General features: G+C 42.2%; 1 protein-coding gene and 1 non-coding gene across 7 annotated transcripts; one reads left to right on the top strand and one right to left on the bottom strand.

Annotated features, from left to right (window-relative positions):
• Nucleotides 1-27,611: 27,611 nt before the first annotated feature.
• On the bottom strand, nucleotides 27,612-232,218 carry LOC126213465 (protein brambleberry-like). Of its 6 annotated transcripts, none has more exons than XM_049941241.1 (13): nucleotides 232,110-232,218; nucleotides 223,781-224,053; nucleotides 189,048-189,176; nucleotides 167,947-168,132; nucleotides 157,929-158,118; nucleotides 139,640-139,756; nucleotides 133,675-133,854; nucleotides 124,622-124,834; nucleotides 108,837-109,052; nucleotides 88,730-88,971; nucleotides 73,080-73,225; nucleotides 51,366-51,553; nucleotides 27,612-27,828 (listed from the first exon to the last, which is right to left on the bottom strand). In XM_049941241.1, exons 2-12 carry the CDS (start codon nucleotides 224,042-224,044, stop codon nucleotides 51,394-51,396), a joined length of 2,043 nt encoding a protein of 680 aa, XP_049797198.1. In that variant the 5' UTR covers nucleotides 224,045-224,053; nucleotides 232,110-232,218; the 3' UTR covers nucleotides 27,612-27,828; nucleotides 51,366-51,393. The 6 variants fall into 6 exon arrangements, with proteins under 6 accessions (XP_049797198.1, XP_049797200.1, XP_049797201.1 ...); XM_049941243.1 differs by having other exon boundaries at nucleotides 232,092-232,196; XM_049941244.1 differs by lacking the exon at nucleotides 232,110-232,218 and adding an exon at nucleotides 231,936-231,984.
• Nucleotides 62,913-62,987, top strand: Trnal-caa (transfer RNA leucine (anticodon CAA)). Its single transcript has one exon. It is a non-coding gene; the product is annotated as a tRNA-Leu (tRNA).
• Nucleotides 232,219-241,613: the final 9,395 nt, after the last annotated feature.

Below are 241,613 nucleotides of genomic sequence, written 5' to 3'. Positions count from 1 at the left end.
AGCTCCGATGTTAACGACCTGAACCGTTACGAGGAATACTACAGAATATTAAGGAAAATAATCGAGATATCTTGCAAATGCACCGTGTGAAGAACGTAACTATATAAGGGAACAAATAAAAACAGCACGTGTTGTAGAGAAAAAAAGTACTGTAACTACTGAGTGGTTGTAATTAAAATGCAGTTACTCTCAGAGGTCCAGTGTGGGATGTAATTATTGTATAGCAGTGAAACTTGGTAGATATTAAAAGAAAATTAGTTCGAATTTAGGCCACCATCTGCAAATCTGGTGTTGTCAGTGCAAGAAAGATGCATAGAAATGTTTCCAGATGTAATGGATTAGGAATGGGATGTGGAGGAAAAGGTCAGAGCAAGTGAGAAGTACATAATTTTGATTTTATTATTAACTGCTACTTACAGAACTTGTTCATCATTAGTACCCGAGACACAGACGAGATGCTGCATCTGTAAAATTACGCGATCGACAGTCGCTCGTAGCAGTTCCGGTGGAATCTGAGCAAAGTGTTCCTGTGTACTGACCTTCAGAGTAGGTAGAGACCGAACGTGTCCCCGGTAAATGTATCCTTTTAGATATCCCCAGAGGCAAAAGTCACGTCAATTCGGATCGGGTGATATCGCCGGCCTTCGGAGGTAACACATTCGCGGAATGTCAAATTAATCCGTCCTTCACTGGGCCGAGCAATATAAGGTGTTTTCCCCCACGTCGCATTAAAACAGTGGTTTCCACAAAGTTGCGCCCTTCCGAAGTGGGAATCACGTGGCATACGACGAGGTCTCGGTAACGTCCTGATGTTACAGTACGCCTGACCGACCCCCCTGGGTATTTTGTCCTTTCAGAAGTGCGTACCGAGAATAAAGGTGCTCGTCGAATCCGCACCGAATGATTACAAACTGCAAGTGTGTGTGGCTCTTTCTGTACAATTTGTGGGTTAGCAGTACCCCAAATTTGGCACGTCTGTGTATCTATTACACCCTGTACTGCAAAATGTGCCTTGTCGCTCCATATAATATTGCTGGGCCACTCGTTATCACCTTCGATCTGTGCCAAAACCGAAAGCAAATTGAGATTGTTGCTGTGGATCGTGAGGTTTCAGTCACTGCAGTGTCTGGATCTTGTGCCAGTGTAAAATAGACAACAAAACTTTCTGATAGTGTCGAACCCAGGATGAACCGTTCTTGTGACACTGCACGAGCGCTAGCAGTGCCGCGAGGTCAGTTACAGCAACAGCAACCTCGTCAATGACTTCCACCGGGTGCCACATCCAGCTCACTCCCGTTTTTGAACTTCTTTAGACTATTTAACGACATCGGGCTTCTCCTCGGACCTTTCGGTCAGCAGTACTCTTTCAGTGCAGCACTGTAACTACTGCAGTGCACGCTCCCTCTTCTGGACAGCAGTACCGTTCACTCGTGCTGTGGCTCGTCAAATGGCAGTGTGAATGTCATACTGTCATGTAAACAGTGTACTAGATTACACCTGGCGGCCAAAATTGGAACTAATATTTGTCCGTAAAAAATTGGTTGCTCATTTTCTACCCAGTTTCGTGCCATACGATAATTACAACCCACTCTGGACCTCCGTCAGTAGCTGCACGTTAATTGCAACCACCCGACAGAAAGGAACGGGAGCAGATAGTCGACAATACGGTGGTAACAGATGAGCGTAGTGTGGCGAGTCTCTGTTATGAGGCCTTTGTGTCGGTTACTGATGCACTGTGTGATCAAAAGTATCTGGACATCCCCAAAACATACCTTTTTCATATTAGGTGCACTGTGCTGCCACCTACTGCCAGGTACTCCACATCAGCGACCTCAGTAGTCATTAGACATCGTGAGAGAGCAGAATGGTGCGCTCCGTGTAACGCACGGACTTCGAACTTGGTCAGGTGACTGGATGTCACTAGTGTCACGCGTCTGTACGCGAGTTTTCCACACTCCTAAACATCCCTAGGTCCACTGTTTCCGATGTGATAGTGAACTGGAAACGTGAAGGGACACGTACAGCACAGAAGTGTACAGGCCGGCCTCGTCTGTCGAATGACAGACTGCCGACAGTTGAAGAGGGTCGTAATGTGTAATAGGGACATCTGTCCAAACTGTCACACAGGAATTCCGAGCTGCATCAGGATGCACTGCGTAAACATTGGGCGATCGAACAGTGGAAAACATTGTGTGGAGTGACGAATCACGGTACACGATGTGGCGATCTGATGGCAGGGTGTGGGTAAGGCAAATGCCCAGTGAACATTATATGTAGTACCGACAGTAAAATTCGGAGGCAGCGGTGTTACGGTGGGACGTGTTTTTCGCGGAGGGGGCTCGCACCCCTCGTTGTTTTGTGTGGTACAATCGCAGCACAGGCCTACACTGATGTTCCGAGCACCTTCTCGCCTCACACTGTCGAAGAGCAATTCGGGGACGGCAATCACACCTTTCATCACAATCGAGCACCTGTTCCTAATGCACGGCCTGTTGCGGAGTGGTTACACGACTGTAACATCCCCGTAACAGACCGGCCCGCACAGAGTCCCGACCCGAATCCTACAGAACACCTTCGGGACGGTTTTCGAATGCCGACTTCGTGCCAGGTCTCGCCGACCGACGTCCGTACCTATCCCGAGTGCAGCACTCCGTGAAGAACGGGCTGCCTTTCCCCGAGAAACCGTCTGGCACCCGACGTAACGTACGCCTGCGTGAGCGGACTCTGTCATCGAGACTGAGGGTGGCTCGACACTGTATCGAATTCCAGCATTACCGATGGAGGGTGCCACAAACTTGTAAGTCATTTTCAGCCTTCAGCCAGGTGTCTGATACTTTTGATCACGTAGTGTATGTGATTCATCAGAGAAGTCCACCTGTCACCACTCAGTTGCGGTACTGGCACGCAAATTCCGGACTTTCTCGCCACAGGCACAGGTCCGAGAACCCGGTGCTCACTGTGGAGGCCCGTGCGCAGCAACATTCGCCAAACAGTCGTCTAGGAGACACAGTCGATACTGTCGCTCTGTTCATCGGAGCAGACAGTTTCACGTCTATTGGCACGTACACGCCTCTGCAGCCGTCATTCGCCCCTATCGTCTAGGGCACACGGATGCTTTGGCACCGGTTTAGGTAGAACCGTTTTGCCATACGGGGCGTACTTTAACTGTGGTGGTTTGTGAACAGTTTACAGACTTAGCCTTTTTGGAAAGGCTTCCACATCTGACCCAAAAGCAGTGATCGTGCCCTTTTGCGTGTCAGACAAATCACTCCGTTTCTGCATTATGACAAGTGCAACGTCATCCGTTGTTCCCCCCGGCACACTTCGAATACCCTCCACTGCCGGTGCAGCTACCTGACGTCTGTGAGTGGTTATTGCAGGTCGGCATGAAACATTCGCGTTAGTCGCATTAATGTGACTGGACTGTGTGACATCTCAGTACAGGTTCGCACGACGGAGAGCCTAATTCGTTCTGTGAAACTGAACGAAAATATTATTGAGCATAGTATATGGACCACATCCTCAGTACAGAAATTTTAGCATTAGCAAAAGGTTATACTTGCAGTCGGACTAAACTGTTAATTGGATCGTTTTACCGACCCTCCAACTCGGAAGATATACTTGCTGAACAGTTCAAAGAAATCTTGAGTCTCATTTCAAATAGGTACCTCACTCATACAATTATAAGCAGTGGTGACTTCATTCTACCCTCGATATGCTGGAGAAATTATACGTTTAAAGCTGGTGACGGGCATAAAACGTCATCCAAAATTGTACCGAATGCTTTCTCAGAAAATTATTTTGAACAATCAGTTCACGAGCCCACTCGAAGCATAAATGATTGCGAAAGCGTACTTGACATAGCAACAAATAATCCTGGACAAATAGGGAATATTGTGGCAGATACGGGGATTAGCGACCACAAGGCAGTTGCTGCTACGCTGAATACTGTAACACCTATAACCGTCAAAAAGAAACACAAAGGACATCTATTTAAAAAAGCCGATCAAAATGCTTTTAACACCTTTTTAAGAGACAATATCCACTCCTTCCGATCTGATCACGTAAGCATAGAAAAGATGTGGAACGATTTCAAAGAGATAGTATCGACGGCAGTTGAGAGATACGTATATACCACATAAATTAATAAGTGGTGGTACTGATCCCCCATGGTACACAAAACGGGTCAGATCGCTGTTGCAGAAGCAACGAAAAAAGAATGACGAATTTAAAAGAATGCAAAATCCTCAATTTGGCAAAGTCTTGCAGAAGTTCGAAATCTAGCACGTAGAGCAAACCAGAGACTGCGATTCATTGGCAGAACACTTAGAAGGTGCAACAGGTCTACTAAAGAGACGGCTTACACCACTCTTGTCCACCCTGTTCTGGAGTGTTGCTGTATGCCGTGGCATTTGCATCAGGTGGGACTGACGGATGACGTCGAAAAAGTTCAAAGAAAGATGGCTCGTTTTGTACTATCAAGAAATAGGGAAGATAGTGCCACGGACATGATACGTGAATTGGAGTGGCAATCATTAAAACAAAGGCATTTTTCAGTGAGATGGGACCTTCTCATGAAATTTTAATCACCAGTTTTCTCCTCCAATTCCGAAAACATTCTGTTGGCACCCACCTACATAGGGAGAAATGATTTTCACGGTAAAATAAGAGAAATCGGGGCTCGCACAGAAAAAGTTAAGTGCTCGTGTTTCCCGCGTGCCATTCGAGTGTGGAACGGCAGAGACACACTTGAAAGTGGTTCGTTGACCCTTCTGCCAGGCACTTTATTGCGAATAGCAGAGTAATCAACAAGATGTGGATGTGGTAAGTTTTACACCAACATAAGATATTTTTTGCTGAATGTCACTAATTACACAACATTTTAGAATATTAAGGCAAATAGGACTATTTTCAGTTTGAAGTAGGGTTGTCTTGTTGGGAGATCCGAGTTGGGGCACAAAGTCAGTGCCTGTGCAATCACTATTCATTTCCGACCAGTAACATCTGCTGGTAAACGTGATTTGATAACAACGCAGTGTTGCAGACTGAATAGTTGGCCTACCTACAGTGTTTGCCCATTTTTATTCTGAGGTGCACGTTTCACTATACACTCAGAAGTTTGATCTCTGACCTCAGCTCCAGCACTTGCGTACGTCGGTGGCAAAACTGGTTGTTACCTGGGAACCACGTTCGATGAAAGATCCCCATCTGTGACGGTACCATTTCATGTATCGGGCCAAAATATATAGGAAACACTAAGTTAAATCTTTAGGTGATATCTATATTTACTTTTGGGAAGGTATAAAGAGCTCAAACCAGTTTTGTAGAACCTGCAACCTTGAAAACACATATAGGCTTGGATTAAAGATACTGTAATGGTAATGAAAGAATAAGCATTATGAAACCAAATTTTGTGCTTTTGTAACAAAACCTGCTGCTAGCTAATGTTCACACCACACATGCCCCATAACACTCAGAATGCCCTCCACGAGGTAGTTCAGACGTTACCGCTTGAGCGCATCCCACTCTTTGACGCAGGGCCTCTCGAGTTTGTTAACCTACGTGTGAGGAGGGTCCTACAAGAATTAACAGGTCTCGAGCCTCTGCAGTTAGGTCTATGTGGACAGATACCGTGGAGCATTCCGTTCAGTTGATTTTTGCTTCCTAGATGAAGGAATGCTAAAACTATTTTTAAATTGCATCATAGCCTATCGGAATTTTTTATGAAGGTGAACTGGCCAGGCTAAAATGTGACCCTTTTCAAATGCAGTACGTATGTCGTGTAGTAAAGTTCATCTATGAAAAAGTGACTTCAGCATGCAGTAGACATTCAAAATGGTTTCAGCACGCGACGTTAGGTGGAAGAATATGTCTCGATGCTGTGTGAGTGTACCGTCATTCCACCTTACACAGTCTTTGAACATTTTAGCAGCGCACTGCACTTTTAACTTCATTTGAGTCATAATCACCAGCACAGACGAGACGGGTTCACACGTGTCAGAAACTGTGTGGGCAACTAGACAGAGCCACATCGAGAGGTAAGTCACGTGATGGCAGAATGTGATAACGTTTTTACAAATGCTTCAGTGTGATGTGGCTTGAATATTGTGAAGAATCAGATTAAAAGTATTTTTATAGAAGTGTACTGTATTTGCTGACAAATTCAAAAGTGTTGTTGCTCATCGTGTTTGCATATATGCGAGCACAAATTATTGGGTATGTGTAACTCTGTCACTGAGAAACTTGAGCAACATTACTAACCTGAACGGTGCTTCTTGTGTGCAAATGTGTTTCCTGACAGTATGACACTAGTACTTATAAACTTTATTGCATTACTAAGTTGCAAAATATTCTGAACTTAATTGCTAAATAAGGAACAATCAAGACTTAATCCTGGTCACATGCGTGATTAACTGTTATACAATTTACAGTGTAATTGGTTATTTCACTAAAGGCTTATCATAATATGTTGTTTGTTGTTGTGGTCTTCAGTCCTGAGACTGGTTTGATGCAGCTCTCCATGCTACTCTATCCTGTGCAAGCTTTCTCATCTGCCAGTACCTACTGCAACCTACATCCTTCTGAATCTGCTTAGTGTATTCATCTCTTGGTCTCCCTCTACGATTTTTACCCTCCACGCTGCCCTCCAATACTAAATTGGTGATCCCTTGATGCCTCAGAACATGTCCTACCAACCGTATCATAATATACGTGTGAATATTTTCAAGCTTGTGGCACATTATTTGAGTCATGTTGCTACCTACATAGCTAATACCTTCAGGTACAGTCATTGCAGTGAGGACAGTGAACATAACGTTACATTACATGTATAGTTTTCCGTGTATCAGAAGGTGAGTGAATGACTGACATAAACTATCACGCTCTAGTTGGTGATCAGTGAATGAATGTACAAGTGCACCACATTTCAATTTGTAACATGTTACGTACAGTATAGGTACTGCAGTCAAATAGTATAATAAAATACAATACACCCAATACCATCAAATTTTGTTATGACAGGCACTGGTCTCAAATTACCTTCAGTACTTCGATAGGCATCCGACATCACTAAGCAATACTGACCCAAAATTTGACCGATCCACGTCCTCACCAAAGCTGTGGGATTGCCTTCTCGGCCACCTGCACGTACTTCTGTAACGATATCGAGGAACCGGACAAATCCTGCAGTCGTCAGTGAAGAGAACCGGTCACTGTCGATCCCGTTCGGAGTGTTCCCTCGCCCGTCACAGTGCTGTCGCTCTTAAAGGACACTTACCTATCGAAACAGTTGTGTCCTAGATGCTGACTCAGACGAGTCGACACAACCGGTCCAGAAGGCAGTGTGCAGTTCTGTCGCATTCTCCTCGGGGGACCTACGAGCCGTAGCGCGTAGGTGACAATCCACAGCCGGTGTCGTCGTCCACAGACGACCGTTATGAGGGTGGCGTTTGATCTTTTGCGTTTCACTGTAGTGATCGAATGTCAGAACGGTGTCACTGTGAATTGCGCCAATTTGGTGGGCAACTTCCCATCGCTGACAACTCTTCTTGCGGTAAAAGGACAATGTGGAAGTTACTGGCAGATTAAAACTGCGTGCCGGACAGGACTCTGTCTTTCGCAGGCAAGTGCTCTACTGACTGCTCTGTCTGGGCACAACTCGAGACCCTCCCTCACGGCTTTACTTCCACCAGTACCTTATCTCTAACCTTCCAAACTTCACAGAAGGGTTCCCACAGGACTAGCTCTCTGTGACTACTGAGACACGGCTTTGTGTAGGATAGGCGAAGGTGTCAGGCTCGAGTCTCGGTGCGGTGCACAGTATTAATCTGTCAGGAAGTTCTAAATGGGCACGTACTCCTCTGCTACAGAGAGAAAATATATTTTAGCACGGACAATGTGTGCACAACTCAGTTCGAAATTACCCTCGTAGGCCCGTCGACAGGTCAAACTTTACACGAGGCCGCACTGTCCAGTTTGAGACGAGACACAGTAAGCTCTACTGACTACGTAGATGTACGTCTATTTAGTTACACAGGTGGTTGTACGGAGTGATCTCTTGTGTTCACAAGAGTATTGAGAAAGGGGCTTCTGATTATTAAAATTTTTTGAGCTATAGTGTGGGAAGCAATATTTTTTGGGAAGTTTATTTTATGGTGCTGTTGTGGTTCCATTGAAAACAACACTGCAAATTCCCTTTCCAGAGCTTGTGTTCCATCTTGTCAGTGAGATGCTAAACTGCTACCTTCCTTCCTTTTTGTAACATGTTTGAATTATACTAACACAGTATTAAAATAACTTCATAGGTAATTTCTCACACTGCCTCTAGCCTCGTGTTCACACAGGTCACTTACAGGCATCTGTGCCTCCAGCTCACTGATACACAACTTAGCTGCAGTTTTTGAAACGAAATGCAACTCGGTGCTCGAAATTAGTTATCTGATCAAAAGTAGTCCGTTAAATGTGGAACTGCTGTGGCTGTAAACTTACTATTTGCAGTTTTTGGTTGAAAGCTGCTCTTCAGAGAGAAAAAAAGAATTGTTCTGGAAAGGTTAGTATTCTTTGTTTCAAGCAGTTACCGAATGAACATTTTGGACAGATTCGAGTGCAGGAGGGCGCTGTTCACCGCTGGGTGAGGGTTCCCACACCGACCTTTCCAGTGCCACACTGCCCTGTATCTCGTCCTACCCACACCTCTCTCACTCTTCTCCACTCTATCCCAGATCGCTCCCACAATTTCACCTCATCCAGTCACATTTGTCATCCTCCCTTCTTCACACTTATCTACCCTCAGACCTGCTACCCACAGTAAGATACATTTTTTATTATGTATGTCTTTTCTTTGATCTCATTGTGACTTCACGCCAATTTTAGTGAGTGTTTGCCTTTCGCTATCGTCGACTCCCTCAGATTTCATCTTGTTTTTCCACTTTTTCATCCATTTCTTCCTTCTCGTGATTTTTCCGACATTTTTGGGTGTATTTTTGCGGACTTTTTTGGACGTAATTCTACGTTATTCACATAATTTTTCCTACTACCATATATCCTTGCTCCTTCCGTATGCATCAATACCAAAAAGTTTCCTTATCCCTAGCGAGAACCCAGTCCCACATACTGTTCCTGCGTTGTTGCTTGGCTCGTGGAATTCCCCCAAATGATCTTACTATCAAATTACCCATCTCTGGCTGCCACCCTTCCTTCCACAATGACCTCCATCTGTTCAGATTCCATCAACTCTTAGCCCTCACCAACGTAGTCCTGCAAAACTGTATCGTAGTCCTGCAAAACCGTTTCAACTGAGCCGTATCCTTACAATACCTTCTCTCCATTCGTAAAATTCTTTTGCTATGCAATCCCAAATTCCTGGATCCGTAACACACACTGCAACTTGACCTCCAGGAACTAGGGCAACATGCACAGTGCCACCTCAAAAAACTCTTCATCCTGCTCACTTCCTACTCCCACTTCGGAGTACCACTGTCTACGGCTACCTCCAAACCTCCCCCACATCCCCTCATAGCTGACAAGCCTTGTCTCAAGGACCTATTACATTTACCCCACCGTCCAAAACTCCCTCCCACCACCACACAGACCAGAAACACACTTGTGAACCTTTCCTCCGTAAGCCTTAGTCTCACATAAATATCAGTCCTTTCAAAAAGGCCCAACCTTTTGCTCCACTCGCAAATTTGTACACGCAGTGCTTGTCAAGGACCTTCTCCCAGTCCCTACAATGGAAACACGTTTTCTCCACCAACACTACCAATCAGACTCGACCAGAGGCCAATGTTGAACCCTGTGTGACTCAGTTCACTCCTCCATCCAACTGTGATCCACTCCCACTGCCCCCAAATCACCCCCTGTTAACTTTCCACAATTTCTTAACCCGAACTGTGTATCACCGTCATTCCCCAAATCCCTCGACATGCAAACTAACCTTACATCCACAGAAAGAGCTGCACCCCACCATCGAAAAACTGATCTTGACATTATGATCCTACCTGCAGACAAAAGCTCCACCAATGTTGTTCTGAACTACAAGGATTACCTGGACGAAGGACTCCAGCAGCTGTCAGATACATCCACTTATAAACCTTGCCACAGTGACCCCATTCCAGAAATCCAGCCAGGGTCTCCAGTCTCTCCTCAAATCCATAGGCCCATCCCAGAACCTCTCCTCAGAGTCCATCTCTTTGCTCACCCCTACCACTACCCACACTCCTATCTTCTGCGAGCTTCCAAATGTCCTTAAACCCAACCACCCAGGTCGCCCTATTGTGGCTGGTAATTTTCCATCCACTGAGAGAATCTCTGCTCTCATTGACCAACACCTTCAGACTATTTCCCTGAACCTACCCTCCTATATAAAAGATACCAACCATTTCCTGCACCGACTCTCCTGTCCCTTTACCACACAGTGCTCTGCTCATCGTGTTGATGCCACCTCCCTTTACACTAACATAACTAATTCCCACAGCCTTACTGCTGTGGAACATTACCTTCCCCAATGCCCGACAGAGTTCAAACCGACGACTTCCTTCCTAGTCACCGTGACCGACTATATCCTCACCCACTCTTACTTCTCCTTTGAAGGCATTACTTACAAACAAATCCGAGGTACAGCTATGGGCACCCACGCGGCACCATCCTCTGCCAACCTATTCGTGGGCCATCTAGAGGAATCCTTCCTAAACACCCAGAATTCTAAACCCTTCATCTGGTTCCGATCCATTGACGACATCTTTGCGATCTAAATCGAGGGTGGGGACACCGTATCCACATTCCTCCAGAATGTTAACAGCTTCTCCTCCATTTGCTTCACCTGATGCTACTCAACCCAACAAGCCACCTTCCTCCACCTCAAAGATGGATACATCAGTACCTCTGCCCATATCAGACCTACTAACCACTTGCAATACCTCCACCTCGACAGCTGCCACCTGTTCCGTACCGAGAAGTCGCTTCCGTACAGCCTAGTCACCCGTGGTTATCACGTACTCAGTGACGAGCAGTACCTCTCGAAAATATACCGAGGGTCTCACTGGAGGCTTCACAGACCGTCGTCATCCTCCCGACCTCGTACAACTGCTTAGCACGCTGACCGACAGGACATCCTTCATTTCAATGACTGCTTCACAGTCTGTGCCACGTGGATCCTTCCCACCAACTTTTCCGAATCCTACGTTCCCGTAACCCTCCTGGCCTCAACCTTCGTTAGTCATTGTCCTCACCCTTCCAGCCCCTTCCCTGTTCCCATTACAGTGCAGTCCTTTTACTTCTCTCCTTTTCCACTCCCTTCCCCCCACCTCTCCCGACTGCACCTAGCTCCCCTATCCTCTCTCCACCTCGTCCTTGCAGCATTTCGCTGTTCCCGCCCCACCCTGCTAGCCCTCTCCCTCCCCTCCCCTCCCTGCCCCAGCCATTTGTCGCTCCCATCGTGCACTGCTGCTGTTGCTCGCATTATGGCTTCAGCTGCAGTTGTGTGTATGTGTGTGTGTCGTCTATTTTCGACAAAGGCCTTGTTGCCCAAAAGCTTATATTGTGACAGTTTTTTGTAGTGCCTATCTGCGACTCAGCGTCTCCGCTGTGCAGTGAGTACTAGCATCTCTCCTTTTCCTGATATTGTTACAATTTTTACATTAGTTACACTGTAAATAAACTTAAATAATATCCTGTACACATTAATGGAAAAAAAAATCACAACACCAAATATAATGTAGAGTAACAAAAACTCGGGAATTTACTTGTCCGGTTAACATTCCTAAGTGAATAACACTACAAGATCAAAGTTATTATGAAAAAATATTTCAAAAAACTGTACACTTTGCGAGTTTCAAAAATAGCTACCAGAATTGGACTCCGTGTTAAATGTGATTTCTCTTTGCCAATTGTATTGCCACTCTTCACAAGTCATTGCTGGTTAAACTTGAGGAAGCAAGCCTCTTCAGCGTAACACTAAACCAGTTTTCTTCAATATCTGCCTCTTTTTGTTTTTGCTACTTAATCAAGCATAGTGTACTTCTTGTTGGACACCCTCATAACAGTTGTTTTTGGAACATTTAACTGTCCACTGATCTTCTTCCAGCTCATCTGTTATTGAACTACATCAATACCTTTAGTCATTTTAGACAGACACCATTGTCTTTGATCAGTCCTGTTCCCTCAATTACCCTCGTGGAATCTGCAAGAGAGTAAGTGTGCATGCTAATAAAGAAAGACATTAAATGTAAAATGTGAGGGGTCCAGTTTATGTAACTAAAACTTACATTTTGTAACAGAATAATTTTTTAACCAAACATTTAAATCAAAATGTATAATTTTTTAACCAAACATTTAAATCAAAATGTTAAGGTATTTGATACAAATGTGTGAAATTAAAACAGATACGCTGTGTGTGAATACTGTAGCAGACATTACTATGACAAATATCAGTTTTTCGTACAATGGTACGCGTTTACACTTGTGTAAATAACTGCACTTCAAGTAATTTATGTAGCACCCATCATTCACTATACAGGTCTCGTTTTTATCACTGCACTAACAATCGTTCAACTGTAAAGTACACCAACTATTGTGGTAGAAACTACTCTAAAAGCTGCGTATTTCACCTCATACAGTCATAGTTTATCCGATTTCACTGTATAAAATACACTATGTGATCAAAAGTATCCGGACACCCCAAAAAACATACATTTTTCATATTAGGAGCATTGAGCTGCCAGGCACTCCATATCTGCGACCTCAATAGTCATTAGACATCGTGAGAGAGCAGGATGGGGCACTCCACGGAACTCACACACCTCGACGATTGGGTGTCACTTGTGTCATACACCTGTACGCGAGATTTCCACACTCCTAAACATCCCGAGGCCCACTGTTTCCGATGTGATAGTGAATTGGAAACGTGAAGGGAGACGTTCAGCACAAAAGCGTACAGGCCGACCTCGTCTGTCGACTGACAGAGATCGCCGACAGTTGAAGGGGGTCATAATGTGTAATAGGGAGACGTCTATCCAGACCATCACACAGGAATTCCAAACTGCATCAGGATTCAGTGCAAGTACTATGACAGTTAGGCGAGAGGTGACACTGCTAAGGTCATCAGTCCCTAAGCTTACACACTACTTAACCTAAATTATCCTAAGGACAAACACACACACACCCATGCCCGAAGGAGGACTCGAGCCTCCGCAGGGACCAGCCGCACAGTCCACGACTGCAGCGCCGTAGACCACTCGGGCTAACCCCGCGCGGCGTGCAGCTGCTCATAAGCCACACTTCACGCTGGTATATGCAACGATGTCTCGCTCAGTGTAAGGAGTGTAAACATTGTACAATTGAACAGTGGAAAAACGTTGTGTAGCGTGACAAATCTCGGTACACGATGTGGCGATCCGATGGCAGGGTGTGGGTAAGGCGAATGCCCAGTGAACATTATCTGCCAGCATATGTAATACCGACAGTAAAATTCGGAGGCGGTGGTGTTATGGTGTGATCGTGTTTTTCGTGGAGGGGGCTTGCACCCCTTGTTGTTTTGTGTGGCACAATCACAGCACAGGCCTACATTGATGTTCCGAGCACCTTCTCGCTTCTCACTGTTGAAGAGCAATTCGGGGATGGCAATTGCATCTTTTAACACGATCGAGCACCTGTTCATAATGCACGGCCTGTGGCGGAGTGGTTACACGACAGTAACATCCCTGTAATGGACTGGCCTGCACAGTCCTGACCTAAATCCTATAGAACACCTTTGGGACGGTTTTCGAATGCCGACTTCGTGCCAGGTGTTGCTGACCGTCATCGATGCCTATCCTAAGTGCAACACTCCGTGAAGAATGTGCTGCCATTCCCCAAGAACCCTCCAGCACTTGATTGAACGTATTCCTGTGAGAGTGGAAGATGTCATCAAGGGTAAGGGTGGGCTAACACCATACTGAATTCCAGCACTACCAATGGAGGGCTCCACAAACTTGTAAGTCATTTTCAGCCAGGTGTCTGAATACTTTTGATCACATAGTGTAGCAATACCAAAGAAACCGTTAACATAATTTTCACACGAAAGTGGGCAAATTTTCGAAGAAGGGGAAGTACTTTAGATGGTCAACTTAAATCAGCTGTTTCCATTTTGGAAGCTAACTCAATTTACACATATGCGGGAGAAACATAGCACTTTCCCATTGGCCTTCCAGTTATGATTTTTCATTGGTCGCTTGGTTAGAGCTGATGGGACGACATGGTGGCAATAGTGCATAACCCTGCGTTGTTTATGTTCTCCCTGTTCTGTCGACAGTCAGTGTGAATAAAACAGATTTTTTAGCCCATACTGCATTTTGTCGACAGTCAGCTTGGATAAAATAGATTTTTTATTGCCCATATTGACTGCATTAATTTTTTAAAGTGGCAGGTTTCGGTTCAGCACGATCTGTAGACAACAGTAAAAGAATCACTGAAGTAATACTTAATGAAATTCATAATGTTGTTTTACCACACCTTCATCAAATATGAGCCTCAATGTACCCGATTGCATTGCTTACAAGAGAAACCTGTCAATCTATCAGTAAAATTTACAAGCTACATCACAGGATAAAATAATGCTTTGTTATAATCCACACAATTAATACAGTGCCCAAGGCGATTGCCAACAGGCGGAGCGTGATACATTTGTAACATTTGAATAACACGTGTACACCTGCTCTGAATTAATGATTTTTCTTAATGAGAACACCATTCTTACAATCCAGATGGGAAGTAAAAAAATCGAACATCTCGGGGTGTCAGGTGCTCCCGAGGGGCCATCCACGCACAATAATTCTGTCTTCTTCATCAGATACTAACTGAGGCCGCTCATCGAATATTTTATTTTTTTGATTCGTATATAGGGGGGTGGAGTCGCTTCCCCCTCCCACGCACGATCACACCAGCATGATGGCCAATACAACAGATCTACTGCCATCTGTGCATATTGGTTAGTTTTCACTAAGTGAGGTCTCGTAGGATGTGGGTACTGTGATGTTTGCATATTTCTGGTTACCATTCCTGTTTAGTTGTATGGTGAGTTTGTTTGAGTACTACTTTGAGGGTTTCAAGGCAGTATTCATTGTCAAGATCCACAGTATGGGTGTAGCATGGAGCATTGCTAATGATGCATAGAACTGTGTTCTGTTTGTATACATGCTCCTCTGGGGGTAGAGTGGGTTGAAAGTTGAATGAAGGGTAGTGGTTGGAAGGGCAGAGGAAAATAAAAGTGCTAAGGCAAGAGCCAAGGGAATAAAAACCTCTGCAGTAGTTGGGTCAGGCTATAAGAGCAGTAGCAGGTTTCTTGGTGCCTGCGACAGGTCATGCAAGAGTGGGTTTTGTTAGTAGTGGGTAACATGCAGGTGGATACCTCCGACGTTTTGGAGTGATGTTACTCGGCGGCTGGCTTCTCCTACAGCGTCGGCACACCTATAACAGTTGGGTTCGTCATCGGTTAGTGTCCAATAGCCGATCTATCGGAGTCACAGTGTAGGATAGTGTTGGCAGTTAGTTTGTGCGTTAGTGTGTGAGCTTGTCGGTCTGGTGGCCGCCTGCGATAGCAGTTGGCACAGTCAGTGTTTCTGACGTGCAGGAGCTTGCCGATGTTGTCACTTGTGGGTGTACGTTAGCTTGCCATAGGTGGTTATGCCCTAGCTACCAGTGTCTTTGGACGCTTATGCTTCCACCTATGCTTGTGGTCATAGTTTCCCAGAGTAAGGCTGAAAGGATTGTTCAAGCGTCGTGAGTTCCTGTATAGTCGCGTGGTGACTTTTTTTGACTACTTCCTTGAATGTTTCGAGGCAGTAATCATTGCGAAGATCCGCGGTGCGGGTGTAGTGTGGAGCATTGCTAATGATGTGTAGCACTTTGTTCTGTATTATCTGCAGGTGGTTCAGACGTGTAGGAGCTGCATACCCCAGATGGGAGCTGCATATGTCATCAGAAGTCTGATTAGTGTCCCTCGTATGGACCTCGATCGTTCCAACCGAGGCTCGGCTGCCATCTGTAATTGTGAGTTTATGTTCGACGGTTTCAAGTCCTCTGCGTTGACGGCTAACGTCGTGTTTTGTATTGCTGGAAAATCATTAATGTAGCCACGTGTTAAGTGGTCGCCTACAGAGAGGAGTTGTTATGTTGTTGAGTGGTGATTCCTAAAGCGGAGTTGCACTGGTCTTAGGGTTTCATTAGTGGCTAGTGATGCATTTTACTATCACCTTCTCAACAATCTTGCTCAGCGAGCACAGCAGACTGATGAGTCGGTAATTTTGTGGGTGTGTGTGGTCTTTCCTTGGCTTCCTAAACATCAGAACTTTGGCCACCTTCCCAAAGTCAGGGAAGTGTTGGTGTTTTAAGATGGCATGCATTATGTGTGTAAGGTATTCTGCTGCTTACTATTTGTGAGCTTCAGAGGACACGGTTTTGAAGGCCGTTGGGACCAGGGGCTTTCTTAGCATTGGTATGCTTGATAGCCCAAGTAATTTCATTTGTACTAGGCTGGGCTACAAGTAGTGTGACCTATTTCAGTTGTGAGAACTGGGTCTGGAGGAGCCAGATTGGCATGAAGGACGCTGCAAGTGTTTTGGCCATAAGATCTGCCTTCTCTTTTGCGGAGTATACAGGGCCATCTGGTCCTTGTGGAGTAGGAATGTAATGTTTCTTTCTGGTGAAGTATCTGGCTAGCTTCCCCATGCCAGGAAGTGTGGTATCTAGCTCTGCGCGTTTCTGCCCTCACTGCTTGTTTCTAAATATTTCTCCCATATTAGTCCCCGGAGTCTGTTAACGTGCAGTTTATAGAACAGGCGCCTGGTGCGCTCCCGGTATCTCCTGAGGCAGTTCCTCATTGAGATAAGGCCCATGATTTCCTGGGTCAGGGCTGTCTAGTGTTGTCGTATGTGGAATGGCGTCGACATTACGTCTCTGACATCAGAAGTTAAAGCCTCCACCGCCTCATCAATATGTTGCCTGTTATTAATTTTGTGAGTGTCTGGAATATGACCATCAAGCATTTCCTCGAACAGGGTCCAAGTCGCACGCTTGTAGTTCGGTATACTGCACGGTTCTGTGTCCTGCAGTGTTCCTTATGTGTGCAGTATTACAGGCAAGTCGTCGGAGTACAGATCATTTTCAACTGTAAAGTTGAGTGTGCATTTGATACCCTTGATGAGGCCCATGTCTAACACGTCTGGCCTGAATCGTGCCTGTGTGGGCACGTACGTGGGGACATCTTTCCCAAATATAATGTAGTTTTGGCCTAGTGCAGGTTTGTATAGTTTCTTGCCGTTTGAGGTATATATTTCTGAATTCCAGTTGAATCTCCAGTGACAATTACCTGTGGTGCTATGTTGAGAACTGTACTGATATTGCTTGTTACTTTGTTTTTTCAGGTGTGCTGTATAGCTGTAACAGTGCGGTGTTACCTCCGTTGAACTTGACCCTGATGGCCATAGCCTCTAGTTTCTCAGGTGCAGGGAGCTCGATGTCTGTATGTTCTATGTCTTTTTGTATGATGATGGCTGTGCTGCTGCCCCCCCTTTCCTGCTGTCCACTCAGTCGGTGCGATAGATGCAATAATCTGGGATGTTTAGCTGTTTGTGAGGCATAAGCCGTGTTTTGTTCACAAGAGTGATTCAAATACCCTTTCACTCCATGAAGGCATTATTTGCGTTCTTTCGTTTACAATACTGTTGGTATTCGAAAACGAGATCTGTAACTTCGCGTTGACATCTGCATTTTGGGGCTGGTGTGGCGAGTTATCCATGTATTGGTCTAAACAGTGGTGTGATAATAGTTTGTATATTAGTCCAGTTGAGCGAGCCTGACAGGAATTGTGTGAAGAGTTGTGACACACACTCCATAATCTTCGTGACTACTTCAGTGGTTGTGAGTCCACGGAATAATGTCTCCATTCGACATAAAAGTTTTCTGGGTATGGTACCGCATCATAATGTATAAAACTGTAGACTCAGAAGAAGGCCGTTGCAACTGTGGCCAAAACATTTATTACGACTTCTGCACCACTTGTTAACAGCAGACACAGTGGCTGCACCAAAGACTGAAACGGCGTAGAGTTTTACAATTATTTATTGAACTTTCTTTACATTTTCTCCCTCGTCATCACTGACCAGCCCTGCAGATCCCTCCGCCCGGCTGCTGCCGTGTAGATTCTCCGACAATGTGCGCAACGCGCGTCGCTCATCGCACTCGGGAGCCTCGGGCCACCGGTGCTCCGCTGAAGCCAGGATGCCCTGTGGTCGAGATGAACTCGGCGCCCCAGTACGGGCACGCCCACGGAGCCGCGTCGCCTTGAGGTCAGCTGCCGACGCCTGCTGCACCGGTGGCTGGGAAGCTGTCAGTCGCGATGTCCCGTCACGGACGGACCGCGCGCCGTGAAGTCCGGGCGTCAGTCCCCGGTGGCACATGTGACCGAGACCGCACTGCGGCCAGTCCTGCCGGAAGTTCTTGCCGTAGTCAGTCAGCCGTGGTGCCGACCGAACTCGGGCTGACCTCCAGAGCTGAAGTTGACATCTGGCGGCGAACGAATGACTCCTGCGAGCTGGAACAGACTTCCGGAATCGTCACCTACGAAGAGCGAACATTCGGACACGGACCACGTCTGTCCTCAGATCCGAACTGCTTCCTAATGGCTTCTGTCTGTTGCCGACTGCGCTCCACTATTTGTATCCGGCAGGAGGACGTTTCTTACCCTCGGTGGTAGCTTTTTGTTATTACTCCCGCAGTACATTGCAGCGTAACTTAGCGTGCCGGCCTCACTTCCCCTTACTCGGCACTCTCCAGGCTTCACTCGGCGCTCGTTCTGTGTGTGTCCTTGCGTCAACCTGTCAGTAGACTGCTGCTGTCAGCCAGGCTATCTGTGTGTGCTTACTTCGCAACACCTCGGTCACCGGCATGCCTCTGTTTTGCCATTCTCCACTGCGTGAAGCGACGCTTACTGCAAGTGGCCACAACCCTGCCTTCTCCTAAAAATTTAATTCGTCCCCGAATTTACCCTATACGTTAACTCTTGTTCTATCCTATATTCTACTTCTTCTGTATATACATCCAGGTTGCCCTGAGTCGTGCCCTACTGGTAATCCATTCTACAGGAATCTCATGGAGCAGTCTTGCATTAACATGCCAAATCCTCCGTTTTAGTAAGACATATACCACACCGATAATTACAAGCGACACGGTAATAGTACCGGTTGAAATACCAATGGTCACTATGCTACATTTCCGCCTGGTATCGTACTTCTCTACGTGCCTTAATAATTGTTGCATTGAAATTTGACCTTTCTCCAAATCTACTAGTTTATCTATCGTTTGCAATAGTGTAGCATCCAAGGTGTTGTTAATATACGTCAAATTTTCTCCTGGTGCGATGCTGAATGACGCATCTGGCCAGTACGTCAGATGAGTATCAGTAACCTTGGTGACTCCCGTGACTGTCCCTGGTAAGCTGAAATGATCCCCTACTATTTCACAATTTGTCCCGTTGATTAGCAAACCACTGTCCCGTAATTCCATCTCCGTGGTTGCTGTCCAATTCCCATTGTCATAACACTTGGCTGATATCCTCTCCGTAGCAAATACTGAATACAACCAATGCCTCCCAACTTGCTGAAAATGTGGCGTAGGCTTCACTGTTATTCTCCGACACTCCGAAGCTTCTGCTTCTGCCCTAAATAACTGGATCTCACACGACCCCTTGCCCATGCAAACAACCCGTGATGGACAAATGGAAACTGACTCCGTTAGACATCTACTCAACTCACGTGATGTACTGCCTCTTGCAATTCATCCGTCCTCACTCGTGCATCATCAATGCTGTTAACCATTTCCCGCAGCAATTTAGCCATTTCCAGCTTCCTTTCCACTATATCCAGTCACGTTTGTACCTGTTTCAGATCCGTATTCAATAATTTCTGTGTTTGTTCTATATATGCTCGTAACCCTGTAGCCATCCCACGCACCACATGTGTCACATTCAACAACTCTGTACCTAATCCCCGTATCTCTGTTGTGTGTATATCCACTAACTTCCCTATGCTTTCCTCCCTGTTGCGAATAACTGTTAAAGAATTGTTCAAACCCTCAATATCGTCTCTATCCGCTGTTCCAAAAATTGTTTTCAGCAACTTCCCACCTGCATTCAACCAACCCCTCTTTACTCTCTTTCTCCTCCCTGGAATCGTGCTCACGACTTGGGGCGCAGTTGTTCCCTTATTTCCTTACATGACCTATCCAAACCCTCGTACTCTTCTTGCACATCCCGTAATATTCCGTTCTTAGATGCAACCGCTTCCACACTCGATACCACCTCCTGTAGCTGCCGCATCTCGTTCCTTACCTGCAGCATGTTGAGTGCCAGCTGAAGCGTCCACTCGTGAGGACCACATCCGGTTGTTTTCCGAACAACACCCCACTTCGCAACGGCATATCCTGTACCTTGCCAGCTTGTGTCAGCTGCCAGAGGACTACTATCCACTTGTACCCAATACTGCGTCACCTACAGAATGGAGAGAGTAGGAAAAAACTCCCATCACTACCCTTTAATACCAATAAAATAACCCTAATCCGTGCACAAATATAATACACACATAATTACTGCTAACTACACATCCCTGGAACGCAACTTATACCCGGTTTACTGTCTGCTTCTGGCACTTCTTCTCGCTTTCTGCCACAAGAAGTACATATACAAGTTTCTACTATCCCCTGGAACGGCTAACTCTACTAACGTGAACTACCGTTGTCTTGGTAGGCAATCGTAATTTTACATTGGCAGGTAATGTCATTTCCACTACCTGGTACGGTCCCTGGAACTTGTTTGTGAACTTCTTGGTTCTCCCTTTTGGGACATACGTATTAGCTAGTAGCAACTTCCTCGTTGTACCTCCCATCCGTTATTTTCATTCCAACTCTTTCGTGTTCGCTCGTCTAACTCTCTGCCATACTTCCTTAATGGTTTTCGCAAATTGCCTTACATGCTCCCCCTCCGCTCCAAGCCTTGGACGAAGCACGTCAAAAGGTGATGGCATCTTACGCGCATACACCACTTCGTACGGCGACAATCCTGTCGACGTATGTACCTTACTATTATATGCACTGGTTACGAATTGCAAGTACACATCCCAGTCGGTGTGTTGACTATTTACATAATGACTCGACATCTTATTGTGCTATGCACTCTCTCTGTTCGTCCGTTTGCTTGCGGATGGAATGGACTACTCTGTAGTTTCTTTACATTCAGTAACTTACACAGTTTCTTCACCAGATCAGATGTGAAATTAGTACCTTGATCCGAGATTAAGGACTAAGGTATCCCATACCTGAGTAACCAATTAACTAAAGCTTGTGCCACCTTACTTGCTTTCGATCTGGTAATGCGACCATGACTAAATGCCTAGAAAAGTGGTCAATCACTGCTAACACATACTTATTCCCTGCTGCACTCCTATTAAATGGGCCTAATACATCAATTACGATTTGTTGGAAAGGTCTGTCTGCCTTTGGTAATCTTTGAAGCTGAATCTTTTGATGCCTCAAGTCCGCACGACACACAATTCCTGGCATACTCGTCCACGTCTTGTCCTTCACCAAAACTTCTCCATCTGCCTATCCGTAGCTCTTCTCCCACCATGCCCTGAAAGAAAATGGTCATGCGCCTGTTGCACAACTTCAGATCTTAACACTGCTGGTACGACGACGCGCGGGCCACATTTCGTCGACCTTCAAAGTAACCTGTCCTGTACTAGGAACTGCGGTTGCTTTCTGAACAATTGGCAATCACTATCCATGACTTGTGCCCTTTTCCTCATCTTCAGTCACCCCTGTTACTTGCAATACTGCCACTTTCCTGCTCAGTGCTGGCTTGTGTGTTACCTCACAATCGAACTCGCTGAGTTTCAGCGCCCATCTCACTAGCCTACTCGCTGGGTCTCTCAGACCTAATAACCATTTCAGAGCTGAATGATCCGTCATAACCTTAAATCTTTTACCGTACAGATAACATCGAAAGTACGAAATCCTGTATATTACCGCTAACAATTCCTTCTCCGTCGTGGAGTAATTTTGTTCCGCCTTGTTAAATTGACGAGACGCGAATGCAATCGGATGTTCTTCGCCATCAATTTCTTGCCCAAGTACAACCCCAAGAGCGTGATTAGACGTGTCACATTGTAGTATAAACTCCTTCGAAAAGTCCGGAAACTTCAAAACTGGACCTGATGTCAGTATCCGTTTCACCTCTTGAACTGCTTTCTCGCACTCTTGACATACATTGGAAGGTAACACGTTTTCTTAGCAACTTAGTAAGTGGCCTCGCTATTTCTGCAAACCCCTGTACGAATTTTCGATAATAGCTCGCAAGATCAATATACGATTGCAGTTGTTTAACCGATTGCGGAACCAGAAAATCTTGTACTGCAGAAGTGAAACGAGGATCTGTCCGTACCCCATCCTGACTGATAACATGCCCGAGATAATTTACTTGTGCTAGTGCAAAATGGCATTTGTCCAAACTTAATGTTAACTGTGCCGCCTCTAATCTTTTAAACACCACCTCTAACTGTTCCACATGTTGCTCTATATCTCTTGAAAAAACTATAATGTCATCCAGATACACCATGCATTTTTTCGGTTTCAACCCGCGAAGGACTCCATCCAACAACCTCTGAAATGTTGCTGGAGCATTTTTTAGTCCAAACGGCATTTTTTTTATACTCGAAATGACCACAATGCGTTATAAATGCTGTTTTTGGCCTGTCCTCCGGACATACTTCAATCTGGTGATAACCACTTTGCAAATCCATAGTGGACAAAAATTTACACTGCCCTAAGTTGTCTAACGTTTCTGTGATATTCAGAATCGGATATACGTCTGCCACTGTCCGTTCATTCACATGTCTGTAATCGCAACAAAAGCAAAATTTTTTCGACCTGTCCGGTGTCTTCTTCAGAACTAGGACCACGCTACTAGACCAAGGACTATTACTGTGCTGGATTATCCCATCTTCCAGTTGTTGCTCTATTAATTGATCTACTACTGGTTGTAATTGTTTCGGTAGCCTGTACGGCTTGCAATACACCGGAGCACGATTCCCTGTCAGAATACAATGCTGTGTTATCGGTGTAGCAGGTAACGTACCCTGTGCTTCAAACAAAGCTTTATACTTTAATAATAATGCTTCCATACCTGAATGATCATTTCCTCTCAAATGATTTACCTTGTCACGAAGTGCAGACGGTTTGCTTTACATCATAGTCTAGCCTCGAACTATCGATGTCCTCTTCATCCATTAACTCTACTGTGGCCATTATTAATCCCTTCGGCAGATCGACATCATCCCGCCCGAAGTTATCTAAACTCACCGGAACCATGAACTGCCCGTTTATGTCCGTTACCTGTGAGACTCTCCTACGAATAAAGCAATGCTTTTCATCTAAAACCTGATTACTCGGTAGTGGCTCTACCAAGAATAACCCCTGCTGTGGCACATTGACATCCGTCGGCACCCAGATCAACTTCCCTGTACCTGTTCGTACTTTGTCAAACAAAGTCACCTTTAATGCACTTGTATGCAGTTTAGTTGGTATCACCTTAGCCATCAGTTCACCTTGCGACTCTGAAACATCTGCAACGGCTGTACCCATTGAGAACAAGTTGCCATCGATTTCCAGCATATGTTGCGAAAGGTCAATTTTGGCGTGATGTGTAATCAGAAAGTCCAACCCAAGTATCGCTGAAAATCCCTGTCCCACAGTTGACACCACTTCCTTTTACTCCCGGAACCACATGTTCCCTTACTTAAACTTGAGCTGTGCTGTCCCTAGTGCATCTTATTTTTTATCACCTACTGTGCGCAATCTTTATCTCGGAGCTTCCAATCCTTTCTTGCCCACGAGGTCCACACTGACAACTGCTACATGTACTCCAGTATCCACCAAAACTCTTCGCCACTTATCTTTTATCCAAACCATCAAACTACAATCCACCTCTTCGTGCACTCTCTGAGTACCTCTTTTTACTGGAAATGCCTCCCAACGGCAGGAACACTCCCTTTTTCGTTTAACAGTTTTTCACCTGCTGTATCATTAACCCGTTTCTTGGCTTTACACTGCCGTGCCTTATGCTCTGTTTACTGACAATTAAAACACTGTGGTTCCCGACATTGTCCCTTAAAATGACCTTGCTTCCCACAACGGTAACACTCTCTGGCAGACAAAAAATTTTCTTGTCATTGCGACTTCTAGTGGCGCTATCCACTTCCTGCAAATATGTAGCATGTAGCTATGTGCAATGCTGCTGCTAAGTCACTTGGATTTTCCATCCGTATCCGGTGTGAAAAATCCAGCGAGACCCCTCGCAAACATTTTGATCCATTGTAGATATACTACAGCAACATAACACTTTCTGACTGGGCCAGTGGCTGAGTGCATTCAGTTCAAATTTTGCACTGCTCACAATTAATGAAAACCGCTGCAAAACTGACATCTTGTTCTTTAAAGTAAAATTAAGTTTCCCTACAAACATGGAACAAAAGTAATCTGTGTGCATGCCTACGAATTTTGACAACACTTGTTTAATTATCAGTGCAGACTATTGCATTTTACAATCTGTTCCAACTATCAAACATATGCCATCAGTGTTCGTATGTATATAAACTGATCACTTTTTCTCCTTTATCAACAAAGTGTAAGAAAAAATGATGAGAAGTGCAATTGAACCGACACACTCCGAAGTTGGTCACTATTCCAGTTAGCGAGAGCTTTCCTTCTCACGGATACCCGCAATGGATCGAAATCACATCTTTGATTCCCGAAAACTCTCAGGTGATGTAATCCTTTTCACTGACGCTATTTTTGAGTCCATGTGTACGGTTTTAACCATTTTTGCATTCCGTGTACATAGTCTGTGTGTCACCTTTCCTGATGTTGCAGTGTGTTTCTGCTCCAACAGTTTATGAAAGTTTGAAAAAAAAGGGGAAAAAAGGACAGGATTTACAGAAACTAATTTACATGTATTTGTCTTTAATAGTACATCAGGCAAAAAAATAGGAGCAAAAGCCCTCTTCAATTTTCAAATTTTATCACACATATTCTGAGCTTCACAAAAGCACATATAAACATATCACAGTCTCTCACAAGTTCAATTAGTTATTGCTCCAGTATATGAATTAAATCACAGTAATTCAAGAGAAGCTTCTACAGCAACAACTGCTACTGTTAAAACTAAGATCATTTACAAACAGAATTACCAAGGGTAAATTTTGCAAAATGCACGTGATAAAACACTACTGAAACGGAAAATGGACAAACTGTCTTTTCCAACAGTTTTTTTAGTAAGGACAATGTTGAAAGTTTTTAAAATGTTTGCAAACATAGAATATATGTAAGAGATGGTAAATTAAATAATGCTTAGAGCATGTATATGAGTAAGTACAAAAAGATCGCAATTACAAAATGTTATTTAGTGTCTTCCTGATGGTAACACAACCACTTCACATTTAGCGAATAGTCTAATATTAGTGTACTGAAATTTGATTTTGAGCAAAGAATGTTATACAAAATAGAGAGCAATGACTATATGAAAACTTAATCTAGCTTCTGCTAGTAGCTTTTATTAAAATACCACTATCTTTCCTTTTTATACAGCACTTAATATACAAGGAAGCATGCTGCTGTTAAATTGAACCAATTTAAGTGTGAGAAAGGGACACACAGACAAACTGTAAACATTATGCCTGCTCAGAACCTTGTCATCAAATTAAATGAAAAGCACGAGGGTGTGGGAAACAGGAAAGGGGTTGCAAATAAATTTAAAGCTCCTAGAATTACAAATGAATTTCTCAACAAATTTTAACAAACAGGGCTGCATTATTTCATTTCTGCATTAAGTAACAACACAATATTCATAGGTTAAATATCTATTTTACTCACTTCACTCGAAGAAATTTCCAAAAAGTGAGGCTTTAGTGTACGTAGGTTTCCAAGAGAGTGGTCAAGTAATCATACAGATATGATAGAGAACCCATATGCTTCTCTAATGTGTTTCAACTCAGTAAATCTAAAATTCATTGCACTGTAGGGAATACGAGGAACCATCGAGGTTTCAAATATAGGAAAATTAAGAAATGAATCCAAATGTGAAATAAATGTACATGTGAAGAAAACTAATACTTTAAACTTTTCCAAGCAATTTCTGTACTAGCCCCCACCATATGCTGTGCATTTGAAAAGCTATAAAAAGACAAACTACTACAGTAAAATGTGATTTTCACAAGCACCAGCAGTGCCAGTATGATCAGCTATGCCACAAGTATTTTTGGGAGAGTAATAAGAAAACTGAACTGCCAAGAAGAAAAATACATGAACTACAGCACAAATCTTGGTCAGGAAAGTTCTTATCATACTGTCTCCAAAACCTCTTGTTGCAACTGAGCAATAATTAGCTTCTCGTTTTTTAATAGTGGGACATCTTCCCTGCTGGCATTAATTTGTAGTGGCTATCAGACTGCATGCAGAAGTTTTATAGCCAAAAGTAGTTTTTCGTAGTAAAATTCTTGAATTAGTGTTTTACAGAGTACTTGTAGTGTCAGAATTATAAGTCTCAAGCTTTTGGTGACTCTCCTCATTGTCACTGACACAAAATATTTCAGTAGGCCATTAGGTACTTAAGTGGGCCAAATTATATCACAGATATAACAGAGGCGCAAGTGAGTCATTCACTATCTAATGAAATTACCATTGCTCTTCAGTCACAGACTTTGATGTAATATCTTTTAGCAAAGGGGAGTTCTGTGATGTATCTCCGCGACAAATTGGCCAACTGAAGTATCTCCGCCCACGTAAATATCTCCTGACGGCAACAGCTAAGTCGTCAAAAGCTCGAGCCTGATAAATCTGATGCAGTTATTCAAATTTTATAGTCACTGGATGGTTTCGTTTGGGATCAAAGAAAATGAGAGAGATCGAGACAGAACATAATCTTCACTCTTTCCCAACACCAGTGATAGTATAAATATTGTAAAATTAAGATTCCAAATGCCCTGTTAAAGCATTTTCTACCACTGTCACAACAATAGTTGGAAACAGTAATGTTCTTACAAGGCTTCAGGATAGTGTGTTTTAATTTTGAGAACGAAAAATTACCACTGGTAGTATATTAAACCAAGTATCATGCATGCACAGCAAGTTTTGTATCAAACTATAAGGTGAAAATACTGGCACTCAATGTTAAAACCACCGGCCTCAAAACTTATTTCAAAATTCGCTTAATGGCCTACATAATCCCAGCTGTATGCGTGTTGGTTAAATGTTACATCCCGCCTACATTCCTCTTTAAAAATCCTGACATACATTGTTGCATGGTCAGCAAATGTTGAAGACTGACTGTAAAGAATGGAATAGGAGCATGCACATTAGAACATTGACACAAATCCACTGTCAACTCTATGTAAATGCCCAGACACAAACTGTCATTTGGTTTTAATTAATCATCATCAGTTATCAAGTTTGATGGTCATTTCCACAGCTGTGTGTGTGTGTGTGTGTGTGTGTGTGTGTGTGTGAGTGAGTGAGAGAGAGAGATATTTTATAGCTAAGGGGTTACAATGCATTTTATTGCGGAGCACGTTAGGAAATGCACACAGGTAGCAGACACAAAGCTATTACCAGCACCAGAAACTGTTAATAAATCAACGCCGCAATTTCCCTTTGCAGAATATGTAACTGCTCCAATTTCTAGGGTCCTCCAGTTGAGAAATACTTCATTGTTAGCTGCCTCGCTATTCCACTCAACTACTGAAGTATCGCTCCCTGTAACAAAATATCAGTTCTAAATTTATAGTCCTTGGTAAAGGAGCACCTGAGCTGTGCAACTGTTTGGAGGAGTACATCAATTGTGCAGCTCCCCAACAGTAGGAACACAGAACTGGTATGTTCACAATTTGGGAAACTGCTGTGCCTACAATAATTAAACATTTATGTCAAAAACAAAAGCAGCAAACAGGGAACTGTAACTGTGTTTAACAGTTGCACAAAATGTGATGGATTAGTAGTTAAAAATCATTCAAACTCACCAGGATTGAAACAAACATTACTTCATCAGGAGGAAAGGACGGTAGGATACATGAAACAGTCCTGACCTAAAAGGAAACGCAGTGTGTCATTTGATCAAAGATTTGAAGAACAGTGAAAGGAAAGAGTTTGAGTAACATTCAATTATTGGTAACGATAAAGTTAGAGGCTTTAAGGAACAAGAGAAAAGACGAGGCAGAAACTTGCATGGAAAATTGGAGGTACTCAAATTCAAGGTTAATTAGTAACGGAATTAAAAAAAAAAAGTTGGTAAAAATATTCAAATGCTTCCTGAAATGATTTGGCAAACATACGAAGTAAAATAGACTAGAGAAATATTAGACATGACTTAGAATAATGCTCAAAATAATGTACAGAAGCCACGATGCTAATAAATTTTTGATATAAGAATACCAATGAGTCAAAATACACCAGATGAATATCCTCTAGTACTCATTAAAATTCTAGGATTCTCATTTGCTATACACAATTTCGAGCATCAAATGTTTCTGTAGCCTATTTTATTTCTTGCTTTAAGACAAATCATTTCACAAAACCACTGAATGTTTTTCAAATTTTTATTTTTATTTTGAAGCTTTGTTCAAAAAGCATGAAATATAATATATTTAAATGTTGTTTGGTAAGTTATTAATATTATTAGTACTACTACTACTACTACTACTACTACTACAACTCCTGAGAGTATACAGATCAAGAGAATTTATTCTGTGCTTTCATATTTTTTGACACTTCAATCACATAGCTAGCAGCACCTGTTAGTGAAACATTTTGACTTTTCCTCAAATCACTAAGTTTTTCTTAATTATACTGATTACTTTTTTGGCTAGCTAGACCACACACTTGTCAATTAGATACTCTATTTCTCCATTTCTCACTCTTCATTTGGCTATGAAAATTCGGACAAAAATCCACTGTTATATCTAGGAAGTCATCGTTTTGTTCCTCTGGAACATCTGAGAAAAGACATATGGAGATTTCCAATTATTCATGTGCAGCTTATCCCTGCAAAAAAGTTGCAATATTTTTATCCAGCAAACAGCAACAAAAGACCTCCCATGTGACAATAAGTGCCTTTTCGATTGTTTACTTTAACCAACTGGTGTGTGACAACAGAGTACTGTTTCTATTGCTATTAGCCGGCTATTCCATGTAAATTGAAAACACTCAGTTTTGTTATGTTAGTCAGTGTATGTCAACAAAGCAAACTAAAGAGATGACAGAGAAGCTATATAAATGTGTTGACATTAAAACAAAAATTAGAATTAATTGGAAGACGTGAGAAGGGGGAAATTGTCACAAAACTCGGTGCTGACTATGGTACTGGAATGCAAACTGTATGGGTCATTAAAAACAATAAGCAAAAAAATATAAGATTTTGTAGGAAATGTGATTCTAGTTGTTGACCATCTGCAAGAAAATGTACGATGAGACCTACATTTGATAAATTAGATGCTGCTCTTTTGCAATGGTTTAACCAAAAATGAGGAAAAGGTATCTTTGTTTTGCGCACAATAAATGCAGAAAAAGTTAAATTTTTTCATAGTGTGCTAGGCTTTGACAGAGAACTTAATGTCTCATCTGGATGGCTAATCAGTTTCATATAACTTACTGGACACGGAGAGTGGATTAGTTCAAATGTTGTGCCACCTGACTACTCCTGGCAAGAGGTTCAGGAATTTGTAGAGGAAGACAATTTACAGTGCAGACGAAACTGATCTGTATTGGAAATGCCTACAAACCAGAATTATTGCTTTTAAGAGCGAAGTTTATACTCCTGGATTTTTTGTTGTTGTCATTCGTCTTCTGACTGGTTTGATGTGGCCCACCATGAATTCCTCTCGTGTGCCAACCTCTCCATCTCAGAGTAGCACTTGCAACCTACGTCCTCAATTATTTGCTTGACGTATTCCAATCTCTGTCTTCCTCTACAGTTTTTGCCCTCTACAGCTCCCTCTAGTACCATGGAAGTCATTCCCTCATGTCTTAGCAGGTGTCCTATCATCCTGTCCCTTCTCCTTATCAGTGTTTTCCACATATTCCTTTCCTCTCTGATTATGCACAGAACCTCCTCATTCCTTACCTTATCAGTCCACCTAATTTTCCATATTCGTCTGTAGCACTACATCTCAAATGCTTCCATTCTCTTCTGTTCCGGTTTACCCATAGCCCATGGTTCACTGCCGTACAATGCTGTACTCCGGACGTACATTATCAGAAATTTCTTCATCAAATTAAGGCCGATATGTGATAGACTTCTCTCGGCCAGGAATGCCCTTTTTGCCATTGCTAGTCTGCTTTTGATGTCCTCCTTATTCCATCCATCATTGGTTATTTTACTGCTACGTATCAGAATTCCTTAACTTGATCTACATCGTGACCATCAAACATGATGTCAAGTTTCTCTCTGTTCTCATTTCTGCTACTTCTCATTACTTTCATCTTTCTTCGATTTACTCTCAACCCACATTCTGTACTCATTAGATTGTTCATTCCATTCAGCAGATCATATAATTCTTCTTCACTTTCCCTCAGGATAGCAATGTCGTCAGCAAATCGTATCACTGATATACTTTCACCTTGAATTCTAATTCCACTCCTAAACCTTTCTTTTGTTTCCATCATTGCTTCTTCAATGCACAGATTGACTAGTAGGGACAAAAGACTATATCTCTGTCTTACACCCTTTTTAGTCTGAGCACTTCGTTCTTGGTCATCCACTCTTATTATTCCCTCTTGGCTCCTGTACATATTGTATATTACCCCATCTCTCCCTATAGCTCACTCATATTTTTCTCAGAATTTCGAACATCTTGCACCATTTTACATTGTCAAACGGTTTTTCCAGGTCCACAAATCCTATGAATGTGTCTTGATTTTTCTTTAGTCTTGCTTCCATTATGAAATACAACATCAGAATTGCCTCTCTGGTGCCTTTACTTTTTCTAAAGCCAAACTGATCGTCATCTAGCACATCCTCAATTTTCTTTTCCATTCTTCTGTACATTATTCTTGTCATCAACTTGAATGCATGAGCTGTTAACATGATTGTGCAAATAATTCTCGCATTTGTCAGCTCTCGCAGTCTTCGGAATTGTGTGGATGATATTTTTCTGAAAGTCAGATGGTATGCCGCCAGACTCATACATTCTACACACCAACATGAATAGTCATTTTGTTGCCACTTCCCCCAATGATTTTAGAAATTCTGATGGAATGTTATTTATCCCTTCTGCCTTATTTGAGCTTAAGTTTTCAAAAGCTCTTTTAAATTCTGATTCTAATACTGGATCCCATATCTCTTCTAAATCAACTCCTGTTTCTTCTTCTATCTCATCAGACAAATCTTCCCCCTCATATAGGCTTTCAATGTATTCTTTCCACCTATCCGATCTCTGCTCTGCATTTAACATTGGAATTCCCTTTGCACTCTTAATGTTACCACCCTCGCTTTTAATGTCACCGAAGGTTATTTTGATTTTCCTGTATTGTGAGTGTGTCCTTTCGACAATCATTTCTTTTTCGATTTCTTCACATTTTTCAGGGAGCCGTTTCATCTTAGCTTCCCTGCAATTCCTATTTATTTCATTTGTCAGCAATTTGTAATTCTGTATTCCTGAGTTTCCCAGAGCATCTTTGTACTTCCTCCTTTCATTGATCAATTGAAGTATTTCTTCTGTTACCCATGGTTTCTTCATAATTACCTTCTTTATACCTACGTTTTCCTTTCCAAGTTTTGTGATGGCCCTTTTTTAGAGATGTCCATTCCTCTTCAACGGTACTGCCTACTGAGCTATTCCTTATTGCTGTATCTATGGCCTTAGAGAACTTCAAGCGTATCTCAACATTCCTTAGTACTTCCGTAACCCACTTCTTTGCGTATTAATTCTTCCTGATTAATGTCTTGAACTTCAGCCTACTCCTCATCAACACTTCTTTGTGATCTTAGTCTATATCTGCTCCTGGGTACACCTTACAATCCAGTATCTGATTTCAGGATCTCTGTCTCACTGTGATTTAACTGAAATCTTCTGCATCAACCTGCCTTTTCCAAGTATACCTCCTCCTCTTGGGATTCTTGAACAGAATATTTGCTATTACTAGCTGAAATTTATTAAAGAACTCAAGTAGTCTTTCTCCTCTCTCATTCCTTGTCTGAAACCCATATTCTCCTGTAACCTTTTCTTCTACTCCTTCCCCTACAACTGGATTCCAGTCCCCCATAACTATTAGATTTTCAGCTCCCTTCACATACTGTGTTACCCTTTCAATATTCTCATATACTGTCTCTGTCTCTTCATCTTCAGCTTGCAACGTCACCATGTACACCTGAACTATCGTTGTTGGTGTTGGTTTTCTATCGATTCTGATAAGAATAACCCTATCACTGAACTGTTCACTCTCTGCCCTACCTTGCTGTTCATAACGAATCCTACTCCAGTTACGCCATTTTCTGCTGCTGTTGACATTACCCGATACTCATCTGACCAGAAATCCTTGTCTTCTTTCCATTTCACTTCACTGACCCTTACTGTATCTAGGTTGAGTCTTAGCATTTCCCTTTTCAGTTTTTCTAGTTTCCTACCATGTTCAAGCATCTGACATCCCACTTCCCGACTCGTAGAACGTTACCCTTTCGTTGATTATTCAGTCTTTTTCTCATGGTCACTTCCCCCTTGGCAGTCCCCTCCCGGAGATCCAAATGAGGGACTATTCCGGAATCTTTTGCCAATGGAGAGATCATCATGACACTTTTTCAATTACAGGCATGTACTGTGGATACACGTTGCATGTCTTTGCTGCAGAATGAGGGTGACTTCTAATGCCAGAAGTCTTCATCTGCCAATACTGATTATTAATCAAAATGTAAGCAGTGGTGGGATTTGAACCTGGGACCAAGGACATTTTGATTACTCAACAAAGACACTACCCCTAGACCATGGGTGCTCTGCTCCTGGATGTAAGTTGTCTAAAGAACTCCATTACAATCTTGTCCACCGCTTGTGCTTCTGGAAGCCACAAAGTGAAACTGCTGGTGATCGGGGGGAAGAAAGAGCACGCAAGGATATTACAGCTAACGATCTCTCTGTGCATTATTACAACCAAAAAGGAGCATAGATAGATAGATAGATAGTGAAATTTTCAAAAGCTGGTTCCACAAACTTTAATGAATTCTATGAGAGAAAGGATTGCCACAGAAGGCTGTTTTATTGCTTGGTAAAACTCCCTTCACATCACAATGAAAGAAATCTCATATCTGATGATGGTCTCATAGAAACTAAGTTTTTATCGCACAATGGACCAAGCCGTAACAGCATTGGTACAATGCTGCTACCAGGTTGGTCTACTGAGACTGCTAGTTCATGAGGATGATTTGGTGGAGTTCTGGAAGAAGCTGAGAATTCCAGATGCCATACATCGGATGTATGATGATGATGCCTGGCAGAAAGTCAAGACACACACAAAACTAGTTTGACCACGGAAAATTCTTTCAGCTATAGAAAAAAGTGATTTTCAAGGTTTCCGTGACGAAGAAATAACAACTGCACAGCTAATGAATCTGGCAATAGGGGTAAATAGTTTTGACTATTTCAATGAAGAAAACTTGAATGAGCGGTTGAAGATCCACACATGTGAACCCGGCTTTCACATGAGTGACACGGAAATTGTGACCACAGCTTCACGACAAAACAAACAAAAGGACAGTGAATGTGAAAACAGGGATGAAGACAGTGTCCTAATCATCCATTGTAATGTGTTGATACTCTTCTAGACTATATAGGCCAGATGGAGCTTCAGTACAATGACATTACTGCTGCAAGAAAAATTCAAAATGCCACGTGAAAAAATGTCAACTTCGGCATGCAGTACTTATGCACACAATTTGGACAATCTTTCTGACAAAGAATACACGTTGGAAAAATCTTGATTATTCACCCATCTTCTCCCAGCCATTAACCCGAATAATCAGAAGTATACTGTGCGAGTGACGACAGAGAACTTTGCACCAACCACATACGTCATCGCAAGCCGAGAAAGACTGGTCCGTGAAGAAAGATCGAAATGCTAAGTGGAAACAAGGGAACAGATCTCTGTTGGCCACTCCATACCCCCTGTAATGTTTTTTGTGATTAACAAAGAGACATGAAACTTGGAAGTTTGAATGAAATGCAAATACTTCGCCACCTTCTGTTTCTTAATGCAAACTAAACTTCCAGACATCCCGTGTGATCAAAAAGTCAGTATAAATTTGAAAACTTAATAAACCACGGAATAATGTAGATAGAGAGGTAAAAATTGACAAAATCTCCGACAGATGCGTGTCGTCTGGTGATGATCGTGTGCTGAGCCGCCACTTTTGTCACGCTCGGCCTCCCAGGTCCCCAGACCTCAGTCCGTGCGATTATAGGCTTTGGGGTTACCTTAAGTCGCAAGTGTATTGTGATCGACCGACATCTCTAGGGATGCCGAAAGACAACATCCGACGCCAATGCCTCACCATAACTCCGGACATGCTTTACAGTGCTGTTCACAACATTATTCCTCAACTACAACTATTGTTGAGGAATGATGGTGGACATATTGAGCATTTCCTGTAAAGAACATCATCTTTGCTCTGTCTTACTTTGTTATGCTAATTATTGCTATTCTGATCAGATGAAGCCAGATGAAGTGCCCTCTGTCGGACACTTTTTGAACTTTTGTAGTTTTTTGATTCTAATAAAACCCCACGTCATTCCAAGCACGTGTGTCAATTTGTACCTCTCTATCCACATTATTCCGTGATTTATTCAGTTTTCAAATTTATGCTGACTTTTTGATCACCCGGTATTTTACTGTCCATCTAGGCTGCACACAGGTCAGCCAGAACATTACGATCACCGAACTATATAAATCCGTCCAGAATAGCAGCATCACTTTGCGGGGAATGACACAGTCGGACACGCGCATTTTGCATTTAGTGTCAGTGAGCCTGCTGTCCGTTTGTATACTGGGGGAGGAGTGCAATCCGAGTGCAATCGAGAGCAGATGGTGAGGGCCAGGAGGCTCGGGACGAGCATTCTGGAAACTGCACAACTTGTCACGTCTTCAACACGTAGCAAAACTGAGGTGAAACTGTAACGAGATGTCGTGGGGTCGGTTGGCCAAGTGTCATTACAGATGTCAGACACTGTAGCCTGGGCAGACCGGTAAAACAGAGCAGGCAAACTGTGGCAGAACTAACATCAGACTATAATGACGGGCAGAGTACAAGGGCGTCTGAACACACAGTGCAAACACTCCTAGCGACGGATCTCCGCCGCCGACAACCCGTGCACGTGGCAACGTCGACACCACGGCAACGGCATATACGAGCGAAATGGGCACATGACCGTCAGCACTGGACACTGGCGCAGAGGCAGAGTGTCGCACGGTCTGACGAATCCCGATACATGCCGCGATGCCAGTGGGAGAGTGCGAAGAATCCGCCGCCTGCCAGAGGAACGGCGCCTCGACACCTGTATTGTGGGACGGAGACGAGCTGGGGGCAGTTCCACTGTGCTCTGGGGGTCATTCACGTGGGCATCCGTGCACCCGACAGAGCTCACGTAAGGCACCGCGATGGCCGAGGAGTCTCGAGAGGACGTTAACGAGAGAGATTACCGATTGCTCTGCCCTCTCCAAACTTTTGTCACACATATAGTTACAGAATTTGCAGCTCAGAGCTGAGACACCAATTTTTTGAGCCAATACAAGGCCCTTTCTTAAAGCTTTATTTGCTAGTGCTGTTATCGTATTAACACAACCGTCGGTTGCCGAGAGTGTAGCGGAAGAATCTGGTAATCGGACAGTTGTCGGTTCGAATCTCTCTAGAAGTGACAATTTCTTTTCTTTTTAATTCCGTGTTTCGTAATAAATAGAAATGTTATTTTAAAAATTGAATCACGATTTATTAATAAATATACAGTAGAACCTCGCTAATCCGACCTCGGACGATCCGACTCCCCACTCAATCACACTAGCTAGCCCCTTTCTAATGTTTGTTCGAGTGACTCCTCATCTCCGATGCGGATCAGTAGGCAGTAGACTGTTAATAGGTGCAGTAGTTCGATCAGGTTTAGTGTGGAATAAATTATTTCTAACTTGATCACTAAATGTTATTGAGCATGCAATTGTTTTATAAATTAGGCACAGTTTTTCCCCACTTACATGTTTGATGTCAAATATTTAACACTGTAGTTCATTTACAATGTAACCAGATGTTTCAAGCTGTTTCATACACAGGAGTTGCATTCTTTAAAGAAGTGGAGGTTTCGCTAAGCGGAACTCGTGGACTTCGAATGTGGTAACGTGGTCAGGTGATTGGGCGTCACTTGTGTCACACATCTGTACGTAAGATTTTGACATTCCTAAACATCCCTAGGTCCACTCTCTCCGACGTCACAGTCAAGTGGAAACGTGAAGGGACACGTATGGCACAAAAGCGTACAGGCCAGCCTCATCTGTTGACTTAGAAAGACCGCCGACAGTTGAAGAGGGTCGTAATGTGTAAAACGCAGACATCTATCCGGACCGTGACACAGGAATACCAAACTGCATAAAGTCCTGCAAGTACTGTGACAGTTGGGGGGGGGGGATGAGAAAACTTGGATTTCAGGGTCGAGTGGCTGGTCGTAAGCCACACATCACACTGGTAGGTTCCCAATGGCACCTTGCTCGGTGTAAGGAGCGTTAACATTGGAGAAACGTTGCGTGGAGTGACAAATCACAGTACACAACGTGGAAATCAGATGGCAGGGTGCGAGTATGGCGAATTCCCAGTGATCGTCATCTGCCAGCGTGTGTAGTGCCAACAGTAAAATCGGAGGTGGTAGTGTTATGGTGTGGTCATGTTTCTTATGTAGGGAGCTTGACACCTTGTTGTTTTGCGTGGCAATATCACAGCACAGGCCTACATTGATGTTTTAAGGACCTTCTTGCTTCCCACTGTTGAAGAGCAATTCGGGGATGGTGACTGCATCTTTCAACACGATCGAGCACCTGTTCGTAATGCACGGCTTGCAGCGGAGTGGTTACACTGCAATAACATCCCTGTAATGGACTGGCCTGCACAGAGCCCTGACTTGAATCCTTCATAACACCTTTGGAATGTTTTGGAACGCCGACTTCGTGTCAGGTCTCACCGGTTGACAACAATACCTCTCCTCAGTGCAGCACTCCGTGAAGAATGGGCTGCCGTTCCCCAAGAACCTTCCAGCACCTGATTGAATGTATGCCTATGAGAGTGGAAGCTGTCATCAAGGCTAAGGGTGGGCCAGCACCATATGGAATTCCAGGATTACAGATGGAAGGCGCCACAAACTTTTAAGCCATTTTAAGCCAGGAGTCTGACCCTTTTGATCACATAGTGTAGTATAAAATAAGTTTTATTTCATTCACATCTGAAAGTATATGATATTGCAGTAACAGTATTACTTCTTTGTAAACATGATGTCGGTTACGTGAGTGCCGTTTTTGCGTACATCCTGATGATGACATTCACAACACTTTCGAATGTAATGGCTCGGTGAGTAGATGCAGTATGGTGGTGGGGAGCAAAAAAGGCAGCGAGGGAGCATTGGAGAGAAAATAATGGGCCACTTTCAGTTGCCATAAAAAACTGGATTGGCAAGTATTGCATTTTCATTGTTGCATCTAAAACAATGAGTTGGTGACCACTACTCAGAGCTTTTTGACTCTGTCGACAAAACACCGTACCTGTTCACACTGAAATGAAAACAATCTGAGTGACCTCAGACCGCAAGAACCCCTGAATGAGAAGCAGCGTTAATAGCATCCGCTCGTCAACCTCCGAGCTGTTCAGCGCGCAAACATGCTGCTGCAATTAGTCTTTCAGACCACAGTGTATGAAGAATTCTCCAACTGCAATTGATCCTTGCAAAACGATGCTGGCACAGGAACTGAGGGACAGAGACAGAGACAGAGACAGAGACAGGGACTGGGAAAATCACACAGCAGTGTGTGTGGTCAATCAACTACATATCCCACATGTGGCACCGTTAATAATAAAAATTTCTGAAACTGGGCAGAGAACAATCCTCGGTAGTTACACAAACAACATTTATGTAGCCCTAAAGTGACTGTGTTGTGTGCAATTTCAGATTTTGGCTTTTGGGGCCCGTCATTACTTTGAATGAGACAATGTTACGATGACTGCGAACTCGAAGAGTGATATTGTGAGATGTTAAGAGATCTTAAGGCCCAAACTGGATGAAATTGACAATAGGGGCAATGTATGACATCAACAGCATGGGGCAACAGCCCACACTGCTCGCTGGACAGTGGGGAGGGAGGTATTCCCCGGCCGTTTAACTTCCTTGCGCTGTGACATCAGTCGGACTGCCTGGGCACCCGACTTAAACCCTCGAGATTTTTCACTCTGCGGCTATCTCGGATCCAAGGTATACAATTATTGTCGTAACACTAATGAGCAACTGAAACACACTATTCGACAGGATGTGGACTCCATTCCACAAGAAATGATCAGCCTAGTGATGGATAGCTTTTGTTAATGCCTTCATCAGTGTATACACAACAATGGTATTCACTTAATAGATATATTTTTAAAAAGAAGCAATTACTGCAACTAAAATGGCATTTCATGTATTTTCAAATGAGAATGAAACAAAACTTGTCACATACTTTTTCTGAAATTTATTTAGCCTTGAAATGTGTCAGCTATTTTTGACACACCCTTTATTGGTTCTTTCAGGCTTGGGGTTGACTTTGCAGGTCAGTCTCATCTTCAAAGGCCAATAGCGTATCTTCAGCACACAGTAATGTCCAGGATGCAATTTTCTGCAGATCTTTCTGGTTGTATACACAACTGTAATGAGGAGCAGAGGTAAGACAGCAGATCCCTGACATAATCCTACAGCAGGAGGAAATTGCCTGACAGTCCTGAAGCTGATTGTGTCAGAGGACACGTCATCAAAACCATCAAGTATGCAGATGACACGGTGGTGCTTGCTAAAAATCGAAGACAACTGCAACACACGGTGAACCAGTCGGTGGAAACTGGAACGAAATATGGCATGTAAATCAATATTGAAAAATCAAAAATTATGCATATATCAAAAAGGAAGAAACCTTTGAGGGTAACCATCGGTAATTGAGAACTGGAGCGCGTGAAAAGTTCAAATACTTGCAAAATTTGATGACAAAGGATGCCCACAGTCAAAATTTGAACAAGAATTGCTATGGCCAAAACTGCAGTCAATAAAAAGAGGAATCTGCTGACCAGGAAGTTAAACTTGGAATTAAGGAAGAAACTGGTGAAGTGCTATATCTGGAGCATTGCACTGTATGGAGCAGACACATGGACCATGAGAGGGAGGGAAAGGGGGGGGGGGGGGGGGGAACCTTGAGAGTTTTGAAATGTGGTCTGGAGGAGAATGGAGAGGATCAAGCGGATCTTCAGGTGATGAATAACGATGTACTGAGAAGAGAAGAGTGACATTCTGAATACAACTCTTCAGAGGAAAGCCAACTAGATTGGACACATACTTACTGTTAGACACCGAGGGTTCATACACAAAGTCATTGAAGGGAAAATTAAAAGAACGGTAGGACGAGGAAGAATTCAAATTTTGTCAGAAATTCTCCATACAAAGACACAGACCTGCTACTAGGCAGAATACTACATAATAATAATAATAATAATAATAATAATAATAATAATAACAACAACAAATACATGGTGTATCACAATTAATGGCATAAAAGCATACAGTTGAAATTACATGGTACTAGAAGCAAAAAAGTCTCAGTAAACATAGGGTTGAAAATGCATACCTTAAGAGTTACGAGCAATTTTTAATCTTCGATTCTGTGAAGCAAATCTCTTCTACTGCAATTTGGGAAGTAGTAGTATGGACCAAAACAAGAAAAAATGCCCACTAAACATTTGCTTTAAAATGCATACCTTAAAAGTTATGAGCAATTGTTCATTAGAAGAGTCGTGATTTCAAGTAGCGAAGATGAGCAATGCGCATAGCTCTTAGGATATGCATTTCAGAGCACATGTTTACTGGACTTTTTTTTTCTTGTTTTGGTCCTCATTACCATTTCCCAAAATATGGAAAGCAAAGAGCTTTCAATAGAAGAGATTTGCTTCACAGTACAGAAGATGAAAAATTGTTTGTAGCTGTTAAGGTATGTATTTTCGACCCTATGTATACTGAGCAGGGTGTATACGTGGACAAGGAAAAAAAAATCCCGGATTTCCCGGTTAAAAATACACTTTCTCCCAGATGAAAACACACTTTTTCGCGTTATTAAGTGACAGTATATTTTCCCTCGGAATTGTAAAACTTATCAATCCCTTTGAATGGTTAATATAATAGAGGGAAACATTCCACATGGGAAAAATATATCTAAAAACAAAGATGATGCGACTTACCGAACGAAAGTGCTGGCAGGTCGATAGACACACAAACAAACATAAACACACACACAAAATTCAAGCTTTCGCAACAAACTGTTGCCTCATCAGGAAAGAGGGAAGGAGAGGGAAAGACGAAAGGATGTGGGTTTTAGGGGAGAGGGTAAGGAGTCATTCCAATCCCGGGAGCAGACACAAGCAGACATCTCACAAGCAGACATATTTAAAGACAAAGAGTTATATATGTGTGGATGGATATGTGTGTGTGTGTGTGCGCGCGAGTGTATACCCGTCCTTTTTTCCCCCTAAGGTAAGTCTTTCCACTCCCGGGGTTGGAATGACTCCTTATCCTCTCCCCTAAAACCCACATCCTTTCGTCTTTCCCTCTCCTTCCCTCTTTCCTGATGAGGCAACAGTTTGTTGCGAAAGCTTGAATTTTGTGTGTGTGTGTGTGTGTGTGTGTGTGTGTGTGTGTGTGTGTGTGTTTGTGTGTCTATCGACCTGCCAGTGCTTTCGTTCGGTAAGTCACATCATCTTTGTCTTTTGAATGGTTATGTTTTTATATACGGGCGTAGAATTTCCCGGCACTTTAGTAAATTAAACTCAGCGAAGAAAACCCCTTTAGGAAAGATTTCTGATGTGCAGCAACATGTATGCTGCATATTTTCGTATTACGTAATTATAAATTTGAATTCCACCAAACACCGCATGTTACTTTCCGAACCATTGTAATCGAGATTGTGATGCGCTTTTATAAGCCAGTCATATCTCATGTGACGTGATCTCGCCAGCCGATGAGAGCGGATATTCAGACTCCAGGACATGTGATGTAGTCACCTAATAGCAACATCACTGTTAAGTAGTGCGGATATACAAACAGGAAAAGTTGATTTTTTTAAATTAAAGTACATAGTGTTGCTACAAGAAAACCAAAGCTTTCACATGTAATATTGGTCTCTAAGGTTAATCAGCTGCAAGAGAAGCTAAGCTTTCACATATAATGTTGATATTTTTTGCGCGTGTTACACTTTAAGATAGATCACACAAATGTACCAGGAAAATTTTTAGCCGAGTCCAGTGACTTGTCCTCAAAGTTTTCCACAAATACATTAGCTACTGCAGAGGAGAGCGAGCTTCCCGTAGCACTATCAATATTTTTCCGCGACCTGTTCGTTTCAGTAGTTGTCACAGTGCGCCAGATAACAGATGCCACCACGCTTTGGCAGCTACTATGACGCAGGAAGCCCGTATGTTCGTACGTGTAAAACATTAAAAGATCTTACATTATGTCGCAAAAGAAACAAGACATCATAGGATACTTCAAAAGCATCGGAATTTGGTGAACCATACTAAAATGGCACATTTAAAGTGCATACTTAAAGAGCACATTCGTATGTCCAGATTCCCAATGAAGTAGGCCTCGACCTGATATTGAGCTTTTCCGTGTGGGTTTCGGGATGTAAATTTTCTTGGAGTACCAGTACTGTATTGACTCACTTCTGATTCTTTATTATGGCATACTGCCTTATGTGCTAGAAGATGAAAACGTGCATTAGAAATGCAGCGAGAAGTTGAAATTAGACAATAGTATCGAACTAAACACTTCGTTTCAAACACATTGACTACCTTGTTCTACAAGGCGATTAATGCAAGACTGTCAGAAAAGTGGAAATAAAATAAAATCTGAAACTAATAACTCTGAAGAACCGTATCAGAGAATCACGGCAAGCATTTCGCTGAAGAGCTGCCTCGTCAGAGAGCCGAGAAATGGCAGCGTCGTAGCAAGTATTTGTCAACACTCTGATAGTGCATTTACTTCCGGGTGTAGGTCGGCGTTACCTCGCTAAATTCACTTGACATTCGTTTTCCACATCGAAGACTCGTACGATATAATCCACTGCAAGATGACACAATTAGAAAGTATATTTAATTTCTGGACTCCAAGAACGGCGTTCTTCTCATAAGTAACACCTGTTTGTGTGTGCATTCGGGAGGACGACGGTGAAATCCCGCGCCCGGCCATCCTGATTTAGGTTTTCAATGATTTCCCTAAATCGCTTCAGGCAAATGCCGGGATGGTTCCTTAGGAAGGGCACGGCCGATTTCCTTCCCCATCCTTCCCTAATCCGAGCTTGTGCTCCATCTCTAATGACATCGTTGTCGACGGGACGTTAAAACAGTAATCTCCACCTCCTCTGTTTGTGTGTTTAAGGTTGCGTTTTGAGGCTCAGGCAACATCGCAGTGACTATAGTCTCAGAGGTTCCCTTGTGCGTTGCAGTGCTCGTACTGTAAGACATAGCAGTTCGAATCACGGTAGAACCCGCTGACTACAACCTTTTATTTTCTATTTTAATTAATGGAGTTGCAAACTGCTAGTAAAAATTCCTTATGCGAAATATGAAGAATGCCTTTAAACATCAATCTTCGTCCGATTTCGACTTAGTAAATTAAGTTAATATCATGGATTTCTGCTTTGCAAATTCCAAGGTGTTTCGCTGTAAAATAGGTCCTGAAAAGATTCAAACTGACTGTCAACGATATAAATTTGAGCTTTGTTCGTCATATAGGTCTAACACGTCAGAAGGTTGTTTATGAAGTGCACATGTTCATTAATATAGTTCCCTTCTTCTAAATTTTTGCAATAGCATTTAACTGTAGACGTTTTCTAACACCGACGTTAGCAATTCCTTTCCGTTCTCTGAAACCTTCAAAACGACAAATTTTTCTGGTTTAAAATCTGATGACCTTAACTATCACTTCCGATCAACAATAAATACTTCATGAAGCCATACATGGAACTCGAAATGTGCAGTGTTCCTGCGCTGCTACAGAGCATGCATTGCAAGGTATTCACACAGTTTATCTCATAGACTTACCATAAGGAATGAAACAAGAACTGTAATACACTTGACACCACAGACGCACACTCTGGCTTGACGAAAACATCCAAACATTGACCAAAAGTTGCACAAATAATTGAGTTTGAAAGGAAAAGAAACGAGGTATGAAGCATTTATAAATTCATCGAATGTAGTGAGGTGGTTTAATTTCGTCCCAGTCTATAAAATTAATTTCGGGCCATACTCAGCTCTTGCCGATTAATGTAATATAATTCCCGCCTACTAATTAGGGCGTCTGTCTCCGTTGCTTTTGAGCGTGAATGGAAATTGTAGAAATTTTCTGTGGTGCAACATTTAATAATAAAGCGTTTTAAATCATCAAAAGCGATGAGCGGTAGCAGGCGCTTTCGATAAAGAACGGGGGAGTGCAGCGCCGCTGCTGTCGCCACGGCCGCTGCCAGTAGCCAGCAAATGGATCCCGGAGCTTTGCCGCATACGGCGTCCAGAGGAGGACAGTCTGCAGGAAATCTGCCGCAAAATCGTTACTGGATAACATTTTGATATCGGTGTGTCACAAAGCGAAATAGATTGAATCTGCGCTACCATTACATTCACGTCTTCAGCATTCAGACAGAAGAGGCTATAAAAATATTTTATCCCAGCTGCTCTCGATCCACTGACATTATGAACAGAAACAACGCACGCTACCACTAGACCACAGGCGTAATCAGCGTAGGGTTTCTCTATCATGGGACAAGTTTTCCTCCAGGAAGTGCCGCAGTCTACAGTGTTGCCAGATTGTGCAGATAACCGGACTTAGAGAATTAGCGAGTTGGCCAGTTTTTTTGTCCCATGTCGCGATCGGCGCGGACTTAGCCTCTGAAGCGGCCGGCCGAGTTTTATGTCAAAGAGTGTACTTTCAACTGTATGCATTTATGGCATTAAATACGACACACACACATACACACACACACACACACACACACACACACACACACACACACACACACAGCGCACACGCACCACACGAGACTGTGAAATCCTTTTGTAATTGTAGAATTACTAAAATGCCATGTGTATAGTAAGCTTCTATGAACACAGGTAGATAATGAGAACAATAAAAATAAAATAAATAAAAACAGTATTCGAGTTTCAAACATCGAGCGCAAAAATAAGAAACCACTAAATTAACCACCATTTCACCTTAGAATATCATGCGGTAAAAGGCCCATAAGGTACCTCAAAAACTGTGACCATTGTATTTTCAGAAACAGTCTAGGGGTCATTCCATGCCAAGTGGTCTAGAGCAGGGCTTAACAACTGGCCGGTTTTTAGCACGAGGACTCGCGTCTGCTCAGGCACCTGCTCGCGAGCAGCTGCAAGGTCGCGGAGTAGGGAGGGAGGGGACAGAGGAGAAATGCGCGCGTACGTTTGAATAGGGCCGCAGCGTGCCTATTGAATTCGCGCCAACTGTGTAACGTTTAAAGTACTACGATCAGCTCGTAACAGTCACTTCGCTGGTTAAGAATCATGTGAAGCCGCCGTTGTGTAACCCCAACCATGCTTTCGCAGTTCAACCCCCATTGGGAGGAATTGTATCTGTTTACTGAAAAAGAAGGTGTTGCAAAATGATTAGTATGTCACAAAACGCTGAATTCTTTTACGAAATTTAATTTGCAGCGACATTATATGTCGTACCACGCGGAAGACTACGGACGTGGAAAATGTGATTGACCAGATCGTGCACAGGAAGTTATTAAACTTAAAAGGAAGCTATCCGAAGAAGATCTGGACGATGAAGAAAAATCAACTGAGGCAGCTCTCAGAGTGGGTTACAAAACTGCTCAGCTTTTAGCAAACTCCCTGCGCCCCTTAACTGATAGCGATTTAATAAAGGAATGTTTGGTAGTTGCAGCGGAACATTTGTGTCCATCTCAAGTCTAACAGTTTCGGATTGTGCCATTATCTAACATGACCATTATGCGTCGCATACAGGACATGGCAGACGACGTCCAGAGCCAGCTTGCAAATATCTGTAAAGATTTTATGGCGTATTCTCTAGCTCTGGACGAAAGTGTTGATATCACTGGAACAGCGCAGCTTGCCATATTTATTAGAGGTGTTAATAGAGATCTTCAGGTGAGGGAGGAGCTCCTCGATGTAGTAGCCATGAAGAACACTACAACCGGAGGTGATATTTTAAGTAGTGTTGAAAATATAGGATTGTCGTGGAATTCTTTAGTTTCAGTGTCTACAGATGGTAGAGGCATACACAAAGCTAATAAAATTATGACGCACGTGTACATTCTCCTTTATTTGTTTCATTTGTCGCAGTAATAATTCGTGAGTGATATCCCTGCAGGTGTCCGCGGATTTACATCGACTGGCGGCAGCTGTTGTGTACCCCACGTGACTCTCCCCACTCTCCGCTCTGGTCCGGTAGTGGGGGTAGCGTGCTCGCGCCTTGCTGCTCACAGCTTGCTCCGCGAGCACGTATGTTGTGAAGCCCTGGTCTAGAGGCTCCCACATGACCCTCATGAATTTTGATGAAATTTTGTATGAACATTCACACATGTTCTCAATGAACACTGGTAAAGTTTCAGTTTCAGAAATTCAATACTTTCGGAGATACAGTCACTTGTTTAAGACCATAACACAGCTTTCTATAGAGCGTCCTTGAATTTTCAGCAACTTTGAGATGAGATATCTCTGTAAGTATTTGCATGAAAGAAACAAATCTTGGCCATCTTATACAACTTTTAGAGCTCTTTAAAGTAAAATATTAAGAAAAGGATTTCTGAGCAATTTTCATATAGATAAGCAAAGTTTGGCGAAAAAATAGCTGTTTAAAAAAAAACTATGCGAACTTCAGTTTTCTATATCTCCAAAAGTAATTGTGGGATGTACATGAAACTGTGCACACCGTAACTCACCAACCCAAGGTCTTAGAATATATAATTTCATTCTCCTATTGCTTTCCATTATTTCACAAATCTAGGGTGAAGTTGACGATTTTTCAACAAGTACTAAAAATGGGTTCGCCAAACTCTTCTAAACTATGGTCATTAGAAAGAGCATATTCTAAACTATCTAGAAAAGTGGATTTGGTTTTGCAATGCAAGCATATAAGGCCCTAAAAAGTAGCATCATCAAAGAGGTGCACTGGAAGTTTGAACACATTTTTCTGGCACTCAAATTATACCTGAAATCTTTTATTTTGCCTTATACATGTTTATTAATGTCTGGGATAAGTGAAATAAGAAGTCCTGATGAATAGGACCTAGCTTAAGTCCGAATAGCAAAAGAATAAAAATAGAAACAACGTTATTTCTTAATTGTCACCCCCCCCCCTCCCCCCACTCTCTCTCTCTCACACATACACACAAAATTATTATTAAGAATGAATGTAAATCGTAAAATTTATTTGCATAATCATCTAACTATTAGTTACCTGTTTAATGAACAACATCAGTTTACTGATGGAAAAGAAGTGTATAAATGAGTTGCAATAGTCCATGGTGGCTTAACCACTGCTAGTTTCATTTCACCTGAGAAAACCAGCATTCCCATTGCCATAGGGGTCACGCCCGATAGCTTAGCAACAACAGCCACGGGTGGGTTTCTTTACCACAGGATCCCAAGCCTGATAAGGGTTTCTTTACACAGGTTCCCAAGCCTGATAGTAAAATTATTTACGTGCCCTGTGTAAAATTAGAAGGCACTCTTGGGTCCCTTAGATTGTTTCCTCTAGCCTATTTCAATTTTTGATATGCTACATTAATTTTCTGACGAATATCAAGAGGAATGGTGTATTGCCGGCCAGATGAATTTACTGAAGGAGCGGGAATAACTGCAATAATGTGTGTTCCGGAACCCAGCACTTGTCACTTCTTGGTGGCCAATAAAATGAATTTGCTGGACCATGTGGGTGCACAAGGTTTATTAATGCATCCCTTTGCTCTGTGGAGGTCTCACAGATGTTTCCAATCCACCACACGTTTTCATAGATGCATGCAACATATTGTCCTAGTTGGAGAGCAGACATTAATATGCCTCCTTCATTACTGTGACCCATTTTAGCTAGAAAAGATGAACAATCATTTGAAACTCTGCTGACCTGAATTGTTGTTTCATCAATAGGTAAAAAGTGATGATTTTCTCTAGTGCTACAGTTTGTCCAAGTTTAAACCTCTCTTCTTGTGACAATATTATTTCAATTTCATCTTTACTGACGAAAACAAATTTAATTCCATTAATGTTTTCAGAGCAGAAGTGAAACAGATCTAGGGGAGTAAGAATTTGTCCATTAAGTGGCCGTTGCAAGCTTGCTCTTGCTGCTAACCGCTTTGTTGTACCTCCAATCCCATCACAAGGTGATTTCCCGTGACTAGTAGCAAAAAAATTCCAAAATCACTCTTATGATAGCACAAATTTAGGAAATTCTTGTAATTTTTATATTGAGCACTGGAGCCATCACTGAAATAATGATTGTGGGATATCTGTGCAAACCGGGCTTTTATATATTTGATGAACTGCTTGATAAAAACGTGAACTGTAATAGTGTCACACCGCAAACAATCACTGATAATGCAAAAAACTTAAAGATTCTACTTTCTCATTTTGACAAAAGTAGATGACAAATGGATGAATTGTTGCTTGACTATTGTCCCAGTGGAAGCCTTGCACAGCATCCTGAATGATAAAAGATTAATTTTCTGCAACATCCATTAGGACAACAAGCTCTTCGTCTTTCAGATGACATTTAAGGCCTTTAAGATGCACGCTTTGATGCTTGGAAATGTAATGATGGCATGACAGACTCCATATTTTATTTTTTACATCTTCAATAAATTCATCCACTACCATCTGCTTAAACACAATAACTTCTCGTGGCTCATGATCTAGGAAATAGCTGGCAATTTCAGATGCTATAGCTTCGGGCCCAGTACACCTTTCACAGCGATGTAGCGTGCACTGTTTAGAGTTCAAACCGCAAACTGCCTTGCTGAGAATCTCCTTATAATTTTCACGTATACCAGCTCCGCTAAGCATGAGCTTAACATTTTGGTGAATTGCACAGACGCAAACTGCAATCATTCCAACTGATACTACTGTTACACACCATTTGGGTCTAAGTTCACAAAACTTTGAGAACCCTATTTCTGGACCATTTATATTCTCATAGTTAACATACATTTCCCGTAAATTGCAAAGTCTATCTAAAAGTCTAACTGAAATACTATCTTTTTTTTTTCCAGGGCACACTCATCATCTTCAAAAAAATTTCACGCTCTACTAGCAACTTCTGCTAGTAATTTCCTGCTTTGCCTATTTTCGGGAAGTGCCAGAATGCCCTTCTCTGCCTTAAGCTTCCGAGCATTCTTCACCATTCTTTCGGACACGCCAAACTGAGTTGCTGTTTGTCTGACTGTCCAACTTACACGTGCCAAGGTCAAAATTTGCATCTGTTCTTTATGAATTGCATTCTGCATCTTGGCTTTCAGTTCAGTCAGCAAATGTGCATAGTCGGCACAGTTTCCACATTCCTTAATTTCACTAGCATCTTCAATTTGTCGGTTTACTCTCATTCCATTTACAATTCTGTTTTTAATCACATTTTGAGCCTTTTGAATTTTCTTCTTCACATATTGGGGCTTATCTCTGTAGCTTACTGTTCTCTTCAGGGGTGAAATACCGATAGACAATAAGCTACTACTTAATTCTTCTTTTGGTGTAAAGTCCTCATCAGAATGTGATGATGAGGCTGATAAAGCTTCGTCCAAGTGTTTATTTAAGGTAGTCCTGCAAGCCGGACAAATTTTCTGACCTGGCTTTATGTTATTAACAAGCTGCTTCTTCAACATATCAAAAGCCTTATTAGCCGTTTCAGTATCAAGAGTGCGAATTCCTGCCTTAACATTATGATTCACCTTACCAAAGGGATTGAAGCATTCTCATACTGTGTCAATAACAGGGCTTCATGGTGTAGGAAAACTTGAGAGGTATTGTCCAGCTTTGCTTCAGGACATCGGACCAACAACTCTTTTTCCTCGTCACTAAAATCCGCAAACTATTTTAAAGCAGCTTTTTTGGCAAAGAAAGTGACATGACACTTTGTTTCACTATCTCCTTGCCCAATTGAGCAGGAAGGTATGTTGTTCCCTTCTGCATCCATCTCTAATCAGTAACTAAATAATGTATTTGGCCTCTAAGTGCAAAGTATAATCTGCTTAAATTTCAGACAAATTGCTACTGAATGAAATTATACACAATGTATAGTACCAATGAAAAAATAGAGATATATGCTATAAAAGACACAATCAAAACATTTTTTTGTAAATTAGATTACTTAACAAGCACTTAACAAGCCACACTCAGTCAAGAGAACCCACTCACTATGCTGCAAACACACCACTGAAATACTGATTGTTCCAACAAGGCTCACAATAATGAAACAATCTGATTGTTAAAGTAATTGATGTCATCATATTTTCTATAAACAGTGAATCTTGTGAATTTTCTCTGTGAAACTAGTGGTTATGTATTTACCAAGGTAGTAGGCTAAATTTAAGTGTGATTAAGTACTAAATTAAAACTCTTAGATATTTAACCAACCAATTTCACATGTTTCCCTAATAAAAGGTATCAGGTATAATTTGAGTGCCAGAAAAATGTGTTCAAACTTCCAGTGTGCCTCTTTGATGATGCTACTTTTTAGGGCCCTATATGCTTGCAGTGCAAAACCAAATAGTTTAGAATATGCTCTTTCTAATGACCATAGTTTAGAAGAGTTTGGAGGAAACACTTTTTTGGAAAATTTGATTAAAAATACCCATTTTTAGCATTTTTTGAAAAATCGTCAACTTCACCCTAGATTTGTGAAATAATGGAAAGCAATAGGAGAATGAAATTTTATATTCTAAGACCTTGTGTTGGTGAGTTATGGTGTGCACCATTTCATGTACATCCCACAATTACTTTTGGAGATATAAGAAACTAAAGTTCGCTTTTTTTTTTGAAACAGCTATTTTTTCGCCAAACTTTGCTTCAAATTATATATGTGAAAATTGCTCAGAAATCCTTTTCTTAATGTTTTACTTTAAAGAGCTCTAAAAGTTGTATAAGATGGCCACGTTTTGTTTATTTCATGCAAATACTTACAGAGATATCTCATCTCAAAGTTGCTGAAAATTCAAGGATGCACTATTGGAAGCTGTGCTATGGTATCAAACAAGTGACTATATCTCTGCAAGTATTGAATTTCTGAAACTGAAGCTTTACCAGTGTTCATTCAGAACATGTGTGAATGTTCATACAAAATTTCATCAAAATCCATGATGGTCATGTGGGAACTGTGGTGTCACCGCCAGACACCACATTTGCTAGGTGGTAGCTTTAAATCGGCGGCAGTCCATTAGTACATGTCGGACCCGCGTGTCGCCACTGTCAGTGATCGCAGACCGAGCGCCACCACACGGCAGGTCTCGAGAGACGGACTAGCACTCGCCCCAGTTGTACGGACGACTTAGCTAGCGATGCACACTGACGAAGCCTCGCTCATTTGCAGAGCAGATAGTTAGAATAGCCTTCAGCTAAGTCAATGGCTACGAACTAGCAAGGCGCCATAGCAATTGATAGTTATCGTATGAAGCATGTCTCATCAAGAACGATGTATACAAATGATGGATTAAAGTTAAGTATTCCAGAAGCTACGTACTTTTCTTTATAGCATTCATTACGTATCCTGTTTCAGACCTCACGCCATCCTGCGTGAGCTTATAGTGTGCATATCGGTCTCCTCAAACCACACTGTGTCGGCACTTCTGTCGACACATCAGGAACATTTCTCGATATTAGACCACTTGGCACAGAATACTAGATAGTATCTGAGGAGACTCATGTTCATTCATTTTATCTCTCCTTCCACTGAGGGAAGTTCCTGGGAAATTGGGTGACGGCAATCACCGTGTTCTGCTTGTGGGACAAAACATACCTGGGAATGACGGCACACACTCCCCGGGCTACCGACTCCTGGCGAGTGGGCTGTCGACCACAGACACACCATCAGAGTCGGCGTGCCGGTGGCAGTAGGGCGAGAGAGCGCCGGCAGGGTTACGGCACGGCAGGCCCGTCCTCGTCACCGCTGCACACGTCCGCCGGCTCCCACTGCTGGGTGTCCCCCTGTCGGGAGGGAAATACAGTCACGGGCTGCTCTCCACTTTTTATTACTTAATACTATATGCGACTGAGGACGACAGGAGTACAGAAGTTGGAAATATTACTGCTTTTTGTTTTCACTATGTACTAAATTGAGGATCAGTCGATAGGACATTCCGAGGCAGCAGCTACGGAGAGATGAAGCGGCTCACACAGAATACAGTAGCTCAGAGAGCTGCACCGAACCAGTCTTCGCACTGAATACGACACTGAGTTAAAATTTTTGACCACTCTCCTCTATCATTTTCTATGACATTTTGCTGTAATGTAAGTGCATTTTATTTTGTGGCTATCTTCTGTACTCGTTAAATACCAAAATAATGTTATCCCCTGTGTTTTGTGTGTGACATTATTCAGAGATGTTGCTTATTTTAACCTGTCACATACAGAATTGTTAGTTTGACACGACAGACCTCACACACGCCATAAAGCACATTTTGGAATGTGAAATTTGTTTGGGTAGTGCTTTGTTGCAGACAAACATCAATACAGTAAACAGTTGTGTACCCCGTGTGTGAGGTGTCCTACTTTTTAAGATATTCAGTGTCCCTGGTCTGTATGACACTAGCACTGGCTGGCAAGCATTGTTACACGATATATGACATTTGCTTTTGTAATAGCTACACGTGGTTTTGTGGGGTATACACCTTTTGGCAACAATGTTGTTGCTTTTACGTTATCCCCACACAGTGTGTCACTTTTTTTTGTATTCAGCTACTGCTTGAAAGTAGCTACCAGCCTAAACTATATGCAAAGGAAATACAACGAACAGTGTATTGGACATCCCAGGTGGACCACCACTGGTTAAATGATTTATCCATGTGTCAGTTCTGGAACCCATATTAATATGTTTATACTATTTCACAGTGCATTTACTCCACCCACAAATAGAAGGCAGGTGTGTGTGTGTGTGTGTGTGTGTGTGTGTGTGTGTGTGTGTGTGTGTAGCAGAAGCGCACAAAATTTAAACAACACCGGCACCTACATAAATAAGCTGCAAGCCACTGTACAATGTGTGGCGGAATGTACCTTTTTAGTCGTATCCTTTCCTGTTCCTGTCGCAAACAGAGCGAGGGAAAAAATGACTATCTATATGCCTTTGGACGAGCTCTAAATTTTCGTATCTTATTATCATGGTGGTTATGAGAAATGTGTCTAGGAGCCAGTAGAACTGTTCTGAAGTCAACTTCGATTGCTGACACTCTAAATTTTCTCAATGGAGTTCTTCAAAAAGAACATTGCCTACCCTCTAGATATTCCCATTTGAGATCCCAAAGCATCTGGTGTGTTGTTTGAACCTACTGGTAACAAACGTAGCAGCCCACCTCTGAATTGATTCGATGTTTTCCTTCAATCCAACCTGATGTCGTCCCAAACACTAGAGCAGTAATCCAGAATATGTCGCATTAGTGTCCTATAGGCAGTCCACTTTACAGATGAACCTCACTTTCCTAAAATTCTCCCAATAAACCACAATCCTCACTCGCTTGTTCCATTTCACATTGCTTTGCAACTTTACACTCGGGTATTTAAAAGACACGACTGTGTCAAGCAGAGCACTACTAATGCTGTATTCGAACACTAAGGGTTCTTTTTTAACTACACATTAACTTACATTTTTCTACGTCTTTCGCTAACTGCCATTCATCGCAGCAACTAGAAATTTTGTGCAAGTTGTTTTGTGTCCTCCTATAGTCACTCAACTTCAACATCTTCCCATTCACCACAGCAGCAGCAAACAACTACAGATTGCTGCCCACCCTGACCACCAGATCATTTCTGAATATACAAAGCAACAGCAGTTACACTTCCCTGGGGCACTCCTAATGACATACTCGTCACTGACGAACACTCGTCGTCAAGGACAACGTGATGTTTTCCATTAGGAAGTCTTTGAGCCCTTCATCTGGGAACCTATTCCATATGCACGTACCTTCATTAACAATCTGCAGTGGGGCACCGAGTTTCAGAAATCTAGAAATACGGAGTCTATTTGTTGGTCTTAATCCACAGTTTACCACCGAGTTTTGCACGAGCGATGCTTTCTGAGACCGTACTTCGAGAGCACAGACACAGCACATCCCGAGACTTTACACTGTGCCTGAGAAATCACCATACTTCTATGTCAAAGCAGTATGTTGAACACTGGAGTAGATACATATAAAAACCAAACGATACGGCTGTCGGACCTGCACACAGAGATTTCTGTATATCTGTATAATTCTTGACATCTTGCAGAGAATTCCTGGAGCTATGACTGCAAAGGGTTCAACATTTTATTGGGATTGCACATTAGTCTTCAACTGACAATGAGCCACATGGGCTACTATTATTCCCCATAATGGGTTGTCTGGTACAATAAGGTCTGGGCTTAGCAATCTCAGAATTATTCCTCAAGGAACTCCCATACCCAAAAAGCCGAGCATCCCAGAGTCCCGCTCCACTGTAATCTCACATCGTCTGTGTTTCCCTTGTGTCTGAGCTGAAATATTAACAAAATTTGCAATATTTCTAAACAAGAATTTCCATCATGTGTCCTTAAAAAGAAAAGTCTGCAAAGGTATTGTGGTAACATCCTGGCCCAAACAGCAATGTGAGGACGGTTCCTTTCCAACTACTGCATGTAAAGGGAGTTTCTTCAGAAGGGAGGATGCGGCTCACTATTTGGCCCAAACTGTGTGAGTAGAAGCACGTAGACATCCCTTTCGAGTTCCTAGAATATCTCGCCCGAGTGAGCCGTAGGAAAAGGTAAAACATTATCTAAACATATTCGAGTAGAGTGGAGAATAAGCTCGGAAGATGTCAAGGATACGGAAGGAAATTGGCTGTGCCCTTTCAAAGGAACCAAACCCACCATTTGACTTGAACGATTTAAGGAAATCACAGAAAACCTATATCTGGATGGCCGGGTGCAGGTTTGAACTGTCGTCGTCCTCGGTGAGAGTCTAGTTTGCTAACCACTGCCCGACCTTGCTCGGTTCGAGATCCGGAATCGTGATTTTAATGATGGGAAATTCCATTTTGATTGAGCATCAGCAAAGTCGACAACTTTCTGTTTCTCAGCCTTGGACACAAAAATATGTCAGGAATATTTATTTGGATCGTAATCATCATTGTTCACTTCTGTGCTTGAAGACAGAACCTGCCACAAATCAAATAGGGCTGCATACAGTAATGGTGTGTGAAATCAAATAGAAGGGGGGGGGGGGATGGGTGGGCAGGGGGGGGGGGAAGGGGAGAGAGAGAGAGAGAGAGAGAGAGAGAGAGAGAGAGAGAGAGAGAGAGAGAGAGTCCACACACCTCTTCATAAATATCATTTACTATGAAATTATCATTCATAATTTCAATAACCTGTTTTGTAATTGCTTGATCCACAGCTATTGCTACAGGGCCCACAGACACAAGGCAATTGACGATGATCCATGCCTTGTCCTTAAAAATTGACAAGTATAATGAAGAGCACTGGTGAGATTTTTTTCAGTTGTTTTGATGTTTTCACCACTCACTTCACTGGTAAAAAGTTCTTGTTCTTGTTGCATTTAGATTTTCCTATGAAATGGTAACTTTCTATGGAAAATCACTACCGACACGTGGCCTCAAGCTGTTCACAACTGTAGAGGCCACTACGAAATATCAGGAAACAGGTATATATAGTAAGGGCTGACTACAGGGAATTTGAAACCGCTGCCAGAGCCACATGACAACAGAGCATTGCTAATGAAGGACAGTTGAAATCACAAACCATCAGAAACATAGCATTTAAAACAACTTCTTTTTAAATAAATAAATAAATTTATTTATTAATCATAACTAAAGTGAATATACAGGATGTCGTAGGAGAAATGGTCAATATTCATGGACATCACAGATAATAATTTAAAAAAACCCTGTAACAGCGGGAATATAACCTGAAGTGTGGAACTGCCATCGGTGTGCTTGATCACTGTTGCTCACTCTCTACTCTAGAATCTTTTGAAACTGTTTTGCACCTGCCTGCTTCCACTCACACAGTTTGAGTCGAAGTGGTGAGCCCTATTCTGTGCCCTCCCCTCGTTACACCAGAAAACCACATTCCTCCCGTGTGAACAGCAATACGTCACACGTTTGTCAACAAATAACACTTTCGAGACAGACACGGCGCTAGTAAACTTTGCCGACACAGCACGGCATACTTCAACTCGCTGCTCCGTGTTGTCACCAAATACTTAATCTATAAATGTCAATCTATGTCCGTTAATTTTTCAAATTTTCTGTAGTGCATAACTGACCACAGTACTTGGCATTCAGCAGCTCGTTCGTGAACAGTACAAAATCGAGAGGTTAGAGGATTTTTCTGAACGAAATGAAGAAATACGTGTAGTCACTTTCTAAAGACGAAGACACAATACTGAGAGCTGAAACTCCTATTGATCAAAAAAAGGCTCATATGGAGAAAGAAATTGGGGAATGAAACTTATCCGAAAGACACTAACCTTTCTGAATTTGTTTGAAGTGGTCCAATTAAACCATGGAATTCTTTCCTGGGAAACAAATGGACATAACATAAGCACAGTTTTCAAACTACAGAAAAGCGCCGCACGAATTATAATCACAAATAGTAAAATAACTCGTAAAGATCTGATCAGAACACGGGATCTTAATTACACCATGTGAGTACATTTAACACTCACCTAAGCACAGAAAATGCACTGATACTTACTGTACAAACAGCTCTGTTCATGACCACGGAACATATATGCTGATCTAACATTACTGAACTTACATTTACCGAGAAAGAATAAGCAGGGTCACACAAGTGATTTGTAAGAAAACTCCTTTACAGACTGACTGCACTTCCTCAGCATTCTACCAATAAACCTAAGTCTACCACCTGTTCTACCCACGATCGAGCCTACGTGATCGTTTCATTTCATATCCCTACAAAGTGTTACACTCAAATATCTGTTCTAACAGTGACTCACTGATATTATAGTCATAGTGTTCTATGTTTTGTTGTTTTGCAAAATGCAAAATTTTACTGTTCTGAACGTTTAAAGCAAGCTGCCACTTAGAAATATTATCAAGGTCTGACTGAATATTTATGCAGCTTCTTTCAGACTGTACTTCACTATAGATAACAACATCATCTGCAAGAAATCTGAGGTTACTATTAATATTGTCTTCTAGGTCATTAATGTACAATATGAACAGCAATGGTCCCAACACACTTACTCGGGCACACTCGAAGTCAGTTCTACATCTGACAATGACTCTCCACCCGAGATAACATGCTGTACCCTCCCTACCAAAAATGTTCTCAATCCGGTCACAAATTTCACTTGGCACGCCATACGACCGCACCTTTCACAATCGGTGCAGGTGTGGTACCGAGTCAAATACTCTTCGGAAATCGAGAAATACTGCATCTACCTAGCTGCCTCGATCCAAAGCTTTCAGTACATCACGTGAAAAAAGTGCGACCGGTGTTTCACACGGCCGACGTTTCCGGAAACCATCGTCGGTTGGCACGTAGGAAGTTATTCTGTTTGAGATACCTCGCACTGTTTGAGCTCAGAATATATTTTAAGATTCTCCAACAAACCGAGGTCGCAGATACTGGACGGTAGTTCTACTACCCATCTCGTAGATGGGTGTGACCTGTGCTTGTTTGCAAGAACTGGGCATATATTTTTGTTCGAGGGATCTACAATAGATTATAGTTAGAAGAGTGGCTAACTCAGCCACAAATTCAGTATAGAATCTCACAGGGATTCAACTGAGCCCTGGAGCATTGTTCAGTTTTAATGACTTCAGCCGTTTTTCAACACCACTGACATTAAGACTAAGTTCGTTCATCATTTCAGCAGTACGAGGATTAAACTGAAGAAATTCTCTTAGGTTTTCTTTTGGAGAGGAACATTTGAAAATTGAGTTATGCTATGTTTTAATGTGGGGCAGTTAACAGGTGTGAAGTTATAGAGTTGCTAAGAATAATACGCTGGATTTCACACGAGAGAATGACTGTTGGTAAGTGATTCCATAAAGGTGGCCAAAGCTGAAAAATGGGTCCTCGAGGCAACGAGAGGTGCCACAATAGCGAGGAGAAACAAGAAAAGAAAGAGAGAAGGTGAGGAACATGTAAACTGAGAAAACTATACAACTGGAGTATCAGCAGCAAGAGAGATCCATTAAAAATTAAATATAACACTGAACTGAATTTCCCAAGAATTAAATTTTCTGACACATTTACTTTGCACACAAAAATTCGATCTGAACTAGAGGTCTGATATTTTTTGGGATGTCTCGGGATACTATTTGCAGGAAAGCATGCTACAGACACTAACATACTATCAACAAAAAGAAAAATACACACTAATTAGTTATATAAAAAAGGAACCTTAATTTTTGACTATCAGATTACATATTTCTAGAATAAAAACTTGTGGCTGAAATGTTATGAATGCAGTCTACTTTTTAGACAGACAAGTTGTTAATGTGTACTTAAAGTTTCAAGCATCTAATTAAGATAGACAGTGCACAGATCCTCACAAACAGAACTGTAATGAAGTCAATGTGTGACCTAATGTGATTAATTGCACATCAAAAAGTTCAACAAGAACAACTGCCATTGTCCTACAATTTTCACCCTATGAAGAGTTCACATTTTTTTAGAGTCAAGTAAACTTTATGAAAATTGTTAGAATTTTTCCAGGTGTACACAAGCAAGTTACCTTAAGCAATACATTATATACAGCAAAGGATTACCTAGATACCACAGAGTAGGGTTTTGGTAAAAATGTAACACGATAACAACAATAATCCACCCAGATAGATGTGCGTGTTGAAACACGACTTCTGGGACAGGGAGGTCCAATAACCTTAGACCGGATCCGTCCGGCAGATTAACAACGAGGATAGATGTGCAGCCAGCCTGGATGTGGTTTTTAGACAGCTTCCCACATCCCACTAGGTGGATACCAGGCCGGTACCGAGTCCTGTCTCAGTTACACGATTCAAAAACAGTTGTAAAGCCTTTCAGCCACTTTCACGTGAATTTCACTACACGCAGACAGTTGGGGTACACATATCCTGTCCCGGAGCGGGGAGGTGTAACGGGATGGCAGCACAAAGGGTATCGGGCCACACGGTGCCAAAACCATAAATAATCATGCCACCTCTGCATTCGTATGTTGCATATCAGTGTAAAGCTCTAATCATTAGCTGTTAAATGACATAGGTTTTATTGTTGTACCTGAATTAGAACCACAATTATTCATTCATGTTGAGACAGGTGTGTTTAAATTTTGCACAGTATCCAAACTTTGTGCCAAGGGCACAACAGCAATAATAATAAAACACAGCTGTCATTTCATGTAAATTTCGCACTTTGTTCTTTTTTCCTTTTTTCTGTTTGGGAATACTTACTTCCAACGTTTTCCAACACATAATACTAACACTTCATCTTTTTTCTGAGCTCTACAACACATTCGTGCTGTAAGGACATTGATCCAATTTTTTCAGACAAGCAAATGGAAATTGCAGTACACAAAATGGAAACCACACATTTTCACTATGGTCCGATAGTGTGTGCACTGTTACTTGCTGAAATAATGTTTGTACACTGAGGAATGAATGAACAGTGTACCACCAGCCTTTCACTTTATTTAATATCACTCAACACAACCCACCCACAATCTTTCAGATTTGGTGCATTCCACGTTTCAAATAAGCGGTGGAAAACTACCAGTCTGCCTGAGGTGTAAACAACTGTGAAGAAATTTACAGGCCTACAATGTTTGGATACTGTGTGAAATTTAAACGCACCTGTCTCTACACAAATGAGTAATTCTAGTTCTAATTCAGGTACAGCAATAAAACCTATATCATTTAACAGCTACTGATTAGAGCTTTACACTGATATGAAACATATGAATTTCTATAAGTTTTCACATGTGATGTCATTGATCTTGATCTTTGCTCTTTAATAGCTTAAAACACTCTACTTTCATCCTAAAAATATACCTAATTTATTTCTCCAGTATGTAACTATAAACATGGCAAATATCAAGATGGCACATCAAAGGCAAAACATCCAAAAATTTATTTAGTCATCATCATTATACCAACAAAATGAAGTAAGCAGTTATGTGTCCAGATACTTTCAAAACTGCACCCAACAGCAGTCACTATCATTCTGATCAATTGGTGAACATTTCTTGCTGTGAAAGGCCAATCAGACAGATTTATTTCAGCCAATCATTACTAAGTTGTTTCATGGATGTGGCTTGTTTACTCAAACAGCAGAGTACATGTGTGGTGAAATAATAGTTTGTAACAAACTGATTTCAGTCATATACAGTTGCTGTTCCTGAGACGTGAGTGAGTCTCACCTTTATCCGTAATAATGATGCAGGCTGAAGCAATGAATTAAAATTTGCACTTCAGCCTACATCATTATCATAAATTGATTTCAAGTCAAAATTGTATTGTTGCAATCTATTTAAAGGAGGCGGTCATGCAACAGTACAGAAGAATTTGAGGAATGTTCAGGAGTGGGTAGTAAAAGAAATGTTGTAAAGTACTGCTCACCAGAAAAACTCGCAGCAAATATAGAAAGCAAATATCACAAAACCATCAGCTCCTACAGGTGTTGCATCTGCTGTGCTAGCTACTTCCAGAGAAGATGTAAATGAAGATAAAATAACACTTGACCTAGCACTGGATTCTTTAAATACAAACCGTCAGTATTTAGGTGAATCTCCTGTCATGAAAACAAGGCTTCAGTGCGAGAAAATTTACAATACAACAACAACCACCCACGACTGAAAGATAAGTTTCACAATTCAGACAGTATGTGTGACAAAATACAAATTTTGACTGTACTTCCAAAGAGCCAGAATATAAGAAAAATCACGAAAGAATTTACCGCTTCAGATTATACGGTTTTCTTTTTTTAGTCACCAGTCTTCTGACTGGTTTGATGCGGCCCGCCACAAATTCCTCTCCAGTGCCAACATCTTCATCTCAGAGCAGCACTGGCAACATACATCCTCAGTTATTTGCTGGATGTATTCCAAATTCTAGTCTTCCTGTGACCACCTTCACACTCCTCAGAGTTCTGCAAACTGGTAGTTTTCCATCTCTTATTTGGATAACTGGATGCACCAAATATATATATCTGAGATAACCAGGTTAGTAATGGTATTTTTCTGCATTAATTGCCATAGAATTACCCGCATTTATTCATTTATATTCTTTCTAAATTATAACAACACAGCATGTCGAATATCTTTCTAAAAGTGATACATCACTGAATATAATAACAACCACCACCACCACGTAGCTCAGAAGTAAAATTCGTTCTTGATGAAACTACACAAAGTTTACACACAGATAGATCAAGTGAGCATGGCATGTACATTTTGAATGTATTGTCCATAGCTATGCTTGACCAACACTGACTTATCAAGTGTCAACTTGGCTACTCTCCGATACCTCTGCATTGGGTTGATGGGGTCCTGCCTAGTCACAGGAAGTGGACCTTGTTCTTCCTGTACTGGGTGAAGTCAACGTGGTAACTGATTCTCCAACATATCCGGGATTCTTGTCCCAGTGACGGCCACATACAAACAGTTTCGAAACAACACAGACTGCTTTGTGTTTGTGCCATCATGTTTGATCAGTGATTCTGTGCCATTTCTCTAGCTTTGTACTCGCAAGGCAACCTTACAGACTGCCCCTCCTTGGTTTTCTTCATATTTACAAGGTCTGAATATCAGTCTCGGACATTACTTTCCTAAAGCAGTATGGTGAAATTAAAAATAACAATAATAATAATAACAACAAATAAAAACCATAAGAAAATTATCTGTCCAGATTAGAAGATTTCCAAGTGCTTTTAGGTACAAAACAATGTAATTTATTAATGAATTCATTCGGAGATCAGCAAATAGTGGAATTGGTTGGTAATCAAAGTTGCTTAGTTAAATCATACTAGTAGCACATATTTTTTACTCTCTATTGTGAGGATACAGAATTAAATTTAGGATTTTTCCCATACATGTTAGATTTGCAAAGTTTCTGTGTGTTTGTCCATCTATAAATAAGCTTCCTTATCTGTAATTAATTTGATTATAAAGGTTACTAGTGGCTCAGCCTGGCTTTGCAAGGGTAGCATCAAATATATATAGCCAGATGCTTTGTTCGGCATAGCGTATTGTGTTTGCAGACTGCTGGGTGAAATCATGGATAAATTTCTGAGAAAAATGTTAAGTAACTGAGTATTATCACTTTTATATAACTTACATGATGTAAGAAGCACACAGCAGGAAAGTTGTCTGGAAGTGTGAATGTTGTGTGTCCCACATTGAATTGGTGTCTGGAGCACATTGTGATGTAAGTAATACATTTACAATCAATGTACATAATATATACGAATCACGGTTGTATGTGAGTGGAATTTATTCAATATGTATCGGAGGCTGGCTGAGGCAGCACACGTGAAAGGAAAAACGTGCACGTTGTACACGTTTAGCTCACGCTACAGCATTCTTCTCGTACACAGAACGACGCACGGTCGTGACTCTCTGCCGCAGTTCTTTGTCGTGGACTCTTTATGGCAGAATTCTTCACTGTGCAACGCAATGAATCGTGTCCACATCTAGGTTTGATTTAAGAAAGACAGCTAGCTAAAAGATGAGTCATTTGCCATGCTGCTAAAAGAATGTACTGAATGAAAATGAAGCAAAGTTGGTGTTTGGATTCACATGTTTTTTCGGTGTGCAACTTTCTCAAACAATTGCAGGGAAAATATTTGTTACAAATATTCAGTTATTTCAAATTGTAGGTCTCCCACCACAGCCTGATGATGACGTGGTAACATTTTCATTATTGGTCATATTTATTACAATACTTCAATGACGAGTGACTCACTGCACGTTGTTCAAAGAATGTGCAGTGAATTAATAGTGTGAATTGAGACTACTAATCTGAGGGAAGCAGAAATGAGTAGTCTGAAATTGTCGTCACATTACGAAAAGCGAATTTTCACATCACTGAGCGGTGAATGCTGGGTAAAAGGCAAGATTTGATCCTACGAACTTTCAGTTTCCCGGCACACACTCTACCTCTAGATAACCACACCACATGCAGCGCACACTCCGCTGCAGAGTGAAAATCTCATTCTGGAAACATCCCCCAGGCTGTGGCTAAGCCATGTCTCCGCAATATCCTTTCTTTCAGGAGTGCTAGTTCTGCATGGTTCGCAGGAAAGCTTCTGTAAAGTTTGGAAGGTAGGAGACGAGGTACTGGCGGAAGTAAAGCTGTGAGGACGGGGCGTGAGTCGTGCTCGGGTAGCTCAGTCGGTAGAGCACTTGCCCGCAAAAGGCAAAGGTCCCGAGTTCGAGTCTCGGTCCGGCACACAGTTTTAATCTGCCAGTTAGTTTCACACCACATGCAAATTATATCCCACTTGCTGCGTTCTCAAGGCACTGATGCTCTCTCGAGTTGTGGCAGCTATTTGCTAGGTGGCTACGGCATTGTTTCCACAACTTAAATTTAATTCATCGTAGTTCAGACAATTTTTATGAAATACTTATAATTTATATACAAAAATCTTTCTCATGAATCAGTGTATCAATTAGCCAAAACCGGATCAAAGTCCCCACAGCAGTTCCTGAGACTAAACTGCATACACTAATGGACATGAGGAAGCAGAGTGAGAGAGAGAGAGAGAGAGAGAGAGAGAGAGAGATTCTCTTTCAGTAGAGAGAAGGGGGAGGTAAATAACCCAGATATATGTTATTTCTATGTATATGATATTCTGTTTTAGTTGAAACATTTGTTTTGTACTTTATTGTTTGTTTATAGTACTACTTTAAACAAACGGAGTTCGTCAGCAGATGTATTAACATCACATCAACGAAAACTCGAGAAAGAATGTATGTCACATTGATGGAGTAAATATTGTATAATCTGAAGTCAGTGTGGACTGGTACCAACAGAAGACAGATTTCTATATTTGAATCTGTCATAAGAGATAATCGACATCTGAAGAATATATTAATGTAAGAAGATTACCAACTAACTTCAGTTCAATGGAAACACTGACATCAAAATTACATATTTGCCACTTTTTCAATATCCATAAACAAAGTGAAATGTTAATTAACTACTATAATTATAATTTTTAATAAAATAACAGCTTTTCTATTTAATCACTGTTCACCTGAAAATATGAGTATTCACAATAGATTTAAATTTCATAAAAAAAAAATGCAAAACATAAAATAGAAACTCACATACTTTTTCATTTCTAGAAACTGAGCAGGATTACTGATATGTACATTGAGTCCCCTTCCATTTGATGAAAAGTAATTTTCCACATCTGTGTACGACTAAGCAAGAAGAGAATAACTATGCTACTGGCGAGATTTGAGCCAGCAATCTTATGATTACAACCCGGTTACAGTATATGCCAAGTTCCTTAAATCTTTTAATGTTCAAAGGTAATGCTTTCGAGTGTTTTTGAGAATCGCAATGTACTGCTTTAGGAAATTGATGTACGGGCACTGACTTTCGAAGCCTGTAAGTGTAGAGAAAATCCAAGAGGGTCAGTCTGTCATAAGGTGCTGCTGTTAGATATGCACACATTCATTTTTCCATATATAGTAGAACACCGATAATCTGAAACAATTGGGGCCACTGTAGGTTTGGATAACTGATCATTTCTGAAAACATACTGTACCAGTGTTCACGTGAATATGGAAGAAAAAACACTGAAAATCACTAACTGACTACAGTACCTAGTTTGACAAGTTCAAAATAGCTATTAAAGTAGGCCTCAACATTACAAAGAGGAGTCCAAAATTTGTTTTTGCTACAAAGCTGTGATTTGTTCCTTTGCTGCTAAATTGTACAAACATTTTAACGACAGCAACTGGACAGCATCACATTCTTCTTGAGGTTCTAACCATTCCATACCAATGTCTAAACAATGAAAAGCCACAGTACATGCTGTTCCATCCCGTGCACTGAAAAACCTCCTTTACACCGGTGCAAACATAAATGAACATGGAACAGCAAACGAAAATTTTCTCTAGACATCTTAGCTGCTGGTGTGTGAGTCTTCTGGGTCGTACAATTGTGGTCGACGAGATTTTTCCAATCTTAATGTTTTCTCCAAAGCTGACACTTACCCGCAGGTAATGGAAAGCTTCCTCACCGCACAGGACCTTTTCTGAACTGTTATCGTCGCTACACTTTTCCCCATCACCACAAGAGTCCAAGTCATCTATGTCACTGGCAATTATTTCACTATCCACCAATATTTGACGAGGGGGGGGGGGGGGGAATCTACATCACATACATGCTGGTCTCAACTTTTTCCTTATTGCCTTCTTCAGATCTTAAAGAGGTTTGTCAGTCAAGTTAGTTCAGATACAAACAGATTATCTGGTGGCTCTCCATAGACTCATACGATTAAGAGACCTTTTGCCAAATCTTTTTTGGTCCTCGACAACAGTGCAAGCTCCCGCTGTCAATCACATAGCATTCTTCAAGTCAGTTTCGACATAGAGTGGCCAAATTGTTTTATCATATTAGTCTCCGATTGTTACCAAATGCAGTAATGCCTTTATGTAAGACCACTTGAAGTTTTCAATGACACCCTATTCACTTGTTGAATAACTGAAATAATATTGGTCAGGAGAAGCAGGAGAGGGGGAGTGATACCTTTGACTTTACTGAGCAATAAAAACAAAATAGTATGCAAAGTATAGTCAATCTGTTTGAAAGTGCACATCTCCGAGATCAAAACCTGCCGCTGGTTGACATTCAGTACATGCTGTTCCAGCCCATGCACTGAAAAACCTTGTTTACACCGGAGCAAACATAAATGAACGTGGAATAGCAAACGAAAATTTTCTCTGGCATTAATACCGGGTGTGTAGCAAACTGCACTCGCTCGTGCTCACGTATGTTCCGCCAGTGGTTGGTGTTCTGGCAAACCGACAAGTAAGTTCACGTCCTCTCCACTCTGGCACTAGCAGCACAGAAAGCTTTTTGTCCGATATCTCGCATACTTTTGTTGCCAACTACAGTAGCACAAGCAATGGAGTGGTCCAAAGAGACTATGTTGCTGACATAAGAATATATATACCATACGTGCTTCGGGGAATTGAGAGATCCAGAGCACAAATGCCAAGGGGGAAAAAATACGATTGGTGGGAAAATAACACAGCATTCGAGGTCAAACTGAAGCCTCGAGAAAGACAAATTCACTAGGTGCTCGCATCGGACGAGAATTGAGTGATAAGCACGAGCTTTGTAACTCTTTTTTCTTTAAGTGCAATAAAGTAAACAAGTGCAAATACCCATTTATTATAGATAGATATTCAGTGATCACAGGCCCTGCAGACCACATGCTGCTTCCACAAACTGCCTCCATTCCTTCCTGTTTTGTGCCCGGTTCCACCAGGTGTCTTCAATTCCCAGGGCTGTCTTGGTCGTCCAACGAGGTGTTTGGTTTCCCTGCTAGTGCAGTCGTTGCCTATCTTCCGTCTGCCATACGGACTACATGGCCCACCCATTGTATTCTTTTGCTCTTAATTTTCTGTAGGATAGTCGGTTGTCGCATCAGAAGGTATATTTCCTCGTTTTTCCTCCTCCTCCATTCTCCATTGTCTAAAACTGGTCCCCATATCTTCCTCATTACTCTTCTTTCAAATATTAATAGTTTTTCCCTTTCTCGCTCAGTCGTGCTCCATGTTTCTGAACTGTACATTCCTGCTGGGTATATCAATGTGTTGTAAATTTTCATCTTCATGTTCACTGAGATCGATTTAGAGCTGAGCGTCTTTCTGAGGGTATGCGTGCATTTCGTTCCCACTGCTATTCTTTCCTCGATGTCCATTTTTATGTTGTTGTCCGTGGTAAATCACGATCCCAAGTATTTTAACTGGTCTACTCTCTTGGGGGGGGAAAAAAAAAAAAAAAAAAAAAAAAAAAAAAAAAAAAAAAAAAAGGTTCAAATGGCTCTGAGCACTATGGGACTCAACTGCTGTGGTTATCAGTCCCCTAGAACTTAGAACTACTTAAACCTAACCTAACCTAAGGACATCACACACATCCATGCCCGAGGCAGGATTCGAACCTGCGACCGTAGCAGTCGCACGGTTCCGGACTGCGCGCCTAGAACCGCGAGACCACCGCGGCCGGCTACTCTCTTGAACCTCTTGCCATCTATCTCAAGAAATTCTATCTGCTCTTTAACTCTGTTTTGTCTCGATTCATTTTGAGCCCTACCATCTATTACGCTGATTAAAATTGAAAATATACCTGATCATTCTCATTCCATATGTTCACGGTGTCTGTAATAACAGCAAGTTATCGGGCATGTAAAGTTACAGATTTTTGATGATAAAAATTGGATCATCAAGGATCGTGCTATCTGCTCTCTAATAAACTATAAGGGGCAGAAAAATGAAAATGAGACAGACAGAAAAAAGTAAGTAAACTGTTTATTATTTCAAAGTAATCACCATTACCATTAATACATTTATCCCACTCTGAGACAAGACTGTCAATATATTATCACAGAACAGTGTTTGCAGCTATCTACGGAACCACGATTGTGCCTAGGCGTGCACCTCTCCATTCGAAGCAAATCGGTAGCAACAAATATCTTTATTCAGGGCACCAAAAATATGGAAACCGTGTGAGGAGAGATCGTGACTGTACAGAGGATGTGTAAGGGTTTCCCAGCGAAACTTCTGTGGTGTAGTAAAAATGACACTAGCAGCATGTGGGCACCGAAGAAAGACACCTGCGGCTGTCGATTTGTTTCGGACAAATATGCACACGCCTAGGTACAATCGTGGTTCCGTAGGCAACTGCAAAAATTTTTTCACGAAGACACTGACTGCCGTATCGCACGGTGGGGCAAATTTATTAACAGTTACATTCTCTCTTGTTTATTTGACTGACACTCATTTACTTGATTTTATCAAATAGCCTACATGACAGGTCAGAATGTATACTACACGTTTCATTAAGCATATTTTATTGACATTGCCTACCTTAAGTATACTTTAATAACATCCTTTAAGTACTTCACATGCGTCACTGCATACATGAGAAACTAAGATATAGCAGCTATTGAACTGTGAATCCAAATGTCTCCAGTTGCTAATAACCAGAGCGTAAATGCTAACTATCTTCAGGTTAGTTTGGCCATTGGTAATTAGTATTCTACTTTTAAGCTTCCTTCTCATTCATAAAGAGAAGAGAGTGAAAAGCATCAGCTGACATACATGTCAAGTTTTGGAATAAAGGTAACAAAGGAAAGCTATAGTGCAGTGTGGGGGGAAAAAAAAAACAAAAAAAAACCACACACACACACACACACACACACACACACACACACAAACCCAACAACAACAACAACAACCTGTGCACTTGCCACACAAAATAATACTCTCTGAACATCGAAATTTTGCGCTGTTTCAAACTACGTATGTTCTAGATTCAATATTTCGGCAATCCAAATGTTTGCCATCTTCGAGAGAACACTGGCACTGCTGCCGAGTCCTGACACCGAGCTACAGATCGTCGTCGTCCCGTATACGTGTCCGTACTGTACACGGCGCACACGCTGCCCGAGTACGTATGTTCTATCCTGTGAGCCTATTATTAGAGCCACAAACAATAGCGTGAGGTTCATAGGCTACGCTTCTCTTCCATTCCCTCTAGTGTAAACACTCGTTCGGAGATACGAGAGAACAACTGGGAATGCAAGCGAATTGTCTGCGAATGCCCGTTTACTCCACTATAAACCACGCTTTGAAGGGGGGGGACTGTCCTTCCCCTCGCGCGTTTGTGCCCTGCGACTGCATGTGGTCTATTTTATTAGATGTGAGAACACCTGGGCTTATTTATTGCATTCTTACCAACTAATGACAAACAGCCCCCCCCCCCCTCTCCCTCAGAAAAAAATGCACGTACACACACACACACACACACACACACACACACACACACACACACACACACACACGGTTTCCCTAGAAGAGCCATGAATCACGATTCAGCACTGTGTTGCTCCACTCCATACATCACAACATGCCAGAGCCTCCTCAGCTTCCCCTCCACAAGTGGTCAGGAAACTGCTCCTACGTTCAGTCGACTCCTGCTTCTGAGACGAAAGGCGCCACGAGTAGTGCACAGCTGTGCTAGTCCACTGCCGTGAGATGACGGACCCTTTGCCGAAATGTCGACTGCGGGCACGGACGACGTGTAGGATGATAGGCCCAGACAATACGTGGGAGGATCCCATTCCGATACGCCTCAGCCCTCGAATTATCCATGGCGGCAACGGCAGGTGTCCTGTGTCGTCCGTATGTGGCACCGTACCACAACACGGCTGGCCCACTTCTCTGCTGAATGTCTGGGACTGTGTGCCAAATATCACAAAAATTGTGTACTGGACAGTGGAGAGAACCCGATGTCACTGGTCCCGATTCAGTTCTGGGAAGTAAGCCTGCTGAACTGCTCCCTGGGGGATACAGGTTGTACTGTTGTTTGTAACGGATGCCTAGAGGCCAAACTGAGAGAGCTGTGTACTGTGTGTCAATACAGCCCTTGCAATTGCCTATAAAAAGACTGTCGCCGACTGCAGGAGACCGTCATCAGCAAGATAAGCGACATTTTGAGACTCTCGATAGTAGTCGAATGCTGTCGCTCCACTGTACTACAATTTCGTGCTCGACCTACGGAGCCGATAAATCTTCTCGCACGAAGTGACGATTGCACAGCTTCTACTAGTTTCTCAGTATTAGGATGGTACCAAATTCACAACTGTATGTTCAATTAATGAAAAGCCACTTCAGCTGCAAGTTTATTAAATCCATAACCAGTTTAAGCCTTTCTACAAGGCCATTTTCAAGTGGATATGAAACTGTCCTTATTAATATATAATAAGATGTATATATATAGATATTTTACATAGCAGAGGGTGAAGAAGTCTAGATTCGAGGTCTGTTAAAAAATTCTGGAACATTCGTAATTTTGCACCAATGGTGTGTTGGACAAAATGCAGTTTGCATCCCTGACCACGCCTGTGTTTAGTGTGTAACTGTCGGAAATTTCATTCTATGTCTGCCAGTTATTGTTCACTGCTGTACTGAGTAGAACACTGTGTCACAGTCTATGAATTTCAAGATGCCACAGTTGCAAAATCAACGCGACTGCATTAAATTTTGCACTAAACTCGAGAAAATCCATACAGACACACACCAAATGACGCAGGAAGCCTTTGGTGACGAGTGCGTAAGACATACTAAGCGTTATGAATGGTTTGTACAGTTTCAAAATGCCCAGACAGAAGTTCGAGATGACCCTCATTCGGAATGCCCTTTGACGCCTCCCAACGACTAACGACTATCACAACAGGAACATCAATGAAATTGTGCGTGCCAATCGAAGACTCACTGTTGTAACATTTCAGTTGGATTATGTTACGAACTCCTGACACAGCATCTTGGAATGCATCGTGTTGCTGTCAAGTTCCTCCCACGGTTCACGAGTCAAGACCAGAAAGACCTTCATTTCACAATCTGTGAAGATCGTTTGGATGGCGCAAATGAGAACGAGATGTAAAGTTCTCCGAGACCAAAAAAAGCTTGTCAGGTCATTAACTTTGAACGATTAGTTCATCACGAATTTGTGCCACAGGGACAAACTGTTAATCGATGGTAGTATCGGGACGTGCTGCAATGCACGTGAGAAAATGTGAGAAGGAAACTGCCCGAAATGTGGTGAGAGAATTCAGGGCTCTTGCGTACCTGCACATTCATCCCTGTTTGTGTGCGGCTATTACACAAAAACTAAATTACTGCACTGCCTCATCTTCTGTACTATCCAGACCTGGCCCCTAAGGTTTTTTTTATTTCAAGAGTTGAAGCCCATTGAAAGGATGAAGATTTGGAACAATAGATGAGATAAAGGAAAATTCACAGATGTGATCCAGTAAGAGACATACCGTGACTGCTTCCGGAAGTAGAACTTTTTGAACAGACATCGTACGTACAGTATAAGTACAGAAAGAATATATAACTTACATTGTGCTGCAGAGAAGCAACTTCAAATGTAAGAAAGTAAAACTGAGGTGGTTTTAAATAGTTATGTGATGTTATTAAACTGTTACTGCACATTTTAGAAACTATTCTGAGAAAAATGAGCATGTCATGATGTTAAAAACTGTACAATTCAATACATCAAAAGTATTGGTATGTCTTAGATTTAAGGAGAGTTGCGTTTTGATGTGTTCAAAGTACCAATTTGAATGCTATCCCAATAACAGGTTGAAAGTAATTTATTTAGAATGAATAAAAATTCATAACAAGTTCCAGTGAATGAGAAATCCAAGTCAAATATAAACTTACGACCTCTATCGTGCAAAAATTGAAACACAGGGAACTGTACACGGTACTAGCATAGGTTCGACACCTTATGTAAAGCTTACGAAAGCACGTTTACGAACATCTAGATACAGCTACGAACTTGACGTGTATCTTTAAAGGAAGTTGTCAATAACAAGGCAGCAGACATCCACGAAACTAGCATTTCTTTATGAGCACTGCTCGGTTGAGCTACTTTTCCTTGGCGGGCATCATTTTGTATTTCTTCACATATGACCCTAAAGTACTTGTATAAGTAAAATATGTATATGTCCATGTTATTAGGTACTGACAATGGCCGTTTCAGATCCATTGGAAAAAGTGATATAGCAGTTGTGGACTTTTTAACCTTTGTATTAGCAACTGGAGCAGTTTTTCATTACCTGTACACCATGTCTGAGCCTGAAATTACTGTCTGAGGCATGTTGACAAACTGGGAAGTGTACAGAAGCCGCACTGTCCCATTCACGACTGGACGCACAGTCCACTCAACTAGACTGCACCGAAAATGTGGGTTTACTTTCACTTCTTTTACAAAGGTGACTGAACATAGCGACATCCCACGAGCTACAGACTGTTGAAAAATTGGTTTGCAGCCAAACACACACAAACTATATGAGGCATAAGGGCAGTGCTAATTTCTTTTTAGTGGGAAGATGAATGCTGCCACAAAGAGCTCGTCTGATATTTATGGTACAACAATCCACCTATAAAGAAAACAATGTGAATTCACTGACAGTGAACTGAAAGTGATACACAGTGAAGCACCAATATGATATTCATTAAACTTTACGGAGATGTTCACAAAGCAAGCATTAAATGATTTTCATTTGGACCTAACACATGTTCTCAACATCAGTACGAGGTACGTGTTTCCCACTGACACAAACACACTCTCGTCTTTGTTGTCTCCAAATAACATCTCGAGTTGTCTGTCGGTACGCTCGAAACATATACTGTGTCAATTCACAAACAAGCTGTCCGGAGGTCGGTACGACAGTACGCGCTACATCTTCCCGTCGTATCCCAGACGTGCCCTGTGGCTCACAAATCGGGCCAGTCAAGAGTCTGTACATATCTCCAAATCCTTTCTGGTACGAACTGCAGAACGAGGTCTCAGGTTATCCTGCTGAATATGTCATTCGGTACCAGTCACGAAAGGTAGGACAACAGGGTTTACCTTCCTCACCACACACTGGCAGGCATTCCGCCTAGCTTCAACAATTACCAAATCAGTTCTTTTGTCACAATTCGACAGCTCCCCACGTCACACCTTCAGGAGTCGGAGAGCTACAAGTCTCGAGAATTGCCGCTTCCTGCGAGCTCTCGCCGAGTCACCTTCGGACGTCTCGGCATCGATCTGGCAGCCACATGCCGAAGCGAGACTCCTCACCGAACACGGCAGAATACCACTCGGTGGGCCAGTTGACTGACTCTACACTGTGCAAGTCCGCTGTCTGCAGTACGGTGCCAGTGGTTAACGGTGCACGCAAACACTAGGTCTCCACCCGGCTTCCAGTAACGTGTTTCTGATTTATTGTGGCGATACACCAACTGTAACCTCTGCCCGCGCGCAGTCCCCTCGCCACACTGTTTTACACCAGTCATCCTGTAGTCGCTGCACTACAGCCCACTGCCCGTACAATGCTCCCGCGTCCCTCGTGCCGACAATTTGCCATTGTTCAGAGTCCAAATCGCGGTAATAAGCTACACGTGCACGTCGTGTCGCAATCTCCACCTGAAAAAATTCTACTAAAGTTAGACACGTCTGACAGCCACCACGTACTCACACGACCCTCAATCCGTTTGGACGATATTTTCCGTAATGAAAAATCAGCTCAGATGCGAACAAAATTTTACGTAACATATGCCGCAGGCGTGGAAATACTGGAGTAACGTCTGGATACGGTTAAGTTCATCACGATCTAACACTTTCCATTCTGCCAGTGAGAAACGAAAGTTTTTACTACTTAACAGTCCCAAAACTATGTACAGTAGAGAAAAAGAAGATATGCAACTTCCGGGTGCAGAAGCTGACAGCAGTTGCCGGGACTCACCCGCGAGATGAGACGGACGGCGTGGGTGGAGAATAGGCGGGCGACCGGTATCTCAGGGCCGTCGTGAGGGGTGCCCTGCTCGCAGGCCCGTGCAGGCTCTCACGGCTCGCAGAAAGGCTGCTCGATCTGCTCTCGTCCAGGGCACGCTGTCGAGTGAAATGGTGCAACAGTAGCAGTAGCAGTAACAGTAACAATAACAGTAGTACAGGATGATCCAAAGGAAATGCCAAAATTTTGAACAAGTGCTACAGAAAAACTTCAAATAATGAAACAATCTGAATGTCAAATGTGGGGGAGGGGTCAGCCTCTTTTTCCATACTTAACAACTTTCAACGTGAGCTCCATTTATTTCTCTGCAGACATCAAAACGGTACTCTATTTCACACCTTGTGCTTTACAGTATCTCTGGTTTTACACTCAAAATAGCTGTCAAAATTCACTTCTGCAGATGCCCCAGATTTAGAGTTTTTTCTGCGCAGACCGTACTTTTAAACGTAGCCCCAGTAAAAGAAAGGGGTAAGATTGAGGGTGGGGGGTGAGGGGTGGGGGGGTAGGTGGTGAGGGAATAGGCACATCCCTACCTATCCAACCACTTGGAAATATATCGTTTAGTGTGTTACACACTTCGAGATGATGATGATGATGATGTCCTGCAAGAAAATGACATGGTGTTTTTGCTCCATGTCTGCAGTTTAAGGAAATAAACAGTTTTAGCATACAACTGTAACACTACAGATATTACAAAACACATGGTGTGAATTTGAGTGTTGTTTTGATGTATGCAGAGCTAACTTGAAATTCATTAAGGTTTGGAAAAATAACTTTGATCTCCCCCCCTCAACCTCTCTCCACTTTGACATTCAAATCACTTCATTATCTTGAACAGTTTTTCTGCAACATTTGTTCAAAATCCCAGCATTCTTTTTGGAACACCCTGTAATAGTAAACGACATTTAACATTTAGTGTTGGGCAAGTAGAAGCTCTCCAGAGTCATTAGCCTCTATCAAAAGGAAATGGCTACTGAGGAACAAAGAACAGCAAAAAAGATAGGAGTTACAGCACAAGGGAAAGGACTATGCAATACAGAAACAGCATGCTAATGTACAGGGAAGTCCACAGGTGTTGCACCACTCTTCTAACACAAAACCAGTCAAGCACTAAGGGATAAGATGGGGAGAAATTCCATGATTCTATGTGACCAATATGGTGACCATTTTGGAAACTGCAATCTTGAATGTAACTCTTAACAGTCAAATAGAAAGGGTGTCATGTGACATATGAAACAGAGAATTACATACAGAAAAAAAGGTTGCTTTTCCTTTAAGCACAGCTTTATTAATTCTCTAGTTATGACCGATGTTTCTTTCTTACAGGAGCCACGAAATGAAAGCTGATGCCGTCAACACAAGCAGAGTGCATTGCGATTGTCCCGATATCGCGACACGGCATTCGTGTTATTACAGACGCCTTCAATGGACAGCACCTCCACAAACCACCCATTACCCACAGTGTGACGGTGAAACTTGTTGCGAAATTCTCTCGAACTGGCTCTCTCGCAGACAATGTGAAAGCTGGACAATTAAAAACAGCTACAGATGAAGTGCACCGACTGTTCTTGCAGCGCTCCGTACGAGTCCTTAGCTTTACTCATTCTCGAGTTGTCCCGTCTCGTAGTGAACAAAGTAAGTGCTGCTCATAACACACAACGGCTGCAAAACGTGCCATCAACCTGTTGTAAAGCACACTGTGAGGCGGGTGGTCTCTCTCACCCAGTTCTCGTGGACATTAACCACATATCAGAATGTGAGAGCAACTGTCAACAATCCATCCCCTGAGTTGTGCAAGGTTTCTGATCTCCACTACCTGTGCAATCGCCTAAACATGCAACCCTAACCTGCATATATAAATCTAACAGACTTAAACCTAGGGAATGTGCTCGCACTCTCTGTGAAAACTGGATATCCTGGTCTGCCCGTATATCTATTCTGTAATAAGGAAGGGCAGCATAATGTTGAAAGAAAGTTGGAAACATTTCATCTCCAGATAACTGTGACGGCAGCATATTTACATTTCACAACAGCCGAATGACAAAGGGCCCGACAATACGAGAACCACATATTCCGCACCAAACTGCCACTTTCAATACGTGGGCTTCCTCCCGATGGATCCACGAAGTGAGGACTGACATCTGACCAGTATCTGTGATTCCGTATATTTACATCTCGCTCACACAATATTACCTTCATCCGGATACAGTGCGTCGTAGGGGAAATGATGGTTTTTCTCCAGCTTCCCATTCTGCAAATTCAACCCGACCCAACAATCTGGACCATTCCTGAAGCAATGGTGTAACATTCGCATTTTGTAAAGGTGCCATTTACGTGTGGCCGAAATTCTCCATACAGATGTACGGCTAACCCCACTTTTATGCGAGCTGCAGTGAGTACTGATCTCTGCTCCTCGGACCCTTACTAAACATGTTAGAAAAGTGGTCGATTGGTTTATAAGAGGGGGAAAGGGACCAAACACCTAGGTCAGTGGTCCCTTGTTCTGAATAAAACAATGTCACAAGGGTGAGAATAAAATGAGCAAGACTGAAAACACAAAATGGAGAGAAAGGAAAAACCACAAGAACAACAGAAGGGCAACAAACACTTAAATGGAAAAACGGGGAGAAGAAAACCACAGAAACGCAAGAAGCAGGTAGAAGAGATTGTAACGACAAAACAGATTACCACTGCTGGCTGACCATGGGCATAAACAGGAGAAGCCAGCCACTCTGCAACACATTAAAACCTCTACCCTAGAAGCACTAGGGTGGAGGACACAAAGGGACAAATGACATGCACTAAAATTCAGATCAAATGATAAAACCCACCCTCACGGATAAAACATAAAACTAAATCAGCTGACGAGGTTCTGTCAGATAAAATTAGCGGCAACGAGTCCGGTGAAAAGAAAAGTGGTTCATGTTGCTTCATGCATGGCTCTTGTCCCATTTTTGGTTTGTCTGCAACAGAGCCAGCTTCACAGAACTTCACAAGTTTCAACATCAATGGGTGGTCGTTTTGGGTGGTGTCAGTTGCCACCATCTCCGCTGACACAGGTCCTCCTCCCTCGTGAAAGCAGAATGATCTCAATATGCTCGAGTTGTGTTAATGCCATTAGCTTTCACATCACCTATTTGGAAGAAACTTCAGTCATAACTCGACAATCACAAAAGCTATGCTTCAATGAAAGGTGTCACTGATTTTCAATGTAATTCTTTTTTTGTTTCATATGTCACAAGACCCCTTTTTTGTTTGAAAATTAAGAGCTGCATCTAAAATGTCAGCTTCCAAAGTGGCCGCCACGCTGGTAACGTAGCCTCACATCTTCTCCCTCCCGCCATTTGTGGTCTTTAGCTGAAGAAAAGTGGCTTCTGGGGAACAGAGAATAGCACGAACACGGGAATATAAAGACTGTGCAACATAGAAACAGTATGCCAATGTAGAACATAAGGTATGAGATACAGTTGGTGGTGAGGTGAAATGCATTCTGGAAATGTCTTTTCTCGAGACATTCTTCAGAATATTCACCACACAATTATAATTTTTTCCTACCTTTCAAAAATTCTCATTTCCAACTCGACAGCCGACAAAATAAATTTACGATATTCGTCTGACGACAGCCCCTAGGAAATTCACCGGTGTTCAGTTTGTTGCCCCAATGTGACAGTGGGATGCATGGAATTAAGGTTTAGTGTATAATGTCTGTATCGTTTTTTGAAGGAGGCCAGAACAGTCCGATTCAAATTTGACAGTCATCATCTCGAATTACCACAGCTAATATGACATCATTTCATTGTCACCTACATGGTCTAGTCAGAAGGTGCTTTTATTCAGCTTTTAAGTACTAAGTATTCTAACAAATTTTAGTCCAAAAACAGTTCATGCCTGTTGTTACTACATCATTGCTGGGTTCTATAGAAACTGCTGCTGCGTGATGTTACAAGAGTTTCTCCAACCAAATTTCATTTTCAATTAACCTGGTGCCAAAAATTTTTGGCTAGTAAAAGGTAGTGTAATGGCCCATACACACGATCGTTTCTTGGAACTCTCAGACAAATGTTTCCTGAATGCATATCTCCTCAAATGGTTAATACAGAAGAGACTTATTTGGAGAGCCCCTCCTCTCTCCTATCCCAGTAATGGAGCATCTCTGCAAATATGTGACTGGACTGAGCAATATTTGACTCGTGAAACCCAGTGCACTGTAGTGGGCAGTGAACATTTCACAGAAACAAAAGTAAAAGTCAATGTGCTTCACGGAAGAGTTGCAGGATTGGTAATGTTCTCAGTACACGTAACTGAGTTATCATTTAGGATCAACAGTACTGTAACGATGTTCGCTTACGACGCATTTCTGTACAGAAAAGTATTGCCACTGGCCAACTGTATCAAACTACAGGAAGACTTTGATAAAATGTTTACTCGGTGTGAACCTTGTTCGGTAAAGTGTGCAAACATTTTTTTGGCATCTTTACGAGTCAGAAGGTACTTTATGTAAAACACAAATATGCTTTAAGTAGTAAGTATCCTACGAGCAGTTCATACATGTTGTGGTCATTACATATTTTTCTTCATTGCTGGGACCTGTAGGACTACCTCAACATTACTGAATACCAGTAGAGAGGCTCATACAGAAACCAGCGATGCAGAAAATGAAGCAACGACCACAACATACGTGAACTGCTTTTAGGCCACAATTTTGTTGGAATAACTAGCGCTGAAAACGTGTTTGGATTTTATAGAAATGATGATGGCACAGAGGTGCCGAAATATGTATGTATAAACAACAGTTGTTTGCATAACAGGCAGGCCTGAATTTTCATAACTTAGCCTGCAAACATGGCAGCTCCTAGAGCTTCAAATTCAAATGATGATTACTTATGATGTGAATTTAGAGAACCTGTATTCAAAGGAGAGTGTACAAACATTATGCTGCCACCACTATATATATCTTCAGTAGGGACGGTGAGGATGAGGTCAGACTCTAGGACTCATAGTTACTCCTACAGACAGTCATATCCCCCCCAAAATCAATAATACACAAAAGAATAGAAAGCAAAACATGTAATATCAACAATGTAGGAAAACACAGATCGCATACGACCGCCGACTCCAGCATCTCGCCCCGCTTGCTTGTGCGTGTGCCTCTCTCTTACCGATGATGGTTGTGACCGAAACCGTTATGTAAGTGTCTCTTAATTGTGCCTGTCTGCAATTTCACGCGTCTTCTTTACGGTAAGTAGCAATCTGTCTTTTCCTACATTGTCGGGAGTTTCCATTGTTTGAAATATGTGATATCAGGTGTTTCAAAATGAATATTCGGGTTTTAAGGCTTTGTAGCATTTATTACATTCAACTTATAAATAATACATCAAATGAAAGAGCAACTCAAACAGTTTTTCTTGTTTAATGTAAGCATCATTCGTCACCTGACACACATCGATTCCATAGGCAAGTTCTTCCCAAATCTTTATCAGTGTGTCTGGAGTAATTGCTGCAAGAACTGCTCAAATCCTGTTTACTAAGTAGGGTAGACCAGCCGACAGCGGAGGCACGTACACGCCATCTTTTACGAAGGGAAATATCGCAAGGTAACGGACTGGGTGGATGTGGAAGTCACGCAAAACGAGCTCCGTCATCTGGCCAATTACGGCCAATCCGGCAGTCGGGTACAATGTCGTTTAAGCAATCGCGTGTCGAATTATGCCGGTGTGAGACAGTGTATGGTTTCACTGCCAAATAACGTTCTGCAGTTCAGCCTCTTCCAACTGAGGAAATAACTGTAGTTCTCGTTCAGGCTCTTCCAAACTATGCCCCCAGGGCGCCAGCGCCCTGTGTGAATTCGTCTGTCGTCGCAGTGGCCGAGCCGTGACGCTTAGCTGGCCGTGCGGACCGCGGACCGCCCAACCGCCCGCCGGGCCTCGCCGTGCCCCTGTACGCGCCGGCAGCGGCCAAAAGCGACACAAATCCGTTAGACAACAGACGTAAGGCTACAGTGGATTGAGATGGATAGTCATCAGCAGCAGACAAAAAGAAAGAGGAACGGGGCAAGTCCACACTATTTAAACCCGAGTGGGAAATTAATTTCCTTTGTACTGGTATCGAAAATCACGCCAAACGTTTAGTATGACATCGGAACCTCATGTATTTAAAAAAGTATTCGACTGAACGGCACTTTAATACCTGTCACGAACATCAGTTCAAAAATTTGTCGCAAGAGGAACGCCAGTCAAAGCTTGAAGAACTAAAAGAAAATTTCAAGCAGCATTACAGTGAAGTAAGTGTTTCCTATCGTATGACTCTTTATAATTTATAAAGATGATAAATAAAACTACATTTCATAATCTGTCACTTGGCAATGTGCCAGTTATCGAATATCACATTGTCAGCAACAAGGAACATTTCTTTTCAGTTAATTTTTATATCTGGGTTGCATTAAATCGCGTCGCACAGACCCAAGAAAAAGTTTCAGGTGCGTTATTTTTTGCCACTTTCTGAAAAGCCGTCACAAATGCTCTTGGGCAGCAAAGTGTCACCAAGAGTCATTCTTTGTTTTTGTATACTTGTGTTTTTATGGATGGGAAAACATATGTTGTAGTTATCATTTTTATTTTAAATTAATTAAAACGCAGATATTCCAATAAATAAAAATTTATTTTGCGACTAGATTTCACTGTCCTTGATAGTGTCTAAGGCCACTTTTCGGAGGAACTGGGGGAAAACACACCTAAAACCACTCTTTCATTGTTAGTTTTTTATTTGAGTTTCGATGAATGAAACAATTGTTAAAATGATAAAAGTGTTTTAAAACACAGGATTGTACAAAATTAATTGTATGTTCTTTTTTTTTGCTGTGGTAGGAGCAGGAGACAGGTGGGCCAAGTTTGCGCGCTAGTTACAAATGCTTGCTGAGAGTTGCAAAAGCAGGGCAACCCTTTGAGGCTGGGAATCTCATCAAGGATTGCCTGATCGACTCGGCGGCTAGTATTTGTCCAGCAGACCTCACGGAAAAATTTGAAAAAGGGCGCTTTCGCCTCAAACTGTTGCTCGCCGTGTCGAAGATACGGCCTCAGATAGGGAACAGCAATTAATGGAGAGAACGGCAAACTTCATTTCATATTCTATCGCTCTTGACGAGTCCCCGGACGCTGCGGACGTATCTCAGCTCGTAATATTCATTCGACGTGTCGACGACAATCTGCGCGTCACAGAAGAATTTCTCGACCTTATACCACTAAAAGACACAACCACGAGTTTGGATATTTTTCTAGCCGCAGAAAACGTGTTGGAGTCAATGACTTTACAATGGGAACACCTGACCAGTGTAACAAAGTATGGAGCCCCTGCGCTACGAGGGATACGCACTGGATTTCCGAGTTACGTCAGGTCAAAACTGGCTGAAGTCGGCTGTTCGTCATTCGCGGCAGTCCATTGTCTGATACACCAGGAGGCACTTTGTGCGAAGATTGTCAATATAAAAAATGTTATGGACACAATTCTTCGAACGGTTAATTATCTTCGATCGCACGGACTCACACATCGCCAATTTAAAGAATTTCTGGCTGATATCGAAGCGGAATACCCCGACATCTCCTACCACGCCGAAGTAAGATGGCTGAGCAGAGGAAAGGTGCTTGTACTTTGTGATCCTATGTGGGTGGCGAATTTGGCTTTTTTGAGTGATCTTAGTGGTCATTTAAATACTTTGAACATTTCACTCCAAGGTGAAAATCACTCTGCTGTTAATTTAGTGCAGATGATTCAAGCATTTCAAAAAAATCTTATTTTGTGGGAAAAACAGTTGAGCGAGAAGAATTGTTGTCACTTTCCTGCACTAGACAGCGTTAAAGAAGATGTGGATTTTTCAGATTATGTTCAAATCATTTTCGAATTACAAGGACAGTTTGAAAACAGATTTTTGGAGATAAGTGAGCTTCAGCCAGCCTTAGATATATATTTTGTTCGCCCGTTTTCCCTTCGGGCAGAGGACGTCTCACAAGTGCTTCAACTAGAGCTGACTGACTTGCAGTGCGATATCCGCCCGAATGACCACTTTCTTGTGTGTAAAACTCTAGATGACTTTTACAGTTGTCTTCCACGAGAGAAATATCCTCTTTTGCACAAGCACGTGGCCAAAGTTCTGTCAATGTTTGGCTCCACATGTATTTGTGAGCGCTTTTTCTCTCTGTTAAAGCTTGCTAAAACTAAGAACCGTTCATTACTTGGCGATAAAAATTTGACTAATTCTTTGAGGTTAGCAGTCTCACGGAATATTGTACCAAACCTAGACAAAATTGTTTCTTCGAAAAGGAAAAACATATAAAATGTTAATTGTCTTCTTTAACAACGTTGACTGTAGGAATTAAAGAGCTTTATAGTGTTAATTCTATTTTTTAATAAGTTTTCAAAGTTGGTCAGTTAAAATAATTATGTAAAAAACGGTAAACTAAGCATCTGAATTCTAAACTCTGAAAAGGGATACAAAAAGCTGTACCACGAAGTACAACAAAAAATATTTACTTGTAACTACTAACAGTAGGAGACTCTATATCCCTTACATAAAATTATTTCTAAAATAGAACATTTATGACTCTTAGTTTTCATTTAAGAAACTGATGTATTTTTCAGAAGACGCCTACTGTACATACGACAAGTGTGCATGTGCAGTACTAGTAGAATCGACCTGTGGGTCAGAAAACTAGTAAGTTGTTCTTCGATTCTTGTTTTGGATATTGTTTTCTAAAGCTTTGCGCAGTAATTCTGCCACACGAACACTAGTTGTTACCTCGACAATAAACGGTTTGCTCGTTTTACCGCTCACGGAACACTTTTACAGAGCTGGCGCTTCCTCTGTTATTTCATTTACGTGGGATCTGACCGCGGGGCAGGGCTGTGAGATCTGACTCGTTCCGCAGCTCCCTCTCACTTCTACGCTGACACTAGCGACACACGGTCGCAGACGGGGTGCTGAACTACACTGCCTCATGACCGCAGGGGCTCAGGCGCGCCCGCCGCGCACAATTCTCGGACGAGCCTGTTCTAGTGCATCGAGATAAGGAACACCGGTTGCAGTTGCTTCACCGAAAAAGAAATGCCGATAAATTTTCTGCTGGGACGTGGCACATAAAAACACTCAATTTGCAAGAATCTCTTACCGTCTTGCAGAGATTTTCTGATACGCAGATGCACACATTGTGTGCTATAAGTTTGTTGTACGTTGCTAAGTGCTCTCTAACTCTCATATACCGGATGAATAAAATCTGAGTATTTGAGTGCCGCCATTTTCACTGCATCAAGGTGTGTGCGCATGCATGCAGACGTGTGAGCGTGTGCGGTCACTCACACACTCTCTCTCTCTCTCTCTCTCTCTTTCTCTCTCTCTCTCTCTCTCTCTCACACACACACACACACACACACACACACACACACGCGCGCGCGCGCAATTTTTAACCGTTGCATTGTGTTAAAATTTTAATGTAAGATGATACCTCTTAGTGAGTAGATTGTAGCATTTGAAATTCAATCCATAGTTATGATAATATTGGAAATCAAATTTTTGTTGGTCCCGAAACCCATCTGGTATTCGAGCTGCAACTGATACGGGTTCCTCATTCTGGGATAGTTACTTAGTAATACAGATTTTAATAACAAACTAAAGCACATAACAGACAAGTAAATCTAATGAGGTATTCACATCTACACATATACTCCACAAGCCACCATATGATGGGTGGTGGAGGGTACACTGTACCAATACCTAGTCATTGCCTTTCCTGTTCCACGCTGGAACAGACCAAGGGAAGAACGAGTGTTTATGTGCCTCCTTACGAGCCCTAATCTCTCTAATGTTACCTACATAGCCCATACAGTAAATGTAAGTTGGCGGCAGCCGAATCACTCTCCGGTCAGTCTCGATGCCAGTTCTCTAAATTTTCTCAACTGTGCACCTCAAAAAGAGTGTCGCCTTCCCTCCAAATATATCATTTGAGTTCTTCGAGCATCTCCGTAACACGCGGTCACTGTTTGAACTTACCTGTAAGAAATATAGCAGCCCACCTCTAAAATGTTTCAATGTCTTCCTTTACACCGACAGGTTGCGGTTCCCAGATACACCGACAGCACTCGGCAATGGGTCACACTGGTGCCCTATGTGCGGTCTCCTTTACAGGTGAAATACACTTTCCTAAAATTCTCCCAATAAACCAAAATCTACCATTTGCCTTCGCTACTTCAGTCCTTAATATGCTCATTCCATTTCATATCACTTTGCGCCATTGCATCTAGATATTTAATAGACTTGACTGTGTCACACAGCACACTACTAATACTGTATTCAAACATTATACTCGTCTGCTTTAACTTACATTTTTCTACATTTACAGTTAGCTGCCATTTGTCACACCAACTAAAAATTCTATCCGAGTCATCCTGTATCTTCCTGTAGTCACTCAAATGATGACACTTTCCCATACAATACATTTCCTCCGTAATTATTAATATACATTCATTCATTTGCAAAATTGAGACTGCCTAGTGTAACTTATTGTGTGGAAGCATACTCAGGATAGAGAGGGGCACTAGTTGAAGCATTGGGACACACCCCACTGGCAGTGCTAACGTGACTTCTGCCGAGGAAGGCCGTATACTTTAACACTCCACTAAGATGTTGATTCTGGAACTAATAAATTACTTGCCAAAATGCTAAACTATACTGAACACTGGTCCGAGTTTTCAAAATAGCGTCAGAGTGGAAATAGGTTATTTCACTCAGTTAAGCAAAAGGAAAGTGTCATGTAGGTAGTAACTTTTGACAGAGTATGAAAGTATTATTCCGAATTGTAAAGTTATCTAGAATGATAGTAGATCAGCATTTTTTAGTCAAAACGCTGCTGCAACATAAGGTATTCTGGTGTACAGCTGTATCTCTGGGTAAATTTCTGGTTTTTGTCTTTCAAACAACGGAAAATGCACGATGGAATGTAACGATATTATGAAAAGGAAAGTTGCTGAGATGCAGATAGGCATAAAAAATGTTTTTATTCATTACAGAATTCTCACACACTTGTAGAAGTAATTTCCTTGATTCTGAAAAACCTCTAATTTAGCCAACTGTAGTGTCACGTGGCTGATCACAGTGAAATAATATAAGGTAGCGCACGAAAAACCGGCCCGATACAGACTGCTTGCCAATTACACACGATTTGTTGACCGCTATGAGCAGAATAGACACACATGTAATAACTAGGCAGTAAAGAAATAACAAATAAGCTAATGCAAACAACTTCGAAACAGTAGGTGACAATCGGTGGGCGACAGTGAGCAGTCTAGTACTCTGTCCACTTTTTCGTGCGCTACCCTGTAGCGCTGAAATAATATTGTAGGAGTTATCATAGTCTCTTCACAAAATATGAGACCAGACATTCGATTATGGAGCGCGGGCTTCATTCGGTTGTATGTCGGTCTGCCTTCCATAACAGTGAACAAAGAGAAGAAGATGGAAAATGGGCACTCGCGTGTGCCGTGCCGACTTCCTTTCCATGTGTATTAACAAAAGAACTTGTGTCTTTTTATGTAATTTACATAATTATAAAATACATTTTAATTACTGGTCTTGCATGGTGAATAGGGTACGAAAAGAAACAGAAGTCCAGAGATCAAGGAAGGTTTGAAACAGATTTAAAATGGGCATGCGCAGCGAACGAAATGAACAACTCGATACTGAAGTAAATAGGAGCTGTCGGCAGTGAAACTGCGACGAGTGGCCACACGAAGAAGTACGAGTCTGGCTGAAGGAGACCGAGATAGAGAAGGGAACAGGACTGAGGCCGGAACGAGACCAGCCGACGTGCTGTTGCGGGAACGAGACCGACTGTTTCTCATTCCCAGGAACTATAAGTAGAAAGCCGCAACCTAAATGAACTATGAAAGGCCGTTCCTTAGAATTCGTTTCTCGCTCCTTCCTTTCATCTTGGCCAATCTGCCAAAGCAGATTTACTAAACACAGCCTTCCGAAATGCCTTTACAAAAGAAGATGAAGTAAATATTCCAGAATCTGAATCGAGAACTGCTGCCAACATGAGTAACGTAGAAGTAAATATCCTCGGAGTAGTGAAGCAACTCAAATCACTTAATAAAAGCAAGTACTCTGGTCCAGACTGTATACCAATTAGGTTCCTTTCTGAGTATGCTGATGCATCAGCTCCGTACTTAACAATCATATACAACCGTTTGCTTGACGAAAGATCCGTACCCAAAGACTGGAAAGTTGCACAGGTCACACCTATATTCAAGAAAGGTAGTAGGAGTAATCCAGTAAATTACAGGCCCATATCGTTAATGTCGATATGCAGCAGGATTTTAGAACATATATTGTGTTCGAGCATTATGAATTACCTTGAAGGAAACGGTCTATTGACACACAGTCAACATGGGTTTAGAAAACATCGTTCCTTTGAAACACAACTAGCTCTTTATTCACATGAAGTGCTGAGTGCTATTGACAAGGGATTTCAGATCGATTCCGTATTCCTGGATTTCCGGAAGGCTTTTGACACTGTACCACACAAGCGGCTCGTAGTAAAATTGCGTGCTTATGGAATATCGTCTCAGTTATGTGACTGGATTTGCGATTTCCTGTCAGAGAGGTCACAGTTCGTAGTAACTGACGGAAAGTCATGGATTAAAACAGAAGTGATTTCTGGCGTTCCCCAAGGTAGTGTTATAGGCCCTTTGTTGTTCCTTATCTATATAAACGATTTTGGAGACAATCTGAGCAGCTGTCTTCGGTTGTTTGCAGATCACGCAGTTATTTATCGACTAATAAAGTCATCTGAAGATCAAAACAAAACTGCAAAACGATTTAGAAAAAACATCTGAATGGTGCGAAAAGTGGCAGCTGACCCTAAATAACGAAAAGTGTGAGGTCATCCACATGAGTGTTAAAAGGAGCTCGTTAAACTTCGGTTACACGATAAATCAGTCTAATCTCTAAAAGCCGTAAATTCAACTAAATACCTAGGTATTACAATTACGAACAACTTAAATTGGAAAGAACACACAGAAAATGTTGTGGGGAAGGCTAACCAAAGGCTGCGTTTTACTGCCAGGACACTTAGAAAATGTAACAGACCTACTAAGGAGACTGCCTACACTACGCTTGTCCATCCTCTTTTAGAATACTGCTGCGCAGTGCGGGATCCTTACAAGGTAGGACTGACGGAGTACATCGAAAAAGTTCAAAGAAAGGCAGCACGTTTTGTATTATCGCGAAATATGGTGGAATGTGTGTCACAGAAATGATACAGGATTTGGGCTGGAAATCATTAAAAGAAAGGCGTTTTTTGTTGCGACAGAATCTTCTCACGAAATTCCAATCACCAACTTTCTCCTCCAAATGCGAAAATATTTTGTTGACACCGACCTACATAGGGCGGAAGGATCATCACGATAACATAAGGGAAATCAGAGCTCATACGCAAAGATATAGGTGTTCATTCTTTCCACATGCAATAAGTGATTGGAATAATAGAGAATTGTGAAGGTGGTTCGACGAACCCTCTGCCAGGCACTTAAATGTGATTTGCAGAGTATCCGTGTAGATGTAGATGTAGAACCATTCCTTTGGAGCTGTTAGTTCGCGAATGACCCATCTCTAGTGTGCGCCCGCGCCCGCACACACGCAGCACACAAATGTAACTCGCACATACAATTGCAGTCTTAGGCAACTGCACCTGAAACCACACTGCGGGCAGCAATACCAGTGCACGGTGGGAGCGGCGAATGGGTGGGTGTGAGGAGCAGGCTGGGGCAGGGAGAGGAGGAGGGGGGGGGGATGGTACGATGGAGATGCCGGGAAAGGAGGAAGACTGAGTGCAGTGGTGGAATGACAGCTGTGTAGTGCTGGAATGGGAGCAGGGAAGGGACTGGATGAGTCAGGACAGTGACTAAAAAAGGAGTTGAGGCCAGGAGCATTATGGGAACGTAGGACGTATTGCTGCGAAACTTTCCCTGCTCTCTGTCTAACCTGCAGCACTTCGCTGTCTGCCACCCCCACCGTACTACCCCTCCCCCTCCCCCGTTACTCCCTCCCAGTTGCCACTCCCATCATGCACTAATGCTGGTGCTCGCAGTGTGGTTTCAGTTGCCTGAGACTACAGTCGTGTGTGTGTGTGTGTGTGAGGCAGAAATTGACGTGTTGATTGAATATAAATTCTTTGTACAGCTTTATAATTTTCAGTACATTAACAGTTTCACTCAATCTTTTTTAAGAGACGTGTCGGAGTGCAGTTTTCATTTAATACCATGTTTTCAGGTTTATATTTTACAAATCTAATTTTTTAGTAGTAGATTATTTTCTCTCAGTATCTGGCTACACTGTCTGTATTTGTTTCATTAGTGGGAATGCGGTTCACGATAAAATTCTACGATAAACACGAGAGACAGACATAATGGCACGCAAGGGAAGGCATCCTGAAGATACGACATCTTTCGTGTACTCTCACTATACTCTAGGTGCCAAACATGACTGGTTAACAACCACTTGCTTATACACAATCCACACCAGTGAGGGCATTGTGCCTGTACATTAAAGATATGTTCATCTTAGTTTGGGCTATATTATTTTGTGGCCAACCGTGTGCTTCCCTTTTTTTTTATCTAATTGCAGCAAGTGCAGGGATTTATGCTGTGCTTAATTGCAGTCCTGAGGTCCTGTTTATTGTGATACCCCTTGGGCAGATACATAATGTGGAGATTTCTCTGTATAAACAAATACCAAAGCCACAGGAGTGAATACTTAACAATCATCTAGAAATCTCTCAGCTGCTTAGATACTGTAATCTGAGGACTCCAGTCCAGAACTGGAGCTGGCACCTGCTGATAAAAGGCTAACTAAACAGCACCTGTGAAGACACCCAAGTCCCACAGATGCATCACACAGCACTTTCCACCAAATTTTCACATTTTCCCGATACATTTGTTGTCTTCCTCTTTTGCCAGGAGCAGACAGTTAACATATCTTCAGTGTTTCTTTCTGTCTGCCTAATATATAACAACTCTGATAAATCCAGATGCGATTTCTGAAATCTGCGATGTTGGTAAGAATAGATTTTTTCCTTAAATCTTCTCAAAAACATTATGCACAAATCAGTTTCTCGGTGCCTTTTATCGGTTTTTCCGTGACTATATGTCACTACAGAACTTGACACATTTTTGCAGCACTTAAGAAAGACAAGACTAAATGAGTATGACTGGTTGGAAAGAGGAGAGTTAACTGTCCGATGAGGTTCAAACGAAGAACTACACTAAACTTTTAACAAAGTGACTCGCAAAAACAGAAACGACTTTCAAAGTTTTAGCAAAGCTCACAGTGTCGCTCCCACAGTAAAATAACTTACATATAATTAGGGCCTATTTCCGGTGGCATCACAACATTTGGAGTAAGTGCACCACAACTGACAACCAATTGCCAAGTGCACTGAGTGGGCATTTGTTTACATTAGGATAATGGTTAGTGTTAACAGACTACGGACACTGTTACAACTTAAGATTTGCCCGACATAATACGCAGTGTACCAATGTTTACTGACTAGTCGACCTACACTGAAATGCGTGACAGGCGTCGACTCCCTCAGCGGGTCCTTCACGAAGAGGCCGTCGTCGTCGTCCCCGACGAGCTCGTCGTCGCTGAAGTCTGCGCAGTTGTGAGGGTCTGCGCGGTCGCGGCCACCGTCGCCCTCTCGAGGGAAGGTGGGGCTGCCTGCCCCCGTCAGCTTCGGGGGTGACAGGTGCAGAGTACTGGCTCGTGGCCACAACCACGAGGGAACCAGTCTCAGTACGGCACCTGCGAAATGGAATTTGTTTGCACGTTCCATCCGCCCCGTCGACAAGGAGAACTTACAGGGATGAAAAATGTGTCTGAAAGCTACACATAAATAAAGAATAGCAAATGATAGAAACTTAACCTGTATTCTGTGTTTACAATCAACTATCCCTATACAGTTTAACACTATTCCCACTTATTATTTTTTTCTTTTTGTTGTCGTCTTCAGCCTGAAGACCAGTTTGATGGGGCTCTCTATCCTAGCCTCTTCTGTGAAAGCCTCCACATCTACGCATACCTATCCCAACCTACATTCATTTGAACCTGCTTCCCATATACGTCCTTTGGTCTCCTCTTTAATATTTAACCCCTCCCCACACTTCCAAACAGGCAATTGATTGACGCCTCAGGGTTGTCCTATCAACCAATGATGTCTCCTTTTAGTCAGATTGTGCCACAGATTTCTTTTTTCCTCAATTCAATTCCTTATTAGTTATTTAATCTACATGCCTAATCTTTGGCATTCTTCTGTAGCGACACTTTTCAAAAACTTCTATTCTGTTATTGTCTGAACTGCTTATTGCCCCTGTTCCCTTTCGTACAAGGATACACTCCAGACAAATATCTTGAAAAAACGATATCCTAAGACTTGTTGTTGTTATTGTGGTCTTCAGTCCAGAGACTGCTCTGATGCAGCTCTCCATGCTACTCTATCCTGTGCAAGCTGCTCCATCTCCCAGTACTTACTGCAACCTACATCCTTCTGTATCTGTTTCATCTCTTGGTCTCCCTCTACGATTTTTACCCTCCACACTGCCCTCTAATACTAAATTGGTTACTCCTAGATTCCTCAGAATATGTCCTACCAACCGATCCCTTCATCTAGTCAAGTTGTGCCACAAGCTTCTCTTCTCCCCAATTCTATTCAATACCTCCTCATTAGTTATGTGATCTACCCATCTAATCTTCAGCATTCCTTTGTAGCACCAAATCTCAAAAGCTTCTATTCTCTTCTTGTCCAAACTGGTTATCGTCCATGTTCCACTTCCATACATGGCTACACTCCATACACCTTCTGGACACTTAAATCTATACTCGATGTTAACAAATTTCTCATCATCAGAAACGCTTTCCTTGGCATTGCCATTCTACATTTTATACCCTCTCTACTTCGACCATCATCAGTTATTTTGCTCCGCAAATAGAAAAACTCATGCGTCTCATTTCCTAATCTATTTACCTCAGCATCACCCGATTTAATTTGACTACATTCTATTATCCTTGTTTTGCTTTTGTTAATGTTAATCTCATATTCTCCTTTCAAGACACTGTCCATTCCGTTCAGCTGCTCTTCCAGGTCCTTTGCCATCAGACAGAATTACAATGACATCAGCAAACCTCAAAGTTTTTATTTCTTCTCCAAGGATTTTAATTCCTACTCCAAATTTTTCTTTTGTTTCCCATACCGCTTGATCAATATACAGATTGAATAACATCGGGGACAGACTACAACCCTGTCACACTCCCTTCCCAACCACTGCTTCCCTTTCACGCCCCTCGACTCTTGTAACTGCCATCTGGTTTCTGTACAAATTGTGAATAGCCTTTCGCTCCCTCTATTTTACCCCTGTCACCTTCAGAATTTGAAAGAGGGTATTCCAGTTAACATTGTCAAAAGCTTTCTCTAAGTCTACAAATGCTAGAAACATAGGTTTGCCTTTCCTTAATCTTTCTTCTAAGATAAGTTGTAGGGTCAGTACTGCCTCATGTGTTCCAACATTTCTACAGAATCCACACTGATCTTCCCTGAGGTCAGCTTCTACCCGTTTTTCCATTCATCTGTAAAGAATTCGTGTTAGTATTTTGCAGCCGTGACTTATTAAACTGATACTTCGGTAACTTTCCCATCTGTCAACACCTGCTTTCTTTGGGATTGGAATTATTACATTCTTCTTGAAGTCCGAGGGTATTTTGCCTATCTCATACATCTTGTTCACCAGATGGTACGAGTTTTCTCAGGGTTGGCTCTCCTAAGGCTGTCAGTAGTTCTAATGGAATGTTGTCTACTCCCGGGGCCTTGTTACGACTTCGGTCTCTCAGTGCTCTGTCAATCTCTTCATGCAGTATCATATCTCCCATTTCATCTACATCCTCTTCCATTTCCATAATATTGTCCTCAAGTACATCGCCCTTGTATAGACCCTCTATATACTCCTTCCACCTTTCTGCTTTCCCTTCTTTGCCTAGAACTGGGTTTCCATCTGAGCTCTTGATATTCATACAAGTCGTTCTCTTCCCTCCAAAAGTTTCTTTAATTTTCCTGTAGGCAGTATCTATCTTACCCCTAGTGATATACACCTCTACATCCTTTCATTTGTCCTCTAGCCATCCCTGCTTAGCCATTTTGCACTGCCCGAAGATCTCATTTTTGAGACGTTTGTACTCCTTTTTGCCTGCTTCATTTATTGCATTTTTATATTTTCTCCATTCATCAATTAAATTCAATATTTCATCTGTTACCCAATGATTTCTATTAGCCCTCATCTTTTTACCTACTTGATCCTCCGCTGCCTTCACTACTTCATCCCTCAAAGCTACCCATTCTTCTTCTACTGTATTTCTTTCCCCCATTCCTGTCAATTGTTCCCTAATGCTCTCCCTGAAACTCTCTACAACCTCTGGTTCTGTCAGTTTATCCAGGTTCCATCTCCTTAAATTCCCACCTTTTTGCAGTCTCTTTAGTTTTGATCTACAGTACATAACCAATAGATTGTAGTCAGAATCCACATCTGCCCCAGGAAATGTCTTACAATTTAAAACCTGGTTCCTAAATCTCTGTCTTACCATTATATAATCTGATACCTTTTAGTATCTCCAGGGTTCTTCCATGTATACAACCTTCTTTCATGATTCTTGAACCAAATGTTAGCTATGATTAAGTTATGCTCTGTGCACAATTCTACAAGGCGGCTTCCTCTTTCATTCCTTCCCCCCAATCCATATTCACCTACAATGTTTCCTTCTCTCCCTTTTCCTACTGACGAATTCCAGTCACCCATGACTATTAAATTTTCGTCTCCCTTCACTACCTAGATAATTTCTTTTATCTCATCATACATTTCATCAATTTCTTCATCATCTGCAGAGCTAGTTGGCATATAAACTTGTACTACTGTAGCAGGCGTGGGCTTCGTGTCTATCTTGGCCACAATAATGCGTTCACTATGCTGTTTGTAGTAGCTTACCCGTACTCCTATTTTTTATTCATTATTAAACCTACTCCTGCATTACCCCTATTTAATTTTGTATTTATAACCCTGTATTCACCTGACCAGAAGTCTTGTTCCTCCTGCCACCGAACTTCACTAATTCCCACTATATCTAACTTTAAACTATCCATTTCCCTCTTTAAATTTTCTAACCTACCTGCCCGAGTAAGGGATCTGACATCCCACGCTCCGATCCGTAGAACAACAGTTTTCTTTTTCCTGAAAACGACGTCCTCTTGAGTAGTCCCCGCCCGGAGATCCGAATGGGGGACTATTTTACCTCCGGAATATTTTACCCAATAGGATGCCTTCATCATATAACCATACAGTAAAGCTGCATGCCCTCGGGAAAAATTACGGCTGTAGATTCCCCTTGCTTTCAGCCATTCGCAGCACCAGCACAGCAAGGCTGTTTTGGTTAGTGTTACAAGGCCAGATCAGTCAATCATCCAGACCGTTGCCCCTGCAACTACTGAAAAGGCTGCTGCCCCTCTTCAGGAATGACATGTTTGTCTGGCCTCCCAATAGATACCCCTCCGTTGTGGTTGCACCTACGGTAGAGCTATCTGTATCGCTGAGACACGCAAGCCTCCCCACCGACGGCAAGGTCCAGGGTTCATGGGGAGGGGGGGTCCTAACACTTAAACAGACAAAAATTATGAAAGGATAGATTACTGCTCAAAGTAAAGATGACACAATGAGTTGCACACAGAAGACTAAGGACTCTCATGGTTATGATGGAGTGCCTAGCACAATATTAAAGTACTGTGCTGCACATGTTAACCCTGTCCTTAGCTATATTTGTAATTTTTTCCTTTAAGAATGATCAGTTTCATGAATGATTAAAGTACTCGGTAGTAAAGCCGCTTTATAAAAAGGGAGAAAGGGATAATGTAGACCTATTTCTATGCCATCCGTGTTTGCTGAAGTTACTGAAAAGGCTGTGTATGTAAGGATAATTGATCATTTTATTTCACTTAATTTGCTATGAAATGTACAGTTTGGTTTTAGAAGTGGTTTAACAACAGAAAATGCTATATTCTCTTTTCTCTGTGGGGTACTGGATGGATTAAACAAAAGGTTTCAAATGCAAGGCTTCTTTTTTTATTTAACTGAGGCATTTAATTGTGTTGATCATAAAATACTGCTTCAGAAGTTGGACCATTGTGGAATACAGGGAGTAGTTCGCAATTGGTTCACCTCTTACTTTAACAACAGACAGCAAAAGGTCATTATCCACAACTTTGAGAATGGGTGCGATGTGGGGGGTGCCTCAGGGATCAGTGCTGAGACCACTCCTGTTCCTTATTTATGTAAATGATATGCCTTCTAGTATTACAGGTGACGCTAAAATATTTCTGTTTGCTAATGATACCAGCTTCATAGTAAAATATGTTGTATGCAACATTGGCACTGTTTCAAATAGTGCAGTTTCATGACATAAGTTCATGACTTGTGGAAAATAAATTAACGCTAAATCACAGTAAGACTCAGTTTTTACAATCTCTAACAGACAATTCAACAAAACCCGACATTTTAATTTCACAGAATTGGCATATGATTAGTGAAACTGAACAGTTCAAATTTCTAGGTTTTCAGATCGATTGTAAGCTGTCATGGAAAGCCCATGTTCAGGATCTTGTACAAAGACTCAATTCTGCCATTTTTACTATGCGAACGGTATCTGAAGTAAGTGACAGTTTGACACGCTTATGATGTACGGTATTATATTTCAGGGTAATTGCTCCCATTCTCGAAGGATATGTTTGACTCAGAAACGGGCAGTTCGGGCAATAAGTGGTGTAAGTTCGTGAGCCTCCTGTCAACTTCTGTTCACAAGTCTGGGTATTTTGACACTGGCCTCTCAATTCCTTACTGTCATTTCTTGTTAACAATATTAGCTTATTCACAAGAACAAGCGACTTTCACTGAGTTAATACTCGGCAGAAATCGAACCTGCATTTGGATCGGACTTCGTCAACTTTTGTGCAGAAAGGTGTGCGGTATACTGCTGCATCCATTTTCAATAAGCTACTACTCGAATTCAGAAATCTTAACAGTAATCCACGCACTTCCAAATTGAAACTGACAAGTATCCTCACAGCTTTCTATTCTGTTGAGGAATTTCTTGAAAAATTAAGCTGATTCTTGTTGCATTGTTGGTTGTGTTTATTTAAACTTATCGCTTGACTTTTTTGGGGTCCATAAACATTTTATTTTTATTTGTTATTACTTTTCTGTTGTAATTTCAGGTACTGACACATTTCATGACCTTGGAGATTTGCTACTCAATTTGATCCTCCGGAACTTGATGTGTATATAAATAAAACACAGTGAAAAGACACTTACATATAAGCTTTCGGCCAAAGCCTTCTTCGGGAAAGAAAAATGCAAACACATTCACACAAGTGAGCACACATCGTTCACACACTCCCTCTGTCTACAGATTTTCAACGAGATGGTGCGCTGTCACGATGTACTGTAATTCCCAGATGAAACCTTTGTCGAGAGACGGATAGGCCGACAAGGAAGTGTCGAGTTTCCGACCAGACCTCTTGAGAACTAACGCTGTCAGACTTCTTTCGTGGAGAACTCTGAAGGATACCGTCTATCTCACAAAGCCACTTAAGCTGGACGACACAAGTGAGGACTCTGCGACTGCCTGTGAATCCATTCCGATGGCAACTGTAACACATATGTATCGATCTGTTCTGCTGGATTGCAGATGCTGTACTGCTGCCGATGGAGGACACTCTGAACATCGTCAGTAATGTTGCGACCGTCTATGTGACTTAAAAATTTATATTTGTTGTTTTTTTTGTACGTGTTAGTAAAGTTCAAAAATTGTAAACCTCTTCACGAGAGCCCGGTATGTAGAAAGACTAGCTGATTACAAATATTTTCAATTTCCTTTTGAATCCATAAAAATTCCCAATTTCCTGATCATAGAATGAAGGTTTTCACGACCGGATGACAAAGCTGCCGGTAAATCTTTCAGGATGTGAGGTCGTGGACTGCGCCGGACATCTTCAGAGGCGCTCCTCGGCAGTCTCGCCGAGTCGGCAAGACTCTGCGGAGGAGCGCCTCTGCAGACGGCCGGCGCAGTCCACGACCTCACATCCTGAAAGGTTTACCAGCAGCTATCCCAATTTCCTGCTTTACATTAGACAACTGCTCATTGAATATCTTCCCACCACAATATGTAACTCTATTCTCGAGCCCTAGAGAAACAAACAATGTTTACATGAAAACTATTTTTGTGTCACACATTGTGAATGCGTAAATCAGTTTGGCTGGAACTACTTATCATCAGCAACAAACACCGTTAAGAACTAAATGTATCGGGGAGTGAATGTGAGAATTCTGAGACTCCAAAAAGGCCTATGCGAGATGTGTGGTTACCCACTTTACACGATATTCTTACTGCTCATTTCTGCTGAACCGAAACTTTACTTACCTTAGGTGCACTGCCCCAGAAGGTAACTCCCCAAGACGATAGGGAGCGAAAATGTGTAAAATAATCCGAAACTTTTTCTTTAGGTCAATATAGCAAGAGATGCTTCTCAAGGCATAACATACTAACTGAGCTGCTTCAATAGTTAATTTATACTTGATTCCTTTTTAAACTTCCAACAGGACCCCAAGGAATTTTACACAAGTCTCCCTAGAGTGGCTGTTTATGTTGGTACCAGCGTTCACCTCGTGCAAACTTTCCTCCTACCTGGAACAAAGGTCACGCAGCCATCGTCTCTGTCACTTCCCTGTTATCTGAGAGTTAAATTCTGTCACTTGGTGCTGCCTGCCTGTGCATCTGAAAGGCAACCACTGGGGCAGGTTGTCAGTAAAGCTGATATGTTGGAGACATTTTCTTTTCCTTTAATTCTAAGGTATTATGTCATTGTTTGATGTGTGTGAAATGTTTATGGACCACAAGTGGTAAAGCTTTGCATGTGACCAGCAGAGAATACTTAGTTACCCACTAGAAAATTTAATGGAACTGGTCAGTGGTACTCTCTTTGTCTAGTAAAGAACCCAATTCACAACTTTAATTGACTTTGTGATCCAATAGCATTCTTCTTACAATATACCCTTTTACATTTTTTATTTGCACCCATATAGATATTAATGTTTTAGTTGCTTATGTACTTAAAGAAGATACTTTCATTCAAATATTGTATTTCTAAAATTGTCACACACACCGTACTTTCATGTCACCAATAACACTGATTACTTTATTTTTATCATCATCATCATCATCATCATGATTACTACCAGTAGTAATACTGAGTATTGAAATACTACAATTTAAAAATAAATACGCACAAAGTTGCTTTTGTCTATACTAATCACACGTAATATTTTTTATCATTTAGGCCACTTGGTGGGAAATTGCTAGTTGCAGTCTGACACGAGTTGCTGCTGGATGTGTTTTGGAAGTAGCGGTTTATTTACTTATTTATTTATTTATTTTTTATTTTCCCACGTCTAGTTCCACAGGACCACATTCGGAGCAAATCACCGAGGTCATGGAATGTGTCAGTACTTGAAATTACAACATAAAAGTAATAACAGTTAAATAAAATGTTTATAAACTCAGAAAAAGACAAGCCATAAGTTTATGTAAACACAATCAACAATATAACATGGGAAACAGTTTAATTTTTCAAGGAACTCCTTGACAAAAGAGAAGAAGTCCCACGAGGAAACTTTAGTTTCAATTTGAAAACACGTGGATTACTGCTAAGATTTTTGAATTCTTGTGGTAGCCTATTGAAAATGGATGCAGCAGTAAACTGCAAACCTCTGCAAACCTGTCTGCACAAGAGTCAAGGCACTGCGATTCAAATGCAGATTCGATTTGTGCCTAGTATTAACTGAGTGAAAGCTGCTAATTCTTACGAATAAGCTGATATTGTTGAGAGAGAGAGAGAGAGAGAGAGAGAGAGAGAGAGAGAGAGAGAGAGATTTGGGGGGAGGCAATGTCAGAATACCCAGACTAATGAACAGGGGTCAACAAGAGGTACACAAACTTGCACCACTTATTGCCCAAACTGCCCATTTCTGAGCCAAAAATATCCTTTGAGAATGGGAGGAATTACCATGAAATATAACAGTATACGTCATATGTGAATGAAAATAAGCAAGGTATACTAATTTTCGTGTCAAAGTATCACTTACTTCAGATAACGTTCGAATAGTAAAAATGGCAGAATTAAGTCTTTGAACAAGATCCTGAACATGGCCTTTCTGTGACAGCTTACAATCTATCTGAAAAACTAGAAATTTGAACTGTCCAGTTTCTTCGGCGAAGAAAACCAAGGACACATGCAACCATGCGAGGGTCATCTGCTAACACCTGGAACGAGGTATTTAGTGCTAACAGCCAAAAGGCAGGAAGGGAAGGGGGAGGGGGGTGCAGACCAGCAAAATATGGATCACTGTGAGGGGGCCCTACAACTACAAGAAGGGGGGGGGGGCGGCTCATTGCAGAGTAAATGGATCAACCTAGTACGGCCAATATGAAGATGATGGCAGATTCCCTCTGGGAGAGAGGGGGGGGGGGGGGGGGGGAAGAACACCACGTGCTGGGTGTCTCCACGATTTTACATGGTTTTTAGACAGGGGTTAGCCTCCCAAGAGTCGGCCCACAACTGAGCAAAAAGGGATCTGACATAAAGCCGCAAATCTGCCCCCGGAAGTGTCACGGGAAATGGGGCATAGATGGCTGCCCTCACAGCCAGACTATCAGTAAGTTCATTACCTGGGATACCTACGTGACCAGGAACCAAAGGGAAATCAACTGAACAAGCAGCATCGCCAAGATCGCCGAGAAGGTCACGGATAGCAAGGACGAAGGGGATGGCAGAAAAAGCTCATCGAGTCTGTTCTTAATAGAACTTGGGTGAGGAAGGACCATTTAATAAAGTAAAGGTCCTGAGAGCCACTAATTCTGCAGTAAACACCACACACGTGGCAGGCAAGAGATGGTGTTCTGTGCCAACAGAAGACCTGAAGGCAATTCCAACTGATCGGCAGATTTAAAGCACTCGGTGTACAGAATAGTGGCATCCTGAACCTCCTGCAAGAGAGTTCGGAACAAACAATGGAACACTACTGGAATGATGGAGGCTTTCAGACCCTGGAAGACTTCCAAATCTGGGGTCAAGGAAGTAAACAATGGGGTTAGTTGGGAGAGAACGTGGGTAAGACGATAAAGAGGGGAGATGGAAATCACGGCAGAGGGAACTGAGGCGGAGCTGAGCCGTTAAACCGACCCGAGGGCGGGCAGCGGGTGGGCAATGGTTCAGAGCTGCCAACAGAATAAAACTGGAGGGGTGAGCAGGGAAAGAGCACATAGTGATAGCAAAGAAAACCAGGAGCTGGGACTGTCGAACCGACGGGAGGGATCCCAGGGTCAACCAGAAGACTTTCGACAGGGATAGTGTGAAAGGCACCGGTGGGTAAACGGATGCCACGGTGGTGAACTGAGTACAAGAGGAGCAGTGTGGAAGGGCCAGCTGATCCATAAACTTAACAACCACAGTCCAGACGAGACGGAACTACTGCCCAATAAAGATGGGGAAAGGGTGAACGACCCACATCCCAATAGATGTGGGTAAGGAAGCGTGGGATATTGAGCTTATGAACAAAGCCAACCTTCAGATGACGGATATCGAGCAACCAGGTAAGCTTGTTGTAAAAAAGAAGACCCGAGAAACGAATCTGGGGGGTGCACAGTCATGTGTCGGGCGTCAAGACAGAGCTCTGGATCATGGTGCCTATTCTGTATCTTTCCGCCACTGTGCCGATCGTTTCAGTACTCAAAGCACCGAACGGTCCAGTACTCTAATTAGCACCCCAGCATTATTCAGTATGCATTTCGGAAGTGATACCGTTCGGGTCTAGAGAACTGAAGCGATGCTGTCGGTTCGCGTCGCAAAAGCCAATAAAAAGCGAGCGGCCGCAGATCCGCGCATGCGCGCTGCAGCACGAACACAAAGCGGCTAGCAGACGACACAGGTGTGCTATTCTTCGAAGTATCTAAAATTGCGTTTACGTTGCCGTAACGCACGATGCCGCATTCCATCGAGCTGACGTGCCCGCCTTCATCGCCCTTGCCTCCTCCTTAACAGTACCAGGTGCAGTATATCCATTTCCATGATTCTCAGCTGGAATGCATAGAAATTTTTACAGTTTCCCTCACAGCATGTTTCCATGCATGCATAATAACGACAGCGTATTTGAATACATTCTGCAGATTGTCATAAATACCGCATTATGTCATCTTATTCTCATTCACACTGACATCGTGTTTTGGATTTTACGTTTCAGAAAATGAGTTAGGAATAGCGTGTAATATCACGTTGTACTAATACATTTATAAAAGCACCCGGAAAATTGATTCTGAGAGTTTCAAAGAATAAGATGATAGACAGAATGCAACTGGAGATCCCAATGATTAAGTAGCCCATTTCCCTATATGATACGCCAACAATTTGGATCTTAAAAACAAAATTGAAAAAACGCATTTTCGAGAGGTCCCGCAGTTCGTCGCAGTTTATAACATGCATCTCACGAATGAAAAGGTTTCGTATATGGTACTACAGTCTAAAAATATTGCGGCAGAGATCTTTCATTCCTGTCTACTGTTGTTGAGGATTCGATCGCAGATAAATACTTGTGACAAGCAAGATTATGAAGATGACTGCTGCTAGTAACATTCCCAGTAATTTAAGTTGTGCTCTTAGATTCCTGTCTAACCACATAATCTAAAATCGCTACATATTCGGTAAAAATGGTAAATTATTTCTGACAAGAAAAAAATATAAAGGTCAGTGTCGGTTGTTTCACTCACACCAATTTCATTTTACGTTTTTTAAGCACACAGAAATCACGTAATCATTACTGAGGAAGTGCGACATGTAAGTAATAACAAATATTGCACAAAAATCTTAACTTACACGAATAACAATGTCTCGGAACATGTTACCTATATGAAGAGGAAAAAAAAAATTATTTTTTAACCCATCCGTGCGTGAACCCGTGTCCTTTCGTATCGCATTCCCGCGTGCTAACCACTTGGCCACGACAAATAACAGAAACTCAGCACTCAGTTCTTGTACTATTGCATAGAGGAACGTAGGTTGACTTCATTGCCAAATCGTGCTGCATAAGTCATAAACGCATGATAGTTTAGAAGGTTTGCAATATCAGGTTTCACATAATTGCTTTCCATTGTTACTTTAAAATTGTAAACACGTTTTGATAATTACTAACTAAACCATTTGTGGGAAAAAGTACACAAAATCATTAGTAACGTCAGTTCACATTCATGTAATACATGTAAGCAGAGACGATGTCTTGGTATTTAATGATATTTAAACTATTATTTGCATAAAAATAACACGTATTTTGAGAGAATATTGACTGAAAACTTTCTAACAAAGGAAAATAGTCTATTATGAACTCACTTTCCAATCTGATGGAAATACTGGTGATTCTTTAGTTAACACAGTTTCTAAATCCAAAGCTGAAACTGCTACATAAGTTTTAACAGGTCTCAGAAGCTTACTGAATAGCATATTTGGATAAAGAACCAAAACTGACGTCACTACCGAGACTAACCTACTACAGCGATCGGTATGAACGATACAGAATACGGCCCCATGATGGACCGTGGCACAGCAACAAGAGTGCACGACGCCTGACTTAAATGGAGACAACTGAAAATCACGTGACAGTGTCCACATGGAAGTATGCCAGATGGCACTCTGGAGCTGTCATTCCGCAGAGGCCACCGAATGGGAACGAGCCCAAATACAGAAATCATCCACATAAAGAGCAGGCTTGACCAATAGTCCGGCACAGGCCACGAATCCATTAATAGTGATGAGAAAAAGGACACTTAATACGGAGTACTGTGGAATGCCATTGTCCCGGGTCCACACGGAACTGAGAAGTGCCAACCCGGGCTGTGAACAACCAGTGGAACAGGAACTGTCGAATAAAAATAGGGACAGAGCCCCGAAGACTCTACTCGTGGAGTGTAACGATTACGCGAGGGCACCAAGCTGCGTCGTAGGTATAAAGAAAATCAAAGAAAACAGCAACAAGATCACGGCACTGGGAAACTGCCAGCCAAACCTCAGTTTGCAATCGAAGCAGACGGTCATTCACAGACCGTCCCTCCCGACAGCCACACAGATAAAGAGATAAAAGGTTCAGAGATTCGAGGACCCAATTGAGCCGATGAGCCACCATCTGTCCTCGTTACTTGTAGGAGACACTCATCAGGCCGACTGGCCGGTAATTATCAAGGGACGACAGAGTCTTGCCGGGCTTAAGGACAGGAATCACAATACTCTCTCTCTCCATTGAGAGGCTAAAATACGTTTTGAGGCAAATACAGTTCAGCAAATGGAGGAGATATTGTTACTGTGGAGGAGTGAGGTGTTGAAGCAATTACTTATGGATGGAATCAGGGCCAGGGGAATGAAGAGAAGGCTAGAAGCAGCTCCAATTCAGTAAAAGGTTCATCGTAGGATTCCACCTGACAGTGGGAAAAACGTATACGGAAAGTTTCAGCCCAGTATTTCTTGAGGAGAAAGGCAGCTGGATACGTGGTCGACACTGATGCCGTTGCAAAATGGGTCGTGAGGTGTTCCCGAGAACTGGTGGCTCTGTACAAAGGCCACCTGGAAGGGCAACGACTGGAATCGAAGACTGCCACTGACAACCTCGGAGGGTGCCGAGTGACAAAGGTCAGACCAGAAGAGGAGACAAAGCATTCTCAACACACCCACTTGCTCTGTCTGATTAAGTAACGGGCTTTGGCGTAAAGACATTTAAAGGTAGTAAGACTCACAGAGAACGAGTGCCGTTTAAGATGTTGTAAGGTGCCATAATCGTCACGGATGGTGGTGGCATTAGCTGTGTCCACCACGGAACTGGCCGATGGCAAACACCAATGCTGGCAGCGCGGATTATCTGTCGGGCAGGTCGTGTATGACTTCACCAATACAACCCGACAAAGATGATGTAAACACAACCTGGGGGGTACAGAGTGGCCGATCGGCACGATGGAAAGCCCAGCGAGGTAACCCGGTCATCGGGAGGCTGGAGGGAATGAGAGAATCGACGGGAAGTGGTCACTATCACAGAGGTCGTCGTGTGGCGACTAGTGTACGGAAGGACGCAGGGGAGGGGAAGTGGGCGAAAGATCGGTGACAGAGGAAGCCATATGCGGCACTAAAATGAGTAGACAAACAACCGTTAAGAAGGCACAGGTTGTGGTCTGCAAGAAACTTGTCAATAAAGAGCTTCAGACCAGATGAAAAAGCAGAGCCCACTAAGGCCGGACGCTACCGGAAGCACTCGAAGAGCCAACTGGGTTCCAACACGGAACCCACGAAGAGTCGATGAGTGAGCACCAGTAAAATGAGATTCCTGGGGAACGACACAAGCTGCCAAATAAAAGGTAATAAGGGATTGCAGCTCGGGAGGTAATGTTAGAATCCATTACAGTTCCACTGAATAAGCACAGACTGAGTGTCCCAATGGGAGGTGAACAGGCTGGAGCCAATCGTGGCCCCATGTAACGCACCCTTCATCATTGAGGACAGGGTGACATCCACAAATAATAGGTCAGACTCGGGTTGCGAGGTGGGAGATGGCACCTCCAAAGCCACCAGGTGGGCCTTGTCCTGGGACTCGCATATCATCTCCTCCTCCTGCTCTTTCAGAAGTCAAGGAGGGCAGGGTCAGAGGGAGAGCAGGCTTCTGCAAGATACGGAACTTAAAGAGAGTGGGCCTCGGGGCACACAGACAGTGTGTCCCGTGACCTAGCTGTGGCAGCAGGCTTTCGGCCCGAGTGACACCGGGGAAAGAGGTCATAGGAGGGAGCCCCATCACTGCTGGGTGCTGGAGAATGGGAGAGGGAGCGCCACCCGGAGTGGAGGATGTGGGAACCACAGGGGATGGGGAGAGGAGAGAGAGAGAGAGGGAGGGGGGGGGGGCGGGACTCGGGTAAGGGAGAGGGAGGAGGGGGAAAGATTTAACAGAGGCAGCAAAAGCAGAAGACATCGACACAAGATGTAGTCGGTCATATTTCTGACAAGCCTCAGCACAAGATAAGCAATCGGGGGACTTTTGCTCCCGTATCTTCTTTTCCTTTTTATGAGCCGGGCAACCTGGTGTGTGTGAAGAGTGACTGTCGTGACAATTAAAACATACAGGTGGTGGAACACGGGCTCCCCTCATAGAGTGGGTGTCCTCATTCAGGTCTGCCGTACAGAGGGATGACGTGTTTGAAATGCGAGAACCAAAAACACCTCACAGATGGTGGGACGTATGGCTTCAGATCACACTGACAACACATAACCTCGATCTTCTCCAGGAGGGTATATCCCTCAAAAGGCAAGATAAAGCCACCATCAGTGCTATCGTCCTTATGACCTTTCTGCATACTGAACAAAATGAACGCTCCTTCACTTCAGACCAGTCCCGAGTTCATCGTCAGTCCGAAGGACGAAATCCCTAAGAAAAATGCCTCCCCGATACACACCGAAGACCGGTGAGGAGTAATGGACACCGGGACGTTGTCGGGATAATCACAAGCACAAAGGGCTGCAGATTGGGCGGCAGAGGAAGTTTTGATCGACAGTGAACCTGGCCGCATCTTACTGAAAGAGTCCGCTGTACTAAACTTATCTTGAATAAGTTCAATGAAATGTAATGGCTTTGTGACACTGAACATGTCCCCATCTGTCCTAGTGCAGACCAGGTAGACGGGAAAGTATTTCATCCCGAGACGGCGAGCGCGGCCCTCTCCGCAGAGCGTAGTCAGGGAAGAGAAGTCCACAGAGTTATCAAAAGCAGCATTCGGTGGTCCATTACCGACCGAAGAGATGGCCACAGGGAAGTGGCCAGTCCAACGCTTAATGTGTTTCGTACGTAAATGGTCCACCCTTATACCACCCGTCCGGCACGGTGGCTACTGCCGGGAGTTCCGATGCCCCAGAATGACGAGCAACCGTTCCTCGCCATACGCGAGGAGGCAGCGCCTCAGGTATCAGAAGTGCGATCCCTGTGTCGTGAGGGGGCCCGGTCAGATTGATACATTACATAACAGCCCCACCACACTAACTGGCTACACGTGCCGGTGACCTAGAGTGGCAGCTGAGGGCTACGCTGGTGAAGGGAAAGAGGGGGAGAGGTAGCAATATTGTAGATGCTAGGGAGAGAGTTGCTTCTCAAATGGCTCACACTGAGGAGAGAAAATTTAAAAGTGGAGCTCAAAACGCAAAGGAAACCAGGTGGACGGCCAGGTCGACACGAGTAAGAACGGCGAGATGGGGACGGAGGGAGCGGAGGGGAAGGAGTGAGGACAGGGAGGGAGGAGCACGGGGAAGGAAATGCAGACGGTAAGGACGAAACGGCTGCAGTCACTCGGGGGCCGCGTGTGTGCCACGAACGATCTCTCTGAAAAACCTGGAGCTCACTGGGGGATGGCAAAAGAATGCTAACAATTGATTATTGCATAAAACTGTCCACTGTTGTAGCTGTTTACTCTATCTGAGGAGTCAAAATATGGCATTACCGTTCGAAGGGGTTGTGGGCTACATTTAACTGTGACATGCTGTAGACCTTTACCTAATACAGTCAATATTGAGGTATTTGCAGGCAGCAGATTACTTTCGAAGTGTTTCTTTCACCACTGACTTAAAAACAGTTTTAATACCGTCTCTTGTATTTACTACTAAAGGCAATTAATGAGGGGTAAGGGCACAGTTATATCACTACTGGTGTAAATGAGGTTCGCAAAATAATGTATTGTGCGAAAATTTAGACATCCGGGCAATTCCTGGTGGGCTTTGCCAGCTCAGTGCACGTTAAAACTTCCGCTCACGAAATAGTACCCGCTGTTTTTGCCATTTTTTGATTATACAGCTTATAGCTAAACCAAGTTACTTCCTTATGTAATGTGTGTAAGTATTACTTAACATCCAAGTCTTTTCTATTATTATTATTATTGTGGTTGTTGTTGTTGTTGAAGATCTACTTACTATGTGCTTTTAACAGTTTGTATTTTCTGCCATACATGCATGTTTGTACAGAGTGAGACATAAGGAAAGATACATGTTCTGATGGATGATATTACTAGTGATTCTGAACAAAGATATTCATATTGACATATGCCTTATTCCGAATAGTACAAACTAAAACTACATTAAATTTCCTACACTAAATGCCCTATTCATTTTTGCTCAAGTACTAATAGTTTGTTCAAGAAGAATGCGAGAATATTGAAAGTTTCGTGCGAGGAGCTTGTACTGTAGCATACAGGTAGGTAGTTTTTGTACGCCAGTTCTAGGTAGTGTCCTGACTTAGTATACCACGAATGTCTTGACCAGATTGTTATAATACAGAAAATAAATAACAATGTACATTACATATGGTCTACCTCAGAAGGCATTAAGAATGGGTGTATGCTTACCTGAAGTTTTTGGTTCATAGTGACTAATACTGTCACCCCTCACAGGACGTACCTTTCCTCCCATCTCACCATGTATAAGTATCACACATGTAGCTGAAGACAGGCAACGGTGAATATTCAGTCGGTTCAGCCACAATGTTATTTAAGCAGCCTCTGGCCAGTACGCCACACATACTATATTAGCCACCTGTGCTAACAATTGTGAAATTTTGTTAGACTCCCAAGGCCTATAGTCCAGTGAAACTGTCAAAAAAAGCCTGTACCTTGCAAAAGGTGGGGTAGAAGATTTTATTTTTTTAACTCGTTCATATTGTTGGAAAGGTTAGAAAACCAAGTTCTGCCAACAAAATTTCTCTTGGGAAAACTTTCTGCAGTCAAAAAACTGAAAATTTCGGACTTTTTTCAGTTTTTTCAAAATATCTCAGTTTCATTTGCTCCTATCACTTTGACGTCTATTTTCTTTTTTAAAGAGCACAAAATTATCTACAAATTTGATTCTTACCATTTTTTTCTACGCCCAGTATCTAAGGCACTACAGTGCGTCAAAAAATACCAATTTTTCAAATTTCGAGCAAAGCTGCAAATTATCTAATTTTTGAACACTGTTATTTCAGTTTCTACTTGTGTAGTATAAACATATTACTCATCATAGAAGATGTGAAGTCAGGTGGACCGAGTAAGTTTTTTGTCATTGATGGAGGGGTACCTTATCCACAAAGTGACTTGGTCTCGAAATATTTGCTTCATGTCAATAGCCCAAAGCTATGTTTCTTACCTGCAACGTCATTTTGGATCTCAATTTGCTACCGTATTTAATGGGTATCCATGTGAGGGACACAAATGTAGCACAAAGAGTGCCGAGAGGATTCGTAGGTCAAAAAAATTCTTTGGTTGACGTTGTGGTTGAATCAGAGATGGTGAACCAAGTCCCTCAGGACACGTTTTTGTACAACAAACGAAACAAGATGCGTTTGATCACACTTCTTAAAAAGGAATTTCTGGAGTGTAGCATTGAAGTGCACCAGGCACAACAAGATGCTGACGTTATGATTGTAACATCTGCCATTTCAAGAACCAAAGATTTTGGAAGTGTTGTCATTGTAGGAGAAGATATTGACCTGCTTGTGCTCATGACCAGTTTGGGGGCAAGGCATTGAAAACTTACTTTTCTTAATGCCAGGAAGAGGAAATACAGAAGACAATTGGTTTTCCACTGTATCTTACAAGTTTGACAGTGAATACATTCTGTTCACTCATGCCTTTAGCGGATGTGATACAACATCCGCTTTTTTTGGTCAAGGAAAACTTAAGTGCTGCAATATTGTTGCGAAAAATGAACACCTAACCTCAGTGCTTTGCACGTTCAATAAACCACATGCTACCCGTGAAGAAATACTAACAGCAGGAGAACAGGTTACTTTCGCATTGTATAGTGGAGGTGTCAGCAGTTCCCACACACTAAACCATTTGCAGTACCAGCTATTCGCCAAGTCTGCTACAAAAAGCAAACTGAATCTTGCACGGTTGCCACCTGCACAAGATGCTGCACAACATCATTTGTTGTGGACTCACCAACAAGTCCAAAGTTGCATGGGAAACTGGAAACCTCCTGAGAAATAGGGCTGGAATCACAGTGACCACGGTCCAATACCTGTTATAATGAGCCAAGATCCAGCACCTGAAGCACTTCTTCACATTGTTTCATGCTCATGCAAGCTGAAATGTGGCGGAGCGTGCTCCTGCAGAAAAGCGAGTTTGAAATGTTCTTCAATTTGCAAGAAATGTATTGGGGTCAACTGTGAAAACGTGCCAAAATTTTTATATCAAGACAGTGAAGAAGATGTTATGGAGGATGTTGAGGAAACTGCTGACGAAATCAACGAACTTGCTGAGACTGACTCGCTGTTTAAAGAAGAGGTCAACCTGGGATCAACTCTATGTACAGACCTGTAACTCAAGGTATTTCTGGTGACACTGAGGAACGTGGCCCATCAAAACGTTGGAAGTGGTGCTCACATCTGTCTCAAGTGCGCTAAAGTGCGATATTACGAGTATTACACACCCAGAACGGTCAACATTTTTTACTAACTGACAATGCATTTTAATTGTAATAAAGGTACTTATTTTTAATGTCAACTGTGTGGCTTTTATACACAAGAATAATTACCTACCTAATTAGGTTGCCTATTGCAGCTAATAATAGTTCAGATTCCTGAGACAATTTATTTTGTGTGTGTGTGTGTGTGTGTGTGTGTGTGTGTGTGTGTGTCTTAATGATGTATTTTTATATTTATAGTTTTACAAATACCAGGGCTGAGGTGGCCCATAGTGAACTTCAGGTAGTGATGTAAGAATCACAATAGTTGGGTGCCCAGCAATCCTCATGTTGCATGCAGGGAAATTGAATACCTGAACGTGAGGTGGTAAATTCCAACATATAACATGATGTATAATGTATCTATACTACACAAACAGAAAAAAATAGTGTTCAAAAATAAGGTATCTTGCCACTATGCTCAAAATTTGAAAAATTGGTATTTTTTGAGGCGCTGTAGCACCTTAGATATTGGGAGTAGAAAAAAATGGCAAGAATCTAATTTGTAGAGAATTTTGTGCTCTTTAAAAAAGAACATAGACGTTAAAGTGATAGGAGAAAAGAAACAGATATTTTGAAAAAACTGAAAAAAGGCTGAAATTTTCCAATTTTTTTGACTGCAGAAAGTTTTCCCAACCGAAATTTTGTTGGCAAAACTCGGTTTTCTAATCTTTCCAACCATATGAACGAGTTGAAAAAATAAACTCTTCTACCCCACCTTTTGCGAGGTATATCTGCTACTTGACTGGACTACTATAAGAGTTGCTGTCCTGTGTTGCACTATTTTTCCAAATTGGTAGCTACATGCTGCTCATTGTGTGTTTATAGAAATAAATGTTAAGTGAATTAAAAAAGTAAAACTGACAGTGTTACAGTAAATTATTACTAACTCTTTAAAGAACCTAATAATCAGAAGATGAAAATCTACGAGATTTGTGAAGCACCAAAACAGGGCGACAACTTTACAACCCACCCTCACAGACCCCACACTACGGCCGGCACAAACGCGGGATGCTGTGACACTCACGGAAGACGGGAGTGAGCCGTGCAGCGACGGCAGACCTGCTCCGGCCCCACAGGCTCGCACCACTCGGAGGAGGCGTCCGACCGTACCGCAGGTGCGCGTCACGAGCTGGCGCCGGAGTGCCGTGCCGGCCCCCAAACAGTGGCGGGGAGAGGGGCGCACCGGACGCCAATGTCAGCTGCTTCTGGCGGGCCCAATACGTGCTGTACGCCCACTGCACTGTCACAGTCACAGCACACACAGTAAACTGTCTTACTCCCATGTGTACTCTCTCTCTCTCTCTCTCACACACACACACACACACACACACACACACACACATGCACGCACGCAAATACTCCGCACTACTCCATTCAAGGGAAAAATAGATTTAACTGTAAAAAATAGATTTAACTGTACAAAAGTTCATCAGAAATATAACACACACAAGGAAAATCATAGATACGAGACAAGAACCGACGGGACATTTATGTAATAGTTTGATAACTGTACTGGAATAAGGAACACAGGAAGCTTACTCTACAACAAACTACCCTCCACCATAAGAAAGAACAAAAGCAAATTTAGAAAAGACATTGAAGGATTACTTATCAAAAATATTTTCTACTCTTACGGTATATTGATAATTTCTACTCTGTTCATGAATACATGAAGCCAAATCTACAACAGTCAATGATATCAGCGTCACTGCAATAGTAACTACGTGCGGGCAGGCGGAGGTGGTGATGGGATTGAGAGACGAAATTTGTTGTATCCCTGTAATCATATGAATACCTTATATTTTTATCTGTTGATGTAAGCATATTATATACTTCACAACTTAGTAATACACACATCAAAAAAAGTTTTGCATCACCACAGTTCCCAGAACTCCTGAAGAGACATTGACTGTGGATATTGTGTAACAGACACAGTCCCTTTGACTGTTCAGAGATGTCACTAAACCCGTCCAAAGATATAAACAACCATCCACGAGCAGTGCCTGTAAGACGGAGGGGGTCTGACAGCCGATCAATCCCAGTCATTCCACCAGGAAGGAGGTACACAGCTCGTGTTGTTTGTAGTTCAATCGCGCCTAGACAGTCAATACCGCAGTTCGATCGCGTCCTCATTATTACTCTGTGCCAGAAAGGGCTCTCAACTAGGAAAGTGTCCCAGTATCTCTAAGACAACCAAAGCAATGTTGTTCGGACACGGAGGAGATACAGAGAGCCAGGGGCTGTCAATGACATGCGTTACTCAGGCCGCCCGAGGGCTACTACTACAGTGGATGAATGCTACCTACGGATTGTGGCTCGGAGGAACCCTGACAGCAACACCGCCATGTTGAATAATCCTTTTTGTGCAGCCACAGGACGTCGTGTTATGACTCAAACTGTGCACAGTGGGATGCATGATGCACAACTTCACTCCCGACGTCCATGGCGAGGTCCATGTTTCCAACCACGACATCCTGCAATGCGGTACAGATCGGCCCGACAATATGCATCGCATTCTCAACACCTACGAGTGTTGCACATGCCTTCAACTAGACAATCATCGCAGAAGTGTTTGGAGGCAACCCGGTCAGGCTGAACTCCTTAGACACACTGTCGGGCGAATGTAGCAAGGTGGAGGTTCCCTGCTGTTTTGGGGTGGCATTATGTGGGGCCGACATACCCTGCTTGTGGTCACAGAAGGCACCGTAACGGCTCTACGATACGTGAATGCCATCCTCCGACCGATACTGCAACCGTATCGGTAGCATATTGGTGAGGCATTCGTCTTTGTGGATGACAATTCGCGCCCCCATTGTGCACATCTGGTGAACAACTTCCTTCAGAATAACAACATCACTCAACTAGAGTGGCCAGCATGTTCTTCAGACATGAACCCCATCGAACATACCTGGGATGGTTTGAAAAGGATTGTTTATGGACAACATGATCCACAAAGCACTCTGAGGTATCTACGCCGAATCGCCGTTTAGGAGTAGACAATCTGGACCAACAGTGCCTTGATGAACTTGTGGATAGTATGCCACAGCGAATACAGGCACGCATCAGTGCAAGAGGACCTGCTACTGGATATTAGAGCTGCCGGTGTGTACAGCAATTTGGACCACCTCCTCTGAAGGTCTCGTTTGATGCTGGTACATGCAATGTGCGGGTTTCATGGGAACAAAAAGGGTGGAAATGATGTTTGTGTTGCTCACCATTCCAATTTTCTGTACAGGTTCCAGAACTCTCGGAACCGAGGTGATGCAAAACTTTTTTTGGTGTATATAATGTTCCCCTTTCCTTTATTCTTCCCTATAAAATTCTTATATACTGGTAAGATCTTTTACTCTGTAAATGTATTTCAAGTACTTCTTACAAATTTTATATACACATTTCAGTTATTTTTTGCATCATCATAGTGTAAATACATAATGGTATTTTACAGTCAATGGTTTTCATTTATGTCTATTATTAGGATTTTTAACCTTTGCATAGCTCGTAAAATCTCTTTCTCAGTTTTACTGTGTTCACAAATTACAAGAGAGTGGACACCTGTCCAGGCTTTGCACATACAGTACTACTATCATATGTAGTGGTATAAACAAACCTTCCTCAGGAGTAAGTATATCTTCAGTGAAAACCGTATCAAAATTTCCACAGTAGGTCCTGAGACTAGATCAAACATAAGGAAAGGAATTGTGCCAAGGACTTTAATTTATAATATTACACCATGACATCATTGTGTTGTACTGTAAGGCACCACACCACGTATACCGTTTATATATGTATACGTGTATGTCATCGTCTCTTCTTTCACTCGTCGATATCAGAGTGTGAGAAATGTTTTGTGTTTGTGTTTACCTATTTTCTTTTGACAACACACAACTACACGGCCATGGTAACACCTGATTCCAGAATAGCTAGCTTAAGATAGTGTAAACATAGTGGGTTTCGATGCAGAGTTTTTAAGTGAGATTTTATTCTACACTTCATCTTTGAGACTCTAAGAACCAGCTACTCTTAATCAGGCCCAAAACTCGACTTGTGATAAGAGCACTTACGATCAGTCTACCACAATATTAATAATACGTAAGGCTATACACCACTATAAGAAAATATCACTGTTCATTAAATAACAAAATATATGAATTAACTTTTTTATATCTTTCCTTTTATTCAATCAAATGCTTTCAAATGTTTATTTCGCACCCACAAATCATTCACACCCCTATGTACAGTGTAAACGTGTGCATGAAAAATAGTACACTGTTTCTGATGATAACCACATATGAGCTTTTTTATTGCTAGGCTACTTTGATCAACAGGATTTATATTGGATTTTGAAATCGATTTTTCTACCCAAACTTACGTTCTCCACAATGGCCCATCAACAGTGGGATAACCATCAAAAATTCTCTCCTTTCAATATAATTAAAAATTTGCATAAATTATATTTTAGCGAGTTCAAAAATGGCTCTGAGCACTATGGGACTCAACTGCTGAGGTCATTAGTCCCCTAGAACTTAGAACTAGTTAAACCTAACTAACCTAAGGACATCACAAACATCCATGCCTGAGGCAGGATTCGAACCTGCGACCGTAGCGGTCTTGCGGTTCCAGACTGCAGCGCCTTTAACCGCACGGCCACTTCGGCCGGCTTTTAGCGAGTTTAAAGCAAACCATCGGTGGCACAAAAGCAGCCTGGATACTGCGACACACTCACGACGCTTACTAGTCTGTCACAAAAATGACCTGCATACATCTACAATCAATTCCAAGGTCCTAATTCGCCCCACGCGATCGTGTGCAATTGAACTTCGGCAAATCAATTATTTCTCGAAGCGTAATCACTTATCATGACACTGACCGTTCATAAACGCACAATTAACACTCTTTTTTCTAAGAATAAAAGCATGATGTCACATCATCTACATAGTTATTAAAATATTACTCCAAATGACCTCAAACATTTATCGTCATTATATTTTAAAAGTGGTCAGAAAAAATATGATTTATTATCGGAAAATAAAACGTAACAGATCACACAGTGCACGTAACTAAATAACAGCTTTGCATAGTGTCGGGACTTAATCACGCAAAACTATATAAAGAAATGCCCAAAATCTCAATTTCTCCATACCAACTGACAGATACAAATAAGATATTCAAGACTTCATAGATCAATCCCGACCTGTAATGTTATAACATTTATAAAATATGTTGAAAGGCAACTATAATCACTGAGTAGATGAAAGGCATTAGGACCAGATACGATACCAGTAAGATTCCACAGACATTATGCAAAAGAACTTGCTCCCCTTCTAGTGGCGGTGGTGTAACAAAGGTACTCAGTGACTGGAAAAAAAGCGCAGGTCATTCCTGTTTTCAGGAAGGGTCATGGGGCACATGTACCTAATTATCTGCCTATATTGTTGATGTAAATCTGTTGTAGAATTACTGAACATACTCTATGCTCAAGAATTATGACTTTTTTTAGAACAACAATTTCCTCTACAAAAAGATCAACATGACCCTGTGAATAGAGGCCCTGCCAAACTAAACAGAGTCGCCCTGCCATTTACCAAAAAATCATATACAAGCTTATTGAGTACTGGACAAAATTTATGACTGGGCTGGAGACTTCCTTGCAGAGAGAACTCAAAACATCACTCTTAACAGAACAAAATCAACAGATGTGAAGGTAATTTCTGGAGTACAATGAGGAAGTGTGATAGGACTATTACTGTTTAGCGTATACGTAACTCACCTAGTAGAAAATACTGGGAGCTCCATATGGCTATTCACGGATGATGCAGTTGTCTACAATAAGTCAACACCAGAAAGCTGTAGCAATTTGCAAAAGCACCTGCAGGAACAGAAGAGTTTCTTGGACCACGACCTCACATCCCGAAAGATTTACCAGCAGCTAGAAGTTTTTAAGCTGATAGAATTTAATGCAACGGTATTTCCTCCTGTGTTTCACAAAATTGTCAGTTTTTAAGCAGATCTGTTTGTAATGCCTAGTTCATAGTTCCTCGTGTATCCCTCGCACTAGCCCAACGAGTCAAATGTGGTGTGATCGCAGGAGGTCGATACTATATCGAGTGTTGCTGCGTCTCAGGAAATCTTGAGCCTATTCAAATGAAAGTATTGTTAGCTAAGCCGTAACATTCAGAATTCTTCAAAGTAAATTTGTACAAAACCTCAATGGCCAAACCCACATCTGTAAATGTACGACAACCCCTATATTAATCTATTAAACCTCAGCAACAATACTGTAATCTGGGAATATAAGACAACCCCATATTTTTCGAATGATGAATTTGGGAAAAAAAACCTCATCTTATAATTGAGTAAATATGGTACTTGGCACACCCTCACACTGTGAAGGATGACAGCAGCTGGAGGCATGGAGCTACAAATCAGTGTGGGTGGCTTTCCAGTACCCACTGTGTCCCATAGCGCATTCCACTTCACGTTCAACTAGGATGTCGAAAATGGTGAGTTCGCGATTCTCTTCCACCTCCTTGGTGAACTTTATGCTGGGGGAAGAGTGTTGAGATGTTGGAGGAATTCTTCAAGCCTTTCACGACTGTGTGGTCACACACCACAAACGTATCATCAAAATACCTGAAAATTGCGGACCTCAGTGTCACTTTTTCCAGGGCTTTCTCTTCCAAATATTCCACGAATAAGTTTGTCAAAATTGGTGACTGATAGCACCTCATAATGACATCATCTCTTTCCTCACAATAGTCTAAAGAGAAAGAATAGAGATGTGAGTAAAAATTTGAAGAAATTAGTCATTGTGGTGCTAAATTTATTCATCATCAGCTTGAAGGACTCAAGAAAAGGGACACCCCATCAAGACTCACTGTCAGATCCTGGTTGATGAATGTGTATAATTCTTGCACCCTTTCAATGAAATGTACAAAGTTCTTGACACGGTGCTGACGTTTACCGATCATAACAATGCTGTTAGGTATTTGGCAGGCTGATATGAGGAGCATTCAAGTTATAACACCTTCAATTTTTTTCTCGGGACTGAAACAGACAGAAATGGTTTGTTTTAAATTACATACGCACTTGTTAATGCATCAATGCAGCACTGTCCGGACATGGAATTTTAGTGGCAGCGGCGAGAGAGAAGCATTTACGATTCTTCAAATGGGGAAGTTGTTATTACAAGAACAGTAAACAATCATTTGTTTTCTCCATTTGCACACTGCGACACGACTCAAATTAACCACCAGTCGAGTCAGACATGTGGTGATGGTGTCCTGTATCTGTCTACTGTGTGGTCATTGGTGCCACAGTTTGAAGAAGGCAGAAAGTCATATCACAACAAACGGGACAATCTCAGCCTCCCACCAACTGGTCTGACAATGTAATCCAACAAGTGGTAATGCTCGTTTTGGAGCATTGCTGAACATGTGAGGACGCGATGCCTTCAAAATTGGAACTGCTGTGGGATCTATGCACACGATCCCGCAAGAAGACCCAAAAATGTGGAAAGTGTCCTCTAAGTTTGTGCCACGAATGCTGACATATGACCATAAGGCTGCACGCGTAGCAGCTTGCCAGACAATGTCGACGCACGATGACACCACGGATCGGACATTCTTTTCATCGACTGTAACAATGGGTGAGAGATGGAGGCCATTTTTCCAATCCTGAAACACAATGCCACTCAGCTCAATGGATTTCTGCTTCTGCGAAAGCAGAGCTGATATATGATCTTAGAGACTGCAAATCCTTTCTGGTGTTGAGGGAGTCGTATCCAAACCCCATGAGGGACTCATTTTGCAAGGAGAAAAGAAAAGAAAAGCAAAGGACAACACACAGTAAAATAAACTACATAAATAACTTCAGTAACATCTATGGCGCAAGTGGTTGCTGAGGTCAGCAGTCATAAATAGGGACCGGAAAAAATCACATTTTGCGACAAATGTGAAATAGATGTGAATTCTACCTCAAAATATGAAAACAGTAAAGTACTTAACAGACATTATTTCACAGCGAACTGTATCCAGAGGGACTATTTTATCAGATATAGATTGAAATAGCTTTTTCTGTACATAAATATCTAAAACGTAACCAATTTTCAGTTTCTGGTAATTTACATCATTTGGTGAAGCCCAATTTCCAGAATGCTTGGCGTTATGCATCATTCGTTCTTTTCTTTTTTTATTTTGAAATAAGTGAAGTGACCAATCCTGGTCAGTCACGGATTTTGATTACGGCCCTTACAACACCAGAAAAGTACAGTGATCCCTGTGACAATATGTCAGTCCTGCTGTAGGCTGCAGCCCTGCAAGAGTCGTTTCCACACACCGTTCCTCTCTCCTCTGGCAGTCGACATCCTACTTTCTTTATGCTCGCAGCCATCTGTCATTATAGCCTATAGCTCTATAGCGGCTGGAAAGTAAAATACATATTTTTTTCGACTATACCAAAATTCATCCCATAACATTACCGTACTTTCGGTTCTACTTCTATGCTAAGTGCCTCGTCAATTCTATCTGAAGCATTATCAATCACGGGTCGCAGCTATGAAGGCCCACAAAAGATCGAAATTAATAGGCTGCAGATTTTGTGATCATCGAATTTGGTGGGAAAAGATGAATAACGTCCAGAAACATCTCAAATCGGAGATGCAGTCCCCATTCACCACAGGAAAATGCTGCCGCTTTTCAACAGAACAATCATTTTTCAAAGCTTAAAACAGAGGCTATTTCGGAAGAAAAAGTTTTTGATGTTTTTGCAAAGAAAAACATTCCACTTAAAAATTTCCCAATGAGTGCTTTTTCTTTAACACTCAAGAACTAAGGTTTCACGGTTGCCACAAGTTTCCCCTACTGAAATTCTGATATTTCCCTGATTTCCAGACAAGTTTTAGCATTTTTCCCGACAAATTTTTGAGATCTCAAGGGTAAGTAAAGACATAAATTGACAAAAAATACAAGGACTTCCGTATTTCTCCGGAGTGTGAGCACAAATCAAGTACTAACATCAACATCTTTTGTAATGAAATGTTTTTAGATGGAGAGAGCAAGTTAAATGGTATCTGTGTTTCATTAAGTCCACTGTTGTTATTTTATTTCAATAAAACAAAACACTTTTAGTGACAAAAATAAGCACTTCCTTGGAGTCGCAAGACAGATTTAACACGAAAGAAAAAAGTAGGCCTCTTGAAAGAAGTGTGTAAGGCAGAGTTGTGCAAAACACTATCGGTGACCACCAATAAAATGTTGGTTCTACTATGTTTGTTATTGTCTGTCTGCAAAAACCATCAGCAACTGCCACAATTTTTTTTTTCTTCTTATCCTCCTTACTTTCTAATATATAAATTATTTTCAAAGTGTACTAGAATAAATGTCTATAAAACTCTGCACTGTACAATGTACAAGGTTATTACAAATGATTGAAGCGATTTCACAGCTCTACAATAACTTTATTATTATTATTCACGTTTGGGCCCTACTGGACCACGCGAAGTACAATCACGGGGCATTCAGTTATTTTCTTTTAGACTTTCTCTCTGCCCAAATTGTTTTCATTCTCTCGGAATGAGCTCTTTTCCTTTCATCAGACCATGTGGTTCCAGTTTTCTTTGGTTTTTTTGCCTAAATAATTTTCTGTCTTGAATTTCATCTTGTTTTATATCTGCCTCTTTCATGTCCTCTTTTATAGCAGCAATCCATTTTATTGTCTCAAATTTAGCTTTACTTCGATTTTCGTAGAATTCCACTACTTGTTTAGTTAGTCTGGTAGCATCCATTCTTTTAATATACCCATAAAATTTTAATCTGCGTTTTTTCATATCTGAATATATGATGGTGTATTGTTGAATTTCACTATTTGCTCTTAGCCTGTATGTTCCTTCTTCAGTATATTTTGGACCTAGAATTTTTCTGATTACTTTTCTTTCTCTTTTTTGGATTTCTTGAATGTCCTTTTTTCTGTTTAAAATTAGCGTTTCAGCCCCATAAAGGCACTCTGGTTTTATGACCGTGTTGTAATGTCTCAATTTAGAGTACCTCGAGAGACATTTTTTGTTGTAGATGTCTTTTGTAAGTCTAAAAGCTGTCTCCATCTTTTGACAACGAATTTCATTTCCAATTTTTTCTAGACCAGTCTCTGAGATTGTTTCACCTAAATATTTGAATTGCGAAACTCTTTTGATTTTTCCATACTTAGTTTCCAAAAGTTTGGGTGCCAGTTTGTTGCTAGTCATATACTGTGTTTTTTCAAATGAGATTTGGAGACCTACTCTTTCTGCTGTTTCTTTAAGGATTTCTATTTGTTTCTGAGCAATTTGGATGTCCTGCGTTAGAATAACCAAGTCGTCTGCAAAGGCCAAACAGTCTATTCGAATATTTGTTCGTCCTAATTTCACTGGTTGGTCAATTTTGAACTCCAATTTTCGTTCGCGCCACTCTTGTATTACTTTTTCTAGAACGCAGTTAAATAGCAACGGAGAGAGTCCATCACCTTGCCTCACGCCTGTTTTTATTTCAAAGGATTCTGAAATTTCTCCTCTGAACTTTACTTTTGATTTTGTACCAGTTAGCGTGTCTCTGATAATTGCCGTGGTTTTAGGATCCAGGCCTTGTTCTTTCACAATTTGGAAAAGAGATTCACGATCCACTGAGTCATAAGCCTTTCTAAAATCTACAAAGGTACAAACTAGTTTTTTATTGTAAATTTTTTGATGTCTGAGAATTAGTTTGAGGACTAAAATCTGTTCTGGGCAAGATCTATTTGGCCTGAAACCTGCTTGATATTCGCCAATTTTCCATTCAAGTTGCTGTTGTGCTCGGTTCAGAAGACATTGAGAGAGGATTTTGTATGTGACTGGAAGAAGAGAAATTCCTCTGTAATTATTAACATCAGTTTTGTCTCCCTTCTTATGAAGTGGGTGAATCAAGGCGGTTTTCCATTCATCAGGAATTTTTTCAGTTTGCCAAATGTTTTGCATGATTGAAGTAATTTCTTTAACGGTTTTTGGACCAGCTGCCTTTAAAAGTTCTGCAACAATTCCATCTTCACCAGATGCTTTGTTGTTTTTCAACCTATGAATTTCTTTAATGATTTCCTCTTCATTTGGTGCAAGTGAAACTGGATTGCATTGTTGGGGAATTTTTGGTGGAAATCTTTCTGTGGGCTCGGGGCAATTTAGAAGATTCTTAAAATATTTAGAAAGTTCTTTGCAATTTTCTTGGTTGTTAAGAGCCAACTGTCCATTTTCCTTCTTGAAGCAAAGATTCTGGGGTTGGTACCCCTTTATTTTGGTTTTAAAAGTTTTATAAAATTTCTGGTATTGTATTTCTGAAAATCTTCTTCAATTTCTAAGAGTTGACTATTCTCATATTGTCTTTTTGTTTGTCTAATTAGTTTTGAAGTGTCTTTTCTAGTTGCCATGAATGTATCATATGTGTCTTCTGTCTTGTTGCTATTCCATGCTTTAAATGCATCTTGTCTGGCTTTAATTGCATGATCACAGTTTTCATTCCACCAAGCATGTTTCTTCTGTTTTCGTAAAGGAATTTGATCGTGAGCTGTTTCGATAATCTTGTGTTTGAGTTGTTCCCAATTTTGTGCACTTGTTTTGTCAAATTCGTCTGCTAATAATGATGGTTGGATTTTACTGGTGTCAAATTTGGGGATTAATGGTGTCCTTTTGTTGAAATTTTGGGGTTTTAGCTTTAGTTTCACACGGGTTAAGTAATGGTCTGAGTCAATATTGGCGCCTTTACGAACTTGAACATTTAAAATTTCTTTGTGACATGGATACGAGATTGCAATATGGTCAATTTGGAATTCACCTATGTCCTTGTTAGGTGATCACCATGTCTTTTGTTTTGAAGGTTTTTTCTTAAAATGACTTGACATAATTTTGAGATTGAAATTTCTGCAAAATTCTACCAGCCTCTTTTCATTTTGATTGGTCCATTTATGTGCAGGGAATTCACCGACCGTTTTTCTAAATTTTCTCTCTTTCCCTAACTGCGCATTAAAATCACCCATTAAAATCTTTACATAATTTTGAGGAATTTTGGAGACTGTATTCTCTAACACTTCCCATGACTTATTTGCTTTTTCTGGATTTGTTTTATTCTCCTGGTTGATAGGCATGTGTGCGTTAATTAAACAGTACATTTTATTTGCACATTTCATGGAAATTGTCATTAGTCTGTTGTTTACTGGATTTACTTCGATTACGGACCCAAGAATGTCTTGCGAAATTGTGAATGCAACACCCAGATGCGGAGTGTTTTTAAGAATTCTTTTGTCCATTTTACAATAACTTTATTATTTGAGATATTTTCACAATGCTTTGCACACACATACAAAAACTCAAAAAGTTTTTTTAGGCATTCACAAATGTTCGATATGTGCCCCTTTAGTGATTCGGCAGACATCAAGCCGATAATCAAGCTCCTCCCACACTCGGCGCAGCATGTCCCCATCAATGAGTTCGAAAGCATCGTTGATGCGAGCTCGCAGTTCTGGCACGTTTCTTGGTAGAGGAGGTTTAAACACTGAATCTTTTACATAACCCCACAGAAAGAAATCGCACGGGGTTAAGTCGGGAGAGCGTGGAGGCCATGACATGAATTGCTGATCACGATCTCCACCACAACCGATACATCGGTTTTCCAATCTCCTGTTTAAGAAATGCCGAACATCATGATGGAAGTGCGGTGGAGCACCATCCTGTTGAAAGTTGAAAATAGCTCCCTGCTTGCTTTATTCGTCGACTTCCGCGGGCTACGCGTGAAACTTGCCCGCACGCGTTCAACCGTTTCTTCGCTCACTGCAGGCCGATCCGTTGATTTCCCCTTACAGAGGCATCCAGAAGCTTTAAACTGTGCATACCATCACCGAATGGCGTTAGCAGTTGGTGGATCTTTGCTGAACTTCGTCCTGAAGTGTCGTTGCACTGTTATGACTGACTGATGTGAGTGCATTTCAAGCACGACATACGCTTTCTCGGCTCCTGTCGCCATTTTGTCTCACTGCGCTCTCGAGCGCTCTGGCGGCAGAAACCTGAAGTGCGGCTTCAGCCGAACAAAACTTTATGAGTTTTTCTACATATCTGTAGTGTGTCGTGACCATATGTCAATGAATGGAGCTACAGTGAATTTATGAAATCGCTTCAATCATTTGTAATAGCCCTGTACTTGTGGTGAGACAGTTGCAATTCCTGAGATACATCGCCCACGGGCTCTGCCCTGCCGGAGCACCACAGTCCTGGGATCTCAGATAAACCACGAAAATCTACTGCATTATCCCACACGCAAACAAACCCGGCCCGCATGCAGTTCGGCGAGACTAGATCCGACGGGAAGGGCTCGCACATTAGTGGGAAACGGTGGGCTTCAGATTGGCAGGCCCAATGTGTTACAGATACCCGCACAACTGGCCTGCTGTTTTGCCCCACAGTGGTATTCCACTCGTGTGACTAGCTATTCTCGTGTCACAGACACCGTGTTGACGAAACGAGGCTGCGGCGATCAATCAGTGCAACAGATAACTTGTGCAAATATTATGAGAATCAATACTAATGAGGAGAGGTAGCAACTCACTGTAAAGACGATCGCTGACCTGCAGGCAGGCACATCGAAAAGACATTCAAACTTGCGGGACTAAATTTTTGGCTATAGCCTTTGACTGAAAAGCACGTGCACATTCACATTCTGAGTGCAGAGACAACTTAACTCACACACACGTGATCGCTATCTCTGGCCGCTGCATCAACAATCTGAGAATCGGATCCCAACAAACCACTCCTCACAGCTCCCTGCCTACCTTCAACAGCTGCTATGCTAGTGGCAGGGAGTGGTGGCACCACTGACTGCAAGCTGGGGAGAATGGTAGGAAGGGGAGAAGCAGGAGGTAGGATGTTGACTGCCAGAGGAGAGAGGAGCGGTGTGTGGAAACGACTCTTGCAGGGCTGCAGCCTACAGCAGGACTGACATATTGTCACAGGGATCACTGTACTTTTCTGGTGTTGTCAGGGTCGTAATCAAAATCCCTCATTCTATGAGGGAGTAGGGAAGCAGCACACGTGCTCAGCTGCACACAGCCAGCGACGATGTGTGACGTCTCAGTAAACAAACCGTTTAATCTACTGAGACAAAAACGAGATTTTTGCCAGTGTTTTTCAAATTTCACTAATTCTTCCCCGATTTCCCTGAGCCGTTTGAAATTTCCAGATATTCACTGACTTCTCTGATTTCCAGAACTTGTGGCACTTTGGTTTTTGTTTGCCTTCACTCACAAAGTGTGACAAACTTTTAAATTTGTGCAAACCAAAAAATATAAACCAAAAAATATAAAAACAGATTTTGACAAAAATAGATGCTGCATTTTCTTTTCCCTACTCACAACCAACGTAGTTAACACTTTGAGGACTGAGCGTGAGTGTGGACGCTCAACCGGCTGGTACTGAGAGATTTCACAGTTTTTCTGAATTTTCTGCAGCAGATTCTATACCACAGAAAATAGATTGCTCTTTTGCATTTAGAAACTGTGTCCATTCCCTTCAGAGTACTGCAAAGAAATAATCGTTCACGTTAGTGACGAGGGTTGTATATTAATTTGAGAGTATGCTGTTTTCACAGAGGGAAGGGGGAGAATTGTTTTAGGACCTCTAAGGGACATAGGATTGAAGTTGTTAGTTTTAAATGAATAACTGTTGAAATATGAACTTTTATTTTATTAATAATCACACAGTTACATTGGCTTTTGTATGAAATATTTCGAAACACTTTCGAATACAAAGCCCTACGTCACAGGTTTCACAAGAATATCGTGTGTCTTTCCTTGAAACTTTACCATATCTGGCCTTGCTTGTTTCTGTGCATACTTTGCACCTTCTCTGAGGCCACATTTGTGGGTGGAATTAATTTTGGAAAATGTCTTCTGCTTAGTCTGTTGATGGGTGAACTATTCTGAGAAGTGCACAAGTCTAAGAGGCCACCTTACGAAGCAAGTTCTCTGCTAACTCTGTAATGTATTCAACCAGATGTTTGCTTGTATTTCGCGACGTTTAGTACAAAATGTATGAATTTACAGTCATGAGCATGAAAATGTGAAAGAAAACTTTTTTCCACCACTTTATTTGTTTTCGTTCAAAAGGATAGTACGCCATTAGCTGGTCACTATGATCCACACCAGCTTTTTTACTATTGTAGTCCAAAACACAGTCTGGACTATTGTAGTTCAAAACACAGTCTGGCTTCATTTTTTTCCTCCATTCCAAATTTAGTTTTTACACTGACATTTGTTGCCGTCATTTTATGCTTTGTTGTCAAAAGAAAAACGTCTGTTGTCCTGGTAGTCCTTTTCTATTTTTCTGCACAGTACCAACTGCCTTAGTTCTTTTCTCCCACAAATAATCCAGTAAATCAGGGCTGGTGTTAAATCGGTCCATGTATAATGTGTGACCTTTATTATGAAACGAATGACACAATCTGTCTACAATGTGCAAAATGCTGTTGTCGGCATTAGACTGTTTCCCAGAATAAATTTCACAGTTCAGGACGTACCCACTTTCACATTGCATAAAAATTTTTACACCATATTTATTAGGCTTATTTTTCATATACACTCTAAAACTCAGTCTACCACAAAAAGGGCAAATGCCTTTATCTATAGTAATATTTTCGCCCGGCTTGTAAGCCTTTCCACTTTGGGTCACGCATCTGTCGAATATAGGTCTTACCTTATGAATAGGATCGTGACCTACCTGGTTTTTAGGAATATATGTTGTGTTATCTACGAGATGTAACATTCGTAGAATTGACAAAAATCTTTCTCATGGTAGACACTTTGCCACAAATGAGGACTGCAACACGGGATTTGTTGACCAGTAGTCAGACAGTTTTGGTTTCTTGACTAAGCACATATGCAAAATAATACCAACAAATTTATACAGTTCACCGAGTTTCACTGTTGACCACTTATGCCACATTGACTGAGGCTTCAGTTTTCCTGTAGCACTTAGTGCCTCTATTGTCATTCTAGTGTAGCGGTTTGTCTCTCGTTTGATTTCTCACCAGTTCTTCATCGAAAAAGTACGTGAAACAATCAAACACTGAAGAATGTTGGTCAATCCCATCTTGAATTCCACAGGATTCAGAAAAAACAGGAAATTGGGGAGTGAGTGTATCGTCATCTGTCCACTGGCCAGAAGAATACGGCAAATTGCAATGACCAGTTGCGTTTTTTGTGACAACAATGTCAACAGCCTCATCTTCAGGTCTTCCTGACGGTTCACCGTCTGAGGGATCGTATTCATCTATAAGAAAATTCGTAAAAATTATCTTTTTTGTGACCAGGAATCAATCCACAGAATTACGGATAATTCGGACAAAAAATAGCTTACCATCACTAATGTCAGAATCTGCAATTTCTTCATCTAATTCTGAACCACTATTGTTCAATAAAAACTATTTCTTCATCTCGCAAGGCCACGACGAAAATAAAGCGCAAAGCTTTCAGCCGACAACCATCTAAAGTTTCGAACTGCCGCGCGCCTGTCGTAAGTCAAGCGTGAGCGCGGCAAAGCAAATGACTCAAAATATACTCTTGTACTACCTCCGACAGTGACATATGCTGCCATCTATAATTTTTTCTTGGTGCTAGGATAACCAGAGTGTACTTTTAAAGCTACAGAATATGAAAGTCCCGCACTGGGAGTCGTTAACATCGCCGATAATCGGCCGACGTAGGAGCTACGTCGATCGTCTCGAAAGTGTTAACATCCAACTTATACCTCTACCGTACTGTCCGACTTACCGACTGCGACGAGGCCGACGATAGCGACCTCCGCCGAGACGTCGAGGGCGGTGCCGGGGCCCTTCTGCAGGACGGTGGCGATGTTGGCGGGCACCAGTACTGCGAGCGCCACGCGGCAGGCGGGTGGCGCGCCCACAAAAGCGGCCACCAGCGCGCCTCCCAGCAGCACCAGGAGGTGCCGTCCGGCGCACACCAGCCGCTCCACACCGTCGCCTGTGTGCCAGGTACACTCTCAGCTCTCACTTTATCAAACTGTGAGTCACAGTGAAATACGGGACAATTCCAGATCGATACAGTGATTACAATATTTGATGCAGAGCAATGCATCTATAAAAATTACACAAAATTTAAAACAGAGTTTAAATACATTTTCACACGCTTTATAGGAGTTCTAGGCGACTCCCCTCAGCTGCAGAGACAGTATCCGAGTGACAATCTATTTTGTGCCGTACCTCCCGACGAAAATATAGTGAGGTCGATGTCGTCGCATCGCGATCGATACGAGGACAGATACAAAATATGACCTCTGTGAGATGCACATTGTGTGGTTAACCATCTCTGATAACAACAATTAGTTTTACAACTGTTTGTTTTTCAGTGCACAGCATCTCACCAATCACTGAAGTAAAGGTTACAGACTTAATTCGTCGCGAACACTCGGTCAGAGGAAGTATTTAAAAAAATTCCAAGAAGTGTACTTAATTTTAGTCATATGTCAGAACGATATCGAAAAGTAATTCGCACACAGAAAAGCACGTTCGAGACTGAAGCACTCGTAAAAGTTAATGTTGTATTCTATTTCTCTACCCGTACTCCACAATCCACCTGACTGTCTGGTGGAGGGTACTCCTGGTACCACTCTGACACCCAGATCCCTCTGCCAACTGCAAACGGTGTGTACAAAGAATAACCGATAGTAAAGCTCCGTCTTAAGTTCTAATTTCTCTCATTTTCTCGTCGTGGTCAGCTTGCGAGACATATGTGGCAGGGAGTAATATGTTGCCCGACACTTCCCCGAACGCACACTCTCAAAACGCCGACAGTAAAAACTCTCCACGATGCACGGTGCCTCTCTCGTAGCACCTGCCATTGGACTTTGTGGAATATCTTTTAACGCTCTTGTGCTAACTAAATGATCCCGGAACTTCACCTGCCACTCTTCGTTAGTTCTCGCATCTCTCTTCTATTGATCTGACCTGGCAAGGGTACCAGAGCGAGAACCGAGTACTCGAGAATTGGCCAAACAAGTGCTTTTAAAGCCACTTCTTTTGTGGATGATTTAATTTTTTAAAAATTCTTTCTGCAAATTTAAGTCTGTCATTTGCTTTTCCTACTATTCGTTTTATGTGGCCACTCCACTTTAGGTTACTCCAGATTGTTACTAATAGGTGATGTAGAGTAGTTACTGGTGTCCAAAACCTTGGCTCAGCGTGTCCGACTGCCGTGCAGTGGACAGGTTTGATTCCCAGGCGCATTGGAGATTTTTCTCTGCTCAGAGACTGGGTGTTGTTGTTATCATCATTTCATCCTCACTGACACACAAGTCACTCGATACGGCATCAACTCAAAAGACTCGCAACTCGGTGGTCGAACATCCTTGGGTGGGGACCCTCAGCCATCAATGCTGTACAATCTTTTCTTTTCATTTTTCAGTAGTTAGTGGCTCCAGTGATTTATCACCAATGGTATCAACCTTTTTATGTATACACCTACACACATACTCCACAAACTACTGCATAGTGCATGGCAGAATGTACTCTAGAGTGAGAGAAAAAAAAGACTATCTATACGGCTCCATACAAGCCCTAATAACTCTTATCTTGGTGGTCCTTATGCAAAATGTATGTTGGAGGCAGTAGAATTGTTCTGCAGTCAGCTTCAAATGCTGGTTCTCTACATTTCCTGAACAGTGTTCCTCGAAAAGAGTGTCACCTACTCTCCAGGGATTCCCATTCGAGTTCACGAAGCCCTCTGTAATACTTGCGTGTTGTTCAAACTTACTGGTGACAAATCTAGCAGCCTGCCCCCGAACTGATTCGATGGCTTCCTTTAATCTGACTCTGTGGGGCTCCCAGACAGTCTAGCAGTACTCAAGAGTAAGTTGCACTAGTGTGCTACATGCAGTCTCCTTTACAGATGAACCATACTTTCTTAAAATTCTCTCAAGGAGCCATAGTTGACCGTCACCTTCCCTACGACAATCCTTCATTCCATTCCGTATCGTTTTGTCAAGGTATTTAATTGACACGGTTGCATCGAGCAGCCCACTACAAATTTTGCATTTGAATATTACGTGTTTGTTTTTCCTACTCATCTGTATTAACTTACATTTTCCCACATTCAGAGCTAGCTGCCATTCATCACATCAACTGGAAATTTTATCTCGTATCTTACTACAGTCACTCAACTTCGACACCTTCCCGTACACCGCAGCATCATTTGCAAAAAACCGCAGACTTCTGCTCACCGTGCCACTCAGATAATTTATGTATATTGAGAACAACAGTGTCCTTCACATCACCCTGGAGCACTACTGACGATACCCTACTCTCCGATGAACAATTGTTGTAAAGGACTAAATACTGGGTTCCGTTACTTAAAAAGACTTTGAGCCATTCACATACCTGGGAATCTATTTCGTAAGCTTGTACCTTTGCTAATAGTCTGCAGTAGGGGACTGTGTCAAATGCTTTTCAGAAATCTAGGAAAATAAATTCTGCCTGCTGCATTTCACCCATAGTCTGCACGATGTTATGTGAGAAAAGAGAAAGCCGAGTTTCGAACATGTGACGCTTTCTGAAACTGTATCGATTTGCTGACAGATGTTTTCCCATCTTAAGAAAGTTTATCATATTCGAACTGAGAAGATGTTCACGAACTATGTTGCAATACGACGGTAGGATATTTATCTACAATTTTGCAGGTCCGTTCTTTTACCCTTCTTATATACAGGAGTTGTCTGCGCGCTTTTTTCCAGTCACTCGGGACTTCGCGCTGGGCGATAGATTTGCGATGAATGCGAGCTAAAAGACCCACGCCGTAGAGTACTCTTCGTAAAACAGTATTGTGGTTCAGTTCGGAGCTGCCAACTTATCGGCTTTCGACCCTTTCAGATGTCCCTCTACACCAAAGATGCCTATTACAATGTCCTCTACACGGGAGTCTTTGTGATGGTCAACCACTGGTACGTTTGTACAATTCTCCCGAGCGAACGATTTCTTAAATGAAGAACTGAAAACTTTGGATATCGTTTTGCTATCTTCTACTGCCACACCAAACTGCTCGAGTAACTGTACATAAGACTCAGACCCACTTAGCCATTTTACGTAAGACCAGTATTTTCTCAGGTTCTCTGCCAGATCTTTTGCTAATGTACGATGGTGATACTAACTGTACGTTTCACACATCAATCTTTTTACACATGCACACGTGTCTCCTAACTTTTGTCTGTCATCATTTGCACGTTCTCTTCTGAACTGAGTGTGCAACATCCTTCACTTCGTCAGCAATTTTCGAATTTTTGTTAAACCACAACAGGTCTTTTCCATCCTTAACCCACTTATTCTGCACACACTTCTCCAGAGCACAATTTACAATATGTTTAAACTTTACACACAATTCCTCTACATCTGTTATCGTGGAACTAAATGATGTCCATTTATCGTCTAAATAGGGTGCTAACAACTGCTTATCTGCTTTTTCTAGCATAAATACCCACCAAGCTTCCGTATTGACTTATTAACTTTACTAACCATAGTCGCTACGATGACACTGCCACCAATCCCTGTCGATAAGGCCAGGCCTGTTTGTAGCTACAAGTTGTATAATATTTCCATTGCATGTGAGCTGTCAAACTAGCTGCTCAAGACAGTTTTCGGAAAACTGTGTTCAAAAGCACATTGCAAGACTTGTCTGTTTGTATCCCCTACAATGAATCCACAGACATCTCAGTCTATACTCAGTAGGTAAAACATCCAACAATTAAGATTTCATCTGTATCTGTTATACACAACCAGATAACTTCACTATCACACTCAAACTCGACCTCAAGAGACCTCTTAATCTGGCTTTTCGATACGTGTCCCACGACTCACTAAATATCTGAGCTTTCTACTTCGGGTTTCGGCACGAGAACTTACCTGGAGGGCAGTAAATTTGGGAGCTCTGAAATGGATACTTCAACAGTTTACTGATAAAATGTTTGAATGCGATCCGATTTCACTACCTCGGTGTCGTCTGGCGAGTGTTTATTAGAGAACCTCAACTTACGATTTAGCCTTAAAAATCGTGTACACTGCAAAAGTACTCAGCTGTCCAAGTAGTTGCTTCCTTTGTGTAGCACACCCTCAACATCTCAACGGGAGTCGTACAACTCGCCACCCAATAACGTGGGTCGAGAAATCCGCAGCCATGACTGTGCAGAGTCGACAAAACTTTTGGTTGAGATCCTGCACTTGGCTCCAAATCTAAGAACCCTCACTGACTCTGGGAACAATACTGCTAATTGCAAGCTCTGCTCGCAGCCCGTGTGCCAGGCCTGCAGCCTTCACCACCTCCGCCAGCCGCCTGAACAGAGGACGGGCTCAGAAGCGTGCAACAGGCGTTGTCAGTGCCAACGTGAGCCACGAGTTTGAGAAGACTGCACCCTGCACGCTCGACAGCCACAGGTAAGGCCCCCTCCACATCTAGGATGAGGTTCTGAACGCTATCTTGCTAAGGGGCTCCACAATGCACCTAACGTTGCAGGGGGAGGGGGGACCGAGTACAATTTTTGTGTTCACACTGCACTCTTGACACATATTAACTTTCGGTAAGTTACGCTGAAGGGCAATTACACACAAAGCCTCTCCTGTATCTCATATTCGAATGTTGCGACGGTTAACCTTCACTTTTGTGGAAGACTGCTTCGCCGTTAAAAACAAGATATGCCACAAATGTTTCTTTGTCCGTGGCTTCCAGCACTGATGCAGCAAAATTTAGACTTTTATGTAGTCTTCTTGTTTCAATTACTGAAAAATTATGTAAGGCTGCACTTAAGTTTAATTTTGAGAAAACACCAAAGCACAGTTTGTGCCATTTATAAAAGGGGTGTTAAGTAAGTAACGTGACCCATTTCTTTTCTGGGTCAATTTCAGCTAAAACAATTCGGAGTTTGTCGTGGGACGTCGTGGAATATCCCCCCTCCCCTTCGGCCCTTACAGTTTCACGACATTCCGGTAGGTGGCGACACTACACGCGGCATTCAAAATGGCACCCGTAACAGAGGTGCGATGCAAGCGGAGAGCTCCATTTTTTTTTTTTGCGGAAAATCAGAGATTCGCAGATATTCGTAAGTGCTAGCAGACTGTCTACAGAGACCTAGCAGTGAAGAGAGCACAGCGAGTCCCCGTGCGAGCTGTTATCCCGACAAGGTCGCGCAAACCTGTCCGATCTCCCACGTGCCAGCTGGCCGCACACAGCTGTCCTTCCCGCAGTGTCAGAACTTGCGGACACACAAACATCTCACTGCACAACTGAACACCTCTGTCGGTGGTGCTGACACACTCGTCCACCGGCCGGGGTATCACAGTGTGCGTCCGCCGGGTTCCTCGTCGTGTAGCCGAAGACCGTAAAGAGCGACGGACGACCACGTGTGCAGAACTGCTCGTGCGTTACGGGGCCGACTGTGAAAAATTTTTGGCGATCGTCGCCACAGCTGACCGAGTACGGGTTCGTCACTTCGAACCGGAAACAAAACGGCAACACGTGGAGTGCCGGCACACCGACTGTGAAGAATAAGCTCAAAGCCACAGCCTCACTCAGTGAAGCCACTCTGACGGGGTCATTCTGTTCGAAGTGCTCCCTCGCGGTATGACGATCGACTGTGAAGTGTACTGTGCTACCCACAGAAATTCGAGGTACCACTTCAGCTCGCCAATGTCCGGGAAGAACGGTACATCCTGTCGCCGTACCCTTCACGACCGGGGCTCCGAACGGTGTATTCCTACGGGATAACACGAGGCACCACCGCACACCGCAGGTGCCCTGAGGAATGTACAGATCCCGGACCGGCCCGCCCGGTTCCCCGAGTTTTCGGCCACGGGGTACGTCCGGAATGTGACGGACAGTCGTACACTTCCGTGCTAGCGTCAGATGGCCGTCTTCGTTAAAAGCACACTACGGTTTTCAGGCGTAGCGACTAATTGCTCGAGATGACATTCAGAGGTCGTGTGCCTTCACGTCACGAGGAACGCAAAGAGAGTATTTGCGACAGTGGGACACGCCTCTTACTGACGATAATGGATATCAGTTCCAAAAAAACGAAAGTATTACATCTCTAACAAAGTCATATAGCAATATTTTTCCTGTGACTCCCCAACAGTGTTTTATATATTTTGATTAAAGAAAGAGGTAATTGCACCGAGCTCCCAATGCGGACACGGCACTGCAAAGAAAACGGAGAAACACAATTAATCAGAGACATTCACATTTTTCTCGTAAAGTGCTACTTCTTGTATTTACATATTCTGCACGTCACATGTGAAAGCTCACTGCATTAATTATGCATTAAAATGGATTGGAAATTATCAACCTTTAGCTTCTAGAGAAGAGACTAGGTGAATATCAGAAAATCTGCCACTGGTATGTTAAGATAGTGGAGTACCCACATTTACCTGACAATGGAGTGGGAAACAAAGGAATAATATTTTGGGGAGGCCCAAATAGCTGGACTAGAGCATCATTTGTTTTCCCACAGTAAAGCATTAGTCACATGCGTAACAGTGAATTTAAAACGAAAATTATCATACCAGACTAGTGCAGGCTTCATTCCTTATTCCTCAAAAATCGTGAAACCCGTGAGTGGTGTGTGTGTGCGTGCGCGCACGCACCCACACACACCCACACCCACACACACACACACACACACACACACACACACACACACACACACACAGGAAAATGCCTTGTTAGGTGCCTCAAATTTGATGTTTCTTCTGCATGTGTGCGGGTTTCGAACAGTTCTGACAGAAGGTAGAGCTGTTGTGTATCATCAAAATGGCATCTACATTTGACTCTCATTACAAGCAGCATGCTATAATTGAAATCTTGATTGCAGAAAAAGAAAACGTGGTGACTATCCACAAACGTTAAGTGTCCAGTATGTGCTAATAATGGAGTTAATAGCAGTACTGTGGGGGGGATGAGTAGTGTAGAAGTATCAGAAAGTGCAGAAACTAAGTTCCCTGCTTGGCCACATTCTAGATGTCAATACAATACAGCAGTACCTGTGGCATTCTGATGACGATGCAATGTGGCGACCACAGCTGTTACAATCATCATCATTCCATTTTACAGCTGATTGAAGTCATTATTCGCAATTGCGAATTCATCTGATGTGTTCTAGACATCATGTCCGGTGAGCGTGCATATGCCGCTATTTGTGCGGGCTGACACATCACAGCTCGACAATTTGCTCTACAGCTATTGGTGAGCACCGGAATGTGTGTACGACGATTGAAATCCTCAAATGCTCTAAGATGTGTTCCACGAAAAGATGAAAATAAAAAGCATTTGAAGTGAACTGTTGGGGCAGTTTGACATCAATGGAGTGGCCTTTCTGTTACATACCATTACAGGTGACAAAACCCATGCGCATAGCTCAGCTGGAAGCAAAAATGCCATCAGTGGAGTAGCAACACCCACAATTATAAAAAAAGAAGAAATTCAAGGCAGTTCCCTCTACTGGCAAAGCCACGGTGACAGTGTTCTTGGACAATAAACGTGTCATTCTCTTACCAAAAGTGAACCATTAATTCAGAGGCATATTTGAAGAATACAGACAAACTTAAGAGCCATTTTTGACATGTTCAGACTGACAAGAAACCAAAAGAAATCTTGCTCCAACAAGATAATGCAGGCCCACACACAAGTCTGAGACCTTGGCAACACGTCAGACATTACTGCCTCATCCATCCTATAGTCCAAACCTGACGTCCTTTGATTCTTGTCTTTTTGGGCCATTTAAGGATTCTCTATGTGGGACAAACTTCGATGATGATGACAGCAAAATTTATATAGTGGAAAGATAGCTACAAGAAGAGGACAAGCTCTTTTACCGACCGGGAATAAATGCTTTTACACAACTCTGGCATAAGGCCATAGAATGTGATGGAGACTACATAGAAAAACTGTATCTGTACATGAAATGTTGATGTTCTGGTGCAAAAAGTGGCAGATTATTTATTAACACATCTTTGTACAAATATTTAACCCACACCTGAGTAACTGGGAGCTTGCCGCCTGTAGTGTTTTGTGATATTTGTAAACATCCCAACACACCATTGGAAAGCCGTCAACAAGAGCTGCTCATAAGTAAATTGAATAAGGATAAATGCAGTGGGAAAGGGAAACTGTGTTTTCCTTTGTTGTATGTAGTGAATGAGGAGCAGTGTTGGAGCCGGCGAGAAGGGGACCAGTAAAACTGGTATTACAACCACTGGTCATCCGAGTCATTTGTGCCACAGTGCAGCAAGCGCCTGAATCCGAGAGCCACGGAGTAAACGACGCACCGACATGGGCGTGATGAACAATGGAAGAGTGGTAGTTGATTTTCTGGTTTTTTCTCTGAGGTCCTTCAGTACGGACGTTTGAATGCACTCAAGAGAGTGGTATTACCGTAGCAATTGTTAGTTGTGTTGAGAAAAGTAATAATGAAAATGCTGGGCAAAATATACCTTTGTTTGTGAGAAGTGTTGCTATTTATCTAGTAGCGCAATAGAGAGAACTTGCGGAAGCATTCCAGGGATCTTCACCTTAGTTGGATTGACAGGGAGGTGGCACGGAAGGATCCGGACTACTCCGAGAAGAGAGGATAGAGGCAATACTACTTTCTTCTGGTGGTGTACTGGGGTCGGCAAACTACTGCCCCGTTATATCGGAGAGGGACGCAACTTACCGCTAGTTCTGGTATAAGACCCACCACAAATCTTACAAAATAAACGACAGCAGGAAAAGAAGGAAAAATACACCGCACGCCCTAGGCGGGACAGGAACTGCAGATAGCCACCACCTACCTGCATCCCCAGCAAGGCGGGTGACCCAGCCGAGTCGGGTGTCCAGCTCGGAGCGCGTGTTCTCCACCAGTCGCAGCAAGTAGTCCACCGTCTCGTTGATCTTGCGCAGCCGCTCCAGCGAGTGCCGGTACTGACGTGCCGCCGACCGCTGGTAGTCCAGCACCTCACGCGTGCTCCGCTCTGACACACATTGTACCTCGTATACATATTTGCGTGTAGAAGAAGTGCATCCAGGATGCAGTACACTGTAGGTACATATCACATAATACGTAGGGAGTCACATACAACATGTACCCCCTTTTATGTAGGAGACAATGAAATGGGATTGTTGGTAAATCGTAGTGGACAGAGGAACACACAATTTTGTATTATGCTTAATACAGTTAACTGTCTTCACTCTCTTACCATTCAAGATATAGAACAAACAATTTTTTTACAGAGTGATATACTATTCTTTTGACGGCATTCTGAAGGTCTCTAAAAGACAAGTACAGCAATGTGACGCACTGTCCGTGTTGTACACTGACGGTGACAGGACGGAAAGGGTGAAACGGAATGCTGGCACACGGCCTACCTCTCCCAAATAACACTTCGGGGGTCGATCTTAACGTCCCTATCCGACAGACGTATCACTGTCGACAGTGTCACGTATTCAGTCTCATTTCACGAGCCGCTGCAAAAACATTTGGAATTTCATCCGGGACGTTGGTGCAAAAACTTGTCAGCTTCCCTCAGAGTCAACTGCCACCACACAGGCGTGTGTTGGCAACCTTGGTGATGAGGAGGGTACAGTTTTCCTAATCCCTTTCTACTGTGCTAAAATTTCCAACAATCATAGCTGACCCTGTATCTATGTCATATAAAGCAATGCCGAGAGGAAATATTTTTTATATTAATAGTGGAAGACCTGTATCCTTGCTGCATATAGTGATGGAATCTGGCACTTGGAAGGGTTTACACTTCAGTAGAAGATTCTGACCGCCTCACTTTAAGTTTAGCACATTTCTCGTATACTTCTGTGAAAAGTTTCAACATCGAATTTAAGAATGTGTTATATCACTTTACTCATCTTTTCAGGAGTTTTGAAATATCATTAAAGTACATCATTCCATATATATAAAAAACATACTTGTTTTAGTATCTTCTTAGATACAAGAGTTAAGAGTATTTCTCACGAAACAAAATTAAGTACCCCTGACTTCTATCACTTACAACAGTTTCTTAAAGTGTCATCAGATAAAAGTGCTGCAAATTTTAGATGATAAGCTGTGTATATCTAAGGTTCTTCGGAAGTAGGGGGAGGGGGCTGGTTGGAGAAGGTGAAGGAAATTAGATGTGTCTCTCAATAATGGTTACTCTCTTAACACTGAGATGGGTGGAGCAAATCAGCTGGAAAGAAAAATAAAGTAAGTAACCGAGAAACATATTCTTCAGTTAGAAAATCCTATAACAATTCTTCCATGAAACAGCTACACTGCTCTTGACACTCCAATATTGGGACACATACAGCAGTCACAGAAAGTCAAATTACACTAACAAAAATCAGAACATTTCCTACCTCTAAATATCATATGAAAACAAACACTAGAAGTCTTCTTGTTGGACTACTAAAGATCATACAGAAAACTGTTACGGCTTGCACAGAGTACACTGATATACGAGTAAATGTATCGAATGAATTATCTGCTAAAGTAGAAAATCAAAAAGCACACAAATCAGATTAAATTAGCTCTCCAGCCCCTCCTGTTCATACAAGTAGTACTAAACATCTGTGGACAGATGACTAGTCAGGCATAACGGCAGTTTTGTTTACACTGTGGAGAGTTAGCCGCCACTGGATTCCATCATCAGTCTGGAAAGAGTAACATTTTCTGTGTGACTTTCTACTGGATTTCCCTTCACACCCCTTAAACATTAACTCTGCACCAAAAAATATGCTATCAGCAGCTTAATATCTGATACATCCTGTATTGCCAGTTGTTTAGGAAGTTGGAAGTTTCCAAGTAGCACTAGCTCTAGCTCACACCGGCCTAGTGCTGCAGTAAAGTGGCGTTAAGCGATTCCAAGGGTTCTGCCATTTACTTCTACATGGGAATGAGATTGTTTTCATAATGGTGGGGCACTTGAATTCATTATAGTTTGGCCACTTACACACACTATTTATCGATTACACAGAGTAGTCGAAACGGTCTGAAAAACTCGTAAGGGTGCGGTAAGGAAGTTTGCGCTGAGAAATAATTGCTAAGTAAAAAATATGATACGTTCCACCATTTCTGAGTTACTTTGCATTGACATTAGCAAGTCCGATCATCGCAGGTGGAAATTTATGCAGCCCGAGTGCGACAGTGGTGCCGAACGTGTCTGAAGAGTTTGTTTCCCTGCGAATTTCCACGGAAAGAGGCGCGGTAGGTCGATGACAGAGAGAGGCTTGCCACACACTTCCAACAGCAATGAACATAGTGATATTTGTATTGCACTCTTGTTCAGTTTGAGGAAATGAAACAAAGAACACGTCTGGCAATACTATTCCTGACAGGCTGCTCGAAACAGTGCGCACGATGACCCGATTGGCTAACTTCGACGCTAAATGACTCTGAAACGGCACATTGCATTGAATTTTTTTCTTAACAATTATTCCTCAGCACACACCACCCTGTAACACTTTTATAAGCTTTTCAGACTGTTTCTGCCCACCTTGTACACACAAATCTTCTCCGTGACTCGATCTCTCTACAAGTGAAAACCGTATCAAAAATTCCTACAGTAGTTCTTGAGATTAGCCTTTAACACACAGACAAATTGTGGCAGGGAACTTAAATTTATGTATTTATAGAAGAAGGCACAATAAGAAGATAAATTAAACAAGCCATTACCAATTAACTGAAGATTGCATAGAATTAAAAAAAGGGGGGGGGTGGGGGGGGGGGGGGCAAACAGACTGAAGATGCAGATAATTGTAGAGAAAAACTAAAGATGACATGGTTTGCTTGTCCTCTCAGCAGGAAACTAGAGAGACCACTAGAAGATTGAAGGAAGGGAAAGAAGCTTTGAGAGAAGGTACTGCCTAGTTAACTGTACAAATATGCTTATAGGTACACAGGGCCATTTAAACTGTCAAATATGTCAAGTTCATGCTGTTTGTAATTTACCTTTGAGTTATTAAAGTTAGACAGACTGAAAATTAACCTCTATCAATGAATCTGAAAGCTGGGGGCAGATAAATACGGCACCTTATTCTCCAAACATCTGTTACTTCTGTCAGTCATCTCTGGGACTAACACACTACACACCTACAAGCAGGTCCGGATGTGCCACTCGATCTGCTCGCCACAAAACAAAAACTATACTAAATTTAATCAAAATAAATTACAAGTACTATCCAAGCATGTCCTCACTTTTACTCAGTTGTTCTGGACTTCTTTTCGTGTAATGTTTTTACAATATCCCTGTTTCATTTAAATATTATATGAGATCCTGAGAAGTGTAACCAGATGAACTGATGGCAAATGTATCAAGAATGTTGTCTGTTGCAGTACACAAAATGAGTAAAGATTGAGGCCAAGATCCCTCAATATCTACTCACGCAGATCACGAGTGTATTTAAATATTTATTTTTGAGGTCGGAGCACCTAGAGCGCTGTGTAAATGTCGTCACTCAGATGCAAGAATCCCAGAGTAGAAGTCAGAAATGGTGGTTGAAGCAGTGGCAGAGCATGTCGCCCTCGTGGCAGGCAGATCCTCAATACATAGCTATAATTACGATACATTGTTCAGAAAGAGTGTTTTTTACTGAGAGTGAATATAAAAGAGTGTGTGTCATTACAGCAACGTTCCGAACCACCGCACCAGTCAATATTGACGTGCAAAGTTGACTGGATTATAGTGTCCGATATACATGTACCTTTGAGTATGGCAATTAATATTTCAGTTTTGACCTCGGTTTAAATTTACTGTGGTTAGTTTGTAAGATGAGTTGGTGACTATCTCTCATTTTTCGTCTAAGTGGAATACATTTGTCTATACTGCAAAATTAAAGAAGGATTTTAACTGCAGTGGAACTAAAAATTTAATTCAGTATTAGTATGCAGTCATAATGCTATTGGAACATCTCCCTTTCCAAGCTGATTATGTTATACACTAGCACAATCAAACTAATTTTAGGCTGGTTTGTTCTTCTTCCAAAGAATAGTTTTCACAATCAAAAATTGTGAGTGTAACATAATGGTGGTGGTGATACTAAATTCTACTGCATAACTTTTAACCCTCCACAGTCACAAATTGTGTTGTCATACGTCCAAGTGAAAAGCAGTAATATAAAACACGCAGAAAAAAAACCATGATCTGTGCAGTAAACTGATCTGCACTGCAATCTAAAAGCATAATCCTACAAGGACACCACTGTCTGAGAGTTATTAGTAACTAAATAAGTGGTAGACTGGGATCTGATGCAACTGTACTGTTTAATGCTTCAAGTGGGTCATTACTGTCTCAGTAACAACTGTCCATGGTAACAGTGATATAATGCAAGCTTATTTCACTATTATTAAATTAAACAGTGCTTTAACTTACATAAGTTTATTTTATCATCATTTAATTAAAACAAGATTATATTGCGATTTTGCTCACAAATTCTGTGCAAACATATGAACGGCACCACACACACCCTCGTGTTATGAAAAACGACCCACCTGCTCGAGGGTTAAGCTAGTGAATAATACTGTGAGGGTCTTCTAAATATGAACCAGGTTTTTGTGTTCATATACACAAACACGCTCGGGTAAGTCATTACAGTATCGTTATGAGTGAACTGAAAGTACCATTACGTGTTGCGCAAGGTATAATAATTGTTTTCTCGTCCACCGTGGTCTGAAATCAATTTACGGTCCGAAGCGAGTCCACGCAACATTGGTGATCCTACTCGAATGTTGAATTAGACCCAGACATTTTGAAACAGTTTTGATATAGTGGAAAATCAAAGCCGTAAATGGTGTCCAGCAACCGGTGTCAATGAAGCTCGTGGAAGGCAATTGCCACAGCACTGTTGCCGAGATAGCTTCAGAGGTGGGCACAAGTGCGAAAGTGGCCGTACCATTTTATCGGGCATATTCAGATACGAAAAAATATCTGAGGTGGGTTCGACATCTCACCGAGGCACACAGAAATGTGCAGAAAGACGCCTGTTGACGACTTCTGGATCACTTTGAAGTAAGAAAAGAGGCTTTTGTGGACCTTATCGTGACCTGTGACAAAATATGTGCCCTATCACTTTACCCCAGAGAATGAAATGACGAGTGTGGAGTGAACAAAGTTTGGAGGGAGGAGAGGCACCAATTGATGCCAAAACACAACTACGAGCAGGGAGAGTTTTGGCAGCTGTGTTCCGTACTCTGTAGTTGTACTGTCGATCGACTTCAGTCACGGGCAAAGGACAGTGAATGCAGCCCACTACTGCGAGCTCCCGGGCGCTACCGAGACTCCTTTTTGTGGAGTCCTCCTCCTGGCCAATGTGCAGCTGCATATTGGCAGCTCTCACATGTGGGAAACTCTGAGCTACACTGTCACCCCTCGATCACCCACCTTACTGTCCAGATATGTTTTCCTGCAATCACCAGATGCTGGGTCCACTGGATAAGGCATTAGAAGAACATTTTGAACATAACATTACAGGCTAACAGTATGTGTGCAACTGACTTCTGGGGCAGCCAACTTCTGGAAAGTTTGTATCCAATGGAGGGGGGAACAAAATAATAATAATAATAATAAAATAATAATAATAATAATAATAATATGGAAGAAACTATGTAGAAACGTAAGGCAATCCATCTGCATCACCATTAAAACTGTGTTACAACAGCCTACTCAGGTTTTTATCAGAATGATCTCTGCAGTAGGGTCTCGAGTCCCAGCCACAAGCTGCCAGTAAATGTGTCACAGAGCGGCAGGGCTAGAGGTTTTTGTCGCTTACCGACTTGGGCCCAGACCTCGGCCGCCTGGCGCTGGATGGTGGTCAGGTCAGCCAGCAGCTGCTCGTGGTTGGCGCGCTGCTCCGCCGTCTGAGAGTCCAGCTGCTCATTGGCCGCATCTGCCGACAGGACGAGTCGTTCACAAAATACATGCAGAAGCATTCCACCACAATACAGCTACCTCCGTACTGTCTATGCCAGATTACGCCGTGTAGCAAAGGGCACTATCAATACTACTGATCCCCCCCCCCCCTCCCCCAATAGTGAGCAAGACAAATGACTGCTGGTATGTGGGAGGAAGTAATATGTTGTCCAATCCTTCCTGGAACGTAATCTCCCAGAATTCTGACAGTGAATCTCACCACAATGCACATCACCTTTCTCCTAACAATGTGCCGTGTGTAGCACTATACCGATTACTCACCCCACTCCTACCTCACCACTGGCGATTGCGGTTTGTCCCTCTGACAGTGAGTGTTTGTTTGCACACGACCGGTGTGCTTAGTGGACAGTGACAGCCAGCAATGCCACCGACAAGGAAGTCGACATTCGGCAGCCGGACCGCAAGTGGAGGCTGGCTCTGTTGCTACTCAGCTGTAGCTGTCCACAAGTGCAGAGTTACTGTGGACCTGTTAGAGATAGCGAGTGGAATTTCGAGAAAGGTGGACGTCAATCTGAGGTCGGGCCGCGAGTTGAGAGTGGCTCGTTTACGTGCTCCGAGTTATTGCGAGTCTCTCGGAATGAGTATTTTTGGAGGTACAGTGACCCGGGCTGATGAATTTTCTCATGTGTGTACATTCCATCTACATCCAATATAAGGAATTACATTGTTGCCATGATGTGCACATATTTGATTATGACAAGTAATCTTCAACGTGAACAGGTACAACATGAACAGGTATCACACAGATACAGTACCACAATTGGTTAAGAATTATCCAGTGTGTCGATGTAGTGTGTAACAATTAATTGCATCTACTGGGCACAAGGTTGTGTGTGTTGTTTAATCTTATGCTCATTGTACAAGTGTATGTTATATGCAGACAGCTGGCTAGCTATACATTGTATGTCACAAGTATGTTGATAAACTGTGTTAGTACTTGGTTAAGTTTCTCTCTCTCTCTCTCTCTCTCTCTCTCTCTCTCTCTCTCTCTCTCTCTCACACACACACACACACACACACACACAGTGGTCAGAAACAGGTCTGAAAAGCTTGCTAGGCCGTTGCAAGGTTGAAATAATTGTTAAGAAAAAATTCTGGTACTTTGTGCTTTTTCTGATTTAATTACTACTGAAGTCAACCAATCACACAATTGTGCACACAAATTAAAGTGGCCCACCAGATTCATTTAGCCCAATCCTTCCCATAGCCTAGGTGGTTGCACACGGCACCACTCAGCCTATGGCTCAGGTTTGATGCTTACTATTGTCCCATGTCCCATTTTTGTATTGTTCTGCTTTGGAAACTGAACAAAGACTACATTTCGCCACATTGCCTCTGGCGGACTACTTGTATTTGCGTGAGATATCCTGACTGCTGAACTCCAATGCTTAAAACTCTAAAACGGCACAAGAAATTGATACGATTTGGGTGCCAGAGTGGCCGATAAATTTGACCAGGTCTCGATTTGTCGTGTCGAGTTGCCCCTCGCTCGTGACTGACCCAAGCAGCCACAACAGTGAGTGCGTACACAACCACATGGACAGCCGTGTAAACAGACCTGTGAACTTAGTGAAGTCTTGCCCTAGATGTTTTGCTCACCATGAAAGACAAGATTGACCATCATGCAACATGTTCCACGTGTGGAAAAACAGGCAGTGTACAAGCAGTTGGTTTGCGATGTGCACAAAAACGCCATTTTTGTCCGCTCCCAGAAAAAAAGGTGCATACACGTGCAGTAAACGTTGTGTTTTCCAAGCCTACAACAGGTTCTGACAAATTTATGATTAAGGTTGTGCCTCATTCTCACCCTACTGCTGTGCAACGACACTTTAACAAACTATTTCTTTCATTACAGATTGCCAGCCGTCGTGTGAACTTTCAGTGAGGCACAGGTGCATCAACCACTTTGCTTAATTGTGCCGTGTTCAAACAGTTATGCTCACCACACTGCTCTAAATCGAGCGAGCACCACTCTGCCAGTGCTTGGACATTGTAGTTCACCTGACACTAACAAATCTCACACTAGGACAGTGAATTTTACTGTGAGACAGTGAGCACATTTTTGGTTGAGAGGCCTTTGATTTGTATGGCCTTAGTATCCAAGACAATGTACTTTCTATATCAGCTTTTGATCCGAAAGCCAATGTAGCTAGAAGAATTTCCTGCTATTTTCAGAAGGAATTGGAAAAGCTAATAACTTTGTAGCGCATGTTACATTGAAAGACAATGCACAGCCTAAGCTTTTTCAGGCCTGCCCCGTTCCAATTGCTTTATGAGACAAAGCAGCCAGTGAACTGAAAGATTGCAAGATAATGGTGTAATTGCTCCCATTCAAACTAGTCAATGCACAATTCCACTAGTTTTGTTGCCTAACCCTCCTGGTCACATTCGCATTTGTGTTGACTTCAAGTCTACAGTCAAATCACATTAGTTGACACATATCCGTTACCTCGGCCGGAGGTGGACAGGCTCGGTACAGGACGTTATTTTTCTAAGATAGATTTGTGTGATGCCTACTTACAAATTCCATTGTACGAAGAATCACAGAAAGTGTTTGTTGTAAATACACACTTAGGACTGTTCAAGTATTTGCATTTGCCCTTCGGGAGTGCTTCCGCACCTGCCATTTTTCAATGTTACTTGGAACAGCTGATTGCAAAAGTGCCATTTTGCTGAGACTACCTTGACAATATTGTCGTCTCAGGTGGTACATCAGAGGAACACCTTGCCAATTCGCATACTCTTTCTCAAGTGTTGTCAGAAGCAGGACTCAAGTATTGTATCGAAAAGTGTGACTTTTTTCAAACTGAACTACAGTACTTAGTTCATGTGATAAACAGTCAGGTTGTGCACCCCCTCCAATCTGATTTGCTTGCAACCCGTGAGCTGCCTGTTCCTCACAATGTGTCTGAACTGCACTCAGTACCAGGCAAGGTGACGTACTACATTCGGTTTATTCCAAATGCCACTCAGATCACGGCTCCATTGCATCGCTTGCATCGCAAAAATGTGCTTTTTGTGTGATATGAACACTGTCGAGACACATTTCAGAAACTCAAAAATGCTTTGCTTAGTGACAGATGTTAAGTGCATTTTGACCCTGCCAAGCCAGTAGTTCTGCAAGTCGACACTTCTTCCTACGAAACTGGCGTTGTGCATTTGCACAGAACTGGTGCACAAGACAGAACTATTGCTTTTGTTTCAAAGTAGTTAACTCAAACTTAGTGCAATTATTCCCAGATTGTGTATGGAGTGACAAAATTCAATCACTATTTGTATAGTCGCAAGTTCTATTTAGTGAGAGATCACAAGCCCAGGCAGTCCTTGCTTCATCTGGTAAAGTCGGTTCCCACGCACCTGCTCACAAATTGCAATGCCGGGCTTTGCTGCTTTTGCAGTATAAGTATGAAATGCAAAGCATGGCAATGCAGATGCCCTATCTCGCCTTCTGATTGGCTCAGACTCTGATTTTGATGCATCTGTCGCATCTGTTACCAAATCGATGCACAGGACTTTGAATTTCTGGAATCCTTTCCCTTGCACTACAGAAAAACTGCTGCACAGGCCACAGAAGCAGATCCAGACCTCAAAATTTTGTTGCATAATATTCGCACGTCTTGGCCTCGTTCATTGAACAGTATGCAGAACTCAGCTGTGCACCAATATTTTGCACATTAGCTTAGCCTTTCAGTTCAACGAGGTGTGATTCTAGTTAAAAATGACAGTGGACAATCCCATTTGCTTGTTCCCAAATTGTTGCAAAACAATGTGTTGTGATTGCTCCATCAAGGACATTGGGGAATTGTTTGCAGTAAACAGTTAGTGCACCGCCACTGTTCTTGGCGTGACACGGACACCCACATTGAACAGATGATGTCGCAGTATCACGCACGCAATGAGAACCATTTCGCTCTGCCACAGACATTCGCAGCTTGGCCTAAGAACCCAATTGCCATGTCAACGAGCGTACATAGTCTTCGCAGGACCATTTTGGAACACTCGTTGGCTCATAGTGATAGACTCTTTTCCGGTGCCTACGAACTCTACCACATCACGTACGAGAGTAAGTCAATTACTATCCACAAAGTAGTTATAAAAATTTATTGTAATCAAATAGGAAACTTACAAGAACATCATTTTTCGACAGTCTCCTCGTATTTGAACGCACTTGGTCCACCATTGTACAAGCTTCGTGATGCCCTTATAAGCCAGAATGCAGCGCTTCTTTCACTGCTTCATCTGAGGCAAATCGACAGCCCCTTAATGCCTGTTTCAGTGGACCAAACAAGTGATAGTCAGAAGGGGCAAGATCGAGACTATATAGAGGATGATCCAGTACTTCAAATTTGAGTTTTTGGAGTGTTTCAGCAGTGTGGGCAGCAGTATACGGACAGGCATTGTTTTACAACAACACAACACCTTTTGATAGCAATCCTCAGCGTTTGATTCGAATTGCGGGCTTTAGCCTGGGAGTAAGCATCTCACTGTAACATACACTGTTTATCGTTGTGCCCCTTTCCCCATAATGTTCCAATACTGGACCTTGTGCATCCCAAAAAACCGTAAGATCAGTTTTCCAGTGGACGGTTGGGTCTTGAACTTTTTCTTGCACAGCAAATTTGGATGTTTCCATTCCATACTCTGCCGTTTACTCTCCGGCTCGTAACGATGGTTTCATGTGTCACCAGTAATTATCCTGTCTAAGAAGTTGACCCCCTCGTTACCATGTTTTTTGCAGGATGTCCAAGCCCATTTGTTTATGCAACTCTGTGAGTTGTTTTGGGACCAATCTTGCTCAAACTTTATGAAACCTAAGTCTGTTGTGGATGATTTTGTACGAAGAACAGTGACTAATGTGCCACTTTGTCAATAGTTAATCGTCTGTCTAAGAGAATCATTTCACGTGAATGCTCAACGGTTTCTTCATTTGTGGCGGTAAACAGTCCTCTGGCTCCTTCATCGTGCGTAACACTTGTGCAACCATTTCGGAATTTTTCAATCCATTTGAAGACACCCCGTTCTGGCAAAACACCGTTCCTGTACTGTACCGAAAGTCTTCGATGAATTTCAACCTCCGATACACCTTCCGACAACAAAAAACTGATCACTGAATGTTGCTCTTCTTTGGTGCAAATAGACAAGTGGAGCAGCCACGATTAACAGCACAGCAGTCATAATTAAACTAACCTAGCAGCTTGAAAATTGCAAAGATATAACAACAAATAAACAAAGCATGTGTCATGAACATAATATGACAGTCCTAAAAAAAAAACTAAATTGCGGATAATAATTGACTTACCCTCTTAGTACCATTGAAGCGTTGTCCTCAATATTTTGCACAGCAGGTCTGCCGGTAGTACTTTTGTTGGACAATGGACTACAGTTCACTTCACGTGGCTTAACAGTTTTGTGACTGCAACGGCATTCACCATCTAACAAAGTGAGCCGTTTCAAATGGCTCTGAGCACTATGGGACTTACGAGCCGTTTCACCCGCTGTCTAACAGAGAAGCAGAATGCTTCGTACGCACTTTCATGCAACAGATGGCCAAAGAGTCACACCACCCACACACGGGATCAGGCACCGCAACTCTTTCTCGCCTCCTATAGCTCCCACCCGCGAGACGGACCATCGCCGGCGGAACTTCTGCACGGCCGCGACCATCGCTTGCTGCTACACTTGCTGCACCCACCGCAGCATACGGTGCCACCACTGGTAAGCAAGTATCGCTTTGCCCCACGCGATCTTTTTCTTTTCAGTGTTTATTTCAACCGTGGGCACTGAGAAAGAGGCGCAATCCAGGAACACATTGGCTTATATATGTACTTAACTGCAGGTCCCGAGGATTTGCAGCGCCACCACCAGAACTGAATTCGCGAATGTCATTTGCCCCGTGATTCTGCTGCTTTTCTTCCCCCAGATTCACGGCTTCCCGAGACCGCGTGGGTGGCCTTTGCAGCTACCCGCTGGTGTCACCAGGGCACCCCAGGAGGAGAAGAACGGGGCACCCTCTCCCCCGCCGATCCCACGGACCTGGACCTGCCATCGCCTTCACCCTCAGGACTGGACACGTGTCCCGGCAGCAGTTTTCCGGAGGGTGTTTCTCGCAAACCAGATGGTGGGATACAGCTGGGAGTAGCGGCTTCTATCCCATCACAATGTCCAGTGTCCTCCCTCCCTTCCTATCGTCATTCGCATCCACACTATACGACAACGGTGCGGCATTTCGGGAGGGGGGGTGATGTGCTGGCGTACGCTGGTGCCAGCACATCGTGCGGCATAGAGGTTAAGATAGTGCCGATAGAGGCCAACGACAAGACTCTCTGGAAACAAGCCGCCAACGGTCTCTCAGCCGCCAGTATTTAGGATTGCTGCTGCAGACCAGAGGGCCAGTTTAGCCAGTTAGTTAGTTCGTTCGTTCCAGTAGCTCAGTTAGTTCGAGTCTGTACGACATAGAGTTCCAGTGTGTCACTGTGACAGAGCCACAGACTTAGCGACTAGCACAGAGGCAGGCAGCACAGAGCAACCTCGTAACGCACATATCAGACTAATACCTCGATACCATTGTGGCAACGCGAACTATACAAAAGAGAGCTGTACTTTAGCAGATAGAACTTTAACTTAAGTAGCTCTTTGTTTATGAGTAAAGGACGCAGTTCATTATCTACTGTGTCAATCCATTAACTACGGATTTTTTTGATGAAAGAAAGTAATTTTTAATGGCCATCAATACCTAGTAAAATGAGAAATGCTGCGCGTTTTGAAACTACATAAGTGAAGACATTATACATTTATTTTTGTACTGAGGATGTACTTTTCCATAGCACAACATGTTAGCTGTGTTTTGGCTAAAGAAGAATAAAAATTCTGGAAAAGAAGCATATTTTAACATGGGAAGAAGAGAAGTGTGTAGGTTTTACGTAAAATTTGCCACTCGTGACACTTTTTTGAGTTACAAACGGTTAACAAGCCAGCGAAAACAAATTGCTGCTTTTTTTGCATTTTCAGTAGAATTCTTTTTAGATACTAAACAAAGCAGAGGTGAGAGTAGATATTCTGAATGGTCACCGTGCAAGTGCGGGCACGGAGGGTTCCCGCTTAATACTTACAAAAAACGTTAACATAGGCTTCAGTTTGGGATGGCACTTCCCCTCGGACGCTCAGCATTTCTGCCACAGTGCCTGCCTGCGGCCCCCACCACTACGGCTCCCCCAAGCGTGCCCTGCCAACTGCGCATCTACCGGGCACGGTATTCTGTCTACCTAGTCGCGTGAACTGCCACTACCCATGTGTCTACGGTTCACTTTGTTCTGTTCGGATTTATTACACACATGTGCTTGGGAAGTAAATATCATGATTCGAACTCTGAAGAGATCATTCACAATATCTCTACAGTGTACAACTGGCTCAAATCAAAATGCTTAATTACGCATTCTCATTAGTAATGGAATTAGAAACACTCGCCCCGTAGCATGTAGCACCATTCATTCCCCTACTGACTGTGGCAATGGATCACAGCAGGGACACCACGAGACACCGAAAGCATTGTACAAACTGTCTTAATATGTGACTGACTTTAAATGATGATGCTAGGAATGTAGCACAATTGCCTACGTATCACTCACACAGGGATCGTGAGGTTAGATTAGAATAATTACTGCATGCGCGCACACACACATTCAAACAATCATTGTTCCCACGCTCCTTATGTGAATGGAACAGGAAGAAACCCTAAAAATTGTTACAGTGGAATGTATCCTCTACCATGCACCTTAAAATGGTTTGCAGAGTATAGATGTAGATGTTGATATAGACCTGCCACTAACAGGTGGTCACAGCTGTGTTCAAGGGGGCGTGTTCCTGTTGTTTGAAGTGAGGTGACTGCATGCAGAGGGGAAGGGCCACGAGAACCGTGAAGCTTGTGTATAGACCAACTGAGCTACCACAGCACTCCACTCTCTACGGTGACAGAAATTCGCTTAACACTCTTTAGCTCTTACAAAAAACACAAATTCATGTATCATATAGATCTGTACAGCTGGCATTACTGTACTGTAGTTGCAAGCATTCTGCCTCCCTAACTGTCAAATACCAATTGCTGTACCTTAAAGTACTCTGACACCAATCTTAAAGTACTCCGACACCGATTAGGAATAATCGGGCAGTGAATTGTTTTGTATTTTTACAGATACGGCCAAGCACTGTTCGAGCACAGAAGTATAGTGAAACTGCAACTAAATTCACAATCTCATACTTTTACAGAATGCACGAGAAAACCAAAATATGACACCTGTACTTTGTAGAATTGTGAGTATAGCCACAATGCTGTAATTTGCGAGAACAGTGAAAAAGAAACACAGATATCCAAATACAACAGCAAAGTGAGTACAATTTATAATAAAGTCAGGAAAATGAACAGTTTAATACATTGCAGTGAACAACTCGGCAACAGCTAGCACCGTGCCTAAATGACGAGAGGCGCCGTCCGTCTCTAAGCACGCAGCTTCGTAATACGCCTTTTTCGGCAGGAACTGCATAGACAGCTATTGCCAAGAATTCAGTCTCGTATAGATACTCTGTCAGTCAGCAAGTTCATTCCACCGCTGGCCACTAGTGATACGAAACATTGTCTCACAGAAGGTAGAAGTCACCTATAGGGCAATGGATTCGTGTACCGTTACTGTGAGATACGAGGGCAGACATATCAGGTTCCACACGTCACCCCACGTAAATGTTCCCCACAACGGAAAACCAGACCACTTAGCTATTGGCAAGCGGGACGTGCAACCTCGTGTGCTCCCAACAGGTTCCCAAACTTGTCAGTCCAGGGAATCTATCTTCGTGCTTCAAGTGCGTGCCGGTGTTGACGCTGACCACTGTGCCCTGTGGACAGTCGTCGTGTGTGGAGCAGTCTACTGCAAAGCTGGGGGCCACTTCCGGACGGCACACCACCTCACCAGCTGTCGCCGTCCTCTGGCACTGAACTCGAAACTGGTTTCCTGTGCTGTGGCACACCTAACCACTGTCACAGCCCGAGACATTCGCCAGAGACCCCCGTCACTGACACACCGTCGCGTACGGTAGTCGACCGGCGGCACTTTTCCCCGAGTCCGGGTACGAGCCCCGAAGGGCTGGCTTCTACCTCGGACCTACACACTTGCTCGATTTTTGGCCTCTTTATGCATTTCCCAAAATTGTTTATTATTCTTGGCAGTGTGAATGCTCTGCATGCCTCTGCCCTATTATTTTTCATGTGACACACCAGTGTCAAGTACAAAATATTTTCAGCATTTGAACAAAACCACCTGTAGCTGAGTGCAGAACGATTAAGTCTCGTATCGTGAAGTTCCTTGATCGATTCTTGGTGGTGGTGTTATTGTGGTCTTCAGTCATGAGACTGGTTTGATGCAGCTCTCCATGCTACTCTATCCTGTGCAAACTTCTTCATCTCCCAGTACCTACTGCGACCTACATCCTTCTGAATCTGCTTAGTGTATTCATCTCTTGGTCTCCCTCTACGATTTTTACCCTCCACTCTACCCTCCAATACTAAATTGGTGATCCCTTGATGCCTCAGAACATGTCCTACCAACCGATCTCCTCTTCTAGTCAAGTTGTGCCACAAACTCCTCTTCTCCCCAATTCTATTCAATACCTCCTCATTAGTTACGTGATCTACCCATCTAATCTTCAGCATTCTCCTGTAGCACCACATTTCGAAAGCTTCTATTCTCTTCTTGTCCAAACTATTTATCATCCACATTTCACTTCCATGCAAGGCTACACTCCATACAAATACTTTCAGAAATGACTTCCTGACACTTAAATGTATACTCGATGATAACAAATTTCTCTTCTTCAGAAATGCTTTGCTTGCCATTTCCAGTCTACATTTTATATCCTCTCTACTTCAACCATCATCAGTTATTTTGCTCCCCAAATAGCAAAACTCCTTTACTACTTTAAGTGTGTCATTTCCTAATCTAATTCCCTCAGCATCACCCGACTTAATTCGAATAATTCCATTATCCTTGTTTTGCTTTTGTTGATGTTCATCTTATATCCTCCTTTCAAGATACTGTCCATTCCGTTCAGCTGCTCTTCCAAGTCCTTTGCTGTCTCTGACAGAATTACAATGTCATCGGCGAACCTCAAAGTTTTTATTTCCTCTCCGTGGATTTTAATACCTACTCCGAACTTTTCTTTTGTTTTCTTTATTGCTTGCTCAATATACAGATTGAATAACATTGGGGATAGGCTACAACCCTGTTTCACTCACTTCCCAACCACTGCTTCCCTTTCATGCTCCTTGGCTCTTATAACTGCCATCTGGTTTCTGTACAAATTGTAAATAGCCTTTCGCTCCCTGTATTTTACCCTTGCCACCGTCAGAATTTGAAAGAGAGTATTCCAGTCAACATTGTCAAAAGCTTTCTCTAGGTCTACAAATGCTAGAAACATAGGTTTGCCTTTCCTTAATCTTTCTTCTAAGATAAGTCGTAGGGTCAGTATTGCCTCACGTGTGACAACATTTCTACGAAATCCAAACTGATCTTCTCCGAGGTCGGCTTCTACCAGTTTTTCCATTCGTCTGTAAAGAATTCACATTAGTATTTTGCAGCTGTGACTTATTAAACTGATAGTTTGGTAATTTTCACATCTGTCAACACCTGCTTTCTTTGGGATTTGAATTATTATTGGTATTAGCAGCATTTTTTTAGTTTTATTTGAATTCTATAATTATTACCAAGTAAATATGTTAATTAACATAACTGAACAACTAATTTTCAACAAAAATGATATCTCTTGTTTTTAATTACTAGCTGTATGAAACTAAATTAAAATTTGAAGCATCCGTGCAAAACGTCTTGCTAAATAAAAAGGATTATATATTTCAACAATACCAGAATGATATTTTCACTCTGCAGTGGAGTGTGCCTGGTATGAAACTTCATGGCAGATTAAAACTGTGTGCCGGACCGAGACTCGAACTCGGGACCTTTGTCTTTCGCAGGCAAAGGTCCAGAGTTTGAGTCTCGGTATGGCACACAGTTTTAATCTGCCAGGAAGCTTCAACAATACTGTTCTATCTCTAGAAATAAAGAAAGGATTTTCTTTCCTTTTTGATGTTTCACGTTTTTAAGTATGACACAAATGTAAGAGGGCTAGTCTTAAAGGACTCTTCATTAGATACCTTTTACTTCTAGTTAAGAACACCACTGTACCAAAACAAGCATCTCAGGGAGCTTCTCAAAAATTATTCTACTGCTGTTTGATGATCTATGCAAACCTCTCATCCTTATTTTGGTGAAATGTAAAGGGTAATGAATATGTCTGTTTATATAACTTTGAGATTCAGTAGTATTCATTTGTAATTTAAGTGCTTTGTCTCAGACACAAACAAAAAAGTTACGTCCGAGTGTAATTCTATGACAACCGCAACATAGGGCAGTGACGACACCTACTGGGAGCCTGCCAGTTTCCCCTTTCTACCCACCCTTCTCATATTCCCCACTTGTGCAGACAGTGCCCTAAGGGGACTGCACATTGCTTGATTCCAGGACTCTGTGGACTTCTGTTATTCCACGTAACGTGTCACAATTACGTCCCAACCTAAGAACAATAGGAAACAATATCGAAATATTTTATGGTATGATCATTTGTAAATTGATCTTCTAAAAGAAGACAGCTCAGTCACTAAGACGATATCTTAATATGATTTAATGTAAAAAGGGCTGAAGTTTAGAGCTGAAATAATAACCAGAGTAATACGCACAGAGCACATCCTATATTTCGGTATATTTGAGATTCCTATGCCATAATTACTGGGCCAGAGCAAACATCCAATAAAAGAACAACTGTTCAGATTTGACTGAGTGTCTGGGAGGAGGATTACACAAACTTGAAAAAGAATAACATCTCACCATCCTCCATGCACTTATTTTGCGAATGAGGTACTGATGACTTCTTACTCGCTCCTTTAATACCCAGAAAACCAGCCAAGCAACCAGATCGAGGTACATCTTGATAAAATAAAGGCACACATTTGATTTCCTGTTTGTTTGCAGAAACAGGTTGGGTGGGCACAACCCACTGATAAAGTGCAGTAATTCATTTTCTCCAATTGAAGCGGAAGAGTAATGACTTGGGTACAAAGTTGCTAGTTGAATTTATTCTGTGTGATAGTGAAATGTAGAGGAACATCACAGATATCAAGGTAATGCCATCCGAGACATGGGCATCAACTGCAAACAATGAACCTGAGAGAGGGACTAAGGATGAGAAAGGGACAGGAAACCAGGATAGGTATGTTATGGAATGGAAGCTGGAAGAAGAAGAGAATAGAGTAAAGTGCCTGGGAACAGTGGAGGAAAATCTCCCAACGGATGAACCATAAATGACAGAAGAGGAGTGGGGTAGATTTAAGAGGATATCTGTAGGTAATCTGAGGGAGGACAAGTAACAAAAAGAGATGCAAGAAACAAAAGATACACCTACATCTACATGGTTACTCTGCAATTCACACTTAACTGCCTGGCAGAGGGTTCATCAAACCATTTTCATAGTACTTCTCTACCATTCCACTCTCGAATGGCACTTGGGAAAAAAGGAACACCTGAATCTTTCCATTCGAGCTCTGATTTCTCTTATTTTATTATGATGATCATTTCTCCCTACGTAGGTGGGCGTCAACAAAATATTTTTGCATTCGGAAGAGAATGTTGTGATTGAAATTTCTCGCCGCAAAGAAAACCGCGTTTGTTTCAGTGACTGCCACCCCAACTCGCGTATCATATCAGTGACACTCTCACCCCTACTGCGCAATAACATGAAATGAGCTGCCCTTCTTTGCAGTTTTTCGATGTCCTCCGTCAATCCTACCTGGTAAGGATCCCATGCCGTGCAGCAATATTCCAGCAGAGGACAGACAAGTGTAATGTAGGCTGTCTCTTTAGTGGGTTTGTCGCATCTTCTAAGTGTTCTGCCAAGAAAGCGCAGTCTTTGTTTCGCCTTCCCCACAATATTATCTATGAGGTCTTTCCAATTTAAGTTGCTCGTAATTGTAATTCCTAGGTATTTAGTCGAATTAACAGCCCTTAGATTTGTGCGATTTATCGTATACCCAAAATTTATCAGATTTCTTTTAGTACCCATGAGGATGACCTAGCACTTTTCTTTGTTTAGCGCAAATTGCCGCTTTTTGCACCATACAGAAATTCTCTCTAGATCATTTTGTAATTGGAACTGATCATCTGATGATTTTACTAGACGGTAAATTACAGCGTCAGCTGCAAACAATTTAAGGGGGCAGCTCAGATTATCTCCTAGATCATTTATGTAAATCAGGAACAGCAGAGGGCCTATGACACTACCTTGCAGAACGCCAGATATCACTTCTGTTCTACTCGATGATTTCCGTCTGTCACTACGAACAGTGACCTCTCTGAGAGGAAATCACGAATCCAGTCACACAACTGAGACGATACTCCACATGCACACAATGTGATTAATAGTCGCTTGTGAGGAATGGTACCAAGAGCCTTATGGAAATCTAGGAATATGAAATCGATCTGAGATCCCTTGTTGACAGTACTCATTACTTCCTGAGAATAAAGAGCTAGCTGTGTTGCACAAGAACGATATTTTCTGAATCCGTGTTGGTTAAGTATCAATAAGTCATTTTCTTCAAGGTGATTAATAATGTTCGAGTAAAGTATATGCTCCAAAATCCTACTGCAAATTGAGGTCAGTGATATTGGTCTGTAATTCAATGGGTTACTTCTATTTCCTTTCTTGAATATTAGTGTGAACTGTGCTACTTTCCAGTCTTTAGGAACAGACCTTTCTTCAAGTGAGCGGTTGTATATGATTGATAAGAAAGGCGTTATTGTGTCTGCATACTCTGAAAGGAACCTGACTGGTACACCATATGGACCAGAAGACTTGCCTTTCTTAAGTGATTTGAGTTGTTTCGCAACACCTAAGGTATCTACTTTTATGTCACTCATGCGAACAGCTGTTCTGGTTTTGAATTCTGGAATATTTACTTCGTCTTCTTTCGTGAAGGAATTACGGAAAACTGTATTTAGTAACTCTGCTTTAGTGGCACCATCATCGGTAACATTTCCATTGCTATGGCGCAGTGACGGTATTGAGTGTTTTTTACCACTGCTGTACTTTACATACGACCAGAATCTATTTGGATTTCTACCATATTTTGAGACAATATTTCATTGTGGAAACTATTAAAAGCATGTCGAATTGACGTCTGCACTAAATTTCGAGCCTCCGTGAAACGTAGCCAGTCTTCGGGATTTTGTGTCCTTCTGAATTTGGCATGCTTTTTTCGTTGCTTCTGCAACTGTGTTCTGACGTGTTTTGTGTACCATGGTGGATCAGCCCTGTCTCTTATTAACTTATGTGGTATGAATCAATCTATTGCTTTCAATACTGTATTTTTGAATTTGAGCCATATCTGGTCTACACTTACATAATTAGCTTGGAAGGAATGGAAACTCTCTCTTAGGAAGGCATCAAGCAAATTTTTATCTGCTGTTTTAAAGAGCTATATTTTACATTTATTTTTAGTGATTTTGGTTGACACGGTTTTGAGCCTCGTTACAATGACCTAGTGTTCACTAATCCCTGTACCCGTCATGACGCTCTCTATCAGATCAGGATTATTTGTGGCTAAGAGGTCAAGTATGTTTTCGCAACCATTTACAATTTGTGTGGGCTCATGAACTAATTGTTCAAAGTAATTCTCGGAGAAAGCATTTAGTACAATTTCAGAAGATGTTTTCTGCCTACCACCAGCTTTGAACATGTATTTTCACCAACAAATCGAGGGTAGATTGAAGTTTCCACCAATTATAATTGTATGAGTGGGGTACTTATTTGTAATGAAATTCAAGTGGAGAAGAAGAATATGTTGTTTAGGGTGCAATTCCACAATAGCACACTAGTACAAGAGAAGAGTACCAGACAAGAAAGAGCTGAAAATTATCCCTGAAATTCAATTTAACTGTAATAGTTATAGATATACTACCTAAAGCAACACAAGAAAATTTGTGCCAGACTGGGATCAACCCAAATTTCCTCACGTCACACATCTATTTCTTCTCACAAATTATTAATGCATTTAACCACATTCCCACATATTGGGAGTCCTGTGAAGGTTTTAGAATTAAGACGAGAAGTCGTAGACTATCATTGTCATTTTCATCACAGGCCCATCTTCGCCTTACGTATATAATTATTTTTGATGACATACTACAGTTTCAAATATTATATTTATTCCTACGAATATGAAAAGAAACAGATAGGTGCATGACATGGAAGTTTGGGTCGGTTCTGGGAGCATGCTCGGATAGCCAAATGGTAAGGTGACCACTCAAGATAAGCAGGAAATTCAGGTTCAAGTCCCAATCCGGCACATCTATACCTATTACAGTTAAGTTGAACTTCAAGAGTAAGTTTCAATATTTGAATCTGTAGTCTATTATCAGACATAAATATTGGATAGAAAGAAAGAAGCTGAGAGAGTGGCGGCAGATGAGAGAATAAGGCGATGGAAGAGGGAACTAGAATGATGGTGGAAGATAATGATGGTTCAAAAAAGGTCCTGTATGGTTAAAACTGTGCGGCAGTACAATATGACAGACTGTGTCTGAATGGTGAACACAAGTGGTCAACAGGCAGAAAATAAGCAGGAACTTGAGATCAAGTGGGGGGAGTATTCTGAAGAACTCCTCAATCCAAATGGAGACCTGAACGAGGAGGAAGATATGGAACTGCAAACAGAAGAGGACTTAAGATGGAGAGAAGTGGAAGATAAATTGAAAAAGAAGAAAGAGTGAAATGGACCAGGTTTGGGTGAGCTGAGTGTAGGAATGGGGTGAGAGCAGGAGAGATGGGGGTATGATGGATCTATCAAGTGATAAAAATTGTGTTGAAAAAAGGATGAGGACCCCAGAAAATTTGAAGAAGGGAATAACTGTCCTGATTTTCAAGAAAGATAATAGCAAATGAGTGCAAAAACTGTCAGGGAATCACACTTATGAGCCACTTTGGAAACTGGAAGTCAGGGAAAAATAGAAGGAAATATGATAGGACAAGAAGATGGTTTCAGAGTATGGAAGCCTACAGAAGATCTGATTGTCACTCTAATACAGCTACAGGAATAGCACTTTGAACACTGAATAGATATTCTGACAGTGATGGACTTCCTGGGTATTGAAAAGCATACAATAGTAGTGCACGGTGGTGCAAGGTTTGGGAGTTCCACGGGAACCGATGAGGATAAGAGAAATCTACAACGATGGAAGTATAAGCTGTGTGAAAGTGGAAAGAGAGAGCTTGGTCTGGCAGGAACAGAAGAATGGCTGAAGATGGGAAAATCCACTCTTACCATTGCTTTTCACTGTGGTGATGAACGAGATAAGCAACAGAGTGGCACAAGAACTAGTGGAGCAAAGGTTAAAGCAATGATATCTGCAGACGATTTCATATATGAGGAGCAAGGAGAAAGTGCAGGAGCAACAAACTGGACAATAGTATGGGATGAAATTTAGCATAAGTAAGTGTGAAATGACAATCAAGGCCGACTACGGAAGGTGGAGAGTTTCTAGTACCTTTGATCCATAATGTGGGAGAGGCGAGCAGTAGCATTCTGGAAGTGTGTCAGAAGCCTGATCTGGAGCAGGGACATCCCTCAAAACAGCAAAAGGGTTATATACTGGATGTACTGGGCTCCTATCCTGATATGTGCCACAATGAAATGTGTAATGAAAGGAAAAGGGAGAGGAAAAATACAAGGTAATGAGGTGAAATTCTTGAGAAATACTATTGGAGTGACAAAGATGGATTGGATAAGGAATGAGAGGATCACAGAATAAATGAAGAACGAACCATTACAGGACAGGGTAGAGGAATCGAGGCTTCGACGGTACGGAGACGTTAAAGTGAGTGAAGAGGGAACACAGGCAGATGCAAAAATTAAAAGGGAAGGGAAAACAAGAGGAAGAACAAGAGATGGCTGGCTGAAAGATGTGACAGACTGCGTGCAAAAGACAGAAGAAGACTGGATTGAGGTGGCGAGAGAGAGAGAGATGTGGGAAGGCAGAAGTTGATGGAGAGGCTTATGCTCCAAACAGACCCAGCCAGTTTCTTGAAAGTTTATAAGATGATGATGATATGGAGGACAACACTGCAAACACACACACACACACACACACACACACACACACACACACACACACACAAACAAACAAATAAAATTATTCAAGCTGATAGAAGTGTACAGCAACAATGCACCATAATATGCCACAGTAGGCAGGAAATGCAAGTCCTTCCAGTGTCTTCAAGTCTGAATGACAAAGAATCAAACGGCACACATCTCTCTGTGAAGCCCCAGGAATTGCAATAGAAGTGGAGGCCCTGGTGTTTGAAGACCTGCCTATATCAATGAAAGACAACAGTGAAAAACTGAAAATCAGTCAAGGATCAGTTTTCCGTCAACTTTAACATTTTCAACACACTGGGTTTCACTACTGTTCACACCCGCCAAAGAAGCCTACTGAACTGACGCAACAGTGGAAACGGCGCACCTGTGGCAGCTCAGTGCAGACTACTACAGCAGCCTAATCACCACAGATGAGTGTCGATGCAGAGACAGAGAAGTTGTGGAAATGTGGATTCACCACCGCCAAAAAAGGTCGACACCCAACTGCCATGACAAAAGGTGATACTGGTTATTTTTTGTGTGGTGCTAACTGATTACGTTAGTGAGAGATACAAACTGCTACATGGCATACAAGTGAAATCTCCTCACGAGGTTACAGCATTTTGTCTCACCTCCCATAATCACCCGACACGGCGCACGGTAACTTCCTCTCACCCCCCACCCCGGACGAGTTAACCGTTGTGCGGCAGGCATTTCTACGATGAGGACAGGTCAGTTTGTGAAGTGGAACACTTTCCAAACAGCCTAAGTGTAGACTTTTATGACAAAGGTCTCTGATGTCGTAGGGAAAAATGTGTCAGACTGAAATGTGTGTACTTAGAACACGAATAACAGAGGCGTCTAGTTCAGTCACTTTAGGATTACCGCCTTCACCTGCACGCACCGAGCCTGTGCCGGACGTCCTCAGTCATGCGGGCGAGCTCGCGGTGGCCGGCGGCGATGAGCTGCTTCTCGCGCAGCAGGTCGCGCAGGTTGCTGCCCACGAACTGGCGGAGGCCGCGCTGCTGCTGCAGCAGCGCCTCCTGCCGCTCCAGCGTGCCCTCCGTCAGCTGGCCCAGCCGCTCCTGCTCACTCTGCACGCACAGTCACTGGTTACACCACTTCGGTCCAACTTTTTGTGCTCCGGCACATTTAACTAGTGTGAGCCCTACCGACATCACAATCATTATCCTACTACTACTACTACTACTACTACTACTAAAAACAATTACAATTAAAATTTCTTATACTACAACCTATATAATGAATGTGAAGTCTGGCATGACACATTTCTTGTAAACTTATAAAAATCCCGCGTTTAGCCGGAACATGTTAATGCACCTTCTATCCGTGAGTCTGTCACACTGTATTCGTATTTACTGTCGACGATGCTCATAGATGAAAATGTGACCTCACAAAGATACAACATGTGATCAAAAGTATCCGGACACCTGGCTGAAAATGTCTTACAAGTTCGTGGCAGCCTCCACCCGTAATTCTGGAATTCAATATAGTGTCGGCCCACCCTTAGCCTTCATGACAGCTTCCACTCTCGCAGGCATACGTTCCATCAGGTGCTGGAACGTTTCGTGGGGAATGGCAGCCCTTTCTTCACAGCGTCCTGCACTGACGAGAGGTATCGATGTCGGTCGGTGAGGCCTGCCACGAAGTCGGCGTTCCAAAACATCCTAAACGTGTTCTACAGGATTCAGGTCAGGGCTCTGTGCAGGCCAGTCCATTACGGGGATGTTACTGTCGTGTAACCACTCCGCCACATGCCGTGCATTACGAACAGGTGCTCGATCGTGTTTAAGATGCAATCGCCATCCTCAAATTGCTCTTCGACAATAGGAAGCGAGAAGGTGCTTTAAACATTAATGTAGGCCTGTTCTATGATAGTGCCACACAAAACAAGGGGTGCAAGCCCCCTCCACGAGAAACACGACCACACCGTAACACCACCGCCTCCAAATTTTACTGTCGGCACTATACACGCTGGCAGATGACGTTCACTGGGCATTTGCCTTAGCCCCACCCTGCCATCGGATCGCCACATTGTGTACCGTAATTCGTCACTCCAACCAATGTTTTTCTATTGTTCAATTGTCTAATGTTTACGACGTGATGCGTGGCTTATGGGCAGCTGCTCGACCGTGAAATCCAAGTTTTCTCACCTCCCGCCTAACTGTCATAGTACTTGCAATGGATCCTGATGCAGTTTGGAATTCCTGTGTGATGGTTTGGATAGATGTCTGCCTATTACACATTACGACCCTCTTTAACTGTCAGCGGTCTCTGTCAGTCAACAGAAGAGGTCGGCCTGTACGCTTTTGTGCTGTACGTGTCCCTTCACGTTTCCACTTCACTATCACATCGGAAACAGTGGACCTAGGGATGTTCAGGAGTGTGGAAATCTCGCATACAGACGCATGACACAAGTGACACCCAATCACCTGAACACGTTCAAAGTCCATGAGTTCCACGGAGTGTCCCATTCTGCTCTCTCACGATGTCTAATGACTACTGAGGTCGCTGATATGGAGCACTTGGCAGTAGGTGGCAGCACAATGTACCTAATATGAAAAAACATATGTTTTTTGGTGTGTCCAGATACTTTTGATCACATAGAGTATGTTGAACCAAATCAAGAATAAGTTTCCAAGTAATGCTAATGTTCGTGGATTATTTACTGCTGTCCACCAGAGACCAGAAATTGCCTGAAGTTGTACAAAATGATTTCGAGGATTTGTCTCCTGAAGATATGAAATTTTCATTTATAATTTTTCAAAATTCCAATTTCTGAAGCTCTCTCATACCCTGCCTCCAAGCTCAGTAATACAAACAGAAACGAATGGATTACTGGTAAACATAATCACTAGTTCAATTGTAGAAAACTGGCTCAACTTGTCATTAAATTTTGTGGTTAGCGGTTAAAGATGCTTGGCAAAAGATTATCACAGTTATTGACATTTATAGTTCCCAGAACTAAATTCAAAGCTGGAAAGGGTAATACGGGATTTCTTTTTAAATGTGCAATCCATAATTTCGGTTTCCTCTGGAAACCATTTACTGTACTTTTCACAGCTGAAATTTTGCAATATTTTCCTTGTAATTGGAGGTTTAGCTCACTTAATTTTGAGGTGGTATCTGCCGAGAAATCTAAATTTGGGAGGCACAATATCTTGTCAGTTTCTCGACTATAAGGCCTAGAACACAATTTCAGAAAATCTGGTTTCTCATCCAGAAGATTGCAGAATCATTGTAGAGTTCTCCCCCTAATAACAAGGAGAAAATGGTAAGCTCCACAACCAAATTTCCCAGAAACTTGGCTCAATGGAAGTGGGGTCAAAGACAGCGAACACGTGTCTCGGCTTACCCCTACAAACTCGACCATTTCCGGGAAAAAGACTAGCAAAGTTTTCAAGGTACTCTGTGTGCATTTTAGCACACAATAAGTACAACTGAAGCGGTTGCACAGTTGCTAGTGTTGTGGCTTCACATTCTCACACCCCATGTTTGAAATCCAATTATTACTTTTATTTTCATTTTTCATTTATCTAGCAATGTCCCTGAAACACTGCCACGCAAATTTTTTCAATGTATGTTGGAATAAAATTGTCATTATTCATCTATTAATTGTCTGTCTCACAACTGAATTAAAAATAAGAAGAGAAGAATGAGAAAATCATTTTAAATTTTTTTAGTGAAATCCCTGTAGTGTATCTTGATTCATAATCAATAACAGCTACCAATTTGCAGAAACAATGCTGCGAAATTATTGCCAACGCATGAAATCTTCAGCAATGTTAATGACGTTTCTTTCCCAAGTAAGATTCATACGAAGAAATATCACTGTGATAAACCTGCCTTTGCACGATGTTCATGGTGTTTGGAATTTCGTTGCAATTGGTATCAACCAAGGAAATGCACCAACCCTTCCTGAAGAGTAAATATAAGAATAGAATGTAAGAATTGATATAAGAATGAAATATAAGAGTATGAGAATTTAAAAAGATTGAAATTTCTGAAAATACCATTCGCATATAATCTTACGCATTTTGGTTGGCGAAAACCACAGCCATTTTTGTAAATTACGCAGTTAGGAATACTGAATTTTTAACATACCCATATATAATGAATGTATGACACTTATTGTGAAACCCAGTTATAATTTTACATTTAATGTAACACCCTTGTATTCTCTAATTTAATATGAATAATTTTTGTAGTAAATTTCTACAAACATGGGTAGATAAACGAAGTTAAATAAATTTAAAGAAGAATCGGGTTTCAAACACTGGGCACAAAAGTTTTAGAGCTGCGATGCTGCCCGCTGTCCCACCGCTTCGGTTCAACTTTCAGCAATGCTAGAAGGTGTACAAATTACGGTGATAACTTTGACCGCCATTTTCTTAGAAACGGTCAAGTTTCTATGGGTAAGCTTATTTTGGACCCTCTGGAGTTCTGGGAAATTGGACGACGGTACCTTTCATGTTCTCCTTGTAAGCCACTTTACGTCTGCATGGAGAATTGTGTCACCATGCTCACACACTGATATATTCAAAAACATATCTGAACAATCGGTGACATGTAGAAGACAAACAGATATAATTTACTACAGGAGTTACATCTGTAACATGGCTCAACTTAAAAACCTTTGCTCATGAAGCTTTCTGGTGGATGATATAGTGATACAAGTTTGAAAATTAATCATCTTTAGCCCAAAGAACAAGAAACCCATTATTTTTTTCCATTCATCTATATCTATATTCCACAAGCCACCTGACGGGGGTGCTGGAGAGTACTTCTGGCACGGACTTTTCCCATCGTGGTCATTTCGTGAGGTATATGTGGGAGGAAGTAATATGTTGACTGACACTTCCCAGAATGTGCTGTCACAAAATTTCAATAGTGAATGTCTCTGTGATGCACAAAACCTCTCTTGCAATTTCTGCCACCAAAGTTTGTACAGTCCCTCAGTAATGCTCTCACACCGACTAAACAATCCTGCCCTCCCCCTCTCTCTCTCTCTTCCTCCCTCTCCCTCTCCCCTACTACTCCTACCTGGTAACGGACCCAGAATACTCGAGAATTGGTCAAACAAACTCCTTGTAAGCCACATATTTCATGGATGAGCCCTATCTGTTGTTAATGCAACAAGTTTAGAGTGTGGAAAGTTGGTACCTTCAGCAAATTTCAGGAACGCATTAATATGTCTTCTCCCCTCGGCAGCACTTTTACAAACTACTCCTTAACTGTAAAATTGTGAAACACTAGTCTAACAAATAAACACAACTCTCCAGTATCAGAAATATACACATTCTCATCAAACTGGAGCAAAAATAGTCACACGACTGCCAGTCCTGATATAACTTACATTCTAAATTTTTAGAAATTTCTTCAACACATCTAGCAGCAGCTTGGGAGTCAACTAAAGTCCTTTTATAGAAGAAATAAGTGCAGATTTATCTTTGTGGGCATCAAACAGATTCCACAGCATTGACCATTGTCTAGTAACTACTTTCCTGACACTGGAAGGTTTTTCTTTTTGCTAAAACTTAACATACTTAGCAAGAGACCATTGTCACATTACTAATTTGCTGAGCTGGCTTAGTAAACACAGTTTACTATCATGTTAATTTAGATTTTAAGTTTCTAACTTTATGTTTTAATAATTCAGAATAAACTGGAAAGTTACTATTAAATTTTGTGAGATTTGTGGAAAAATGGCACACTATATTACATTTCCTGGGAACAGATAAACTGTTGTTACACAATAAACACACGGGTTTTCCTCTGAATTTGACAAAACAATCAGTCTGTGGTAAAACTGTAAGTTCTTTGCCTTTTAGCCACATTAAGTTCTTTGTCTTTTAGCAACACTGTATTAAGAATAATCAACCACACAAAAGACACATAACTGACTCTCCACTCACAAGTTCTCATGTTATACTGCATAGCATGAAAACATTGCACAGGAAGAACTATCCATATAAACAACAATGTTTAAGAGGAGCAAACTTATTATTTGTGGCAAAGCTTCGTTGGGGTTAATGTGACTCTGTCTTCTATTCCCAACAATTGAGGTCTAATTTTTATTTGGGGAAATAATGAGTACAGCTTTGAGTGTACAAAAAATAGTTTTTTTCTGAAATTTTAGTTAATATCATAAATTGTCAGAACAAAAATCTGTTTACAAATGGTACAAGAAGAACATATCAGGGGCACAACGGTGCCCGGGGCCACTGTGTCGCAGAGACGTGGCTTAAAGAGTGAGGGAAATTATATTCCAAGTGTGACAGGTGAGCTTGCAAGTATTATCTTCACAACATACAATTCACAGTACTGCTGACAAAACGTACACTCACAAGCCAAAACATTATAACCAACACACACTGCAAGAATGAATACACACTGCAAGAATGAATACACACTGCAAGAATGAACACACACTGGTGGAGCCGCGAACACGTGATACAGTACGTAAAGTACACAGGTAGAGCAGAAATTAATGGTGAATGATTGTAGCAATGATATGTACTGCAAAAGGGGAAATCCACTGATGTAACTGACTTTAACAAATGACAGAGTGCTATGGCCCAATGCCTGGGAATGAGAATCTTGGAAACAAAAGTGGTCAGCTGTTGACTTCCTAATGTCGTTAGCATCTACGATAAGTGGCTGAATGGTGGTGGTGGTGGTGGTGGTGGTGGTGGTGGTGAGGGGTGGTGGTGGGGAGGGGTGGGGGTTGGTGGGGGGGGGTGGAGGGGGGGGGAGGGAGGTGAAAAGGTGTCCGACATCCACGTCTCGTCACAGAATGTGGAATCGGAGGTTTCCCCATTGTGTAAAGTGGGATTGCAGCAATAAGTAACGGATCGGTTAACAGATTACAATGCTGGTGAGGGCACGACTGTTTTGGAGCACACCATTCAGCGCTCTGCAGCAGATGCCCCTTTTTAACCCAATGACACCAATAATTACGATTTCCGAGGGTACACAAGCATCAAGATTTGACCGATCGATGGAAATGTGTAACCGGGTGAGATGCATTGTATATCATAATACACCAGGTTTGAACGGCTACCCAAAACGCGCATTACACCACAGGTGCAGTCTTACGGACAGAAGAGTATGCTGTGGGGGGTTCACCTGGACTTCCGTGGAACTTGAGGCAGCAATCGAAGGCACTGCAACAGCTGCAGGCTACCTGGACATTATTGTAGACCAGCTGCATCCCCTCACTCTCTACGTATGCCAGGAAGCTATGACATTTTCCAGCAGGACAACTGTCCACGTCACAGTGCCAGAATCATACTACAGTGGTTTGAGGAGGAGGATGACAGCGAATTCATGTCGATGTTATGGCCACCGAATTCACCTGATCTGAACTCGACGGAACACATCAGGGACACTATCTGGCACCAATTCTGCACCCACAAACTGCTGGCCCACAATTTCCAGAAACTGTGTGACCTGTGCACAGACAACTGGTGGCGCATACCTCCAGAAACCTGTGAAGGACTCGTCAAATCCGTGCTGCGCACAGTCGCTGCCGTATTGCGACCCAGAGGCAGACCAAAATAGTATTAAGCAGGCAGTCTCAATGTTTCCCTCATACACATACCGGGTGAGTCGCATAAGGCATAACTCTCATTTTATTTCACGAATAGTTCAAGATAGTAGAACAAGGGTCCTAGCAAACAGTGGGAAGTTGACGTGTAAAGCACAACTCTGCAACAGTTGGAAAAATTTCTGCCGACCTAGGTGCACATACGGCTGACTATAAGGGGAGGGGGTACAAGTAACCTCACAGATTAAGATACTTTTAATGGTGAGTGGAGGGGAGGGCTGACAGCAACACACGGCGTTGACCATAGTAATGTTAATACTTTCTATTTCGCAATCTTACTCTTACGAGGGTTTACGAATGATGTGTTACTTAAGAAATATATTTACAATATTATTATTATTTTTATTATTATTTTATATTTTTATTATTTTATTTTTATTATTTTTATTTTATATTATTTTACATAAAAGTACTATTTGAAACATTTTGTAGGGTGACATGATAACATACAATCAACTTAAAAACATATACATCGTACTTACAGAAGAGCTGACTACCTCTTTTTCTAAAAAATTATGTACAAGAACATATTTAACAAAAATTCCTCTTTTATAGGAGTCTAAGAGAAGTTATGTTACTTGTTTCAAAGAGAAATGAAGAATGTAAAACATGTTATAATGTGTTAAAATTGGAATATATAAACAAAATATCAAGAGGAAAAAACAGGTCGCTGCTTATCGTAAATAAGACACATCGTGTTGCAGATAGACACAATTAAAAGACACACATAGCTTTTGACCACGGCCTTCATCAGTAAGAGAGAGACCACTGATGTTATTTTATTTCAATAAAACAGAAGCCATTTGGTGACAAAAACACACATTTCCTTGGAGTCGCAAGCCGGATTTAAAACATCTTCACTGATTTCAGAAATAACCTCAGAAAAAAGTAGGCCCCTTGAAACAAGAGTATAAGGCAGGGAGGAATTGTGTAAACCAACACTATATGTGACTGCCAAAAAAATGTTGGTTCTACTATGTTTGTTATTGTCGGTTATTACCCACTGTGTTATATCTACTATTTTACAAGTATTTGTGATTTTTATTTAGAGAAATGTATAAGTACATAGCGTACAAACTGCCAGCGACTGACACCATTTTCTTCTTCTTGTCACCCATACTTTCTAACATATAAACTACTTTTGAAGTGCCAAAATATACTGCAACAATAAAATGCCACACTGTACAACGTGCTCGCAGTGAGACAGTTGCAATTCCTGGAATCCATCGCCCACGGTCTCTGGCCTGCTGAGTAGCACCACAGTCCCGGGTCCAGGGATAAATCGGGAAAATCCGCTGCATTATGCCCCACACAAACAGACCGGGCCTGCGGGCAGATCGGTGAGACTAGATCAGACTGACAGGGCCTGCATATTAGAGGCAAACGAATGGCTTCAGATCAGCAGGCCCAGATACCCACAGAAACAGCCTCCAGTTTTGGCCCACCGTGGAAATCCACTCGTGTGGCCAGATATTCACGAGCCACAGACAGCATGTCGATGAAATAACACCGTGGTGATCAGTCCGTGCAACAGATAACTTGTTCAAACACTCTGAGAATCAATAATAATGAGGATAGGTAGCAACTCACTGTAAAGATGATTGCTGAGCCACAGACTGGCACGTAGAAAAGACAATCGCACTCACGAGTAAATTTTCAGCCGTAGCTTTTGTCAGGAAAAGAGAGAGCGCGCGCGCACACACACGTTCACACAATCACTCAGACACAACTCGTGCACACGTGACTACCGTCTCTGGCCGCTGCATCTACAGCCTCTGAGAATCTCGAAACAAACCACTCCTCGTGCCTCCCTGCCTCTCGTCGGCAGTTGCTAGGCTAGCGGCAAGAAGTGATAGCGGCACTGACTGCAAGCTGAGGAGAGTGGCAGGAAGAGGACAAGCAACAGAATGAGGGAGTAGGGAAGTGGCACACATACTCATACGGACCCAGCCAGCGACGATGCACGACACCTCAGTAAAGAAACCATTTCATCTACTGATACAAAAATGAGATTTTTCCAGTGTTCCTTTCAAATTTCACAGACATTTTCCCGATTTCCCTGATGTGTTTGAAATTCCCCGATTTCCATAATCTGTGGCAACCCTGTACTTCCGTATCTCTGTGAATAAAAACATTTCGAGCATTTATCATACACCATAAATGTTTCTTTGTGGCTATCATTAGCAAAGAACCATATTTCGATAATCTGAACCATTTATGAAATATAACTACACGGTCTATTCAAAAAATTCTGAAACATTCGTTATTTCTCGCCAGAATTTTCATTGTCGTAAGTCTGTTAGTTATCGTTCAGTGCTGTATCGAGCAGAACATTGTTACGCACAGATGCGAATTTAGAGATGGCAGAGTTAGAGGAGCAACACACGTGCATTAAATTTTGCGTGAAACTAAAGAAAACGTTCACAGAGACATCAAATTATGCTGGAATCCTACGGTGATGAGCACTTAAGCCGTACTTAGTGTTACGAGTGGTTCACCTGATTTAAAAATGGACAAACAGAAGTTAAAGATGACCCTTTCAGGAAACCCTTCGACGTCTAACGAAAATGCTCGTGTCGGGAATGTCAAAGAAATTGTGTGTGGTAATCAAAGATTGATTGTCCGAGAGATTGCAAAACAGTGTAACATTTCAGTTGGGTTATGTCACGAAATCCTGACACGGCATCTCATAATGCACTGTGTTGCCACAAAAGTTCGTCCCATAGCTCCCAAGTCAAGACTAAAAAGACCTTCGCCTCGCCATCTGTGAAGGGCTTTTGGACCGTGCAAATGAGAATGACACGTTCCTTAAGAGAATCATAACTGGTGACGAGACGTGGGTCTATGCTTATGATGTTGACCAAGGTTCAGGCACGGGCAAATTGGTGAGAAAAAAAAATTATGCCACACAACTTGACTAGAAGAAGGCATATACTGATAGGACACATTCTATGTCATCAAGGAATAGTAAATTTGGTAATTGATGGGAGGGGGTAAAAATTTTAGGAGCAGCCAAAGGCTTGAGCACAGTAAGCAGTTTCAAGTGGATGTAGTTTGCAGTGGTTATGCAGAGATGAAGAGACTTGAACAGAATAGAGTAGGGCGGAGAGCTGTGTAGTAGCAGTGGTGGGTGAGGTTGTGGTAGTGGTAGCAGTAACATTTATACAAACTATTATCACACAACCAAAGGAAATTTGAGTGTTAACAGACCTTCACCAATGGGAAGGCTGATGAGTAAATTTTGTGTTCTGCGGTAGGAACAGATGTGCACAGCCACAGAGTGGGAACTGACCTTCAGGGAGTCCATGGCGGAGACTTGCTGGCGCGTCGCCTCGAAAAGTCGGTCGACCGTCATCTCGGCAGCGGCCCGGAACTGCTGCTGGCGTGCCGCGTAGCAGACCGACCGTGCGCGGTTGTTCATCAGGTGGTAGGCGTTCCACATGTCCGCATCCATACGCTGAGTGCAATCCCGTATACTCTGGAGACAGAAAGGTGGAGGTGCACCTTTAGATTTCTACTGTTTGTGGGAAAATTTACACATTGAGATGAGTTTACAAAATTAATGGATCATTAAATAACAATACAAGTTATTCATACATACCTGCAGGGTTTCAGAAGAAGAATGCACGAAAACTGCAAGTCGTGTGGAAAAGGGGACAAGTGTTGGTGGATAGAATATATCTACCAGTTTAGATATGCAACACAGGGTGAGTCTCCAGGTTTTCCCCAGGTTTCTGGAGGGTGTTCCTTAGGTTATTTGGAACAAAAAATGTAAATAAAGTAATGGGATCAGATCCATAATTAATGAGCTACAGTAGTAGAAAAACTCAGGAAAATGGCAGAAAAAAACTTTTATTGTGGGATTTCACTATCAAAAATGCACATATAATTAATTTAAACAATTCTGTAGCAGTCTCTTGTACTCAGAGTGGATTTAAAACAAGTATTCACAACTTCCTCCCTGCATTTGAAGACAAAGACTCGCACAGGAGTGAACCGCACGAGTAGCATTTCGTAATTTCACACGCTCATTCCTTACTGATGTTGCAGCATCGAAAATGCATAGTATCAATTCTCGTGTTTCCATTTTAACTTCGTACACGATGTCTTTCATCCATCCCCAGATGCAGTAATGTAAGGGTGTTAAATCTAGGGATCTGGCAGTCCAGTCGATAGGGCCCCCGTGACCTATCCGTCGATGTGGGAATTGCTGATTAAGGTAATTCGTTACCACACGGTGAAAATGTGTAGGTGCCCGGTCATGTTGGACATACGTGTGGCATCTTGTTTCCAGACAAATGTCTTCAAGAAGCTGTGGGGAGTCTTCCCATAAAAAGTTATCGTACATTTGACCATTTAAATTTCCCGGAACAATAAACGGCCCCAGTAACTGGTCACACACAATACCACACTAGACACTGACACAGAATGTGTGTTGAAATTGAGATACTACCGTGGCATGGGGATTTTCGTCTGCCCAGACATGCACATTATACATGTTGTTGATGCCTCATCACTGTACATTATGAAGCGATAGAGATGCCAATTTCCATGTAACCAGATACAAAAGTGTAAACGGTTGGCACAATCATGTGGCTCTAAATGATGAACTTTCTGCACATGAAAAGGATACAGTCCATTCTCATGAAGGCTCCTACATACCTTAGAATGTGAAATGTTCAATCGGGTAGCTAGGTGTCTGGTACTCTAACGAGGACTGTGCTCTACTGAATTAAGAATGTAGTCCTCTTCTTGAATGTCACGATGTCTTTCGGAGTGAATACGAATATGGGAAGAGTACCAGTTTCTAGCAATGTTGGGTACGTCGCACTAAATGTTTTGGCACTCGGGATCCTACGATTAGGATACCGACGGTGCTCTTCGGCAACAGCAGCTTTCGCATTACCGTCACAGAAGCCCAAAATGTACACCGTCTCTCCGTACTCCTGCGATGAAAACTTGCACAGCTTTGCAAAGTGTACTGTACACAGGTGACGATAACAGTAAACAGTGACTGCAGTATCAGCAACACGGTTGTTATGCAAATGTACCACTTGCTGCACTTGTCTACCTAAGACTGATTGTGTGTTCTGCGAACACAAGTGTAGCACTCCGTACACCGTGGCACGTTTCGGAACTCTGTCGTAGCCCCCGAATTATTGATCTGATCACATTACTGTATTTACATTTTTTGTTCCAAATAACCTACGGAATAACCTCCAGCAACCGGGGGAAAACCTCAACGACTCACCCTGTAATGCATTCTGGCAGAGTTGGACTGTGTACCAGTGGGGGCAGTCGTGCTGGAGCTCGCCATATAATGGAGCGACACATGTGTTGTGTGCTCTCAAATCTGCAAAATCTGAGTTCACTGTGAGCAGTCAGTTACAATTTCGTGTCAAATAGAAAGCAGAAGTTCCAACAGACAAAACGGTCCACGGGTAGTACAATATACTCCACGAGACTGTATGCTAATGTGGCACGAAGAATACTGGCAACTCGTGCAAATTCCTCAGTGTAACAATTTGTAGGGATGTGGAACGGAGCAACCAGAAGAGCTCAGTCACAGGTAAAGCGTGTGGCCAACTTGGGTCAATCAGTAGAATACTAGGGAAATGCAATTAGTCCACAAAAGAGACTGCTTACAAATCACTCTTGCAATCCATCCTAGAATAAGTGTGTGGGACCCGTACCAAACAGGAGCAATGGGGAATATTGAACATATACAGGGAAGGTGGGGGAGTGCACAGAGATGCTAAAAACACTGAACTGATGGACACCTGAGGATGGATGCAAACTTTCCTGAAAAAGGCTACTTACATAGTTTCAAGAATGAGCTTTAAAGGATGACTACGAATATACTACAACTCCCTATGTATCACTCCTGGAGGGATTGTGAGAACAATATTAGACTAATTACTGGGTACACAAAGGCATTTAAACAGGCATTCTCTCCACGATCCATATTCGAATTGAACGGTAAGAAGCACTAATAACTGGTGCAATGGCAAGCACCATCTACCACACACTTCCCAGTGGTTTGCAGAGTACAGACATAGATATAGATATAGAACAGCCTCAACATTGGATTGGATGTGCTTCCCATCACGGCACTTCTCTCTTCCTGTGGCCCCTGTACTCACCTGACATAATACCGTGAGATTTCTTTTTATCTGGTTACATCAAAGATCATTTGCTCCTGAGTCTTAATTTGAAAGAGTTGCAAGGAAGGATAATTAATGAGGTCGCTGATATCGACTGTAATGTGTCGGTGTGAGTAAAGCGAGAGTTTGACTGTGGTATTGACTTGCCTGTAGTGAGCACCTGTAATGAGAATTGAAAACTAGGATACACGCACTGCCCACTGGCGTGTGTGTACTTGCTCTGTGCCCTGTTTCGTGCAGTCGTCTCGTGAAACCCCAGAAGTTCTAATGAATAACCCTGTACATTAAGCTAGGGTAGTTCGGAATATCCGGACGGCAACCGTTTCGTCGAAAGATTTCCCTGAGAATTTCAGATTTTTCCTGGTTCAAAATTTCCTGAACCAATTTTTGTCGCAAATTGCAGCAAGTCTTACTTTATTAGTTTTCCGTGCCACAAATTATTTGGGTTGATACGTCACTCATTAGTGATTATTCCAACTTCATCCATTACAGAAAATGTGATACCTACGAAACTAATGATTCTTTGTTTGTTTGTTATTCAATAAATACTGTTCAGTTGTAATACTCTGTAGGATACTGAAGTCGAATTTTAAATATAACTTCCAGCATTACTGTCACCGAACCGTGCCATTCGGGTGTGCAGCACGCTTAAATATACGAGACGGCCTCACAGCATTGCACACTGAAGTGTTGCCACTGAAATATAACATCGTGGACTTTGCTAGCAATGACACATCGTGTTTCAAACCAGACGATCATCAGATTACGGTAACTGTTAACATTAAGCTAGAGACAGAGAGAAATTCGGTAAAGTATTACTTTGAACTGAAATTAGTAAAAAAGGACTGTGACTTGACTATTCATTTCTGATCTATGAAACACGGAAACTGAAAGATAGGCAAGTATTTATATAAAAAAATTAAAATAAAAAACTTAACTATTGTGCAAGTTATGAATCTACACTTACAAGATGAATTCCTAAGCATAGCTGCTCTCTCAGTCACAAAATGTGAAACAGACACCACCAATCATTTCCAGAACAGACCCTGTATTTCCAGTAAACAATTTCTTTGAGAATTCACAGTATTCCAGACAAGCTCGACACCGAATATGAAGTGTGATCAAAATATAATAGGATTTTTTTAATTTCGCAGCCTTTACACATCCTATTTTCAAACTTCTTTTATCTTGTGGGTAGAGATCTGTCTGATGAATGTTTGCCTTTTCAGCTGTTGTGAATATAGAATATTGTTGACAGTCAAAAAGATTCTGTGTTTTCGAGCGTTTCAAGAATTTGCATTAAATTTTGCTTTAAAAAATGGAATAAATTGCAGTCTGCATTCGAAATGTTGCCTATGGCTTTTGGCGAATCTACTATGAGGAAGAGAAGAGTTTACAAGAGGTATAAATGTTTCAAAGAGGATCGAGAAGATGCTGAAGACGACGACCGCACTAAATGCCCCAGAACATCAATTGCTGATGACAATGCAGAGCAAGTACAGAAAGTGGCTCTGGAAAATCAACAAATCACCATCAGAGAGGTTTCTGACAGTAGTAGTTGTAGTTGTAGTTGTAGTAGTAGTAGTAGTAGTAGTAGTAGTACTTGTGCCCTTCAGTTCAGAGACTGGTTTGATGCAGCTCTCCATGCTACTCTATCCTGCAAGCTGCTTCATCTCCAAGTAACTATTGCAACCTACATTCTTCTGAATCTGCTTAGTGTATTCATCTCTTGGTCTCCCTCTACGATTTTTACCCTCTGCGCTACCCTCCAATACTAAATTGGTGATCCCTTCATGCCTCAGAATATGTCCTACCAACCGATCCCTTCTTCTACTCAAGTTGTGCCACAAACTTCTCTTCTCCCCAATCCTATTCAATATCTCCTCATTAGTAATATGATCTACCCATCTAATCTTCAGCATTCTTCTGTAGCACTACATTTCGAAAGCTTCTATTCTCTTCTCGTCCAAACTATTTATCGTCCACATTTCACTTCCATACATGGCTACACTCCATACAAACACTTTCAGAAACGACTTCCTGACACTTAAATCTATACTTGATGTTAACAAATTTCTCTTCTTCGGAAATGCTTTCCTTGCCATTGACAGTCTACATTTTATATCCTCTCTACTTCCACCATTATCAGTTATTTTGCTCCCCAAATAGCAAAACTCCTTTACTACTCTAAGTGTGTCATTTCCTAATCTAATTCCCTCGGCATCACCCGATTTAATTAGATTACATTCCATTTTCCTCGTTTTGCTTTTGTTGATGTTCATCTCATATCCTCCTTTGAAGACCCTGTCCGTTCTATTCAACTGCTCTTCGAGGTCCTCTGCTGTTTCTGACAGAATTACAATGCCATCAGCGAACCTCAATGTGTTTATTTCTTCTCCATGGATTTTAATACCTACTCCGAACTTTTCTTTTGTTTCTTTTACTGCTTGCTCGACATACAGATTGAATAGCATCGGGGAGAGGCTACAATCCTCTCTCACTCTCTTCCCAACCACTGCGTCCCTTTCATGTCCCTCGACTCTTATAACTGCCATCTGGTTTCTGTACAAATTGTAAATAGCCTCTCGCTCCCTGTATTTTGCCCCTGCCACCTTCAGAATTTGAAAGAGAGTATTCCATTCAACATTGTCAAAAGCTTTCTCTAAGTCTGCAAATGCTAGAAACATAGGTTTGCCTTTTCTTAATCTATCTTCTAAGATAAGTCGTAGGGTCAGTAATGCCTCACGTGTTCCAACATTTCTACGGAATCCAAACTGATCCTCCCAGAGGTCGGCTTCTGCCAGTTTTTCCATTCGTCTGTAAAGAATTCGTGTTAGCATTTTGCAGCTGGGACTTATTAAACTGATAGTTTGGTAATTTTTACAACTATCAACACTTGCTTTCTTTGGGACTGGAATTATTATATTCTTCTTAAAGTCTGAGGGTATTTTGCCTGTTTCATACATCTTGCTCACCAGATAGTAGAGTTTTGTCAGGGCTGTCTCTCCCAAGGCTATCAGTAGCTCTAATGGAATGTTGTCAACTCCTGGGGCCTTGTTTCGATTCAGGTCTTTCAGTGCTCTGTCAAACTCTTCACGCAGTATCATATCTCCCATTTCATCTTCATCTACGTTCTTTTCCATTTTCATAATATAGCCCTCAAGTACATCGCCCTAGTATAGAGCCTCTATATACTCCTTCCACCTTTCTGCTTTCCCTTCTTTGCTTAAAACTGGGTTTCCATCTGAGCTCTTGATACTCATGCAAGTGGTTCTCTTTTCTCCAAAGGTCTCTTTAATTTTCCTGTAGGCAGTATCTGTCTTACCCCTAGTGATATACGCCTCTACATCCTTACATTTGTCCTCTAGCCATCCCTGCTTAGCCATTTTGCACTTCCTGTCGATCTCATTTTTGAGACGTTTGTACTCCTTTTTGCCTACTTCATTTACTGCATTTTTGTATTTTCTCCTTTCATAAATTAAATTCAGTATCTCTTCTGTTACCCAAGGATTTCTACTAGTTCTCGTGTTTTTATCCACTTGATCCTCTGCTGCCCTCACTATTTCATCTCTCAAAGCTGCTTCTACTGTATTTCTTTCTCCTGTTCTTGTCAATCGTTCCCTAATACTATCTCTGAAACTCTCTACAACCTCTGGTTCTTTCCGTACATCCAGATTCTATCTCCTTAAATTCCCACCTTCTCGCATTTTCTGCAGTTTTAATCTACAGTTCATAACCAATAGATTGTGGTCAGAGTCCACATCCACCCCTGGAAATGTATTACAATTTAAAACCTGGTTGCTAAATCTCTGTCTTACCATTATATAATCTATCTGATATATTCTAGTATCTCCAGGGTTCTTCCATGTATACAACCTTCTTTCATGATTCTTGAACCAAGTGTTAGCCATGATTAAGTTATGCTCTGTGCAAAATTCTACCAGGCGGCTTCCTCTATCATTCCTTATTCACCTACAACTTTTCCTTATCCTCCTTTTCCTACTATCGAATTCCAGTCCCCCTTGACTATTAAATTTTCATCTCCCTTCACTATCTGAATAATTTCTTTTATCTCATCACACATGATGAGATAATGTGAGCATATTCTTTGGCTCACGCCAAGCAACTTTTTGAGATGTTTTGGCACGAAAACTGTAGCAGCAAAGTTTGTTCCGAAATTGCTGAATTTCAACCAAAACCAATATTGCCTACACATCGCTCAGGAATTGCTCACTGAAGTCAACAACATTCCAGAACTACCAAAGACGCTTATGACAGGTGATGAAACATAGGTACAGTGATACAACGTTGAAACCGAGGTCCAGTTGTACCAATGGAAACTGTGAAGAGCGAAGACAGGAAAAAAATTGACAAGTTCAATCGCATGAGAAGGTTCTTCTCACCGTTTTCTTCGATTACAATTGGATAGTGCACCACAAGTTCCTGCTTTATCGTCATATGGTCAATAATTAATACTACCTGGAAGTTACACACTGTTTGCATAAAGCTATCTGAAGAAAACGGCCAGAATTGTGGCAAAACCACTCATGAAAACAGCATCATGATAATGCTCCAGCTCAGACTTCAATGCTTTTTTGTGATTTTTTGGAGAAAAAAGGAACACCATTATGTGGCCTCAATCACAATATTCGCCACACATAGCCGCTGTGACTTATTTCTATTTCTGAGGTCTGAGAGAACCACGAAAGGATGTCATTTTGCCACCATTAATTAGATAAAAACAGAATCACTGAAGGAGTTCAATACACATATTGCAAAGAAGGAAAAGTCAGAAATTATTCAGAGGTCTGAAAAATCACAAATTATTAAAAACAGTGTTTTAACAGTATAAAATTAATGTTTATTGTTAACTGAAGAGGGTTGAGACCAAATATTATATTACTGTACCATGTCTAAGTATAGCAGAACCGAGCTGAGTCACATGATGTGACTGGTGGAAGTGGGGGGGGGGGAGTGGGGTTGAGGTTAAAATGTTTGAGGGAAGGCAGGTCACCAGAGTGAAGTCACTCACTTCTGTCATTTGTGTCTGCAAATCGAAGAGCAAGCAAGTCAGTCCACACTCGTTGACCCTTCTGTAGAACACCTTGTAAATCAATGGTGACTTAGTGCGCAGACACTCCTGGAAACAATTTATCTTCCACAAGATGAGTTGTGCATGGCATGTCTGGTAAGTGTTAAATTTCCACAAAATTTGTTAACATTATAGTGTACAGGTATTAGTTACTAATGTAACTACAAATACAAAGAGAATCCACGTAAATCTCCACACCACCTTGCACTGCTATTAGGGATATTAACTGTTAGTCACCCTGAATGAATGTTGTGGGCTTCTTCCAGGAAAAGTCAGTCGCCTCACAATGAGAAATGCTCGCTCTTCAGTTTGCATACACAATAACTGACTATACCCTGCCTGGCATTTCCTGTCCAGTTCTCTTATGTGAGCAGACAAACTAACTTTACTGTGCTCACGTTTAAATAGCGGAGTGACTTTCATTTTATTGAGTACTTATTTGCTGTAATTATAAGAGTTTTTATATAAAATATATTTGTATAAAAACGGCTGAGCTGTGTTTTAACTCTAGGACGCCTAAAGGGGGGGTTCGTTGAACCCACAATTATTTTATTTCCCCTGCTTTTGCCCAAGTAACTTTCATACTACATATTCCCTTTGAGCTATTGTTTGTTGGCTATTTTATGAAACATTAGTGTCAATATATTTTATAGAAAATTCCTGCTTTGTAAGAAAAAATAAATAAACTTGTTATGGGTCCAACAACCCCCCCTCCCCCCCCCCCCCCTTAGGCTACCATGCTATAGAAAATTTCCCCTAGTAGTATTTCATATTTCTCATCTCTACAACAATGCAAGTTAGTTTCTTGTCGGTTGGTATTCTTGATATACACAACAATCAGTTTACTTTCAGAGGAAGTGATTGTTGATGTCAGTCAGCTGTTATTTATCTTGTAAACTTCCAGTGAGTTAGTGCAGTTCCCTACCGTTCACACTCAGACTTAGAAATGACTAAAAGAATACGTGACTCGGCTTTAGAAAGAGTTCTGAATGAAATTTTAGATGAAGATTCTGACTCGGGGAGTGAAAGTGAATATGAGGATGGTGTTATGGAGTATGATTCAGATCGGGAAAGTGATTTGGATGTTACAGAAGATGAAGATAGCGCAGCTTCAGGCAGTGACCATCAGGATGTTGTTGTGGCCAAGTCTGGAAGAAGGTACGTAACCACAAAGCCTAGAATTCCTCAGAGCTCTGTTGCTAATATAGTAAGAGAGCAGGCAGGAGCAAGTCCAGCTGGTGTTTGCCATTCACCTGGAGATGCCTTGAAGTTACTTCTTACGCCTGACATCATGCATGTTATAGTAAAACATTCAAACGAAGAGGCAGTTAGGCGTAATGTTGCTTTGACTAATGAGAAAGAATTGTATGCCTTTATAGGATTCCTGATACTCATGGGGGCAAATAAGGACAATTCTGTCAGTGTACACGATCTTTTGTCAGACCTAATGGGTCGGCCAGGTTACAAGGGTATTATGGCAAGAGAACATTTCAAGGAACTTATTGCAATCATAAGGTTTGATGACAAAAGTACCCGCCAGCTAAGAAGGGAAGCAGACAAGTTCACAGCAATCTGTGATGTTTTCAACAAAGTGAATGATAGGTTCCCACTACTGTATAAACCAGAGGTTCACCTCACCATTGATGAGATGCTCAGCTTGTTTAGAGGGTGCTGGAACTAGTGAAATTGCAGGTAGAAGAAAGAAGTGCCAATGCAAGAGGCTTATCTAACCAAATTGTTCAATCAATGGAGACTATTCTACAAAAGAAGATCAAAGAAGTGACAACAGAAACAAGTCAGCCTCCTGTAGGGAGAGGTCGGTGCCATATTTGTGTAAGAGAAGCTAAAACAAAGAAGCAGAAGTACAACAATCTAAGTAAACCAAAACAGTATTGTGGATAGTGTCATAAATATGTGTGTAACACACATTCAGAAAAAATTGTGAAGTGTGTCTCTTGCCTTGCAGTTGAGGACTCAGAGTAGTCTATTGTATATGAAAACATCTGTATTTTGTATTTTTTTTTATTCACTCAATGCAATATTTACAACAATTAACAACATTTATAAACCAATGCCTTAGTTAAAATACATAAACCATTTTGAAAGTTGTAATTTTTCCATCAGTAAACTTATTTACAACATAGATATGAAGCCCACACCTACTACAGTAGTACAAGTTTATATGCCAACTAGCTCTGCAGATGACGAAGAAATTGAAGAAATGTATGATGAAATAAAAGAAATTATTCAGATAGTGAAGGGAGACGAAAATTTAATAGTCATGGGTGACTGGAATTCGAGTGTAGGAAAAGGGAGAGAAGGAAACATAGTAGGTGAATATGGATTGGGGCTAAGAAATGAAAGAGGAAGCCACCTGGTAGAATTTTGCACAAAGCACAACATCATCATAGCTAACACTTGGTTCACGAATCATGAAAGAAGGTTGTATACATGGAAGAACCCTGGAGATACTAAAAGGTATCAGATAGATTATATAATGGTAAGACAGAGATTTAGGAACCAGGTTTTAAATTGTAATACATTTCCAGGGGCAGATGTGGACTCTGACTACAATCTATTGGTTATGACCTGTAGATTAAAACTGAAGAAACTGCAAAAAGGTGGGAATTTAAGGAGATGGGACCTGGATAAACTGAAAGAACCAGAGGTTGTACAGAGTTTAAGGGAGAGCATAAGGGAACAATTGACAGGAATGGGGGAAAGAAATACAGTAGAAGAAGAATGGGTAGCTTTGAGGGATGAAGTAGTGAAGGCAGCACAGGATCAAGTAGGTAAAAAGACGAGGGCTAGTAGAAATCCTTGGGTAACAGAAGAAATATTGAATTTAATTGATGGAAGGAGAAAATATAAAAATGCACTAAATGAAGCAGGCAAAAAGGAATACAAACGTCTCAAAAATGAGATTGACAGGAAGTGCAAAATGGCTAAGCAGGGATGGCTAGAGGACAAATGTAAGGATGTAGAGGCGTATATCACTAGGGGTAAGATAGATACTGCCTACAGGAAAATTAAAGAGACCTTTGGAGATAAGAGAACGACTTGTATGAATATCAAGAGCTCAGATGGAAACCCAGTTTTAAGCAAAGAAGGGAAAGCAGAAAGGTGGAAGGAGTATATAGAGGGTCTATACAAGGGCGATGTACTTGAGGACAATATTATGGAAATGGAAGAGGATGTAGATGAAGATGAAATGGTAGATACGATACTGCGTGAAGAGTTTGACAGAGCACTGAAAGACCTGAGTCGAAACAAGGCCCCCGGAGTAGACAACATTCCATTGGAACTACTGACGGCCTTGGGAGAGCCAGTCCTGACAAAACTCTACCATCTGGTGAGCAAGATGTATGAAACAGGCGAAACACCCTCAGACTTCAAGAAGAATATAATAATCCCAATCCCTAAGAAAGCAGGTGTTGACAGATGTGAAAATTACCGAACTATCAGTTTAATAAGTCACAGCTGCAAAATACTAACACGAATTCTTTACAGACGAATGGAAAAACTAGTAGAAGCCAACCTCGGGGAAGATCAGTTTGGATTGCGTAGAAACACTGGAACACGTGAGGCAATACTGACCTTACGACTTATCTTAGAAGAAAGATTACGGAAAGGCAAACCTATGTTTCTAGCATTTGTAGACTTAGAGAAAGCTTTTGACACTGTTGACTGGAATACTCTCTTTCACATTCTAAAGGTGTCAGGGGTAAAATACAGGGAGCGAAAGGCTATTTACAATTTGTACAGAAACCAGATGGCAGTTATAAGAGTCGAGGGACATGAAAGGGAAGCAGTGGTTGGGAAGGGAGTAAGACAGGGTTGTAGCCTCTCCCCGATGTTGTTCAATCTGTATATTGAGCAAGCAGTAAAGGAAACAAAAGAAAAATTTGGAGTAGGTATTAAAATCCATGGAGAAGAAATAAAAACTTTGAGGTTCGCCGATGACATTGTAATTCTGTCAGAGACAGCAAAGGACTTGGAAGAGCAGTTGAATGGAATGGACAGTGTCTTGAAAGGAGGATATAAGATTAACATCAACAAAAGCAAAACGAGGATAATGGAATGTAGTCGAATTAAGTCGGGTGATGCTGAGGGAATTAGATTAGAAAATGAGACACTTAAAGTAGTAAAGGAGTTTTGCTATTTGGGGAGCAAAATAACTGATGACGGTCGAAGTAGAGAGGATATAAAATGTAGACTGGCAATGGCAAGGAAAGCGTTTCTGAAGAAGAGAACTTTGTTAACATCGAGTATAGATTTAAGTGTCAGGAAGTCATTTCTGAAAGTATTTGTATGGAGTGTAGCCATGTATGGAAGTGAAATGTGGACGATAAATAGTTTGGACAAGAAGAGAATAGAAGCTTTCGAAATGTGGTGCTACAGAAGAGTGCTGAAGATTAGATGGGTAGATCATATAACTAATGAGGAAGTATTGAAAAGGATTGGGGAGAAGAGAAGTTTGTGGCACAACTTGACCAGAAGACGGGATCGGTTGGTAGGACATGTTCTGAGGCATCAAAGGATCACCAGTTTAGTATTGGAGGGCAGCGTGGAGGGTAAAAATCGTAGAGGGAGACCAAGAGATGAATACACTAAGCAGATTGAGAGGGATGTAGGTTGCAGTAGGTACTGGGAGATGAAGAAGCTTGCACAGGATAGAGTAGCATGGAGAGCTGCATCAAACCAGTCTCAGGACTGAAGACCACAACAACAAACAAACTTATTTAATACCTGTGGGTTCGCCGAACCCCCCCTTAGGCATCCAAGTTAGAAAAAACGGCTTGGGTGTCCTAGGGTTAATATGCGAGAGTAATGTCAGTGACTTATGCAATGATGGTGAGAAAGGAACATGTGGATTGGTAAATGATAGTTACTTGAGAAAAGATTGGAAAGCTGATAGTTTCAGGAACAGAGAGCTCGGTATTGCTCGTGCATCTCGCAGAAAAGAGTACACCAGAACTAGGTCAATTAAAATATTTCTAACAGACTGTTTCATATGAGCCTTCAATAACAGCGTTCAGCTGAAGCACAATTTGATTTTAAAAGTAGCTCTGTTTTGTGTAGGAGCTAGTGACGTTGAATTTTTTGATAAACAGAAGAAAAAATCCAAAAAATGGAGACAAAATGTTTACAGTGTTCCATTCTTCAGTTACAGTAATACAATTACAATTCGTGCAGAGGAGAGGAAGGATGAATGGGGAGACACCATCCAAAGACGTATCTGCTCTGTTTGGCATCTAAAGCTGCAGATGCTAGACATCACGAGGACTGCTAGAAAAATTCTTTATAGACTCAGCACCTAAACGTAGAAAATATGGGTGCCTATGCATGAAGGAATTATTGCGTCAATGGAGGAAATATTCGATTACATAGAGGAGAACAAAGACTGCCAGTTCACCTAAGATGGGTTGTTGGAGCAAGTTTCGGTTACATTACCTCTTATTAAGACAGCCAAGAGAGACAGAGAGAAAATACAGGGACCTTATTGTTTTCAGCATAATCTGGAGGAGGAAAAAACCTGTTTTGTGCTTTCGTAGTTTGGCTGAAAAAGTTCTGAATGATGCATGATATTTTTTAAAAGGTGGAGATGAACAAGCAGAATGGGGACGTGCACTATAATCTTAAAAGATACTGAGTCAATGACATATGATAGTTCTGTTTTTCCATCTTGTGACAAATTCTGTACCGGTACTCAGGGAATGGTACCTCGTACCCTCCGTGTTTTCATGAACTGCGCTTCAGCAAAGAAAAGGAAAAAACTGAAAATTGGTGTGTGTGTGTGTGGGGGGGGGGGGGGGGGGGGGGTGTTATGTGCCAACATCTACATCCCAAGCCCTAACTGCTGTCATTCTCCCTCAATTATTCGTATCACCTGTACTATATGTTGTCGCTCTCTTCATTAACAGGAAGTTTGGATCAAAACATTGATCAATCTGCTTGCTGGATTGGAATTCAGTGGAACATATCATGAAGCACAACAGCTGGAGCTATCAACTCCTACCACACTGAAGAACCTGTCTCAAGTGGAACATTTTATCAATATACATTCAGGAATATTGATTTCAACATCTGTACTATTGACGGCGGGAATACTTTTAATTTGTGTGTGTGTGTGTGTGTGTGTGTGTGTGTGTGTGTGTGTGTGTGTCTCACCTCAGCCTCCGCTCTCCCATCACCTGTAGAGATCCAGAAGCTTAAATCAGTTCCCTCTGCCACATAGGTAGACCGCCTGGGCTTTATGGAACTTCAGGTGTTTAAATATCAGACAAACAGTGCATTACGGCAGACAACTGTCCTCGACTTTAACACGATTAGTCCGGTTCCATTGGACGTATTAACACCCACCGTGCCAGATATGCTGTGGCTCTGTGGTAAGTGACTCCATCCTATACAGCTCACGCTACGAGTACCAGCGTTCTTCCTGAATGGAAGGGATTTATGAAGACTACCAGTAAAACAATTAATGGTAAAACAAATACAGTAGGCTTTACAATATGCCACTAACAACAGCCAGCAGCAAGGTACCATAATTTATTTTGTTACTTTCGACCTATCGTCGTACGTAAGGAATCGAGAAATCTGGTCTGGGATTATTTCCACGAGACTGGGATTTAATACACTCGTAGCCTACGTGGGGTGCACTGGTCACACGTTGGCAGAAAGAAGTATTAAGTTTAGTTTATACGCAAATTCAGTTGACAAAATGTTAACTGGGAACACAGTAGAGGTGTTCAGAGGACATTTCCATTATTTTACGGACTATAAAGTCGCACCTTAATTTACCTTAATTTTTAAGGAATTTTTTAAAGAAATAACATTTTTACCATTTTTATTATTAGGGTGCAAAGCCAGACAACAACAAAAAAATTATAAAACTGAACTGACCTTTAAAATCCTGGAAAATCATTATCATATAGTTTTCGCCACTTTGCATTCAGTCATTTATTTGCACATTTAGTTTTCTTCATTTTTTCACTCCTTCTTTATTAGCCCACCAATTGCAAATGGTTTTTTCTGATGGTGGAGGGCCAAAATGCCACTCAGCTGCTCTGTTTCCACGTCGTTCTGCATATGAATTTCTTTCAATTTATAGTCCGCATCACACGAATACCTCGTACGGTTTTCCATTACAAAACTAGCTACTACCAAAAATATTGTACTGTTACCGATAACACAAATCGCATTCAATTCGAGTTCACTGGCAGTGTAGACTGCACAGGATGGACAGTGTTCTGGGCTGCATCGGCACACTACTGCTGCCAGTCGAATCCGATGTTACCAGATAAGAGATAGGTTTCCTGCGGCATCAAAGATATGGCCATTTTTAAGTCTGGCGGGAATTTTTTGTCGTAACACTGGACATTTTTATATTAATTTAGAGTATAATTTTTTGAAGAAAAAAGCGTGTCTTTTAGTCTGTAAAGTACGGTACTTGTTAAAGCTGTTCTAGCTCGGATAATTCTGGAAGATGACAGTGCCTCAGAAGAAGAAAAGAAGGGTGTTATCAACATTTTGAGCAAAGTAGAAGATGTTACTGAACAAAACATTGAGGGACATGCTTATCTCTTACCAATTTTAAGTACATTCAAGAATGAACTGGCTCATTTCAAGGACAATGACACTATTGCTGATTTGTGCATGCGGTATTTTAACACAGTTTTGTTAATGAAGTTCATAGATTTTGAGCATTTTGGAGATTGGTATGGCCATTTGGCCTGTGTTCAGGAAATGATACCATTCTTCCATGAAGGTGGTCATTGTCAACAAGCAAAATGTGCACCTCTCTACGTGCAAGACATGACAGCAATAAAAACCAAACACCCACGTGTGCTCTAGGATTCTGCAGATAAGGATTATTTCACCATAATTCGAACTGCTTCCCATTGCGCAAGAATTTTGTGAAGCAGTGGTTTAGTTACACACGACCACAGAGCAGACTCTAATGCGCTCCTTTAAAAGTTCAGATAGTGTGATGCAATGGAGAGGCATAACCAATTTCATTGTAGTGAAGTGTGTTGTAGGATCCCCTGGTGCATTTGCCATCTTATCATCATCAGAGTAGTTTATTGCAGTAACTTTTTCAAATGGTGGGCAGCACGTTGATCTACAGGTATCATGACAAAATAGGGACGGACATGACCGGGCAAAGATTTACGAGAGATTCACTGGCCATCCTCCTTTTCCAAAAACGAATTCACGTATGTCTCTGTCGACAGGGATAGTCGGAAACTCAAAAATTGGTACCACAACCGTGCAAAGTTATACCGGTTGTAATTTTAAAGGCGTAAAACAGTCTAAGAAGAATGTGATATTGCCGTGGGCTAATATGAACAATACCATAAACGTGCATGGTGAAGCAGTAACTGTAGACCCTGTGGCAATTTTCCAAAGCGCAGCCATTGAAAAAAAAAAAAAAAAAAAAAAAAAAAGTAACGATGTTGTAAAGCTTATGGAATACAAATGCCTATTCCCATTGGCTCTTTTTAATTAAGGGTGAATGAGAAAGGGAAGAAATCTTCTCTCTACAATGCTTTTCCAGAGGACAATTATGCAACTGATGACCTAAAAACGTAATAGATGGAGGCCTCCTCCTCCACTGCATGAAATGGAATGCAGGCACTAAGTCTCCCAATACTGTGGTTTTCGAAGGTTACAGTGATGTCAGCAGAACAAAACGAGCTGAGCAGAAGAGACGGATGCTCACAAACACTTCAGTTGACATCAATTTTAATGAAAACGTGACGGTCGCTGTTCAACAGGAGCATTTTCTTGCAAACAAAAAGAACAGAGCCAGTCTTATAGGACTCCTCAGTGATAACATGACAGTGAGGGTGATAGGAACTATTGTTACTACAGGTGATGCTGATGGTATTATATTGAATGTGCATTGGAGAAAACTGCCCTGCAGCCCACTGCCACGATAAAAGGGGAGGATGTCGAATTGATTGCTTTACTCGATCCTTTTTCGCAACCAGACACTAGCATATACTAGACGAAGACGTGGAGGCAAGGTTGAATCCAAAATGATTCCAACAGACAAACTCATATGATTTCCTTTTGCTAAAACTATCCTCCTACTCCTAAATGTGTTTAGCACGTGTGACAAGACCTCTACCATTTACAACAAAAGCAAAGGAAGAATGGTTAAGCTGTTCAGTCAAATTCTTAGTCAAATGAAGACAATATCCAACATCTTCACTAACCCCTCAACACCGACAGAACAGGCTGCAGAGAAAATGTTTCTGGAAAGTTACCAAGTGCCCGAATATCAGTAAGATCTGAATAAACTCCAGTACGCTGCATTCTCAAAAGCCTCAAGAAAGCCAAATCCAGACCTCGCCTCACTGCCGCCAACCACAGGAGCTGCACACCATTATTAGATTTATTGGCAATATTTTATTATTTTTTGTTTTTACTTAATATTTTTATGCCACCATTTCTTTTTACTTACAGGTGTTTGGTTACTTATTTACAGACACAACAGTGGTTCAATAACCCCCTACCTGAGTCCGTGCGGGGTTGGAACCGACAGGAGGATGGACTACTCTACCAGTGACAACCAGAGACCCAGTAGCACCTGAAGCCATACTGAACATCTTTTGTCCATGTTCTACTGGGTGTGGGGGACGATGTAGATGACAAAAAGCCAGCATTACACGTTCCGTGGTTTGCAGCACGTGCCACGGTACGTGTATATACGGTTCACTGTTACTCTATTTGCAATATGACGACGTTGATACAGCTGCTGATTTTTGAAATGTACCCTACAAGGTAAGATGTTATTTTATATTAAATGATGTAAATTTTCTGTTATTTCTGAGTTCAATGGGCATTAAAACATTACGAGAGCTGTTCAATAAAGAATGATCACAATTTTTTTACGGTCATAATTTCTCGTGCTAAAATGTAATCTTATGATATTCTCTTAGTTTAATGTGCAACAAACACACCATAGTAGTTTCACTGTTGGGACTCCTGGTTCCCGCCTGTGAGAGGCAGGCAAGGTCAGACACGTTCAGTATCGCTTACAGTCGCAGTGGAAGTAACACGAGAGGAACGACATGCGGCTTTTAAATTCTGCTTTCGTCTCAACAAATCTTCAGCTGAGGCCTATGGAGAGTCTGTTCTTCTCTACAACACAGCTCGAAGGTGGTTTAAAATGTTTAAGGAGAGGAGACAATCAATTCCGAAGGAAGATGGACCCGGTGCTCCAGTTACTGCTCTTATAGAAGAAAACATCAACACTGCTGTTGTAATTGTGAGAGAGGATTGACGAATTACCTTAAGATCACTTTCTGAAATACTGAACATTTCATTGGGTGCCACCCACACGTCGGTGACAGAAAAATTACACACGACACACGTTTGTGCGCGACGGGTTCCGAGACTGTCGATTCCTGAACGAAAGGTCACTCTTGTGCAGGTCTGTGTGCAGTTAAAAGTTGATGTTAGAGGAAGACCCGGAGTTTCTTTCAAATGTAATCACTGCTGATGACACCTGACTACATTATTTTGATGCTGAGAGCAAACAGCAAAGCTCAGTGTGGAAACCTCCTTCACCACCAACCCCCAAAAAAGCATAAGTGGTTGCTTCTGCTGGGAAAGTTATGGTCACCTCATTCTTTGATATTCATGGAATGGTTTATCAGCATGTTGTACCTATACACACATCAGTAACTGGACAATACTACAGGGATGTCCCGCAAACATTGCAAGTTCATATCGGGTGCAAAAGAGCACATTTCTGTGAGACAGGCTGGATGCTGCACCACGATGAGGTGCAGCAGCATATTGCAATGTTGTTGCTGAATCTCTTGCAAAAATCAAGACGAAGTGGATCCCTCACCCTTCCTATAGGCCAGATTTAGCCCCCTTGTGACTCTTTTCTATTCCCTAAGACAAAGAAACGCCTTCATGGGAGGCATTATCAATCATCAGAAGCAGTGGTGAAGGCGATTTTGAAAGATCTCTCAAAAAATGAAAAAGATCATCAAAATTATGAGGATGAGTAAAGGTCTGTTGTAAAAAAAAATTATTATGGTCATTCTTTATTGAACAGCCCTCGTATTTTTAATAATTTGACATTTTTCCATCTCCCGCAATGTGGAAAATATTAGTTCTAGAGCAAGAACGGAATATGACCTTTCTTGAAGGAAATTTAGTGTAGTTTAATTTTTTCATCAGTAACTGTGATCTTCAAATTATCTAAGAAAAACATAGAAAAGTGACCTTTAAATGCTTTCCGACCTCAACACTCACAACCCATACGTGGGGGATTTTCAGTATGTTCTTCATAACACTTTCCCCTATCACTATACAAAAATTTGCAACTACACAAATGTTTTCTCCTAATTTTTGTTTGTTGAGTGGACTAACAGCCTTGGAACACAGCATGACTTCTTGCAGAACCTATGTGACCAACTGGCCTGTCCCTTCAGGACAGCAGCACTTCTTTCTGGTGAAAGGTGCTGACAGGGTACACTTTCAGCTCTCTGCTGAATGCACTAAAGGCGCCCATGCCAATGATCAGCCAGTGGGAGACCTGAGAAAGGCGTCTCATGGGCGCGATTGCTACTGGCCCCATCCTGGGGAGCAGAATACAGTCAGTTCGCTCTCTTGTGATCCAGCTTCCAGACAGAGCAGATGCTCTCAGTTTCTTTCCAATTTTCTGACGGAGCAAACTGAGTGAGTGACTGACTGACGGACGTCCGTCAGTCAGTCCGTCCGTCCGTCTGTGCTCTCTCCGACCAGATACCAGTTAGCTCAAACATGAGCCAACTTTCTCTCTGCTTCCTATTTCCTTACTTTGTGAACACCTAGACTAGCAGACGCCTCAACAGTTCGGCCCGGGTGAGCCCTCACGTACTCCTTGACGGTACCACGAGATTCTGATAATCCCCTGTTTTCGTTACAGACATCTCTTCAGTTACTCACAACCCATCCCTCTCCCATCCTTGGCACATTATATACATAGTTTACAACATTTACTTCAGAAGTATTATCCTGCAGGGATATGACATTTAGTAGTTTTCACAAGGGCGTGCCCTCTCTTTTCCAGCAACAACAAAGAGGGGTTGACTGCCATCAGATCAAGGGCAGGTTGCTTACAGCCCACAGTCTGTTCGTCTCTGGTGTAAAGTGTTTACAAACAATAAATACAAAAGAAGTGAAAGTTTATATGAACTGTGTTGTGTAAAATGATTTTGCAGTTGTTTAAATTTCCTAATAATCATCAAGGAGAAGTACAGCCCATAAGAAATTCTTCAAGACTTTAGAGTGTGCTGTCTATTCATCGTGTTTTTCCTGGGACAGTCCTTTTTTTCCAAAATGTCCTGCCGTTCTGACAGTTTTTTCGGGAACACTGAAATGTCCCACTTTCTTGTGATTCCCCTTGGCTGAAGCATTTTGTGATACCTAACGTTTGATTTTAAATTTACTGTGCAAATATATAAGCTACAAAGTGCCACTTGTACAACTTGCACTTTGTTTATTTACAGTTAAATTTTTGCACTGTTGGTAGTGCTACCAATTCGTAATAAGTTTTTTGATTGGTTCAGATAGCGAAAATTTTTCTTTCCACTGTGGTAAGCAGTCTGAAGACATAGTGGATACACGACAATTCTAAATTTATGCAATCACGTGAAAAACACCATTCATTTGGTGATTTGTCTTGCAATTCCTGGATCAAATGCTACTGTGGAATACGGGTTTCTCTTATTGAACCCTTTGTTGTCAGATAAAAAAATACAGAATGAATGCTGAAACACACAAGGGTACAATGTGCTGACTTTTATAACAACGCGTCAAAAGAAAATGCACTTCTCGATAAACACATAAAACTGAAAATTACAGTGACAGGGCGGCAGAATAACTGAAAAAAAGTCATTGCAGATCACCTGAGTGTACAATGCCAAGGTAAACTACGTTCATTAAATCTTGCCAATACAATTTGTGTTCCTATTTTGCTTATTCTAGGTCTTTTTCTATATTTTTTAAAATGCCCCCTTTACTAATAAAAATGAAATACACTCCCTACTTCGGACACACAAAAACCGGGTCGGTAGGTTACAAACTCCGGAGAAGGGCACGGCTGCGGCTGCAACGGGGGCTCTCACTCACCATCTGGTCGGTGCACGGGAACTGCTGCCGGCCCTCCACGGACGCCTGGCAGTTCAGCAGGTTCACACTCAGCTTCGCCAGGTCCTCCTCGGACAGGTTTGAACAGGACTTCTGAATCTTGAGCACCACCTGAAACACCAGGAAACACTGTGCACTGCTCTCACACTTCACAAGGAGCCTCGCTTCCCGTGTCCTGACGTGGCTAAATCCCAGACAAAAAATTAGTCACCCACAGGAACCGACACACTAATATCGCGTAACACTGCCCCGAGCCTCGATAACTGCCCGACTGTGGCAAGTAACAGAGTCCACAAGTTTCTTCTGGTACGCCGTATCCAGTCGAAGCCACTCACTGGCGATTACATCCTACAGACTTGCCAAACTCTGACCGTGTCGACTGTTACGTTTCCCCTGTTGTTCCGGGTAGTTGCAGGCATTTCTACATAACTAAGATCGGGTGATTTAGAGGGCCTCCGAAGTGCGACCGAATGCCCGAGTGTTTGCCAATCCTCAAATGCACACAGACACTGCTGTCATCGTCCCGGAAGACGGGAGTGTCTGCAGCAAACTTGTCACAAAGATGTAGAAGAAAGGGTAACGTGTGGTCATCCTCTGTCATTTTCATAGCAACACAAATCAGCAGGCACAAGTCACAACATGAAAAACATTCACAAAACAACACGGAACTACCTCCAGCTCGAGCTACAGATTCCACACACTGCCAGTTCAACACCTCGTCAGACTTTCAGTGCACTCAGTACCTCACACTGTTCGTATAGAGGAAAAATGGAGACTTGCCGGACCACATGTAACGGTACTTTGACTACCGTGCCTCCACCAATATAAAGATATAATTTACGATCGCGCATGCAGAAGAGCGCTGCGCCAGCGACCGATTTTTATAAATAATTTTTTTCTTTTTTTTTTTTTTTTTTTTACTTTTGCGTAGGTGTTTGTTTTTAACAACTAATTGATTACTCTCTCTTTCGTCTTCATACGAAAGATGTGTATTTTTCGGCGCTGTGTTGAATGTGCTTTTGGGTGGAAATTAAAATTATATTACAAAGCGAGGTTGTTTCAATAGTGATTCGAGGTGGTTATCGCCAAATTTGTAAATTGATCGTGACAGTGACAACTTGAAGAAGTTTTCAACAGACGGAGAAAAGTGAAAGACGGGTCGTCCTACAAGAGAAATTAGGACAGCCATGAAGACTATATTGTAATTAGTACTGTGTTTCTAAGATTATAAGGTAAATCTCAATTAGTTTCTGATGCTATTTCTGCACATTCGCTTTTTTTAGTGTTGCCGACCCTGTCTGCCATGCACGGTCAAATTACAGCACGATCTCAATCAGTAATACGAAGTCCGCCTTATCCGTAACTTATTCCATCAAAATTCAAAACCCAATCAGATTTTCTATTTTACATTTTCACGGCAGAACCCCGAGGAAAGGAAACACTACACACACTAAACACCTCCACTCAGCTACCGTGCAGTTTCTGCATCGTCTGGCCCACTGAAGATGTGCACCTTCGTGTGCAACTGCGAGAAGAGGTCTTTTGCGAGATACCCGACATCCGAGTGTCCACTGCGTGCAGTTCCCTTCTCGACGTTCACTCGGAAACTGGTCGAAATGGACCCGGATTCACAGGCAGCAGCAATTCGTGTCCCGTTCGGAACCAGTCGTCGCCGAGAAAGCGGTTCTCGACAGTCGAGGTCCGTTTAGAACCACTACTCTTCGCCGTGTTACGTGGCTGCAAATTGTGGACCATTCCCTGTAGAGATGTCGGACAGTCCACATTAACGCTTTAACAAATCGGGCAACTTCACACACAGGATGGTCTCAGGAATGTCCAAACACAGTAATAGTTCCTTTGACGTTCTACGAGGCCTCTACATCGGCCCACCTTATTGTGCCGACTGGCACGTACCGAACACCTGAACACTTCTCTGCCACAAATTATGTCAGCGGTGGAGGATCACACGACCACCCGGTACTAGTTCTCCACTGTGTACAGCGCTCCAAAGCCACTGGAGCACTTTTCTAATTGTGTGACTAATATTTTGTGTGGTCACTTCATCTGAAGTCAAACACACAACTCGCCTCGTATACTGGACTCGAGACGGTGACCCCGTCCCGAAACCGCGTAGGCTCATCGATTGAAATTATCTCTGTCTCCCTCGACCAGAGAAACACTGTAGCGTCAAACGGGTTGTGCGTGGGAAAGCATTGTTTCTGGAATGTTCCACTCCCGTATAACACCCACAATTGATAGCTGTTGGGGAAGTTCCCTAGATGTTTGCAACGAATGTTTAACTCCTCGTAAACTACTGACCCTTTCACTGCCGACTGTGCTGTAACAGTGCACACGTTAGTGGGCGGTCGGGATGCGCCGCACGGCTGTACCCACCGTGCTGGGCACAGCACGGCACCGAGCACTGCAGCGCCGGCTGTGTGGAGTCACTGTTGTTGCAGGCTCTTCTGTATTCATTCTCACCAATAAAATCTTAAAATAAACTGTATTCTGAATACTGTTTATTGCTGAAGTTTCTAAAGCTAGATACCGCCACAAGGAAGCACATTTCAGAAAGTTTTTTACGTGATACATCTCAAAACGAGACACAGAGCACAGTTTACAGCAGTAATGCGATACCTACCGTTTTTGTTCTTGTCGCACATGATGCATTTCGTTACGGGTCCGTGTTGTTTTACTGGCGTTTCGACGGTGCCTCGAAAGTGCCTTTCTTGAAGGCACAATAGATTTTCCTCGTCCGATCGACGACCTCCCGACACTTTCCTTTCTTGATGGTACGTCTCTAAAAATCTCTCAAATAAGGCCGAGATGAAATTTTGTGTCTGAATTATTCTTTCCGGTAGTAATCTTGCGAATAATGTGGTAATTTAGCACACATATGTCTACGGGGTGTACCATTTCAGTTTTTGTGTACACATCCCATTGAGCTAAGTATCTATTTGTCCATTGCACCCACACACTGACAAACAAGCAATGACCTTTGTTTAAACTGTTCAGTTTTTGTTTGCCCATCCAGTTTCATAGCTGATGTCATTGCAGCTGTATTGGCATGTCATCAATATACATACCTCTCTTTTGACATGCCACTTCAAAGCCACCATAATGTCTGTTGACCTAAATTATGTCTCATCTCTTTGCAGTTTGGTTTCAGGTCTTGGCGTACCTTTCCTATTCGTGAGAACAGAATATACCCCATTTTTTGTTTTTTCATGCAAATAGTGGAAAAGAAAAAAACTTGTACACATAGTATGTACTTATTACGGAAACCTCAAAATGTATATGCCCCACGTTAACACACTAGGCACGCTCAGCTATTGTCACAAATATACATCATTATCAAGTGAGGCACAATGACTGTGCACGGATATATATATCACTAGCAGTGAAATGAGTTACTGATACTTTTGATAGAGAGGAGGCCAGTGCAAAATGTTATTTTAAAAAGTATTTAAAAACTCTCAAATGCCTGCAACTGTTATATTTAATAATTACATCCTTTAATCATCATTTTCCTGTTTTATTGGACTTCAGTTCCAAGCAGCACATTACTTAAGATTGAAATTAACACAATGAAATAAATATGCTTTCAACCACAATACATCCAATAATTCTCATCCATGAGAAGGACATGTCTTACACTAACAAGACACACACACACACACACACACACACACACACACACACACATACACACACAGAGAGAGAGAGAGCACTCATGTTATGGAAAAAAATTAGAACTATCAACTTCACTTATTTTTGCAGATAGAGCCTTGTTTTCATTCAGAGGTATTACTTGGCCACAAGAACAAACTCGTTTCTCGACATACATCCTAAAAGGAAAATAATTGTGAACATGTAAGATATAGCACAACACATACTCTAATTGAAATGACACAAAAGCTACAGCACTGACAAAATCCTTCATTTTCAGCACTAGTCAGAATTACATAAAGTGAAGACCGGCAAAGAAATGGGTTACTTAGCCCAATCCTTTAATTAACACACCACACCGACTGAAAGCTCTCAGTTCTCTCCTTCACCTTCCTGTCACACACGTGGTAACCACGGTGTTACTTCTCGGAATCCACTGCAGCACGTAAAAGTCCACCACGTCAAATGACTTTTTGATGGAAGAATAATGCTCGTGCAGAATGGAAAAATCTGGCAGAAGGCAACCTTGGGGAAGATCAGTGTGGGTTCTGTAGAAATGCCTGAGGCAATACGGACACTATGACTTGCCACAGAAAATGCTCTAAAATATTCAGTGGAATATACTCTTTGGAATTCTGAGGGCAGGAGGGCTAAAATACAGGGATCAAAGGCTCATTTGCAACTTGTACAGAAACCACAGTGCAGTTGCAAACACTGAAGGATATGGAAGGGAAGCAGTAGTTGAGAAGTGAATATGACAGGTCGTAGTGTGTCCTCAAGGTTATTCAATCTGTACATTAAACAAGCAGTTAGGGGAAACCAAGGAGACCCCTGGAATGGGATTGAAAGTTCAAGCTCAGGCAACAAAATCATTGAGGTTTGCTGGTCATGATGATGACATTCTGTCAGAGACAGCAAAGGACCTAGAACTGCAGTTGAATGATATTGACAGTGTCTTGAAAGAAGGATACAAGATGAACATCAACAAAAGCAAAATGAGGATAATTTAATACAGTCGAATTAAATCAGGTGATGCTAAACGAATTAGATTAGGAAATGAGGCACTAAAAGTAGTAGTAAGTTTTGCTATTTGGGCAGTAAAATAACTGACAATGGCTGAAGTCCATAGAATATAAAATGCAGACTGGCAATGGCAAGAAACGAAATTCCGAAAAAGAGAAATTTGTTAACATCTAATATAAATTTAAGTGCTAGGAAGGTATCTGTGTGTATAGTATGGCTCTGAGCACTATGGGACTCAACTGCTGTGGTCATCAGTCCCCTAGAACTTAGAACTAGTTAAACCTATCTAAGCTAAGGACATCACACAACACCCAGCCATCACGAGGCAGAGAAAATCCCTGACCCCGCCGGGAATCGAACCCGGGAACCCGGTGTGGATAGTAGCCGTGTACAGAATTGAGATGTGGATGATAAACTGTTCGGACAAGAATAGAACAGAAACTTTTGGAAAGGGGTGCTACAAAAGAAAGCTGAGGATTAGATGGGTAGATCACATTACTAATGAGGTGGTACCTGAACCGAATTGGGGGAAAAGGAAATTAACGGCACATCTTGGTTAAAGGAAGGGATCAGTTGACAGGGCACAATCTGAGGCAGGAAGAAACTGTAACTTTGGTAATGGAGAGGAGAAGGTAGGTTAGGTGTGTGTGTGTGTGTGTGTGTGTGTGTGTGTGTGTGTGTGTGTGTGTGTGTTGGGAGGGGGTTAAAAATTGAAGGAGGAGACCCACGGATCAATACATCAACAGACTCAAACGGATGTAGGTTGCAGTGTCTATGAAGAGATGATGAGACTCGCGTAAGACAAGACTAGCATGAAGAGCTGCATCAAACCAGTGTTCTGACTGAAGACCACAACAGCAACAACTGCTCAACCAAAATAACTTGCATTCTGTTCACCAACTGACCACTCCAAACCCAATGTGTTACAACCGTGCACACGTACAAACCCACAAGCACCTTGTAGTGCTTGCATTACCCTCAAGCTCTAATTCACAAGAGCAACTTTCTTGTCTCAACTGACTATTGGTGGCAAGTGAATCCTCTGCAGCACCCCTGGCGTATTATTCCCGTACTGAGACTCGTCAGTCAAAATGGTTTTTGTGCACGTGTCGGTGAAAAAACTGCATGTATCGTGGAGGCTGTGTGCTGTGCAGTTTGGCAATCAAACAATGAAAGTGAGGTTGTGAGGGGCTACTGTTCCTACAAATAGTCCAAATGTGGTACAAGAATTAAGGAACCAGCAATGACATTAGAGTTTATTAATGACCAAATCAAAATTCGTAAGGATATTCTTGACATAGGTCATATGGTAAATTCTCCAAACTGCTAAGAACTGAAAGAAAGTGAAACACATCACCTGAAAACTTCCAAACATCTACATCTTCTGCGAGAGAAAATACAAACACATCGAACAATACTTAGACGGCAGTAAACAGTCCCTTTTTACTTTATCCTATGCAATTTTTTTAATAAATACCACATAATACTGACAATTACTTTAGCCCTGTTTTCACCGTTTGAATAATTTTAACTAAAAACATTTATCTATTTACATTCTTATTTATTCACAGTGTCAAATTTTCATTTGTCCAGTTATTGTAAAACCTAGATACCTTTATGATTACTGATATTTAATCTCTCTTGTTGAAGAACACTGGTAGGAAAAATATCAGGCCATCATGCAACCTCTGCAATATGTCATAAAACAAGGGAATCAATGGAAGTAAGATTAACAAGGCATAAAAGTACAAAACCCACTACTATGATACGAATCAGTGCTGCCAGAATCGATTATAACATTCTCACACTAGTGTACGATGCCACTGTCTTCTGCTTATTCCCTGCACTGTCTGCAGCATACTCAAGATTATAAAACACAACACTCTGAACAATCACCTGGTCAACTAAATTGTGGAACCACTCACGACACGGTTGGTAGCTGATTTATACACAAACACACGGGACAAATCCACGACCAGTAGCCAATGCGGGTGGCAGAAGGTGCTCGTGTAAAACAGGCTTCGGCGAACGCGAGTTGTGGCCGCACTGTGTTTGACAAACACTTTACTCGGCTGCCACAGTTTCGAACGACTTCCACTGAGAAACCTTATTTCCCTCAACAGTAAGCTTACCTGACAAAACCTGGGGCTCACACTGATACTGCTCTCAGATGAGGTTTATATGCATCACACTGCGAGCTCAACACGCGTCTGAGACCGCGGGAGCTTCAGCACCCATCTTTTCTTTTGTCTCCTCATAGAGCACGATTCCGCCAACACCATTTCTGTGCGACTGTCACTGACTAGGGGAAGGCCTCAGCTCGGCTTTGGCAGGTCACTTGTGTACCACCTGATATGAAGGCCTCCGAAGATGGTTTGATTCACTACCCTCCTTCCACCATTTTTGTGAAAGTAACCTTACATCCAATTGAGTCAAGATTGTCAACGTCTATAGATAATTGAAAACCGAGAATTTTTCCTTGTACGTGCAGTCCGCAATAGCTCATTTTCTGAACAACTGAAAAATGAAACTTCTATGACTGCCACTTACGTACCATTAAGGTTAACGACTGTGGCCCTGGCCAAGTGATAAAGGCACGTGTTCCATTCCTACATGCATTCTGTAGCATACTTTTTCTCCATATCAAAGTTAGTGGAAACAGGAGGGTTAATGAAGTAAATAAATCAATAACAAATAATAACAAGGTAGGTGAGTAAATATCTCAACTGGTTTCACACATATACACTGATGAAAAAAAACTGCAACACCGAGGAGGAGTTGAAAGTTGGTAGACATGTTTCTACAGCTGAAATATGCCTCGAGGTTGCCACAAGTTTCCCCAAGTCAAATTCCCCAATATTTCCCCGATTTCCAGAGAAGTTTCAGGATTTTTCCCTGAAAATTTTTAGATCTCAAAGATAAGTTAAGACGTAAGTTGACAAGCTGTCTTTGCAGCCACGGTACAAGAAACAATAGTGCAAACGAGGAAATAACTAAAAAAATTTGCAATCAGATAGCGTTTCCTAATGTGAGCAAAAATCTTAAGTACTAACATCAACATCTTTTGTAATGAACTGTTTTTAGAGGGAGAAAGCAAGCCGGATGATGTGTGTGTTTCATTAAGACACTGATGTCAATTAATTCCAATGAAATGAAACACATTTGGTGGCAAAAATACAGATTTTCTTGGAGTAGCAAGACAAATTTAAAATACCTTCAATGATTTCAGAAATAACCTCAGAAAAAAGGAGGCCTCTTGAAAGAAGTGTATAAGGCAGGGAAGGATTGTGTGAACCGACACTGTAGGTGACCGCCAATAAAATGTCAGTTCTACTATGTTCGTTATTGTCAGTTATTACCCACTGTGTTATATCTATTGCTTTACAGGTATTGTGTGATTTTTCTTTCGAGAAATATATGAGAATATAGCGTACAAACTGCCACGCTTCCTAATGTATAAACTACTTTCAAAGTTTCAAAATGCACTGAAAGAAATAAAATATCTAAAAAATGCCACACTGTACAATGTACCTGTAGCGAGACGGTCGCAATTCCTGAAATCCATCGCCTGTGGCCTCTGGCCTGCCAAGGAACACGACAGTCCTCAGTCCACGGATAAACCACAAAAATCTGCCGCATTATGCCACACACAAACAGACCTGGCCTGCTGGAAGATCAGTGAAACTAGATCCGACGAACAGGGCCTGCACGTCAGTGGAAAACGAACGGTTTCAGATCGGCAGACCCGATCCCGTTACAGATACCTGCAGAAACGGCCTGCGGTTTTGGCCCGTCACAGAAATCCACGCGTGTAGCCAGCTACTCACGAACCACAGACGGCATGTCGACGAAATAAGACTGCGTCGATCAATCCGTGCAACAGGTAATTTATTAAAACACTCTGAGAACCAATAATAATGAGGATAGGTAGCAAGTCACTGTAAAGATGATTGCTGAGCCACAGATGGGCACGTAGAAAAGACAGACAAACTCTCACAACTAAATTTTCTGCCACAGCTTTTGTCCGACAACGAGAGCACACACATATTTGTACAGTCACTCAGCCAATTCGTGCACACGTGACAAATGTCTAAGGCCACTGTGTCTACAGCCTACAACCAGATCCAAGCAAACTGCTATTCGTGCCTCTCACTGGCAACTGCTAGGCTAGCAGCAAGTAGCGGTGGCAGCAGTGATTGCAAGCTGAGGGGAGGGGTAGGGTGGGGAGGGGCGGAGCAGTAAGAATGAGGGAGTAGGGAAGCGGCACGTGTGCCCCCACCCCCAAATATTTCTCTGATCTCTGATGTGTTTGAAATTCCCTGATTTCCAGAACCTGTGGCAACCGTGTGTCTATTCAAATTTCGTGCTAGTTGCATAAGAGGGGCACCAGTAGCACATCTAGAAGGATGCAAATCATGTTTGCTTTGAATACACACTGTAACAGTCTTGAGCTTCAGTTACCTTTGAGATGGACTTTTGTGAGCTCGTGTTAGTCAAGACTGCCTTTAAGGCAACAAAGACACTTATCGACACCTCACCGAGCTTGAACGAGGTCATATACAGGGTGTCCAGAAAAGGGCTTCCCGATTTCAAAATCAAATATCTCGAAAACAAAGATCGATAGAGGAATGCAGTAAACAGTATGTTTATTGTGAAAGCTGTAAGAAGTTTATACAGCAGTTTGAAATAATAGTTACAAAAGCTGCTAACAGATGGCGCTGTACACTGTACAGCTCGTATCAGCGTACGTAAGTGAAATAATCGAACGAAAACAATCTTTGCAAACAGTCACATCACAATGTTTTCAAAATTTTCACCATTGGCACTACAGAGGTGGCGCAAACGAAGAATGAAATTCGCCATCACATTTCGTAGTGTCTCAACCGAAATGGATTCACGTGCCACAGAGATCGCCGATTCGAGCTCGTCCAGCGTGGCGGGAAGCTTCGGGTAGACCGTGTCTTTCACTGTGCCCCACAAAAAAAGTCATGGGGAGTCAAATCCGGCAAATATGGAGGCCAATCCGTGCCTGCACCAGTAAATTTGGGATATTCCAAAGCAATGACTCGATTACCGAAGTATTCCTGAAGAAAGCGAAACACTTGTTCGGTCCGATGTGGTCGGGCTCCGTCTCGCATAAACAATTCAGTACCTGGTCGATCCTCTAACACTTGCCGTGTGGCGACAAATTGTTCCAACATTGCAACGTAATGTGCACCAGTGACCGTTTCTCGAATGAAAAAAGGGCCAGTAATGGCTCTGCTGCATACTGCAGCCCACACAGTAACTTTAGGAGAATACAGGGGTTTCGCTTCACACCAATACGGCTTTTCGGAACCCCAAAATCGCCAGTTCTGCTTATTCACGTATCCATTCAGGTGGAAGTGTGCTTCATCTGTAAACCAGATGCAGCCAACATCAAATCCTTCACTATCAATCATTGTGAGCATCTGATTAGCAAAGGCAACCCTCTGTTGCACAGCTCGTACGGTTACGGCCCGGTGCGTTTGAATTTCGAATGGAAACACGTGTAGGCTCTTTCTCAGTATTTTCTGCGTGCCGGAATGCTTGAAACCAGTCTCAGATGCAATTCTACGGACGGACGACATCGCGTTTCGCTGAATAATTCCAGAAACTGTGGCGATATTTTCAGGCGTAACTGCGGTTTGCTTGCGGCCAACACGCCCCACTAGGTCATCAGTTACGCTGCCTGTTCGTCGAAATTTTGCGAAGAGTGTACGAACGGTTTTCGCATCGGGTCCTTTTGGAACATTAAATCGTGCTCGAAAACTTTGCCTTGTTGTCGTAGGACTCTCTTCTAACCTGTGGTACTCTAGCACCAGAAAAACGCATCGATCAATGGAGTACACGGTTTTGATCTCTTCCTTCGGTACGCTAACCCCCTTTCACGTTTCAATAGCGGAACTGATCGCTCTGTGCTTCGGATCACTATTTATACTAGGCATTACGTATGGCGATTACAGCGCCGTCTGTTAGCAGCTTTTGTAACTATTATTTCAAACTGCTGTATAAACTTCTTACATCTTTCACAATAAATATACCGTTTACTGCATTCCTCTACCGACCTTTGTTTTCGAGATATTTAATTTTGAAATCGGGGAGTCCTTTTCTGGACACCCTGTAACAGGGCTACGAGAAGCTGGAAGTTCCTTCTGCAGTACTGCAGAAACACTCGGCAGGAATACGGCCACAGTACACGACTGCCGGCAGCGGCGGTCGTGAGAACGTACGATCGCAAAGAGGATCGGCTACGGCACTACCGAGAGGGAAGACGGTCACATTTGGTGTACGGCTCTGGCACATTGTAGGGCATCTGCAGCAACAATATGAGCAGCGGTTGACACCGCAGAGGCACAAGTAACTGCTGAAAACTGGTCACTTCAAAAACAGCTCTGAGCTAGATGCCCTGTAGAGTGCACTCCAATGACTCCAAACAAGCGCCACTTGCTACTTCAGTGGTATCGAGCGAGAGCTCACTAGAGGGCAGGGTGGAAGTGTGTTGCGTTTTCTGACGAGAGCTGCCTCGGTGCCAGTGGTGGCCGTGTGCTGGTTGGGGGCGGCCAGTGGAGGGCCCGCAACTGACGGGTCTGCGTGCTGGACACACTGGAGCTACACCTGGAGTTACGGTCTCTGGTGCGATTTTGTATAACAGCAGGAGCACTCTCTCGGTTAGCCCACACACCCTGACTGTAAAATTTTACACGAGTCTGGTGATTTGACCTGTTGTTCTGGTATTCGTGAACAGCATTCCCCGAGGCTTCTTCCGACAAGATAACGTTCCTCCACATACCGGTGTTGAAACCCGGCACGCTCTACTAACTGTAGACACGTCGCCTCGGCCTGCTCGATCACCAGACCCGTCTCCAGTCGGGAACATACGGGTCACCGTCGGACCGAGACTCTGGCGTCATCCACGACCGGCATTAACCGTCCCTGTACCGACCGTCCGAGTGCGGCAGGCGTGGAACTCCACCCCGTAAACTGACTTACGGCACCTATACGACACAATGCGTGCACGTTAGCATTCTCGCATTCGACAATGTGGTGGCTATACCGGTTATTAGTATAGCATCACTTCACATTTGCAGAGTCTTATCTCACACTTACATTAACTTGTAATCTTGCCATGTAACCTATACAAATGTTTACCCAAAATTTCATTACTCTACATTAATTATTTTTTTGGTGCTATATTTTTCATCCGAAGGCGCATTTTCTTTGCGAGTTTTTACTACAGGCAACATCTATCTAGTTGTTAAAAGGAATGTGATGAGACATAAAACAGGAGTAAAAGAGCGATTGTAAAATGACGAGGATTAAAATTGTAAGGCTTCATTAATCCAAGTTGTTTCAAAACTTTATTTACCTACCTTGTTATTAGTCATTTATTTACCTTAACCTTCCTATTCCCACAAACTTCGATGCAGAAAAAAAAAACATATGGAAAAAAAAAAAAAAAAATACAGAATGCACATAGGAATCAAATACAGGTCTTCCACTCCTAATGCAGTTGCTTGGTCATTTGGCCAGTACCACATTCGTGAAGGGCATTAACATTATGAGTTTATAAGCAGTGGTTTTAAGACTTTCTTTTCTCTATTTCTCAGAAAATAAGCATTTGTGGACCCCATACATGACAAAAATCAGTTTTCAGCTATATCAATCCCATCAGTTTTGTGTCGACAGCTAGTCACAAACTTTAGGGGTGCTTTTCACAAAACTGTGAGGATGGCGAACACGAGCCAAATCTGACTGCTGTAGAGGCCTTCCCCTTGTAAGTCATTCAACTGAACAGCAACACAGTTCAGATATAGGAGGCAGACCGCAGTCACCACCAAACTGATGATGGGGAGCATTACTTGCTGAGCTTGCTCCCCAGCCATACAATAACTGAGCTGAAGAATCAGCTGTCACCTATTCAAAGCAACCATCCCAGCATCCATGTTGAGACACGGAAGGAAAATGTAAAATAATCTAATTCTAGGCAGCCAAGCGAGAATTTCAACTCCGTCCCACCACGACATGGTTCATATAACGTAAGCTTAATGTAAGCTGAAAGAATAAAACATGTTTTTTACCATAATGAAAGAGGGTTTTCATCAATGTACATTGTATCCAATAACTCGAACGTAACCCCAGCCCAAAACAGTAATTTACATTGCACAAGTAATCCACCTTGGCTTCAAACGGATAGCACTAAATACCTACTGCAAGACGACTTGTTTAGTACGGCAGTAACAAATTATATACACGATGCTTTCCCATGAATCACACTACCTGTTAGTGAAAGCTTTATCAAAATCCTACTTCAGTTCCTGAGATTAACCTAACCAGACGAACTATAGTGGGAGGACTTTCAGTATGTATGGATATTGGAATACCTAAATATAAAAACTATGCATCCAGCAGACCAGTATGTGCACCATCATGCCTTACACAAAGATCTAGGATGTCGAGTCCCGATTAATTAGCTGCAAACAGGACTGTGAGCTGGCTCCTTTGTAATGTTTTCAGATCTGAAAGAGAGTAGAAGCCTTCTTCAGTTACCTAGGACAGGTGAGTGGAATGGAGAGGAGTGTTATTGGACTAGGAAGCATTCTGAATTTCTAGCAGGTATTGTTTCAACAGGTCAAGAATTTACGTCACATATACAGTGTCCCTCTCCTAAGAGTTGTCAGGTGTATTTTCTCTGGTGTCTCAACAGATATCTGCAATTACCTTTTTTATGGGGGGGAGTGTGGGGGGGGGGTGGGGGTGGGGGGTGGGGAGTTCAAGTTCATTTTCGGGCGCAAAAACAGCTGAGGTCTTAAGGATCCACGTCATAACCTTAAATAATCAAGATGTAAAAGAAGTTGTAAGCGACAAACGTTAAGCCCGACCAAAGGAGAGAAAGAGCTAAAACAAAGGACTTCCCCTCGGAGGTAGGTCTACAAAATATGCCGTAGAGACATCGGAGGTCCCGAAGCACAGATTAAATGTCCTTTGTCCTATTGCTACGATGGATAAAAACTCGACTGCAGTCAACAGCACGCATGTAAACATACACTGGAATGTAAGTGATTAAAATAAGGCCCAATACGAAACCTAGCTAAAATTATCTCCTCGTGTCGGAGGGCCAATAGGAGGTCAGCCAAGCCACTGGGAGAGGTTTTAATTCCCCAGAGCTTCTTCCTGTGTGAAAAGACTAGGTACGAAAGAGCTAGCAGGCTGAGGTAGGAGTAGTGCAGCAACGTCAGCGGCCTCATTTCCCACGAGACTGATGCGACCAGGAAGCCACACGAAAATCAAGGTGGCTCTTTCAACAGCACACAAGTAGAAGCTTTCTTCAACCCATCGAACGAAGGTACGGACTGTGTATAGCACACAGAGGCTCTGAAGGGCACTAACAGAATCTGAGTGTACAACAATTAAAAAGCCCGTGTCGCCAGACGGATTCGGTGGGCAAATACGGGGCGAAGAGCTCTGCGTTAAAAATTGAGCAGTGTTCTGTAAGCCGACACCGAAAACGGTCGGTATCGATGACAAAAGCACACCTGACACCACGGACAGTCAGAGTCGTCAGTGTACACGAAGGTGCAACCGTTAGGTCGTGTGCGAACGTACGGAGCATTTTCCTCGGGAAGCAAATTACATGCGAGATGCACACGAGCCACTACGTGAAGCCGAGGCAGCGAAAGGTTCACACGCATGGGAACGTGGCAGGTAGTGTGAAGTCAAGCTGCCAGAGCAGTAGCAGAAAGCGAACTCCAGAAGGTAATAGAGAGGAAGGGCGTGCCCCATACTGCCAGTCGAGGGAGTCATCGAAAAAGAGGACACGGGACAGGTGGCCAGGCGTGGCTGGGGAGGACATCGCGCCCGTATCACAGTTGTAGTTCAGCAGCTTCCGCACAGAGGCTCTCGACCGGGCTAAGGTAAAAGGCACCGGTGGCCAAATGGATTCCACGATGGTGGATTGTGTTATAAGGGTGTAAGAGGATGACTTGCAGATGCATAAACGAAACACCCACTGCCTAGTTTTAGATGCACAAGGGATCGGTACAAACGGAGGAGGGCGGTCCGGTCCGCTGCCCGGGAGGTACCGCTTAGAACACGTACGACATTGAGGGACCAGATACGGCACACAGCCAGGTACGACACGTGTTGGGGACCCAAAACGTTTCCTATTAAGCACGAGCCCCAGGAATTTCACAGTTACAGCGAAGGGAAGAGCAACAGGCCCAGGTGTAAAGACAGTGGAAGAAACCCACTGTGTTGCCAGGAACTCATACAAGCAGTTACGTCAGTGAAAAAGTGAAAGCCACCTCCGATACTCCACAAGTAAAGACAATTGAGACGTCACCGAAGATGCTGTTCGAGGACAAAGTCAGTGGAGAACTGCAACAGATCGCAAAATCTGTCAACAAAAAGAGAGCCGGAGATACCCGGGAAGAGAGAGTTCATAATAGGGTTAATGGGTGTAGCAAAGAGGATGAGCAGTAACTGGCCAAAACGCCAGAGAATGTATGTGTGTGTGTGTGTGTGTGTGTGTGTGTGTGTGTGTGTGTGTGTGTGTGTGAGAGAGACGACTCTCAGGAGGAACACGTAGTATACCTTACTGTAAGAGGTGTCTTGCAGTGGCTTCACTCTTGCAGCTCACTGGCCTGACACTTTCTACAGCAGACAAAAATCGAACAACGGAAATTCCAGGTCGGAACATAAACAATGCAAGGAAAAGATAGGTCGCCACTTATCATAAAGATGACACATTAAGCTGCAGACAGGCACAATTAAAAAACACTTATACATTAGCTTTGGTCACAGCCTTTGTCAGAAAGATAAACACACACACACACACATTCACACACACAAGCAAACATGCCTCACATATACATGACTGCCATCTTCAGCAGCTCGAGCTAGAATGTGTGACTGAACATGTGTGTGTTTCCCTTTCTTTTTCCGACGAAGGTTGTGACCGAATGCTAATGTGTAAGTGTCTTTTAATTCTGCCTGTTTGCAACTTCACATGTCATCTTTGTGGTTAGTAGCAACCTGTCTTTTCCTTACAGTGCTGACCTTCTAGGGACATTTACATTATAGTATACTGTTCCTATTACTCTAACAATACTGGTTCACATCCACCAGAGACGAGCACTGGTCTACAACTTGTTCTGTTTACTTAGAGAGAATAAATGTATCTCACTCTGTCCCTAAATTACTCAGTTTTCTCAGAGATAAGTACTATGCCACGAGTCGTTCTAACTTTTTACAAAAACAACTATTGTCATGTTCACAGCTAAATGATATTTATGTCAGGAACTGTAAAGACAGATCTCTGGCACGACAGAAGAAGCCGTGAGGACCACACGATGAATGTGATGTGGGAGGACAATAAAATAAGCAATTTGCCAAGATTTGTAAGGTGAAGTACTCTGGCAATAAAAGAACGAATAAGGTGACAGACTTAGATCTGTAAGAAATGAAAGCGTAATAACTGAGGCACAGAGTAAACGGTGTACGAGAGAAAGAAAGGGAGGCGTGTTGTGGAGACTACATTAAGTCACGAGAAGCCAATGAAGTACCTGGGACGTAATTTGTAGCCATATAGGGAAAGGCTTCCTATCCCCTCCACTCAGCTTCTGAAAGATGAAGAATAAGAAACAAAGGGAGCCAACAAGTCAACACAAAGCCCTTCGACATTACGTCATTTTGAGGACGGCGGGATCGAAGGGGAAAGTAAAATAAATAACTAAACAATAAAACTCCAGAACCTAGCACCCAGCAGCAGAAGTCAGATGGTAAGACAGTAGGAGCCACTTACAGGTTGGAGTTCATAAGCAACCACTGTACCTGTGTGTAGGACTAAGCTTTAGCTTGGAGGTATCTCAGTCAGGAAAATCAGTCTATAAATTGAGATTGATAATAAACTCAAATGTAATTTTACCTTCCGAGTTTCTGACTTCTACTTGTCACTGACCAGTCACATATATCCACCTTAGGGAATTTACATCAGACAATCGATCGTTTCTCGAAATCGGGTGAACTGTCCGGATTCCCTTCAATACGAACTCTAATTGCTCAATCCCTCGAAAAACTCTCACTCGGGACGTGACAATGTGTCAACTCGCTACCACAGACAAGAGTCAGTGGCATTCCAAAACTGAACACAGTCTTCCTCGTAGATTGCTTACTGCTGCGCAGAACTCATTTCTGTCATGTCGAGGCTGCAGCTGTTCCTGTACAATGAGTGCTGCCATACTACTGCTTGTCCTTGTGGTGTCCCCTTATTTGCAGTACACCTACAGCTACTAGTTTCAGGTTCACAGGGTACATGTCACGTAGCTTCCATTTTTCCTTACTGCTTTCCTAATTTGTGGAGGCTTCCAATCTCAGTTAGGGTGATTTCAAATACACACGTCCTTGCCAGCTTTCAGCATTTTATGTGCCACCTTGCCGCTGTTACCTACGGACGTGCCATCACAGTGCAATGACCACGGGCACACCGGCTCGCTCGCCCGAGTCACCTAATTCCCAGTCCTTCGGAATATGTGTTGCTGGGGGTTGTTCCTCACGTGAATTCTCTTCCAGTTCACATTAATGAACTCACACCCGTGACACTGTGTCTCTGTGTCCTCACTGACATCGCAGGTTCTATGTTTCAAAAGCTTTCGTCAAGCAGTTTTGCACAATTTTTCATTAGTGTTGTGCCGACACAGCCACACGTGACTCGACTATTCCGCATAATGGGTTTCACTAGTGATAAGGTTCGGGTCTCGTGGTTGGCAGTTCTGTGGGGTTTAGAGAGAATGTCGAACCGCACCTAATCGCGGCCTCAATACTATTCATCGAGGATCTCTGTCCCGCTAAAACTGTACGACATTCGTTATTTCCGTCGAAGGCGAGCAGAGGTATTAACCACGTTTGCGAAGTATTAAAATAAAAATTTCCATTCACGTTCCACTTTACTTAAAACATGGTCTGAACTGATACTGTAAAGGTAGACTCCTACTTTAACGTGATGAGGATTTCTCTCCAACTCTTGATGATTTTCCTTAGCCCACAAAAACATTCCTCTTATGTGAACTGCAATATATCACACATTCATCAGGAAATAACACTCACGCGAGAGACAGCATTTATAAATTGTGCCGACAAGCAGAGCGGGCTGCAACGCACTGCTCCGTGGCAAAATTCAATCACAAATGTCAGTCTAAAACATTTCATTTTCAATTTTTTTGATGTGATCAAGCATTGTTGTGTGCAGTACTTGAAGTTCAGTTGTTCTTTTGCAAATGGGTTTCATTGAAAATGCCCGATCGATCGAGTAACGGCGAAACACGCTTCTTCTCACATTTTATTACACAGCCTGTCTTTGAAGGTGCCTGAAACAAAAGCATATCTCTCACAATCAAGAAGGGTTGTTTTACAAAGTGAGGTCTTGACAAAGTGCCCTCTAAACACATTCATGGTCTTCATAACTTTTTGGACTGTCTGTGGATTTTCATGATTCCCCCCCCCCCCCCCCACACACACACACACACACACACACACACACACACACACACACACACACACCACTAATCACACATATATAGTGTAACATCAGCCGTGGCTTCGCAACTGAAAAATGCAGTACTGTAAATAAACAAAAACTATTCCGATGACAAAGCAGGAGTACCAATCAAACAATTACTTACTACCCCAAATTCTAGGGGGTCCAAGGACTTCTCAGATAGCTGGTAAATTACAGCCAGAAACAAAATTAATCAAGGGCCAGGGACTGTCCACGTGGGGCTTCAACTATCTTGAGCACACTGAACAGAGGAGTATAAAGTTACATATGCATACTAGAACTCAGAAATTAGTTCCGTATACTTGCTTTAAAACTCGCCAGCGAGTCCTGTGACGTCATCTCTGTATGCTCTCAGATTCGACTCCTGAGTCTCCACCGTTGCCGACTTGTCATCAGAGTTGGTTGTGAGGTACAATTGACCTCGACTCACTCAGAAAGGAGAGCAAGTACACGAGTCCACACACATAACTGCTGATTTGCGACATTCCTACTACACACTCAAACTATTTGAAAGAAATTTTCACCACCAGACTGTAAATTACTATTCATTTATTTCACATAATCATGATTTCACGTTTATAACCAAGTGAAAGTTGAAATGTCACAAAATGTCTGACCTGCCTAAATGACATAAGCAATTATGGGGCATGACATTATAATATACCAATACAATGACTGACTGACTGGTTACCAGTAAACACTGTTCTATTTACACATACACCCACACCCACGACCACATTTATATATGTATGTATATGTATATGTTTGTACATATATAAACTTTTTTTGAAGACTGCACTACATTTACTTTCACATTTAATGTCTGTTCAAAGAATGTCTAACAATTATCTTGAAGCATTACCAACTCTGCAATGACAGTACCAGAAAAGAAAAGACATGAGGATAAAGTGCAATCTCTAAATAGTTACTAATTATTAAAATGGATTTACAACAGTTTTCGAAAAAGTTACAGAAATGAATTATAAGCTACACAACTCACTGTCACTGTCAGCCCACAAGTGCAAGCTGCCAATACAGAAACTGCGCACTTTTTGGTCGCAGTGATAACAGTGACATTGTTCTGTGCCCAGTTTTTGTTTGATACAGGACGTTTAGTCATGGTGGGAATGAGATAAACAGGAATACAACCATTTTGCACACACTGGATGAAATTTATATCTCTTTCATATGAAATGTGGATTACAGCACGAAACTTATTCCGTGCGTCACTCTAGCTCTAATAGCACATCTGCAAATTATGTACTTTCCATTAGTTAATTTTTGTCTGGCACACTCCAGTCTCACAAAACAAAGGCTCCTCGAAGGCCACCCGATCTCGATAATAGCTCAGTTCACCTCACCGGTGCTACTTTACAGCAGCAAGATTGTGTACTCGTCTTCCGTACTAACGAGAATTCACAACTAGCCTCACACGTCTGCACGCTCCAATAAGAGAGAGCGAGTAGACAAGTTGACGAGTACGAAGCTACTACAGCACCACAGTTCTCAGAGTCTTAATACCCGAGGAACTACAGCGGGAGCAGTGGAAGTCCATTAGCACCAACGTAACGACAGGTGTCTTACTTCATAAAGTATGCAACCCGGAACATTAGACTCGTACTCACTTCGTTTCTGATCTCTAGTACCCTCAGAAATAGTTTTTGTATATCACACCACTGAACTCAACACGTGGCCGAAGCCACAGGAGCTCAAAGCGGTCATCTTCGCCTTACTCTCATCACAGGTTACTGCAGGACGGAGTGACATATCGAGATAATGTATTTCAGCCATTCGTTTAATTTTAACTTCTCGGAAAGTAAGTAGTTTACCCAACTGTTTTGTTACAACTACGATGTTCCCTTCGTGACATTTCGGGACTGCAGCCGTATGATTTTTCACATCTTGCTGCAATATTTCAGTTGACAATGATGGAGCCATCTTCAGCTGAGTTTTACATTGACTGCTGATGCACATATCTGAAGTATACCAAAAATTGTCACAGTGGCACACTCACATAGGATATTTGAAAGCTAAAACATAAACTCGACCATTCATTGCAAAAGCACTCACTCACGCATGCTGAAGGTCCCTTCCTTTATCATCTGAACTATCTGCACATTAGAATCTTCATTGCATGGAATACATTTACAAACAGTCATCCACACAAAATCCTTACAGTGCCATCACTAACAGATAAAAACGTGAAAGTCAGCAGCAGCACTTTAACTTCATTTTTTTACCAGTTGTTGCACATTTGTGAAAATAATCAGCTAAACTTTACAAACAGCCATCCAAGCACTGCACTTACACATGGTATAGAGCACATCTGCATCTACACAATTACCCTGCAATTCATAATTAAGTGCCTGGCAGAACTATCTGCACATTAGAATCTTCATTGCATGGAATACATTTACAAACAGTCATCCACACAAAATCCTTACAGTGCCATCACTAACAGATAAAAACGTGTAAGTCAGCAGCAGCACTTTAACTTCATTTTTTTTACCAGTTGTTGCACATTTGTGAAAATAATCAGCTAAACTTTACAAACAGCCATCCAAGCACTGCACTTACACATGGTATAGAGCACATCTGCATCTACACAATTACCCTGCAATTCATAATTAAGTGCCTGGCAGAGGGTTCATCAAACCACCTTCAAACTATTTCCCTGCCATTCCACTCTCTAACAATGCTGGGAAAATGAACACTTAAATATTTTCGTGTGAGCTCTGATTTCTCTTATTTTATTAGAATGGTGTCAACAAAATATTTTCACATTCGGAGGAGAAAGATGGGGATTGAATTTTCAAAAAAAGATCTCTACGCAATAAAAACATCTTTGTTTCAATGACTTCCACCCCATCTCACTTATATCCATGACACTCTTATTTATTTTGCCATAACAACACAAATTATGCTGCTCTTCTTTAGACTTTTTCAGTTTCCTCTGTCCACCCTATCTACTAACAAACCCATACCACACAGCAATATTCCAGAAGATGAAGAACACAGTCTCTTCAATAGATCTGTTACATCATCTAAGTTTTCTGTCAATGAAACAGTCTTTTTTTGCCATCCCCACAATATTATCAAAGTGATTTACTAATTTAAGTTTCTATAAACATAACAGTTAAATATTTAGTTGAACTAAAAATCTTCAGTCTTGTGTGATTTATTGAATAACTGAAATTGAATGGATTCCTTTTAGTTGGTTGGTTTTGGGGAAGGAGACCAGACAGCGAGATCATCGGTCTCATCGGTTTAGGAAAAGACGGGGAAGGAAGTCGGCCGTGCCCTTTGAAAGTAACCATCCCGGCATTTGCCTGGAGCGATTTAGGAAAATCACGGAAAACCTAAATCAGGATGGCCGGACGCGGGATTGAACCGTCGTCCTCCCGAATGCGAGTCCAGTGTCTAACCACTGCGCCACCTCGCTCGGTTCTTCCTTTTAGTACTCAATATATGTTCCACAATATATGTTTCAAAATCCTGCTGAAAATAGACATTAGGTACATTGGTCTGTAGTTCAATAAACTGCTCCTATTTCATTTCTTGAGTATTGTGCAGCTTTCCAGTATTTAAGGTTCAAATGGCTCAGAGCACTATGGGACTTAATATCTGAGATCATCAGTCCCCTAGAACTTAGAACTACTTAAATCTAACTAACCTAAGGACATCACACACATCCGTGCCCAAGGCAGGATTCGAACCTGCGACCGTAGTGGTCGCACGGTTCCAGACTGTAGCGCCTAGAACTGCTCAGCCACACCGGCCGGCCTCCAGTATTTAAGTACGGGCTATTCATCGAGCAAGTGGTCGTATACGATTAAGTATGGAGCTATCGCATCAGCATACTCTGAAATGAATATGACTGGTATACAATCTGGACTGGCAGCCTTCCCTTCATTAAGTGATTTAAACTGCTTCAGTTTAACCCCTCGCAACATTGAAAGTTGGGGAGTATTATGTAGTGTAAAATCCACTTTCTCTCTCAGAAAATTCAACACTTTGGCAGTGGCTGTCTTGTCATCCACAAGTATCTGGGGTAGTGAGGTAGGCAAGCTCTAGAGCATCCCACAGATCAGTCAGCAGGGCGCACTCAACAAGAATATGCACTGTCGCCAGTGGACTACCGCAGCTGCAGTTAGGAGGATCCTCCCGATGCAGAAGAAACTTGTGTGTGAATCTCACAAGGCCAATGCATAATTGGCACAATACAATGGCATCTTTCTGAAAGACTCAGAAAGATGTATGCCGTATCTCAGTTGACCTCTTGATCACCCTTAATTTACAGGGTGTGGTTCAAAAGTTTCAAGACTTAACTTCGAACTAGAAATTTGTTGGACATTTAAGTACAGTGGTCTAAAATTCTTCAAAATAGGATTCTTCAGCATCAACACAGCGCTGCCAGCGCATCTTCCACTGTTCGTAGCCCTTCTGGAAGGCCTCAGGTGTCGTGCTGTCCACGGATCTCGTCGAAGCCTGCCGGATGGTGTCGACGGAGTTGAATCGCTTTCCTTTTAGGCCTGTCTCGATTCAGGGGAAGAGGAAAAAGTCACTCGGAGCCAAGTCGGGACTGTAGGGCGGCTGCAGCAGTGTCGTCATGTTGAACTTGACCAAAACTTTGGCGGCAGTGCGCGACACGTGAGCGGGCGCGTTGCCGTGGTGGAGAATCCAATCGCTCTCGATCGCCATGCGGGCGCGGCTAACTCGGTCCCTCAGGCGGCGAAGCCCTCCAGCGTAAAATTCACCTGTGACAGTCTGCCCAAAAGCAACAAACTCCTTGTGAATCACTCCTTTACCATAAAAAAAAAAAAGAAGAAAAAAAGAACCAAGCAGCATGCACTTCACACACGACTTGCTCATGCGAGCTTTCTTGGGCTTTGGCGAGGAAGCAGTGTGCCATTCTGAGCTTTCACTCTTCAACTCGGGATTGTACTTGTAGACCCAGGTCTCATCACCAGTAACCACTTTCTCCAGAAGATTTGGATCAACATTCAACCGTTACAGCATTTCCTGGCAAACAGTCATGCGCCGTTTCTTCTGATCCATCGAACAAAACTACCACACTCTGACTGAGTCCCAGTTCATTGGCAATTAATCTAGTACTAAGACGACAGTCACTGTTTAAAAGTTCCCGCACTCTCTCCACATTTTGATCCGTTCGGCTCGATGATGTTCTCCCAGAGTGGTCGTCATCTTCAACATTCCTGCGGCAATCCTTGAAACATTTGTGCCACGTGAAAACCATTGCACGGGACATGTCTTTTCCTTAAAGGCCTCTCGAATCATACCGAGGGTCTCCGTGGCGGTTTTGTTCAGTCGCACACAAAACTTAATCGCATAACGCTGCTCCATTTTCGCCTCTACCACTTTTCGACCGAGGTCAATGACACGTACTCACGCTGCAAGCGATACGCACTATCCAGGGTTCCGGAGGCAACTGCCGCAGCGTCAGTTCGTTCCCCGAGACCCCCCACTACTTCCCCCACCCGGTGGAACCGGTCTGCGTGCGCTCCACTACTCGGAAATGAATCAGGCTTGAAACTTCTGAATCACACCTTGTATTTTGGGTCATAGTAGTCTGCCATTCCAATTCGCAAAGCCTCAAAATATTGTGTCAGACTTGTAATTTTGGGCACGGTATTCCAATGTCAAGTTGATCTCTTGTAGTTGTGTCTTTAGCTAGACGGTCAACAAGTTCATTTCCCGGAATGCCTATGTGGCTCAGTGTTCATATGTAGATCACCGTCTTTCCAGAACTGCAGAGGTCAAACAGTAGGTCCCGGATGTTGACGACAAAAAGGTTTTTAAGGTAGCAGAGGGATATGTCTTTTAAGCAACTCAGAGATTCGCTAAAGATCAGAACTTTCGCCGTAGCAAGGGATTTGATGTACCACAGTCTGACACATGGCAACCAACTCTGCAGTGTATACATTGCACGGCACTCGGCAGAGTGTCCCCTCGCACGTGCGAAAGTGTAACAGACCCTGTCGGTGACCTTCAATCTGTCTGTGTAGCAGCATACTGGATTAGAATAATTGTAGAGGATCGAATGAAAGAAGGTACTTGAGAAGGATAGGATAGGAAAAGTATTCTTCTCGGATCCTCAAAAGAGATCCATTTGTACCACAGGACAGGGTAGAGACCACAGGTGGTGTCGAGAGGGAGCCCTCGGAATACAGACTAACATAGCTGTTGGAGGTCCTTCAGCAGAGAATCGAGTCAGATCCCAGCTGGTCTACCCAGTTTTGGGCGGTGCACAGTCTGAACTGTCGATTGTGGAACAGCGGTGAGTGACGTGTGAGTAGGCATCTGCCCAATTGTGACTGTGTAATTAGCCAGAAGCTGCTGTTGTCTAACCTGCACTGATGGGGCATGCTTCTGTCAGGGAAACTGTCAAAAGGCTCGTATGGAAGGCCTCTGTTGCCAACTGCACACCACTGTGCTGAGCAGGGTCCAGCGAGCTCAGTATGGACAGTGTTGCTGACACGCAGGCAATACATTCATAGTCCAAGTGAGATAGAAACAGTGTTCTGTAAAAGCTCAGAAGAACTGTGCAGTCCCACACCACGAGGAGTTACTGAGAAAATGGAGATCATTCAGCTTCTCCAGTCAAGTTGCCTCGAGCTGGTGGCCACGTGGCAGTCAAGTTACCTTGTTGTCAAACAAAATAGCTAAGAATCGAAAGGCTTCGACGACGTCAAGTAACTGGTCATTAAGATAAATTCTTAGGTACAGGTGCACATCCTGAGTCGGCTAAACTGTACAACTCGTGATTTTGCAGGAGGTAACTGACAGCCACAATTCAAAGCCCAGTCATGTACTCTCCAGACAAAGCCCGAAGTTGGCGGTCAGCAGTGCGCAGTGATGCAGAGGCATAGTACTGGCAAATATCATCCACGTACAGTGACAGAGACTGTGGGGGGCACTGCATGTACAACGCCGTCGATGGCAATAGCGAACGGCATTAGGCTAAGGCCCGATCCCTGAAGTACTCCAGTTTCCTGTACGTATTGCTCGTAAGAGTTGAACCTATAGAGACCTAAAAATGTCAGAGACTTAGGAAATTCTGGATAAAAGTAGTTAAATTGCCACGGAAACCCAATTTGTGTAATGTAGAGGGGACACGATGTCGCCAGGTTATATCTTATGCCTCCTGCAAGTCTAAAAACACAGCAATCAGTGCCGGCAATGTGTAAAGCATTGCACATTGCAAATTCCAGACGAACCAGGTGATCTGTGGTGGACCGGAAATCCCAAAAGTCACTTTGGAATAGTGATATACGCCCTTCGACTTCAAGGCACCACCAAAGACGGCTATACACCATTAGTTTGAATAGCATACACAGCCTATTCATCGTAGGGATCAGCCAGCAGTTAGTTAAAATTTGTGGATCCTTTCCTGGTTTTTGAGGATCTTGTAGGATCCAGGGGCCATATCTCGACACACTGCCATAGCACTGTGAAGCTCCCATTCACTAAAAAGGGTGTTTATGATAGGGAGCCGTGTGCACGGACGGGTAGTGGACGGCATTCGGTAAGGTGAAGATGATAATTACTGCAAGCGGACACTTCAGCAAAGTGTGCCGCAAAAAAGTCAGCAAGTACCATAGGAACAGTGCATATGTTACCACCGAACAGGATGCCAGGAACTGCCACAAGTGGTGGACGGTCACAAATGCTGCGGTGTTTAGTCCACACTTTGGACGATGGAGGATGGGATCGCACAGATGGGGTACATGTTGCTCCCAACACTCCTGCTTCCTTTTCTTTATTGAAGATCACGCTCTCACCAGGTGTCTCTTGTACGCTATTAAATTATCTATAGAGGGATGGCACTAGTGCCGTTTAAGCACCCTGCGGCATTCGCTGATAGCTGTGGCTATATCTTCAGACCACCCTGGCACCAGCGGTTGATGGGATGAGCCGAGGAGTCGGGGATCGTTGCTGCTGCAGCTTTAATAACAGTATCCTATACCACTTTGTTGATATCCGTTGCACAATTGGTTGCAAAAGAGGCTCTAGAGAAGACAGCCCGCTACTCAGTTTTCCGAAGCAACCAATGTGGAGCGTATTCCAGATGTGTGTAAGTGGAGAGAGAGAGAGAGAGAGAGAGAGAGAGAGAGAGAGGGGGGGGGGGGGGATAGGAAAATGGTCACTGTCACAAAGATCGCCATGGAAATGTCACTGAATCAGGGGTAAGATACTCAGGCTGCAAACTTAGAGATCAATACTTTAGTATGTTCCGTGGGCCGCACTCCAGTGATGAGTAGGCAGATATCCAATTCTGTGAGGAGGGGTTCCAGTACTAGGCCTCTACGAGACACTGTCGCCATCCCACAGAGGATTATGGGCATTTAAGTCCTCAATAAGAGGAAAGCGGCAGGTAGCTGTTCCACTGACTGTAACAGCTCATGGTAATGGAAAGGTCCATTTGGGCTGGATAAACATTACATGTTGTCATCTGAACTGGCAGGTACGCACTAAAGGCCAAGGCCTCTAGTGCAATGGTAAGGAGCACCTGCTCAGTGAAAATAACAGGGCATACGAGGGTACAGGCCCCACCAGACACTCTCTCGACATTAACGTGACTGGTACAGCAGCGTTTGTAGTTTTTCAGAGCAGGGAGGTATGTTGCTGTAAACTGTATTTTATAAAGTGCTAAGCCAATTACAGAGTACAGCCGTTTAAATGACAGTTTGGTCAGATGGAGATAGCAACCGTTACAGTTCCACTGAAGGAGTGCTCGAGTAAGGTGTGAGAAAGCGGCGAATAGAGAAGATGAGTGTGATTACTTCACTACCGGCGTGCAGCCCACCTGATTGTAAGATCCAACGTCAGTGTGCGTAGGTTCAGCCTTTGCAGGGGTGGGGAGCAGAACATCCGAGCCAGTGCGCTGCTGGCGCCAGTCTCCATCGATTCCGATCGTTGTGAGTCGATTTTCGATGCCCCATTGTCTTCTTCGCATCTTTGGCGAATGGCTATTTAACTGCCACGTGCGCACTCTGCAGAGGCTCGCGTTCGGGTATCAACTGTGTGAGGGGCAGTGAAGTGTGACGTTGGTGCGTGACCGAGTCGGTACGACGAAAGAGCGCGGGCAGCTGTCGTGGCGTGTTTCGCCATTTGAATGCAGATCCACTGCCGATGGTGACCGGGATTTCCTGGAGATTTGGAGGACAGATTTCCTTCGCATCTGTTATATGTTACTCAAGGTGAATGAACTGGAGGCATCGAACTGTTCCTTGGTGGGTTGTGTTCATGTTAATTGAACACATGAGCGCACTGAAAACTAGCTTGGTTGTTTCAGTTATTTGTCACCGTACTTGGTCTGGACGCCTGATATGTTGATGGTATGACATGAAGCCGTGTTTAATGCGTAGCTAGAGGTCATGCCAAATAATATGTAAGTCTGTGCCTGCTGTTCATGAGCGGGCCAAAATAATTTTACTATTTCCTGTTCCTATGTTATTATTTTATTTCTTGTGCTAGAGAATTGGCTACTCAAATTTTAAAAGCCGTAGGTTAGTCCTGCTGTGGTTCATTGGTGCAGTGTATAATCAAAGATTTATTACAACCAGTTGGGCAGATATGTTTGTCTATCTGATGCGCCAGAATGTTGTCTGCCGCTGACGTGTTTATGTTTCAGATAACCGGCAAGTGGTCGACGCGAGCAGACTCCGATCGGGGTATCACAGTGAAAGAGGGAAATTTAAGGACCTGGATCGGTGTCTATGGTCACGTTGTTAATGTCCTGCGATTCCATCTTTCAGGTAGAGCGTTGTGGTTTTCCGGAAGCTTAATTGTAGCTCAAAGTTCAGTATAATTGCACTACCTTCTCATTTGTGAATCTCCTGTTTCTGGTAGAGCCTTTCGCTCTGCTCGCGCCCGTCACTAATTTTCAGGGTAAAAATTGAAATCCGCTCCATGTCAAGACTATTTAACATGCTATTATTATATTTTGGCCATTAAATGTATGTGAACCTCATACCTGTCAGTAATACTAAAGAGTAGCTTACTCGAGTGCATTAATCTGATAATACCTTTAATTTGTTACAATTGCTTAAAATCAGATCATGGAAGCATGGGTTACGTGAAAGACAGTTCCCATCCAAGTCATGAAGCATTCAGTTATGTCAGTAAATTTAATTAATGCTGGTTTTACGAACATTGTTCTAATTAGTGAAAATTCTGAAAGATCTGTGTCTATGTTTGTAATAAAGAAGTGTACGGCAACTACAAAGCGGTTATGTGTTTAATTTCGATGTGTCGAAAGGAGGATTACATCGCATCCGAAGCCCCAGAAAGTAGTTTATCTTCCTGCTTATCCATTTTATCCTTGTGAGTCTTCGATTCCTGTGAAGATTTTCCCATTTTATCTTGTGGGAGTGAAGAGAACAGTACCCTTCTTCGGCCCGCAGACTGTGGCTGCAGGTCCTTGTCTCGAGAGGGAGCCACCTCGAGAGGTGCCCTCATCACTCACGACACCGAAGGACGACTAGGCATCTCTGGCCACACCGATGGCGTGGGAACCACCGGTGCTGCAGAGGTTGGGGGTACGAAAGCTGACATACCCTCCCCAAACTGTGAGGCAGGCTCTGGAATGCTACCACGGCCACGAAGTTTCGTGCCAGACCTCGTCGCGAGGTGTGGACTGTGACAACAGTCGCAAAACTGGAGACCGTATAAGTCGGATGAACCCTTTCAAACTTTTTCTTTGGCTCTCGATAAGACAGACGGTCAAGTGCTTTATACCCTCGAATTTTCTTCCCCATACTTAAACACTAAGCTTTGTGGTGAACGAGGAGGGTCCTCTTTCAGACAGTTGACACACTGAGGGGGTTAGTCACGGTTGCCCTCGAGGGATGCCTGTCCACACGCCAGACAGACAGACACATTAGAACAGCAGGACAACGGGTGTCCGAACCTCTGGTACTTGAAACATCTCATCAGAGGAGGAAAAAAAGGCCTGAAATAACACCTTTAAACTGTGACCTTAACCTCCTCAGGCAAAATGTTACCACCACAGGCCAGGATAAAAGCTCCGATGTCCACTCTATTATCTTTGGGTCCCTTCCGGATGTGGCGAACAAAATGAACTCCACACCACGCCAGATTAGTATGCAGCTCTTCATCAGTTTGTAGACTCTGATTCAAGATAAGACCTCGAATTCTACTGAGCTCGCTACGAGGAGAAATGTGACTGTATATCTCCTATCTTTACACAGTCCTGAGGTGCCCGTGATCAGTCGGCCTGTGACGTTTTGATCAGCGAAGATCCATTTCTCGTCTTTTCTATTGCTGCAACCTCCCCAAATTGATCTTCAATACTTTCAACGAAAAACAATGGCTTCGTCGTAGCGAAAGTTCCACTGTCAGTTAAGCAACAAACCAAGAACTTAGCAAACTGTCCACTTCCATTTCCCCTTACCTGGCCCTCCCCCTGGAGGCACGGTCAAAGATGAAAATGTCATAGGATTGTAAACCTGTGCATTAAAACCACTGTTCCCGACTGCTGAGATGGCCACGCCGGCACGGTCACCGTTAAGTTCAATCCGTTTCATTGGGGACGATCTGCCCCGTCTCACTCACTCTGACTGGAGGCTCTCTCGTGGGCGCCACCCGGCCGAGGCGACCGCCACCTGGCACAGTAGCCGTTGCCCCGAGTGCCAGTACCCCGACGTGGGCAGGGACCTGCTCCTCGGCTGCCACGGGTTACAGCTCGGGAGTCTGCCGTGACCTAGAGGCTATGTGACAACCCCACCACGAAGGACTGGCTACCGTGCTGGATTTCGGGTGCAGAAGCAAATCCACTTAGATTTGTTGGTGTAAAAGACGAGAGCACACAGTGAGAATTAACGCACCACTGTGAGGCGTCCTTCCCCAAACGGACCGCACTACTGTAAAACTTTGAAAGTGGAGGTCAAACCCAAAATGGTGACCAGAATTTAAAAAGCCAAAACAAGTGAGGGGAAGAAGCATAAAAAAAGTCAAAATCTTCAGAAGTCCGAAGTATAGTCAAAATACCAATGTAAAAACGTAACCAAATAAAAACAGTCCTATTAGTCGCCTCTTACGACAGGCAAGGAAGGGTCGCAAGTCTATTCAGTTGAAGAACTTGCTGATGGAAAGAAAAGTAGTTCATGGATAATAGATAAATTTGAACACATTTTTTTGCCTATACTTGGCATTAAAATAACTTTGTGACTGACTTCTCAGAGAGTTAATTTGTAGGGCCAGCCAATCACAGTTCTGTCTCAAACACCAGGTGTGTTGTGCTGTCACTTGTTTTGTCTCATTCTATATTCTGTGGGTACAAGCAGAGCCTCGTCACACGTGGCTGTCTACACACTAATGTAATTAAGCCTAATGCACTTTATGAACTCCCCAATACTGGTCATTTCTGTCATTGCATTTGTAAGACAATAACCCCATACAAAACTATTTATATGTAAACATCATTTTTTGCTAGCTGCTGCTTACATTTAATGTGAATAAAGACATAACGGTAAATATTATGAAGTTATTTACAATATTTCCACACAATTGTTAAGTTCATTTAAAGAATATGTATATGTCAATTTAAATACTGCTTTTGCCACTGCCGTAAGTAATTAGATTCCTTAGCTACAAGTATGACCTCTCTGTCCTTTCTCACTTGACAGCAATTGTGTTGTAAGAAAGTTTTGTGGGGTGAATTGAAAAGGCAAGTCATGTTTTGTGCAGATGTAGCGAACAGTTGGAATTTTTTAGCTCGCGTGAGCAGATGAAAATCATATTACTGCAGAAGCTGCATAAATACTGTGTCAGTTATCCAAGTATTTTTAAAATACAGAAACGAAAGGAATGAACTATTATTGTTTCATACTTAAAGTTACCAAAAAAACTACTAAAATCCTGGAAAGTTTCAGATTTTATTTTTATAGCAATTTTGATACAATTGTATCGTGAAAAAGAGATCAAAGTCAGCTTAAAAACAAGCCAAGTATATGATTAAGACACTTAAATGTCGACATGGGTACTTAAAAAATTCCACAAAATTGACCAATATCAGAGCTTTAATGTGTCAGTGGCATGTTGTTACGAAGGTGGCAATTCTGTCCTCTATCACTGAAGCCTGTTCTTCACAAGTTTTTTATTCAGGGTGTAGCACCTCACCCGTCAATAGCCAGTCCTAAATATCCACCTGTTGCCAACAGAAACCACATATCATTATACGACTCGAGTACACTGGCGTCAGGAAACAGAGAGTGCCACAAATGGGATCTGCCCACTGCCCTCAGATACGAGTTTCGATATCACACTGCTGAACTCAACACGTGGAAAAACCACAGGAGCTTCAAGCAGTCATCTTCGCCTTACTCTCATCATGGGGTTCAGTTATTTACATTCCAAACTCTGCACTAATGGGAAAACGAGCACATAATCAGGCCTAACAGCAGAAAAAAAGGTGGCAATTCTACATGACAAAAACACTTCTTGGTAGCTACCTTTCATGCAATCAGATTATGTGACTATCAGATGTTAAATCAGTCTGGACACAAACTTCCAGATGTTTCATATCTGCAACTGTTTCCTGCTAACAATGAAAGTCTACTGGCCTATTTCTGCATAATACATTACAATTAACTTTAAATGCGAACATTTTAGGTTAGGCTTTACCACGACTGTTATTGACATTAAATGAAACAACAAGTTTACTGTTACCGGTCGCTGTTTATCTCCACAGTGGGTTTCAAAGTTTTAAACCTCCATCAGGTGAATTTACATTTGTTAGGGTGACATTTGTGTCTGTGTGTTGTGTTACGATTTTTGGAGGAACTTGTGGCACTGTCTCCAGTGGTCACAGGTTCCTTTCAAGGCATATTTGTTTGTATTGACATCAAGATCAATCGTCTCTGAAGATTCGAGGAAGACATCAGAGAGGATGACGTCGAAATTGGAACATGTACTTCCTGTGGTTTATCCTTCCACTTCAACTTCGATTTTTCTGTCTGAGGAGGCTTCGCTGCCACAACCCTGGAAGTGATAGTGGCTGTGTCGGACAGCGGACAAGACTGGATCTTTGAAGTGGCAGGGAGTTCCGTGTCAGCAACAAGGGTCTTTTCTGAAGTTCTGTGAGAAGGGGAGGGGCAGGCTTTGAAGTGACTGCAGCAGCACAAGTGCATTGAGAAATGCAGGTACTAGTGCTGACGCTAGCAACGTCTGTTTGTGTAGCCACATCATTTTTCGGGAATGGCTGTTTGAGAATGGAGGCAAAGGAGGCAGCGAATGTGGGTGGCTACGTGAACTCTACTATCTTTTTGGCTTTGCCATACGAGATGCACTTCGTTGTTTTTATCTCCTCGATCTTACATTCTTCGAGGAAGACACTGCAGTCCCTCCCTCCTGATAGGCAGGACAATCCCCAGAGCAGTTGACAAATTTGGAGGAAATGAACAATGAACTCCGTCACGGGCAGCTTTACCGTATTTGCCACACGTGGCTTCTGCCTTATAACAAAGAGCAGTGTGCCCAAAATGATGACATTTAAAATAGCACATTGGGTTGGGGAAATAAGGCTGCACACTTAGGCAAAGGAAACCTGCCTTGACATGCTCTAGAAGTCTGGTGCTGTTAAACGAAAGTACAAAAAAGTCAGATTTGAAAAGCTCGCCACCCACACTTCTCGTGACATTTTGCATGTCGACAATGCCTTCCGAGGACCACTCAGCTTTCAGTTCTTCTCGGGGAATGTCAACTAGATACCTTCATGTCACAACATCTTTGCTGTAGTTCCAGGTGTTGTGCCGTTCAATTGCAATTGCATACTCCCTGAAGCATTGAGTTTTCTGGAGGTTCTTCACTTGTTTGGAATTATCGACATTTTGAGCAACGGCATTCCATTTTACAAGCACTTGACAGGTTTTACAGTTAAAGCTATGCCCTCTAAATCTTTTTTGAATGTAGAATGGTGAAACATTATCGAAGCTGCCCATTCTGACAAGCAGCAAGCGTTCTGTTACTATTAGCTGGAGGATTGGGTGCCTGAGCCTTCTTGTTTGATCGTGTGTCAGTACCTTCCAGTAGCCCACCCTTTCCACTGGGAGGAGGAAGAGAAAATTTCAAATTATCCATCTCGGTCCCACAAGCAGCTACTGAAATAAAAGTCCACCCAGAGAGAGAGCCCACATGCCTATGTAAGCCTTATACAACTGAGGTGTGGCAGGTTTCCCAGCGGTTGCCCACTAACGACTGTTCAACCTCAACAGCCACGCATCTCGTCAGCATGTATTACACCTTGAGACTGAGGTGTTTTTTTTTATAGAGGCTTTAACCATCCTCGCAATCCGGCCCGTAAAGCCGAGATCCCCGTTCCCTGTGACACACAACATTCCACCATCGCGTCTGTCGGTGGCCACTTAAGCCTGCCCAGTACTTACAGCAACAAAGAACTGGCGGCGATTATCAGTGTCTAGCTTAGGAACCCTGGGCCCGCCTTGCCCATACCCAGAAAATGAATACTGAGTCCAGGTGGTCACATTACCGTGACTGGAGAGTGTAGTAATGATGAGTCTGTCAAATACGTTTTGTTATCTGCTTCCCGCTCCATGTTTAATTTGTGTACAGAGTGATATCTCGTGGCAACAATCGGAGCTAACACCTGGTTGGCTAAAGAGAAGGCGGCATCTGGTGGGAAAAACACTAAAGTGAACTCCAGAAAGCAATGAAGCTTGGCCGAAATCAATACATTACAAATTAAAGTGGATCCCCCCCACAAACTTTTCTGTCTGTATGTGAAGGCTAAGTACAGGAACTATTACAGGGATTTTGATATGGGTTTCACTAATGGATAAACTAATTCACAAGGAAGGTTTGTGTACATAATTTACAAATATTTTGGGAAAATTGGCTGGATTACGACAATGTTTGTCAATTAAATCATCTTTGCTGACAACCTTCCTGGAAAGTAGTTCTTAGATTGTTTACATTATACTGGAATTTGGGGTCAATATATGGTTACCTAACAATGCCCTCTGAATTTTAATCATAGTTCCACACAGTGGCCCTTAACCACAGTTACTGCTGCACTAGACAGGTCACCTGGCCATAGGAACTTACCGTGAGCTGTGTGAAGCCAGGGTGAATCGCCATTGACAGCTAAATTTAATCTAGCAAGTTAGAAAGAAAGCTGCTACTCGGCACGAAATCATCATAGCCAACACCCGATCCACCTGTAATGCCCTTATTTTTACAAACATCTAAAACACAAAGGTGAATTCGGAAATGCTGCATTAGACGGTAAACAAACTACCAAAAAGTATTGTGGAGCATGTGATTTACACCGACTCAGTGTCAACAGTGAGCTGAGGGAACCCCGCTACGCAACTTCCACTCGAGTGTCGTGCGTCCCTCTGTCACACTCGCACAGACACTACTGATGAGGCCGTCAGCCCTTACACACCTTGTGCTGACACGCGTCCAGCTCAGAGACGCGCCCCTCGTAGCGCTGCACGGCGTCGATGAACTTGTCCTCGACACTCTTCGTCTCGAAGTGGACCTCGGGCACGTCGACTCCCGATGCCGAGGCCGGCCGGGCAGAACCGCTTCCGTCAGCCTCGCCGCCTCCCCCGGCCCAGGACGGGAGTAGCCACCCCAGGATGGACGCGCCGCCACATTCTGGGGCTGCCAACGTTAGCCACAGCAGGAAGAGGAGTCTGGCGGACATCCCAGAGCCCTGCAATGTGCGCCACAGCTGTGACAGTAGCAGCAAGCCAAGTGATGCTGCCCAACACGTTAAATCACATTACGGGGCAAGGCACAGACCCCAATGTTTCCTGGACACCTCTTATCTGTTAAGAAATTTCACAACAGTGCAAACTTGCTACAGGGTAGAATATTCGAGATGGATTACAGAACTAGGTCTCTCAGTGAGGCTTTAAAAACTAGAATCTTTCTTCCTTCCTGCCTTCAAGACAACATTCACCATTGTAATCCCCGTATCTAATCCAGCCTCAAGTGATGCTGTTCTGTCGTAGGTTTCACACACATTTTCGTGTGGCTAATAGGAGAATCTATGGCGAATAATATTGTAGAACAGAACAGTACAATTCCAATTATCCAAACTCCAACTATTTGGATCACTTTGAGGAGAAAGAAATTTGTACTCTATGACTTAACCTGTTTGTTTTGTCCATTAGTTATTACAGTATACAGTACACTATATGTTACTTTATCATTCTAAAAAAAATAAGCAGTGAATGTATTACAAGACAAAATCTTCCAGTGAACAATGAACACAGCACGCACATTATTGTGTCTGTGGTGCCTGTCATTCAATGCAGCATACATAAGCCTGTGTCGTGTCTTAACATATACGATTTGTTGCTACACGTTCATTTTCTGTTATCTTTTATTTTGTTTTTCTTTTTTTTTAAATTGTGTTGTAGTTTATTGTGCAGGATATGTCTTCTAATAGGAAACACACTGTCTTATCATCGGCAGCCTAAATAAAAGTCATTAAACAATTAGACAAAGGCACGAGTGATAAGCAGTTAACTAAGATGTTTCGTGTGGGAACAACAATTTCAGACAAAAAAGGCCTCAATTTTAAACTTCATATCTGTCCTCGAGAATGTACATGGGAGTTCATCAAGACAAGCAAGGAAAACAGCAGAAAACAAAGAGGTTGAAAAGGCCATATTCAAGCAGTTTTCATCAAGCAAAACTTGTAGCCTAGAAAATCGACAGTTTGTCTTCTTTTAAACTAAGAAATGGATGGCCACGGAATTTCAGGATGGGGCATAATATTTGTGAGCTGAATTTAAGTGGTGAAAAATTATCAAAAGACCCAAGAACCGCAGAAAACGTTGAAAAATTGAAACTCGAAGCAGAATCTTATGACAATGAATGTCAATGTGACATAGATGAGACAAGTCTTATTTGGAATGCTTTGCCTGAAATAAGTTTAGCTTGTAAAATGCTCCTAGCCATAAAGTTTGTAAAGATCATGTTATCACACTCAACTATGCTAACTCTATGGGATACCACAAAATACCCCTTTTGTCAAGAGGAAAATCTTGAAGCCTCAGGCTTTCAAAAATGTTACAAAAACTTCCATCTTTTACAAAAATGAATGAAAGGCCTGGATAACTGCTGCTTTCTTTTGCAAATAGTATGTTTCAATTTGCATACCTAAAATAAAAAAAAATCCATAAAGCCACAGGAAACAAAAACAGTAAGGCGATGTTAATTCTGTCTAATGCACCCACCTACCCCAAAGAGGGCCTTCTCAGTAGAGAAGAAGGGTATTTCAAAAGACTCATTCTGCCGCCAAACTTAATGAGTTTGTCGGCAGCCAGCAGACTGATCAGTTATCGAAACTATGAAGCGGCACTACAGAATACAACAGTTGAGGGAGCTGATCAGCAAAAACTGAATTTAAAAGACTGCCTCACACAGCAGAAGAAGCATGAAATCTGGTGAAGACAACCACATGAAAAAGAGCTTGGAATAAATTTAAAGACACTTCAACCAAAGATGAGGTACAGAAAGACAAAGAGGAAAGAAGAAGTGTGTAAAGGAAGAGGAAGAAAAAGAAGCAGCAGAGGATAAAATGTCACTGGAGGACATAAGAAAGATCCTTCTGAAAACTCCTTAACATCCGATTGCAGTGCAGAGAATACACAGGCGAGTGGCTTTCTTGTGATTATTTAGACCCTGGATTCCAAATTCTCAGTCACGATGAAATCATTCAAAGTGTGAGAAAAGAAACTGATAGTCAGGAGGATAACATTGTCACTGAACCAGATGGAGAATGTCAGCTGGTGAGGGATTTGTGTGAGTCGACACTGTGCTGACACGGATGGAGCGGCATCCTGAGTGTGACCACATACAGCTTTTCACCATCAAGCACAAAAACAACTGAAGACAGCAAAATAACTGACTCTGATCGATATGTTCAAGAAATGACACTGTATGTAAGTACCGCACTGCCCAAAATCTAATCAACATTGCTTTGTAGTCATTAAATTAATATTACAGTAGTATGTATACACAAATATAAGTAAAAAAGAGGGAGAGGGAGAAATGTCCTCTTTCACGATTTACCCAATATCGCAGATGGGGTCTGGTCCCAAGTCATCAAGATAATTGGAGTTTTACTGTATTCCAACATCTGTCTACCTCGGTTTTTGTTCTCTACAGCTTCCTCTACTACCACAGGACTTATTTTGTGATGCCTTACCACACATCATACCAGCCTGTTTCATTTAGTCAGCGTTTTTCACACTTTCCTGCCCTCACTAGCTTTGCAGAGACCCTAGTTTCTTACCTTACAACCATTCTTAATTTTCAGCAGCCTTGTATACCCACCTCACACACATCAATCTTCTTCTTTTCCAAGTTTCCTACCATCCACAATCATCATCTACACAACACTGTGCTCCAGACACGCATCCTCAGAAGCTTTTACTTCAGATAACAAAGGCCCAAGTAGATTAACCATTTGTACAATATTACAATAGTATTTCTGATTTAGTGTTAGAGAAGATATTTGGTGACCTGTGACTATGATATAACTAGAAACTGAGCTGCATTTTCTTAACGTAAATGTCTCAAGAGTCACGTAATACCTGGAAAACAATTTATAATGAATAAATTATGGTTTATAACAAAACACTCTGAAATGGAAATGCACAACATTATTACTAAAAGCACTAGTTTAAAGTCCGATGACTGTATGTACATAATTGTGTTAAGAATTAGACCCATAATTAGAAACAAGAGTCACTACCAACCTGGGTAGTTTGAAACACACAAGATAGCAAAGGGCAGCAATTTTGAAATACTATTACATGGAAAAAAAATTGTTCAAAAAGTCAGAACACCTCCTGAAAGACAAAAGAATACAAGCACCAGGAAGTACCATCTTCCTCAAAAAGAAACGCAAATACCTCTGGTGGCACAATAAATGTGATTAACAAACCCCGAAAAGGTGGAGAGCATGTAACATACGAAAGCAAATACAAATGACAAGAATCAAAGGGGGAACAAGAAGATAATTCGGTACGAGTCATCGGCTTGGGCCACTGACATACACTAGTGTTAATGGCTGCTATTATGTCACATTCCGTGTATACATTCACAGTTTTGTTGTTAGTTGGTAAAGTCAATGGACACGAAAACAAAAAAGAACTGGTTGTGGTGACATTAACTGTAGCTTAGCCTGAGGTACAGGTCAGGTTGGAAGGCAACAGTCTGCTCGCGTGTTTGCTGACCCAACAAATTTGGAGCTACAGAAACCTGGTTGTGCTGACAGACTGATCTGTAGCTCAGCACATTTGGAGGGGGGAAAGAAAAGTCAATAACATCACATTACAGTTCCTATGTTGTTTATGGTAATTGTTGCATGTTTCCCTTGTTACTGGTCAAAGCCAGGAAAGCAACATCAAAAAGTCTTAAGAGAGTCAGACTACAACATCTGAAAGGTAATCACTCCACAGAGAATTCTGCAAATTTTGAGTATCAGTAGACGTCAATAGAACTAGAGTTTAAACAAATCGACATTAGGGGTTTCCACAGAGCATTCAAAACCAGTTTAAGGAAATATACAACACCAACCTTGTATGGTTGCCAAAAATGTTCGAAATTGCCCAAACAACACTGAAAATTGAAAAAAAATGTAACTCCAACAAACCACATGCAAATTTCAGTTTTGACAATACAACATCGAGTGAACCAGACTAAGTCACCATCATCTGAAGACGTATAGTGAAGAATTATGAAAGAACTCTCGTAACAATATGATAGCGTGCCAAACAAAATTAAGTCAAGAAACTTGGGAAACAAACATCCTCCCAACTAGAGGAGCAGCTGCAATAATACATACCCAACACAAAAGGGGGAATAAAACAGATCCCAATAATTAGAGAGGAACATCCCTCTTGCCACTGACTTACTTTAATGTGACCAGCACCTAAGTTCGACATCAGCCTGCAACAACCACTCTCAGATGGCAGGTGGCAATACCAGCAGTAGACGGTGTATAAAACATGCCGGATAGGTAGAGAGGGGAGGATGCGCAAAACAGTGCAGTCATTGTCATAATACAGAAACAGAGTAATTTACCTGATGTCCAAAAGGGCACAATCACTGACTTTTGGGCCATGGGTGAAAGCATTTCTGAAACAGCTAAGTTTGTAAACAGGATGTTGAATCAAACACCTTTGAGCCATCTAGTTTCCAAACATATTTTATTCAGCTACCTGTTTCGGCAATTTACTAACGCCATTTTCAGGCCCCTGATCGGCATTTAGGAAGGTTCCACCTCGGTTCTGGTAAGAACAGGGGCCAGCATTCGAATACTGGTATCTGTAGATTTCTGCTCGCTATAGCGATCATTTCGATCGTCATCTGCTGACTCGGCCGAAAGGTATTTGATTCGATATCCTGAATCTAACAGCCGAGTCCTGAAACCATCTCTGAATAGGTGGACAAACAGACAAGTTTGTAAACTGTTTGCGTGTCACCGTAATTAAAGTACACTGTACGTGACAAAATGGTGTTATCTAAAACAGCACCAGGGCAACTGTAGTACACCACAGACTGTAAATGACAGGGGTGAACAACAGCCGTAGAGATGTGTACAGGCAAACAGACACGCAACTCTCGAGTAAATGACCGCCCAGACGAACCGAGGGGTTACCGGCAATGTCTACTCGTCGACCGTTCAGTGAACGTCGCAGCATACGGGCCTCCACAAGCAGGTGTCTGGTTCGTAGACCTGTGATGACTGCTACTGAGTGGTGATGAAGACTGGGCCAACACCACAACTGGGGTTCACTGAGCAGCAAGAGGTGACCTTTTCAGATGAATCACATTTTATGCTCTATCTGGCATATGGCCGTTGGCACATATGAAATGAAATGTCAAAGCAAATACCCTGCAACAATCATCAGCAGGGTCCATGCCAGGGTGGATTCCCTGAGTGATCTCATTGTTCTGGAAGGTACAATGCATCGAGCAGAAGTATGCATCTATTCTTGTGAACCATGTTCACCCCTACATGCAGTTTGTTTTCCCTCGGCTTGATAGCACGTACCAGCAGGACAACACATGTCACACAGCTTGCAGTGAAAATGCACGTTTCAAAGAGCACCAGGATGAGAGTATAAGTTTACCGTACTCCCCTGACCACCAGACTCCTCGGATTTAGAGCCAATTTAGAATCTGTGGGGGCACCTCAATCGGGCTATTTTCACCGTGGATCCTCAACTGAGATACCTAGCACAACACGCCACAGCACTGGAGTTGGCGTGACTCCACATCCGTGTCGGTACCTTCCAGAACCTCACTGGCACTCTCTGTGCACATCTCACAGTGGCCTGCACAGCAAAAGTTGGTTATTCAGGCTTTCTACACGTGGTCACAGTAATGTGGCTCGACTGCGCGCAAGATCCCCTGGCGAAGGCACTTTTAAGCAGACCTGAAACAATACTTGAGCCACAGTTAGGGGAGTACCGAGGAAGATCCGGGAAGAGCAGAGCATGTGTAGATGAAGCTATAAATTTAAAACCCATCTTAGAAATTAGGAAAATGAAAAGCTTGAAATATGTGACACCAAAAGCAATTTTAATAAACAGAAAATTGGAAGACAAACAATGGAATAACAACAATATGGAAAGGATATACTACTAATCACTGCGTACAGGAGCTGTCGAGTCAGACAGGCACAACCAGTAGGCCCTATATTTCCCATTGTGCTGCATGCGACTCAACGCCTCCTCTATGTGGTCAGTAGCTATTTCTATCCTTTCCATATTATTATTACAAGATGAAAAATAGAATTTATGGCAGAACAGATAGAAAATTTTGAAATGAAACCAGGTGGCTTGCTGCCATTTATTTTTAACTGTACATCAGATAAACTGGTTAGAGAATGGAGGACAGCCATAGATACTGAAGGTGTACAACTAGGAAGAAAGCCAAACAGGAGCACTTTAGACTGTCAGCAATTTACACATGACACGACATCAATTACCGACTGATTTGAAAGTTCGCAAGAATAAATCACAGAACTACACTGTAAAGCAGCAAAAGTAGACTTACAAATGACATTTGAAAAAACACATAACACTACTTCTAAAGTAGACTGTTATAAATATCTAGGAGAGCCAATATTAAACAGCACAGAGGTAAAAACAGCAATAAACACTAATGTGTTCATAAAATGGAAAGGGCCTTTCAAATAACAAGAAATACACATTCCAAAAAAAAAAAATCTTTATACTGGAACAAGAAACTGAAGCAGTAGTCAGACCAGGAATACTATATGCAGTGGAAATTCTTTAAACTGACTACAAAGGGATGGACTGAAACATTAGAGAACATAAAAAAGAATCCCAAGGAAACACAAACCCAAAAGCAGCAGTGAATCATAATACAGATTAAGATCTAACACAAAACTATATCTGAAAGTTGAAAACGGATTTAATGAGAAAAAGGAGATTAAAATTCTATGGATACGCAGTATGAATAATAACAGAATAAAAACAAATCTTTGACTTACTAAACAATTACAAATCCAAAATCACATGGCCGAGAGTATAATTAAAGGGCAGTTAAGGTGTTGGTGCTTTGAAGAGAGAACAAACATGTGGAAGTCAACATAGACACAAAAAGAAACAGAACACTTATTAAAGGAGGAAAAGAATTAGGGCAGGTTTTCAAAACAAGAAAATATCATAAACTGTAGAGAGTGGACACAAGAAGAAATGAAATAACATTCTTGAAGAACGAAAGAAGTATGGTTGGAACTAAACGGCACAACAATATACATATATTTTCCAGGATATGTGAGTAAGAATCATCATTTTACAGAATTACATGCTAGTTAAATGTTTGAATTATTTATCAATATCTGAATACCTTTAGTATTCATAACATCTAGTTTACAAACACACAGCGTAGTGTAGCCTAGCAAACATACGAAAAACAAACAACCGCAGACTTACTTTTGTTGCAATTATTTTAAGCACACTGGCACAATTCTGGTAACACCAAAAAAAAAATGTTGTTGCTTGTTGGTTCAGACGCAGACTGCAAATTTGAAAACTTTCTACTTCCCACTCAAGCCAAGAGGCTAAGCGTCATAATTTTCGGGCCCACTTTCGGTCAATGACTTATTGACATGTCATGTAAACACGTTTCTTTACTTTGCCTACTACACAAAATGAAGTTCAAAATTTATAATCAATAATATTCAAATATATTCAAACACGCATGACAAACGTTAGTGCTGAAGGAACGACAATAAAATCAAATAGCAGAGAAAATCTTTTAACTCTATAACGAAAATTTGAAATTACTTCAGTTTCTTTCACCTCAAATCTGCATTAAATCTTATGGTATAGTGACCACTGCATACTTTTGTGACGAGTTAAGTAGCAACAAATTTTCAAATCAACGCTCACTGTTTAACGCTAACTTCGTCATTCCGTCGTGGTTTCGACCAATGTTTTAACGTAAACAGCTCACATTCACAGCATGTAAAGTACATTATGTATTAAACAAGTACCCATAATTCTTCCTTATTTATAGAAATTCTAGTTGCACATCACCTTGAAAACACTCTCACTTAAGAACGCGCGGGCAATCGGCAATTTTAAAAATAAGAAACGCAATCTATTTTTGGTGATACGTGTTGCACAACCGACAAACTTATAGGACGTCTGCAGCGACTACAGCACTATGACACGTATTGTTTTGACACTTACTGGTAAATAATCACCTACCTACACATATATCACGTTAACAAGATAACCACAAACAGCTGTAAAGCGAAAATATCAGCCGGTGCTTCCTCAGCAAGTTTGAACTCGCCGTTCTCCGTGCCCTTTCAACTGTTATTCTCGTTTGGTATTTCGCCGATAGAGTACGGCGGGGCGCGCGAATTTTTAAATGCGGAATGTGGATGAGGTAACTTAGGCAGAATATTCGAAAATTGTATGCCTTCGGCTCAGTCGGCTTAGCAACGATATATAACATATATTAATAGGAGCATCTAATATTTGTGTGTTGTGGAAGTTACACCGTTTACCTTTGTGCAGGGCTAATTTAAATCAGCAAATGCAACTATTCCTTACATTACATGCTGTACAATACCACATAAAATATCTACATCTATATTTATACTCTGTGAACCACTGCGAAGTGCATGGATGAGGGCACGTATCACGGTATTAGTTGTTAGGGCCTCTTTCCGTTTCATTCACGCATAAAGTGGGGGAAAATTATTGTTTCAATGGCTCTGTGCGCGCTGCAATTAATATTGCCGTGAAAATTCTTCATAAAAGCCGGTGCTGATAGGTTTGCCATCCGTCCCTATATATCGAGACCGACAAGATCCAATTTTGTCCCGATTTTGCAAAATACTCTTAAGAGCTTGCTCAAGTACTGTTGTAACGCCGTCTGTTAGTGCATTAGGGCCTACTGTGTGATTGGATGACGCTATCTGAAACATCAGATTCAGTGTCGATTGAAAACACTATTATATACCTGACTAAAAATGGTGTGAAGATTTCAGGCAACAATTGTTTCTAGGAATATATGTAGCTGAAGAGCTTTTTCGAAACTAAGTGTGACTCAGAAGAAAGAGAGTCTAAAAACTTCGTGGAAAGTAGATGCATTTACGTTCTTAAGGAAACCGAAAATCCTGGATGAAAATGCCAATCGCTATAATCATGCAAGTACTTGTTTTCTATTTCCGCACACTTCCCCTGTGGAAAGAGTATTTTCGCTGGTGTCGGCTCAGTAGACCGATGATAGAAACCGTCTGCTGCCAGGAACTTTGGAATCAATATTACAGCTCCAGTTTAACTACAAGCTGACTTGCATGGTGTTTTGTAAATACATAAAAGGGAAAAAAACTTTTTGAAAAGGGTGAAATCTTCCGAAAAATATGGCGCTATCATCTACTTCTGCCGCAACAAGTTCCATGTAATTGCATTCTAAATAAAAAGTAATTATATTAAATAAAATTTTTATTTCATTTTCATTCCCCAAACTCACAGTGACCCGACGACGTCCTAGCTAGATGTGGAAACCCTATGTGCTGAAAGAATTCAGGATCCGTAAAATAGGCTAACCTTTTCAGTAAGAAACTGATGATCGTAATGAATAGACATTACATAATGTGCCAGTCCAACTGTTGTTACGTCAGGTACGTTTGCCTCAAAGTGCAGTGGATAAGTTTGCAATGTGACTCAGTTATTGCTCATTTATTAGTGTTTCTTGCAGTAGTTAATGTCAAGCACAGGCGATGGCAATACATTGCGACTGTGATGTGGAGAAAAAGAAAAAGAAGAAGAAAGTTAACAAAGCATCAATGAAAAGGCAGGATGCAGTCTACATCTTCCAGGTGATCAAAAAGTCAGTATAAATTTGAAAACTTAATAAACCACGGAATAATGTAGATAGAGAGGTAAAAATTGGCACACGTGCTTGGAATGACATGGGGTTTTATTAGAACAAAACAAAAACAAACAAAGTATTGCTAGACGCGTGAAAGATCTCTTGCGCGCGTCGTTTGGTGATGATCGTGTGCTCAACCGCCACTTTCGTCATGCTTGGCCTTCCAGGTCCCCAGACCTCAGTCCGTGCAGTTATTGGCTTTGGGGTTACCTGAAGTCGCAAGTGTATCGTGATCGACCGACATGTCTAGGGATGTTGAAAGACAACATCTGACGCCGATGCCTCACCATAACTCCGGGCATGCTTTAAGTGCTGTTCACAACATTATTGCTCGACTACAGCTATTGTTGAGGAATGATGGTGGACATATTGAGCATTTCCTGTAAAGAACATCATCTTTGCTCTGTCTTTGTTATGCTAATTATTGCTATTCTGATCATATGAAGCGCCATCTGTCGGACATTTTTTGAACTTTTGTAGTTTTTTGTTTCTAATAAAACCCCATGTCATTCCAAGAATGTGTGTCAATTTGTACCTCTCTATCTACATTATTCCGTGATTTATTCAGTTTTCAAATTTATACTGACTTTTTGATCACCCGGTACATACATACTTCACAAGCCACCGTTCGGTGCGTGGCGGAGGGTACCCTGTACCACCATTAGTCATTTCCTTTCCTGTTCCACTAACAAGTAGAACGAGGGAAAAACAACTGTCTATAAGACTCCAAGTGGGCCTTAATTTCTCATGTATTATCTTCGTGGTCCTTACACAAAATGTATGTAGAATCGTTCTGCAGTCAGCTTCATATGATGCTTTTCTAAATTTTCTCAACAGCGTTCCCCGGGAAGAAGGTCACATCTATTCATGGATCCCCATTTGAACTCTTGAAGCATCTCCATAGCAATCACGTGTTGTTTGAGACTACCAGTCACAAATCTAATAGGTAGCCTCTTAACTGATTCAATGTCTTCCTTTAACCTGATCTGGCACGAATCCCAAAAAGTTGGATGTATGACATCGCGGTCTGTGTGAATGGCCGCCGAGTAAGTGACGCCAGAAACCATTTCCAGAAAGTTAAGTGATTTAGACAGGAATATAATTTGTTTAACGCCGACAACAATTTAAATACGTGCATTAGTGTATCGTTTAGTCTTGCCATTAAAGGTTTGACTTTTCTTTGCGTATTTTTTCAGAAAACACGAAAAGATCGTAACTTCCCGAAGTCGCGCTTAGGCTTAAATTTTGTAAACGTGTTTGTTTATTGTTTCCCGGTAATTTAACTAGTTTCTCGGTAACAAATAAGTAAACTACCGTAAATAGCGTGTAACTTCATTGTTTTAATACAGATTTCAGAAAAACAGCGTAACTTTATATCAGAAACTTGCTTATATACATTTGTGAATAGGCTTAATTCTTGTAACGTCTTTTTTGATTTTCGGTAATTTAATTGATTTATTCTAGCTAAAGTATTATTTTTGCCATGAGTGAGAAGTGCCTGACTTGCCGTAGAATTGTTAGTTCCGGGGTTTGGTGTGATGGATGTAGTAGTTTTTTTCACTGGGGGGATTGCAGTGGCGTGGGTGTTGGGAAAGTGGATCAGGCTCATCAGTGGTTATGTAGGATTTGCAGCAGAGATAGGAAGATAGTGGAACAGGAGGGGAAAATTGCTGCCCTTCAGGCTGAGCTAGATCAGGCTAGGGAAGATCTGGACAGGTTAAGGAGGGAGAAGGGCAAAGAGAGGTGGGAAGTGGCAACAGGTAGCAGAAGGAACAGGCCTAGAACTAAGTCTGACAGTTTTGTGGTGAATGTCAAAAATCAGTTTGACCTGTTGCTTCAGTTAGAAACTGATGAGCCTCAAGCAGAGGTAAGTGTAGACAGGACACAACAAACTTTCAATAGGAAATTGAAAAAGAATGTAGGAAAGTCATCGAAAAGGAAGAAAGTTTTGTTGTTAGGCAGTTCTCATGCCAGAGGTGTAGGCCAACTTCTGCAGGAGGAATTAGGACCAGAATACCAGGTCACAAATTTTTTCAAACCAAGTGCTAGTCTGGATCAGGTGACAGAGGATTTAGGTTCACTCTGTAAAGGATTTACCAGGGAAGACACCGTGGTTATTGTGGGAGGGCCAGGGAACAGCATCGACAGAGATCCTGGGTACAGAGTGTGACCTGGTAAAGATTGCGTCGGCATCGAGACACACCAATGTTGAATTTGTATCTGTCCTGAGACGCCATGACCGGCCTCATTTGAACTCTTCTGTTGGGAGAGTTAATTTGGAGTTGGAACGGCTGCTTGGGTCGGGTGCGGGGGCTCATATTGGTGTGGTTCCTGTTGATTATCTCAGTAGGTGGGACTATACCAGGCATGGCCTACATCTCAACAGGAAAGGGAAGGGGAAACTGGCTGGGGTAATAGCAGGAAATTTAAGGGGGGGAGGCACTGCCATGAATGGTAAAATACCAGTGGTTACGGGTGTTGGAGCAGCACCTTTTTTAGGATAGGTAAGACAGAAAGATGTCAAGTTCTACGAGAGGTCAGGATTGAAACAAATCTTCAGTTTAGGAAAGAAATTAAACAGCACAATTCTAGCACATTGGATCACCAATCACAGCTATCAATTATAAATTTACACCAATCACCAGAAATGTTATCTCCACCAAGTTGTATCTCAGTTCTAGGTAATTGCATTGATGAATTAAAGTCACCCAACCCAGTTGACATAATCTGCCTCTCTGAACACCGTGTGACCACTGGTATAGGAACTAGGCCTAAGCACAATGAGAAACTCAGACAGGAGAGTACTGCAAATGTTAGAATAAGGAAAGGTTCTCATAAAAGTATAATTAAAAATAATGTAAGTATATTTCATCAAAATATTGGGAGTTTAAAGAATAAAGTAGATGAGCTTCTGGTTTGTTTAGAAGATTTACAAGCTGAGGATGAAATAGATATACTATGCCTGTCTGAGCATCACATTGTTACTGATATGGATATAAGCTCTCTGCAGATGTAATTAGAGAAAATATGGAGAAAGGAGGAGTTGCCATATATGCAAAAAATATAGAAACAAAAAAGTTTTGTGTAGAGAAACATATAGAAGCATGTGCCTGTGAGCTTAAATTAAATAAAGGCACATTTATAATTGTAACTGTATATAGGTCCCCATCAGGAAATTTTCATCTATTTCTGAAAAATTTGGACTCCTTGTTGTGCTATCTGTCAGACAGGGGGAAGCAAATTATTATTTGTGGGGACTTCAATGTAGATTCTCTGAAAGAGGGTAATAGGAAAAAGGACCTTGAAGTATTACTCGGTTCTTTCAATTTGACACCCGTTATTGATTTTCCTACTCGGGTGGTAAAGGATAGCAGCTCACTGATAGATAACTTCTTTATAGACCAAGATAAGTTTAACCAGATAAATGCTCAGCCTGTTGAGAATGGTCTTTCTGATCATGGTGCACAGCTAGTTACAATATATGACATAGCTCCATTCAGCAATACTAAACAGTCCTCCAAAGTAGTACGTCCAGTCAACGATTTAACAATTGCAAATTTCAGGGAAAGCCTACAGCAGTTAGACTGGGATGAGGTGTACCGTGAACCTGATGCCAATTTAAAATATAATTTATTTCATGACATTTTTGTAAATGCATTTGGAAACTGCTTCCCCAAGAAAATAGTTAAATATACTCGTAAGAAACCTTGTAACAAGCCATGGCTTACTAAGGGTATAAAAATATCTTGTAACTGGAAAAGGGAAATGTATGTGACAGCAAGAAAGAGTAGTGACCCAGAAACTATCAAAAATTATAAAAACTACTGTGTTATATTAAGAAAAGTTATTAAAAATCCAGGAGTATGTGTATCATGTCTGAAATCAGCAACTCTGATAATAAAATTAAAACAATTTGGAATATTATTAAAAGAGAAACAGGTCAACCAAGAGCAGAGGAAGACAGTATTACCATCAAATTGAATGAAAACTTTACGAACAAAAAGTCAGAAGTGGAAAATATTTTTAATAATCATTTTCTAAATGTTGTGGATATAGTAGGATCCAGGTGTTCATTAGAAGATGCTAGGCTGTTAATGGAAGAGGCCATACCTATGCAATTTGATACAATTGAAATCTCACCCACTTCTCCCTCTGAAATTAGGAAAATAATAAACTTGCTTAAAAGCAAAAACTCACATGGAATTGATGGCATTTCCAGCAAAATACTAAAAGCTTGTTCTCAACAGATAAGTAAGATTCTCAGCCACCTGTGTAATAGCTCTCTGGAACAGGGAATTTTCCCTGATAGGCTGAAATATGCTATTGTTATACCTTTGCATAAAAAGGGGGATAGATCTGATGTCAACAATTACCGTCCAATCTCCCTTCTAACAGCTTTATCCAAAATTTTTGAGAAAGTAATGTATTCAAGAGTAGCTTCACATATCTGTAAAAATGAAGTACTAACAAAATGTCAGTTTGGTTTCCAGAAAGGTTTTTCAACAGAAAATGCCATATATGCTTTCACCAGTCAAATTTTGAATGATCTAAATAACCGAACACCACCCATTGGGATTTTTTGTGATCTCTCAAAGGCTTTTGATTGTGTAAATCATGAAATTCTGCTAGACAAGCTCAAGTATTGTGGCATGAGTGGGGCAGTGCACAAATGGTTTAATTCTTACCTAACTGGAAGAGTGCAGAAAGTAGAAATAAGTAGTTCTCGTAATATGCAAAGATCAGCACATTCCTCAAACTGGGGAACTATCAAGAATGGGGTTCCACAAGGGTCAGTCTTGGGTCCTTTGTTGTTCTTATTATATATTAATGACTTGCCATTCTATATTCATGAAGAGGCAAAGTTAGTTCTCTTTGCTGATGATACAAGTATAGTAATCACACCTGACAAACAAGAATTAACTGATGAAATTGTCAATACTGTCTTTCAGAAAATTACTAAGTGGTTCCTTGTAAACGGACTCTCACTGAATTTTGATAAGACACAGTACATACAGTTCCGTACAGTGAATGGTATGACGCCATTAATAAATGTAGACCTCAATCAGAAGCATATAGCTAAGGTAGAATATTGCAAATTTTTAGGTGTGTCCATTGATGAGAGATTAAATTGGAAGAAACACATTGATGATCTGCTGAAACGTTTGAGTTCAGCTACTTATGCAATAAGGGTCATTGCAAATTTTGGTGATAAACATCTTAGTAAATTAGCTTACTACGCCTATTTTCACTCATTGCTTTCATATGGCATCATATTTTGGGGTAATTCATCACTGAGGAATAAAGTATTTATTGCACAAAAGCGTGTAATCAGAATAATAGCTGGAGTCCACCCAAGATCATCCTGCAGACATTTATTTAAGGATCTAGGGATATTCACAGTAGCTTCTCAGTATATATACTCGCTTATGAAATTTGTTATTAACAACCAAACCCAATTCAAAAGTAATAGCAGTGTGCATAACTACAATACTAGGAGAAAGGATGATCTTCACTATTCAAGATTAAATCTAACTTTGGCACAGAAAGGGGTGAATTATACTGGCACTAAAGTCTTTGGTCACTTACCAAATAGTATCAAAAGTCTGACAGATAACCAACAAGTATTTAAGAAGAAATTAAAAGAATTTCTGAATGACAACTCCTTCTACTCCATAGAGGAATTTTTAGATATAAATTAAGAAAAAAAAACAAAAAAATATAAAAAAAATTAAAAAATAAAAATAAAAAATAAAGAAAAACAAAAAACACAATAAAATAAAGTTGTTATATTAAGTTAAGTATGTTGTTAAATTAACCTAATTATGTCATGTATTGGAAAATTCGACTCGTTCCACATCATTACGAAATATCGCATTCATGATCCATGGAACTAGTATTAATCTAATCTAATCTAATCTAATCTAATCTAATCTGAGCAGTACTCACCAATAGGTCGCACTAGTGTCTCCTTACAGATGAAGCACACTTCCCAAAAAGTCTCCCAATAAACCAAAGCTGACCATTCGCCTTCCCCACCACAATCACAAGAAAGCCTGAAAACAACACTGAGCATTTCCACCACTTACAAGCCCCCACTGCAAAGCCAAACACTTATACTAACACTGTCCTAAACTTCAGCTCCTACCCCTCTGCAACCAATCTAATCCCACATATTCTCACAAATACGAAGCTAAAACCCCTCTGAGCAAATTCGAATGGTCTCTTTCCATTCACCCTACTGACAAACCACAGAATGCAAGCAACTGACTATACAGGGTGGTCCACTGACCGTGACCAGGCCAAGTATCTCACAAAATAAGCGTCAAACGAAAAAACTACAAAGAACGAAACTTGTCTAGCTTGTAGGGGGAAACCAGATGGCGCTATGGTTGGCCCCCTAGATGGCGCTGCCATAGGTCAAACAGATATCAACTGTGCTTTTTTAAATAGGAACCCTCATTTCTTATTACACATTCGTGTAGTACGTAAAGAAATATGAATGTTTTAGTTCGACCACTTTTTTCGCTTTGTGATAGATGGCGCTGTAATACAAACTTATCACTCATAATTTTAGACGAACAGTTGGTAACAAGTAGGTTTTTGAAATTAAAATACAGAACGTAGGTACGTTTGAACATTTTATTTCGGTTGTTCCAATGTGATACATGTACATTTGTGAACTTATCATTTCTGAGAACGCATGCTGTTACAGCATGATTACCTGAAAATACCACATGAATGCAATAAAAGCTCAAAATGATGTCTATCAACCTCAACGTGTAACGACATTCCTCTCAACAGCAAGTAGTTCGCCTTCCGTAATGCTCGCACACGCATTGACAATGCGCTGATGCATGTTGTCAGGAGTTGTTGGTGGATCACGACAGACAAATATGCTTCAACTTTCCCCACAGAAAGAAATCCGAGGAAGTCAGATACGGTGAACGTGCTTCGACGACCAATCCACCTGTCATGAATTATGCTATTCAATACCGCTTCAACCGCACGCGAGCTATGTGCCGGACATCCATCATGATGGAAGTGCGTCGCCATTCTGTCATGCAGTGAAACATCTTGTAGTAACATCAGTAGAACATTACGTAGGAAATCAGCATACACTGCACCATTTAGATTGCCATCAATAAAATGGGGGCCAATTATCCTTTACGTGCCACTGTCATTACCTCCCTTTCCTGTTCCAGTCGCGTACGGTTCGCGGGAAGAACGACTGGCGGAAAGCCTCCGTGTGCGCTCGAATCTCTCTAATTTTACATTCGTGATCTCCTCTGGAGGTACAAGTATGGAGAAGCAATATATTCGATACCTCATCCAGAAACGCACCCTCTCGAAACCTGGACAGCAAGCTACACCGCGATGCAGAGCGCCTCTCTTGCAGAGTCTGCCACTCGAGTCTGCTAAACATCTCCGTAACGCTATCACGCTTACCAAATAACCCTATGACAAAACGCGCCGCTCTTCTTTGGATCTTCTTTATCCCCTCTGTCACCCTGACCTGGTACGGATCCCACACTGATGAGCAATACTCGAGTACAGGTCGAACGAGTGTTTTGTAAGCCACCTCCTTTGTTGATGGACTACATTTTCTAAGGACTCTCCCAATGAATCTCAACCTGGCACATACCTTACCAACAAGTAATTTTATATGATCGTTCCACTTCAAATCGTTCTGTACGCATACTGGCAGATATTTTACAGAAGTAACTGCTACCAGTGTTTGTTCCGCTATCATATAATCATACAATAAAGGATCCTTCTTTCTATGTATTCGCAATACATTACATTTGTCTACGTTAAGGGTCAGTTGC

The sequence above is a fragment of the Schistocerca nitens genome, chromosome 11 (genome assembly GCF_023898315.1).
Source record: "Schistocerca nitens isolate TAMUIC-IGC-003100 chromosome 11, iqSchNite1.1, whole genome shotgun sequence".
Classification (NCBI taxonomy): domain Eukaryota; kingdom Metazoa; phylum Arthropoda; class Insecta; order Orthoptera; family Acrididae; genus Schistocerca; species Schistocerca nitens.
This window is presented reverse-complemented; position numbering and strand designations above follow the sequence as displayed.

Bases quoted from the DNA above. Each gene is read 5' to 3' on its own strand.
- LOC126213465 (XM_049941241.1), bottom strand. From the start codon at position 224,044: ATGTCCGCCAGACTCCTCTTCCTGCTGTGGCTAACGTTGGCAGCCCCA. The intron at 139,757-157,928 runs GTGCGTGCAGGT...TCCTGTCGGCAG, and splicing joins GGACGTCCGGCACAGGCTCG to ATGCGGCCAATGAGCAGCTG. The intron at 133,855-139,639 runs GTAAGCGACAAA...AATGTGTGTCAG, and splicing joins CGAGGTCTGGGCCCAAGTCG to AGCGGAGCACGCGTGAGGTG.